The sequence below is a fragment of the Salvelinus namaycush genome, chromosome 30 (genome assembly GCF_016432855.1).
Source record: "Salvelinus namaycush isolate Seneca chromosome 30, SaNama_1.0, whole genome shotgun sequence".
Lineage (NCBI taxonomy): Eukaryota > Metazoa > Chordata > Actinopteri > Salmoniformes > Salmonidae > Salvelinus > Salvelinus namaycush.
The window spans coordinates 35211299-35499656 of record NC_052336.1 but is presented as its reverse complement, the minus strand read 5'-3'; the positions used below and the strand labels follow the sequence as shown (position 1 = coordinate 35499656).

The 288358-nt window shown below is 40.7% G+C and overlaps 1 protein-coding gene and 1 non-coding gene across 2 annotated transcripts; both read right to left on the bottom strand.

Annotated features, from left to right (window-relative positions):
- Window positions 1-79354: 79354 nt before the first annotated feature.
- On the bottom strand, window positions 79355-230421 carry LOC120025103 (ALK tyrosine kinase receptor-like). Its single transcript, XM_038969536.1, has 21 exons — window positions 230122-230421; window positions 229599-229863; window positions 217120-217254; window positions 198049-198214; window positions 193919-194066; window positions 191927-192040; window positions 188913-189051; window positions 171490-171660; window positions 171119-171217; window positions 170763-170921; window positions 166065-166178; window positions 161788-161974; window positions 147073-147163; window positions 146671-146735; window positions 145455-145584; window positions 136109-136206; window positions 134146-134238; window positions 82128-82229; window positions 81735-81869; window positions 80678-80768; window positions 79355-80425 (listed from the first exon to the last, which is right to left on the bottom strand). Exons 1-21 carry the CDS (start codon window positions 230419-230421, stop codon window positions 79355-79357), a joined length of 3873 nt encoding a protein of 1290 aa, XP_038825464.1.
- On the bottom strand, window positions 119784-119838 carry LOC120025397. Its single transcript, XR_005473000.1, has one exon. It is a non-coding gene; the product is annotated as a U7 small nuclear RNA (small nuclear RNA).
- Window positions 230422-288358: the final 57937 nt, after the last annotated feature.

Below are 288358 nucleotides of genomic sequence, written 5' to 3'. Positions count from 1 at the left end.
ATGCGCTAAGAGTTCTTGGACATGTGCGCTCCACATGGCTAGCCAAAGTTGCTAATTCGTCAGAAGAAATGGACATTCTAAAACAAAACAACGATTTATTCTGGAACTAGGATTCCTTGCACTACATTCTGATGGAAGATCATCAAAGGTAAGAGAATATTTATGATGTTATTTCGTATTTTTGTGGTTTATGTTGGCTCCAACAAGGCGGAGAATTGGTGGGCGCTGTCTCACAATATTGCATGCAGTACGTTGTACTAAAGTTTTTTTTTTTTTTTTAAATCTAACACAGCGGTTGCATTAAGAACCAGTGTATCTTTCATTTGCTGTACAACATGTATTTTTTAGTAAAGTTTATGATGAGTTTTTTGGTTAGATTATGTGACTGGCCTTGCTGCTATTCCAGTTTCAACTGTTCTGCCTGCGGTTATGGAACCCCTACCTGTCCCAGACCTGCTGTTTTCAACTCTTAATGATCGGCTATGAAAAGCCAACTGACATTTATTCCTGATTATTATTTGACCATGCTTGTCACTTATGAACATCTTGGCCATGTTCTGTTATAATCTCCACCTGGCACAGCCAGAAGAGGACTGGCCACCCCTCATAGCCTGGTTCCTCTCTAGGTTTCTTCCTAGGTTTTGGCCTTTCTAGGGAGTTTTTCCTAGCCACCGTGCTTCTACACCTGCATTCCTTGCTGTTTGGGGTTTTAGGCTGGGTTTCTGTACAGCACTTCGAGATATTAGCTGATGTACGAAGGGCTATATAAAATAAACTTGATTTGATTTGATTTGACTGTCCAAAATTTCTCCGCACAATTTGGTGCATTATGACTACCTATTCACAATATAAAACCACGATTTGTACCTCTAAATATGCACATTTTCGAACAAAACATAAATGTATTGTATACCATGATGTTATAAGACTGTCATCTGATGAAGTTGTTCAAAGGTTAGTGATTAATTTTATCTCTATTTGTTTGTTTTGTGAAAGCTATGTTGGCGGTGAATAAATGGCGTTGTGTGTTTGGCTATTGTGGTGAGCTAATATAAATATATATTGTGTTTTCGCTGTAAAACATTTTAAAAATCGGAATTGATGGCTGGATTCACAAGATATTTATCTTTCATTTGCTGTATTGGACTTGTTAATGTGTGGAAGTTAAATATTTCAAAAAAATATTTTTGAATTTCGCGCGCGGAATGTTGTGGGTGTTCCGCTAGCGGAACCCCGGGGCGAGAAAGGTTAAAGAAAAAATTTAAGCAAACATGTTTGGTGTTTGCCAAAAGGCATGTGGGAGACTCCCCAAACATATGGAAGAAGGTACTCTGGTTAGATGATACTAAAATTGATATTTTTGGCCATCAAGGAAAATTCTATGTCTGGCACAAACCCAACAGCTCTCATCACCCCGAGAACATCATCCCCACAGTGAAGCATGGTGGTGGCAGCATCATGCTGTGGGGATGTTTTTAATTGGCAAGGTTTTGGAAACTGGTCAGAATTGAAGGAATGATGGATGGCGCTAAATACAGGGAAATTCTTGAGGGAAACCTGTTTCAGTCATCCAGATATTTGAGACTGGGATGGAGGTTCACCTTCCAGCAGGACAGTGACCCTAAGCATACTGCTAAAGCAAGATTCGAGTGGTTTAAGGGGAAACATGTATATGTCTTGGAATGGCCTAGTCAAAGCCCAGGCCTCAATCCAATTGAGAATCTGTGTTATGACTTAAAGATTGCTGTACACCAGCGGAGCCCATCCAACTTGAAGGAGCTGGAGCAGTTTTGCCTTGAATAATGGGCAAAAATCCCAGTGGCTAGATGTGCCAAGCTTATAGAGACATACCCCAAGAGACTTGCAGCTGTAATTTCTGCAAAAGGTGGGGGGTGAATAGTTATGCACGCTCAAGTTTTCTTTTGTTTTGTCATATTTCTTGTTTGTTTCACATTAAAAAATGTTTTGCATCTTACAAGTGGAATGCATGTTGTGTAAATCAAATGATACAAACCCCCCAAAAATATATTTTAATTCCAGGTTGTAATGCAACAAAATAAGAAAAATGCCAAGGGGGTGAATACTTTCGCAAGCCACTGTACTTTTCCCTCTGTGTAGTCTATTGCCTGTTTAATAATGAAAGTACCTACCAAAAGGAACACATGGATGTGGTTTATTTCTTTGCATGTTAAAAAAGTAAAATAAGTAGCATATCTGGACGTGATCTACAGTAGATATATCTGTCAACACAGTCATACACATGATGTTTAATCCTCCAATACAATTCTGGCCCGCGATGGCAAAAATATATTCTAATGTGGCCCTCCATGGAAAATAATTGCCCAGGCCTGCGTTAGATGGAAATGTTTCCCAAAAACTGTTTCAATTAAATGTTAACTACAAATTAGCCTATGCTTACCCAGTGGAATGATATCATGATTATTTGCATCAATCCAGTGAGTATTCATTTAGAGAACTCTACCATCACATTGCCTTCAAAAACCCTGCTGAACCACAGCATTTTGCTAGGTGCTCACTGAAATTAAAGGGTAACTACACCCCAAAATTAAAGTTTCTCAAATTTTTCCTAGACCTCAAAAGTGATGATGTGGTTTAAGCATTGTTGTGGGCTTACAACTTCCAATTTAGTTGTTCTTCTATTAAAAAGTGTCATTTTGAGAGCGAAAATGTGAAAAAACAGGGGGAAACGGAAACCTGGAAAAACAAAAAAGAGAAAAAATCATTTTGGAAAAAAATAAACAGAATCAGGCAAATACTAACTGATTTTATAGGGCCTGTCATGCCAAATAATGTTCCCCGGTCAAATAGTGTCCCCCTCTTCATCACAATGGGATTCAATAAACTTTTAACGTCCTTTGCTATATCAACGGTGTGATTACCTAATGATCCGAATTTTGGAGATCATTACAGCCTAACACCGGACCCAAACCCGTGCCGAGCGTGTGCCATCGTGCATAAATTAATTTTGTCCCCCCACACCAAACGCGATCATGACACGCAGGCTAAAATATCAAAACAAACTCTGAACCAATGATATTAATTTGGGGACAGGTCGAAAAGCATTAAACATTTATGGTAATTTAGCTAGTTAGCGTGCACTTGCTAGCTAATTTGTCCTATTTAGCTAACTTGCTGTTGCTAGCTAATTTGTCCTGGGATATAAGCATTGAGCTGTTATTTTACCTGAAATGCACAAGGTCCTCTACTCTGCCAATTAATCCACACATAAAACGGTCAACTGAATCATTTCTAGTCATCTCTCTTCCTTCCGGGCTTTTTCTTCTCTTGACTTAATATTACGATTGCCAACTTTCATAAATTAGGTGCATTACCGCCCCTGACTTCGTTCGTCTTTCAGTCACCCACGTGGGTAAATCCAATGAGGAGATGGGCACCTGCTTCTCTAAACCAATGAGATGGGAGAGGCAGGACTTACAGGGCGATCTGCATCAGAAATAGAACTGTTCTATTTTAGCCCTTGGCAACGCAGATGCTCATTGGCACGTGCGGGCAGTGTGGGTGCAATAATTGAATAACATACATTTCTAAATTTATTCAGCCTGTAAGTGACATTCTTTTCATCATTGCTATGTAACAAGGCTGATTCCCGCGACAATTTTGCTGTTTAATTAAACAAATTTTGTTTCGCTAAGAAAATTAAAACGTTAATTTGAACTACCTTGTTAACATTACAACATGTCTTAATCCATGTCTTAAACATTACTACGTTTTGGAAATGGCTAAGAAAACGTTGTAATCTGCTTACCTTACAGATCACAAAGTCAGATAATTTCCACTCCATTCATATGCAAATCCATTGGATTCATATACTGGCTTGTCTGGCTGTCATGTCTTTATTTTAACCTGCCCTTCCCTTATCTACACTGAAATAATAAAATTTTATTAGTACTCCATTCTGATTTTTTTTCTATCTCGCATAGCTTATTACTACACCCTTATGGTTGAATGTATATGTATCTACTGTAGGTCCCAGGATACAACAATGAATAATGCCGAACAAATAAATAGCATCAAAGGATACTTTAAAACTTACAATAATGAACACCTTGTGAAACAGCTGTGAAAACCAACCTGGCAATATTTAATATTTTAATAGATAAACTTTGATAGTTTTGGTATGTCATTGATTTATTTTCACAGATTTTTTTGTGCACTCACATGACAATCAGACTAAAATACTGAATTCTGGTGTGTGGAATATAGAGGAGGTGGTTGCTATGTGGGTGGGAGGTTCTGGCTGTCACTTATAATAGAATGTGATTGATAAACAACATTTTATTTCACTTGCCCAGCTGTCCACCACCTTGACAATTCTCCGTCAGAAGAAGCTTAGGTTGATTTTGGCAATCATGCGTGTCACTCCGAAATGGCCAGCATGCATCTCGGTCAGCACGGCCTCCTGAAGTTAACTGCTTAACGTTACCCTGAATTGTGAATTCCTCTGAATGTTGCGCCTCTTGTCGCGATCAGTGGTGCCAACATAGTACTTCGCCTTGTTGGAATCTCCTCGAGGGATGCATTGAAGTGTTATTGTTATTGTTGTTCTGTACCATCACTCATTCATATATCTTTATGTACATATTCTTCATCCCTTTACACTTGTGTGTATAAGGTAGCTGTTGTGGAATTGTTAGGTTAGATTACTTGTTGGTTATTACTGCATTGTCAGAACTAAAAGCATAAGCATTTCGCTATACTCACATTAACATCTGCTAACCATGTGTATGTGACAAATAAACATTAATTTGATTTGAAGTGCAAGCTACATACAATCAGAAAGCTGCAAAAACAGTTACAGTAGCTTGCTTGCTAGCTAACATTAGCTAAATAAAACTACTGTAGCTACTGTAGCTGGCTAGCTGACTTGGCAGGCTGCGGTATATAACTAAGTACAGTAGCTAGCAACGTAAATTTAACAGCTTAAAATATGTATTCCTTTTTAACAATATGTGCTCATATAAAGACAAATACATTTTAAAGAAAGTGTTTTCTTTCCAGTCTTTTCGGTCCTCTGAAGCAGCAGGTGGTCAGCAGGTTGTCACCGTCGAAAACACCGTCCTTGGAGAGCAATTTTGAGGTAATAATTTTGCGCGGACTGAGCGAGCGTTTATGCGGTAAAATAGAACTAGAACTGCCCGCATCCTCCTTCCTTCGTGACAGCTACGATGTAAAATAGAGCCAAGCAACCAGCATAGCAACAGATGCTTTGGTTCATTGCTTTATCCGGTCAGAATGTTGCACGTTATAGCAACAGCCCTAGCAACAGAAGCTGGAACTCATCAAATCCCACTTTGACATAGAGGGGGACACTATTTGGCATGACAGGCCCTAGAGTCCAATAGAACTCATGTAGACTCTTGAATTGAGTGAGCTGAGTTAGACAAAATCTTTAATCAGGTATCATGCTCAATTTCACATTTAAGATCAGTTTTCCATTGTCCTAAGAGTATAAAATGGCTGCTTTATATTAAATTCCAAATACTCCACTATTGGATTCTTTCCAGGATTTAATTGACAGCTGGGTAACAGACATTCCCTCAATTGTAAATATTTCCAGAAATGTCCCTTGTCTCCCATATCATATTTTTGCATCAAATCAGAGTGTGACAAAATAATACCTTCATTGTATAGATCACCTATAGTGTGTTTTCCTTTCATTATCCATTGTTTCCAGTACACTCATTTATTTCCTATCCGTACACCAGGATTATGCCACAATGATGAGTTCTTTTGTTTTAGATGCGAATTTGCACATATCTTATGTGCTGTTCTCCATATCTATTTTGAGTGTAACAACATTGGATTGGGAGTTTCAACAAACCTTTCCACAGAAATATGATGTGACAGAAAATTTGAAAGGTGGAAAGGATACTTTAGCTCTCCTTATATTATGATCCAGTCCAGACCAACATCCTCTTTACAACAGTGCTTTGCCAATTTAGCCATTTCAACTGATAGATTATACAATTTAACATCTGGTAAAGCCAAGCCTCCTCTATTCCTTTGCATACACATCTTCTTCATATTAATTCTGTTTTTTTCTTGTACCACAAAATCGTAATTAAATTATCTTGTCATATTGCTCAAAATACAAGTCTGGGATATTCATAGGTAACATTGCAGAGATACAATTGAATTATGGAACCACAACCATTTTAATCATTTTCTTTTACCCTTTTCCTAAATTGGTCTTAATCTTAAATAGTAATGGTTAAAGATTATGTCCCACCGCTTCCTCCAGATTTGAACTCAATACCCAAAAATGTCATCCCAGTGGGGAACCATTTGAAATTAAATGGAGTGACTGTCCTGGAGTGACATATGGCATTAGTTGGCATTGCCTCTGACATCCAATTAATTGTATAACCTGACAGACTAGAATATGATTCAATACATGATTCAATTGCGGCAGAGACTGAAGTGGATCGGTGATCAGCAGCAGAATATCTTCTGCAAACATAATCAGCTTGTGCTCTGTACTTCCTCCATGAATGCCCTTAATTTCTGGGTCTGCTCTTATTACTGTTGCAAGAGGTTCTAAAGCTATAGTAAAGAAGAGAGGAGAGAGTGAACAGCTCTGCCTCGTACATCTAGAAAGGCTGAAAAAAGGAGACATAATTCCATTCGTAAATACTGTTGCTTAGTTAGGTCCAAAACCGATGGGGGGATGGGGGCATTATTAGGCCTAGTTACTTACAAATGATTAGGGCTATGTTACTCTTGTTCATAAAAATACTCAGATATACAGTTGAAAACGGAAGTTTACATACACCTTAGCCAAATACATTTAAACTCAGTTTTGCACAAATCCTGACATTTAATCCTAGTAAAAATTACCTGTCTTATGTCAGTTAGGATCACCACTTTATTTTAAGAATGTGAAATGTCAGAATAATAGTAGAGAGAATGATGTATTTCAGCTTTATTTCTTTCATCACATTCCCAGTGGATCAGAAGTTTACATACACTCAATTAGTATTTGGTAGCATTGTCTTTAAATTGTTTGACCTGGGTCAAAAGTTTTGGGTAGCCTTCCACAAGCTTCCCACAATAAGTTGGGTGAATTTTGGCCCATTCCTCCTGACAGAGCTGGTGTAACTGAGTCAGGTTTGTAGGCCTCCTTGCTTGCACACGCTTTTTCAGTTCTGCCCACAAATGTTCTATAGGTTGAGGTCAGGGCTTTGTGATGGCCACTCCAATACCTTGACTTTGTTGTCCTTAAGCCATTTTGCCACAACTTTGGAAGTATGCTTGGGGTCATTGTCCATTTGGAAGACCCATTTGCGACCAAGCTTTAACTTCCTGACTGATGTCTTGAGATGTTGCTTCAATATATCCACATCATTTTCTTTCCTTATGATGCCATCTATTTTGTGAAGTGCACCAGTCCCTCCTGCAGCAAAGCACACCCACAACATGATGCTGCCACCCCCGTGCTTTACGGTTGGGATGGTGTTCTTCGGCTTGCAATCCTCCCCCTTTTTCCTCCAAACATAACGATGGTCATTATGGCCAAACAGTTCTATTTTTGTTCATCAGACCAGAGGACATTTCTCCAAAAAGTACAATCGTTGTCCCCATGTGCAGTTGCAAACCATAGTCTGTCTTTTTAATGGTGGTTTTGGAGCAGTGGCATCTTCTTTGCTGAGCAACCTTTCAGGTTATGTCGATATAGGACTCGTTTTACTGTGGATATAGATACTTTTGTACCTGTTTCCTACAGCATCTTCACAAGGTCCTTTGCTGTTGTTCAGAGATTGATTTGCACTTTTCGCACCAAAGTACGTTTATCTCTAGGAGACAGAAGGCATCTCCTTCCTGAGCAGTATGACGGCTGCGTGGTCCCATGGTGTTTATACTTGCGTACTATTGTTTGTACAGATAAACGTGGTACATTCAAGCGTTTGTAAATTGCTCCCAAGGATGAACCAGACTTGTGGAGGTCTACAATTCTTTTTCTGAGGTCTTGGCTGTTTTCTTTCGATTTTCCCATGATGTCAAGCAAAGAGTTTGAAGGTAGGCCTAGAAATATATCCACAGGTACACCTCCAATTGACTCAAATGATGTAATTTAGCCTATCAGAAGCTTCTACAGCCATGACATAATTTTTGGGAATTTTCCAAGCTGTTTATAGGCACAGTGAACTTAATGTATGTAAACTTCTGACCCACTGGAAATGTGATACAGTGAATTCTGAGTGAAATAATCTGTCTGTAAACAATTGTTGGAAAATTACTTGTGTCATGCACAAAGTAGATGTCCTAACCAACTTGCCAAAATTATAGTTTGTTAACTTCTCTAGGGTAGGGGGCAGCATTTTCACGTTTGGATGAAAAGCATACCCAAATTCAACTGCCAGCTACCTATCCACAGGAGATAAGATATGCATATTATTAGTAGATTTGGATAGAAAACACTCTGAAGTTTCTAAAACTGTTTGAATCATGTCTGTGAGTATAACAGAACTTATTTAGCAGGCGAAACCCCAAGGACAAACCATTCAGATTTTCTTTTTTTGAGGTCACTCTCTTTTCAATGATTTTTCATTGGGAAACCAGATTTCTAAGCGAATTGCTTGCAGTTCCTACGGCTTCCACTGGATGTCAACAGTCCTGAGAATTTGGTTGAGGTCATTCCTTTGTGTAATGAAGAAGTACGGCCATCTTGAAGTCGAGTCACTCTAGGTGTGCTGTTTGATTGAAGCGCATGTCCAGAAGGCATGCTACATTTGGTTTTACATTTACATTTTTTAATCCTGTATTGAACACAGATCATCCCGTCTTCAATTTTATCGATTATTTAGGTTAAAAAATACCTAAAGTTGTATTACAAAAGTAGTTTGAATTTTTTTGGCAAAGTTTTTACAGGTAACGTTTGAGATATTTTGTCGTCACGTTTGAGCAAGTTGGAACCTGTGTTTTTCTGGATCAAACGCGCCAAATAAATGGACATTTTGGATATATATCGACGGAATTAATCCAACTAAAGGACCATTTGTGATGTTTATGGGACATATTGGAGTGCCAACAACAGAAGCTCGTCAAAGGTAAGGCATGAATTATATTTTTATTTCTCCGTTTTGTGTCGCGCCTGCAGGGTTGAACTATGCTTCTGTTTACTATTTTGTTTACTATTGTGCTATACTCAGAGAATAGCATCGTATGCTTTCTCCGAAAAGCCTATTTGAATTCTGACATGTTGGCTGGATTCACAACCAGTGTAGCTTAAATTTGGTATCTTTCATGTGTGATTTAACCTGTTTGGGGTGCAGCCCGACACCGGTACACTTATGACAACATCCAGCTCAAGTGCAGGGCGCGAAATTCAAAAGATATTTTTTTTAAATATTTAACTTTCACACATTAACAAGTCCAATACAGCATATGAAAGGTACACATCTTGTGAATCAAGCCAACATGTCCGATTTTTAAAATGTTTTACAGGGAAGACAAAATATGTAAATCTATTAGCTAACCACGTTAGCAAAAGACACCACTTTTCTAACTCCATCAGTTTCTTACTCCATCACTAGCTATCACAAATTCGACCAAATAAAGAAATAAATAGCCACTAACCAAGAAACAAATTCATCAGATGACAGTCTGATAACATATTTATTGTATAGCATATGTTTTGTTCGAAAAATGTGCATATTTCAGGTATAAATCATAGTTTACATTTCAGCTACAATCAGAAATTGCACCGAAAGCAGCCATAATATTTACAGACACCAACGTCAAATACCTAATTACTCATCATAAAACATTTCTGAAAAATACATAGTGTGCAGCAATTGAAAGACAGGCATCTTGTGATTCCAGACAATATTTCCGATTTATTAAATGTTTTACAGCGAAAACAAAATGTAGCGCTATATTAGCGTAGCCACAATAGCCAGAAACACTTGGGCGCCCACGACCAGTTCACATGCACGACAGATATTAGAAATAGCATCATAAAATGTTTCTTACTTTTGGTGATCTTCTGTCAGAACGTTGGACAAGGTGTCCTTTGTCCAGAACAGTCCTTGTTTAGATCTGGAACGGCAAATTTCCCTCTTCATTTAGCATGGCCACTAGCCGAGTGGCACGGATCTCTCCAACGACAACAAAGTCAGAGAACGGAACACGGCAAAACTCCCGAAAAAATTTCAATAATCTGATTAAACTATATTGAAAAAACATACATTACGATGATATGGTCACATGTATCAAATAAAATCAGAGCCGGAGATAGTTGTCGTCCATAACGGCAGCAAAACAGAAGGCAATCCCACTTCCAAGTCGCGCGCTTCAGAGTACCGGAAGTGGACGGTCACGTCAAAGAAATAGCTTTTATTCCACCTCAGACAAAGATAAACACAAAATTTCTTCTCTCACATCATCTTGACACCCAGAGGAAGGCGTATGAAGTGTACGTAGACTCTTACGTGTCATGACCATGTATAGGCAGGAAGTTGAACAGAGCATATATTTCTGACATTCCACTTCCTGGTCAGGGAAAGTGCTGCCAAATGAGTTCTGTTTCACTCAGAGAAATAATTCAAACGGTTTTAGAAACTAGAGTGTTTTCTATCCAATAGTAATAATAATATGCATATTGTACGAGAAAGAATTGAGTACGAGGCCGTTTGAAATGGGCATCTTTTATCTGGCTACTCAATACTTTCCCTTGCAGCCATAACAGGTTAACGAAAGTTTGATTTTATAGTAATTTTCATAGTAATTAATTTGAATATGGCGGTCTGCATTTTCTCAGGCTTTTTGCTAAGTGAGACAGTAGCGTCTTGCCTAAACTCCGATTTTTGGATATAAATATGAACTTTACCGAACAAAAAATACATGTATTGTGTAACATGAAGTCCTATGAGTGTCATCTGATGAAGATCATCAAAGGTTAGTGTTTAATTTTATATCTATTTCTTCTTTTTGTTACTGCTCTCTTTAGATGGAAAAATGGCTGTCTTTTTCTGTGAATTGGCTCATACCTAACATAATCGTTTGGTGTGCTTTTGTCGCAAAACCTTTTTGAAATCGGACACTTTGGCTGGATTTACAACAAGTGTAGCTTTAAAATGGAGTAAAATACTTGCATGTTTGAGGAATTTAAATTATGGGATTTCTGTTGTTCTGAATTTGGCGCCCTGCAGTTTCACTGGCTGTTGACGAGGTGGACGCTACCGTCCCACATACCCTAGAGAAGTTAACCTCTTGAGAATATAGGGGGTGCTGTTTCGACTTAGCGGAAATTGGTCTCCAAATTAAACTGCCTAGTACTCAATTCTTGCTCGTACAATATGCATATTATTATTATTATTGGATAGAAAACACTCTATAGTTTCTATAACCGTTGGAATTATGTCTCTGAGTGGAACAGAACTCATTCTACAGCACTTTTCCTGACAGGGAGTGAGATTTCAGAAATCTTGGCCTCTGGTCCCAGGTCAGTTTTAAGGTCCCTGTGAATGCTATGGGGATACAAACACTGCCTACGCCTTCCTCTAGATGTCAGTAAGTGGTGACAATTTGAATGGAGTCGATTGCGCAATCTGGGACTTTATAAAAGGCCAAAGACCGGAAGTACCTTTCTTTTGTTCCCTGCGCTTGACGCACGATGGACGTCGGACTGGCCTCCTTCCAAGCTTTGGTTTAGCCACTTCTATATCCCCGATCATATTTTTATTCGTTATAGGTGTTAAAGACATCATAAGGTAGTTCATTTAAACCGTTTTATAGCAATTTATATCCGTTTAGTGCGATTTTCTGGCATTTCTTTGTGACGCACTTCCAAGAGCTGGGCACTTTTCCAGTACATGCCGAACGTTAGTGGCCATTTCAACAGGACAAGAGGACATCTTTCAACCAAAAGATGATTAGACCGGAGAAAGGATACATTCCCCAAGATTCTGATGGAAGATCAGCTCATAGTAAGAACTATTTATGATGATAAATCGTTGTTGTGTTGAAAAATGTTAAACGCATATATCGCCATTTTTTTTGTGTAGCTTCGCTTTGGCGCACCCTGTATTGCACAGTAAGGATAATTTTAGAAATGTAATTCAGCGATTGCATTAAGAACTAATTTGTCTTTCAATTGATGTCCAACTTGTATTTTTTTAGTCAAGTTTATGAATAGCTTTCGATAAAAATAGGTGTCTTTCCAAGATGGCGCCGGGCAGATTGCTTGAGTAGTTGGACAGTATTTCCATTGTGTAAGCACGATTTGTGCCGCTAAATATGCACATTTTCGATCAAACTCTATATGGATTGTGTAATATGATGTTACAGGAGTGTCATCGGAAGAATTCTGAGAAGGTTAGTGAAAAAATTAATATATTTTGGTGATGATAACGCTATCGCTCTTTTTGCCTTGAATCAATGCTCGGGTAACGTTTGCACATGTGGTATGCTAATATAACGATTTATTGTGTTTTCGCTGTAAAACACTTAGAAAATCTGAAATATTGTCTGGATTCGCAAGATCTGTGTTTTTCCATTGCTGTGCGCTGTGTATTTTTAAGAAATGTTTTATGATGAGTAAATTGGTAATACACGTTGCTCTCTGTATTTATTCTAGTCGAGTTGTGATGGTGGGTGCAATTGTAAACTATGATTTCTACCTGAAATATGCACATTTTTCTAACAAAACCTATCCTATACAATAAATATGTTATCAGACTGTCATCTGATGAGGTTTTTTCTTGGTTAGTGGCTATCAATATCTTTATTTGGCCGAATTGGTGATAGCTACTGGTGGAGAGAAAAAATGGTGGACAAAGAAAAATGGTGTCTTTTGCTAACGTGGTTAGCTAATAGATTTACATATTGTGTCTTCCCTGTAAAACATTTTACAAATCAGAAATGATTGCTGGATTCACAAGAAGTGGATCTTTCATCTGGTGTCTTGGACTTGTGATTGAATGATATTTAGATGCTAGTATTTACTTGTGACGCTATGCTAGCTATGCTATTCAGCTTTTTTACTGGTGGGGGGGGGTGGGGGGTGCTCCCGGATCCGGGTTTCTGAGGCGGTAGAAGTTAATACACACAATCTAGTAAAGGAATGGGATAGAATATACAGTATAAGTATAAAATATATGGATGAGCAGTGACAGCGCGGCTGTAACGGCTTTCGTTGGTGGAAGGAGAGGAGGACCAAAATGCAGCGTGGTACGTATCCATAATAACTTTTAATGAGAATAAATACATAAATACAAAAAGAAAAAGAGAATCAAAATGAAAACCGAAACAGTCCCGAATGGTGAAAACACTAAAACGGAAAACAACTACCCACAACCCATAGTGGGAAAACAGGCTACCTAAGTATGATTCTCAATCAGAGACAACGATCGACACCTGCTTCTGATTGAGAACCATACTAGGCCAAACACATAGAAATATAACGTATAGAACAAAACATAGAAAAACAACATAGAATGCCCACCCCAACTCACGCCCTGACCAAACTAAAATAAAGACATAAAAAAGGATCAATCAAACAGACTCCAACCTCTCCACAATGGCCAAGACCAGAGAGCTGTGTAAGGACATCAGGGATAAAATTGTAGACCTGCACAAGGCTGGTGTCATGACATTGGCCTGGGGGTAGGTTTATGACAGTCATAAATACCTCTTTCCACCTTTTTCTCTATCCCTACTATAACTGATGTGACATAAGAAAACCCATTGGTTAACATAGAGATTCTGGGAACATCAGAAGTTGGGGGGGAAATGAACTATATTCTGGTAATCCGACCAACTGAACATATGCGGTGGTACTTAAGGTATATTATGTCAGTTCGGTTGCCCTCTGACACATTCTCATCAATGATAGAATGACATAAACTCTACTGTGGAAAGTCTGAACGTCAGAGGTATCGGATTCACATGGAATTGTTGTTTAATTCAAATGTTTGAATATTAAATTATTTGTGAAGAGATGAAATGTAATTTTAGCTTCCAAATGAGAGATTTGGGTTTTCATAAGCTTGGCTTCTGCTCAACCAGGGGCCCGCCCCTGTGAAGAGACATGGATATAAACTTTTCAGACACACCCCTCTCCCTCCACTATAAAAGCCATTGACAAAAATATAACTTCCTGTTCCGGGTACATTTAGGATGACGATCCGATGTCAGAATGTTTCAGATAATAACTACAGAACTAAGCCAACATCAGCATGGACTTTGGTTTCAAATGGTATGAACTTTGAACTCGTATTCACTACAGAAGTGATACCACCTAGCCGTTGAGTTAGCAACAGCTGCTACAAACGCAGGTTAGGAAGGACAGTCAGAGTATCCCGTCTACTACACATCGACGTTACTCCAACGTATCCAGTGACCACCAGAGACATTCTTCAAAGGACAGAGGACTCGGTTTGGCAAGACGGTCTTCCATCTACCATCAATGCATCAATGATCATGAGGAAGGTGAGGGATCAGCCCAGAACTACACGGCAGGACCTGGCCAATGACCTGAAGAGGCTTGCGACCACAGTCTCAAAGAAAACCATTAGTAACACACTACGCCGTCATGGATTAAAATCCTGCAGCGCACGCAAGGTCCCCCTGCTCAAGCCAGCGCATGTCCAGGCCCCTCTGAAATTTGCCAATGACCATCTGGATGATCCAGAGGAGGAATGGGAGAAGGTCATGTGGTCTGATGAGACAAACATAGAGCTTTTTGGTCTAAACTCCACTCGCCGTGTTTGGAGGAAGAAGAAGGATGAGTACAACCCCAAGAACACCCTCCAAACCGTGAAGCATAGAAGTGGAAACATCCTTCTTTGGGGATGCTTTTCTGCAAAGGGGACAGGACGACTGCACCGTATTGAGGGGAGGATGGATGGGGCATGTATCGCGAGATCTTGGCCAACAACCTCCTTCCCTCAGTAAGAGCATTGAAGATGGGTCGTGGCTGGGTCTTCCAGCATGACAATGACCCGAAACACACAGCCAGGGCAACTAAGGAGTGGCGCCGTAAGAAGCATCTCAAGGTCCTGGAGTGGCCTAGCCAGTCTCCAGACCTGAACCCAATAGAAAATCTTTGGAGGGAGCTGAAAGTCCGTATTGCCCAGCGACAGCCCCGAAACCTGAAGGATCCGGAGAAGGTCTGTATGGAGGAGTGGGCCAAAGGTCTGTATGGAGGAGTGGGCCCTGCTGCAGTGTGTGCAAACCTGGTCAAGAACTACAGGAAACGTATGATCTCTGTAATTGCAAACAAAGGTTTCTGTACCAAATATTAAGTTCTGCTTTTCTGATGTATCAAATACTTATGTCATGCAATAAAATGCAAATGATATACTTAAAAATCATACAATGTGATTATCTGGATTTTTGGATTCCGTCTCTCACAGTTGAAGTGTACCTATGATAAAAATTACAGACCTCCACATGCTTTGTAAGTAGGAAAACCTGCAAAATCGGCAGTGTGTCAAATACTTGTTCTCCCCACTGTACGTCTCGTGTTTTAGCCGTTGAGTTGCGATTCCACTTTGTCTCTAAATTGGCGTTTGCTTGTTTGATTGCCTTACGGAGGGAATAACTACACTGTTTGTGTTCGGGCCATGTGTCCAGTTGCCTTGCCATGATTAAATGCGGTGGTACATGCTTTCAGTTTTGCGCGAATGCTGCCATCAATCCACGGTTTCTGGGAAAGGTTTTTATAGTCACAGTGGGTAGAACATCTTCTATACACTTTCTTATAAACTCGGTCACCGAGTCAGTGTATACGTCAATGTTATTGTCTGAAGCTACCCGGAACATATCCCAGTCCACGTGATCAAAGCACTCTTGAAGCGTGGAATCTGATTGGTCGTTCCAGCGTTGGATAGACCTAAGCACAGGCGCTTCCTATTTTAGTTTCTGCCTATAGGAGGGGAGCAACAAGATGGAGTCATGGTCAGATTTGCCAAAAGGAGGGCATGGGGGGGCCTTGTATGCATCGCAGAAGTTAGAGTAGCTGTGGTCAAGTGTGTTACTCACTCGTGTACTGCAATCGATGCGCTGATAGAATATAGGTAGCCTTGTTCTCAGATTACTTTGCTAAAATCTCCAGCTACAATAAATGCAGCCTCAGGATATGGTTTCCAGTTTGCATAAAGTCCAGTGAAGTTCCTTGGCCGTCTTGGTGTCCGCTTGCGGGGGGATGTACACGGCTGTGACGATAACCGAGGAGAGTTCTCTTGGGAGATAATACGGTCGGCAATTGATTGTGAGGAATTCTAGGTCAGATTACAAAAGGACTTGAGTTATTGTATGTTGTTACAAATACACCATGAGTCAATAATCATGAAACATACACCCCCACCCTTCTTCTTACCAGAGAGATGTCTGTTCCTCTCGGCACAATGCACTGAATTTTTTTTGTCGACTTTGTTAACTAGGGACTGGACTTTAGCGAGTAATATACTCTGAAGCGGTAGGTGGTGTGAGCGCATCCGAAGCCTCACTAGAAGATCGCTCTGGCACCCTCTCCTCCTTCGATGACGCTGTTTTGGTCCGGCTGGGCCGGCTTTGGGTTGGTCAAAAGCCCTGGGAGGTGCAGACAAAGGATCCGCTTTGGGAAAGTCGTATTTCCTGGTCGTTGTGCTAGTTGTGCTGGTAAGTTGACGTCTCTCTGATATCCAATAGCTCTTCCCGGCTGTATGTAATAACACTTAAGGTGTTCTGGGCTAACAATGTAAGAAATAATGCATAAAAAAACTAAATACTGCACAGTTTCCTAATGATTTTGAAGGGAAGCTGCCATCTCTATCGGCGCCATAATGACGAAGCAAAAATAGATTTTTAGATCTTTTAGCAATATTATTATTATTTTGTAAATATTTAATATCACGTTTACATAAGTATTCAGACCTTTTACTCAGTACTATGTTGAAGCACCTTTGGCAGCGATTACAGCCTTGCGTCCTCTTGGTTATGACACTACAACATTGGCACACCTGTATTTGGGGAGTTTCTCCCATTATTCTCAAGTTGGATGGGGAGCGTTACTGCACAGCTATTTTAATGTCTCTCCAGAGATGTACAATCGGCTTCAAGTCCGGGCTCTGGCTGAGCCACTCAAGGACATTCAGAGACTCATCCCGAAGCCACTCCTGTGTTGCCTTGGTTGTGTGCTTAGGGTCGTTGTCCTGTTGGAAGGTGAACCTTCTTTCCAGTCTGAGGTCCTGAGCGCTCTGGAGCAGGTTTTCATCAATGATCTCTGTACTTTGCTCTGTCCATCTTTGCCTTGATCGGGACCGGTCTCCCAGTCCCTGTTGCTGATGCTGCCACTACCATGCTTCACCGCCAGGTTTCCTCCAGACGTGACGCTTGGCATTCAGGCCAAACAGTTCAATCTTGTTTCTCATTGTCTGAGAGTCTTCTGGTGCATTTTGGCATACTCCAAGCGGGCTGTCATGTGCTTTTTACTGAGGAGTGGCTTCCGTCTGGCCAATCTACCATAAAGGGATGATTGGTGGAGTGCTGCAGAGATGGTTGCCCTTCTGGAAGGTTCTCCCATCTCCACAGAGGAACTCTAGAGATCTGTCAGAGTGACCATCGGGTTCTTGGTCACTTCCAGATCAATGCCCTTCCCCCCTGATTTCTCAGTTTGGCCAGGCGGCCAGCTCTAGGAAGAGTCTTGGTGTTTCCAAACTTCTTCAATTTAAGAATGATGGAGGCCACTGTGTTCTTGGGGACCTTCAATGCGGCAGAATTCTTTTGGGACCCTTCCCCAGATCTGTGGCTCACACCTGTCACCATCGTTATGCGCACTTGCGCATCATCAGACTCACCTGGACTCCATCACTGCCCTGGTCACCTTCCCTATATATGTCACTCCCTTTGGTTCCTACCCCAGGCGTTATTGTTTCTGTTCCTGTGTCATGTCTGTGAGTTGTTCATGTTTTCTTGTTTTGTATTATGTTACGTTTAGTTATTAAAACACTCACTCCCTCAACTTGCTTCCCGACTTTCAGCGCACTCGTTACAGTATAACGAGTGGGAAAGCATCAGGGAGTGTTTAAAAAAAAAAAAATCCCTGTGGGAATGACGTTGGGTCCGGGAGCCGTAACAGACTCTCATGCCTCAGCCGGATTGTCAAGCTCCCCTTCCTCAGCCGGCTCGTCGGGCTTTCGTACCTTCTCCGGATCGCCAGGCTCCCTTGCTTCCTCCGGCTCGTCAGGCTCTCATGCCTGAGCCTGATCGCCAGGCTCCCCTGCCTCAGCCAGTCAGTCAGGTTCCTGCCATCTGCAGGGGTGACCGGTCCGCTCCTGATCCCCGGGATCGTACCTTTGGTTGGCATCCTGCGGTTGGAGCCGAATGCACCGGGGAGGAGGTACCGCCACGTACGCTCCTTCTCCGGCGCTCTAGGTCGCGATGCTCCAGTGTCTCAGCCGGACTGACAGGTTCCCCACGCCTCAGCAGAGGTGACCGGTCGCTCCTGATCCCCGGGATTGTCATTTTGGTTGACGTCCTGCGGCCGGAGCAGAGAGTCAGGGAAGGGGTACTGTCACGTGTGCTCCCTCTAGGTCACCAGGCTTCTCGTTATGGCTCACACCTTTCACCATCATTACGCGCACCTGCATTTCATCAGACTCACCTAGACTCCATCACTTCCCTGATTACCTTCCCTATCTTTCCCCAGGCATTATTGTTTCTGTACTTGTGTCATGTCTGTGCGTTGTTTGTGTTTTCTTGTTTTGTATTATGTTACATTTATGTATTAAAACACTCACTCCCTGAACTTGCTTCCCGAATCTCAGCGCACTCGTTACAGCGATTGTGTGTGAATTGCTGAGGATTTTGATTTATTTAACCCATTTTAGAATAAGGCTGTAACATGTTTCAAAATATAAATAATTATGTAACGTAACAAAATGTGGAAAAAAGTCAATGGGTCTGACAGGCACTGTAGGTCATTTCAGTGTTCAATCTAAAGTTGAAACATTACTTGACTGTTTACCTATGAGTGATTTCCATTCGGTTATATATTTGAAACCCAACCAATGCTTAATCCACTAAAATATGTTGCATTCAACGTAAAAGGTCTTAACAGCCTAGTTAAGAGGATTGTTTAATTACATTTTTTTTTCACCTTTATTTAAGCACCAGCTGTCAGAGCAGCTCACAGATCACTGCACCTGTACATAGCCCATCTGTAAATAGCCCATCCAACTACCTCATCACCATACTGTTATCTTCTTGTCAATATGGGGGCGTTGTTTCCACTTTGTAAAAAATCGTGCCCAAATTAAACTGCCTCGTACTCTATTCTAGATCGTACAATATGCATGTTATTATTACTATTGGATAGAAAACACTCTCAAATTTCTAAAACCGTTTGAATTATATCTGTGAGTAAAACAGAACTCATTTTGCAGAAAACTTCCTGAAAGGAAGTGAAAAATCTGAAATCGAGGCTCTGTTCCAGGGCCTGCATATTCAATTGCTTGAAATCTATGGATATACATGCACTTCATACGCCTTCCACTAGATGTCAACAGGCAGTGGGAGGTGGAATGGGGTGTCTAGCTTGATCTGAGGTCGAACAAGAGCTCTTGGAATGACGTGACCACAATTTCCTTTGTCTACCAAGGACATCAGCATTGGCTTCTGAAAAGCGTTCGGTATAGACGGTGGATGTCTCCCGCTCTGATTTTATTTGATAGATGTGATAAAAACATCATAAAGTAGTTTTTTTCAACCGAGTTGTATCAGTTTATTCAACGTTTATTGCGAGTTTTGGAATTGTCCTTTCTTTGCGTCAGGAGAATTTGGGCATGTTCGCACCACATGGCTAGCTAATGTTGCTAATTCGACAGGAGAAGAGGACATTCTAAAACCAAACAACGATTTATTCTGGACAAAGGACTCCTTGTACAAGATTCTGATGGAAGGTCAGCAAAAGTAAGAACCATTTACGATGTTATTTCGTATTTCTGTGGAAAATGTTTAGTCCTATTTTCCTTCCTTTTTGCGAGCGCTGTCTCGCTATAACGTAAGCTGTTTGTTATGGTTCTTAATGCAATCGCTAACACGGAGATTGCATTAAGAACTAGTGTATCTTTCATTTGCTGTCCAACATGCATTTTTTAGTAAAGTTTATGATGAGTTCTTTGATTAGATTAGGTGACTGTCCAAAATATCTCCGGAGATTCTGGTGAATCGATGCTACATATTCACAATGTGTAACCACGGTTTGCAGCTCAAAATATGCACATTTTCGAACAAAACATAAGTGTATTGTATAACCTGATGTTATAGGACTGTCATCTGATGAAGTTGGTCAAGGTTAGTGATTCATTTTATATCTTTTGCTCGTTTTTTGCGATCGCTACCTTTTGCTGCTGATAAATGCATTTGTGTGTTTGGCTATTGTGGTAAGCTAATATAATGCTATATTGTGTTTTCGCTGTAAAACACTTAAAAAATCTGAAATATTGGCTGGATTCACAAGATGTTTATCTTTCATTTTCTGTACACCATGTATTTTTCATAAATGTTTTATGATGAGTATTTAGGTATTTCACGTTGCTCTCTGTAATTATTCTGGCTGCTTTGGGGATATTTTTGATGGTAGCTGCAATGTAAAACTATGATTTATACCTCAAATATGCACATTTTCGAACAAAACATGTATTGTATAACATGTTATAAGACTGTCATCTGATGAAGTTGTTTCTTGGTTAGTGACTAATTATATCTCTATTTGGTCGGTTTTGTGATAGCTACCTATGCGGTAGAAAAATGCTGAAAATATGCGGTCTTTTGCTATTGTGGTTAGCTAATAGAAATACATACTGTGTTTTCGCTGTAAAACATTTTAAAAATCGGAAATGATGGCTGGATTCACAAGATGTTTATCTTTCATTTGCTGTATTGGACTTGTGATTTCATGAAAACTATATGATATGATATCCCTGTCGCATTAGGCTAGGCTATGCTAGTCAGCTTTTTTGATGAGGATGCTCCCGGATCCGGGATGGGTAGCAATGAAAGGTTATTTAATAAAATAAAAAAAATCTCCTTTGCACCCCAGTATCTCTACTTGAACATTCATCTTTTGCACATCTATCACTCCAGTGTTTAATCGCTAAATTGTAATTATTTCGCCACTATGGTCTATTTAACCTTTTATGGCGGCAGCCCGACACCGGTACACTTATGACAACAGCCAGCTCAAAGTGCAGGGCGCGAAATTCAAAAGATATTTTTTTTAAATATTTAACTTTCACACATTAACAAGTCCAAGACACCAGATGAAAGATACACTTCTTGTGAATCAAGCCAACATGTCCGATTTTTAAAATGTTTTACAGGGAAGACAAAATATGTAAATCTATTAGCTATCTATTAACGTTAGCAAAAGACACCACTTTTCTAACTCCATCAGTTTCTTACTCCATCAGGTGCTATCACAAATTCGACCAAATAAAGATATAAATAGCCACTAACCAAGAAACAAATTCATCAGATGACAGTCTGATAACATATTTATTGTATAGCATATGTTTTGTTCGAAAAATTTGCATAATTCATGTATAAACCATAGTTTACATTTCAGCTACAATCAGAAATTGCACCGAAAGCAGCCATAATATTTACAGACACCAACGTCAAATAGCTAATTACTCATCATAAAACATTTCTGAAAAATACATAGTCTGCAGCAATTGAAAGACAGGCATCTTGTGATTCCAAACAATATTTCCGATTTATTAAATGTTTTACAGCGAAAACAAAATGTATCGCTATATTAGCGTAGCCACAATAGACAGAAACAATTGGGCGCCCACGGCCAGTTCACATGCACGACAGATATATGAAATAACATCATAAAATGGGTCTTACTTTTGCTGATCTTTCATCAGAATGTTGAACAAGGTGTCCTCTGTCCAGATGAGTCGTTGTTTGGATTCAGAATGGCAAATGTCCCTCTTCAATTAGCATTGGCACTAGCCGAGTGGCACAATTCTCTCCAACGTAATCAAAGTCAGAGGACGGAACACGGCAAAACTCCCGAAAAAATTTCAATAATCTGATTAAACTATATTGAAAAAACATACATTACGATGATATGGTCACATGTATCAAAAAAAATCCGAGCCGGAGATGTTAGTCATCCATTACGGCAGCAAAACAGAAGGCAATCGCACTTCCAAGTCGCGCGCTTCAGATTACCGGAAGTGGACGGTCACGTCATACAAAGAGCTTGTATTCCACCCCAGATCAAGATATACACAACATTTCTTCTCTCACATCATCTTGACACCCAGAGGAAGGCGTATGGAGTGTAAGTAGACTCCTAAGTGTCAAGACCATGTATAGGCATCAAGTTGAAAAGAGCATCGATTTCTGGCATTTCACTTCCTGGTCAGGAAAAGTGCTGCAGAAGGACTTCTGTTTCACTCAGAGAAATAATTCCAACTGTTTTAGAAACTAGAGAGTGTTTTCTATCCAAAAAGAATAATAATATCCATATTGTACGAGCAAGATTTGAGTAGGAGGCCGTTTGAAATGGGCACGATTTCACTGGCTACTCAACACTTTGCCTTGCAGCCATAAGAAGTTAATGCCTTACATCCCTTATCTTACCTCATTTGCACATACTGTATATAGACTTTTTTTCCTATTGTGTTATTGACTGTATGTTTGTTTATTCCATGTGTAACTCTGTGTTGTTGTTTGTGTCGCACTGCTTTGCTTTATCTTGGCAGGTTGCAGTTGTAAATGAGAACTTGCTCTCCACTAGCCTACCTGATTAAACCATTCAAAAGATAGAGCCACATTTGTGGGAAGAAAACAGAAACAACTATTTATTACAACAGCATGGCCTCTGCTAACGGTTAGATGGTGAGGGCGAAGAGGTGGGGGCTAATAGCGTAACCCTGTATGTTCCCCCTATAGAGAGGGAAAGAGGAGGAAGTAATCCCTTTGTATTGTAGCAATCTTTTGCTTTTGGAGATTTGTAGAGTGATTTTTATGAAGTTTACAAACACGGTGCCTCAACTAAACTTTTCCAAAACGGGAAAAAGATAATGCCATTCGACCCTATCAAAGGCCTTTTCGGCAGGTCGAGGGAGTCTGGAACACTAGGTATTTTGTTTTGTTACCAAGGTGAATTATGTCAAAGAACGTTCTGAGATTATTGGAGGACAATCTGTTTATTATGAAGCAAGTCTTGTCTGGGTTGACCAAAAGGGGGGGGGGGGGGGGGGCATGACTCCAGTCTCTTAGATAGCATCTTGGTGACCAGTTTACAATCTGTATTAAGGAGAGAGATTGGTCTATAGGAGGTGCACTTTAGCAGGTTTTTCCCTTTCTTGTTAATTACTGTAATCACAGTTTGAGAGAAAGGCTCTGGAAAGCAGTTGTCCTCCCTGGCTTTTTTAATTACCTCCATAAGGTAGGGTACCAACAGCTCCTTAAATTCTTTATATAACTCTAGAGGGAAACCATTCTCCTCAGAAGATTTATTAGAAGGTAAAGATTTAATGGCCTCCAACAATTCAGGGACTGAGAACTGTTCACTTAGGCACTCTCTGTCTTCCTCTGAGGCATGGGAGGTGAGAGGGGAGAGAAAAGAGTCGATCTCTGATAGATCATCACTTGATTGGGAAGTATAGAGGTCCTCATAGTATTTCTTAAATGTAGGGTCGAGTAGGGTCGAAAGATCTCATTAGTAAGAGTTTCTATAGCATTAATTGTCCTCTTACTTTCAGTTGCCATGCCAATACTTTGTGTGCTTTCTCTCCAAGTTCATAGTAACACTTGATACGTGTTCAGAGAATTATATTTCAGTTTTTTTTAACCAAAATCCTGTATAGGTCTTTAGTCATGCCTCTTTGGTAGGTTTTCTCTAGCTCAAAGATTTCAGATTCAAGGACATCCAGTTTGGCACTGTTATCCATTCAACCCTTTAGTATGGGCAATGATCTATCCCCTCATATACGCTTTCAATGCGTCCCAAAGAATGAAACTGTCAGGAGCAGAGGGTTTGGTTGTCAAAGTAAAAATATTGATCTGCTCTTTGATAAATGCACAAAATTCAGGTTGCTTCAGGAGTGTAGAATTTAGTCTCCATTTATATGCTCCATAAATTCCATTACAGTTCGTAGAAACATGTCAAACGATGTAAAGAATCAATCTTTAGGATGTTTTTAACATAAATCTTCAATAATGTTTCAACCGGAGAATTCCTTTGTCTGTAGAAATGCGATGGAACGCAGCTAACTCTCACGGGGGTGCGCCTGAGTGAGCTCGTGGCACTCTGCCAGACCCATGACTCAATCAGCTCTCATTCCCCCATCCTTCACAGTAGAAGCCCGAAACAAGGTTCTAAAGACTGTTGACATCTAGTGGAAGCCTTAGGAAGTGACATATGATTCCATAGACACTGTATATTGGATAGGCAAACCTACAAACCTCAGATTTCCCACTTCCTGGTTGGATTTTTTCTCAGGTTTTTGCCTGCCATATGAGTTCTGTAATACCACAGACATCATTCAAACAGTTTTAGAAACTTCAGAGTGTTTTCTACCCAAATATACGAATAATATGCATATCTTAGCTTCTGGGACTAAGTAGCAGGCAGTTTACTCTGGGCACCTTATTCATCCAAGCTACTCAATACTGCCCCCAGCCATAAGAAGTTAAGCCACAAAATATTATGACCCAATCCCTGAAAGACAAGACTCACAGGAACGCGTATGTGTCTTTTGTTTTCCTAAATTTAAATAGAATTGACTGCAACCGTGTTAGTATGGCAGTTGGTAGTGTGATGTGTAGTGAGTTTGTGGTATGGACAGTGATCTGACCTGGGGCAAAGTTATTCTTGCTGTAAATTTAACATTTAACCATTTAACCACGGAAAAATGACCGGGAATATGGCCAAATGCGAACAGTGTAGTTATTCCCTCCGCAAGGCAATCAAACAAGCAAAACGTCAGTATAGGGATAAGGTGGAGTCGCAATTCAACGGCTAAGACATGAGACGTATGTGGCAGGGTCTACAGGCAATCACGGACTTCAAAAAGAAAACCAGCCACGTCACGGACACCGACATCTTGCTTCCAGACAAACTAAACACCTTCTTTACCCACTTTGAGGATAATACTGTGCCACCAACGCGTCCCGCTACCAAGGACTGCGCCCCCCGCTTCCCCGTAACCAACGTGAGTAAGACACTTAAACATCTCTCTCCCAGATCCGGGATCCTCCTCATCAAAAAAGCTGACTAGCATAGCCTAGCCTAACGGGACAGGGATATCATATAATATAATTTTCATGAAATCACAAGTCCAATACAGCAAATGAAAGATAAACATCTTGTGAATCCAGCCATAATTTCCGATTTTTAAAATGTTTTACAGCGAAAACACTATGTATTTCTATTAGCTAACCACAATAGCAAAAGACCGCATATTTTCAGCATTTTTCTACCGCATAGGTAGCTATCACAAAACCGACCAAATAGAGATATAATTAGTCACTAACCAAGAAACAACTTCATCAGATGACAGTCTTATAACATGTTATACAATACATTTATGTTTTGTTCAAAAAAATTGCATATTTGAGGTATAAATCATAGTTTTACATTGCAGCTACCATCACAAATAGCACCGAAGCAGCCAGAATAATTACAGAGAGCAACGTGAAATACATAAATACTCATCATAAAATATTTATGAAAAATACATGGTGTACAGCAAATGAAAGATAAACATCTTGTGAATCCAGCCAATATTTCCGATTTTTTAAGTGTTTTACAGCGAAAACACAATATAGAATTATATTAGCTTACCACAATAGCCAAACACACAAATGCATTTATTCACCGCAAAAGGTAGCTATTGAAAAAACCAGCAAAAGATATAAAATGAATCACTAACCTTGAACAACTTCATCAGATGACAGTCTTATAACATCAGGTTATACAATACACTTATGTTTTGTTCGAAAATGTCCATATTTAGAGCTACAAATCCTGATTATACATTGTGAACACGTAGCATCGATTCACCAGAATCTCCAGAGATATTTTGGACACTCACCTAATCTGACCAAAGAACTCATCATAAACTTTACATAAAAATACTTGTTGTATGGCAAATGAAAGATAAACTGGTTCTTAATGCAACCGCCGTGTTAGAATTTTAAAAAGAACTTTACCATAACAAACAGCTTGCGTTATTGCGAGACAGCGCTCGCCAAAACGGCGGAGAATAGGAATCAACATTTTCCACAGAAATACGAAATAACATCATAAATTGTTCTTACTTTTGCTGAGCTTCCATCAGAATCTTGTACAAGGAGTCCTTGGTCCAGAATAAATCGTCGTTTGGTTTTAGAATGTCCTTTTCTTCTGTCGAATTCGCGCCACAATGCTAGCCAATGTTGATAACGTTCCCATTTTCTCTCGACGCAAAGAACGGAAAACTCCAAAAGTCCCAATAAACGTTTAATAATCTGATAAAACTCGGTTGAAAAAACCTACTTTACGATGTTATTATCACATGTATCAAATAAAATCAGAGCCGGAGATTTTCGCCGTGTAAACCGAACGCTTATCAGAAGACAATATCGATGTGCTTCGTGCACCTTGGTAGACAAAGGATATTCCTGACCTGCCACTCCAAAAGCTCTTGTTCGACCTCAGATCAAGCTAGACACCCCATTCCACCTTCCACTGCCTGTTGACATCTAGTGGAAGGCGTATGAAGTGCATGCATATCGATAAATATAAGGCAATTGAATAGGCAGGCCCTGAAACAGAGCCTCGTTTTCAGATTTTTCACTTCCTGCATGGAAGTTTGCTGCAAAATGAGTTCTGTTTTACTCACAGACATAATTCAAACAGTTTTAGAAACGTCTGAGTGTTTTCTATCCAATAGTAATAATAATATGCATATTGTATGATCTAGAAAAGAGTACGAGGCCGTTTAATTTGGGAACAATTTTTTCCAAAGTGAAAACAGCGCCCCCCTATTGACAAGATTAACCACTAAACCAAAGAGTTTGACAAAAATATATTGGATTAAAACTTCCTCTACTTCTCTGCTTGTCAAATGCGGAGAAGGTTTATTCAGTTTGGAACTTACGATTCAGCAGTATCTGTCCATAGGAACACTTTAAGCCGTACACTCCACAGAGCTGGGCTTAAAATAAAAAAAGTTGTTATTTTACCGTTATTTTACCAGGTAAGTTGACTGAGAACACATTCTCATTTACAGCAACGACCTGGGGAATAGTTACAGGGGAGAGGAGGGGGATGAATGAGCCAATTGTAAGATGGGGATGATTAGGTGACCGTGATGGTATGAGGGACAGCTTGGGAATTTGACCTCTACACCGGGGTTAACACCCCTACTCTTATGATAAGTGCCATGGGATCTTTAATGACCTCAGAGAGTCAGGACACCTGTTTAACGTCCCATCCCTAAGACGGCACCCTACACAGGGCAGTGCCAATCATTGCCCTGGGGAATTGGGATATTTTTTTTAGACCAGGGGAAAGAGTGCCTCCTACTGGCCCTCCAACACAACTTCCAGCAGCATCTGGTCTCCCATCCAGGGATTGACCAGGACCAACTCTGCTTAGCTTCAGAAGCAAGCCAGCAGTGGGATGCAGGGTGGTATGCTTTACGGAAGACTGGCCAGAAAAAAGCCATTGCTTAAAGAAAAAAATAAGCAAACACGTTTGGTGTTCGCCAAAAGGCATGTGGGTGACTCCCCAAACATATGGAAGAAGGTATTCTGGTCAGATGAGATTAAAATTGAGCTTGTTGGCCATTAAGGAAAACCCTGTGTCTGGCGCAAACCCAACACCTCGCATCACCCTGAGAACACCATCTACACAGTCATGCATGGTGGTGGCAGCATCATGCTGTGGGGATGTTTTTCATCCATAGGGACTGGGAAACTAGTTAGAATTGAAGGAATGATGGATGGTGCTAAATACAAGGAAATTATTAAGAGAAACCTCTATCAGTTTTCCAGATATTTGAGACTGGGACCGAGGTTCACCTTCCGGTAAGAAAATGACCCTAAGCATACTGCTAAAGCAACACTCAAGTGGTTTAAGGGGAAACATTTAAATGCCTTGGAATGTCCTAGTCAAAGCCCAGACCTCAATCCAATTGAGAATCTGTCATATGACTTAAAGATTGCTGTACACCAACGGAACCCATCCAACTTGAAGATTGGGCAAAAATCCCAGTGGCTAGATGTGCCAAGCTTATAGAGACATACCCCAAGAGACTTGCAGCTGTAATTGCTGCAAAAAGTGTCTCTACAAAGTATTGACTTGGGGGGGGTAACTAGTTGTGCACGCTCAAGTGTTCTGTTTTTTGTCTTATCTCTTGTTTGTTTCACAATAAAAAATTATTTTGCATCTTCAAAGTGGTAGGCATGTTGTGTAAATCAAATGATACAAACACCCGAAAAATCTATTTTCATTTCAGGTTGTAAGAAAACAAAATAGGAAAAATGCCAAGGGAGATGAATACTTTCGCATGCCACTGTATGGGTGAGCTGGAATGTATTCAAAATCAGGACATGTGTGTTAATGCTGAGCTAATTTATGATGTGTTATAACAGGCCTCTTGTTGACCAGGAAGGCATTTTATGGCAGTGGCAATGGGGTGTGTGGGTGGGTGGCAGGTATTCTTTTTCTTCCAATATTTCATTCAATTCCATACTTTCATTCCTACAAAAACCTTGACCCTGCTAGTGCAGTCCTAGTGCTAACAGCTGACCTGTACCAGTTTCAGTCTAAAGCTGGCTAGCTAATGCTAATCTGCACTAAATAGCTCATCAGAGGGATGGACACGTACACAGGGCTGTTTTCCATCATTAGATAGGCGGTAATGCACTACTACCATTAGCAGACACATTTTCAATTGGCACTCATGTACAGGAAAACCTGGCGCTTGCCTGTGATTATAGGGAGACGCAGGCCTTTCAGAGTTGGCTTCTCTACTTCGATATAAACTTTGACTGTGAAACGTTCTGACCTTCTGACTTTTCTCATTCATGAGAGAGAAGCACTTGGAAACAATTTGCAGATTCTGAAGTGCTTAGTATTTACAGTATATGAGGGGTGAAACATTACTATATTTTGCTACACAAGGACATAACTGAAGATGATAACTAGAGAAAAGAACACAAACGGAGAGCCTGTTGATTTACTGTATCTGAGAGAGATGTCGAGATTTATTTGTGGCACGGACAATGTGGCCCAAGAAAGCTTCCAAATGATGGATGGCCAAGGCCCGTGCTGATACCACAAAATGCTGACTGAGGATGCTGATATGGAGCCTTTAGATGCCCTTTGACATTGAGTCTCCATCCAATACCTTACACTGTCCTGTACTGTAAATACATTTAGACAACTGCACTTTGTCAAAATGAGCATTCTGAAATTATTCTTGGAACATCAACTGTATTAGGTCTTATTTTGTGCAATCCCTCTTGCAATGATGAAGTGCTACCGAGGTCAACAAACAGACACAACACACGTAAACACACACTGAGCTGACTGATAAGTCATCAGTTTCGATTGCCAGAAAATCTGTCTCCAGTTTCTGACTGGCTAACTAGCTGGTGGGTCTGTGCCAGTGGATATCTGATGCGGTGCAGATTTTAGAGCAAGCTCTGACCGAGCAATAACCTACCTCTTGCAAAATATCCAACCCAGACATTAGACTTGTGGTATGAGCCAACAGTCAACACACCAAAAAACAGAGAAGAGCATATAGAGACAGAGGTTTAATTAAGTGGTAGCATTGCTGACTCCAGACTACACATTACCTCCAGAGGCAGGGTTTCAATACACAGCCTGTCATATGTATTTACCTGTTCTGTCTCCCCATCTCTTTCCTTGCCATCTGAATAAAGTACATTGCATTCTCAACCAACATGGGTCAAGGTGCAGCCCAAAAAATATATAAATAGTTTTCATGGTGAGCGAGGGTTGCACCTTTTCAAGGAAGACTCCTTAAGACTTGTTTGGGATAGGGGGCAGCATTTTCACGTTTGGATGAAAAGCGTGCCCAGAGTAAACTGCCTGCTACTCAATCCCAGTTGCTAATATATGCATATTATTAGTAGAATTGGATGGAAAAAACTCTGACATTTCTAAAACTGTTTGAATGATGTCTGTGAGTATAACATAACTCATATGGCAGGTGAAAACCTGAGAAAAATCCAACCAGGAAGTGGGAAATCTGAGGTTTGTAGTTTTTCAACTCTTTGCCTATCGAAGACAGTGACTATGGGGTCATTTTGCACTTCCTAAGGCTTCCGCTAGATGTCAACAGTCTTTAGAACCTTGTTTAATGCTTCTATTCCTCACCCCTGTGCTGGGAGGCATGCAGGACCACCCGGATGAGCTGGGGCACGTCGAAGTAGGTGGCCTGTGCAGGGCACTCATGTTGGTCCAGCATGACCACAAGCCCGGCTCCGCCCCCAGGGACAGGAGCTGCCGGGTGAAGCTAGCCCCCGTGTCGGTGTCACCTGAGGGGATAGGTCGACGGTCAGTGGCCGCCAGAACACTACTGTAAACAAAGTCTGTGCAGACTTTAAAAGAAAGTCAGTAAGTCAAAGACGAGGTAAAGTGAGAAAGTCTGGACCAAAAATGGCAAAAAAAAACTTTGAAGTATTTTCTAAAAGATCAAGCAACATGGCTCTTTTACACCGCATGTCCTCTGAAGCTATAAAGACAGAGCTCGATCTTTTCACGGCCCCCTTAACCCAATTGTCAATAGATAGGTCCTGTTATGTGGAGATAGCCCCACTCTCTGCCATTACAGACAACGGTCTATAGAATTTTTCATACCAGGCCACAGTGACAACTATCTGGACCTCAACAACATCTCATTGCATTTACGTTTCAAAGTGACCAAAAGAGATGGACTAATATTGCAAACGATGCCAAAGCGAGTCTCATGAATTACCCCTTGGCGACCATCTTCTCCCAAGTGGATGTGACTTTGGGTGAACGCATAATCAGTCAAAGCAGTGCCACCTACCCTTATAGGGGCCATCCTGGAATGTTTACTAAACTACTCCGAAGACACTCTCAAGACACAATTCAGTGTCGGGTTTTTTAGCAAGGATACTGCAGGAGTCTCTATGGAATCGATAGACCCTTCCACCGGTGCAAACAAAGGACTGGATGCACGTGCTCGCTACTGTGCCGAATCTCGAGAGTTTCATTTGCTAGGGCCTATAGACTCTGACATTTTCTTTTAAGAACGTTTACTCTTAAATTTGTTTGATTTAAGACTAAAATTAACCAGGGCCAAGGAGGAGTTTTGTCTGATGTCTGCCCAAGACGGTGACTTTAGTTTAAAAGTGTTGGGGCAACGCTTTAAAAGAAAAAGTGTCTGTATCTCCGGCCGTTCGTCCGGGTCATTCACAGGCTTTGATTAACTTCTTATGGCTGAAGGGGCAGTATTGAGTAGCTTGGATGAAATTATATATTATTATTATTAGTATGGGATAGAAAACACTCTAAAGTTTCTAAAACTGTTTGAATTATGTCTGTGAGATTAACAGAACTCATATTGGCAGGCAAAATCCTGAGTTGAAATCAAAACAGGAAGTCAGAAATCTGAGCTTGTATGTATTCACCACAGTCCCTAAAGAAATCCCCTTGAGTTATGAATGATTGTGCACTGCCTAGGGGTTCCAGTAGATGTCAACCATCAATAGAAATGATAATGAGACTTCTATGATGTTGTGGGAGAGAATGAGAGCAGAATCAGTCAGGTGTCCATCAAGCAGCCATTTTCTGATCATGCTTTTTCCTCGTGGAAGTCACTTGCGTTCCATGGCTCACGAAGACAAGAAGAAATATTCCGGTTGGAACTTTATTGAAGCTATATGTTAAAAACATCCTAATGATTGATTGTGTACTTAGTTTGACATGTTTCTTCGACCGGTAATATCACTTTTTGAAGTTTTTGTACGATATAACGCTGACCAGAATTAGCGTTTGGATATGTAAACCAGACGCGCTAACAAAAGAAGGTATTTGGACATAAATAACGGATTTTTTCGAACAAAACAAACATTTGTTGTGGACCTGGGATTCCTGGTGTGCTTTCTGATGTAGATCATCAAAGGTAAGGGAATATTTATAATGTATTTTCGTGTTTATGTTGACGCCATCTTTGCAGCTGTGGTATTTTGAGCGCCGTCTCAGATTATAAAGTTTTTTTAAATCTGACACAGCGGTTGCATTAAGGAGAGGTATATCTATAATTCCATGTGTATAACTTGTATTATCATCTATATTTATGATGAGTATTTCGTTGAAACGATGTGGCTATGCAAAGTCATTTGATGTTTTTGCAACTAGTGAATCTAGTCGCCTCAATGTAAACTCTGATTTTTTTATATAAATATGAATTTTATCAAACAAAACATGCATGTATTGTGTAACATGAAGTCCTATGAGTGTCATCTGATGAAAATAATCGAAGGTTAGTGATTCCTTTTATCTCTATTCTGTTTTTTGTGAAGCTACCTTTAGCTGGAAAAAATGGCTGTGATTATTGTGGTTTTGTGGTGACCTAACATAATCGTTTGTAGTGCTTTCGCTGAAAAGCCTTTTTGAAATAGGACACTTTGGTGGGATTAACAACAAGATTACCTTTAAAATTATATAAGACACATGAATGTCTGAGAAATTTTAATTATGAGATTTCAGTTTTTTGAATTTGGCGCCCTGCACTTCGACTGGCTGTTGGCCTGTGATGATCCGTAGGGCCGTGATCATTGACCATTCACATTACACAATAGATTTCAAACGTGTGCTCTAAGCCGCACTCTAAGCCCACTCTCCCAATCGCAACAGATAGTTCAGCTTAATGTAACAGATTCGGTGGATTTACGTGGATTCATGGACGCACAGAACTTTTGGATTAGACAGAGTTAAGGAAGAGAAAGTAGCGAGATCAGTCGTTGGCGAATTCCTCCGTTTATGGGGATGAGATCTGGACATCAAGGACTCTTGATGTCAAGGACTCTTCCACCAACTCCATGGGCCTTTTCTACAATAATATTAAACTATATTTATACAAAATATATACATTTTATCATAAAAAATACATACACTTGACATAAAGATATATCGGAAAAATCGGTGTCTTCCAGTTTTAGAATATCTTGACGGAATATTGTTTCTATCTCAGAATTGGCTGTATCAAGATGGCTGGCCACTTCGTACAACAGCAAATCGTCGAGCTCAGAATTGTCATTTAAAACGTTGAAATCATCCGGTTTCAGTGTTTTACTGTGGATGTCCTGGGTGACGAAATCCTCCATGTGCTCTCGATGTGTGGGGTCTTCTGTGCTGGTATACGCCGGGGAGGAGTCTGAAAGAAACTGGCTTTGCAGATTCTGCCGGGCGTGTATCGTTGGAGTAAAAAAAAAACATTATTTGACATTGTTTTAACATATTCTATCAAAAAATATATAACTAATAAAAAACGTATAACTAATAACAAATGTATAATGGGGTCATACCGTATCCATAGAGTGCCAGTTCTTGAATCCGTACATTTTCAGCCCTGTAGCCCTTCTCGGGCTGGGGTGATTCTGCGCAATGCGCTTGGGCCACAGTTGTGCGGAGTTGTGAAGGACTATGAAGCCTCGTAAATGCCAGATTATGGAGCGATTGGCTTGAGGTTCCCGGGGGTGTGGATCTGCTGGTTATAGCCTCAGTTCTTGGAGTGTTTGGAAAACCTTTCATACAAAAAGGCAGAATACTGTCTGTTTCATCGAGCCCATAATGCATCACATATCCTTGCTGGGGGGCTGTCCGCTGTAAACTCAAAATTAGCTTTTAAAATAGGGTACCCTTTTTTGTTTTAATGTATAAATATATTGTATAAAAAATATTATTATGGATTACATTTTTGGACTTACGTCGAAAATAGCATGATGGTGATGGGCTATGTAAAGGACCGGGCGCTGTTTGCTTCTGAGAACCCCCATCTCATGATGGCTGATCCAAATCAATTATTCCCGGTAGCAACTGGGTAAATGACGGATAACCTATAGACGTTAGATAATATTAACATTTTTGTATACAAAATATATACATTTTAACTTATAAAAATACGTGCAATTGACGTAAATATATACATGAAAAATCGTTGTCCACCCGTTTTAGAATACCTGTAAAAACATATATAACACCGGTTTAATATTATAGAGAGAAAGAGATAGTTCCCAACAATGCATTAATTACGTAATATCCAAACAATTCCCAGAAAATACCTAACGCACCCTAAAATCGATTATATTAATATCCTCACCTTCAAAAGTTTCCATCTGTGTAGGCGTGCAGAAACGCAGGAAAAGGGTTTTCAGCAGGACCTCTGTAGTGACCGAGACATAGCGTGGTATGAATTTACAGAGCGTGGGGGGAAGTTTAGTGTTTTTCGTGCGACATCCTCTATTCAAAAATGAACCGATAGTAAAGGGGTTGTTTAGAGAATAAACATTGTTTTTCAACCTTAGGGGGGCTGTCTAGACCTTTTATATGCAGGGGTGGCGTGATTGCCTTTTGCTTCCTACATCCTCAGGGGATATAACGCCTGCTGTTTTTGGGGACACCCAGTATGCATAATGAAACATTAGTACCGGTGTTGATTAGAAATAACATTGTTTTTAAACCTTGGGTGGTGTCTAGAGCGTTTAAATTGGGACTGTGGGTTTTGACTTTTGAGCCCCCACATCTTCTTGGGGGGGAATAATTTCGGGTTTGAAAGGCTTGTGTGTTAATGACACGAAAGGGCCTACCTGGTTCCAAACACCCCATGCTGACACACAACCTCGAAAACCCATTGTTTTTGAAACACACACACATACACGCCCGCACGCGTACGCACATGCACACACGCACACGCACACACACCTGTCTTTCTCAGACACCCAGGGAGAGAGGGAGCGTGATATTCCATGCGTTAAAGGTGAGATACAATTTTAAAAACCTTTATTTATTCAAAATATTTAGTACAGACCTTTTAAAACATTCTATACTTAGTAAAAAAAATGTACTATTACTTTCTTACAGATAAAGGGGCCGGCTATAGAGTTAGCCCTAACATCAATCCGTTTCCAATTCACCATCGTCAACACAGGCTCTCTTGCGCGCTAGATATCCCACACATTCCACATTCTGTAAGTTTTCATTCCTTGGATAGATCAAACGTCTTGCATGTAGACCCTGGGTATGTCTTAAGGATAGAAGCGCCCAGCTGCATAATTGTTCACGATTTTGGAAAAGATTGTCCAGCTTTTTCATCATGGTTAGGAATATATGGTAATCACACCACTTAAAGCTAAAGACAGTCATAAAATAGTTCACATCCTTGCAGACTTTGGAAAATACATATGAACTAACTGATTTGGAGCATTTGTACTATCATATTGGGCACATGCTAAAATTGTCACTTTGGAGTCGGGGCTATACGCCATTGAAGAGATTCTTATGGCTTTCAAATCATCGCGCCCGCACACCATCTCTTCCAACGCATAGCCGGACAGGGATGTACCACTCAGGGCGTGTTCAATTTGACATAGTGCTAGCCGTATCTTAAGCCGTTCTCTCATACGCAGCGCAGGAAAAAAACTCCCGGGTTTTGTTTGATAAAGGAGGCTGGGGCAGCTGTCTGTGAAAATCTTCACAGTTGAATTCTCCGGTTGGAATAAGTAAGCCATATGCCCATCACTCATATCCAAAACTCCTTTAAAACTTCTTAGAGCTGCAATCCCGTTAACTTCTCTGGGATATGTGGGACGCTAACGTCCCACTTGGCGAAAAGCCAGTAAAAATACAGAGCGCCAAATTCAAATAAATTACTATAAAAATTAAACTTTCATGAAATCACACATGAAAGACACCAAATTAAAGCTACACTTGTTGTGAATCCAGCCAACATGTCTGATTTCAAAAACGATTTACGGCGAAAGCACACCAAACGATTATGTTAGGTCAGTACATAGCCACAGAAAAACACAGCCATTTTTCCAGCCAAAGAGAGGAGTAACAAAAAGCAGAAATAGAGATAAAATGAATCTCTAACCTTTGATGATCTTCATCAGATGACACTCATAGGACATCATGTTACACAATACATGTATGTTTCGTTTGGTAAAGTTCATATTTATATCCAAAAATCAGAGTTTAGGTGGGACGCTACTGTCTCACTTGGCCAAAAGCCAGAGAAAATGCAGAGCGCCAAATTCAAATAAATTACTCTAAAAATCAAACTTTCATTAACCTGTTTGGGCTGCAGGGGCAGTATTGAGTAGCCGGATAAAAGGTGCCCATTTCAAACGGCCTCGTACTCAATTCTTGCTCCTACAATATGCATATTATTATTACTATTGGATAGAAAACACTCTCTAGTTTCTAAAACCGTTTGAATTATAGCTGTGAGTAAAACAGAACTCATTTTGCAACAAACTTCCTGACAGGAAGTGGAAAATCTGAAATCGATGCTCTGTTCTAGGGCCTGCCTATAAATGTCCTTGATATATATCAGTATACATGCACTTCATACGTCTTCCACTAGATGTCGACAGGCAGTGAGAGAAGAAATGAAGTGTATAACTTGATCTGGGGTCGAATAAAAGCTCTTTGTATGACGTGTCACCAGTTTCCTGTTTTCTGGAGAGCGCGTGAAGGGACCTGGATTTGCCTTCTGATAAGCTGTCGTTATAGACGACTAATATCTCCGGCTTTGATTTTATTTGATACATGTGACAATATCATCGTAAAGTATGTTTTTTCAATATAGTTTTATTCGATTATTGAAATTTTTTCGGGACGTTAGGCGTGTTGCTTTGTCTGCGTTTGTTCACGAAGGAGAGCTTCGCGCCACTTTGCTAGCTTTCCGTGCTAATTGACTGGAGAAGAGGACATTCTAAATCCAAACAACGATTGTTCTGGACAAAGGACCCCTTGTACAACATTCTGATGGAAGATCAGCAAAAGTAGGACCCATTTTATGATGTTATTTCATATATCTGTCGTACATGTGAACTAGGCGTCGGCGCCCAGCTTTTGGGTACTCTAGATATACCGAAGCTGCATATCGTAATGAAGTTATTTTTTAGAATTCTAACACTGCGATTGCATTAAGAACTAGTGGATCTATCATTTCCTATACAACATGTATTTTTTAGTTATGTTTATGAATAGCTATTTGGTCAGAATATGTGTGTCAGAAAAAGTGTCAGAAAAAAATCCGGACGTAGTGGGAAAAAGTAGCTAAGTTAGCACAATGTATAACCATTGATTTCAGCTCTAAATATGCACATTTTCGAACAAAACATAAGTGTATGTATAACCTGATGTTATAGGACTGTCATCTGATGAAGAAAATCAAGGTTAGTCAAAAATTATATATCTTTTGCTTGTTTGTTACGATCGCTAACTTTTGCTACTGGGAAATTGCTTGTGTTTTTGGCTATTGTGGTAAGCTAATATAACGCTATATTGTGTTTTCGCTGTAAAACACTTAATAAATCGGAAATATTGTCTGGAATCACAAGATGCCTGTCTTTCATTTGCTGTACACTATGTATTTTTCAGAAATGTTTTATGATGAGTAATTAGGTATTTGACGTTGGTGTCTGTAATTATTCTGGCTGCTTTCGGTGCAATTTCTGATTGTAGCTGCAATGTAAACTATGATTTATACCTGAAATATGCAAATTTTTCGAACAAAACATAGATTTATTGTATAACATGTTATAAGACTGTCATCTGATGAAGTTGTTTGTTGGTTAGTTTGGTTGGTTCTTGGTTAGTTAGGTTGGCTTTGTGCATGCTACCTGTGCTGTGAAAAATGTCTGTCCTTTTTTGTATTTGGTGGTGAGCTAACATAAATATACGTGCTGTTTTCGCTGTAAAACGTTTTAAAAGTCGGACATGTTGGCTGGATTCACAAGATGTGTACCTTTCATATGTTGTATTGGACTTGTTAATGTGTGAAAGTTAAATATTTAAAAAAATAAATATTTTGAATTTCGCGCCCTGCACTTAAGCTGGCTGTTGTCATAAGTGTACCGACGTCAGGCTTGCAGCCAGAAGAAGTTAAGGTCAATAAAACAGGGGTTGGGGGCCATACTCTTTGAAATGTTCAAACACATCCCCCCAGTTCAACGAGGTCCCTACACATCAATCATCATGACAACTTCAAAGTAATAGATGCAATATATGCATAAATTAACACACACACTCTAACGCGTGAGAACAGGAACAGGATGCCCATATATGGGCACTCCCTAGAGCACCACTAACTTCCCGCCAGGATGTCCTGACAGGATGCCCATATATGGGCATTCACACGTGACCCATGACATAGGATCATAAATCACACGTTTGACGTGTGCCGTCTACTGTATTCTCTCTTAGGGCTAATAAAGCTAATTTGAGAAATAGAGCGTTTGGCCAAACGCAGGGCTATTTCTGCCTCACGCGTTTCAGACGCGGATAGGCTCGGTCATAAGCCAGCCGATTGAAATTGAGTAGATATTAGCTTGACCAGCGATAATTATCTCTCTCGCGCGCGCGTTTCCACGCGAGTAGACCACGGTGCATTTCGTTGTTTGCCGCGAGTTCCGGTTAAAACATCGTCAAATAACACAAAAAAGGGTTTGAACATAATACCTTATCAGTAAAACCTTTCCTTTACTATGTTATGCCTGAAAATGCACAAAGTAGGATTAGCTTGCATGAGATGCTAAGCTAACAAAGGGAAAATAACCATTTTGTTTTCTTGTGCCACATTGAAATTCCTCTGCCTTGTGGAACGGAAGTCCCGCCCCGGGTCCTTCCGCTTGATTTCAGCGTGTGCCAGCAGTGACCTCTGAAGAATCACCAGTACTTTCCTTCAAAGAAGAATTATTCAGGTGACACGCAAGTCTTTACCAGACGGATATCGATGTCTCATTCAATTTAACTAATAAGTAAAATTGCCAGACTTACATTCTCAAGTGGATATTTTTAAGAATATCCAAATTGATTAGTTTTTCTAAATGAGACATAGTAAACTTTTTCCACAATGACCTAGCTGTAGCAACTTCTCAGCTTAATTAAAGTTTAATTCTCAAATAGCCTATACAGGTTTGATTTATCAATAAATTGATCAATCAGTAAATTGATGATCCCATGTGGTTTCGGCCTTAGGGAGAAGTGTACCATAGTGGTGAATGTACCCTAACATTTGAACTACTGTTTACACTTAGGATATCCAATCAATGGAGATTGTATGGATTATCGTCTCATTCAATTTAATACGTTTTTTGAACATACCCTAATGTTCTTCCAATCAAATGAGACACTCTTAAACTTCGCATATTAACCTGGATGAACCAACTACTCAGGTTAATTAACCTCTAATTCCTCCCAATCCCAGATCCGGGAGCACCCCCATCAGTAAAAAAGCTGACTAGCATAGCCTAGCATAGCGTCACAAGTAAATACTAGCATCTAAATATCATTAAATCACAAGTCCAAGACACCAGATGAAAGATACACATCTTGTGAATTCAGCCATCATTTCTGATTTTTAAAATGTTTTACAGGGAAGACACAATATGTAAATCTATTAGCTAACCACGTTAGCAAAAGACACCACTTTTTTTACTCCACCATTTTTTTACTGCATCAGTAGCTATCACAAATTCGACCAAATAAAGATATAAATAGCCACTAACCAAGAAACAACTTCATCAGATGACAGTCTGATAACATATTTATTGTATAGCATATGTTTTGTTAGAAAAATTTGCATATTTCAGGTATAAATCATAGTTTACCATTGCAGCCACCATCACAACTCTCACCAAAGCGACTAGAATAACTACAGAGAGCAACGTGAATTACCTAAATACTCATCATAAAACATTTCTGAAAAATACACAGCGTACAGCAAATGAAAGACAAACATCTTGTGAATCCAGCCAATATTTCAGATTTTTTAAGTGTTTTACAGCGAAAACACAATATAGCATTATATTAGCTTACCACAATAGCCAGAAACACAACACCATTTACCAGCAGCAAAGGTTAGCGATCGTAACAAGCAAGCAAAATATATATAATTTTTGACTAACCTTCATAAACTTCTTCAGATGAGAGTCCTGTAACATCATATTACACAATGCATATAGGGTTTGTTCGAAAATGTGCATATGTAGCGGCACAAATCGTGGTTATACAATGCGAGTAGTGGCCAAACTTCAAGCAATCTGTCCGGCGCCACCTTGGAGAGGCACCTAATCTAATCGATAACTATTCATAAACTTGACAAAAAAATACAGGTTTGACAGCAAATGAAAGATACATTAGTTCTTAATGCAACCGCTGTGTTAGATTTTTAAAATTAACGTTACTGCGCATACAGCGTGCGCTAAAGCGAGACCGCACCGAAATTCATGGCGGAATTATTGTTTAAAGTTTAATTCCCAGATAGCCTATCCAGATATGATTAACTTCTAGTTCCTCCCAAACCCGGATCCGGGAGCACCCCCACCAGTAAAAAAGCTGACTAGCATAGCCTAGCATAGCGTCACAAGTAAATACTAGCATCTAAATATCATTAAATCACAAGTCCAAGACACCAGATGAAAGATACACTTCTTGTGAATCTAGCCACCATTTCTGATTTTTAAAATGTTTTACAGGGAAGACACAATATGTAAATCTATTAGCTAACCACGTTAGCAAAAGACACAATTTTTCTTACTCCACCATTTTTTCACTCCATCAGTAGCTATCACAAATTCGACCAAATAAAGATATAAATAGCCACTAACCAAGAAAAAACTTCATCAGATGACAGTCTGATAACATATTTATTGTATAGCATATGTTTTGTTAGAAAAATTTGCATATCAGGTATAAATCATAGTTTACCATTGCAGCCACCATCACAAATCTCCCCAAAGCGACTAGAATAACTACAGAGAGCAACGTGTATTACCTAATTACTCATCATAAAACATTTCTTAAAAATACACAGCGTACAGCAATTGAAAGACACAGATCTTGTGAATCCAGACAATATTTCAGATTTTCTAAGTGTTTTACAGCGAAAACACAATATATCGTTATATTAGCTTACCACAATAGCAAACCAGACAACAGCATTGATTCCAGCCAAACATAGCGATAACGTATTCACCACCAAAATAAATTTATTTTTCACTAACCTTCTCAGAATTCTTCAGATGACAGTCCTGTAACATCATATTACACAATGCATATAGGTTTTGTTCGAAAATGTGCATATTTAGCAGCACAAATCGTGGTTATACAATGTGATCAGTGGCAACAGGTCATGCATTCTGGCCGGCGCCATCTTGGAAAGGCACCTAATCTAATCAATAAATAATCGTAAACTTGACTAAAAAATACAGGTTGGACATCAAATGAAAGATGCATTAGTTATTAATGCAACCGCTGAGTTAGATTTTTTAAATTAACGTTACTCGACATACAGTGTGCGTTACAGCCAGACTAGTGCCGCAATAATGGCGGACAAATCCGTTTACATTTTTCCACATAAATACGGAATAACATCATAAATAGCTCTTACTTTTGGACGAGCTTCCATCAGAATCTTGGGCAAGTGGTCCTTTGTCCAAAAGAATCGTTGCTTGGTTGTAAAACGTCGTCTTCAACTTCTGAATTAGCAGCTAACAATAGCTATGTGGCCACAGCATGCCCAAGTCCTCAAAACGCAATACTAAGGAAATTCCGAAAATAGCAATATACTCGCATAAACTGATATAACTCGGTTTAAAATAACTTCGTTATGATGTTTCTAACACCTATATCGAATTAAATTACAGACGGATATATCTAAGGTCGATAACTGAGCGTTTCAAAATGCCATCCTGAGGTCTTGCTTTGCGCAATGACGAACGTCGAAAAGAGAGCTCCCCTCGTTCCTTGGCCTTTTATAAGCTCTGAGAATTACGTAGAAACTCCATTCCACTTCTCATTGGTTACTGACATCCAGGGGAAGGCGGGTGCAGTTCATGTCGACCCATAGGATACATACAGAGCTTTAAACTGATCTGAGAACAGAGCCTCGTTTTCAGACCTTCGCAGTTCCTGTCATGGATTTCGCTGCAGAAAGAGTTCTGGTTCACCCACAGACATAATTCAAACGGTTTTAGAAACTAGAGATTGTTTTCTATCCAATAGTAATAATAATATGCATATTGTACGAGCAAGAATTGAGTATGAGGCAGTTTAATTTGGAGACGATATTTTCCAAAGTTGAAACAGCACCCCCTATATTGAGAAAAGGTTAACCTCTAACGAGTCACAAACCCGGATCCGGGATCCCCCCCATCAAAAAAGCTGACTGGCATAGCCTAGCCTAAAGCCACAGGGATATCATATAATAAAATGTTCATGAAATCACAAGTCCAAGACACCAGATGAAAGATACACATCTTGTGAATCCAGCCATCATTTCTGATTTTTAAAATGTTTTACAGGGAAGACACAATATGTATTTCTATTAGCTAACCACCATAGCAAAAGACACAACTTTTTTTTCCCACCATTTTTTTCCTGCATAGGTAGCTATCACAAATTCGACCAAATAAAGATATAAATAGTCACTAACCAAGAAGCAACTTCATCAGATGACAGTCTGATAACATATTTATTGTATAGCATATGTTTTGTTCGAAAAATTTGCATATTTCAGGTATAAATCATAGTTTTACATTGCAGCCACCATCACAACTCTCACCAAAGCAACTAGAATAACTACAGAGAGCAACGTGAATTACCTAAATACTCATCATAAAACATTTATGAAAAATACACAGCGTACAGCAAATGAAAGACAAAGATCTTGTGAATCCAGCCAATATTTCAGATTCTTTAAGTGTTTTACAGCGAAAACACAATTTAGCATTATATAAGCTTACTACAATAGCCAACCACACAGCAGCATTGATTCATGCACGTTAGCGATAGCGAATAAACCAGCAAAAGATATAAACATTTTCACTAACCTTCTCAAAACTTCATCAGATGACAGTCCTATAACATCATATTACACAATACATATATTGTTTGTTCGAAAATGTGCATATTTAGCGGCACAAATCGTGGTTATACAATGAGAATAGTAGCCAAGCTGCCAACAAAATGTCGGGAGAAATCTTGGGAGAGGCACCTAATCTAATCAATAACTAATCATAAACTTGACAAAAAAATACAGGTTGGACAGCAAATGAAAGATACATTAGTTCTTAATGCAACCGCTGTGTTAAATTTTTTAAATTAACGTTACTACGACATACAGCGTGCGTTAAAGCGAGACCGCACCGAAATTAACCCGTGTACATGGATGAACGATTCACTGGAGATTGGAACCATTTTAACTAAGTAAGACGTTCTGTGTTGTTTTGTTTGTATCTGCAGCTTTTTTGGCCTCGGTTCACCTCGGTTCACCCAGACCATGTACAGAAAGTAGTCCATCACAACTTTTTCCCACTGATCTTTGTCGATGGCGCCTGCTAAATTAAGGGTAGCAATGTTGTTGAGAGCAGTAGCAACACCTTTGCAGTTCTCCATGACGAACATTATATCGTTCAAAAAAGCTGCGGTAGCAAGGATGAGCTGCTCAGTATGTGTAGATAATGTTATAGACAGAAGCATGCTACATGGCAGACCAATCCGAACTCATCTCTTGGCATGTCCAGCCCGTCTATTATCTCAGCCAGTCATGGCTAGCAGGAAGGTTCCTGCCTTTTTCCGTGGCTAAACCAACTAGGCTCGTAATTTATAAATGTTATTCAAATTTACAGATGGCATACAAGTTTGTTATTAAGGCACATGAGAGTTAACATGTTCCAGAAGGCATTTCTAACCCAAAAATGCATTTTGATTAAAAAAAAATTAAAAAGACGTTCAAATGCCTCTACTGCGAAGTAGTGAAGTGTGACGTATGCATAGCTTCCTGAAACGGGTCACAAATAAAAAATATCGTTTTTGGGTGGAGTTTTCCTTTAAGTTGACCCTGAGGCCTTCAAACAGAAGGGGAAAAAATTACATGGTTGGTGGAAATATAATTGGCTATTATAAGCAGGAAGAGTATGTGAACATTGTTTCCAGAAGTGTGGAAGTGTGACCTGATTCAATGAAACTCATGTTCTATGACTGAGTGGAATATATTTGAATTGCACTGAATTAAATGAATTGCACTGAATTAAATTATTCTTCCTGTGGGGTGTGGCCAATTCAATTTAAATTTCAACTCATGACTTGAATTGGAGTTAAAGTCTAGCTACATTTTCAGATATTATACATTTTTTATTTTGTCAGAAAGTCATTATCATTGCAAGTTAAAGTGTACCGTTAGCTAGCTAGCGAATGTTTACTTGCTGGCTCACTAGCTAACATTATGTGTATGATCTGTGTAGTAATATAATTAGTATCTCAGAAAGCCATTTCCATTGCTACCTAGCTAACATTGAACCTAGCTGGTTATCTTTAGCTACGTGCAGATTCATACAACAGCATTTGTATGAATGCATGGTGACTAGCTATGACAATCCATTTGTACTGTATGGGTTGGGTTATGGTTCATCGTCTAAACAAAAGACTCCACTTCGCCAGATGATTACATGACCCATGTTAGCCAGGTGTGGCTGAGGGTGATTACAGTCATCTATTGTATTTCATGAATGTTTACATGTCTAGACAATAGTGACAAATCCACTTATAGTATTTCTTTCACATGACCCATCAATTTAGATAAGTGTGTCTGGGTAAGCATAATATAATAATAATAATAATAATAATAATAATAATAATAAATATTTATACAATATTTTTGTCTGGACACTTTCTATTTTTGATATTACTACAATGCAAATATGCAAGTAACCATTTCACTGTACTGTTTACACCTTCTGTATCATGTACATGTGACAAATAAACTTATACTGTATTTCATATATTGTGTTTACTAAAGATGGTAATGTAAAGAAAAACATGACCTGCACCAAAGTCAGATTAGGATATAGGCCAAGGACTAGATAAAGTGTATTTTTACCTGGAGTTGTCACCACTCTTTCACCACTTTTAGTCTTGAAATCTTTGGTTGTTTACTAGCTTACTCACTCTGTTTAGCACATAGCCTCACATGTGAATTCTAAAAGAGATGGGAGGGTGTAAACTATGCTGAATAGGTGTAGACAAAAGTAAGCTCTCCAGTAGGTGTACAAAAAAAATTCAGGACCCATTTTCTCAAAAGTGGGGTTACAAGTTTATGAACTTTCAAAGCAGAAGTACTTTCTCATTGCAGTGTCTGCTGTACCATTTTGTAGCTCAGAGTCTACTATTATCCACGGTAAAAAAACACAATTTCAAATTTTGCTACATAAGACCGAATGGACGGTAGGTCACATTTAGAAACACACACACACACATACACACACACACACACACACACACACACACACACACACACACACACACACACACACACACACACACACACACACACACACACACACACACACACACACACACACACACACACACACAGAGTAAAAGAGAGCAATGCGTGGGAGGATGCTGCGGTGGACTGCAGTGGAAATCTAATTTTCCAACAGTTCTCACAAATGGCATTGTCAAGGCCTGGCTCGTTAGTGCCATCAAAAATTGATGAGCGTAATGAAACGTTACTACCTCCAGTGACATTTACCAGATGCGCCTTTGGTTTGAGCCATGTTTATTTTTCACTAAACCCATTTCTACATTTGAGAAATCATTATGATGTGTTTATGTTGTAATTTACAAATCAGTACAATTATGTACCCATCTCTGCACACCGAATGGAGCGAAGACACCGTGTTTGGGAGAGCAGCTGAAGTAGTTCACCACACCAACCAAGCCGTAGTTCTTTCCGCTGGGCTTGTCCAGCGCGATCCCCAGCCAGAACCCTGAGGGACGGATGAATAGATGGAAAAAGAGGCGGAAAGACGGTCAGGCCCAGGTAGGTAATGAAGGTGGGATACATGTTCGACAGAAACATTTGTTTGAACGAAACCTATGATAGTATGCTTGTGGGTGTTCGTTCCGAGCTTGTTTGACAATGTTAGCCAGTGAGCTATCGTGTTTGTGAGTCGCAGAACCACTGAATTCTAATTTCAAAGCTGTGGCAAGTTTATCGTAGTCATTTAGCATGTGTTGCTGTTGTACACGAATGAACTTCGTCACGTGTCTATTCGCCTTTTGCTTCAACAGGTAAACCCTGTCAGAACCCGAAGCGTTCGGGTAGCCATCCAATGCGTCCTCTATGTCAGCTAGGAACGTCTCAGTATTGTTTGGCTGACCTGGAACGGGGTCAAAGGTGGGGAAATTCTTGACGAGTTTGTCAAGGTTTGTCAAGGTATTCCGGAGAGGGTTGGCTTCATCCTGTGGGGAAGTTGAGGCCGAAAGGCAAAGAGGAGAAGCCAAGTTTTGGCTTTGTTGGCCAAGAGGCGCCATATTACTCAGTGCCGAATGGCCAAGAGGAGAAGCCAAGCTTTGGCTTTGTTGGCCAAGAGGCGCCATATTACTCAGTGCCGAATGGCATTCAGTGATGAGATTTCTTCCACTTGCTTAGAAATCAATATTTCCATCATCATCACATGAGATCTCATCATTCATTTGGTCAACGATGAATTCAATGAGTTCTGCTGATTTGTCATTCAACTTAGTCATTGTGTTCATTAACTGATCGTCTTTGGTCTGCAGAATTTGGAGTAGAACATTGTTACCTTGAGTAATGTTAAACAAAACTGCTTGCATGTTATCAAATTGCGCGCTCCTGCTTGTAGATAACTCGACAGATTTATCTAGTTTGGAGTGGACTACATCGTATTTAGTCTTGGCTAAATCGAGTTGTTCCTGGAGACAACAATTTTGTTGGCGAGTTTGTGCTCGTTCATCGCCATAAGTGTTTGCAATTACTTGTAATTGTTCAGATTTCAAACTCAGTTCCACGACTAGCAGAATGTTTTAATTCCTGCTTTTGTCAATAGTTGCTCAGTTCTCTCCACCTGTCCCCTCATGTTAGCCATGTCTTGCACGTGCTTCAGCTGTGCACTGTGGTATTGGACCGATGCCAATCTTTGATGGCGATACTGTAACACCCGGGGGTGTAGTGGGTGAGAAGTCAGGCGCAGGAAGCAAAGCGTTCAGGGTAGTGCTAACTTTTAGTGCACCACAACGGTGAACATACGCCAACCAAAACAAATGCCCCAAACACGGGAGACTAAAACAGTCCAGCAAAAAACCCAAACACATGGGAAAACTGTGACACACAGACGTGTACAGATGTACATCGAACAATCCCGCACAACCAGCAGGCGGGCCTGCAGGTAAATAAAGCCCAACCAATCAGCCTAAAACAAACACAGGTGAAACCAATAAACAGAAAAGGGGAAAAGGGATCAGTGGTAGCTAGTAGGCCGGTGACGACGACCGCCGAGCGCCACCCGAACAGGAAGGGGAGCCACCTTCGGTAGGAGTCGTGACAGATACATAACTGCTAAAGTGGAGAGAACCTTCACAAAGCCTGTGTCTGATGGTTGAGTTTGGAGAGCGTTCGCAATTTTGTCGTTTTTTTCCGCTAATGGCATAATTAGGGTTGGTATTGCTGCTGAGGTCAGAGATCAATCATTTTATGGGTGGAGGTTCACTAATTAACTTCTCTGCGCACGGACCCCTTTTACGGGATAATTTTCCTAAACAACCGCTGAATTGCAGGGCGCAAAATATTACTAAAAATATTTATAATCATGCAATCACAAGTGAAATATACCAAAACACAGTTTAGCTTGTTGTTAATCCACCTATCGTGTCAGATTTTGAAATTATGCTTTACAGAGAAAGAAATCCAAGCTTTTGTGAGTGTATCAATCAATGCTAGAACAGCTAGCCCCAAATTAGCATGGTCGCGAAAGTCAGAAAAGCAATAAAATTAATCGCTTACCTTTGATAATCTTCGGATGTTTGCACTCACGAGACTCCCAGTTACATAACAAATGTTATTTTTGTTCGATAAATATTACTTTTATAACAAAAAAACGCCATTTGGGTTGCGCGTTATGTTCAGAAAACCAAAGCCTCGTTCCGTTTGACGAACATTCCAAAAAGTATCCGTAATGGTCGTAGAAACATGCCAAATGTTTTTTATAATCAATCCTCAGGTTGTTTTTAACAAACATAATCGATAATATTTCAACCGGACCGTAACCTATTCAATAAGAGAGAAAAAGAAAACGGAGAGCTCCCCTCTCGCGCGCAGGAACTATTCAGAGGACACCTGACTCTCGCTCATTTTTCAAAATAAAAGCCTGAAACTATGTCTAAAGCCTGGTCACAGCCTGAGGAAGCCATTGGAAAAGGAATCTGGTTGATACCCCTTTAAATGGAAGAAAGACAGGCCAGGAAACACAGATTAAAATAAAAAAATATCACTTCCGGGTTAATTTTACTCAGGTTTTCGCCTGCAGAATCAGTTTTGTTATACTCACAGACGATAGTTTGATAGTTTTGGAAACGTTGAGTGTTTTCTATCCTAATCTGTAAATTATATGCATATTCTACGATCTGGACCTGAGAAATAGTCAATAGGGGGGCGCTATTTTCACTTTGGAAAAAATCGTGCCCAAATTAAACTGCCTCGTACTCTATTCTAGATCATACAATATGCATATTATTATTACTATTGTATAGAAAACACTCAAGTTTCTAAAACTGTTTGAATTATATTTGTGAGTAAAACAGAACTCAATTTGCAGCAAACCTCCATACAGGAAGTGAAAAATCTGAAAACGAGCCTGCCTATTCAACTGGCTTATATTTATCGATATGCATGCACTTCATACGCCTTCCACTAGATGTCAACAGGCAGTGGAAGGTGGAATGGGGTGTCTAGCTTGATCTGAGGTCGAACAAGAGCTTTTGGAGTGGCAGGTCAGGAATTTCCTTTCTCTACCTAGGCGCGCGAAGCACCTCCATAATTGTCTTCTGATAAGCGTTCGGTATACACGGCTAATATCTCCGGCTCTGATTTTATTTGATACATGTGATAATAACATCGTAAAGTATGTTTTTTCAACCGAGATTTATCAGATTATTCAACGTTTATTGGGACTTTTGGAGTTTTCCGTTCTTTGCATCAAGAGAAACTGGGAACGTCATCAACATTGGCTAGCATTGTGGCACGAATTCGACAGGAGAAAAGGACATTCTAAAACCAAACGATTTATTCTGGAAATAGGACTCCTTGTACAAGATTCTGATGGAAGCTCAGCAAAAGTAAGAACAATTTATGATGTTATTTCGTATTTCTGTGGAAAATGTTATTTCTATTCTCCGCCGTTTTGGCGGGCGCTGTCTCGCAATAACGCAAGCTGTTTGTTATGGTAAAGTTATTTTTTAAAATCTAACACGGCGGTTGCACTAAGAACCAGTGTATCTTTCATTTGCTGTACAACATGTATTTTTTAGTAAAGTTTATGATGAGTTCTTTGGTCAGATTAGGTGAGTGTCCAAAATAGCTCCTGACATTCTGGGGAAATGTTGCTACATTTTCACAATGTATAACCACGGTTTGCAGCTCTAAATATGCACATTTTCGAACAAAACATAAGTGTATTGTATAACCTGATGTTATAAGACTGTCATCTGATGAAGTTGTTCAAGGTTAGTGATTAATTTTATATCTTTTGCTGGTTTTTGCGAATGCTATCTATGCGGTGAATAAATGTGGTTGTGTGTTTGGCTATTGTGGTAAGCTAATATAATTCTATATTGTGTTTTCGCTGTAAAACACTTAAAAAATCAGAAATATTGGCTGGATTCACAAGATGTTTATCTTTCATTTGCTGTACACCATGTATTTTTCATAAATGTTTTATGATGAGTATTTAGGTATTTCACGTTGCTCTCTGTAATTATTCTGGCTGCATTGGTGATATTTTTGATGGTAGCTGCAATGTAAAACTATGATTTATACCTCAAATTTTCGAACAAAACATACATTTATTGTATAACATGTTATAAGACTGTCATCTGATGAAGTTGTTTCTTGGTTAGTGACTAATTATATCTCTATTTGGTCAGTTTTGTGATAGCTACCTATGCGGTAGAAACATGGTGAAAATATGCGGTTGAATCTTTGGCTATTGTGGTTAGCTAATAGAAATACATAGTGTTTTCGCTGTAAAACATTTTAAAAATCGGAAATGATGGCTGGATTCACAAGATGTTTATCTTTTATTTGCTGTATTGGACTTGTGATTTCATGAAAATTATATGATATGATATCCCTGTCCCGTTAGGCTAGGCTATGCTAGTCAGCTTTTTTGATGAGGATGCTCCCGGATCCGGGATGGGTATTAAGTAAAGGTTTTAACGGAGGAGTGGTGACCACCTCCTCTGATAGCTTGCACATTATCACATTTTCGGTTTGGAATTCGTTGGAAGCTGCAAAGACAAGTTGAATCTCATGATAGATGTTGTCGAACCATCAGTACTGTACCAGTAATGTGGAAGTTGGACGTGAATGAATTTGCAAAAGCAAATTGAATTAATTAATCGATGATAATGACCTCTTGGCAATAGGGGGTGCTATTTGCACTTTGTAATAATTTCGTTCCCAAATTAAACTGCCTCGTTCTCAATTCTTGCTCGTACAATATGCATATTATTATTACTATTGGATAGAAAACACTCAAGTTTCTAAAACCGTTTGAATTATATCTGTGAGTGAAACAGAACTCGAGTTAGAGCATGTTTCCTATGAGGATGTGAGAATGCAGAAATCTGCTTGCTGTTCTGAGATCTGTTTATAAATCTGCCTGTCTTCTATTGGTTGAGATGCAATGCATACGTCTTCCCCTGGGTGTCAGCGAATAGTGAGAGTTGAAATGGGGTTGCTAGGCAGAACTGGGAGGTTATAAAAGACCTCGGAACAAAGTGTCCGGACAATTTTCACTTCGCTCTGACGCAGGGAGGACATTTGGCTGTTTCTCTAGAACGCTCCGGTTATAGGCCTTAGATATTTCCGGTCATGTTTTTATTCGTTATAGGTGTTAAAGACATCATAAGGTAGTTCATTTAAACCGACTTATAGCAGTTTATATCAGTTTATTGCGATTTTCTGGTATTACTGTGTCACGCGCTACCACGAGTTGGACACCTCTCCGGTACATAGCTAGCGTTAGCTGCTAAATCTACAGGAGAAGAGGACATCTTTCAACCAAAAGACGATTGTTCTGGAGAAAGGACACCTTGCCCAAGATTCTGATGGAAGCTCGTCAAATAGTAAGAAGTCTTTATGCTGTTAATTCGTATTTATGTTGAGAAATGTTAAACAATAATTCCGCCATGAATTTCGGTGCGGTCTCGCTTTAGCGCACGCTGTATGTAGCAGTAACGTTAATTTTAAAAATCTAACACAGCGATTGCATTAACCTGTTTGGGCTGCAAGGGGCAGTATTGAGTAGCCAGATAAAAGGTGCCCATTTCAAACGGCCTCGTACTCAATTCTTGCTCGTACAATATGCATATTATTATTACTATTGGATAGAAAACACTCTCTAGTTTCTAAAACTAGTTTTGCCGTGTTCCGTTCTCTTCCGTTTGTTGACATGGAGAGATTCGCGCCACTTGGCTAGTGTGCATGCTAATTGAAGAGGGAAAGTTGCCGTTCTAAATCCAAACAACGACTGTTCTGGACAAAGGACACCTTGTCCAACATTCTGATGGAAGATCAGCAAAAGTAAGAAACATTTTATGATGCTATTTCATATATCTGTCGTACATGTGAACTAGTCGTCGGCGCCCAAGTGTTTCTGGCTATTGTGGCTACGCTAATATAACGCTACATTTTGTTTTCGCTGTAAAACACTTAATAAATCGGAAATATTGTCTGGAATCACAAGATGCCTGTCTTTCATTTGCTGTACACTATGTATTTTTCAGAAATGTTTTATGATGAGTAATTAGGTATTTGACGTTGGTGTCTGTAAATATTATGGCTGCTTTCGGTGCAATTTCTGATTGTAGCTGCAATGTAAACTATGATTTATACCTGAAATATGCACATTTTTCGAACAAAACATATGCTATACAATAAATATGTTATCAGACTGTCATCTGATGAAGTTGTTTCTTGGTTAGTGGCTATTTATATCTTTATTTGGTCGAATTTGTGATAGCTACTGATGGAGTAAAAAACTGGTGGAGTAAAAAAGTGGTGTCTTTTGCTAACGTGGTTAGCTAATAGATTTACATATTGTGTCTTCCCTGTAAAACGTTTTAAAAATCGGACATGTTTGCTGGATTCACAAGATGTGTACCTTTCATATGCTGTATTGGACTTGTTAATGTGTGAAAGTTAAAGATTTAAAAAAAATATCTTTTGAATTTCGCGCCCTGCACTTGAGCTGGCTGTTGTCATAAGTGTACTGACGCCGGGCTGCAGCCATAAGAAGTTAAGAGCTAATTTATCTTTCATTTGCTGTCCAATCTGTATTTTTTAGTCAAGTTTATGATTACTTATCGATTAGAATAGGTGCCTTTCCCAAGATTTCTCCTGACATTTTCTTTGCAGCTTGGCTACTTTTCTCATTGTATAACCACGATTTGTGCCGCTAAATATGCACATTTTCGAACAAACTCTATATGCATTGTGTAATATGATGTTATAGGACTGTCATCTGAAGAATTCTGAGCAGGTCAGTGAAAAAATTTATATCTTTTGCTGGGTTATACGTTATCGCTATTTTTGGCTTGAATCAATGCTGTTGTGTGGTTTGCTATTGTGGTAAGCTAATATAATGCTATATTGTGTTTTCGCTGTAAAACATTTTAAAAATCAGAAATGATGGCTGGATTCACAAGATGTGTATCTTTCATCTGGTGTCTTGGACTTGTGATTTAATGATATTTAGATGCTAGTATTTACTTGTGACGCTATGCTAGGCTATGCTAGTCAGCTTTTTTACTGATGGGGGTTAATCATTAGTGGGGAAAATGCTTAACTGACCCAAGATCAGCATCTATGGGCAACTTCACCATACACTAATATATACAGTTCTTTCTGAGGTAATGTATGACCAGGAAAACAGTTTTTCCCCCCCCCCCATGTACAATTGCATTCAAATGATTTTATTTTAAGAGATTAAGGAGACATTTACTTATATTTTCCATCTAAGCTTCACAATACCCAACTGTCATTCATTTGAATGGCCTATCTAGAACCCACCCCCCTCCAGGGATAACTTATAATAACAACACATGTTATTTGCATAATGGAAATAGTCATTTTACTGCAACAATCTCAAAACAAGTGGGAGAAGTGCATTAAAAGGCAATGCGGTAAAAGCAAATAGGCAAATACCTTGTACACGCAATTCTGTCAAATGTCTTTCTCTACTATGCCTTTACACTGGAAAAGGTCAAGCAAACACAGCCTTTTAAATAAATAGTGAAATATTGTAAAGAACTCCTACTACGGCACCTACGCAGAAAGCTCCTTTGAACTATTATTAAAGAAGTAAATGAAAAGGACATTCTAACTGAGACGTTTAAATCAGTATTTGACTCAGTATGTTTTTTTCAAACAAAAGTGAGTCAACAGCTGAGCAAATCAGCAAAGCTGGCTATTTTTGGAAGCTCTTAATCCTTGAGATATGGAAGAGCAGTTGGCGCCATACATACATATTCACTAGCTAGCCACTTAGGAAGAGGAGTCAAGGAAAGGGAAATAAAGTCTATTGGGATATTACGACTCAGCATTTGAGGGAGCTTAAGCAAGTTGATTAATTTGGTTGAAGTTTCTATTAATGGCAGATGGCGGCAAACATTCACTGAGTGTACAAAACATTAGAAACACCTTCCAACTATTGAGTTGCACTCCCTTTTGCCCTCAGAACAGCCTCAAATTGTTGGGGCATGGACTCTACAAGGTGTCGAAAGCATTCCACAGGGATGCTGGCCCATGTTGACTCCAATGCTTTCCACAGTTGTGTCAAGTTGGCTGGATGTCCTTTGGGTGGTGGACCATTCTTGCTTCACACGGAAAACTGTTGAGTGTGAAAAACCCAGAAGCGTTGCAATTCAATATTTTGACATGCCCATTCACCCACTGAATGGCACACATAACCAATCAATCTCAATTGTCTCAATGCTTGAAAAAAAATATGGATATATTCTCCCCATCATCTACAGTGATTTGAAGTAGATTTAACAAATGACATCAATAAGGGATCATAGCTTCCACCTGGATTCACCTGGTCAGTCTATCTCATTAAAAGAGCAGGTGTTCCTAATTTGTGTACACAAAGTGTACATTTTAATAGCCACATAGCAAAGAAGGGGAGTCGAGGAAAGCTGAAAGATTTGTTGAAGATGTTGAGATAGTATGAATGAGGGGGCTGGTTTAGGTAACTTAAGTAACATTTAAAGTTAATTAATTTGGTTAAAATTTCCTTCTATTTTTGTTTCTCTCATTCCTTAACGTCTATCCCCTTACGTTTTTTTCTCTCCCACCGACCAACACCTTACATCTTATTTTCTTACTCGACTTTTACTGTGTGATAAGAGAAGTGTTTTCTAGAGAAATTGCACTCCTTTTTTCACCCTCCCTCTTTCCGCCCCAATTAACCCACGGAGCAAGCAGAACGATCCGCTAATACACAGCTCGGGCTAATGGAGATCTCCATCTCACATTCTCTCCATCTCCTCTCACGTTCTCTCCATCACCGAGAGCCAGAACGCCAGAGCAGTCACTCTTCCATTCTCTCCTTCTCTTCCTGTCAGCAGCTATCAGGACCCATTAAGAAAACAAACAGTGAGTCGTAATTTTTATCTTATTATTTCTCCTTTCTCTCACTCCTTCTCACACCTCCTCTTCTGCTCGCAAACAAGATAAGGCTGTTGTTTGCTCATTTCTCCACTTTGCCAGCCTCTGTGGTAATGGTTTTCAAAGCTACATCTATTATCACTGGTGCACAACGGCTTAGGCAAGTGTATCTTGCCTAAGCCGTTGTGGACAGGGACATCATGCTGGGATGTCAATTTTTATTTTATTTTGTGTCGATTGGAGAATTGAGATATGGAAGGCCCCTTGTACTTCCAGAATAGCGGTTGGGGGTCAATTCCATCTCGACTCATTCCATACCGGAAATTAATGCATAATCAATGGTTTGATTGGAGAAATAGCCCATTATTTGAAATGAGGACTCATTTCCTGCCCTATCGATTTGCTGAATTTCAATGAATTCCCACTGTAGTGAAAATACAAAAGTTTAAATGGAATTGAACCCAACCTTGGAATGTAAGAGAAAGCGCTGTTATTGAAGCAGGATGGCCTAAAATGTTTCCAGAACTCAGTAAAGGCTTTAATGACTCAATCATGGACACCCTTACTGACAGTTGTGGCTGCTTCGCGTGATTTATCTTTGTCTCTACATTCTTGCCCTTTGTGCTGTTGTCTGTGCCCAATTATGTTTGTACCATGTTGTGCTGCTGCCATGTTGTGTTGCTACCATGCTGTGTTGTCATGTGTTGCTGCCAAACTATGTTGTTGTCATAGGTCTCTCTTTATGTAGTGTAGTGGTGTCTCTTGTCATGATGTGTGTTTTGTCCTTATTTTTTATTTTTAATCCCGGCCCCCATCCCCGCAGGAGGCCTTTTGCCTTTTGGTAGGCCTTCATTGTAAATAATAATTTGTTCTTAACTGACTTGCCTAGTTAAATAAAGGTTAAATAAATAAATGCAAATAAATACATAGCGTAAATGTATTGATATATATATATATGTATATATATATATATAATTCCACAGGATCCATGGCTCCATGGATTGTCTTTCAGAGCTTTCCTCCTTGCGTCTCAACTGTGGTTTCACCGGTGAGTTTTGGCCTAGGTTGTTCTTATATATTTGCTTCATACAATGATCAATAAACTCAATCAATGGTTATATAATTTTGAGGAAAATGCGTAGATAGCATTTTAATGACAGAAAATGCAGTTTTCTTTGTGTCACAATTATTTTTATACCCTTAATGTGTGCGTGCATGTCTTTTTGTAAATGTTTGTGTACTTGTTTGTGTGTACTACATGTGTGAATATGTGCCTATGTGTATTCACACACGTGTGCCTGTCTCTGTCATTCATTCAGGAATCCGACGCAGCTTCAGCACGTCGACGGCCATCGCCGCCCAGAAGGAGCAGAGCCGGAAGATTCCCGTCAACAGGTGGCCATTTTCTTATTACCACTCTTCTCCACATTCCCCATCTCCGCATTTCTCCTCCTATTCCCTAACGCTTTTCAGCTTTCTCCCTAATCCTGTCGAAGGTCAAATCCATAGTGATAAGAAACAACAGTATTTTTCAGCCCAATATTTTTTTTTACGTTTTGTGTAACTTATTTCTTTACTTATTGTGTACATAATGTTCCTGCTACCGTCTCTTATGACCGAAAATAACTTCAGGACATCAGAAAAGCGATAACTCACCGCTATCCTGCTTTCAATGTAACAGGCTCAGATCCACGCCTTGTGCGTGAAGAAAAGATGCTGCAAAAGGGGACGCAGATCGGGGATCCTTCTGAGAATCCGGAGGCGAGCAAGTAAACTCTCAATGCCTTCCATTCTCCTTGCCAACGTGCAATCGTTAGAAAATACAATTGATGACCTACTATTAAGATTATTCTAGAGCACCAGCTGTTCTGGATAACTGTGTGATAACGCTCTTGGTAGCCGATGTGAACAAAACCTTAAACAGGTCAACATTCACAAAGCCGCTGGGCCAGACGGTTTACCAGGACATGTACTCAAAGCATGCCCGGACCAACTGTCAAGTGTCGTCACTGACACTTTCAACCTCTCCCTGACCGAGTCTGTAATACCTACATGTTTCAAGCAGACCACCATAGTCCCTGTGCCCAAGGAAGCGAAGGTAACCTGCCTAAATGATTAACCAACTGAAATCAAATGTATTTATATAGCCCTTCTGTTAGGAATTTTGTTAATAAATAATTAAAACAATTTCTAGCTTTAGATAAAACTATAACTAATTGAACTCTGCACGCCTGGTGAAAAGAGATTTGTGTTGTGGGTTATAAAATAAGCAGAAAGGGTCGTTAAACTATGGTTGAACTGACCCAACTTAGCCCTGAGATGTTTAGATAAGGCTGTGGGTAACTTTTTAGGTCTTCCATTATCTTGAGTTGTCTGCTAAAGTGGAAATAAATTATAGTGAGCCTTCAGGAGAATAGATTATATTGTGTGTCATGTGTGTGCGCTGGGAAGTTGGAATGAACTTTTGAACCTGTTTTCTATTAGTCAGGACAAGGAGACTTATTCTGTAACCTATGACGTCATATCTTGTATATAAACCTGTTGTTTATGATCAAATGGTAGCGTGCTCCGAGAATAAATACTATTATCTAATTTTAATAAGACTGTATCCTGTCTATTTTATGTTAATAAGTATCTTACAAATTCTTATAAATAGACAGATTGATTTTAATTAATGAGTACATTAGAGGAATTATTTAATTAATTCCACTAATTCCACTAACACCTTCTTACATCAGCTGATATCTCAAAGTGCTGTACAGAAACCCAGCCTAAAACCCCAAACAGCAAAAAATGCAGGTGTAGAAGCACGCCCCGTGGCACTCACATCGGTAGCCAAGAAGTGCTTGAAAGGCTGGTCAGGGCTCCCTTCAACAGCATGCTCCAGGACACCCTAGACCCACTCCAATTCGCATACCGCCCCAACAGATCCACAGATGATGCAATCTCAATCGCACTCCACACCGCCCTTTCTCACCTGTACAAAAGGAACACCTATGTGAAAATACTGTTCATCGACTACAGTTTCGTGTTCAACACCATAGTGCCCATGAAACTCATCACTAAGCTAAGGAATCTGGGACTAAACACCTCCCTCTGCAACTGGATCCTGGACTTCCTGACGGGCCATCTCCAGGTGGTAAGAGTAGGCAACAGCACGTCCACCACACTGATCCTTATCACTGGAGCCCCTCAGAGGTGTGTACTTAGTCCCCTCCTGTATTCCCTGTTCACCCACGACTGCATGGCCAAATACGATTCCAACACCATCATTAAGTTTGCTGACGACACAACAGTAGGCCTGATCACCGACAACGATGAGACGGCCTATAGGGAAGAGGTCAGAGAACTGGCAGTGTGGTACTAAGACAACAACCTCTTCCTCAATGTGAGCAAGACAAAGGAGCTAATCGTGGACTACAGGAAAAGGCGGGACGAACAGGCCCCCATTAACATTGACGGGGCTGTAGTGGAGTGGGTCGAGAGTTTCATGTTCCTTGGTGGCCACATCACCAACAAACTATCATGGTCAAAACATACCAGATAGTCATGAAGAGAGCACGACAAAACCTTTCGCCCTCAGGAGACTGAAAAGATTTGGCATGGGCCCCCAGATCCTCAAAAGGTTCTACAGCTGCACCATCAAGAGCATCCTGACCGGTTGCATCACCGCCTTGTATGGCAACTGCTCGGCATCTAACCGTAAGGCGCTACAGAGGGTAGTGCCGTTGTCAGAGGAAAGTTGATAAAATTGTCAGAGACTCCAGTCACCCAAGTTATAGACGGTTTTCTCTACTATTGCACGGCAAGCGGTACCAGAGTGCCAAGTCTAGAACCAAAAGGCTCCTCAACAGCTTCTACCCCGAAACCATTAGACTGCTGAACAATTCATAAAAATCGCCACCGGACAATTTACATTGACCCCCCTCTTGTACACTTCTTCTACTCGCTGTTTGTTTGTTACAGTACAGAGGTACTAAGGTACTAAAATTACAGAGGTACTAAAAGATCCCCGGATTTGGGCACTTTGAGGTGAATTAGTAAGGTCATTTGTAATGATAATGCAGGGTTACCTGGCTTCACGTCTGACTATCCTAACTGAAAGAGAATGTGCACTGTTTGGTCAACACTGAATCAGTGATGGTTCATATATACCTACAACTGCAGTCACTGGTAACTGAATTGCTGAATTGCCACTCCGCCCCAACACTCCGCCCTGGCACTGCTGTTGATCTGAGAGGATTGGTCAGGTGGAAGCAATATGTTAATAACTTCACCTTGCCTTCTGTTTGGCGGCGTAGAAATATCGCCATATTCCTTACACCTATCTATTTGTGTGGAGTGCCTAAGAGATGATGATTTGGAATTCAGCCAAAATGAATGCAATTGCAGCACTTGAGGGCTGCTAAAAAGCCATCAACTGATGCCAGTTTATGCTAACAGTTTATGCTATTGTTGTATGCTAGCAACTTTTGGTTAGATTGTACACCCACTGACTGTGTGACATGATACGATTTGTATAAAGATAATTGCTATCAGCATGACTGCTAACAACATCTATTATATCATCCTTATGACAATATACATAACGCTTTGTGGAAGCAGGTTTAAAGTTTACAGCCTTTTAGCAACATGAAATCTTATTAAAATCTGTTCATATATACCCCATGGTCATTTTCACAAATTCTTAAAATGTTTGGGAATTACGTATACTAAGGCATTTGTGACAATTCTACAGTGGTGTACAGTACTTAAGTTTTTTATTTTTTGGGGGGGTATCTGTAAATTACTATTTATATTTTGGACAACTTTTACTTTTACTTCACTACATTCCTAAAAGAAATAATGTACTGTGTACATTTTTAATATTAAAATAGTCAAATTCCCTACTGCCTCTGGCCTGGCCTGGCTGACTCACGAAACACAAATGCATCGTTTGTAAATAATCTCTGAGTGTTGGAGTGTGAACTTGGCATTCCATACATTTTAAAAACAAGAAAATGGTGCCCGTCCGCTTTGCTTAAAATTTGGACTTATGTGATTTTACTTTTAAAATTGTACTTCTAATAGTTAAGTATATTTTAGCAATTACATTTACTTTTGATACTTAATTAAGTATATTTAACCTCTTTGGGCTCAAGGGGCAGTATTGAGTAGCCACATAAAAGGTGCCCATTTCAAAAAGGCCTCGTACTCAATTCTTGCTCGTACAATATGCATATTATTATTGGATAGAAAACACTCTCTAGTTTCTAAAACCGTTTGAATTATATCTGTGGGTGAAACAGAACTGGACTTAGAGCAATTTTCCTATGTGTATGTCAGAATGCAGAATTTTGCTGGCTGTTCTGAGACCTGTGTATTAATTTGCCTGTCCTCTATTGGTTGAGATGCACTGCATACGCCTTCCCCTGGGTGTCAGCGAATAGGGAGACTTGAAATTGAGTTTCTACGTAGTTCCCAAAGGTTATAAATTGCTTGGAACCGAGGTGTCCCATCTTTCCACTCTTCGCTCTGACGCAGGGAGGGTCTTGGCATGTCATGTTAGAAGCTCGTTTTAGCTCCTAGATATATCCGGCTCTGTTTTTATTCGATATAGGTGTTAAAGACATCGTAATGTTGTTATTTTAAACCGAATTATATCAGTTTATGTCAGTATATTGCGATTTTCGGGTATTTATTTTCGTGACGTTGTAGGTAGTTTGGTATCTCTGGCCCACATGGCTATTGTTTACTGCTAATTGCAACGTTGAAGACGACGTTCTCCAACCTAGCAACGATTCTTTTGGACAAAGGACACCTTTCCCAAGATTCTGATGGCAGTTCATCAAAAAGTAAGAACTATTTATGCTGATAATTCATTGTTCTGTTGGAAAAAGTAAAATGCATAAGACGCCATTACTTGCAGTGTAGCCTTGCGTTATCGCACCCTGTATTGCGCAGCAACGTTAATTTTAAAAATGTAATTCAGCGATTGCATTAAGAACTAATTTGTCTTTCAATTGCTGTCCAACCTGTATTTTTTTTGTCAAGTTTATGAATAGTTTTCGATAAGAATAGGTGTCTTTCCAAGATGGCGCCGGACAGATTGCTTGAGTATTTGGACACTATTGTCATTGTATAAGCACGATTTGTGCCGCTAAATATGCACATTTTCGAACAAACTCTATATGCATGTGTGTAATATGTGTAATATGATGTTACAGGACTGTCATCTGAAGAATTCTGAGAAGGTTAGTGAAAAAAGTAATATATTTTGGTGGTGAATACGTTATCGCTATGTTTGGCTGGAATCAATGCTATTGTGTGGTTTGCTATTGTGCTAAGCTAATATAACGCTATATTGTGTTTTCGCTGTAAAACACTTAGAAAATCTGAAATATTGTCTGGATTCACAAGATCTGTGTCTTTCAATTGCTGTACGCTGTGTATTTTTAAGAAATGTTTTATGATGAGTAATTAGGTAATACACGTTGCTCTCTGTAGTTATTCTAGTCGCTTTGGGGAGAGTTGTGATGGTGGCTGCAATGGTAAACTATGATTTATACCTGAAATATGCACATTTTTCGAACAAAACATATGCTATACAATAAATATGTTATCAGACTGTCATCTGATGAAGTTGTTTCTTGGTTAGTGGCTATTTATATCTTTATTTGGTCGAATTTGTGATAGCTACTGATGGAGTAAAAAACTGTTGGAGTAAAAAAAGTGGTGTCTTTTGCTAACGTGGTTAGCTAATAGATTTACATATTTTGTCTTCCCTGTAAAACATTTTAAAAATCGGACATGTTGGCTTGATTCACAAGATGTGTACTTTTCATATGCTGTATTGGACTTGTTAATGTGTGAAAGTTAAATATTAAAAAAAAATATCTTTTGAATTTCGCGCCCTGCACTTTGAGCTGGCTGTTGTCATAAGTGTACCGGTGTCGGGCTTGCACGCCAAACAGGTATCGTTTTCTGCAATGCGTTAGGTACACACAAAGAAATGCTCCGTCTGGGACGTTATTGGATACTTCTGAGAAACACATCCTAAAGATGGATTTTCAACTGAGTTTGACCAGTTTATTCAAATTTTATTATGACTTTTGGAATTTTTCGTTCCATGCGTCAAACTTTCATGGGCACGTGAGCTACACCATGCTAGCCAAAGTTGCTAATTCGACAGAAGAAATGGACATTCTAAAACAAAACAACGATTTATCGTGGAACTAGGACTCCTGGCACTGCATTCTGATGAAAGTTCATCAAAGGTAAGAGAATATTTATGATGTTATTTCGTATTTTTGTTGAATATGTTGACTCCAACATGGCGGAGAATGGCTGAGCGCTGTCTCAGATTATTGTATGCTGTGCTTTTTACTAAAGTTATTTTTTTTAAATCTAACACAGCGGTTGCATTAAGAACCAGTGTATCTTTAATTATATGTAAAACATGTATTTTTCATAAATGTTTATGATGAGTTGTTCTGTTAGATTACGTGACTCTCCAAAATTTATCCGGACAATTTGGAGCATTTTTGCACCATGTTCACAATGTAAAACCAGGATTTGTAGCTATAAATATGCACATTTTCGAACAAAACATAAATGTATTGTATAACATGATGTTATAAGACTGTCATCTGATGAAGTTGTTCAAAGGTTAGTGATTAATTTTATCTCTATTTGTGGGTTTTGTGACTCCTATCTTCTGGAAAAATGGCTGTGTTTTTTTGACTTGGCTCTGACCTAACATAATCATATGTTGTGCTTTCGCTGTAAAGTATTTTTGAAATCGGACACGATTTGTAGATTAACAAGAAGTTTATCTTTCATTTGGTGTATTGCACTTGTTATTGTGTGAAGTTATATATTTCAAAAAAATAAAATTGAATTTCCCGCGCTGCCTTTTCAGTGGAATGTTGTCGAGGGGTTCCGCTAGCGGAACGCCTGCGCTAGAAAGGTTACATTTTAAAAAAATAATAAAAACAGAAAAGTGGTGCGTGCATATGTAATCACCCCCTTTGCAATGAAGCCCCTAAATAAGATCTGGTGCAAACAATTACCTTTAGAAGTCACATAATTTGGTTAATAAAGTCCACCATTGTGCAATCTAAGTGTCATATGATCTGTCACATGATTTCAGTATATATACACCTGTTCTGAAAGGTCCCAGAGTCTGCAATGCCACTAAGCAAGGGGCACCACCAAGCAAGACGCACCATGAAGACCAAGGAGCGCTCCAAACAGGTCAGGGACAAAGTTGTGGAGAAGTACAGATCAGGGTTGGGTTATAAAGAATATCAGAAACTTTGAACATCCCACGGAGCACTATTAAAAAATGGAAAGAATATGGCACCACACCAAATCTTCCAAGACAGGGGCCGCCCATCAAAACTCACGGACCAGGCAAGGAGGGTATTAATCAGAAAGGCAACAAAGAGACCAAAGATAACCCTGAAGGTGCTGCAAAGCTCCACAGCGGAGATTGGAGAATCTGTCCATAGGACCACTTTAAGCTATACACTCCAGAGTTGGGCTTTACAGAAGAGTGGCTAGAAAAAGCCATTACTTAAAGAAAAAAATAAGCAAACATGTTTGGTGTTCAACAACGGTCATGTGGGAGACTCCCCAAACATATGGAAGAAGGTACTCTGGTCAGATGAGACTAAAACGGAGCTTTTTGGCAATAAAGGAAAACACTGTGTCTGGCGCAAACCCATACCTCTCATCACCACGAGAATCCCATCCCCACAGTGGAGCATGGTGGTGGCAGCATCATGCTGTGGGGATGTTTTTATTGGCAGGGACTGGGAAACTAGTCAGAATTGAAGGAATGATGGATGGCACTAAATACAAGGTAATTATTGAGGGAAACCTGTTTCAGTCCTCCAGAGATTTAAGACTAGGAAAGAGGTTCACCTTCCAGCAGGACAATGACCCTAAGCATACTGCTATAGCAACATTCGAGTGGTTTAAGGGGAAACATTTAAATGTCTTGGAATGGCCTAGTCAAAGCCCAGACCTCAATCCAATTGAGAATCTGTGTTATGACTTAAAGATTGCTGTACACCAACGGAACCCATCCAACTTGAAGGAGCTGAAGCAGTTTTGCCTTGAAGATTGGGCAAAACTCCCAGTGGCTAGATGTGCCAAGCTTATAGAGACATACCCCAAGAGACTTGCAGCTGTAATTGCTGCAAAAGGTGGCTCGACAAAGTATTGAATTTGGGGGGGTTAATAGTTATGCACACTCAAGTTTTCTGTTTTTTTGTCTTATTTCTTGTTTGTTTCACGCCCAAAAATATTTTGCATCTTCAAAGTGGTAGAAATGTTGTGTCAATCAAATGATACAAATCCCCCAAAAATCAATTTTAATTCCAGGTTGTAAGGTAGCAAAATAGGAAAAATGCCAAAGTGGTGAATACTTTCACAAGCCACTGTAGACGCTGCAGTAAATAAATCTGAATAAAAACGTCTGTCTTCTCCAGGACCGGAGTCTACGCAGACCGGTGCACCATAGCCAATCAGAGGTACAGTAGACCTATATACAAACAAGCCATTTGCCACAAGAGCCTGGCATCATTCACTTTGAATGAACTGTGTTTTTACAGGCAGTTGCAACAGAGCGACTTTAGATTACTGGAACACTGCAGCCCACATAGGCAAGCCAATCTTACAACTCAGGGAGCTTGCAAGCACAGCTTTTGAGGCATCAAAAGTCAGAGGGTGCATTATCAGGTATTGGAGCGTTAAGAGATGACGCACAACAACAGTTTCTACCACGAAACCATGATTCCAATAACCTCCGCGGTCGAAATAACTGTAAAGTACGTCGCCATCAAAACGACTACCGCTACAATCGACCTGTTCACTACGTTCCTGCACCCAACCCACACAAAGTGTCAGAGCACAAGGGTAACAAAGGGTTGAAGGATGATCAAAACGTAGACCAATGTTCTCCAGAAGTTCCACTACGTGAAGAACTAAAGCGAGAAACATTTGAGAAAAGGGTAAAAGAGAAGTCACAAGGACTAGACGGGGAATTTTCCTGCGGACCAGGTAGCACCCATAGCAAGGACGTTAAAATTCAAATCTCTCCCGCTCTCACTCGAGACCCTATCCAGGGCCCGCTTGATCAAGAAACAAGCCCACGGGCTTTGTCTATAGACGCTGATACAAAGGTTGCGAAGAAAAAGGTCAAACGCTTCGTTAAAGCCAAGCCCACTCAAAATCTGAAGAGTCGATCTGCTTCCACCTTGAACAGAATTGACACATCACGTCGTTGCGAACGACCACTCCACTTTGTGGGGAATATGTCCACTAAACACGAATCGAAACGACCATACCTGGAAACAGTCCTGGAGGACTGCTTAACTTGTCATGCGCTAATTGATTCGGGTGCGACAATATCACTCATCTCTCAAACATTGTTTGATGATCTAAAAAGGGCTTTGAAGCCAACTAAACGTTGGTTAAAAGTGGAACGATGCGACACTACACTTCGAGGGGTCACTCAGACTACCTCGCCTCTCACATTGAGAGTCATGCTGAAACTACACTTCAAGGACGTATCGCTCGTCCACCCTGTGTATGTTACCAGCCTTGAAACTGTACCCCTGCTACTTGGAGCAGACTTGATGGATCGGTTACTCCCATTGATGGATTGGAAAACCAACCAGGTATGGTCACAGGCTACAGTGCCTTCTCCACCTACCACACGGTCTTTCCCTAACGCTAGCTGCAACGCAGTCATTCACGAGGGGTATCTGTCGACAGCACCCCTTGGGAAAAAGACGTTTAAAAAACACTTGGTGCAGAATCCGATCCAGGGAGATATTACGATATCTCAACACATTCCATCAGCCAATCTGATTGACAATTCTTTTCATGATTTCGAGCCAGCTGTCTCTGTGAATGAGCTACTTCCCTCCTCCTTGCAGTCATGCAATACGGTAGTTGAGATGAACTTCTCTTGCCCTTCGGACACTTCCGCAAGCACTGCGGCCGTCTCAGCAAGAAAAACATCGATGCGCAGAGTATACTCTGCTTCCGATGACACACCTTCCGCTTTGTGGGGGACTGTCAACCCTTACAATGACACTAATGGCGTCAGTCCAGCAACTGACCCGATGACTCCCACTGGTGAAACACTTTGCGATATCACAGACCAATATCCTCGTCTCAGTTCGCAGGTACTGAAGAGGTTGCCACACGCGGACGCGGTAGTGACTGACAGACCTCAACAGCAACTGAGGGTGTTGAAGCACAAACACCAGGAGGTTTGGTTGAAAGAATACAGCCATTCTCATAATAACGCGGCCACTGACAACTCGTACATAGGGTCCGAACCTTTCGTTTGCGCCTCGGATACCAACATCACATGCTGGTGGGGGGGTCCCGAGACACAAAGGGGGGGAATAGTAGCCCAGACCCATGATGAGCCTTATCGAGGCCGGTGGGGGAATCAAGACTACGGACAACACCGTACGAGGCCGCCAGAGCATAAATCAAATCTAGTTGTAAACTCCCCTTTGAGAACAGTGAGGAGCAGACAGGCCCCTAGATGGGGATTATCTTAGAACACATCTAAGATAGTACTGAGGTGTACCACACTGGTCGTAAAGGAAGTCCAGTGGACTTGTCCACCTCCAAAACAAATGGCAACAATAATCATTCCTTGCCATGTGTAGTAGTCACTACAAGACATCTAGTAAAATGCTCTAATCATGTATTCCTGTAGGATAACATTTCAGAATAAATCGGTAGGACGACTGGACCCTTGAGTACTAGTACCAATACCACAGTCAGCCCAGCAACACTCAGTAAGAGGATTAGTAACCTCACAAGTTAAATTGCTATTGATAATAGCAACATAGGAGTCACTCAGAGTGCAACGCGGGGAAGGGAATCTCCATTGCACTCATCCAATGGTTACACACACCACTAATAAATAGAACCCTCCGTTCAGGAGAAAAGTTATTAGAAGGCAGGAACCACGATCACACCACGTACGACTGGTCTAATACTTAGAGTACTTCCGTCATGAGGTTAGCTCCTCCGTGGATAACATAGCTATGAAGTATACTTCTTCATACCTACTGCCACTACAATAGTGGAAGACAGTGACTGGTAGTAAAACCACTACAGACTCGACACCAATTCTGACTGACCTCCAGGCATTGACCTAAAAATTACTTGACTACGTCAGACTCATTCTGAACAAGTTCTGATCTGCCAGGATACTTGGTTTCCTTCCCTTGACATGTGTGCTTGCGTACGCATAAACGCACATGTACAACGGAACATCCAATTAGGATTTATGCTAGGATCACTTAAGGGTCCGAGCAAAATACCAGCCTTAGTAAAGTTGAACATTTATTTTGAGGCCTTTAACTCTACAGCTACAGCACTCACCAGTTTTCTTCTCAGAAGTCCATAGGTCATCCCTGTAGACTGCCCAAAACGAGTGCCTTACAGCTGTAGACGTATCATATAGTTATCAACTTAGGATAGTACCCTAACCAACACCCCGCAAATTAGAAGAGCCCTAGATATGACATTAGACAATGCCATGATAGGGTCATTTTGCCAAGACCATGGACGTAGATAGAATACAGTACAATTAGATGGTTAAGGTGGCATAACTATGTTTTGTTTTGTTTATGCTTTCATTCATTTTGTTCCATTTTCTTCGGCATGTAGAAAGTGATAGAGCGATAAACAACTTCACCATACAACCATCAGTTAGTGCCACAACGCCGCTCATTTGGGAGGAAATGTAATGATATATTTCATGAGTGTGTGTGTGCGTGCGTTGTTAACATCTGCCTAAGTTACTGCCCAGATCTACCAGTCTGGATGACCAGACTACGGGTCCGGAATGGCGATCCCAATCCGGACCTCCGCTGCCCGGCCATGGAGCAGACTTCTTCATTCGCAGAAACCCTACCCGGGTCGACCACCAGATGGGGACCACAACGATGGTCCACAACCAGGACAACCCACGGTCATTTTTATGTTGGTTTGCAACATGCAGGTTAATCGCAAGATTGAACCCAACATGGGGGGACTGTCATGACGTTGGCCTGGGGGTAGGTTTATGACAGTCATAAATACCTCTTTCCCCCGTTCCTCTTCCCTACTGATGTGACATTAGAAAGCCCCTTGGGTTAACATAGAGATTCTGGAAACATCAGAAGTTGGGGGGAAATGAACTATATTCTGGTAATCCGACCAACTGAACATATGCGGTGGTACTTAAGGTATATTATGTCAGTTCGGTTGCCCTCTGACACATTCTCATCAATGATAGAATGACAAACTCTACTGTGGAAAGTCTAAACATCAGAGGTATCGGATTCACATGGAATTGTTGTTTAATTCAAATGTTTGAATATGAAATTATTTGTGAAGAGATGAAATGTAATTTTAGCTTCCAAATGAGAGATTTGGGTTTGGGCCTCTGCTCAACCAGGGGCCCGCCCCTTTGAAGAGACATGGGTTACAAACTTTTCAGACACACCCCTCTCCCTCCACTATATAAAGCCATTGACAAAAATATAACTTTCTGTTCCGAGGATATGAGGATGACGATCCCATGTCAGAATGGTTCAGATAATAACTACAGAACTAAGCAAACATCAGCATGAACTTTGGTTGTGAATGGTATGAACTTTGAACTCGTATTCACTACAGAAGTGATACCTCCTAGCCGTTGAGTTAGCAACAGCTGCTACAAACGCAGGTTAGGAAGGACAGTCAGAGTATCCCGTCTACTACACAACGACGTTACTACAACGTATCCAGTGACCACCAGAGACATTCTTCAAAGGACAGAGGACTCGGTTTGGCAACACGGTCTTCCATCTACCACCAACCTACTGAAGCGCAGCTCAGAGTAAATATTTATTGCATTTTCCTTTTCCAAATGGGCGGTAATTTAGAATGCATAAGATACTGTATTTACGATAGCACAGCTTCGCCTCTGTTCCAGTCTCCCGCTCTTTCACCAAAACCCAGCCCGCTTTCCTTTGTGTAGCAAGCTGTCATATCTATTCCGCCCGCCAGGGACGTTTTCCTTTATGACGGCAATTTGTAATCAAGTTGATTTAATTGTGTATGTGTGATTCTGTGTGATTAGTTAGGTATTTAGTAAATAAATAATTAAACCCAATTTTGTATTGCTGATTCAACTTGTTAGCCAGGATTCTTGCAGATAACCAAGGATTTACAACTTTCAGATGAGACTGAATAAGATGACGATTAATGTTGACTGCTATGGATGTAAAATATTACTAAATCTTTAAGAGTTTATTCGGAAGATAACAGCTCTATAAATATTATTTTGTGGTGTCCCTCTCTAGTTAATTCCATTTACATGATTAGTTCAATCAGGTAATATTAATTACGGAGAAATTATTTTATAGAATAGTATGTCATAGCAATTAATCTGGCATAGCCAAAGACACGACATATTGGTTTCCCCCTGTGAGGAAGTCCAGAAGGGTCACGCTCTACAGCGTGACTATCCATCCAAGCAACCGGAGCCCGGTACTCAAAGGAGTGAAGACGATAGGTTTCAGACATTGCCTCCGTCAGGTGTCCCCCAGTCTTCTCCGTTTGGCCATTCGGCACTGAGTAATATGGCGCCACTTGGCCAACAAAGCCAAAGCTTGGCTTCTCCTCTTGGCCTTTTGGCCCCACTTTCCCCACAGGAAAAAGCCAACCCTCTCCGCCCGCTTGACGCGGAATACCTTGACAAACTCGTCAAGAATTTCCCCACCTTTGACCCCGTTCCAGGTCAGCCAAACGATACTGAGACGTTCCTAGCTGACATAGAGGACGCGTTGGATGGCTACCCGAACGCTACGGGTTCTGACAGGGTTTACCTGTTGAAGCGAACGTCGAATAGACACGTGACAAGGTTCATTCGCCTACAACAGCAACACGTGCTAAATGACTACGCTAAACTTGCCACAGCTTTGAAATTAGAATTCAGTGGTTCTGCAACTAGCAAACACGATAGCTCACTGGCTAACACGGTCAAACAAGCTCGGAATGAACACCCACAAGCTTACTATCATAGGCTTCGTTCAGCTTACTTTGGCCTACTCACTGAAACAGGCATGGAAGACCTGTTACTATTTAAACAAATGTTCCTGTCGAACATGTATCCCACCTTCATTACCTACTTGGGCGCATTTGGCCAAAAGCCACAAAATACACTTGAATGGATTTCTGCAAATATGTAGCTAAATACCACGGGAGTCATCTTACATCTGGAACTTTACAGTCCGATTGATCAAACATATCAAACATATGGGTCATAAAATGTATTTAATGTATGGCTCATCAGGCTCAGGTAGCATCAGGCTTGAATTTTCAATCAAAGCTCTAATCATATCCAGACATAGGCCGATTTATATGCTTTATAATTAATTTGAATGACACTTACGGTTTTGGTGGGAAATACCGGGTTACCCAGGAGAAAAGTGATTTATTCTCAGGATGGAACATTTGTAAAATACCAGGAAAATATTCAACCCTAGTGCCAACCAAGCACCCAAGCTAACTGGCTAAAGTTGGCTAGCTTGCTACTTCCAAACACAAATGAGGGAACACCTAATTGACCATTTTACTCGCCCTAGCAGAGATGGTTAGGCTGTTTACATGTTATATAAAGCATTCTTGAGTAACTATTACTTTTTTTGCCTAAGTTTACTGACACCGTCATATTCATAAGTTATTCTGTGCTCTGTCACACTCAGACAAGAGTGCTCTGAAATCGGAGTTGATAACTAGCCAGAGTGAATTTGCAAATGCAAGAGATATGATAACTAACTGAATAACAGTCGTTCAGCATAGCTAGCTAGCTAGCAAAGCGATTCACATGTCTTGCTAGCTACCAAATTACACCTGCATCTCTAGCTGTGTATAGCCACTGAAAAACTATGAGGGGAAAAATTCAGTCACTCACCCACTCCTGCAATGGCATGACGTCCTCATAGCAGCTAGCTAGCTAACTTTAGGCTCTGTGGTTTTAGCTTGCTACATAAAAGAATACGCTATCATATTAACCACTTTATGACTGACTTGTGATCATTGCCCTTGCTAGTTTAATCAAACTATTGAAAGACATGCCCAGCCTTAGTTACATTTGTCAGTTTTTGTCCAAAATATTGAGTCATTGAAAGTGAAACAGTGCATCCCGAATGGAGACAACAAACAATGTACCAGGCCAGCTGTGATTTACAACCTGATATCAAAAATTTTTCGACTACCAATAAATGTATTGGTGAATTATATTAATCATGTATCCATCTATTCCGCCAACAATGCCTTAGTGTATGTCATGGAACGTTGAGTCAAATACAACCTATTTAAAGACCTCCTATAAAGTTTGTTATGTAGCAAGAACTGGGAATTTAATATTTTTGACTGATATTATGATTATCTGTTTGTTTCATATCTGCAAAGTAGTTAAAATGAAGTCAGTTCCACTTTAAGTAAAGAACATTCAAAAGTTCTATGCAACAAAGTTTAGTCTTGACAAGTCAGAAGGCAACAAAGATATTGATTGTATACATGGGAAAAAAAAGAGAGACCTTATATAACAAACACCTTCATGTTCCACCCAATTAAAAAGGTAGATCGCAACAGTAGCCCAGATACTGGTGCTGAATGGCCAATGTGATGTACAGTTGATATGCCTGGTTGCTCCCCCTGCAATTGAAACGCTTTTACATGCAGAACCACGATTGCCTGAGATATTCAGCTGAGGTTTGGAGATAAAGCTAGGTGGTATGAAAGCTAATTCAACTTTTCCCATCCGCAGTCAGTTCTGTTATGGTCATTGATGTGACTTTTCTGTTGCAGTAATTGCCATATGTCATTTCTGCAACAGTCATCGCCGTAACAGTTACTTCTGTAACAGTGTTGTTAGATACTGTTGGGTTCTATGTTTTCATAGATTATACATTATCGGAAAGCACGAGTTAAAATGCACTTGGAAGCTGGGTCGTATAAAAGTCATTGTGTGTGTATGCGCACCAAACAGTTTTTTTTCTGGTCATGTCCAATGTGTATATTTTGGTAATTGTGTGTGTGTGTGTGTGTGTGTGTGTGTGTGTGTGTGTGTTGTCGTGTCTTTGGCTATGCCAGATTAATTGCTATGACATACTATTCTATAAAATAATTTCTCCGTAATTAATATTACCTGATTGAACTAATCATGTAAATGGAATTAACTAGAGAGGGACACCACAAAATAATATTTATAGAGCTGTTATCTTCCGAATAAACTCTTAAAGATTTAGTAATATTTTACATCCATAGCAGTCAACATTAATCGTCATCTTATTCAGTCTCATCTGAAAGTTGTAAATCCTTGGTTATCTGCAAGAATCCTGGCTAACAAGTTGAATCAGCAATACAAAATTGGGTTTAATTATTTATTTACTAAATACCTAACTAATCACACAGAATCACACATACACAATTAAATCATAACTTGATTACAAATTGCCGTCATAAAGGAAAACGTCCCTAGCGGGCAGAATAGATATGACAGCTTGTTACACAAAGGAAAGGGGGCTGGGTTTTGGTGAAAGAGCGGGAGACTGGAACAGAGGCGAAGCTGTGCTATCGTAAATACAGTATCTTATGCATTCTAAATTACCCCCCATTTGGAAAAGGAAATGCAATAAATATTTACTCTGAGCTGCGCTTCAGTAGGTTGGTGGTAGATGGAAGACCGTGTTGCCAAACCGAGTCCTCTGTCCTTTGAAGAATGTCTCTGGTGGTCACTGGATACGTTGTAGTAACGTCGTTGTGTAGTAGACGGGATACTCTGACTGTCCTTCCTAACCTGCGTTTGTAGCAGCTGTTGCTAACTCAACGGCTAGGAGGTATCACTTCTGTAGTGAATACGAGTTCAAAGTTCATACCATTCACAACCAAAGTTCATGCTGATGTTTGCTTAGTTCTGTAGTTATTATCTGAACCATTCTGACATGGGATCGTCATCCTCATATCCTCGGAACAGAAAGTTATATTTTTGTCAATGGCTTTATATAGTGGAGGGAGAGGGGTGTGTCTGAAAAGTTTGTAACCCATGTCTCTTCACAGGAGCGGGCCCCTGGTTGAGCAGAAGCCAAGCTTATGAAAACCCAAATCTCTCATTTGGAAGCTAAAATTACATTTCATCTCTTCACAAATAATTTCATATTCAAACATTTGAATTAAACAACAATTCCATGTGAATCCGATACCTCTGATGTTTAGACTTTCCACAGTAGAGTTTGTCATTCTATCATTGATGAGAATCTGTCAGCGGGCAACCAAACTGACATAATATACCTTAAGTACCACCGCATATGTTCAGTTGGTCGGATTACCAGAATATGGTTAATTTCACCCCCAACATCTGATGCTCCCAGAATCTCTATGTTAACCCAAGGGGCTTTCTAATGTCACATCAGTAGGGAAGAGGAACGGGGGAGGGGGGAAAGAGGTATTTATGACTGTCATAAACCTACCCCCAGGCCAACGTCATGACAGTGTGCATAAAGTGAATGGAATAGTGGCAAAAAGGGTCTTTCTAAAATCCCCAAATCTATGAAGATTACATTCTAATTTCACCGCTCGTTTCTTGGCTGCACCAAACCTCCCATGTGGGCGGACTGTCTGTTGATATTTTTTTTGATGACCAAATGGGGCTCAACAGTTCTCGTATCGGGGGCCAAATTCCATCAGTTTTGTATTAAGTGTATTTTTTTCACTTTCTTTGTTGATTCAACTAATGCACACTGCTTTATAGTGAAAACTAGAAGTATTTGACCACCTCTGTCACGCTTAATCCCACTCTCCTTCTTTGGTGCTCGACGTCGCCGGGCTACTAACCACCGGTCCTGGCACCATCATTAGTCAAACCTGCTCCCTGTCATTATGCACACCTGGACCTCATGACCAATATTTATCTGACTATAACCTTGATTACTCTCCCTTTATTTAGCCCTCGGTAGCCTCAGTCATCAGGCAGTTGGTTTTGTCTCGTTAAGTACGCTTCGTGTTTTGTTTATCTACCTATTATTATTAATACATTTGTCTTCTGCACCTGCTTCCTGACTCCCAGCAATTACATTACACTCTAACTCTATTGGGGTCCATGAAAAATTGGTGAATTTGCGAGATGCGTGACTTCCCCAAGAAATATGTAATTAAGAAAATGATCTAATTAAGTCTGAACAATTAAAGGCCTCTAACAATATTGTATAGGAAGTCCTAATTCACCTGTGGAGGGAGTCTAGTTGCTGTGTTTTGCATTCGCCATAGGGACTAAACAAATATTTATCTGACTGTTAATGTGTAAAATACTGCAAATCAAGTTTGAATTGAGCTGTATGTCTGAGTGAGTTTAGTCAAGTATGGTAGCAGCCAAGCAATAGTCATTATATAGTAATTTATTCAGTTTTGGCAGATGTCATCTGAAGGGCAACTTACAGGGTTTACCAGAGTCATAGTACAATACTTTATAATAACAACATTTTACAGCTGCAGTTCAATTGTTTTTTACAAGGAGCAATGGAGATATGTGCTGCTGCAAAGAAACCGCATATAATGTGAACACACAGCTGATTGGGAAAAGTGTGCAACATGTTACGTGAACCCTCTGTCATAAGCCAGAGAGCACCTTAAAGGAAAAATTAAATCATTTTGAATGTTATCGTTTTTGGGAATCTTTGAGCAATGTTCTATCGATTCTCGGTGTCATTTCATGTTCTTATTTTGCCATCTTGGGCAGAAATACAGCCGGTATAAGTCAGTTTATGTCAAATTATCAAATATCTTCACTACTTGTCTATAACAGCTTGTAAGGCTTTATGAAAGAGCGTACAAGCAAAGGGTTTACACAACATATTCAAGCCAACAGGCAAACAACTGACACATTGGCACTTCCTAGAGACACTCAAATCACCTTCCTCTTAGCTTAGCATAGGCTAGCACTCATCTTCATGTACCCATTTGAGACTTATGTACATGAAAGTTGTTTCGATTGCACATTATATTGAAGTAATGATCACATAAAACATATGTCTTTGAATGTATAAAAGCAGATTGCATTGACAGTGTTGACACTATGCACATTGAATGTAAATGTGTACATGATTGATGACCAATGGGATAAGAAGTTAGATCCTCACAAAATATTTCCTATAGATTCATTCACAAGTGGACCACAAGCAATTTGGGTTCAAACTTTTCACTCAGAATACCTTATATTCTACAACACTCTTATTCAAATAGAAAAATGATGTAGATTTATGAACATATATTTCTTCAAAATAGCATTTTGTGGGTAAAGACCTATTCAATATTGTCCAGTATACACTACATGACCAAAAGTATGTGGGCACCTGGTTCTCTAACATCTCATTCCAAAATGATTGGCATTAATATGAATTTTGCTGCGATAACAGCCTCCACTCTTTTGGGAAGGCTTTCCAATAGATGTTGGAATGTTGCTGCAGGGACTTGCTTCCATTCAGCCACAAGAACATTAGTGAGGTCGGTAACTGATGTTGGGAGATTAGGCCTGGCTTGCAGTCGGCGTTCCAATTCATCCCAAAGGTTTGCGATGGGGTTGAGGTAAGGGCTCTGTGCAGGCCAGTCAAGTTCCTCCACACTGATCTCGCAAAACATTTCTGTATGGACCTCGCTTTGTGCATGGGGGGCATTGTCATGCAGAAACAGAATAGAGCCTTCCCCAAACTATTGCCACAAAGTTGGAAGAATAGAATCGTGATTCCAACTGAAATAGCTGAATCCACTAATTTTAAGAGGTGTCCACATACTTTTGTATATACAGTACCAGTCAAAAGTTTTAGAATACCTACTTATTCAAGGGAGAATGCCAAGAGTGTGCAAAGCTGTCATCAAGGCAAAGGTTGGCTACTTTGAAGAATCTCAAATATAAAATATATTTAGATTTGTTTAACAATTTTTTGGTTACTACATGATTCCATGTGTTATTTCATATTTTTGATGCCTTCACTATTATTATACAATGGACAGTGGCTTGCGCAAGTATTCACCCCCATGTTGGCAGTCCAGTTCAAAGTGAATGATGGCAGGCCCTTGTGGCAAATGGCTTGTTTTTATATAGGCCTACTGTACCTCTGATTGGCTATGGCGCACCGGTCTGCGTAGACTCCGGTCCTGGACAAGACAGACGTTTTTATTCAGATTTATTTACTGCAGCGTCTACAGTGGCTTGTGAAAGTATTCACCACTTTGGCATTTTTCCTATTTTGCTACCTTACAACCTGGAATTAAAATAGATTTTTGGGGGGTTTGTATCATTTGATTGACACAACATGTTTGAAGATGCAAAATATTTTTTGGGGTGAAACAAACAAGAAATAAGACAAAAAAACAGAAAACTTAGGTGTGCATAACTATTAACCCCCCCAAATTCAATACTTTGTGTGGCCACCTTTTGCAGCAATTACAGCTGCAAGTCTCTTGGGGTATGTCTCTATAAGGTTGGCACATCTAGCCACTGGGATTTTTGCCCATTCTTCAAGGCAAAACTGCTTCAGCTCCTTCAAGTTGGATGGGCTCCGTTGGTGTACAGCAATCTTTAAGTCATAACACAGATTCTCAATTGGATTGAGGTCTGGGCTTTGACTAGGCCATTCCAAGACATTTAAATGTTTCCCCTTAAACCACTCGAATGTTGCTATAGCAGTATGCTTAGGGTCATTGTCCTGCTGGAAGGTGAACCTCTTTCCTAGTCTTAAATCTCTGGAGGACTGAAACGGGTTTCCCTCAATAATTACTTTGTATTTAGTGCCATCCATCATTCCTTCAATTCTGACTAGTTTCCCAGTCCCTGCCAATAAAAACATCCCCACAGCATGATGCTGCCACCACCATGCTCCACTGTGGGGATGGTATTCTCAGGGTGATGAGAGTTGTTGGGTTTGCGCCAGATATAGCGTTTTCCTTTATTGCCAAAAAGCTCAGTTTTAGTGTTTGCTTAAAAAAGCAATGGCTTTTTTTTCTGGCCACTCTTCCGTAAAGCCCAGCATTGTGGAGTGTACGGCTTAAAGAGGTCTTATGGACAGATTCTCCAATCTCCGCTGTGGAGCTTTGCTGCTCCTTTAGGGTTATCTTTGGTCTCCTTGTTGCTTCTCTGTTTAATGCCCTCCTTGCCTGGTCCATGAGTTTTGGTGGGCGGCTCCCTTTGTTGTGGTGCCATATTCTTTCCATTTTCAAATAATGGATTTAATGGTGCTCCGTGGGGTATTAAAAGTTTTGGATATGTTTTATAACCCAACCCTGATCTGTACTTCTCCACTACTTTGTCCCTGACCTGTTTGGAGAGCTCCTTGGTCTTCATAGTGCCGCTCGCTTGGTGGTTCCCCTTGCTTAGTGGTGTTGCAGACTCTAGGGCCTTTCAGAACAGGTGTATATATACTGGGATCCTGTGACACTTAGATTGCACACAGGTGGACTTTATTTAACTAATTATATGACTTCTGAAGGTAATTGGTTGCACCAGATCTTATTTAGGGGCTTCATAGCAAAGGGGGTGAATAAATATGCACGCAGGTCTTTTCTGTTTTTTTTTTATTTATTTTTTTAACCTTTCTAACGCAGGCGTTCCGCTAGCGGAACCCCACGACAACATTCTGCTGAAAAGGCAGTGCGGGAAATTCAAATATATTTTTTTGAAATATGTAACTTTCACACAATAACAAGTGCAATACACCAAATGAAAGATACACTTCTTGTTAATCTACCCATCGTGTCCGATTTCAAAAAGGCTTTGCAACAGTGCAACAAAATAGGAAAAACGCCAAGGAGGGTGAATACTTTTGCAAGGCACTGTAGAAAATAGTAAAAATAAAGAAAAACCCTTGAATGAGTAGGTGTGTTCAAACTTTTGACTGGTACTATATGGTGTAATTGCTGCTGGCTAAGGCAACAATGTAGTTTAATACATTTTTGCAGGTCATGAATCAAGAAAACGTTATTGATAAAAAAAAAGCCAAAATGTCTTCATTTAAAAGCACACTTTCAATTAAATTAATTGCCACATATAAGAGTCCATGGAACAGTAATTTCTGTATTTCCATAGAGGACCATATTATATACATATAAAACATATTTAACGAGGAATGGAAGGTGAACTTGCCTGAATAAACATTTAAGATCAGTATACAGTAAGCTCCATAGTATTGCCCTTCTAAGAAAAAAAATTCTGTCCGTCTTTCTTTCCCTCTCCCTCTCGCTCAAACACACCTAATCACACACCTTAAATTGCAAAGACAGCCACTCACATACTCATGGCACCGTTACACCCCCCCAACAATTCCCTTTCACTCCCACCCTCATACCATAGCAACCTTCACCACCATGAGTACTGATTCCAACTATCTGAAATAACATTCAGTGCATTTGTCATTGTTCACAAGGGTTTATATTAATTCAATTAAGTCGACGTTGGACAAAGATTAGTGCAAAAAAAAAGTCAAATAGCTAACCCATGTACAGTATGTCATTTTAATTTGGATAAGGTTGGTGTATTAATAATTTATAGAGCTCCCAAATAATAAATAGACAAATTAATAAATAAACAAGCAGGCAAGCAAGCATCAACAAACACATTTTTTCTTCATTGTAAAAAAAACCCACAAAAAAACTCAGGAATCCAGCGTCCGACACTCACGATATTTTGGGAAAATTGTTTCTGATTGTTGAATCAACTGCCAAGGCCTGAATTTCCAATGAAATAGATAACCCGCAATGAATGACAGCTAGAGAAGAAGTTAGCTAATGCTACAGTCAGTTAGACATCTAGCAGATGTGTATGGTTCTTAGTTATGTGTTTGTATGTTCTGTTTGTGTGTTTCCAGCATGACTCCATGTGAAAGGCTGCTTTGACATCGACAGAGCCGCGAAGATGAGCGGTCGGCTCGTGAACACATTGCAAAGAAGTTAGCTAGTTCAACCGAATGGAAACATCTAACCGTCCTGCCACAATTGTCTACTGAACATTAGCCAGTGCTGCAAAATGTACAATTGTTCCTATTTTCCTAGCCATCAACCTACAACCTTTTCTTCTTAGTGGTCCTTTGCAGCGCTCCAATGTGCTTTAACACCGCATTGTAATTTCCACAGCCATTTTATCTCATTGGGATGAAACATTTTGGACTCAATGCAATGGCTTGATCCAATCGGTGGATGAAACCAAGGTGTCGAGACGGGAAGGCTGTTCGAAAGGTGTCCTGACACAGTGTTGCACGGTGGATCATCAAGTCTGTCTGTATGCCTATCTGTCTGTACACACAGTCTCCGAGGTGGGAGCCAAAAAGCAAGGTGGAGGTTGGGGGTTGGAGGGGCTACAGCACTGTGGCATTGTGGCCCTCCATCCGGGGCAGACTCGGGTCCTGCACCGTCCCCATGGTGACCAGCAGAGGGAGGCTGTCCTCGGATTTGGCCATCGTCGAGTGGCTCAGCGACAGCTGGGTCCCCGCCACTCCTCTCTGGGGGGCCACGGGTGGCGGGGGAGGGGGCGGTGGAGGAGGGGGGTAGACAGAGACAGGATTCTGGTGGTGATGGGCTGCCTCTAGGGGTAACCCTTGCTCCTGGTAGCCATAGCCGATGTTCCCGCAGGGGAATCTGCGAAGTCTAAATAGGGGGACCGGGGGTAGGGCGGCCGAATCTAACAGGAGCGGGGAAGGGGTAGGGTCAGTGGTACCCAAGGAGGTAGCCTGGGGTGGTGGCGGAGGTGGCAAAAGCGGCCTGCAGAACCCCTGCTGTTGCTGCTGCTGGTGATGTAAGAGCTGCATCTGCTGTTGCTGCTGTGGATGGAAGGGGTATGGTGGCTGGAACTGCTGCTGGTGCTGGAGACTCAGGGCCCCCACCGCCTCGCCCACAGTCCGTCCCTTGTGCTCCTGCCCCTCGCCCGGCACCCTCCCACCTCCTACTCCCCCACCTCCACTGCCCGCTCTTTCCTGCTTTTGCTGCAGCTGTTGTTGTTGTTGCTGCGGTTGTTGCTGATGCTGCTGCTTCTTCTGCTGCTGCAGCTGGAGGAACCAGGAGCCGTAAGTGGGGTTCCACAGGTTGGTAGGTTTCCCATTGCGACCCTCCTTATCCCCAGGGTGGCCCTGGGTGAAGGCCAGATTGACGTGGCCACCGTCTGGGTTAGGTTGCTGGGTGGAGATGGGGGGAGGCACCTTGGAGGTGGCTGTGGTCATGGTGAATGTCTGGGGGTGGGGCTGGGGTTGTTGAGCCTCAGTGGCCTCGGTGGGCTTGGGAGCTGACGGTGCGGGGCCCGCATCGTCAGGCGTCAGAGTGGACACCAGCAGGGGGGAGGCCGTGGGGTCCTCAGGGCGCATGGGTACCCGCTCCTCCTCTTCAGGGAGGGGGCCATATTCCACAGGCAAGGGAACAGTCACCACATCGGGGTCCTGGAGAGGATAGAGGAGCAATGGTACTAGCATTAGACACTAACAATGGTGGACAATAAACTATGATATTAACATTACCAATGTCTGAATTTGTAGAAATTCCCAAAAGGAATACAGATTTTACACGGACAGACAGGTTATGAGCTATATCACTTCTTAAAATAGTCAAACATATTAAAATAATCTCTTGGCAGTTAGTCATAATAAAACTTGAGCACATTTCAAGTGCAGAGGTGTGCAGAGGCTCTCTACCTGTAAGCAGTAGTCAATCCTTTCCAAAATGGTGGAGAAGTTGGGCCTGTCTTCCGGTTGATGCTGCCAACTCTGTGTCATTATCCGGTACCTGAGAGAGAGAGAGAGAGAGAGAGAGAGAGAATGTATCAATGCTCCAGCTAAAGCGTCTGTACAAAACGTCTGTTGCGGCATCAGTTGGGAAAAAGAGGACGAGTCAGAAAGGGGAAGTGTCACCGGTAACGTCACTGTCATATCCACTTGCAACCTTAGCTAAACATGAGCACAATTCCTGCCTGCATTTTAAGCCTCGCCTGCCGAAACTTGTGATTTGTCTGGTGAGTTGGCTGTCTGAAGAGTCCTTTTGAAATTTACAAGAGAAGCTGACATCCTCCCCAGACCTTGTGCCTTTGCTGCCTAGCTCACGATATTTCAAGGTCTGGGATATCCGAGACCACACATTGACAAACACAATTAAAAAACCTGTTTCCCCATACACTAATACCCTTGACAAAATCACACACAATGAGGTCAATGAAGTGTAACATCCCGCTAGTTTGAGTGATTACTGTTGGAAAGTCAGTGGGGGTTAAACTGAACCCTGGGGTACCTCACCGAGACATCAACTCAAGCAAAAAAAAATATTAGCAGGGCTGATTTGACACTTGTGTAAAATGCTGTGGTAATGTGAGCTAGTCACGATGACATTCACTACATGGTGACTGTGTCTGTTTTTATGTGAAAAAATATCAAAGAAGAAAAGGGTGGCGAGCACGTGATAGTCTGAGAAGTTATGGGTGTGTTTTGTGTGCGAGTGTGTGTGTTTGTACGCTTGTAAGCTTGTATCCCTGTGTAAGTCTGCATACTGTGTGTGCATGAGTGAAAACGGCATGCTGTGTGTGAGGGTGTGTTATGTGTGTAACAGCATAAATTCCATCTCTGTCTGAGTGTCAGTTCAGAAAGGGGCGGAAGTTGACTGAGCAACAGTTCCCTTTTCAATCTTCACTAGCCTGCTAGCTCACATCTGCTACATGTGTTTGGGTGAAATGTGATTGTTTTGGTGGTATATTGGACTTACACAGGCCCTGGGCAGTTTTTGGGAGGGTCCATCCTTCCCCCGCTGGTGACAAACTCCAACACTTCCTGGTTACTGCGACTGGGATAGGGCATATAGCCCAAAGAGAAGATCTCCCATAGCAGCACCCCAAAGGACCTGAGAGAGAGGTGGAGAGAGGTAGGAGGAAGAAGGAGACGGGGGGAGGGAAATAATCATAAAGGTGACAGGGGTGAAGGAGAGAGGGAGGAAGGAGTGAGGCTTTCAGAAGGTGAAAAAGTATATTCTCCATTAGGACAGAGAGAGGGTGGTGAGGACAGAGAGAGGGAGGTGAGGTAGACTGGAGGGGTGAAATGAAAGGGGGTGACATTCAAGATAACTAAAATGTTATTGGGAGTGCGTTACAATGAAACTTACCACGTGTCCGTTTTGGATGTGAAGATCCCCTCCATGAAGGCTTCCGGAGGCATCCACTTCACAGGCAGCATGGCGCGCCCACCCTTTCTGTAGTAGCTGGCCCTGTGGGGAGACACAGACACACACACAGTTGATTTTTTTATTGCAGGACTCCATTTACTGCACAACAGGTAGAGAAAGGGATAAAAAGAGAGAGGGCAGGGCCAAAGTTCAGTCACACCAGTGTTTCCATAGAAACAGCACACGATCAGATCTAATAATTGGATCCTCCTTTTACACAGCGATATTGCGCCGTGCTGATCCAATTAGTGGAATTGTACAATAACTGTAACAGAATGAGTGGACGCCCACGAAAGTCCTCAGTCCTCCTTATCTTCAAGAGAAAGGGGGGATTATTTTCATTTTTTTTACAGACCGAGTTGTTTTAAACTGTCTCACGCACCTGCTGTGAGCTTGTTATCTGATACGCAGTGGAGTTATCAGATTGCCCGCTGATAACAGCCTCAGCCTGTTTCATCTTCACCGGTCCCAAACACACACTGAGAAGATAAAAGTTAACTTGGAACTGCACCCGCTGATTTTGCATTGATTTTTGGCTTGCTTCTCTTGAAAATCTGGTGGCCATGACAGATGGTAAATGTGAGTTGCCGTGGGGGTGTGGTTTGATGTGAGTATTTCTTAGGTGTGTCCTTGTAGAATGTTTTGAGGGATTGACGGCCCATGACAAACCTTTTCATTCTCCTGAGGGGGAAGAGGCTCTGTCACACCTTCTTCATAACTGTGCACATGTGAGTGAGTGGGTCATTTTAAGGCCTTTAAGGTGAGTTGGTCACCAAGGAACTTAAAGCTCTCAACCCGCTCCACTGCAGCCCTGTAGTCCACGATCAGCTCCTTGGTCATCTTGATGTTGAGGGAGAGGTTGTTGTCCCAGCACCACACTGCCAGGTCACTGACCTCCTCCCTGTAGGCTGTCTCATCATAGCCGGTGATCAGGCCCACCACTGCCGTCAACAAACTTCATGATTGTGTTGAATCAAATCAAGCTTTATTTATACAGCACATTTCAGATATGGAATGCAACACAATGTGCCTCACAAGAAAAAACTAATAAAAACAATGAAAATAACTGAAAGAAAAACTGAATGAAGCTAAAATGGTGTGTTTTAAGATCTCTTTTAAAAATGTCCACAATTTCGGCCGACAGGCTATTCCAGAGGCTGGGGGCACAGTCAATAATGGCTGCCTCGCCATGCCTCTTGGTCCTAGGCTTTGGGATAGTTAAAAGGCCAGTGCCAGAGGACCTGAGGAACCTACTGGGCACATAACTTAAAAGCATGTCTGACATGTATTAGAGTGCACAATCGTGGATGGATTTAAAAACCAATAGAAGAATCTTAAAATATAATCTTAAACTCACAAGCAGCCAGTGCAGAGACCTTAAAACCAGTGTAATGTGTGCTGTCCATCTGGTCTTGGTCAGTACCCTTGCTGCAGCATTCTGTGTCTTTTGCAGTTGACCAATGGCTTTCTTAGTTAGACCAGACAAGAGAGCATTACAGTAGTCAAGCCTGCATGTAATAAAAGCATGGACGAGTCTCTCTGTATCAGCCTGAGCGAGAAACAACTGCACCGTGGCAATGTTTCTCAGGTGGTAAAAACCTACTTTTGGTCACATTCCTAATCTGTGATTCGAAATTGAGTTCAGAATCAAAAATAACACCTAGGTTTTTAACTTGGTGTTTTATCTTTATAGCCCGTGAATTAAAATGTTCATGGCAGATTCTCTCTGTACTTTGGCTCAATAAGTGCCTTGGCCTTGTCTTGATTTAGCTGGAGGAAGTTGTGAGCCATACAAAATCACTAATACAGTCTAATAATTTATCCGTGGGCTACAATGGTAGCTCTGGTGACACAAAAATGTAAAGTTGTGTTTCGTCAGCGTAGCATTGAAAATCAGTGCTGTGCTTTCTGATAATGCTGCCAATGGGTAACATATAAAACTGAACAGTTTCTGACCGAAAATCGAATCTTGTGGAATGCCACATGAGATATGTATTTTCTCTGAGTTATGTTCACCAGGGGTGACAAAAAACTATTGACTGGTTAAATAGGTGCTAAACCAATTTAGAACAGGACCCGAGAGGCCAACCCACCACTCCAGTCTATCCAGAACAACTAAGGCTGTCTCTGTGCTGTGGTGGGCCCAAAAAATATAGTTGGCATTTAAAAAATCTGTTTGAAAAACAATTTCTCCAGAATTTTGATTAAGAATGGAAGGCTGGGGATTGGCCAAACATTGAAGGGATTTTTCAGAAGGGATTTCACCACTGCAGTTTTTAGTGTAGTGGGGAAAGTGCCTGTGAACAGGGAGTGATTAACCAGAGCTTACACTTCTTCAGAGATGCAAATAAAAACTGCTTGGAAGAAGGTGGTGGGGATAGGAACGAGAATGCAGGTATAAGTTGTGATATCACTTTCCTGAGCATGCCTGTGTCAACCAGGGAAAACAACTCCATAGTGCCTTTAAGTGGTAGGCTAGGGCACATATCATCAAACTTCTCAACAGGTATTGCTTGACTGATACCCAGCCTAATGCTTGAAACTCATCACATTTAGATGTGGAGGAAAGTTCACACGTTTGTGGGGGTAAGATTTTAAAAAATGATAATAATAATAAAAAATTCACCTTTATTTAACCAGGTAGGCCAGTTGAGAACAAGTTCTCATTTACAACTGCGACCTGGCCAAGATAAAGCATAGCAGTGCAACAAAAACACAGAGTTACACATAAACAAATGTACAATCAATGACACAAAATAAAATAAAAATAGACAGATCTATGTACAGTGTGTGCAAATGTAGAAGAGTAGGGAGATAGGCAATACATAGGCCATAGAGGCAAAAATAATTACAATTTAGCATTAATACTGGAGTGATATATGTGCAGATGATGATGTGCAAGTAGAGATACCGGGGTGCAAAAGAGCAAGAGGGGAAGTAATATTTACAGATTGGCTGTGTACAGGTACAGTGATCGGTAAGCTGCTCTGACAGCTGATGCTTAAAGTTAGAGAGGGAGAAATAAGACTCCAGCTTCAGAGATTTTTGCAATTCGTTCCAGTCATTGGCAGCAGAGAACCTGGAAGGAAAGGCGGCCAAAGGAAGTGTTGGCTTTGGGGATGACCAGTGCAATATACCTGCTGAAGCGCGTGCTACAGGTGGGTGTTGCTATGGTGACCAGTGAGCTGAGATAAGGCAGGGCTTTACCTAGCAAAGACTTATAGATGACCTGGAGCCAGTGGGTTTCGCAACGGATATGTAGTGAGGGCCAGCCAACGAGAGCATAGATGTCGCAGTGGAGGGTAGTATATGGGGCTTTGGTGATAAAACAGATGGCACTGTGATAGTCTACGTCCAATTTGCTGAGTAGAGTGTTGGAGGCTATTTTGTAAATGACATCGCCGAAGTCAAGGATCGGTAAAATAGTCAGTTTAACGAGGGCATGTTTGGCGGCATGAGTGAAGGAGGCTTTGTTGCGAAATAGGAAGCCGATTCTAGATTTAACTTTGGATTGGAGATGCTTAACCTCTACTTCCTCAGAATCCCGGGTCCGGGAGCACCCCCACCAGTAAAAAAGCTGACTAGCATAGGCTAGCATAGCGTCACAAGTAAATAGTAGCATCTAAATATCATTAAATCACAAGTCCAAGACACCAGATGAAAGATAAACATCTTGGTAATCAAGCCATCATTTCTGATTTTTAAAATGTTTTACAGGGAAGACACAATATGTAAATCTATTAGCTAACCACGTTAGCAAAAGACTCCACTTTTATTACTCCATCAGTTTTTGACTCCATCAGTAGCTATCACAAATTCGGCCAAATAAAGATATAAATAGCCACTAACCAAGAAACAACCTCATCAGATGACAGTCTGATAACATATTTATTGTATAGCATATGTTTTGTTAGAAAAATTTGCATATTTCAGGTAGAAATCATAGTTTACCATTGCAGCCACCATCACAAATCGACTAGAATAACTACAGAGAGCAACGTGTATTACCTAATTACTCATCATAAAACATTTCTTAAAAATACACAGCGTACAGCAATGGAAAGACACAGATCTTGTGAATCCAGACAATATTTCAGATTTTCTAAGTGTTTTACAGCGAAAACACAATATAGCGTTATATTAGCTTAGCACAGTAGCAAACCACACAACAGCATTGATTCCAGCCAAACATAGCGATAACGTATTCACCACCAAAAATATTAATTTTCACTAACCTTCTCAGAATTCTTCAGATGACAGTCCTGTAACATATTACACAATGCATATAGAGTTTGTTCGAAAATGTGCATATTTAGCGGCACAAATCGTGCTTATACAATGAGAAAAGTTGCCAAGCTGCCCTAGAAAATGTCGGGCGCCATCTTGGAGAGTCACCTAGTCTAATCAATAAATAATCATAAACTTGACTAAAAAATACAGGGTGGACAGCAATTGAAAGACAAATTAGTTCTTAATGCAATCGTTGAATTACATTTTTAAAATTAACCTTACTGCGCAATACTGGGTGCAATACAGGGTGCGATAGCGCAACGCTACACGGAAAATAATGGCGTCTTATACATTTTACTTTTTCAACAGAACAACGAATTATCAGCATAAATAGTACTTACTATTAGCTGAACTCCCATCAGAATCTTTGGAAAGGTGTCCGTTGGCCAAAATAATCGTTGCTGGGTTGGAGAATGTTTCCTTCGACGTTGCAATTAGCAGTACACAATGGCATTCGAGAGATACCCAACTCAATACAACGTCAGAAAATGAAATGCCCGAAAATCGCAATATACTGACATAAACTGATATAAATCGGTTTAAAATAACAAGATTATGATGTCTTTAAAGCCTATATCGAATAAAAACAGAGCCGGATATATCTAGTTTCTAAAACCAGAGCTTCTAAAAAGACATTCCAAGACCCTCTCTGCGTCAGCGCGAAGGTCCAAAAGGGTGGACACCTCGGTTCCAATCAATTTATCAACTTTCTGAACTACGTAGAGACTCCATTTCAACTCTCCCTATTCGCTAACAACCAGGGGAAGGCGTATGCAGTGCATCTCAACCAATAGAAGACAGTCAGGGTTATCTACAGGTCTGGGAACAGCAAGCAGATTTCACCATTTTCAAATCCTCATAGGAGAATTGCTCTAAGTCGAGTTCTGTTTCACTTACAGACATAATTCAAACAGTTTTAGAAACTAGAGAGTGTTTTCTATCCAATAGTAATAATAATATGCATATTGTACGAGCAAGAATTGAGTACGAGGCAGTTTAATTTGGATACGAATTTGTGCTATGTCGAAATGGCACCCCCCTAGTGGCAAGAAGTTAATGTGAGTCTGGAAGGAGAGGTTACAGTCTAACCAGACACCTAGATATTTGTAGTTGTCCACATATTCTAGGTCAGAACCGTCCAGGCTTTCCAATCTTTGGGGATCTCAGCCAATATGAAGGAGAGGTTGAATAGGCTAGTAATAGGGGTTGCAACAATTTCAGCTGATAATTTTAGAACGAGAGGGTCCAGGATATCTAGGCAAGCTGAATTGTACGGGTCCAGGTTTTGCTGCTCTTTCAGAACATCATCTCTTTGGATTTGGGTGGAGAAGCGGGCGGGTTTGGGCAAGTTGCTGCTGGGGGTGCTGAGGTGTTGGCTGGGGTAGGGGTAGCCAGGTGGAAAGCATGGCCAGCCGTGGAAAAATGCTTATTGAAATTATCGATTATCGTAGATTTTATCGGTGGTGACAGTGTTTCCTATCCTCAGTGCAGTGGGCAGCTGGGAGGAGGGCTCTTATTCTCCATGGACTTTACAATGTCCCAAAACGTTTTGTAATTAGTGCTACAGGATGCACATTTCTGTTTGAAAAAGCTAGCCTTAGCTTTCCTAACTGACTGAGTATATTGGTCCCTGACTTCCCTGAAGAGTTGCATATCACGGGGGCTGTTCGATGCTAATGCAGAACGCCACAGGATGTTTTTGTGCTGGTCAAGGGCAGTCAAGTCTGGGGTGAACCATGGGCTATATCTGTTCTGAGTGCTACATTTTTTGATTGGGGCATGCTTATTTAAGATGGAGAGGAAAGCGCTTTTGAAGAGCAACCAGGCATCCTCTACTGACGAGATGTGGTCAATATCCTTCCAGGATACCCAGGCCAGGTCGGTTAGTAAGGCCTGCTCACTAAAGTGTTTTAGGGAGCATTTGACAGTGATGAGGGGTGGTCGTTTGACCGTGGACCCATTATGCACGCAGGCAATGAGGCAGTGACCGCTGAGATCCTGGTTGAAGACAGCAGACGTGTATTTAGTGGGCAAGTTGGTCAGGATGATATCAATGAGGGTGCCCATGGTTAGGGATTTAGGGTTGTACCTGGTAGGTTCCATGATAATTTGTGTGAGATTAAGGGCATCTAGGTTAGATTGTAGGACGGTTGGGGTGTTTTAACCTGTTTGGGCTGCAAGCCCGACACCGCCCACAATATGACAACATCCAGCTCAAAGTGCAGGGCGCGAAATTCAAAAGCTAGTTTTTAAAAATATTTAACTTTCACACATTAACAAGTCCAAGACACCAGATGAAAGATAAACTTCTTGTGAATCAAACCAACATGTCCGATTTTTAAAATGTTTTACAGGGAAGACAAAATATGTAAATCTATTAGCTAACCACGTTAGCAAATGACACCACTTTTCTAACTCCATCAGTTTCTTACTCCATCAGGTGCTATCACAAATTCGACCAAATAAAGATATAAATAGCCACTAACCAAGAAACAAATTCATCAGATGACAGTCTGATAACATATTTATTGTATAGCATATTTTTTTTCGAAAAATGTGCATATTTCAGGTATAAATCATATTTTACATTTCAGCTACAAATCAGAAAGTGCACCGAAAGCAGCCATAATATTTACAGACACCAACAGACACCAACGTCAAATAGCTTATTACTCATCATAAAACATTTCCGAAAAATATATAGTTTGCAGCAATTGAAAGATAGGCAACTTGTGATTCCAAACAATATTTCCGATTTATTAAATGTTTTACAGCGAAAACAAAATGTATCGCTATATTAGCGTAGCCACAATAGAGAGACACATTTGGGCGCCCACGACCCGTTCACATGCACGACAGATATATGAAATAACATCATAAAATGAGTCTTACTTTGGCTGATCTTTCATCAGAATGTTGAAACAGGCGTCCTCTGTCCAGATGAGTCGTTGTTTCGTTTCAGAATGAGAAATATCCCTGTTCATTTACCATTTCCAGTAGCCGTGGCCCAACGTAAACACAGTCATACGACGGAACACGGCAAAACTCCCGAATAAAGTTTCAATAATCTGATTAAACTATATTGAAAAAACATACATTACGATGATATGGTCACATATATCCAAAAAAATTCGAGCCGGAGACGTTAGCCGTTCGTTAGGAAGGCAAAACAGAAGTCCATCCCACTTCCTTCAGAATACCGGAAGTGGGCGCTCAGGTCAAAGAAATAGGTTTTTTTCCACCACAGACCAAGAGGAGCAAAAAAATTTCTTCTCTGACATCCTCTTTACACCAATAGGAAGGCGTATAGACTGTCAGCAGACTCCTAGGTGTTAAGACCATGTATAGGCATCAGATTGAAAAGAGCATAGATTTCTGACATTTCACTTCCTGGTCAGGAAAAGTGCTGCAGAAGGACTTGTGTTTCACTCAGAGAAATAATTCCAACTGTTTTAGAAACTAGAAAGTGTTTTCTATCCAAAAAGAATAATAATAATCATATTGTACGAGCAAGATTTGAGTAGGAGGCCGTTTGAAATGGGCACGATTTCACTGGCTACTCAACACTTTGCCTTGCAGCCATAAGAAGTTAACCTGTCTAGGACCCCCCCCCCCCACTGAAAAGCCAGGGCGCGAAATTCAAAAAAAATATTTTTTTAAAATATTTAACTTTCACACATTAACAAGTCCAATACAGCTAATGAAAGATACAGATCGTGTGAATCCAGCCAACATGTCCGATTTTTAAAATGTTTTACAGGGAAGACACAATATGTAAATCTATTAGGTAAACACCTTAGCAAAAGAGACCATTTTTTCTTTGTCCACCAACACCACTAGCTATCACCAATTCGGCTAAACTAAGATATTGATAGCCACTAACCAAGAAAAAACCTCCTCAGATGACAGTCTGATAACATATTTATGGTATAGGATAGGTTTTGTTAGAAAAATGTGAATATTTCAGGTAGATATCATAGTTTACAATTGCACCCACCGTCACAAATCGACTAGAATAAATAGATAGAGCAACGTGTCTTACCTAATTACTAATCATAAAACATTTCGTAAAAATACACAGCATACACTAATCGAAAGACACAGATCCTGTGAATACAGACAATATTTCAGATTTTCTAAGTGTCTTACAGCGAAAACACAATAAATCGTTATATTAGCATACCACATATGCAAACGTTACCCCAGCATTGATTCTAGCCAAAGAGCGCGATAACGTCAACATCGCCAAAAGATATTAATTTTTTCACTAACCTTCTCAGAATTCTTCAGATGACACTCCTGTAACATCATATTACAACATACATATACAGTTTGTTCGAAAATGTGGATATTTAGCCACCAAAATCGTGGTTATACAATGAGAAAAGTAGCCGAGCTGGTCAGAAAATGCCGTGCGCCATATTAGACAGTGATCTAGTCGTATACATAAATACTCATAAACGTGACTAAAAAATATAGGGTGGACAGCGATTGATAGACAATTTAATTCTTAATACAATCGCGGAATTACATTTTTTAAATTATCCTTACTTTTCAATACAGTTTGCGCCAAGCGAAGCTACGTCAAAAAAGATGGCGTCCTAAGCCACTAACATTTTTCGACAGAAACACGATTTATCATAATAAATTGTTCCTACTTTGAGCTGTTCTTCCATCAGAATCTTGGGCAAAGAATCCTTTCTTGGGTCTAATCGTCTTTTGGTCGAAAGCTGTCCTCTTGCCATGCAGAAATGCACATTGCGTTCGGCATGAACTGGAACGGTGCCCAGAGATTCACAGTGGCTCAGAAATAAATGTCCCAAAATCGCACTAAACGGATATAAATTGCTATAAAACGCTTTAAATTAACTACCTTATGATGTTTTTAACTCCTATAACGAGTAAAAATATGACCGGAGAAATATAACAGGCTACACTAATGCTTGGAAAAACAGTAGGTCGGTATCCTCCGCGCGCATGACGCACCTAGAAAAGAGGTCCTACCTACAGGATTTTTTCATTTATAGTGGCTGTGATTGGGCAATCGATACCATTCAAAGCGTCATCACGTAAAGGCATCCAGGGGAAGACGTAAGCAGTGTCCGTATACTCATAGGAATAACAGTGGCCTTAAAACTGACTCCAGAACAGGGGCCAAAATGTGTGAAATCTGACTCCATGTCAGGGAAATTGCTGTAGAATGAGTTCTGTTCCACTTAGAGACAAAATTTCAACGGCTATAGAAACTATAGACTGTTTTCTATCCAATAATAATAATAATATGCATATTGTACGATCAAGAAGTTTGTAGGAAGCCGTTTCAAAAATTACACGATTTCCATAAATAGTGACAACAGCACCCCCTAGCCTTAACAGGTTTTAAGCATGTCCCAGTTTAGGTCACCTAACAGTACAAAATTCACATATGGTGTCCAGGGCACAGCTGGGGGCTGAAGGGGGTCTATAACAAGTGGCAACGGTGAGAGACTTGTTTCTGGAAAGGTGGATTTTTAAAAGTAAAAGCTTAAATTGTTTGGGCACAGACCTGGATAGTATGACAGCACTCTGCAGGCTATCTCTGCAGTAGATCGCAACCCCGCCCCCTTTCAGTTCTATCTTGTCAGAAATTGCTATAGTTAGGGATGGAAATTTCAGGATTTTTGGTGGCCTTCCTAAGTCAGGATTCAGACATGGCTAGGACATCCGGGTTGGCGGAGCGTGCTAAAGCAGTGAATAAAACAAACTTAGAGAGGAGGCTTCTAATGTTAACTTTTACCGCCTCAGAAACCCGGATCCGGGATCACCCCCCACCCCCCCCACACTGATTAGCATAGCGTCACAATTAAATAATAGCATCTAAATATCATTAAATCACAAGTCCAAGACACCAAATGAAAGATACAGATCTTGTGAATAAAGCCACCATTTCAGATTTTTAAAATGTTTTACAGGGAAGACAAAATATGTAAATCTATTAGCTAACCCCGTTAGCAAAATACACCACTTTTCTAACTCCATCAGTTTCTTACTCCATCAGGTGCTATCACCAATTCGGCCAAATAAAGATATTGATAGCCACTAACCAAGAAAAAACCTCATCAGATGACAGTCTGATAACATATTTATTGTATAGCATAGGTTTTGTTAGAAAAATGTGCATATTTCAGGTATAAATCATAGTTTGCAATTGCAGCCACCATCACAAATCTCCCCAAAGCGACTAGAATTACTACATAGAGCAACGTGTATTACCAATTTACTCATCATAAAACATTTCTTAAAAATACACAGCTCACAGCAATGGATAGACACAGATCTTGTGAATTCAGACAATATTTCAGATTTTCAAAGTGTCTTACAGCGAAAACACAATAAATCGTTATATTAGCATACCACATATGCAAACGTTACCCGACCATTGATTCAAGCCAAAGAGAGCGATATCGTTATCATCGCCAAAATATATTAATTTTTTCACTAACCTTCTCAGAATTCTTCCGATGACACTCCTGTAACATCATATTACACAATCCATATAGAGTTTGATCGAAAATGTGCATATTTAGCCGCACAATTCGTGGTTACACAACGTGATTAGTGGGCAAAAAATCAAGCAATTTGCCCGGCGCCATTTTGGAAAGGCACCTAATCTTATCGAAAACTATTCATAAACTTGACTAAAAAAATACAGGTTGGACATGAAATGAAAGATGCATTAGTTATTAATGCAACCGCTGAGTTAGATTTTTAAAATTAACGTTACTAGACATACAGTGTGCGTTACAGCCAGACTAGTGTCGCAATAATGGCGTCACTAGTCGCCATTATTGAGTTTACATTTTTCCACATAAAAACGGAATAACATCATAAATAGCTCTTACTTTTCGACGAGCTTCCATCAGAATCTTGGCCAAGTGGTCCTTTGTCCAAAAGAATCGTTGCTTGGTTGTAAAACGTTGCATTCAACTTCTGATATAGCAGCTAACAATAGCTAACAATAGCTATTTTGCCCCAACGTGTCCAAATCCTCAAGACGCAATACTGAGGAAATTCCGAAAAATAGCAATATACTCGCATAATCTGATATAACTCGGTTTAAAATAGCTTCGTTATGATGTTTCTAAAACCTATATCGAATTAAATTACAGACGGATACATCTAACGTTGATAATTGAGCGTTTGAAAATGGCATCCTGAGGTCCCTCTCTGCGCAATGGTCAGCGTCGAAAAGAAGGCGCACCTCACTCCTTGGACTTTTATAACCTCTGAGAGCTACGTATAAAGCCCATTCCACTTCTCATTGGTTACTGACATCCAGGGGAAGGCGGGTGCAGTTCATGTCGTTCCATAGGATACACACAGACCTTTAAAACTGATCTGAGACCAGAGCTTCGCTCTCAGACCATCGCAGTACCTGTCATGGATTTCGCTGTAGAAAGAGTTCTGGGTCACCCACAGACATAATTCCAACGGTTTATGAAACTAGAGAGTGTTTTCTATCCAATAGAATTAATAATATGCATATTGTACGAGCAAGAATTGAGTACGAGGCAGTTTAATTTGGCGACACCCAGAAACAAAAAATGCTAACTGCTCCCCCTATTGACAAAAGGTTAACATGTCTGAAACAAATGCTTTTACGGTTACAGAAGTCAACAAATGAGAGCCCCTGGGGAATGGGAGTGATGCTGGGGGCTGCAGGTCCTGGGTTAACCTCTACATCACCAGAGGAACAGAGGAGGAGTAGGATAAGAGTACGGCTAAAGGCTAAAATAACTGGTTGTCTAGTGCGTTCGGAACAGAGAGTAAAGCGGGCAGGTTTCTGGGCACGGAAGGATAGATTCAAGGCATAATGTACAGACCAGGGTATGGTAGGATGTGAGTACTGTGGAGGTAAGCCTAGGCATTGAGTGACGATGAGAGAGTTTTTGTCTCTCGAAGTACCATTTAAGCCAGGTGCGGTCACCGCATGTGTGGGGGGTGGAACAACAATGCTAGCTAAGGCATATTGAGCAGGGCTGGAGGCTCTACAGTGAAATAAGACAATAATTACTAACCAAAACAGCAATAGACAAGGCATATAGACGTCAGGGAGAGGCATGTGTAGCCGAGTAATCATAGGGTCCAGTGAGTAGCTAGGCGAGCTGGAGGCATGGAGATTCAGACAGCTAGCAGGCCGGGGCTAGCAGATGGGCCTCAGGGGAGCGTCACAACGGGGAGCCTGTTGAAACCACCTCGGACAGTTACGTCGGCACAGCAGTTGTGATGGATCGGCGGGGCTCTGTGTCGGCAGCAAAGGGTCCAGGCCACTTGGCAAAAGAGGTATTGAAGCCCAGGGATTATCTGATGGATTTCTTCGGCTAGCCGGGGGATGGGCTGATGGATTTATCAGGCCACCAATGGTTGTGAAGAGCTCTCTAATTATTGTGATTATTAGTGATCAAGTTATAAAAATTTGACTGTCTGGCATTTCTAATTGCCTTGTTATATTTGCCAAGTTGCTCTCTCAGAATATCATAATGGACCTGCAACTTTGACTTTCTCCACTTCAGCTCTGCCTTTCTCCAATTTCTCTTTAATTGATTTGTTTCCTCACTCATCTAAGGGGCTCTCCGTATGGATGCTGCCTTTTTCAACTTTACTGGAACTATGGCATCAATGGTTGCCCTTAATTTGCTATTAAAGTTATCAACGAATTCATCACAAGAGGAAGGCAGAATAGGTGATGGTGTATTGTTCATACACTTAATATCTGTATCAACTTCAGATGTAAGACAGTGTTTCTTAATACTGTGTTCAGTGTTACCCTGTGCTATGGGTAACAAGGTAGAAATAAATCCACAGTGGTGATCAGATAAAGCAACATCAACAATAGAGGATATGTCAATAGAAAGCCCCTCTGTAATAACCAGGTCCAGAGTATGGCCACGGCTATGGGTGGGCCCAGTAATATGTTAGATCATGTCTATAGAGCTCAAAAGCTTCAGAAATTCAATGGCCTTGGAGTCACTCTCTGTCACCCAACACAATGATTTTATCACAGTTCTCAAGGGCAATAGACAATAGTTCAGAAAGATCAGTATAGAAAGTGGGGCAGTGCTTTGGTGGCCTATACAGGGTTGTGACCAGCACTGGTGGCCGACATGTAAACAGTATAGCATGATGCTCAAAAGACCCAAAGTCACCAAATGAAATGGCCTTACAGCCGAGAGCATTAGTTAAAGTAGAGGCTGTCCTCCCACCCTTTTTCAATAGAATATGAAAAGTTGTAGTCCAGGTGGAGGCTTCAATAAGAGTGGCACTACATCCTGAAGACAGCCATGTTTCAGTGAGAAATATGCGAACAACTTTGAGCTCGGTAATGAGGTCATTCCTGAGAAAGGTTTAACTTGTGATTGCTCTAACATGTAAAAGTCCCATATTAAATCAGTTTGGGCCACTCTGCCTGTGGGGCGTCTGCCTAGAGGTAACCAATAAAATAAGAACCAAATTATTAACGTTACAACCACGTTTTCTGACATTCTCCAATCTACCAGAATGGTAGGAGTTGACAGTTCCTATAAACTCAGGCGGAGTTCAAGGAACATAAATTAGGTTACTCGCAATAACCGTAGTGCCATTTCTATAGGAGTTGATATGGTATCCAAGTCCTCTGTTGGTTATTCTGACAGGGAGAACTGGAGAACTACCAGACCCTGTCTGTCAGTCTCTAAAACAGTTTGATGTTGCTGGGACTGGAGCACTACCAGACCCTGTCTGTCAGTCTCTAAAACGGTTTGAGATGTTTCTGGAAATAATACTGTAACCCATGTGGTTAGGGTGAATCACATCTCTTTTAAAAAGTGCTGGTTGCTCCCACAAAAAGAAACATTCCTGTCGTTGCAAAGCTTTTTCAGGTACTTGTATAGGGCAAAGATTCATCTGAAATGTTCCGAACCTCTTCGGTAGCATGGGAGGGGGCCAGAGATAATTATTCTCTTCCCTGTGCTAGCGAATGTCTTTAACTTCTCTAGCGTAGGGGGCAGCATTCGGAATTTTGGATGAAATGCATGCCCAAATTAAACTGCCTGCATCTCGGGCCCAGAATATATTATATGCATATAACCGGTAGATTTGGAAAGAAAACACTCTAAAGTTTCCAAAACTGTTAAAAAGTGTCTGTGAGTATAACAGAACTGATTTGGCAGGCAAAACCCCGAAAAAAATCCATTTAGGAAGTCGTTATTTTTTGGTTTTGTAGTTTTCTATTCAATGCCAATACAGTTTCCATTGACTAAGGACTCAAATTGCAGTTTCTATGCCTTCCACTAGATGTCAACAGTCTTCAGAAAATGTTTCAGGCTTGTATCCTGAAAAATGAGGAAGTAAGAGCAGTCTGAATGAGTGGACCCTGCCGTGTCACAGAGCTTTTTCCTGCGCAAGACCGAGAGAGTGCGTTTCTTGTTTACATTTTATATTGACGACGTTATTGTCCGGTTGAAATATTATTGATTATTTAGGCTAAAAACAACCTGAGGTTTGAATATAAACATCATTTGACATGTTTCTATGAACTTTACGGATACAATTTGGATTTTTTTGTCTTCCTGTTTTTACTGCGTTTTAACCTGTGGATTACTGAAGAAAACGAGCAAACAAAATGGAGGTTTTTGGGTATAAAGATACTTTATCGAACAAAAATAACATTTATTGAGTAAATTAATGTCTGCTGATGGCAACCATATGTAGATCATCAAAGGTAAGGGATTAATTTTATCTCTATTTCTAAATTGTGTAACTGTTCTAGCTGGCTGGCTACTGTTTGTAATGATTTGTTTAGTGGGCTATGTTCTCATAATCGTAATGTATGCTTTTGCCGTAAAGCATTTAAAAAATCTGACACCGTGGTTGGATTCACAAGCAGTTCATCTTTAAACCTAATTTTTATAATGAGTATTTCTGTATGAATTTGGCGCCCACCAGTTTCACTGGCTGTTGAAGAGGTGGGACTTACCGTCTCACGTGCCCAAGAGAGGTTGAAAACATTTTGCAGTCTTCCCTAAGTTCCTCAGATCGCCTAAAACTAAGGTTGTTATAACCTACGTGAGTGACGATGGTGTCAATATTGGAATTGTTGGCCAGAACCGTGGGCAGGGGAGAGTTGATGTCATGGACACTGGCTCCTGGGTGACAGTGGACCTTAGTCGGTCCACAGACCGTTGGAAGGCCAAAATCTCTCACCATTGAGCTGCCCACAATGATTGTGGTACTGATGGAATGCGATGGGGAAACAACCTCCTGAACTGTGATGGCCGTGGAGGAGGATGCCACTGGGCGGCCGCTGGCTGTTGGTATACACCCAGGATCTGTGCTGACTCCAGGCGCTGGTAGGTCCATCTCAAGTGGGGCAAAGCTGTTTGATAGCTGGATCGGATCTTCTCAGATAGATGGGTGGCCAGACCTCTCCAATCTCCTACGCCTTACGAATATCCAGTCTTCCATGGGCTACATAATTGAGCTTAACATCTGTCCGTTGGATTTGAGATCAACGCCGGCCAACTCATCGGCAGCTTTGCTATAGGAGGCATTTAAAAATTAGGTTCTGTTTTCCTGGGTTACAGCAAGATCAGTGTACTTAGAAAGCAGGTTTTCATTTTCTCACAGCGGAGCTAACAGCAGAAGGATCTGTTCTGTAAAATGCTTGATGGTAGTGCATTTAGAGCAGACAAATTCCTGTCCATTTTCCAGTTCCCCCTTATCTTCATTTTGTGATTGTCTGGAAATCATCTAACACCTGAAGCATTTGTGCCCAGCCATGGATAAAAACATTGGTGGGCTTGAACTGCTAGCGTTAGCCTGCTCCATTTTCATGATGGCTAGCAGCTAACTGTTACTTAACAGGAATCCGAAACACAAACTTGTGGTCTCAGCCGTAAAGGCTGGCCGCATTGCGGAATTAGTAGCAATACAAACTTCAGCTATGAATAAAAATGATTTAATGAAACCGATTACATAAAAACAACAAACCGAGTGTAGACAGTACACTGTTCTGTTGCACTCTCTGATGACGTCTGTTGTGTGATGAAGTGGCTCTTCAAAGTGGAGTCCAATAGACACTGAATTAGATTCTCTCCAGAAACACGTGGCCACGCAGTCATGGGTAAATAGGTAGCACAGGAGCACACGCCACTGTGGCAAACACCCCTGTGGGGCCCCTGTATGGCTCCCGTGTTGACGGTCAGCATAGCGGAGGTGATGTTGCCTACCCTCACCACCTGGGGTCAGCCCGTCAGGAAATCCAGGATCCAGTTGCAGAGGGGGGTGTTCAGTCCCAGGGTCTTAAGCTTGGTGACGAGATTGGAGGGGACAATGGTGTTGAAGGGAAATGTATAGTGAGATGAACGGATGATGGAGGAAGCTTTGAACAGGTCAGTAACCTACATATTAAGATGGTTAACTGATACCATTCAATATAAATAATATAAAAGACAATACAAGTAAAAGTTGTCTAACAGAAAAACAGGGTCAACGATTGTTTGAGAAATAACGATGTGATCTTGTTTGGAAGCTAATTCTACGCTTTACAGATATATAGTGATTTGATTAGATTCAGGCCAGTGACGCAGTTACACTATGTATGTTTTGTTATGGCCCTGGGTTGGTTTAAGTTTGTTACTGATAGTTAATACAATGTTGTAGTCAGACATGAGTTAGCTAGTACCACATTTGCTGCATCAAATATTTATTTGTGTACTAGACATGGGTGGCACCTTGGAAGCTAATGTGACTGTTTAGTCTAAAGTACACACATTTAGAGTGGAATGGAAATACGATAACATTGCTAAAGTAGTAAAAATAATTAGTAGGAAACAACTTTTACTTTAGAGAGATGCCAATATTGCCATTACTCTTACGAGCAAAGTTCATCAGATAGCTAGCAATGCTAACGTTAACTAGCTCAATTACGGCGGTCCCCTCAATCTTAGTTAGCGTGCTAAAGTTATAATGTAAACTCACTCACTTTTGTACATCGCCGTACAATTGACCTTATTTTAGCGCCCCAAAAACGAAATACTTCCAGATCAACTGTAATGTCAATACCATTGTAAAGCACAATTTCTCCCCTTTCAAACAAAATCAATAACATGATCTCCACGCTGCCGGTTTCTGCATAATTCAACAAGGCAATGAGCTCCGTTGTGTCTTTTTACAAATGGCAGGTGGGGAAGTGAAACTAATGCGTGATAGTAAGAAGGACAGTTGTCGTGTGGGAAAACTGCTTTTTTTCACTCGATCTGTCCAACTTATCACCTTATCGCCTCTAAAATGTAAATAAAACACTATAAAGAGTTTATATAATGTGTCATTACATACCTATTTGAAGGTTTGTGTCGAATTTGAAAAGGGTTGTTAGGGCGGTGCTAAAGTGATCTTCAGAAGTAAACAGCGGCTTTGAGAGTCATGATCGCATGCAGTGATGACGCAAAAAATTACTAGGTATCCCCCTTACCCCCTTGCACTGTCCATTTCTTGTTTTTAAACAATGAGAGAAGTGCTACACCTGGTGGTGAGAGATTGTAAGACAGAAATAGTAGCTTTATGCGTGCTGTACGTTACGGCATGACACGTCATGATGTAACGGAGGGTCCGTTTTTTTCAACTTTTCTCCAATACTATATAGCCATTACCATGTCGATCAACGCTTGAATAGAAACGTAGTTCACACCCCAGATTTTGAAGTCAACACAGTCGCTACAGTCCCAATAGTTTTCTTAGCAGCCTCGTTTGAATGTCGCGGTTGCGCATATTTGTACGGAATGGGGTGAGTTTACGTTACTGCATTTAATGTAAATCTGTCAACATCACAATCATGACAAAAGGTTTTCCTACTAATTATTTGCCTTCTTTTGAAATGTATCGTGTTCCCAAGCCAAATCCATTTTGTATTCAGGTAGGCTAAAGTTAGCCAGCTAGTTTTTTTTTTTTTTTTTTTTTTAATCTTTATTTTAACAGGGAAAACAGACTGAGACCTGGATCTCTTTTACGGCTGTGCCCTGTGTAAACATGTTGACATGTACAGTTTTAGACATACAGACAAGAACATTTCAAAACATACACAATTCAACAGAAACAATCACAGACAACATCATATTGATCCTCCATAAACATTTTAAAATGGGCAAGGGACACCAGAGTGTCTAACTTAAGTTGGATCTGCAGTTTGTTCCATAAATAAGGTGCAAAGGAACTGAAGGCAGTCCTACCCAACTCTGTGGAGACCGCAGGAGTCTCTAATGTAATCCACATCTGTGATCTGGTTTTAAAATTAGTACATCTTGTGGAAATTAATGATGATATATATGGAGGTAGTTTTAAAAGAAGTGCTTTATAAATAAACAAGAGAGCATGTTGCTCTCGCCTCACAGATAGAGAGACCCAACCCACATGTTGATATAGGATACAGTGATGAGTTCTGTAACTATCACCCGTGATAAACCTGAGTGCACAATGGTAAATAGCATCCAGTGGTTTTAATGTGTTTGCCGATGCATGCATATAGATAATATCACCATAATCTAAAACGGACATAAAAGTAGCCTGCACAATTTTTTTCCTATTTACAGAGGACAGACAAGCCCTGTTTCTGTAAAGGAATCCTATCTTGAATTTGAGCTTTTTTCCCAATTCAGTAACATGTTTTTTAAAAGAAAGCCTATCATCTAACCATACCCCTAAGTATTTATATGCAGAGACCTTATTGATTTGAGTACCATCCAAGCTAGTGATTACAAACGTGTTTCTAACTGAGAGTTTAGACCTAGAAAAAAACATGACATTTGTTTTCTTAGCGTTTAAAACAAGTTTAAGCTGTAAAAGAGACCCCTGTAGTATCCTAAAATCAGACTCCAACTGCATTAAAGCTTGGTCCGCTGTTGGAGCAATAGAGTACATCACTGTGTCATCTGCATATAAATGGAATTTACAATATCTGACATCATCACCAATGTTGTTTATATAAAGTGAGAACAATAGTGGGCCAATTATTGAACCCTGAGGGACCCCTTTAAGTAACTGTAAGGGGTCAGACTTGACCCCATCGACCATGACGGCTTGAGTTCTATCTTTAAGATAGTCATAAAACCATCGGCAGGCATCAGTGCCCAGTCCTATTGATGACAGCTTACTCAAAAGGATAGCATGGTCTACAGTGTCAAAAGCTTTTGACAAATCTACAAACAACGCAGCACAGTGCTTTCTATCGTCTAAGGCATTTGCAATATCATTTACAACAAGCATAGTGGCCGATGTGGTACTGTGTTTAGATCTAAAACCAGATTGATTGGTACTAAGAATACTGTTAGCAGAAAGAAAAGATTGTAACTGTTTGTTGACTATAGATTCTAGAATCTTTACCAGACAAGGGAGCCTAGAGATGGGTCGATAGTTATCCAAATCACTACCGTCACCTCCCTTATGTAATGGCAGAACAAAAGCTGCTTTCCACACCTTAGGGATATTTCCTGTGCTTAATGTTAGATTAAAAATGTGTGTTACTGAACCAGCAAAAATAGGTGCAGCACACTTAAGTAAGTACGGGTCTAAATTGTCAGCGCCTAAGGATTTCTTAGTATCAATGGCACACAGGGCAATTAGAACCTCTGCTTCAGTTATTTTCTGGAAACTAAAAACAGGATTACCATTTTTCAGAGTAACGGTTGAAAAGCAAGACGAAAAATCAACTAACTGGCCAGTACCACAAAGTCCACTTTTCCTTTCAAATAAAAAACCAGCAGAGATGAAATGCTTATTAAAAGCATCACAAATATCATTTTTTTCAGTTAGAATACAGAAGTCTGAGGTAATTTGCTTAGGAAGAGAAACAGCAGAATTCCCCCGTTTCAGTGAATTAATGGTTTTCCAGAATTTTGCAGGATCTCCTGCAGAATCTGTCATAGCATTAAGGAAGTAATTTGATTTTGCCTTTTTGACAGCTGCAGTACATTTATTTCTCAATTGCCTAAAAAACAGCCAATCAGCTGGAGTACCTGTTTTCCTCGCCAAGGCCCAGGCCCGATTCTTTTGCAGGAAAAGACCTGACAATTCAGGAGAGAACCAAGAACTGGTTCGGTTTCTTACTCTGTGATTCTTAAGCGGGGCATGTTTATCAGACATAGAGGTAACAATAGAAGAGAAAAAAGCAAGGGCTAAAACCGGGTCCAGAAAGCAGCAAGTGGATAAAAGCTCAGAGTGATATAAGTCAAGGATAAAAGCTTGCTGTGAGAAATGTTTATAATTTCTCTTAGAGATTATACAGGGATCAGAGTGTTTCAGCCTGGTATCTCTAATACAAGCAATAGGGCAGTGGTCACTGATATCATTTGCAAAAACCCCACTGGCTGTGTATTTATGGGGGGTATTTGTTAGAATAATGTCTAGTAGAGTGGATTTTACTGGGTTCTTAAAGTTGGGACGGGTTGGTTTAGTTATCAGCTGAGTTAGATTTAGCTCAGTACAAATGCCTTTTAATTTATCGGATACTGGTGAGAGCCAATCCAGGTTAAAATCTCCCAAAATCAGTAATTCAGAGTTTGCATAATTAGACAGTATATCAGATAATTTGCATAGAGTACAAGGAGGAGCTGAGGGGGGGCGATATACCCCTGCTAGAGTTAAATGAGCATTATTACCAAGTACCACGTTTAAAACTAGACATTCATATTGCTTTGAGACAGAGGTTGATATGGACACAGAAACATTTAAGCAGCATTTAACATAAATCGCAATACCACCACCTCTACCAACTCTATCAGTTCTATAAATATTGTATCCAATCAACTGAACATCTGAATCTGGCACAGAATCACACAGCCACGATTCAGATACAATCAGAACGTCAACATTTGATTGTGAGACCAAAATTTCAATAAAGTCCAACTTTTGGATCAGGCTTCTAGCATTCAAATGAATTATTCCAATACCATTGCTACGGGAATTCATATCAGATGGAGTATCCAAGGTAGCACCTGAAGCTGCACTGGATGAGCAATAAACCATTTTCGAGCTATTGACAGAGCTCAATTTTATGGGGACAAGATTACTACTAACAATACCTCTCTGCATGTGAGTAGTATTCGCAATACGGTGATTGGACAATAATCTAGGAATTGCAGAAAGGTTGTTAACTGTAGTTTGTTCCATATTTGCAATTGAGGAACTAATTAATGAAACTGGGAGAGGAGCATTGAACATAGTCTGATAGGGGAGCGTACAATCCCAAAAGTCAACCCCCGAGAATACACAACGTCAGGTATCAAAGGCTCTACATGAGGCAAGAGTAAGAGACATGTTGGTGGAGAGGATGCTGGAGCCATACCTGTTAAGATGTAAATTGTCCCGAAGAAATAGACCTGGTCGGTCTGTAAAAGCTGCAAAGTTATCCACAAAAGGAATTCCCATCGTGCAGCAGTATCCCTTAAGCCAGGTGTGTAATTGGCGTATACGACTAAAAACCATATCCGTATAGCGTGGGGATGGAAATGGACCGGAAACAACACACTGCTTCCCAGATTCCAGCAGCGTATTTATCAATGTTTTAAAATCGTCTCTCAATTTCTCTGACTGCTGGAGTTTAATGTCATTTGACCCAACATGGACAATGACAGTTGAAGCGGCGGAGTGCTTGCTAATAAGTAGCGGTAGCATGGAATCTAGGTCAGAGATCCTAGCGCCAGGGTAGCAGAAGGTCTCAGCTTTCCGGATTGAAACGTTTCGGACCATGGATGAACCCACCACGAGAACGGAAGGACTACAGATGGGTTTATTGGGTAAATGACGGGGCCTCTCCCGGGTGATCTGCCTCCTAGCAGGTTGAGGGGGGCTAGCAGCTGAGACTGACGACCTAGTGGCAGGCAAGGAGCGCAGATGAGTGTGCTTGGGCACTTCCACCTGAGAGTGAGATGGCAGCAGTAGAGATGAAGCGGAGGGACCCTGTACAGTATGATTGGAATGCACTTCCAGGTCTTCCAGGACCTTGAATCTCCTCCCCAATTGTAGCACCTCCGAAACATTTGATGGATTCCGTTTCCTGGAGTGCTTTCCTCCCCGGACAGCAATCCAGGCATCCTGAGGTGGAGTAGAAGGGGTGGAACAGACCAGGCCCTTCGGTTTAGCTCCTAGTCTGGGCCATGGCTCGTTTAAGGGAACCGAATGGAGTTTCTTAGTTACAGGCTCCCCAGAAGTGGAGGTGCCGAGCCAGGGGCAGGTGACGTCGTCGATTTTGGAGGTGGTTTGTATAACCATGGAGTCCAGGAGTTCTTCGTCCTCCTTGATCTGGCGCAAGACAGATACTCTCCCCTCCAGCTCAGCGACTCTCTGGCTCAGGTACTGGCAGGTGGTACATCCAGGGGTGAGCAAAGCCATGAGAGACAGGTGGGTTTGGGCCCGGAGGCTAGCAGATAGCAGTTTGTTTTTAGCCTAAAGCCAGCTTTTTGCCGAACTTTTCCAGAGAGAAAGGGTAGCTAGCTAGCTAACGTCTCCTATATAGCGATGATAGTGATAATGATTATTAAAATATACATAAACAGATGCATAACCAGCATTCATGGTCTAGTTGCCGGTATACTCACCACCTTTAGGGACCAACGAACTCCAACCACCTATTCTGCATTATATGGTCCTTCAGCAGGGCATGCAAACCAGTTGGCTGTGCATCCTGCTGGAAGCATGCATTGCATCGTCAATCCGTACAGGGCTTTTCAGTTAAAAACGTCTGTGATCCTTTGAAAGCGAAACAATAATTTACTTGTTATGATGCACTGAGGTACCAAACTCTGTTTTAGACAAGACTAACCTTGTGACCAAAATTATTCTATTTATACTTTGTAGTCAATTTTGACACTAAAATAAATGTTTCATATGAATCATATGAATGCCACATTGGCCGTTTTCAAAGGGATAAGTTGGTTTTTAGGTTCAGCCACAGACTCCCATCACTCTTCACTCTTCACTCTCCCCTGCTATTCGCCTCGTAACAACTCTACCTGATGGACTGTGCGACGGGAGTTGTTAAAAAAAACTGGCAAGCGTGGGAGGCCTGTTGAAAGAAAGAAGCATGTTTTGATGTTTATATAGTTTTTATATACTGTAGTATATCTGTGGTGCTTTGGTGGTCGTGTTATGTAAGTCAACTTGGATTTATGGTATTTTGTGATACGGTGAGTCAGTGGCGATTTCAGCTGTCCCATGATCCTTGTACAGACAGAGTTGACATTTGTTGTCATAATCCTGACAAAGGGGTAATTCAACAAAGGGTAAAACCCATACCAGCCAGACATGCAGTCAATTTTGGGACACAAGTATTGCCCCATTTATGCTTAATATAAAAAAGACATGTAATTCATAAAGCTATCCATCTCTTTGAGGTTTTTTAATAAGGCCTGAGTCACATCGGTGTGCATGTGTCTGTCTGTATGTGTTGGTGCGTGTGTGTGAGTAAATGAGAATAAAAGTGGGAGGAAATTATGGAGGAAGAGAAAAAAAGAGTATACCGTAGGCTATACAGAGAAACTAATGGAGGAAAAAGGAAGGGGTATAAGTCCTACTCCAGTTTTCTTTTCACCTCATTTAACACCTGATTTACTTAACAAAAGGTGCATCCACGAATGACATGACATGACTCAAGTGGGGGGGTGGACCTTTACTCTATTGTTCTCTATTGCTCCTCTATTGTGCCTCAAGCAAAATCACGAAATCACATCAGACCGCAGACCAACTCTTTGAATGCCCTACTCCTTGAAGTTTGAGTTTATGTTTAAAAACACGATTTTTAAATCACGAGGATGCAGAGGCATTTGGGCAGGGCAATGTGGCCTAAAAACTGTATCTCCGTTTTTTTAAACTTATGGGCAATTCACGATATATATCTCTTTAAAAAAATAATAATCTCAAAATAAGTTTTGTTGCACAATTAAAGGTCAACACACTGCATTTCAAACAGTCAGGAATAATTTAATGAATTCAAAATTATAATTCAAAATTATACCTAGGCTAAATATAAACCTTTCACAACCGTAAATCCCACTAATAATTAAATGATTTAATCAAAATAGTATAACCTGCTTTTTTACAATATGTCTATAAAAATGCAATTGTGACCCGATTCAGGAAACTAGACGTATGTCGCGAGTGACGACCTCACAGGAGAGCCGTTTGAACTTAAAAAATATGTTTTTATCAAAACACATTTTTTGGCAGGAATACCTTCTCGAACATGTGAACTTTCATGTTCCTTAAAAACAAACTTGTATGCCATCTGTAAATACAAATAAAATTGTTAAATTACGAGCCTAGTTGATTTAGCCACAGAAAAAGTCAGCAATCTTCCCACTAGCCATGATTGCCTGAGATAATAAGTTGGCTGGACATGCCGAGAGATGAGTTTCAGATTGGTCTGCGGTGTTGCATCTTGTGTCTATAAAAGGAGCTGCTCGTTATGCGTAGATAATCCTTTCTACTGCAGTCTTTTCTAAAGATATAGTGTTAGCCATGGAGAACAGCAAATATGTTGCTACTGCTCTCAATAACATTGCTGCCCTGAATTTATCAGGCGCTATCGACAAAGGTCAGTGGAAAAAAGGACGATCGTGCGATGCTGACTCTCTATGACTCTGAACATTTCATAAAAGGGGTTGCAGTCTGCCGTGAAGCTTTCATCCATGTATACGGGTAAGAATCTAGCTACAGTTTCAGATGTTATACGTTTCTAATTTGTCAGAAAGTTGTTTTCATTGTAAGTTAAAGATTGCTGTTAGCTAGCCAGCTGGAGTTCGATGGCTGCTTGCTAGCTGCATTGAACCTATTTAGTTAACTTTAGCTAGCTATGACAATCGGTTTGTATTGCTAATCGGTTTGTATTGCTAATAATATTTACTCTATGGATTAGGATTTTCGTTTATATTTTTTAGCTAGCTTGCTAGCTAGCTAACATTACTGTTACATGTCTAAACAAAGAACCCAAGTTAAAGCATGCTGTTAGCTAGCTAAAGTTAGTGGATGTTAGATGGTTGGCTTGCTAGATAACATTAACTTACATGTATGAAGTGTGTGTAATGTTAGTGAAGTTATCTCAGAATGTCATTTCTCATTGCTAGTTATAGCCTGTTAGTTAGCTAACTAGCTAACATTGAACCTATTCGGTTAACTTTAGCCAGCTATGACAATCGGTTTGTATTTCTAGTTAAAGATTGCTAGCCAGCTGATGTTAGATGGCTGGCTAGCTAGCTAACATTGAACCTATTTGGTTAACTTTAGCTAGCTATTACAACCGCTTTATATTAGCCGGCAGCATACCACCCTGCATCACACGGCTGGTTTGCTTCTGAAGCTAAGCAGGGTTGGTTCTGGTCAGTCCCTAGATGGGAGACCAGATGCTGCTGGAAGTGGTTTGGAGGGCCAGTAGGAGGCACTCTTTCCTCAGGTCTAAAATAAAATATCCCAATGCCTCAAGGCATAGATTGGGGACACTGCTCTGTGTCGAGTGCTATCTTTTGGATGGGACATTAAACGAGTGTCCTGACTCTCTGTGGTCACTAAAGATTCCATGGCACTTATCGTAAGAGTAGGGGTGTTAACCCCGGTCTCCTGGCAAAATTGCCAAGCTGTCCCTCAAACCGTCACCTAATCATCCCCAGCTTGCAATTGGCTCATTCATCCCCCCTATTACTATTTCACAGGTTGTTGCTGTAAATGAGAATGTGTTCTCAGTCAATTTACCTGGTAGAATAAAATAAAAAATTGCTAGTTAAAGCTTGCTGTTAGCAAGCCAGCTGAAGTTTGATGGCTAGCAAGCTAACATTACGTGTATGAACTGTGTGTATTGTAGTCTCAGAATGCCATTATTGTATAATAATGCTAAAATATTTGTATCTGGAATTTGTCTTTCAGCATCAGTAGAACACGTCTGACTCTCCTCTACCAGTCATACAAGGAGAATGGTCTAATGGCCTCCCATCAAAAAGAGAGCTGGCCCAAGTAAGCACAGGTTACACCTGAAGCATGAGGACTTGCAGCGAGTGTTGAACTTCATCAACAACTACGCAGAGGATAATGCAATACTATTACCAGGACGCCACCCAGAACACAAACACTTTGGTGGAAAGCTGCTGCCATAACTTAGGAAGAGTTCAAAAACCAATATTTGGTGGAATAACCCTGATATTCAATCACAGCTTTCATGCGTCATATTTCACAGTGGGTGCGAGACACTGTGGCTTGTAGGCGTCTCCGGGTCTCGCACCCACTGTGAAATTTGGTGGAGGATCTGTGATGATCTGGGGGTGCTTCAGCAAGGCTGGAATCGGGCAGATTTGTCTTTGTGAAAACTTGCTTCCTTCTAGTCTGACAATGTTCTGGAAAAATATTGTGAATCCTTAAAGAGATGGGTGGGGCTGGCTTAAGAGGGTGTAAACAATGCTGAATGGGTGTAGACAAAAGAGAGCTCTCCAGTAGGTACCAAAACATTCAAAGGCCCTTTTCTCAAAAGTGAGTTTACAAGCTTATCAACTTTCAAAGCAGAATTACTTTCCCATTGTTCCTTAAAAATGCATTATATGATAAACTCTATCAGAGTGACCATCGGGTTCTTGGTCACCTCCCTGATCAAGGCCCTTTTCTCCCAAATGCTCAGTTTGGCCGGGCTCTAGGTATAATCTTGGTTGTTGCAAACTTGTTCCATTTAAGAATGATGGAGGCCACTGTGTTCTTGGGGACCTTCAATACTGCAGAAATGTTTTGGTACCCCTTCCCCAGGTCTGTGCCTCGACACAATCCTGTCTCGGAGCTCTCGGACAATTCCTTCGACCTCATGGCTTGGTTTTTGCTTTGATACGCACTGTCAACTGTGGGACCTTATATAGACAGGTGTGTGCCTTTCCAAATCATGTCCAATCAATTGAGTTAACCACAGCTAGACTCCATGCAAGTTTTTTTTTTAAACGGAGCATAGGAGATCAATTTCGAGTCTCACAGCAAAGGGTCTGAATACAAAGGGTCTGAATACTCCCTCTGTTTAGTTTTTGCTAAAGTATTTGCTAAAATATCTAAAAAACAGTTTTTGCTTTGGCATTATGGGATATTGTGTGTAGATTGATGAGGAATTTTTATTTATTTAATCCATTTTTGAATAAGGCTGTAATGTAACAAAATGTGGAAAAAGTCAAGGGGTCTGAATACTTTCAGAACGCACTGTTTTTTAATCAAAGTAGATTTTTTTATTGGTAAACTTGGATCTATTTGCTTAGAACTGGTCTATCCAACATGGCATAGCAGTCAGACGTGTGTTTGTCTTGTCCCGTGTTAATAGTCTGTAAATAGTCTGCTTTGAATTTTTTTAGAATATATTTTAATCTCACTTTCCATCTACGAATTAAATATAGTTTCCTGCAACCCGCCTCACCCAATGTGGTATGGATCTGCTATTTTTTATACCTTATAACTGGAACCTCCATCAGAAACTAGCCAGCAAACCAGCTCTTGTCAATGTTTGCCACTGCTAGCGCTCCTCACCTTTAGCTCGGACACCAGCCAGCTTTAGCTCAGACAATTACCTGCCAGTCTGCACAGCGCGATATCAACCCAGAGCATATCGGACTGCTTTTCTGTAACACATCACCGGATTCCTGCCACAAGCTCTGGACCAATAAGGGGGAGACACTCTAGACCCAAACTGTTACAGATCTATATCCATCCTGCCCTGCTTTTCTAAACTCTTCGAAAGCCAAGTTAATAAACAGATCACCAACCATTTTGAATCCCACCATACCTTCTCTGCTATGCAATCTGGTTTCCGAGCTGGTCATTGGTGCACCTCAGCTACGCTCAAGGTCCAAAACAGTATCATAACCACAAACGATAAAAGACAGTACTGTACAGCCATCTTCATCGACCTGGCCAAGGCTTTTGACTCTGTCAATCACCGCATTCTATTCGGCAGATTCAAAAGCCTTGGTTTATCAAATGACTGTCTAGCCTGGGTCACCAATTACTTCTCAGATAGAGTTCAGTGTGTCAAATCGGAGTACCTGTTGTCCGGACCTCTGGCAGTCTCTATGGGGGTGCCCCAGGGTTAAATTCTTGGGCCGACTCTTTTCTCTGTATACATCAATGTTGTCACTCTTGCTGCTGGTGATTCTGTGATCCACCTCTACGCAGACGACACCATTCTGTATACATCTGACCCTTCTTTGGACACTGTGTTAACTTCTCTAGGATAGGGGGCAGCATTTGGATGAAAAGCGTGGGCAGAGTAAACTGCCTCCTACTCAGTCCAAGATGCTAATATATGCATATTATTATTAGTATTGGATAGAAAACACACTGACGTTTCTAAAACTGTTTGAATCATGTCTGTGACTATAACAGAACTTATTTGGCAGGCAAAACCCTGAGGACAAAATTCAGATTTTTTTTTTGTTGAGGTCACTTTCTTTTCAATGAGATTTCATTGGGAAACCAGATTTCTAAGGGACCTTCCTGCAGTTCCTGCAGTTCCTCAACAGTCTTTAGAAATTGGTTGAGGTTTTTCCTTTGAGAAAGGAAAAAGTAGCCATGTTCAGAATGAGGCTCCAGTGAAGTGTACTGTTTGTTAGAGGCGCGTGACCAGAAAGCATGCTACACATTGTTTTCCTCCGGTATTGAACACAGATCATCCCGTCTTTAATTTTATCGATTATTTACGTAAAAAAATACCTAAAGTTGTATTACAAAAGTAGATTGAAATTTTTGGACAAAGCTTACAGGTAACTTTTGAGATATTTTGTAGTCACATTGTGCAAGTTGGAACCGGTGTTTTTCTGGATCAAACCCGCCAAATAAATGGACATTTTGGATATATATCGACGGAATTAATCGAACAAAAGACCATTTGTGATGTTTATGGGACATATTGGAATGCCAAAAGAAGAAGCTTGTCAAAGGTAAGGCATGAATTATATCTTTATTTCTGCGTTTTGTGTCGCGCCGGGAGGCGCTACACTCTCTTTGTTTACTGTTGTGCTATCATCAGATAATAGCATCTTATGCTTTCCCCGTAAATCCTTTTGGAAAAACTACAGCCTCCTTCCGGTCCTGAAAGGCAGAAGAAAATTCCCAAATGTATCAGATTCAAAAATATTACTAAAAATATTTATAATCATGCAATCACATGTGAAATATACCAAAACACAGTTTAGCTTGTTGTTAATCCACCTATCATGTCAGATTTTGAAAATATGCTTTGCAGCGAAAGCAATCCAAGCTTTTGTGAGTGTATCAATCAATGCTAGAACAGCTAGCCCCAAATTAGCATGGTCACGAAAGTCAGAAAAGCAATAAAATGAATTGCTTACCTTTGATAATCTTTGGATGTTTGCACTCACGAGACTCCCAGTTACACAATAAATGTTATTTTTGTTCGATAAATATTACTTTTATAACAAAAAAACGCCATTTGGGTCACGCGTTATGTTCAGAAAACCAAAGAAAATTCCAAAAAGTATCCGTAATGTTCGTAGAAACATGTCAAATGTTTTTTATAATCAATCCTCAGGTTGTTTTTAACAAACATAATCGATAATATTTCAACCGGACCGTTGAAATAATAAAAGAGAGAAAGATAATGGAGAGCTACCCCTCTCGCGCGCAGGAACTAATCAAAGGACACCTGACTACTTTTGAAAAATCTCGCTCATTTTTCAAAATCAAAGCCTGAAACTATGTCTAAAGCCTGGTCACAACCTGAGGAAGCCATTGGAAAAGGAATCTGGTTGATACCCCTTTAAATGGAAGAAAGACGGGCAAGGAAACACAGATTTAAAAAAAAAAAAAATCACTTCCGGGTTAGATTTCCTCAGGTTTTCGCCTGCAGAATCAGTTTTGTTATACTCACAGACAATATTTTGACAGTTTTGGAAACTTTGGAGTGTTTTCTATCCTAATCTGTAAATTATATGCATATTCTACGATCTGGACCTGAGAAATAGTCCGTTTACCTTGGGAACGTTATTTTAAAAAATAATAATAATCTGACCCCTAGCTTCAAGAGGTTATTAACCTTTCTAGCGCAGGCGTTCCGCTAGCGACCCACCTCGACAACATCCGGTGAAATTGCAGAGCGCGAAATTCAATCTACAGAAATATAAATATTTAACATTCATGAAAATACATGTGTAATACATCAAAATAAAGCTTAACTTCTTGTTAATCCAGCCGCTGTGTCAGATTTCAAAAAGGCTTTACGGCGAAAGCACACCATGCGATTTTCTGAGGACAGCGCCCCGCATACAAAACCATGAAAAACATTTTTCAACCAGGCCGGTGCCCCACGAAAGTCAGAAATAGCGATATAATAAATGTCTTACCTTTGAAGATCTTCTTCTGTTGGCACTCCGAAAGGTCCCAGTTACATCACAAATGGTCCTTTTGTCCGATAAAGTCCTTCTTTATATCCATAAAAACTCAGTTTAGCTGGCGAATTTCAGTCAATAATCCACCGGTTTCCCTCCTTCAAAATGCATACAAAATGAATCCCAAACGTTACCAATACATTTATCGAAACAAGTCAAACAACGTTTATAATCAAACCTTAGGTACCCTAATACGTAAATAAACGATACAATTTAAGACGGAGAATAGTATGTTCATTATCGAAGATAAATAACAAAGAACGCGCTTTCCTCCACCTGCATGGAAACACTACAGCCAAAATGGGAGCCACATAGAAAAACAAATTTTTCCAAAAACCAGCCTGAAACTCTTTCTAAAGACTGTTGACATCTAGTGGAAGCCCTAGGAACTGCAATCTGGGAGGTTTTCTCCTTATAATAAAAGTGACAGTCATTGAAAACAGTGGTAGGCTAAAATGTATTTTTGGGGAGAATGTTTGTCCTCGGGGTTTCGCCTGCCATATCAGTTCTGTTATACTCACAGACATTATTTGAACAGTTTTAGAAATTTCAGAGTGTTTTGTATCCATATCTACCAATTTTATGCATATCCTAGTTTCTGGGCCTGAGTAACATGCAGTTTATTTTGGGCACGCATTTCATCCGGACGTCAAAATACTGCCCCCTAGCCCAAACAGGGTTAAGCAAGCCAGACGACAATATTTTAATTTTTTTTAATTTTTAATATACTGATAGAAAGGGGCACACTTGTGTTTAGTGAGTCTGTCAGATCAGAGGCAGTAGGAATGACTAGGGATGTTCTCTTGATAAGTGTGGGAATTAGACACTTTTCCTGTCTTGCTAAGCATTCAAAATGTAACTAGTACTTTTGGGTGTCAGGGAAAAAGTAAGGAGTACAAAGTAAATATTTTCTTTAGGAATGTAATGGAGTAAAATGAAACGCTGTCAAGAATATAAATAGTAAAGTACAGATACCCCAAACAACTACCTAAGTAGTGCTTTAAATTATTTTTACTTAACATTTCACACAGATTGCCAGGGTCCTGTAAGCAACTAACGCATTATAACTTGAGGAACGGCAAGGAGTCGTATACCAGTTAATACTATAGCAAATTGGTTAGGTTACTGACGTTAGCGCATCTGATGTTGTAACGTTAGCTAGCTAGCTGACTTTATTAGCCAGCTAATTTTCACACATAAACTCAATTATTTGATCAGCTAAGTTGGCTAATGTTGCTTAAACTTTCTCTGGCTAGCTAACGGAGAATACGATCCAGCTAGCAAAATACATAACAATGCTAACAATACTTGTTCCACCACACTTTCTCCCTCACCTCAAACTTTCCAAATGCCAGTTGTTTTCCGTTTACAGCTCATGAAGTACGCTTCATCACCTTCTTGTCTCCGCGGTCAGGCTTCTCACCAACCTCTTCGTTATTGTTTAGGGGACGAGTTTGCATCCCTACAGCACTTGGCAAAATAATTAATCCTGCCACTTATATTGCACCATTTGATAAATGCAAAACATCTGTTTCTATCGGGGGGGGTGTGCACCATTACAGTTTGAACAGAGTTGGCTTTGAACTCCAAAACCTCTGCCTCTCTCCTCAGTTCTTTTGTACCCCTTTCAGATTGCTCATTTAGCATGCACACACTGACACCTGATTCCAGTGTGTAGCAGTTTCTTGCCATAGTGTCACTTTGTATCCAACACACAATATGGTCTCTAATCAGTTCATCAGTTAGCGGACAAAAGTCACATTTCTTTGCCAGTATTTTCAGTGTGTAGGTATAGGACTGAATAGATTCATCATGTTTTTGGTTTGTATAATTTAACGTGTATGTCCAGTATTATGTTTTTTTCATAGGGAGACATATCTGTTCAAACGGTGTCAACAATACCTGCTAGTGCTGGTCGATGTATCGAATGAATTTGATTAATTCATGTTTGTATGTTTTAGCGCGATGTTCCAAATGCCTGTAAAGCAAGAATCAAGTTTTCCATTTTTTTCAGGTTTTTATGAGCATTCTGTCTTTTTGGTCTCGTCTCCAGTGGTGTAAAGTACTTAACTAGCTAACAAACTAACTACTATCTGTGAACTGATGTTTGCCCTCTAAAGTATGTGGTTAATTTTCAGAATGAGCGAACTAGGTGAAAATGAGACGTTGCTTGTTAAACAAGTAGATTCAGTGATGAAGTGTAGCTGGAGCTGGACATGGCTTAAGCTGGACGCCACCAAAGAGGTGAAAGGAACACCACACACTTTCCCTCTTTCTCACCTTTTCAATAAAAAGGGGTATGCTAGGTGTACTCCCTGCTTGAAAGAGATCAATTATGCCAACAAAGGGTATCATGCTCTCCTGGCACATTGTAGAACAGATGTCCACGGGCAGAAAGTGTACAATGTAAAATATGTAGCTCAAAGATATTGCTTTTGTTGTGTTGAACTTGACAGTAGCACTTGTGTGTGAGTGAGGGGGGATTATTTATTTGTTTACTCAGTGAACGTTAATTTTGCACACATTAGCACCTTTTTTCTAAGGGTGTATTTTAACTGTTAATACTGCTGAAAAAGCTATCCTGGTGGCCTATGGGGGGCAGGTGATCTTTACGGAGGGCACGGACACCCTCCATTGCACTCAAGAGGACTTTGGCTTTCATGTTGTTGACCGGGATGTGAGACCACTGTTTAACATTGAAGAGATTGGCAAACTACCAGTGGTGTATCACATGAAACTGGATGCTATGCGGAACATATCCCAGTCCACGTGATCGAAGCAATCTTGAAGATTGGAATCCGATTGGTCGGACCAGCGTTGAACAGACCTGAGCACGGGCGCTTCCTGTTTTAGTTTCTGTCTATAGGCTGAGAGCAACAAAATGGAGTCGTGGTCAGATTTTCCGAAAGGAGGGCGGGGGAGGGCTTTATATGCGTTGCGGAAGTTAGAATAACAATGATCCAGGGTTTTTCCAGCCCGGGTCGCGCATTCGATATGCTGATAAAATTTAGGGAGCCTTGTTTTCAGATTAGCCTTGTTAAAATCTCCAACTACAATGAATGCACCCTCAGGATATGTGGTTTCCAGTTTACATAGAGTCAAATTAAGTTCTTTCAGGGCCGGTTGATCTGTCTGCTTGGGTGGGGGGGGGGGGGATATACACGACTGTGATTATGATCAAAGAGAATTCTCTTGGTAGATAATGCGGTCGGCAATCATAAGGCATACACCCCGCCCTTCTTCTTACCAGAGAGATGTTTGTTTCTGTCGGCGCGATGCTTGAAGAAACCAGGTGGCTGTACCGACTCTGACGTATCCTGAGTGAGCCATGTTTCCGTGAAACAAAGAACGTTACAATCTCTGATGTCTCTCTGGAAGGCAACCCTTGCTCGGATTTCGTCTACCTTGTTATCAAGAGACTGGACATTGGCGAGTAGTATGCTCGGGAGCGGTACGCGATGTGCCCGTCTACGGAGCCTGACCACAAGACCGCTCCATTTTGACCCTTCTGTGGCGCCGTTGTTTTGGGTCGCCGGCTGGGATCCGATCCATTGTCCTGGGTGGTGGACCATACAGAGGATCCGCTTTGGGAAAGTCGTATTCATGGTCGTAATGTTGGTGAGTTGACGTTGCTCTTATATCCAATAGTTCCTCCTGACTGTATGTAATATAACCTAATATTTCCTGGGGTAACAATGTAAGAAATAACACATAAAAAAACAAAATACTGCATAGTTTCCTAGGAGCGCGAAGCGAGGCGGCCATCTCTGTCGGCGCCGGAAGTGAATAGGTTTCTAGAGACAGCAGGAGCAGTAGAGATACTCTGAATGATCGGCTATGAAAAGTGAACTGACATTTACTCCTGAGGTGCTGACCTGTTGCACCCTCGACAACCACTGATTTTTATTATTTGACACTGCTGGTCATCTATGAACATTTGAACATCTTGGCCATGTTCTGTTTTAATCTCCACCCGGCACAGCCAGAAGAGGACTGGTCACCCCTCATTGCCTGGTTCCTCTCTAGGTTTCTTCCTAGTTTCTGGCCTTTCTAGGGAGTTTTTCCTAGCCACCGTGCTTCTACACCTGCATTGCTTGTTGTTGGGGTTTTAGGCTGGGTTTCTGTACAACACATTGTGACATCAGCTGATGTAAGAAGGGCTTAATAAATACATTTGATTGATTGATTGATTGATTGATTGATTGATTGATACTGAATTGTGATGGCAGGAGCAACATGATGCTGCCTTCACCAAACTGAAAGAGCTGCTATCAAGCCAACCAGTTCTCCAGTACTATGATGTGGGCAAACCAGTGGTGATATCTGTGTCCCAGCATGGTCTCAGAGTAGTATGTCTACAACAAATATAGGCCAGTGGCGTTTGCATCAAGAACACTGATGCCCACGGAGACACGTTAGGCTCAGATAGAGAAGGAGATGTTAGCCCTTGTTTTCACCTGTAAAAAGTTTCATGATTTCATATAGGGGCAAGCACTAGTGGTGGAGACGGACCACCAACCTCTGATCACGATCCTCACATCTGCAGGGAATTATGAAGCTTCAACGCTACAATTTAGATTTGTAGAGGCAAGGGACTATATGTAGCCTGACGCGCTGTCACGGGCTCACCTCCCTATGGTGGAGATGGAGGAGTCCTGTGATGTCATTGCTGTGCAGGTTCTGTACTCTCGTCGTTGCAACCGCAGTTAAGGGCTGCGCTTGCAACACGGTCACATGCCAGCGCCTCAGAGAAGTCATTCTAAATTGCTGGCCAAAATTGTTAGAATGTCCCCAGAACGTGCGCCCCTACTATGCCATGAAAGAAGAGTTTACAGTACAGAATGGGGTCATATTGCGGTTTCAAAGGCTGTTGATCCCCTTGTCTTTACAATAATTCTACACAGGCCAACTGCACCCAGGGGCCGAGGCAACAAAATGTAGATCAAGGGAGACTATGTACTGGCCCTCAATGAATGCTGACATAGAGAGGGAGAGGTGCTCTTAAACCCCACTTGGTCCTGGACTTTTCAGGCTGGTTTGAACTGGAATACCTGTCAGATATGAGGAGCATCACTGTGATTTGAAAACTGAAGAGGCACTTCGCTGTCCATGGGGTTCCCCAGCGTCTGATGACAGACAATGTGACCCCGTTTGTGTGTATGACCTTCAAGGATTTTGCATCAACATGGAATTTTAAAGACAGGACGAGCAGCCCCCACTACTCTCATTCTAACGGGTTGGTGGAGCGCGCTGTGCCTTCAGCAAAACATTTATTGGCAAAGTGTCACAGACAATCGGATATCCATGCTGCTGTGTGTGCGCAACCTTTTCTGGGAAGGCTTGCAGTCGCCTGCGCAGAGCCTGTTCTCCAGAGTAGGACAATGCTTCCCATGACCACAGATTTGCTTCACCCAGTGTTGGCGACACAGGTGAAGGAGGCTCTGACACAACAGAGAATGATGGGAAATGTGTACTATGACCGCAGTGCATGGCAGCTCAGTTCACTGGAGCCTGGACAAACTGTCAGGATGCAGACGACCCGTGGCCATGACAGGTTAGCTGTCATGAGTGGCGGTGCCTCACAAATAAACAGTTACGTTTTCACCTCAGAAGGCACAAACTATGTGAGGAACCGTCGGTACCTGTTGCTGGGGCAAGAGGGGAGAGTGCAGGGGAAAGGGAAAACAGTGAACTTGTCCCCATTACGCCTGATACTTGAGCTGTGTCTGAAACAGTTTCACCTGAGCCAGCTCTCTTAGCTGGAGATCCAGCCCTAAGAGTGACACGGTTTTGGAGGGTAAGCAAGCCCAATCCCAAGTATGGTCCTTTGTTAATTCTTGGGGCTTAAACAATAAGACAACGGGTGGGGGTCACAATGGTCTGTGACAAACATTGAACATCATTGTTGTTTCAAATTTAAAGAAGGGGGATATAGATGGGTAATGTTACACCGGAACTAGTACACTATAAGTGGGGTGTATGGGGATATCATTACATGTGACACAAGTTTGTACCATGTATGAAATGCTAACGTGGATGTAAACATTGGACATTTATACCGACAGTAACGTTATCAGACTCCTTTATTTGACCATGCAGTACAGATGTCTTTAAGGCAGAACAAGAAATAGAGATAGGCAGTGTGTGTGTGTCCCTGCTCCCAGAGAAAACATTGACATTAAGCCTTGTCACTTCCCCTCTCCATCACACAACTCCCCTATGACCGGCTCAATCTTAACCCCAACCTCCGATACCAGAAGATACGTCCCAAGTGGCACTTTTCCTTACATAGTGCACTACTTCTGACTAGCGCTCTGTGCACCCTAGTTAAAAATAGTGCACTTTATAGGGAATAGGGTACCATTTGCGATGCACATTGCTCTTAGCAGGGGACTCACATCAGGAAGGACAGAGAGAGAAGAAGAAAATACGTGAGCGTCAGATAACAGGGTACCCCACCACAAATTTTCCAGCACCATGGTTCCAGGCTGAGTGAAGTCTTAGTGCCACACACTGAAAATCGACATCAGTGATTAGAGCCAGCTAGTCTAATGTAGTCCTCTAGGATTGTTATCTAACACCCAGTGACACACACAGAGACACACACACACATACAAAGGTGTGTGCACACACACAAATGCATGCGCGCAAAAACGCAGACACACTCACACAGACATAGGCACACAGACATAGTTTTCACTGTAGTGTTTTGCTGACTATACTGTAGTATTCATTGTAATATACTGTAGTATTTACATTTAACTATTGTATAAATACTGTAGTAAAATAAAATGATTATATACTATAGCAATTCATGTGTTTTTGTGGATTGTAGTATTGTGTACTATTTACTGTAGTGTTTTTGTTTTATTATCCTTGACATAGAAGTGAAGGCTTTCTCCTTCAGGAAACCTACTAAAGAAATACTGAAAGAGCAAATTTTCCATAACTTAGGACTGGGGTCTGAATGGATAGTTTAGGACGGCGGCTCTTTTCTATAACCTGTAGGGAACACACTATATGGTTTCTCACTTATGGGTGGCACAAATTTTGATATAGGGGAGGGGAATGTGCAAACTAAATACTGTAGTATTTACTACAGTTATAGTGTAGTGTTTTTGCTGACATTACTGTAGTATTTATTACAGAGTCTTTTTGCACATAACACTATTTAGTATAGTATTCCACAGTATTTATTTTTATATAACCTTTATTTAACTAGGCAAGTCAGTTAAGAACAAATTCTTAGTTACAATGACGGCCTACACCAGCCAAACCCGGATGACGCTGGGCCAAATGTGCGCTGCCCTATGGGACTCCCAATCATGGGCGATTGTGATACAGCCTGGATTCAAACTAGGGTGTCTGTAGTGACACCTCAAGCACCGAGATGCAGTGCCTTAGACTGCTGCGCCACTCGGAAGCTATACTATAACATTCCGTAGTAAGTACTACTCCTGATGAGCAAGGGATACTACAGTGTGTAGTATAGTATTCTACAGTATACTACAGTTTACTATAGAACTATATATTCAATTGTGGTATTTTTTCATGTGGGTTATAACACTCATCCTCCAATTCCTTGTGACGGCAGGCTGAGATGTGGGGGTGATTTCCGTCATTGGGTTGTGCATTTGTGAACGGTGCAGTGTGGATTGGAATTGCAACTGGGAAAACACCTCAAGTCAGTATGCAATCACAAGGATTTTGAGGATAAATAAAACTGTAAAATTAAAATCGCTTTATTTCGTCAATTGTACACAAGCTGGTTTCTTCACGCATCGCGCTGACAGAAACAAACATCTTTCTGGTAAGAAGAGGGGCGGGGGTGTATGCCTTATGATTAACGAGACGTGGTGTGATCATAACAACATACAGGAACTCAAGTCATTCTGTTCATCGGATTTAGAATTCCTCACAATCAAATGTCGACCGCATTATCTACCAAGGGAATTCTCTTCGATTATAATCACAGCCGTATATATTCCCCCCCAAGCAGACACATCGATGGCCCTGAACGAACTTTATCTGACTCTTTTTAAACTGGAAACCACACACCCTGAGGCTGCATTCATCGTAGCTGGGGATTTTAACAAGGCTAATCTGAAAACAAAACTCCCTAAATTCTATCAGCATATCGATTGTGCTACCAGGGCTGGTAAAACCTTGGATCATTGTTATACTAACTTCCGCGACGCATATAAGGCCCTCCCCCGCCCTCCTTTCGGAAAAGCTGACCACGACTCCATTTTGTTGCTTCCAGCCTACAAACAGAAACTACAACAGCAAGCTCCCGCGCTCAGGTCTGTTCAACGCTGGTCCGACCAATCTGATTCCACGCTTCAAGACTGCTTCGATCACGTGGATTGGGATATGTTCCGCATTGCGTCCAACAACAACATTGACGAATACGCTGATTCGGTGAGCGAGTTCATTAGAAAGTGCATTGACGATGTCGTACCCACAGCAACGATTAAAACATTCCCAAACCAGAAACCGTGGATTGATGGCAGCATTCGCGTGAAACTGAAAGCACGAACCACTGCTTTTAACCAGGACAAGGTGACCGGAAACATGACCGAATACAAACAGTGTAGCTATTCCCTCCGCAAGGCAATCAAACAAGCTAAGTCCCAGTATAGAGACAAAGTAGAGTCGCAATTCAACAGCTCAGACACAAGAGGTATGTGGCAGGGTCTACAGTCAATCACGGATTACAAAAAGAAAACCAGCCCCGTCGCGGACCAGGATGTCTTGCTCCCAGACAGACTAAATAACTTTTTTGCTCGCTTTGAGGACAATACAGTGCCACTGACACGGCCCGCTACCAAAACCTGCGGGCTCTCCTTCACTGCAGCCGAGGTGAGTAAAACATTTAAACGTGTTAACCCTCGCAAGGCTGCAGAACCAGACGGCATTCCCAGCCGCGTCCTCAGAGCATGCGCAGACCAGTTGGCTGGTGTGTTTAAGGACATATTCAATCAATCCTTATCCCAGTCTGCTGTTCCCACATGCTTCAAGAGGGCCACCATTGTTCCTGTTCCCAAGAAAGCTAAGGTAACTGAGCTAAACGACTACCGCCCCGTAGCACTCACTTCCGTCATCACGAAGTGCTTTGAGAGACTAGTCAAGGACCATATCACCTCCACCCTACCTGACACCCTAGACCCACTCCAATTTGCTTACCGACCCAATAGGTCCACAGACGACGCAATCACAACCACACTGCACACTGCCCTAACCCATCTGGACAAGAGGAATACCTATGTGAGAATGCTGTTCATCAACTACAGCTCAGCATTTAACACCATAGTACCCTCCAAACTCGTCATCAAGCTCGAGACCCCGCCTCTTCAACCTCAGGAGGCCGAAGAAATTCGGCTTGTCACCAAAAGCACTCACAAACTTCTACAGATGCACAATCGAGAGCATCCTGTTAGGCTGTATCACCGCCTGGTACGGCAACTGCTCCGCCCACAACCGTAAGACTCTCCAGAGGGTAGTGAGGTCTGCACAACGTATCACCGGGGGCAAACTACCTGCCCTTCAAAACACCTACACCACCCGATGTCACAGGAATACCATAAAGATCATCAAGGACAACAACCACCCGAGCCACTGCCTGTTCACCCCGCTATCATCCAGAAGGCGAGGTCAGTACAGGTGCATCAAAGCAGGGACCGAGAGACTGAAAAACAGCTTCTATCTCAAGGCCATCAGACTGTTAACAGCCACCACTAACATTTAGTGGCCGCTGCCAACATACTGACTCAACTCCAGCCACTTTAACCTTTTCTCAATAGGGGGGCGCTGTTTTCACTTTGTAAAAAATCGTGCCCAAATTAAACTGCCTCGTACTCTATTCTTGCTCGTACAATATGCATATTATTATTACTATTGGATAGAAAACACTCTCTAGTTTCTAAAACCGTTTGAATTATATCTGTGAGTAAAACAGAACTAATTTTGCAGCAAACTTCCTGACAGGAAATGAAAAATCTGAAATCGAGGCTCTGTTCCAGGGTCTTCCTATTAATTTGCCTGAAATCTATGGATATACATGCACTGCATACGCCTTCCACTAGATGTCAACAGGCAGTGAGAGGTGGAATGGGGTGTCTAGCTTGATCTGAGGCCGAACAAGAGCTTTTGGAATGACGTGTCTGGAAATTTCATTGTCTTGGAAGGCGCGAGAAGGAACCCCAGATTGCGTTCTGAAAAGCTTTCGGTATACACGTTAGATATCTCCGGCTCTGATTTTATTTGATATATGTGTTAACATCTTATAGGGGGCCACTGTTTTCACTTTGTAAAAAATCGTTCCCAAATTAAACTGCCTCGTACTCAATTCTTGCTCGTACAATATGCATATTATTATTACTATTGGATAGAAAACACTCTCAAGTTTCTAAAACCGTTTGAATTATATCTGTGAGTAAAACAGAACTCATTTTGCAGCAAACTTCCTATCAGGAAGTGAAAAATCTGAAATCGAGGCTCTGTTCCAGGGCCTCCCTATTCATTTGCTTGAAATCTATGGATATACATGCACTTCATACGCCTTCCACTAGATGTCAACCGGCAGTTAGAGGTGAAATGGGGTGTATAGCTTGATCTGAGGTCAAAAGAGAGCTCTTGGAATGACATGACCCCAATTTCCTTTGTTCAGCAAGGCGCGGGAAGGAACTCTGGATTGCCTTCTGAAAAGCTTTCGTTATAGACGGCTAATATCTCCGGCTTTGATTTTATTTGATAAATGTGATAATATCATCGTAAAGTATGTTTTTTCAATATAGCTTTATCAGATTATTGAAAGTTTATCGGGAGTTTTGGCGTGTTCCGTTCTCTGCGTTTGGTGGAGATGGACAGGTTCGCGCCACTTGGCTAGCTTTGGTTGCTAATTCGACAGGAAAAAAGGACATTCTAAAACCAAACAACGATTGTTCTGGACAAAGGACCCCTTGTACAAGATTCTGATGGAAGCTCAGCAAAAGTAGGAACCATTTATGATGTTATTTCGTATTTCTGTCGAAAATGTTTAGTATTATTTTCCGCCCTGATTTTGGGCGCTGTCTCGCTATAACGTAAGCTGTATGTCGTACTAAAGTTATTTTTAGAATTCTAACACAGCGATTGCATTAAGAACTAGTGTATCTTTCATTTGCTGTACAACATGTATTTTTTAGTAACATTTATGATGAGTTATTTGGTCAGAATAGGTGAGTGTCAGAAATATATCCGGAGATTCTGGGAAAAAGTTGCTACATTTTCACAATGTATAACCACGTATTTAGGCTCTAAATATGCACATTTTCAAACAAAACATAAGTGTATTGTATAACCTGATGTTATAGGACTGTCATCTGATGAAGCTTGTCAAGGTTAGTGAAAAATTATATATCTTTTGCTGTTTTTTTGCGATCGCTAACTTTTGCTGCTGATAAATGAGTTGTGTTTTTGGCTATTGTGGTAAGATAATATAATGCTATATTGTGTTTTCGCTGTAAAACACTTAAAAAATCTGAAATATTGGCTGGATTCAACAAGATGTTTATCTTTCATTTGCTGTACACCATGTATTTTTCATAAATGTTTTATGATGAGTATTTAGGTATTTCACGTTGGTCTCTGTAATTGTTCTAGCTGCTTCGGTGCTATTTGTGATTGTAGCTGCAATGTAAAACTATGATTTATACCTGAAATATGCACATTTTTCGAACAAAACATAGATTTATTGTATAACATGTTACAAGACTGTCATCTGATGAAGTTGTTTCTTGGTTAGTGACTAATTCTATCTCTATTTGGGGGTTTTGTGCAAGCTACCTGTGCTGTGAAAGAAATGTCTGTGCTTTTTTGTATTTGGTAGTGAGCTAACATAAATATACGTGGTGTTTTCGCTGTAAAACATTTAAAAAATCGGACATGTTAGCTGGATTCACAAGATGTTTATCTTTCATTTGCTGTATTGGACTTGTTAATGTGTGAAAGTTAAATATTTCTAAAAAATATATTTTGAATTTTGCGCGCTGCCTTTTCAGTGGAATATGGGCGGGGTTCCGCTAGCGGTAGTCCTGTCTAGGACTACCAAAAGGCAGTCCTAGACAGGATAAAGTAGTTTTTTTAAACCGAGTTATATCAGTTTATTGAACGTTTATTGCGAGTTTTGGAATTGTCATTTTTTTGCGTCATGTGAAGTTGGCCACGTTTGCGCGACATGGCTAGCTATGGTTGCTAATTCGACAGGAGAAGAGGACATTCTAAAACCAAACAACGATTATTCTGGACAAAGGACTCCTTGTACAAGATTCTGATGGAAGCTCACCAAAAGTAGGAACCATTTATGATGTTATTTCGTATTTCTGTGGAAAATGTTTAGTCATATTTTCCGCCCTTATTTTGGGCGCTGTCTCACTATAACGTAAGCTGTATGTCGTACTAAAGTTATTTTTAAAAATCTAACACGGCGGTTGCATTAAGAACTAGTGTATCTTTCATTTGCTGTACAACATGTATTTTTTAGTAAAGTTTATGATTAGTTATTTGATTAGATTAGGTGACTGTCCAAGATATCTCTGGACAATTTTGTGCATTTTTGACTACGTATTCACATTGTAAAACCACGATTTATACCGCTAAATATGCACATTTTCGAACAAAACATATATGTATTGTGTAACATGATGTTATAGGACTGTCATCTGATGAAGTTTGTCAAGGTTAGTGAATAATTTTATATCTTTTGCTGTTTTTTGCGATCGCTACCTTTGCGGTGAATGAATGCGGTTGTGTGGTTGGCTATTGTGGTAAGATAATATAATGCTATATTGTGTGTTCGCTGTAAAACACTTAAAAAATCTGAAATATTGGCTGGATTCACAAGATGTTTATCTTTCATTTGCTGTACACCATGTATTTTTCATAAATGTTTTATGATGAGTATTTAGGTATTTCACGTTCCTCTCTGTAATTATTCCGGCTGCTTTGGTGATATTTTTTTATGGTAGCTGCAATGTAAAACTATGATTTATACCTCAAATATGCACATTTTCGAACAAAACATACATTTATTGTATAACATGTTATAAGACTGTCATCTGATGCAGTTGTTTCTTGGATAGTGACTAATTATATCTCTATTTGGTCGGTTTTGTGATAGCTACCTATGCGGTAAAAAAATTGTGAAAATATGCGGTTGAGTCTTTTGCTATTGTGGTTAGCTAATAGAAATACATATTGTGTTTTCGCTGTAAAACATTTTAAAAATCGGAAATGATGGCTGGATTCACAAGATGTGTATCTTTCATTTGGTGTCTTGGACTTGTGATTTCATGATATTTATATGCTAGTATTTACTTGTGGCGCTATGCTAGGCTATGCTAGTCAGCTTTTTTACTGATGAGGATGCTCCCGGATCCGGGATGGTGACCAAGTAGAAGTTAATAATGGGAATTGATGGAAATTATGTAAAAATGTATCACTAGCCACTTTAAACAATGCCACTTAATATAATGTTTACATACCCTACATTACTCATCTCATATGTATATGTATATACTGTACTCTATATCATCTACTGCATCTTGCCATCTTTATGTAATACATGTATCACTAGCCACTTTAAACTATGCCACTTTATGTTTACATACCCTACATTACTCATCTCATATGTATAGACTGTACACTATACCATCTACTGCATCTTGCCTATGCCGTTCTGTACCATCACTCATTCATATATCTTGTCGGAACTAGAAGCACAAGCATTTCGTTGCACTCGCATTAACATCTGTAAGGGAACTCCCCCCCCAATTGTACAAAATAACATGGCAAGTTATTGGCACCGGGCGCAGCATATACACGATGGACAAATACACTATTTCTGGCGGTGTTTCATCCAAAGTTGATGGCAAATGCCATCTTGCAAATGAGCTGTGTAACACTCCAAAAATCCTATAGTGGGCGACTGCGTTCTATCCTAAATTTTCAAAGGCTTATTGTAACGCAAGTCAAGACCCAAGAGTAAAATTTTGAAATTTTGAAAGTTTTGGCAAAAACTTATCACCCCCTTAAAAAAGTGCTTTCTGGACCGTTTTTCGAAATTCTTTCGAGTTTTATGTCAATTACACATGTGTAAGAACTGTATGAAAATACTTTTGTCAAATTTTATTAACATAATTTTTTTTTAAATTTTATTTGAACTTAAGGAATATGTTTTGTGCATTTGGAATGTGATTTCATAGGAAGTCAAAAGTCAAAAGTCAAAAATGTCAAAAATTTGGAAAAAACGTATCACCCCCTTTAAAAAAGTGCTTTCTGGACCGTTTTTCGAAATTATTTCGATTTTTAGGTCAATTACACATGTATAAGAACTGTATGAAAATACTTGTCAAATTTTATTAACATAATTTTTTATAAATGTTTATTTGTACTTAAGGAATATGTTTTGTGCATTTGGAATGTGATTTCATAGGAAGTCAAAAGTCAAAAGTAAAAAATGTCAAAAATTTGGAAAAAACGTATAACCCCCTTTAAAAAAGTGCTTTCTGGACCGTTTTTTGAAATTCTTTCGATTTTTAGGTCAATTACACATGTATAAGAACTGTATGAAAATACTTTAGTCACATTTTATTATCATACATTTTTTGAAATGTTTACTTGTACTTAAGGAATATGTTTTGTGCATTTGTATAGTGCTCCCATAGCGGGCATGGACGTCTGGATGACACCTAAAAGCATTTAAAACCGTTTTGAAAAATGACGCCTGGTAACCCAAAACATGAAACAGAATATTTTTTGACTTTTTTTGGAAACCTCCATAAATCACTCAGGCCGGACCCCCATTGACTCGAGAAGAAAAAAGAAAGCAAAAATTCCAGAAGAAAAAACAGAATATTTTCGGACTTTTTTTTGAAAACCTCCATAAATCACTCAGGCCAGCACACATTGATTTTTGGCCGTAGAATAGTGCTCCCAGAGCGGGTATGGAAGTCTGGATGCCTCCTAAAAGCAATTTCAACCATGGCACCTGGTAACCCCCAAAAAATACCAGGTGCACGAAAAGTTTGGACTTAGAATATTTTTAGAGTTTTTTGGAAAAACTCCATAAATCACTCAGGCCATTGACTCGAGAAGAAAAAACATCAAATATTTTCTAGAAAAAAAACCAGAATATTTTTTGACTTTTTTTGAAAACCTCCAAAAATCACTCAGGCCAGCACCCATTGATTTTTGCCCGTAGTATAGTGCTCCCAGAGCGGGTATGGAAGTCTGGATCCCCCCTAAAAGCATTTAAGGCTCTGTGTGTCTTTAAGCACCATACTTTTTCACTCCATCCTTGCTGTGTGTGTCTGTGTGTGTGTGTGAGCTTTTCTTTGACATCTGTTTAGAGAAATGACTGATTTACAGTTCATGAAGGTTGCCTAATCACACACTTAAAGTTTTGGAAAGATCTGACTTTTTTAACCCTTTGAAACAGCAACTATGACCCCATTTTAAGGCACTTCCGGTTGGCACAGGAAGCTATAAGTAAATACCTATCCTGATCGGGGTATGCTTTTACAGAATCCTGAGTTTTAAGTCTATACGTTAAGAACTGACTGATTTACACAGGGTTGAATGCACTATATATCACAAACTGCTGGTTGGGTATGGCAAAACACTTTTAGGGTGATTTTATCACTTCCGGTTGGTCCAGGAAGCTTAGAATCAACACAGGTAGACCTCATAGTGGCTTGATGAATTGTCATTGAAGACAGGTTCATAAGACATTCATAACCCACATAGGGTTTATTTAAAGAATGCACGTTACATTTGCATATGATTCAACAGTGAAAAACATCACATCATATTGCAAACATAACACACTGTTGAATCATATTGCAAACATAACACACACTGTTACGTTTGCAATATGATGTGTTGAATCATATTGCAAATGTAACGTGCATTCTTTAAATACTTTAGAAATACAAAATTGAACGTCCTGATGACCTCAGGATGGCCGGGCAGTGATAGTGGTTCCTCTCCATCGCTCGTTGCGTGAAATTTCATCATGTCGATTTTGGTGATGGTACCCCCCCGTTGAAACATATTGCAAATGCACAAAAGTCAAATAGCAAGTCAGTGTCCATCAGTCAATTGGATATTGTCAGACACCAAACTGATACCATCTGACACCAAACTCACTTTTTCCAACTCCTTTAGAAGCCAACTATAACATATTTCAGAGCAGGCCCAAAATTCACAGCGCCTTCCATTTAAACCATAATAAAACAAATAATACGTAGTTATGTTCTAGCTGCGGGTCCAGTTCTCACATTATGTTTAGCCCTATGTGAGGCGACCTCGAATCCCAAGTTTCGGCTCGATAGGTCATTCGGTGCCCGAGCAATACCTTAATTGGTGCTGAAAATCCACTTTTTTCATTGCCTTGCTACGGGGTCCTTGAATGAGCAATCAAACAGGCTTGTTGGGGTCTGTTTCTAAGGGCCGAGCCGGTTTCAATGCACCTAGTCTTGAGACTCTGGGACTTTTCTAAATGTCGGCAGTTTCGTTGAGCTCAAAATGAATTGAAAACATAGCAAATACACGAGGCTGTTTATCGGTCTGAGAACCTTCTAGAGCCACATAACTCACCGTGCACAATCAACCTGAGGTCTAGAACAGGTTTCCAAAGTTTCAGAACTCTAGGTCTGACGGTTCTTTAAAAGTTGGAACAAAAGTAACTACCACAGGCACTGTCTGCCTCTTAGCCCCTCAGTGTGTCCCTCCATCATTTCTGTTTGGGTGTGTACATTTTTCTTTGAAATCTGATGGGACTAATGACTGATTTACAGTTCAGGAGGGTTGCCTAATCACAAATATGAAGTTTTGGAAATATTTGACATTTTTAACCCTTCAAAACAGCCCATTTGACACCAATTATGGCACTTCCGGTTGGCACAGGAAGCTGAAAGTAAACGCATATCATCACTGGAGTATGCTGTTAGAGAATCCTGAGTTTTAAGTCTATATGTTAAAAATTGACTGATTTACATAGGGCTGAATGCACTATTTCTCTCAAACTGCAGGTTGGATATTGCAAACACTTTTAGGGTGATTTTAACCACTTCCGGTTGCTCCAGGAAGCTTAGAATCGACACAGGTAGACCTCATGGTGGCCTGATGGACTGACATCAAAGACAGGTTCATAAGACATTCATAACCCACATAGGCTTCAGGTTGAATTTAGAGGTGCAGTCAATGCATTCCAATGGGGATAAATGTCATTGTAAACTGTTTGATGTAAACACCTTATTTTAACTGTTAAGGGTTAATGCCACAAGGTCAAGGTTAGGCTTGCACAGATCGGGAGGACCTTAAGAAGGTTAGGCCTGCACAGATCGGGAGGACCTTAGGATTGTTCCTGAGGTGAAATTGTGCTTCTAACCTTAACGGTTCTCTCTCTGTCTCCCAAAAGCAAAGAAAATTGATATTGAGGTCAAAGGGTCATTCGTGTCCGTCTTCTTGTAACGGTCGCTGAGCTCAGACCGAGCGAGCTACGGTCAAGCGGGGCATCTCGTTGAACTCGGCACGGCCTGGAGATAATAGTAATGCCATTGCAGGCTTTGTATGTCTTTAACCTGTTATGGCTGCAAGGGGTAGTATTGAGTAGCCTGATAAAATGTGTCCATTTCAAACGGCGTCGTACTCAATTCTTGCTCGTACAATATGCATATTATTATTACCATTGGATAGAAAACACTCTCTAGTTAAAACCGTTTGAATTATTTCTCTGAGTGAAACAGAACTCCTTCTGCAGCACTTTTCCTGACCCGGAAGTTCAAAGTCTGAAATCGAGGCTCTCTTCATGCCTATACATGGGCAATGAACGTAAGAGTCTACGTACACTTCATACACCTTCCTCTGGGTGTCAAGAAGGCTGTGAGAGAAGAAAGGAGGTGATTATCTCGATCTGGGATGGAATAAACCCTCTTGGAATGACGTGTACCCAACTTCCGGTAATCTGAAGAACGCAATTTGGACAGTGGGGTTGCCTTTTGTTTTGCTGACGTTATAGGCGAATATTATTTCCGGCTTTGATTTTATTTGATACATGTCACCATATCATCGTAACGTATGTTTTTTCAATATAGTTTCATCAGATTATTGAAATTTTTTCGGGAGTTTTGCCGTGTTCCGTTCTCTTCCGTTTGTTTACATGGAGAGATCCGTGCAACCCGGCTAGCACGCTTGCTAAATGGAGAGAGAAAGTTGCCATTCTGAATCCAAACAACGACTCATCTGGACAAAGGACACCTTTTTCAACATTCTGATGAAAGATCAGCAAAAGTAAGACCCAATTTATGATGTTATTTCATATATCTGTCGTAGTCGCCGGCGCCCAAGTGTTTCTATTGTGCTAAGCTAAGCTAATATAACGCAACATTTTGTTTTCGCTGTAAAACACTTAATAAATCGGAAATATTGTCTGGCATCACAAGATGCCTGTCTTTCATTTACTGTACACTATGTATTTTTCAGAAATGTTTTATGATGAGTAATTAGGTATTTGACGTTGGTGTCTGTAAATATTATGGCTGCTTTCGGTGCAATTTCTGAATGTAGCTGCAATGTAAACTATGATTTATACCTGAAATATGCACATTTTTCGAAAAAAACATATGCTATACAATAAATATGTTATCAGACTGTCATCTGATGAGGTTGTTTCTTAGTTAGTGGCTATTTTTATCTTTATTTGGCTGAATTTGTGATAGCTACTGATGGAGTCAAAAACTGATGGAGTAAGAATAGTGGTGTCTTTTGCTAACGTGGTTAGCTAATAGATTTACATATTGTGTCTTCCCTGTAAAACATTTAAAAAATCGGACATGTTGGCTTGATTCACAAGATGTGCACCTTTCATTTGGTGTCTTGGACTTGTTAATGTGTGAAAGTTAAATATTTAAAAAAAATATATTTTGAATTTCGCGCCCTGCACTTGAGCTGGATGTTGTCATAAGTGTACCGGTGTCGGGCTGCAGCCCAAACAGGTTAAGCACCGTACTTTTTCACTCCATCCCTGCTGTGTGTGTGTGTGAGAGCTTTTCTTTGACATCTTTTGGGAGAAATGACTGATTTACAGTTCATGAGGGTTGTCTAATCACATATATGAAGTTTTGAAAAGTTCTGACCTTTTAACCCTTCAATACTGCATCTATGACACCATCTTAAGGCACTTCCGGTTGTCACAGGAAGCTATAAGTAAACACATATCTTGAATGGAGTATGCTGTTACAGAATCCTGAGTTTTAAGTCTGTATGTTAAAAATTGACTGATCTACACATTTTTGAATGCAGTGATTTTCACAATTGCAGGCTATGTAAATCATAACACTTTTAGGGTGAATTTAATCACTTCCGGTTGCTCCAGGAAGCTTAGAATCGACACAGGTAGACCTCATGGTGGCCTGATGGACTGACATCAAAGACAGGTTCATAAGACATTCATAACCCACATAGGCTTCAGGTTGAATTTAGAGGAGCAGTCAATGTATTCCTATGGGGATAAATGTCATTGTAAACTGTTTGATGTAAACACCTTATTTTAACTGTTAAGGGTTAATGCCACAAGGTCAAGGTTAGGCTTGCACAGATCGGGAGGACCTTAAGAACATTCCTGAGGTCAAATTGTGTTTCTAACCTTAACGGTTTCTCTCTCTGTCTCCCAAAAGCAAATAAAATTGACATTGAGGTCAAAGGGTCATTTGGGTCCGTTCTCTTGTAAAGGTCGCTGCGCTCAGACCGAGCGAGCTACGGTCAAGCGGGGCATCTCGTTGAACTCGGCACGGCCTGGAGATAATAGTAATGCCATTGCAGGCTTTGTGTGTCTTTAAGCACCGTACTTTTTCACTCCATCCTTTCTTTTTGTGTGTGTGTGTTTGTGTGAGAGAGCTTTTCTTTGACATCTGTTGGGAAAAATGACTGATTACAGTTCATGAGGGTTGTCTAATCACACAAGTGAAGTTTTGAAAAGATCTGACCTTATTACCCTTCAAACCTGACCCTATGGCACTCGTTCGGGGCCAACTGCCCATTACTCCAAACCTACGCTCGCCGAGTTTCGTCTTCGAAATATTTTCAGTTTAGGAGAAAAGGCTGCGCTCATTTGCCACGTGCTCGTGCACTTGCAATATGATTTATTTTCCCCCTTGTGGGAATTTTCGAGAATGCGGAAAAAAGTCAAAAATTTGTCATTTTCATAAAACGGAAACGGAACGTCCGAGACGTTTTCTTCGGTGACTTCCTGAAAGAGCTCTCCGCCGCCCGCGGCCTGACGCCATCCGCGATTTTCTGAAACGTCGCCGGACGTCAGGTAAGGGACCGTACATTTGCAATGGGACTTTCTTCACCGACAATACGGCTCCCGTCTCAGAAGTCCCTTAAGGTATGCTAACCATGTGTATGTGACAATTTTTATTTTATTTTATTTGAGGTCCAACCAAAATGTGGCTTCTACTTTTAACCTCCTAGCCTTCCTGTGCTTGTGAGACATTATCATTTGCACCAAAGGCCATCAATTTGAAATGAAATGCCCCCAGCAATCTTCAAATTGACATTATAGATAGAATTGGCATTCTACGACTAGACATAAAGTAGTTGGCTTAGAAACGGTTGGTGCCATCATGGCAGGCATTACTAACTAAACTGTATATCCATGGATCCCACTCAGATTGTAAAAAAATCATTTGTCATCGACTTTGTTTCCCAGAAGAAGAAATGGACTGTGTCACCAGCAACAGACACAGGCAGTAATAAACAGAATTATAAACTAGATAGTTTGGGTGACATGGGGAACCAACTGAGGAACAGACAGATATAGATGGGGCAATCAACAAGGTGAAGGAGTCCAGGTGAGTCCATTGAGCGCTGATGAGCGTAATGATGGGGACAGGTGTGCGTAATGAAGGGCAGCCTGGTGCCCTCGAGCGCCAGAGAGGGAGAACGGGAGCAGGCGTGACAATTATTACATTTTTTAAAGGAGTGGGGCAGTCCCACTCCTTTGGTATTTTGTCATGTTTGAAAAAAGATGGAGTTGAAACTTAGGAGAGATGGTGCTGAAGTAGCAACAGGCCAGACTCCAACTCATGCTTGCAGTGGTATATCGTTCATGTGCTCCAGAGGCAACGGCCCAGACCGCCAGACCACCCCAGTCCACATATGCCTTTATAGTAGCTGGGTTTAATGACTTTTTATGATGGCAGTACCTATAAATGTCCCTGGCCATGCCAAAGTCTCCGATCTTGGCCACTCTCCCCGGTCCTTTGGTGGTCAGCAGGCAGTTCCGGGCCGCAATGTCCCTGCAAAGTGACAAGACAAGAAGAACCTTACAGGAGTGTGTTCGTGTTAGTGTGTGTGTGTCTGTCTGTCTGTGCATGTGTGTGCTCATCTGCATGTGCGTTAGTGTGTGCGCGCTTGTCTGTCCGTCCGTGTTAGTGTGTGCGCGCTTGTCTGTCTGTCCGGGTTAGTGTGTGCGCGCTTGTCAGTCCGTCCGTGTTAGTGTGTGCGCGCTTGTCAGTCCGTCCGTGTTAGTGTGTGCGCGCTTGTCAGTCCTTCCGTGTTAGTGTGTGCGCGCTTGTCAGTCCGTCCGTGTTAGTGTGTCCTTCGGTGTTAGTGTGTGCGCGCTTGTCAGTCCGTAGGTGTTAGTGTGTGCGCGCTTGTCAGTCCGTCGGTGTTAGTGTGTGCGCGCTTGTCAGTCCGTCCGTGTTAGTGCGCTCGCTTGTCAGTCCGTCCGTGTCTGTCTGTCTGTCTGTCTGTCTGTCTGTCTGTCTGTCTGTCTGTCTGTCTGTCTGTCTGTCTGTCTGTCTGTCTGTCTGTCTGTCTGTCTGTCTGTCTGTCTGTCTTAGTGTGTGCATGCTTGTTTGTCTGTCTGTGTTAGTGTGTGTGCGCTTGTCTGTCCGTCGGTCGGTGTGCGTGTGTGCGAGCGTGCTTGAGCGTCTGTATGTGTGTGGCGGCAGGTAACCTAGTGCTTAGAGAGTTGGGCCAGTAACCGAAAGGTTGCCTGATCAAGTCCCTGAGCTGACATGGTACAAGGCAGTTAACCCACCGTTCCCCAGTAGGCCATCATTGTAAATAAGAATTTGTTCTTAACTGACTTGCCTAGTTAAATAAAGATTACATTTAAAAAGTGTGTATCTTATCCCCATGGTAGAATAAGGGCAAACAGAGAACTCAAAACACATATTTGTGAGAATCGTGTAGTGTAGCCCACTGTGTTGTGTCAATGTTGGTTTCCACTCCCACCCTTAAAACAATTGAGTGTGCGATTATTGGAATAACAGATTCATGTATTAAAGCATTAACTGAACATTAAATTGGTTAATCTGAACTGTTTGAATTCGGATTAAGCAAAACAATGTTATTCACAGCCAGATTTAGCATATGCATACATTTATGTTGTATGGGATTGTAATACGATTTAAGAGGCTGCAGTATTTGAGTGGTATGACAAAGCAGCAAACACACTCTTCAAGATATTGCAGTTGATACTTAATGCGCTCCAAGAGAGCATGTCGTCAATGCAGGTTTTCATCAAGAAAATGTAGTCTAGTGACACGTACTCACACGTAGTGGCCTCAAGGATGATGATGGTGGCTGTGAATTGTAATAAGGAGTCGAGCTGGTGTGTGTGTGTGTGTAGTGTGTGTAGCCTAGTGCTTCTGTGTGTTGTGTTCGTGTGTGTGCATGCTAGCGTCTGCGTGTGTATGTGTGTGTGTGTGTGTCTGTAGCTACACTCCGGTGACACCATTAGGCGGTATAATAGTTGACAGCACATTTTGGGGTAAATAAGCTTTAATTGGTCTCGTTTGTCATTGGATGACTTGCAGGAAGTTGCGGGTTAAAGGGAAATTCTGTCACAGGTACGGACGCCGTGGAAACCGAGCAAGGCGATTGCTGGTGTTGCCGGGGAAGCAGGCAAACCTTTCTGTTCCCATCTGTTTTTGTTTGGGAGGGTGTGAATGTGGGGGACTGTGTCTTTGTGGTGTGTGTGTGTGCACTGCTGTTTGTGTGTGCGTATGTATACAGTAAGTGGGTGAAATTAGTGTGTGTGTGTGTGAGAGTGTATTTGTCTGTCATTGCATATTGTGTGGGTTTGACTATACATTATGTGCACACTGTGCACACACATAAATCCATGTACAGTATGTTTCTCTACCACATTAGGCCTACCGGTGTATAAACTGGTTCTCCTCCAGGTATTGGCATCCCTGTGCTATGTCTCTGGCCACGTTGAGCAGGTCCTCCATGGATAGACTAGAAGGGTGCTCCTATAGAGAGATACCAGATAGAGAGGAAGAGATCAGGCTCATATATACATTGGGCTTGATTCAGTCCGTAGAGCTGAAGACCCGCTCTACAGCGCGATTTAAATTTAAAGACAATGTTCCCGTTTTTAGAGACTGTACTCATGGTAAACGCTGCATATGTCTGCTCAATCGGAAATTACCTTTACATTTCAATCACCCTATAACGCGGATCTAAATAAGAATTTGTTTTTAACCTGTTTGGGATAGGGGGCAGCATTTTCATGTTCGGATGAAAAGCGTGCCCAGAGTAAACTGCCTGCTACTCAGTTCCAGAAGCTAATACATGCATAGTATTAGTATATTTGGATAGAAAACACTCTGAAGTTTCTACAACTGTTTGAATGATGTCTATGAGTATAACAGAACACATATGGCAGGCAAAAACCTGCCAGGAAGTGGGAAATCTGAGGTTTGTAGTTTTTCAACTCATTGCCTTTCCAATATACAGTGTAAATGGGGTCATATTGCACCTCCTAATGCTTCCACTAAATGTCAACAGTCTTTAGAACCTTGTTTCAGGATTCTACTGTGAAGGGGGAGCGAATAAGAGCTGTTTGACTTAGGGGTCTGGCAGAAGGCCATGAGCCAAATCATGCGCGCGGCTGTGAGAGCGAGCTCTGTTCCTTTTCCTTTCTAAAGACAAAGGAATTGTCCGGTTGAAACATTACTGAAGATTTATGATAAAAACATCCTAAATATTGATTCAATACATCGTTTGACATGTTTCTACGAACTGTAATATAACTTTTTGGACTTTTCGTCTGAACTTTCGCCTGGACTTGCCCGCGCCTTGTGAATTTCGATTGGTGAACTTAACACGCTAACAAAAAGGAGGTATTTGGACATAAATTATCTACTTTATCGAACAAAACAAATATTTATTGTGGAACTGGGATTCCTGGGAGTGCATTCTGATGAAGATCATCAAAGGTAAGTGAATATTTATAACTTTATTTCTGACTTTTACTGACTCCACAACATGGCGGGTATCTGTATGGCTTGTTTTTGTGTCTGAGCGCTGTACTCAGATTATTGCATGGTGTGCTTTTTCGGTAAAGCTTTTTTGAAATCTGACACAGCGGTTGCATTAAGGAGAAGTATATGTTTAATTCTGTGCATAACACTTGTATCTTTTATCAAAGTTTATGATGAGTATTTACACTAAATTGATGTGGCTCTCTGCAAATTTGCCGGATGTTTTCGAGGCACAACATTACTGAACATAAAGCGACAATGTAAACTGAGATTTTTGGATATAAATATGAACTTTATCGAACAAAACATACATGTATTGTGTAACATGAAGTCCTATGGGTGCCATCTGATGAAGATCATCAAAGGTTAGTGATTCATTTTATCTCTATTTCTGCTTTTTGTGACTCCTGTCTTTGGCTGGAAAATGGCTGTATGTTTTTTGTGACTAGCTTCTGACCTAACATAATGATATGGTGTGCTTTCGCTGTAAAGCCTTTTTGAAATCGGACACAATGGGTAGATTAACAAGATGTTAAACTTTAATTTGGTGTATTGCACTTGTGAATGTATGAAAGTTAAATATTTCAAAAAAATATTTTTGAATTTCGCGCTTTGCCTTTTCAGCGGATGTTGTCGAGGGGTTCTGCTAGTAAAAATAAATGAATGCTCTTCAACCGATCGCTGCCCACCCCCCGACTAGCATCACTACTCTGGACGGTTCTGACTTAGAATATGTGGACATCTATAGGTGTCTGGCTAGACTGTAAACTCTCCTTCCAGACTCACATTAAGCATCTCCAATCCAAAGTTAAATCTAGAATCGGCTTCCTATTTCGCAACAAAGCCTCCTTCACTCATGCTGCCAAACATCCTACCGATCCTTGACTTCGGCGATGTCATTTACAAAATAGCCTCCAACACTCTACTCAGCAGATTGGATGCAGTCTATCACAGTGCCATCCGTTTTGTCATCAAAGCCCCATATACTACCCACCACTGCGACCTCTATGCTCTCGTTGGCTGGTTCTCGTTACATATTCGTCGCCAAACCCACTGGCTCCAGGTCATCTATAAGTCTTTGCTAGGTAAAGCTCCACCTTATCTCAGCTCACTGGTCACCATAGCAACACCCACCCGTGGCACGCGCTCCAGCAGGTATATTTCACTGGTCATCCCCAAAGCCAACACCTGCTTTGGCCTCCTTTCCTTCCAGTTCTCTGCTGCCAATGACTGGAACGAATTGCAAAAATCACTGAAGTTGGAGACTTATTGTCACGTTCTGACCTTAGTTCCTTTTTTATGTCTTTATTTTAGTTTGGTCAGGGCGTGAGTTGGGGTGGGCATTCTATGTTGTTTTTCTATGTTTTGTTCTGTTGTTATATTTCTATGTGTTTGGCCTAGTATGGTTCTCAATCAGAGGCAGGTGTCAGTTGTTGTCTCTGATTGGGAGCCATATTTAGGTAGCCTGTTTTCTATTGTGTTTTGTGGGTGGTTGTTTCCTGTGTCTGTGTTTGCACCATACGGGACTGTTTCGGTTGTTTGTTTGTACTTTTGTTAAGTGTTCTGTTGATTTATTAAATATCTCATTATGGACACTTACCACGCTGCACATTGGTCCGATCCTTGCTACTCCTCTTCAGACGAAGAGGAAATCCGTTACACTTATATCTCCCTCACTAACTTTAAGCGTCAGCTGTCAGAGCAGCTTACCGATTGCCGCAGCTGTACACAGCCCATCTGTAAATAGCCCATCCAATCAACTACCTACCTCATCCCCATATTTGTTTTTCTGCCCTTTTGCACAGCAGTATTTCTACTTGCACATCCTCATCTGCACATATATCACTCCAGTGTAAATTGCGAAATTGTAATTACTTCGCCACTATTGTCCTATTTATTGCCTTACCTCCTTACTACATTTGTATACAGATTTTTCTATTGTGTTATTGACTGTACGTTTGTTTATCCGATGTGTAACTCTGTGTTGTTGTTTATGTCGCACTGCTTTACTTTATCTTGGCCAGTTCGTAGTTGTAAACAAGAACTTGTTCTCAACTGGCCTACCTGGTTAAATAAAGGTGAAATAAAATAAATAAAAATAAATCTTCAGCGCTATGGATTGAATAGAGCTATGGATTGAATAGAGCCCATCGAGAGAGAGAGAGAGAGAGAGAGAGAGAGAGAGAGAGAGAGAGAGAGAGAGAGAGAGAGAGAGAGAGAGAGAGAGAGAGAGACAGACAGACAGACAGACAGACAGACAGACAGACAGACAGACAGACAGACAGACAGACAGACAGACAGACAGACAGACAGACAGTAAATCAAATCAAATCAAACAGACAGACAGTAAATCAAATCAAATCAAATCAAACAGACAGACAGTAAATCAAATCAAATCAAATCAGACAGACAGACAGTAAATCAAATCAGTCAGACAGACAGACAGACAGTAAATCAAATCAGTCAGACAGACAGACAGACAGTAAATCAAATCAGTCAGACAGACAGACAGACAGTAAATCAAATCAGTCAGACAGACAGACAGTAAATCAAATCAGTCAGACAGACAGTAAATCAAATCAGTCAGACAGACAGACAGTAAATCAAATCAGTCAGACAGACAGACAGACAGTAAATCAAATCAGTCAGACAGACAGACAGACAGTAAATCAAATCAGTCAGACAGACAGACAGACAGTAAATCAAATCAGTCAGACAGACAGTAAATCAAATCAGTCAGACAGACAGACAGACAGTAAATCAAATCAGTCAGACAGACAGACAGACAGACAGACAGACAGACAGACAGTAAATCAAATCAGTCAGACAGACAGACAGACAGACAGACAGTAAATCAAATCAGTCAGACAGACAGACAGACAGACAGACAGACAGACAGACAGACAGACAGACAGACAGACAGTAAATCAAATCAGACAGACAGACAGTAAATCAAATCAGTCAGACAGACAGACAGACAGACAGACAGTAAATCAAATCAGACAGACAGACAGACAGACAGACAGACAGACAGACAGACAGACAGTAAATCAAATCAGTCAGACAGACAGACAGACAGACAGACAGACAGACAGACAGACAGTAAATCAGACAGACAGACAGACAGACAGACAGACAGACAGACAGACAGACAGACAGACAGACAGACAGTAAATCAAATCAGACAGACAGACAGACAGACAGACAGACAGACAGACAGACAGACAGACAGACAGACAGTAAATCAAATCAGTCAGACAGACAGACAGACAGACAGACAGACAGACAGTAAATCAAAACAGACAGACAGACAGACAGACAGTAAATCAAATCAGTCAGACAGACAGACAGACAGACAGTAAATCAAATCAGTCAGACAGACAGACAGTAAATCAAATCAGTCAGACAGACAGACAGACAGTAAATCAAATCAGTCAGACAGACAGACAGACAGTAAATCAAATCAGTCAGACAGACAGACAGACAGACAGACAGACAGACAGACAGACAGACAGACAGACAGTAAATCAAATCAGTCAGACAGACAGACAGACAGACAGAGACAGACAGACAGACAGACAGACAGACAGACAGACAGACAGTAAATCAAATCAGTCAGACAGACAGACAGACAGACAGACAGACAGACAGACAGACAGACAGACAGACAGTAAATCAAATCAGACAGACAGACAGTAAATCAAATCAGTCAGACAGACAGACAGACAGACAGTAAATCAAATCAGTCAGACAGACAGACAGACAGACAGAGACAGACAGACAGACAGACAGTAAATCAAATCAGTCAGACAGACAGACAGACAGACAGACAGTAAATCAAATCAGACAGACAGACAGACAGACAGACAGACAGACAGACAGACAGACAGACAGACAGACAGACAGTAAATCAAATCAGTCAGACAGACAGACAGACAGACAGACAGACAGACAGACAGACAGACAGACAGTAAATCAAATCAGTCAGACAGACAGACAGACAGACAGACAGACAGACAGACAGACAGACAGACAGTAAATCAAATCAGACAGACAGACAGACAGACAGACAGACAGACAGACAGACAGACAGACAGTAAATCAAATCAGACAGACAGACAGACAGACAGACAGACAGACAGACAGACAGACAGACAGACAGACAGACAGACAGACAGACAGTAAATCAAATCAGTCAGACAGACAGACAGACAGACAGACAGACAGACAGACAGACAGACAGACAGACAGACAGTAAATCAAATCAGTCAGACAGACAGACAGACAGACAGACAGTAAATCAAATCAGTCAGACAGACAGACAGACAGACAGACAGACAGACAGACAGACAGACAGACAGACAGACAGACAGTAAATCAAATCAGTCAGTCAGTCAGTCAGACAGACAGACAGACAGACAGACAGACAGACAGACAGACAGACAGACAGACAGACAGACAGACAGTAAATCAAATCAGTCAGACAGACAGACAAACAGTAAATCAAATCAGTCAGACAGACAGACAGACAGTAAATCAAATCAGTCAGACAGACTGACAGACAGTAAATCAAATCAGACAGACTGACAGACAGTAAATCAAATCAGTCAGACAGACTGACAGACAGTAAATCAAATCAGTCAGACAGACTGACAGACAGTAAATCAAATCAGTCAGACAGACTGACAGACATTCAAGCTTCTACACACAAAAAAAGGTAGACATACAAAAAGACAAAGAATTAGACTGATAAAAGATTAAAGAAGACATAGACATGACAGACATGCAGATAGGTTGACCAACTGGCAGACAGATTCCCAAACAAAACGGAGACAGATTTACTGCAGAGCACAGCAGCCAAACAGCTGTTGCATCCTTTGTTGTTCCTCTGTTAGCTTTCAGATTGAAAGAGTTAGTTTACTCTGTGAAGTACCTCTATCTTAATTAAGGATCGGACCCTTTTAAAAAAATGTTTTTGCCTAAAATGACATACCCAAATCTAATCAATGTAAGCAAAGCTCCACAACCAAGACTAACAAAGAACCAGCAACATGCATTCCCCGCCCATCTGAGGATCTGCCGTTTTCAGAATATATTTCCTGTGTTTGAGGGGTGAACAATCCACTTGTCACTAAAATTTAGCTGGATTGATAGCTTTCATTTTACTCCTGTGACTCTTTCATAATCTTGCTTGTGCCTGTTTTTTTTTTCTCATTAACGTTATGTTAATGTTTGTAATGACCTTTCTATCAAACACACCCGGTAATGGCTCAATGGAATATTGTCTTTCTGTTGAATCTATAAGAACACTAAAGCTTCGTCTGGGAGTTAGCGCATCGTCTCGACACGTACAGTACATCACAAGCAAGAGAATAAACATATATTTATTTTGATGGGTGTTCATTTTTTTGTGGAATTGAAAAAAGTAATAATTGAATAGAAGTTGAAATGTTTACTATTGAGATGCAATGAAAGTGACTTCCGAAAATGAACACTTGGATTATAGTGACATTATGTATAGATCGGTATAATCTGACATTTTTTTATTTTTTATTTCAGCCCCAGCTGTTGCTGACAGGTGCATAAAATCAAGCACACAGTCATGCAATCTCCATAGACAAACATTAGCAGTAGAATAGTCTTACTGAAGAGCTCAATGACTTTCAATGTAGCACCGTCATATGATGCCACAATTCCAACAAGTCAGTTCATCAAATCTCTGCTCTGCTAGAGCTGCCGTGGTCAACTGTAAGTGGAGACGTCCAGGCGCAACCACTGCTCAGCCGCGAAGTGGTAAACCACAGAACGGGGACACCGAGTGCTGAAGCGTGTAGCGACACTCACTACCGAGTTCCAAACTGCCTCTAGAAGCAACGTCAGCACAAGAACTGTTAGTCGGGAGCTTCATGAAATGGGTTTCCATGGCCGAGCAGCCGCACACAAGCCTAAGATCCCCATACGCAATGCCAAGCGTGAGCTGGAGAGGTGTAAAACTCGCCGCAATTGGACTCTGGAGCAGTGGAAACGTGTTCTCTGGAGTGATGAATTACGCTTCACAATCTGGCAGTACGAACCTGAGTTTGGCGGATGCCAGGTGATCATTACCTGCCCCAATGCATTGTGTAAACTGTAACGTTTGGTGGAGGAGGCATAATGGTCTGGGGCTATTTTTCATGGTTCGGCCTAGGCCTCTTAGTTCCAGTAACGCTACAGCATACTATGAAATTCGAGACAATTCTGTGCTTCCAACTTTGTGATAACAGTTTGGGGAAGGCCCTTTCCTGTTTCAGCTTGGCAGGTCCATACAGAAATGGTCCCCACAACAATGTTCCAACATCTAGTACAGTGGGCCTTGCAAAAGTATTCATCCTCCTTGGCGTTTTTCCTATTTTGTTGCATTAAAACCTGTAATTTAAAATGGATATTTATTTGGATTTCATGTAATGGACATACACAAAATAGTCTGAATTGGTGAAGTAAAATGAAAAAAATTACTTGTTTTAAAAAGTTAAAAAAAAAAAAAAACTGAAAAGTGGTCCATGCATATGTATTCACCCCCTTTGCTATGAAGCCCCTAAATAAGATCTGGTGGAACCAATTACCTTCCGAAGTCACATAATTAGTTAAATAAAGTCAACCTGTGTGCAACCTGTGTCACATGATCTGTCACATGATCTCAGTGTATATATACACCTGTTCTGAAAGGCCCCAAAGTTTGCAACACCACTAAGCAAGTGGCACCATGAAGAAAAAGGAGCTCTCCAAACAGGTCAGGGACAAAGTTGTGGAAAAGTACAGATCAGATACTTTGATAATCCCACGGAGCACCATTAAATCCATTATTTAAAAAATGGAAAGAATTTGGCACCACAACTAACCTGCCTAGAGAGTTCTGCCCACCAAAACTCCAAGGAAAGGAAAATTCTATGTCTGGGGCAAACCCAACAACTCTCATCACCCCGAGAACACCATCCCCACAGTGAAGCATGGTGGTGGCAGCATCATGCTGTGGGGATGTTTTTCATTGGCAGGGACTGGGAAACTGGTCAGAATTGAAGGAATGATGGATGGCGCTAAATACAGGGAAATTAATTAGGGAAACCTGTTTCAGTCTTCCAGAGATTTGAGACTGTGACGGAGGTTCACCTTCCAGCAGGACAATGACCTTAAGCATACTGCTAAAGCAACACTCGAGTGGTTTAAGGGGAAACATTTAAATGTCTTGGAATGGCCTAGTCAAAGCCCAGACCTCAATCCAATTGAGAATCTGTGGTTTAACTTAAAGATTGCTGTACACCAGCGGCACCCATCCAACTTGAAGGAGCTGGAGCAGTTTTGCCTTGAAGAATGGGCAAAAGTCCCAGTGGCTAGATGTGCCAAGGTTATAGAGACATACCCCAAGAGAATTGCAGCTGTAATTGCTGCAAAAGGTGGCTCTACAAAGTATTGACTTGGGGGGGTGAATAATGATGAATGCTCAAGTTCTTTTTTTGGGGGGGTCTTATTTCTTGTTTGTTTCACAATAGAAATTTGCATCTTCAACGTGGTAGGCATGTTGTGTAAATTAAATGATACAAACCCACCAGAAATACATTTGAATTCCAGGTTGTAAGAACAAAATAGTAAAAATGCCAAAGGGGTGAATACTTTCGCAAGCCACTTTAGAAAGCCTTCCCAGAAGAGCAGACGTCCACATACTTTGGTCATGTAGTGTTTATGCTAATATACCTAGTGTATTTATGCAAATTAGGCACATACAATTTTATTCAAACAAAATATTAAAAGAATACCTGATACCATTAGAGAATATACTGTATATATGAATGCATTCTAAGAAACAACATTTTTAATTTTACAATAAATTGAATACCTGAATTCCACCAAAATCCCTGAACTTCATTCTTTATCTGTCCGTTGCCAGTAAAATATTTTAAGTGCTATTATCCAGTCAATATGTGATTGAAAAAAAAAAAAAAAAGTTATCCACTGTCCAACTGTTGCATTTCTTACAATTGTTTTTCAAACCTTTTAACAATTTGGAAATTTAGTCCAACTTACTTGTCAAGATTTCAGAAATCTCTGCTCCAAGGTACCATCTCTGGCTGTTGTGACTTAGAGCAAGACAACATATTCCTATAACAAAAACACTTGCGCTGTGCACTAAAGCACTACCGCTCTGAACTAACGCACTGTACATTTTGAAAATACGGGGACAAACTGGCAACTGAACTGACCAGTCTGGGCCGCGTCTCTCTCAGGAAACTCTTGAGGTCTCCTCCAGCCATCAATTCCAATAGGATGAAGCGTGGTAGGTCCTGTAGACTCACCCCTATACACCGCACTATGTTCAGGTGGCTGAATTTACTGCAGGGGGAGAGGGAGAAAAGAGAGGGGAAGGAATGGAGGGAGGAGAGGGAAAGACAGAGAGGGGGAAGAAGGAAAGAAGGGAGAGAGTGGGGGATGAGGGGAAAGGAAGCGAGATTACAGTACATGGTTGCTGAAGAATAGTCTCCCATGGAGCATGTTTGCAATATGTCTTCAACCAAAAGCTGTGTGTAGGTGTGTGTGTGTGTGTGAGAGAGAGAGAGATATAGAGAGTGTTTGAGTGCGTGCGTGTGCTTAGGTTTGTGACTGTAACTAGGTTTCCATCCAATTGCCGACAGATTTTCATGTTAATATTCAAAAATCTGCATAAAAACAATATGAAAATGTTTCCATCAGTGATTTGTTGTATAAAAGGCTGTGCGTGATGAGGTAGTTCACATAAAAATAACTTTTGTGGTTAAAGTCCCATGTACCAAATAAAAAAACATAAGTTAGATGCGTTTCCATCACATTTTCAACTCCACTGACAGTTTGTCACTAAAACTGTTGCGTTTTATAGCATATCGTATGCACCCCATCTGGTTTTGGAGCATGCTCTCTAGACAACAGTTAGCTGACAAAATGGGGGTAGGTTATATAATGAAATGGAATGAGACCAACGTCATTTTTATTTGATAATTGGCAGTCAAGTGTTTATCATCGTGTCACGAGCATTGAAATAAAACCCTAGATATTTATTGGAAATGTGCATGAAGCTCATCACCGTCCATCACTTAACCACCAGGAAAGTTAATCAAAACTACTTCATCTTCCTATAAACTCTAATGCTTTTCCACGTTGTAGTGGTACCACAATGGAGCATATCATTGGGTGGCTTTAAGTTTACTTCGATACGATGGTTTATTATATAAATAACTACGCATAAAATAGTTTCCACCGCAATTGTCCCATAATTAATTTTACCGACACAAAAAGATCCCACCATGTCGAACGAACAAATTGTCTGTCAACATTTGTGAAATTGTACCAACACTTTATGTTTCCATCACACCTGTTGTGATTTATTTGCATACGGTATGACTTTGCTTGCATGAAAACTGTGGATGGAAACGTGGTTTGTGTTACCTGATAATGAGAGCCTCCATGACAAAGTCAAGCTCATCCTGCTCAGAGCACACCTCAGGGAGTGTCTATAGGGGACGCACACAGAACACACAATGAGGACATTCAGAGAGAACATAGACAATGCTGTGTAGACAGATGTGCAGAACTAAGGATAAATCTGCACAGTGGGGCTCATTGCAGAGCTCCATCGAAAAAGTGACCTGAATCTCAAATAGGACTCCCCTGCCTAAATAAAGGTTCAATAAAAAATCAACATAAGCTCAAACACTGAAATGTTTGTGAATAAAATATGTACCCAATACACACACATTCTTGCTGATATTACAGATGAATGAGGCCCAGTATATTCTGTGTGTAAGTTTGTTTGTTTATTTCTTGTTTTTTGTTTGTGTCAGGGCTCACCTTGACTGCTACTTGCATGGGACTGGGCTCTCCAGGTATCCCCGCTGCCATCCCTTCATACACCTCACCGAAGGCACCATGTCCTAGACCCCTATACACATACAAGGAAGAACATGCACACATGCAAGCACGCACACACACAGACAAACAAAAGGGCTCACAAACTTTGAGATGCATATTTGTAAGATCATGTCTTATAGACCAAAAGTAAAGCGAAAGCATCCCTCCATAATGCCTTCATAATGCACCCACAGTACACACTACAACATACGATGGCTTGCGAAAGTATTCACTCCCCTTGGCATTTTTCCTATTTTGTTGCCTTACAACCTGGAATTAAAATAGATTTTTGGGGGGTTTGTATCATTTGATTTACACAACATGCCAACCACGTTGAAGTGAAACAAAAAATAAATAAAACAAAAAAACTGAAAACTTGAGCGTGCACAACTATTCACCCCCCCAAAGTCAATACTTTGTAGAGCCACCAATTGCAACAATTACAGCTGCAAGTCTCTTGGGGTATGTCTCTATAAGCTTGGCATATCTAGCCACTGGGATTTTTGCCCATTCTTCAAGGCAAAACTGCTCCAGCTCCTTCAAGTTGGATGGGTTCCACTGGTGTACAGCAATCTTTAAGTTATACCACAGATTCTCAATTGGATTGAGGTCTGGGCTTTGACTAGGCCATTCCAAGACATTTAAATGTTTCACTTAAATCACTCGAATGTTGCTTTAGCAGTATGCTTAGGGTCATTGGGATGGCAGGTAGCATGGTGGTCAGAGCGTTGAACTAGTAACCGAATGGTTGCAAGATCAAATCCCTGAGCTGACAAGGTGAAAATCTGTCGTTCTGCCTCTGAACAAGGCAATTAACCCACTGTTCCTAGGCCATCATTGAAAATAAGAATTGGTTCTTAACTGACTTGCCTAGTTAAAGGTGGTACAATTATGAGGGAATTGAGTTACTGTCAAAATACGGCATATCTGTAGACACACCTCTGCCATACCTTCATGTTTTTGATATCCACCCCAAACGAATAGTTGGTGAATAGCATAATATTCGCATGCTTAAGTTCAACGTCCGGATACGGATAGAGAGAATTTTGCATAAAAAGGGAATTGTTCCATTTACGCGCACAATAACTCGACGGAATTCCCCCCTAGGCACATAGTGCCTATTGAAAGTGTACACACCCCTCGCAGTTTTGTCACAGTTTGCTGCCTGAAACTTCTATCTAAAAAATGATTAAACTAGATGTCTTTCCTACAGATCCACACAATCTACTGCATTTTCAAAGTGAAAGACAAAGTATAGAAGGTTTTTTTAAATGAATAACTTAATAACAAACTTAAAACGAAGATGTCTTGATTGCGAATGTCTTCACAACCCAGAATTGATACTTGGTGGAAGCCCCTTAGGCAGCAATTTCAGCTGTAAATAATTTTGAATAAGATTCTACCAACTCTACACAACTCTTAGGGCAACATACAGTGCATTCGACAAGTATTCAGACCCCTTGACGTTTTCCCCCCAAATGTTTAAATACAGCCTTAATCTTAAATGGATTAAATACATGTTTATCCTCATCAAACCTACACACAATACCCCATAATGACAAAGTGAAAACAGGTTTTAAGAAATGTTTGCACATTTATTAAAAATAAAAAAAACAGAAATACCTTATTTACATAAGTATTCAGACCCTTTGCTATGAGACTCAAAATTGAGCTCAGGTGCATCTTGTTTCCATTGATCGTCCTTGAGATGTTTCCCCAACTTGATTGGAGTCCACCTTTGTTATATTCAATTGATTGGACATGATTTGGAAAGGTACACACCTGTCTATATAAGGTCCCACAGTTGACAGTGCACGTCAGAGTAAAAACCAAGCCATGAGGTCGAAGGAATTGTCCATAGAACTCCAAGACAGGATTGTGTTGAGACACAGATCTGAGGAAGGGTTCCAAAACATTTTTTGTTGGTGATGTCTAATGTCCTTTGCTCGTGTTTCTTGGCCCAAGCAAGTCTCTTCTTATTATTGGTGTCATTTAGTAGTGGTTTCTTTGCAGCAATTAAACCAAGAAGGCCTGATTCACAGTCTCCTCTGAACAGTTGATATTGAGATTTGGCTGTTACTTGAACTCTGTGAAGCATTTATTTGGCCTGCAATTTCTGAACTTATCCTCTGCAAAAGAGTTAATTCTGGGTCTTCCATTTCTGTGGCGGACCTCATGAGAGCCTGTTTCACCATAGTGCTTGATGGTATTTGCAACTGCACTTGAAGAAACTATCAAAGTTCTTGAAATGTTCCGTATTAACTGACCTTCATGTCTTAAAGTAATGACGGACTGTCGTTTATCTTTGCTTATTTGAGCTGTTCTTGCCATAATATGTACTTGGTCGTTTACCACATAAGGCTATCTTCTGTATACCACCACTACCTTGTCACAACACAACTGATTGGCTCAAACGCATTAAGAAGGAAAGAAATTCCACATATTAACTTTTAACAAGGCACACCTGTTAATGAATTGAAATGCATTCCAGGTGACTTCCTCGTGAAGCTGGTTGAGAGAATGCCAAGAGTATGCAAAGCTGTCAAGGCAAAGGGTGGCTATTTGAAGAATCTCAAATATAAAATATATTTTGATTTGATTAACACTTTTTTGGTTACTACATGATTACATATGTGTTATTTCATAGTTTTGATGTCTTCACTATTATTCTACAATGTAGAAAATAGTACAAATAAAGAAAAACCCTTGAATGAGTAGGTGTTCTAAAACTTTTGAACGGTAGTGTATGTAAATGTGATATTTCAGTTTATTTTTCATTTAATTTTTTTAAACCAGTTTTTTCTTTGTCATTATGGGGTGTTGTGTGTAGATTGATGAAGGGAAACAACTATTTAATCCATTTTAGAATAAAGCTGCAACGTAACAAATTGTGGAAAATTTGAAGTGGTCTGAATATTTTCTCAATGCATTCATTGTTTTGTAAAAATTGTAAAAAGTTCAGTAATTTTGGTTGGGAATCATTGATGGACAGCAGTCTTTGAATTTTAAGCAGATTTAAAGTTAGGACTGAGACTGGATCGCTGGGGAACAGTCAACACCTCTTGGAAAAACATTCTGGTATGTCTTTGGCATTCAATTTGTATAATTGTCCCTCTGAAAAATAAAGAGACAGGATTTCCTCTAACTTTTTACCTGGGCTTTGATCCTTTCGTATATATTTTGATCCTGATAAACTCCCAGTCCCTACCTGTGACTTGCATACCCACAACATAATGCTGCCATCACAATACTTGAAAATACAGAGAGTTTCACGTCTTGAAGCTGCAGGAATTGAACCGACAACCTTGCGTATCTAACGCCATACTTTTACCGACTGAGTCACACAGGACCAGAAATCATATTTTCAGTCATCTTTAAGTGGAATGTTAATTGTTCCTCCTGCTTTGCAAAGTAGAGCAATTCAGTTAAATGGACTTCCATGCTAAAATCTAAAGTGCCTTCCTCACATTTGAAAACGGTTTAAAAACGGTTCAACCATAGATGAGACAGATGTTAAATCACTGATGAAGGTTACATCACTAATGTATGAATCAGAAGCATCCGGTTCGCATTTCCGCTCAGAGAGGAAGCCCAGTGGCTGGAAATGGGAGAAGATCGAGCGAGATGGATTTTGTCTGACATTGTGCTAATTTTCTCATCAATTAAACAGTTTTCTGATCCTAAAAGTAGGATATGTTATGATCAGAGTGGGTTACGTTTTGTAGAGTTTACCCTTTGCCAAAGTTTTTTTTAAATTGCGTTGTTCAGAAGGAGTGTAAGGACTAATTGAGTTATTGCACACGCGCACTTCACAGAGTAGGCGTTCCCGAACGGAAATATGCAAATACATGCTAGAACAAACCAATAGGATCTCGCTAGCTCTTGCTTGGCTCTGCCCACCTCCTTGCTTGTTCTACCCACTATGATTAATTTGCTTCCATTGGAAACAACAGGCTGTGGTCTATCTTGGGTTAGTTATAAATGTCTTTGTTTCAACCTTATTATTATATGATACATACTGTAGTTTTATACGGTAACGTTTCCTGTACTAACATGCTGCGATGTCCTCACAAAGCACCAGCATTTCAGCTGACCCAGTGACCCCTGAAAGCCATGGCATTTATTGGTCGGGGAGTCAGTACTTAAGATGCCAAAGAAGGTTAGATCACTGTGAAAGGCTAAGCTTTTTGGTACACATACTGTCCATAGGCCCACTTTCCTTCCACCCAATACTCAATGACATCAACTGTGAATGCTTACTGCTGTAGTACAGTGCCTTGCAAAAGTATTCACCCCCTTGGCGTTTTTCCTATTTTGTTGCATAACAACCTGTAATTTAAATGGATTTTTATTTGGATTTCATGTAATGGACATACACAAAATAGTCTGAATTGGTGAAGTAAAATGAAAAAAATGACTTGTTTAAAAAAATTCTAGAAAATTAAAAACTGAAAAGCAGTCTATGCATATGTATTCACCCCCTTTGCTATGAATCCCCTAAATAAGATCTGGTGCAGCCAATTAACTTCAGAAGTCACATAGTTAGTTAAATAAAGTCTGCCTGTGTGCAAAGTGTCACATGTTCTGTCACATGATCTACGTATATATACGCCTGTTCTGAATGGCCACAGAGTCTGCAACACCACGAAGCAAGGGGCACAACCAAGCACGCGGCACTATGAAGACCAAGGAACTCTCCAAACAGGTCAGGGACAAAGTAGTGGAGAAGTACAGATCATTATTAAAAGATGGAAAGAATATATGGCACCACAACAAACCTATCAAGAGAGGGCTGCCCACCAAAATGCACGGACCAGGCAAGGAGGGCATTAATCAGAGAGGCAACAAAGAAACCAAAGATAACCCCGAAGGAGCTGCAAAGCTCCACAGCGGAGATTGGAGTATCTGTCCATAGGACCACTTTAAGCCGTACACTCCACAGAGCTGTGCTTTATGGAAGAGTGGCCAGAAAAAAGCAATTTCTTAACTTCTCTAGGGTAGGGGGCAGCATTCGGAATTTTGGATGAAAAGCATGCCCAAATTAATCTGCCAGCTACTCATCCCCAAAAGATAAGATATGCATATTATTAGTAGATTTAGATAGAAAACACTCTTAAGTTTCTAAAACTGTTTGAATCATGTCTGTGACTAAAACAGAACTTATTTAGCAGGCGAAACCCCGAGGACAACCATTCAGATTTTTTTTTTTTGAGGTCACTCTCTTTTCAATGGATTTTCATTGGGAAACCAAATTTCTAAGGGACCTGCTTGCAGTTCCTACCGCTTCCACTGGATGTCAACAGTCTTTAGAAATTGGTTGAGGTTATTCCTTTGTGTAATGAAGAAGTATGACCATCTTGAAGGAGAGTCACTCTAGGTGTCCTGTTTGCTAGAGGCGCATGACCAGAAAGTTAGCTGTAGTCGGTTTTAATTCCTGTATTGAACACAGATCATCCCGTCTTCAATTTTATCGATTATTAACCTGTTAGGCGGGCTGTCCCGACATCGGTACACTTATGACAACATCCAGCTCTATTGCAGGGCGCGAAATTCAAAATCTATTTTTTAAAAATATTTAACTTTCACACATTAACAAGTCCAATACAGCATTTGAAAGATAAACATCTTGTTAATCCAGCCAACGTGTCCGATTTTTAAAATGTTTTACAGCAAAAACACCACGTATATTTATGTTAGTTCACCACCAAATACAAAAGAGGACAGACATTTTTCACAGCACAGGTAGCATGCACAAAGCCAACCTAACTAACCAAGATCCAACCAAACAAACCTAGAAACAACTTCCTCAGATGACAGTCCTATAACATGTTACACAATAAATCTATATTTTGTTCGAAAAATTTGCATATTTGAGCTCTAAATCAGTTTTACATTGATGCTACCATCATAGCTACAGTCAGAAATAGCACGGGAGTAGCCAGAGTAAATACAGACACCAACGTCAACTACCTAATTACTCATCATAAAACATTTCAGAAAAATATATGGTGTATAGCAAAATGAAAGACAAAGATCTTGTGAATACAGACAATATTTCCGATTTTCTAAGTGTTTTACAGCGAAAACACAATATATCGTTATATTAGCTTACTGCAATGGCTAACACACAAACAGCATTGATTCCAAGTAATCGGTAGCGATAGCACAGCTCGACAGATATATTAAATAGCATCCCAAATTGGGTCCTTATCTTTGTTGATCTTCCATCAGAATGTTGTAAAGGGGTCCATTGTCCAGTACCGTCTTTGTTTGAATCCAGAACGAACTATTTCCCTCTTGGTTTAGCAAGCACACTGGCCGTGCGGCGCTAACCTCTCCTTCTTGAAAAAATACTTCCAACGCATCACGTCTAATGTCCCGAATAAATTTCAATAATATAATTAAACTATATTGAAAAAACATACTTTAGGGTGATATTGTGGCATGTATCAAGTAAAATCGAAGCCGGAGAATATATTCACCTATAACGACAGTTTTCCAGGAGGCAATACAAGGTCCAACTTCGCGCCTTGGAGAAAAAAAATTGTGGCGGTCCTCTCACTCCAAGAGGCTGTATTCAATCCCTGAACGAGATATTCAAGTCCTTTCTGCTCTCACTTCCGCATGACACCCAGGGGAAGGCGTATGACGTGTTTCTATGGTCCCAAGTGACATGCCCTTTTATAGACAAGCTCTTGAAAAGAGACCTCGCATTTGGAAATCTCACTTCAGGATAGGAAATGGGCTGCAGAAAGAGTTCTGGTTCACTTAGAGAAATAATTCAAACGGTTTAAGAAACTAGAGAGTGTTTTCTATCCAATAGAAATGATAATATGCATATTGTACGAGCAAGAATTGAGTAGGAGGCCGTTTGAAATGGCCACCTATTTTCAGGTTACTCAGTGCTGCCCCTTGCAGCCATAAGAAGTTAACGTTAAAAAATACCTAAAGTTGTATTGCAAAAGTAGTTTGAAATGTTTTGGCAAAGTTTACAGGTAACCTTTGAGATATTTTGTAGTCACGTTTGAGCAAGTTGGAAACGGTGTTTTTCTGGATCAAACGTGCCAAATAAATGGACATTTTGGATATATATCGACGGAATTAATCGAACAAAAGGACCATTTGTGATGTTTATGGGACCTATTGGAGTGCCAACAACAGAAGCTCGTCAAAGGTAAGGCATGAATTATATTTTTATTTCTGCGTTTTGTGTCGCGCCTGGAGGGTTGAAATATGCTTCTCTCTGTTTTTGTTTACTATTGTGCTATCCTCAGATAATAGCATCCTTTGCTTTCACAGAAAACCCTATTTGAATTCTGACATGTTGGCTGGATTCACAACCAGTGTAGCTTTAATTTGGTATCTTTCATGAGTGATTTAATGAAAGTTAGATTTTTATAGTAATTAATTTGAATTTGGCGCTCTGCATTTTCTCTGGCTTTTTGCCAGGTGAGACAGTAGTGTCCCGCCTAAACTCAGATTTTTGGATATAAATACGAACTTTACCAAACAAAACATACATGTATTGTGTAACATGAAGTCCTATGAGTGTCATCTGATGAAGATCATCAAAGGTTAGTGATTAATTTTATCTCTATTTCTGCTTTTTGTTACTCCTCTCTTTGGCGGGAAAATGGCTGTCTTTTCCTGTCTTTTCCTGGCTCATACCTAACATAATTGTTTGGTGTGTTTTTGTCGTAAAACCTTTTTGAAATTGGACACTTTGGCTGGATTTACAACAACTGTATCTTTAAAATGGTGTAAAATACTTGTATGTTTGAGGAATTTAAATTCTGGGATTTCTTTTGTTTTGAATTTGGCGCCCTGCAGATTCACTGGCTGTTGACGAGGTGGATGCAGGGCAATTCTTGAGGGAAACCTGTTTCAGTCTTCCAGAGATTTGAGACTGTGACAGAGGTTCACATTCCAGCAGGACAATTTAAGTTTTATTTTACCTTTATGTACCTCTCTCGGATATGTGGGACGCTAGCGTCCCGCATGGCCAACATCCAGTGAAAAGGCAGAGCGCCAAATTCAAATAAATTAGTATAAACATTTTACTTTCATGAAATCACACATGCATTACACCTAATTAAAGCTACACTTGTTGTGAATACAGCCAACGTATCAGATTTCAAAAAGGCTTTACGACGAAAGCACACCAAACGATTATGTTAGGTCAGTACATAGCCCAAAAAAACACAGCCATTTTTCCAGCCAAAGAGAGGAGTCCCAAAAAGCATAAATAGAGATAAAATGAATCACTAACCTTTGATGATCTTCATCAGATGACACTCATAGGACTTCTGATAACATATTTATTGTATAGCATATGTTTTGTTAGAAAAATGTGCATATTTCAGGTATAAATCATAGTTTACCATTGCAGCCACCATCACAACTCTCACCAAAGCAACTAGAATAACTACAGAGACCAACGTGAATTACCTAAATACTCATCATAAAACATTTCTGAAAAATACACAGCGTACAGCAAATGAAAGACAAAGATCTTGTGAATCTAGCCAATATTTCAGATTTTTTAAGTGTTTTACAGCGAAAACACAATATAGCATTATATTAGCTTACTACAATAGCCAACCACACAACAGCATTGATTCAAGCCAACAATAGCGATAACGAATAAACCAGCAAAAGATATTAATTTTTTCACTAACCTTCTCAAACTTCTTCAGATGACAGTCCTATAACATCATATTACACAATACATATAGAGTTTGTTCGAAAATGTGCATATTTAGCGGCACAAATCGTGGTTATACAATATGAATAGTAGCCAAAATGCAAACAAAATGTCGGGAGAAATCTTGGGAGAGGCACCTAATCTAATCAGTAACTAATCATAAACTTGACCAAAAAAAATACAGGTTGGACAGCAAATGAAAGATACATTAGTTCTTAATGCAACCGCTGTGTTAGATTTTTAAAATTAACGTTACTACGACATACAGCGTGCGTTAAAGCGAGACCGCACCGAAATTAATGGCGGAATAGTAGATTTACATTTTTCAACAGAACAACGAATTAACTTCATAAATACTTCTTACTTTTTGATGAGCTCCCATCAGAATCTTGGGCAAGTTGTCCTTTGTCCAGAGGAATCGTTGCTCGGTTGTAGATTGTCGCCTTCAACTTTGGAATTAGCAGTAAACATTAGCCATGTGGCGTAGACGTGTCCAACTCACTATAACGCAGCACTAAGAAATATCCGAAAATCGCAATATACTGATATAAACTGATATAACTCGGTTTAAAATAACAACATTATGATGTCTTTAACACCTATATCGAATAAAATCAGAGCCGGATATATCTAAGGCCTATAACGGGAGCTTTCCAGAACGCAATCCTGAGGTCTGTCTTGCGTCATGGCGAATGTTGAAAAGAGTGCACCCCCGGTTCCAAGCTCATTTATATGGCCTCAGATCTGCCTAGCAACTCCATTCCAATTCTCATTGCTTGCTGACATCCAGGGGAAGGCGTATGCAGTGCATGTCGACCAATAGAATACATGCAAATTAATAAACCGACCCTGGAACAGATTGCCTGATTTCAGATTTCTCACTTGCTGACAGGAAGATTGCTCCAACTTGAGTTCTGTTTTACTCTCAGATATAATTCAAACGGTTTTAGAAACTAGAGAGTGTTTTCTATCCAATAGTAATAATAATATGCATATTGTACGAGCAAGAATTGAGTACGAGGCAGTTTAATTTGGGAACGAATTTTTTACAAAGTGAAAACAGCACCCCCTATTGAGAAAAAGTTAAAAACAACCTGAGGATTGATTATAAAAAACGTTTGACATGTTTCTACAAACACTACGGATACTTTTTGGAATTTTCGTCTGCCCTTCAGGACCGGAACGAGCCTGTGGTTTTCTGAACATAACGCGCAAACCAAATGGCGGTTTTTGGTTATAAAACTAATCTTTATCGAACAAAAATAACATTTATTGTGTAACATCCGAAGATCATCAAAGGTAAGCGATTCATTTTATTGCTTTTCTGACTTTCGTGACCAAGCTAATTTGCGGCTAGCTGTTCTTACTGTCTAGTGATTGATAAACTCACAAACGCTTGGATTGCTTTCGCTGTAAAGCATATTTTCAAAATCTGACATGATAGGTGGATTAACAACAAGCTAAGCTGTGTTTTGGTATATTTCGCTTGTGATTTCATGATTATAAATATTTTTAGTATTTTTATTTTATTTGGCGCTCTGCAATTCAGCGGTTGTTTACGAAAATGATTCCGCTAAAGGGATCCGTGCGTCAAGAAGTTAATGCAACCGCTGTGTCAGATTTCAAAAAAGCACACCATGCAATAATCTGAGTACAGCGCTCAGAGCCCAAACAAGCCAAAGAGATATCCGCCATGTTGTGGAGTCAACAAAGTCAGAAATATCATTAGAAATATTCACTTACCTTTGATGATCTTCATCAGAATGCACTCCCAGGAATCCCAGTTCCACAATAAATGTTTGATTTGTTCAATCAAGTCCATCATTTATGTCCAAACACCTCCTTTTGTTCGCGCGTTTAGTACACAATCCAAACTGACGATGCGCTGGCAGGTCCAGGCGAAAGTTCAGACGAAAAGTAATATTACAGTTCGTAGAAACATGTCAAACTAAGTATAGAATCAATCTTTAGGATGTTTTTATCATACATCTTCAATGATGTTCCAACCGGAGAATTCCTTTGTCTTCAGCAATGCAATGGAACGCAAGCTACCTCTCATGTGAATGCACATGACCAGCTCGTGGCACTCTGGCAGACCTCTGACTTAATCCCCTCTCATTCCCCCCTCCTTTATAGTAGAAGCATCAAACAAGGTTTTATAGACTGTTGACATCTAGTGGAAGCCTTAGGAAGTGCAAAATGACCCAATTTCCACTGTATCTTGGATAGGCAAAGAGTTGAAACACTACAAACCTCAGATTTCCAACTTCCTGGTTGGATTTCTTCTCAGGTTTTTGCCTGCCATATGAGTTATGTTATACTCACAGACATCATTCAAACAGTTTTAGAAACTTCAGAGTAGCTTTTAGGACAGAGTAGCAGGCAGTTTACTCTGGGCACCTTTTTATCCAAGCTACTCAATACTGACCCCCTGTCCCAAAGAAGTTAAGCATGAGAAAACCATGAATAAGGTTGAGCGAACCTGCCGGTTCCAAGTGGAAAAAGCAGCTAATTGTAACAATAAATAAAACGGCTCTCTAAAACGGCTCCCTAAATAAAACGGCTCTCTAAAACGGCTCTCATGGCGTGACAGTACCCCTCCACAAAGGTGCGGACTCCCGGCCGCAATCCTGAACCTATAGGGGAGGGTCTGGGTGGGCATCTAATCTCGGTGGCGGCTCCCTACGCTGATTCCTCCGCTTCTGTGGAACCGGACCGTGGATCGTCGCCGTAGACTCCGGACCTTGAATCGTTGCCGGAGGAATCGGACCGTTGATCATCGCCGGAGGCTCTGAACTGGGATCCACCGCATGAGGCTCCGGACTGCAGATCGTCGCTGTAGACTCTGGACTGGGAACCCCCGCTGGAGGCTCTGGACTGGGAACCCCCGCTGGAGGCTCTGGACTGCAGCTCATCACTGAAGACTCCGGACTGCAGATCGTCGCTGGAGGCTCCAGGCTGCGGACCGTCGCTGAAGACTCCGGACTGCGGACCGTCGCTGGAGGCTCCGGACCGTCGCTGGAGGCTCCGGACCGGGGACCGTCGCTGGAGGCTCCGTACGTGGAGCCAGAACAGGTCTCACCGGACTGAGGAGACATACTGGCAGCCTAGTGAGTGGAGCTGCCACAACACATCCTGGCTTTATACTCACTTTAGCTCGGTGAGTGTGGAGAGCTGGCACGGGATGCACTAGGCTATGACGGCGCACTGGAGGCATAGTGCGTAGAGCCGGCGCAGGATATGCTGGGCCGTGGAGGCGCACTGGAGGTCTGGAGCGCAGAGCTGGCACAACGCGTCCTGGCTGAATCCCCCCTGTAGCACGGCAAGTGAAGGGATCTGGAACAGGCCGCACTGGGCTGTGCTGGCGAACTGGGGACACGGGCGCATCACCGCATAACACGGTGCCTGACCAGTCACACGCTCCCCACGGTAAGCTTGGGGAGTTGGCTCAGGTCTGAACCCTGACTCCACCAATCCACCCGTGTGCCCCCCCCCAAAAAATGTTTTTTGCTTGCTACGTTGAGCTAACTCCTCGTAATGTCGCCGTTCCGCTTTCGCTGCCTCTACCTCCTCCTTCGGACGGCGATACTCCCCAGCCCTTGTCCAGGGTCCTGCTCCATCCAGGATTTCCTCCCAGGTCCAGTCCTCCTGACCACGCTGCTTTGTCCATTGGTGGTGGGATCTTCTGTAACGTCGGTCGTTCGAATGAGACCAAGGTGCAGCGTGGTAGGTGTACATAATTTCATTTAAATGTTCCACCAAGTAAAAAACAATAAACAATACAACGAACGAAAAGCTTCGTCGTGCAAACTACATGCACTCAAACAACGACAAGATCCCACACTGGAGGAGGGAAAAATGGCTGCCTAAGTATGATCCCCAATCAGAGACAATGAAAGACAGCAGCCTCTGATTGGGAACCACACTCGGCAAAACACAAAGAAATAGAGAACATAGATTGCCCACCCCAAATCACACCCTGACCTAACCAAATAGAGAAAGAAAACGGCTCTCTAAGGTCAGGGCGTGACACTAATGTATTTTTTCTGATGGAAATAAAAACATTCTCCATGCACTGTAATTTAAAATGTTTAAAGTAATCCATTTGGAGAAGGGGATTGTAAATACACAAAGAAATTGTTTTAGATGATTTTTCCTTATGATCCCTAGACACGAATGAGAAACCATATAGAAACAAACTGAAAATCATATCAACATGACATGTATTGCGGCCCCTTTTCAACAGTGAACTAGACTAAAAATAGCTGTGTCGTTATTCAGAGTTTTTATTGTATGCCCTCATAATTTGCAGGGATGAAATTTGGAGACCCAAGCTATAGGTCTATGCAGCACCAAACCTGCATAGTTGTTTGAATGCGCTTTAGAATGTTTTAATTATATGCAAGGGCTTTTCTCAGTTTTAGGCTATTTTACAATTTGTATCATGTTAAATCTTAGCCACTATCGGCAGCCACCGTCAGTAATACCCACATACATTTATAATTGACACCTTAGTGTTCGTTTCCTTCGTAGGAAACTAGTCTAAATTTGTAATCTTTCTTTTCTCTGTCCCGTGTAGTTGTTCCTGAAAGTCGCTAGCAATAGTGGATCATATAAGGCTCACATTGTGTACTAATTTGTGTCACGTTGGTAACAATGATTCGGGAGACAGGCGCAGGAATGCATAATATTTTTTTATTATTATACCCTAAATTACTGCGTACCGTGTAAAGGCACTGGGACGAAGACCAAACAAACACGTAAAAAAAACATAGGTTAGAAACCCAAAACAAAAGAGCGAGGAGTACCTTGAATAAATAGCACATGTGCACAATGATTAACACACGGGACGAGACCCGTAATCATCTGCGCAATCCACAAAGGCTCAAAAGCCAAAACACACAGGACAGGTACTCACACGTACCAACGGACATTGTAACATTAATCGACAGCACCGTGGTGAACAAAGGGAACATATATACAAATACAATCAGTAGGAATAGGGGCCAGGTATGCGTAATGAAAGTTCCAGAGCCATGAGAATTTGGGACATGTAGCCCATTTGAATCATTATGGAATTCAGACCACATGTAGCAGTTTAAACATGGAGCCTGGTGCACGGTTCACAATGACTGGACTGTTGTCATAGAGTTCCATGATTAGTGAGGATTAGGGTAGGTTTATAGGACTATTGTTCAACCCCTATTGTACACTTCCAATATTTCATGGATTGAACTTGAATATGGAAACTTTCAGGATGAATCAAACCACTGTATTTTGGATTCATCAATATATTTACTGCGTAAAGGATCTCCAAACATGCTTTTTATTTTTTTTTATTGATACATACTTTCCTAACCCAAGAATTTGTCTAAATAATCAACAAGATCAGTGTATTTTCAAGTGGACCAGTTGAAGCTGAAATGGAAACAAAATAGGCATATATCTAAATGGATTTCTTTCATTAATCTCTATATTCTGAACCTGTTCTCTAGATGGATTCTAGTGAGTCTGACGACAAAATTGTAATTAAACTTACACCGTATTTAACGGGATGGCTTAAGATAAATGCTCTGAAAACCCTATTGAATGAAAACGCCACGAGAAAATGTGTTGACCAGCAAGTGGGAGGATTTTCAGTGGTTGGATTACATTTTTTCAGTGCCTGCAAGGTAGCCACACCTGTAGAGCGCATTACGCACCTGCATAGGTAAGTCTGAATATCAACTACTGAGAAATGCGTAGGAAAGGTGTGTGTAAGAAATGTGTACATTTCCAAAGTCTGAATCGGCCCGCTAATGAACACCACCCTGATGTGTGGTGAGATTTCTTACACAAAGAATCACCTGCTGTGGAATCACCCAGGTGGTAGTGGGTGAGGCAAGTTTTAAGCTGAAGTAAACTTTTTCTAATTGTTGTTGTTGTTTATGACTTTTTGAAGGCTAGTGTACCTGGTGAGGGAGATGTTGCGTCGGGGCACCTCCTTCAGGTCGTTGACAGAGGCGGACTTCCCAGCGAAGCAGTAGTTGGGGTTGTAGTCGGTCATGATGGTTGAAGCCCTCAGCTTGCTCAGTTTACAGTCCGGGCTCTGGAGCTCCAGCTGAATGGACTGTAGCTCTGTATGCTTACGCCTGTACACTGCATAGACAAGAATATACACTGCTCAAAAAAATAAAGGGAACACTTAAACAACACAATGTAACTCCAAGTCAATCACACTTCTGTGAAATCAAACTGTCCACTTAGGAAGCAACACTGATTGACAATAAATTTCACATGCTGTTGTGCAAATGGAATAGACAAAAGGTGGAAATTATAGGCAATTAGCAAGACACCCCCAATAAAGGAGTGATTCTGCAGGTGGTGACCACAGACCACTTCTCAGTTCCTATGCTTCCTGGCTGATGTTTTGGTCACTTTTGAATGCTGGCGGTGCTTTCACTCTAGTGGTAGCATGAGACGGAGTCTACAACCCACACAAGTGGCTCAGGTAGTGCAGCTCATCCAGGATGGCACATCAATGCGAGCTGTGGCAAGAAGGTTTGCTGTGTCTGTCAGCGTAGTGTCCAGAGCATGGAGGCGCTACCAGGAGACAGGCCAGTACATCAGGAGACGTGGAGGAGGCCGTAGGAGGGCAACAACCCAGCAGCAGGACCGCTACCTCCGCCTTTGTGCAAGGAGGAGCACTGCCAGAGCCCTGCAAAATGACCTCCAGCAGGCCACAAATGTGCATGTGTTGTTTAAGTGTTCCCTTTATTTTTTTTGAGCAGTGTACATATACTATGAGGAAATATGGACAGATATGTGAAGGAATGTAAAAAGGACCCATGTCGGTACATCGTCAACAGACGCTTCATATGCAAACGTAAAACATATGACGGGTGATAATAACAGGTGCTTTCTTCTGGTGCTTTGCCAAATGTGTCATGACCCTTATGCCACCCTTTAATGTATATAGTATTAAATGTGCTTATGAAATAATACTGAAGTATCTGCGTAGGCCTTATAAAGGGTTCACTACACCTTTAGAAGGCATACTCTGTTTAAAGTGTGACCAAATATTATCATAGTATGTCAAGAACATATGTATTTGCAGAATACAAATAAACTATGTAATATGTACACATGAAAACAAATACACCACATGACATATACAAAAGTCAACCAGTAGGACAGCCACATACATTATGTGACACACACTCCCCTCCCCCTCTTATACACATGTACACATACACACATTAACACCCTAGAGCGCTGCAGCAGACAGACAAACGGCTCCGACCAGGGCTGCAAACACATAGGTCGCTGAATTTACAGTACGTGAACTTATTTATTTATAAAGTGGTAATGCACGAGCTCTGTCAACTGCCAGTTAACTGGTTGTCCATCATTAGTGTCTTTCATTCATCAGTGTGTGTGGGTGGGTGGGTGGGTGGGTGGGTGTGTGCGCGCGCGCGCGCTCGCATGTGTGTGTGTCATTCATCGTTGCAATGCCGCCACACGTCTACTTCCCCCACCTGTACATCATGTTGCAGCTGATGTGATGTGGGGCTTGACAGCACAATGATGCCCCCCCTCCAAGGGTATTTATTCCAGTAAGTAAGTGCTTTCGGATTCTGTGTAGAAGTCTCCAGGGAATCTACAGCCTTTGTAAGTGACAGTGTGGACGAGTGGGTGTTTGTAAAGAATGTAAATGCAATGATGTGTTTGTGTGTGTGCATTAATATTCCTGTGTGTGTGTGTGTATGCACATACAGTACCAGTCAAAATATAGGACACATTTACTCATTCAAGGGTGTAGGATAATAGGGAAGACATCAACAATGAAATAACAGATATGGAATCATGTAGTAACCAAAAAAGATTTAAACAAATCAAAATAGATTTTATTTTTGAGATTCTTCAAAAAAGTAGCCACCCTTTGCCTTGATGACAGCTTTGCACACTCTTGGCATTCTTTCAGCTTCACGAGGTAGTCACCTGGAATGCCTTTCTATTAATGGAATGCCTTTCTTTGCCTTGTTAAACGTTAATTAGTGGAATTTCTTTCCTTCTTAAAATGCATTTGAGCCAATCAGTTGTATTGCGATAAGGTAGGGGTGGAATACAGAAGATAGCCCTATTTGGTAAAAGACCAAGTCCCGTATTATTGCAAGAACAGCTCAAAAAAGCAAAGAGAAACGACAGTACATCGTTACTTTAAAACATGAATGTCAGTCAATACGGAACATTTAAAGAACTTTGAAAGTTTCTTCAAGTATAGTCGCAAAAAACATTACGCGCTATGATGAAACTGGCTCTCAAGAGGTTCCTCTACAGGAAAGAAAGACCCAGAGTTACCTCTGCTGCAGAGGATGAGTTCATTACAGCTACCAGCCTCCGAAATTGCAGCCCAAATAAATGCTTCACAGAGCTCAAATAACAGACACATCTCAACATCAACTGTTCAGAGGAGATTGCGTGAATCAGACCTTTATTGATGATTTGCTAAAAAGAAACCACTAGTAAAGGACACCAATAATAAGAAGAGACTTGCTTGGGCCAAGAAACACGAGCAATGGACATTAGACATCACCAACAAACTAATTTGGTCCAAGCACACCAACACAGTCGTGAAGAGGCCATGACAAACCTATTCGCCCTCAGGAGACTGAAAAGATTTGGCATGGGTCCTCAGATCCTCTACAGCTGCACCATCGAGATCATCCTAACTGGTTGCATCACCACCTGGTATGGCAACTGCTCGGCCTCCGACCGCAAGGCACTACAGAGGCTAGTGTGTACGGCCCAGTACAACACTGGGGCCAATCTTCCTGCCATCCAGGACCTCTATAACAGGCAGTGTCAGAGGATGGCCCTAAAAATGTTCAAAGACTCCAGCCACACGAGTCAAAAATTGTTCTCTCTGCAACTGCATGGCAAGCGGTACCGGAGTGCCAAGTCTAGGTCCAAGAGGCTTCTAAACAGCTTCTACCCCCAAGCCATAAGACTCATGAACATCTAATCGAATGGCTACCCAGACTACCTCCACCCCCCCCCCCCCCCTCCCCCTCTTTTACGCTGCTGCTACTCTCTGTTATCTATGCATAGTCACTTTAATAACTGTACCTACATATTACTTCAAATACCTCAACTAACCAGTGCTCCCTCACATTAACGCTGTACCGGTACCCCCTGTATATAGCCTTGCTATTGTTATTTTACTGCTGTTCTTTAAATATTTGTTACTTTTATGTCTTATTCTTATTTTTTAGGTATTTTTTTAAATCTGCATTGTTGGTTAGGGCTTGTAAGTAAGTATTTAAGGTCTAAGGTGTCTACAGGTCTACACCTGTTGTATTCAACGCATGTGACAAATAACATTTGATTTGAATTCATTTAGACTGGTGGAAATCTGTCCTTCGGTATGACGAGTCTGTGTCTTTGTGAGATGCAGAGTAGGTGAACGGATGATCTCCGCATGTGTGGTTCCCACCGGAAGCACGGAGGAGGAGGTGTGATGGTGTGGGGGTGCTTTGCTGGTGACACTGTCAGTGATTTATTTAGACTTCAAGGCACACTTAACTAGCATGACTACCACAGCATTCTGAAGTGATACGCCATCCCATTTGCTTTGCACTGGTAGGACTATCATTTGTTTTTCAAGAGGACAATGACAACACACCTCCAGGCTGTGTAAGGGCTATTTGACAAAGAAGGAGAGTGATGGAGTTCTGCATCAGAGGACCTTGCCTCCACAATCACCTGATCTCAACCCAATTGAGATGGTTTGGGATGAGTTGGACCGCAGAGTGAAGGAAAAGCAGTCAACAAGTGCTCAGCATATGTGGGAACTACTTCAAGACTGTTGGAAACTTATTCCAGGTGTAACTGGTTTAGAGAATGCCAAGAGTGTGCAAAGTTGTTTTGGTTACTACATCATTCCATATGTGTTATTTCATATTTGTGATGTCTGCACTAATTTTCTACAATGTAGAAAATAGTACAAATAAAGAAAAACCCTGGAATGAGTAGGTGTGCCGAAACTTTTGACTTGAACTGTACATGTGCTTGTGTGCACATAACATGTGTTCAGATGCAATGGTGTGTGTTGTGTGCGCACAGTACAGTATGTATGTATGGATAACCTCAAATACCTACGTTTGCAATATTCCTCATGCTAAAAGTGTGCGTGCATTTGTGTCCCCGCATAAGTCTGCATTTGTATCCTATGCATTTCACTGCTTACTGATCATGACTCCAGACACAGCCAACAGCAGGGCAGCAATGAGGGCTGAAGTCCCCACAGACAGAACCAGGGCCAACTGGGACAGGGAGGGCTGGGGAGGCAGGGTAGACACCTCTGTCAGGGGAGAGAAGAGATCAGATATGGGTCAAATACATCTTATTTGAAGAGCACCACGACATTAACTGAATCTGAGTGATGGGCACTAAATGCTGTTGCTTTTGATCAATACTATATTGCTATATATTGGTTTAATAAAAAACATTGCAAATGTGTGAATGTTCACTTTTCTGTTCAAGTCAAGACAATTGCTTGCTGATTGCCCATCGAGCCAGGTGTGAATGTTCGGAGAGCCTAAACTTACCCATATCAAACACTATGTGTGTGTGCGTGCTGTCAGGCCTTGACCTTTTGGGTGAGGATCATATGCGCCAGACCCCCCCCCCCTCCCACCACAGTTTTATGATGGTCGAAAATACCTGCAGGAAAACGCTCTCCCCCACTCTTTTTTAATACTTCCGGCGCCGACAGAGATGGCCGCCTCGCTTCGCGTTCCTAGGAAACTATGCAGTATTTTTTTTTTTTACGTGTTATTTACAGATGCACAATCGAGAGCATCCCAGCAGCAGCCCCAAAACATCATTGCTCTAGAGGAGATCTGCATGGAGGAATGGGCCAAAATACCAGCAACAGTGTGTGAAAACCTTGTGAAGACTTACAGAAAACATTTGACCTCTGTCATTGACAACAAAGGGTATATAACAAAGTATTGAGATAAACTTTTGTTATTGACCAAATACTTATTTTCCACCATAATATGCAAATAAATTCATTAAAAATCCTACAATGTGATTTTCTGGATTTTTTTTTCTCATTTTGTCTGTCATAGTTGAAGTGTACCTATGATGAAAATTACAGGCCTCTCTCATCTTTTTAAGTGGGAGAACTTGCACAATTGGTCGCTGACTAAATACTTTTTTGCCCCACTGTACATATTCTTTATCCCTTTACACTTGTGTGTATAAGGTAGGAGTTGTGGAATTGTTAGGTTAGATTACTCGTTGGTTATTACTGCATTGTCGGAACTAGAAGCACAAGCATTTCGCTACACTCGCATTAACATCTGCTAACCATGTGTATGTGACAAATAAAATTTGATTTGATTTGATTTGATTTTCAGAAATGGAAGTAAAATTCCATTGTTACCACAGAGAGAGACGTTGCAGTACGGTAACATCAAAAGGTTGAATAATGAAAGAATATTTCTGTAATGCAAACAGTTTGAAAGGTCCGTGGGTACTTAAAGAACAATTATGTCAGAGCAGTTGTTTTGGGATCTCATTAAGGACGGTATAACAACTGTATCTCTGAATATGTATATTTCCCAGTTATCACATAGTCCATCTGTAAATTGCCCACCCAATCTACCTACCTCATCCCCATACTGTTTTTATTTGATTTACTTTTCTGCTCTTTTGCACACCAGTATCTCTACTTGCACATCATCATATGCTCCTGCTAAATTGTAATTATTCGCTCCTATGGCCTATTTATTGCATACCTCCTCACGCCTTTTGCACACACTGTATATAGACTTAATTTTTTTCTACTGTGTTATTGGCTTGTTTATTGTTTACTCCATGTGTAACTCTGTTGTTGTCTGTGTCACACTGCTTTGCTTTATCTTGGCCAGGTCGCAGTCTTGTTAACAAACTATAGTTTTGGCAAGTCGGTTAGGACATCTACTTTGTGCATGACAAAATACATTTTTCCAACAATTGTTTTACAGACAGATTATTTCACTTATAATTCACTGTATCAAAATTCCAGAGGGTCAGAAGTTACATGCACTAAGTTGAATGTGCCTTTAAACAGCTTGGGAAATTCCAGAAAATTATGTTGTGGTTTTAGAAGCTTCTGATAGGCAAATTGACATAATTTGAGTCAATTGGAGGTGTACCTGGGGATGTATTTTAAGGCCTACCTTCAAACTCAGTGCCTCTTTGCTTGACATCATGGGAAAATCAAAAGAAAGCTGCCAAGACCTCAGAAAAAAAACTGTTGACCTCCACAATTCTGGTTCATCCTTGGGAGCAATTTCCAAAAGCCTGAAGGTACCACGTTCATCTGTACAAACAATAGTACGCGAGTATAAACACCATGGGACCACGCAGCCATCATACCTCTCAGGAAAGAGACCCGTTCTGTCTCCTAGAGATGAATGTACTCTGCTGCGAAAAGTGCAAATCAATCCCAGAACTAAAGCAAAGGACCTTGTGAAGATGCTGGAGGAAACAGGTACAAAAGTATCTATATAAACAGTAAAATGAGTCCTAAATCGACATAACCTGAAAGGCCGCTCAGCAAGGAAGAAGCCACTGCTCCAAAACCGCCATAAAAAAGCCAGAATACGGTTTGCAACTGCACATTGGGACAAAGATCGTACTTTTTGGAGAAATGTCTACTGGTCTGATGAAAGAAAAATAGAACTGTTTGGCCATAATGACCATTGCTATGTTTGGAGGAAAAAGGGGGAGGCTTGCAGCCGAAGAACACCATCCCAAACGTGAAGCACGGGGGTGGCAGCATCATATTGTGGGGGTGCTTTTCTGCAGTAGGAACTGGTGCACTTCACAAAATAGATGGCATCATGAGGTAGGAAAATTATGTGGATATATTGAAGCAACATCTCAACACATCAGTCGGGAAGTTAAAGCTTGGTCGCAAATGGGTCTTCCAAATGAACATTGACCCCAAGCATACTTCCAAAGTTGTGGAAAAATGGCTAAAGGACAACAAAGTCAAGGTATTGGAGTGGCCATCATAAAGCCCTGACCTCAATCCTATAGAAAATTTGTGGGCAGAACTGAAAAAGCGTGTGCGAGCAAGGAGACCTAGAAACCTGATTCAGTTACACCAGCTCTGTCAAGAGAAATGGGCCAAAATTCACCCAACTTATTGTGGGAAGCTTGTGGAAGGCTACCCGAAACGTTTGACCCAAGTTAAACAATTTAAAGGCAATGCTACCAAATACTAATTGAGTTATGTCAACTTCTGACCCACTGGGAATGTGATGAAAGAAAACAAAAGTTGAAAGAAATAATTCTCTCTACTATTATTCTGACATTTCACATTCTTAAAATAAAGTGGTGATCCTAACTGACCTAAGACAGGGAATTTTTACTAGGATTAAATGACAGGAAATGTGAAAAACTGAGTTTAAATGTGTTTGGCTAAGGTGTATGTAAACTTCCGACTTCAACTGTATATAATTAAGTGTGAAACTATTTGTGAGAAGATGAAATGTTATGTTAGCCTTTTAAATGAGAATTGTTTTTCATATAAAAGTTTTACCAAGTCAGTAACCCTGGCCATGTGAGCACAGACATTGTGGCAACATGATGGAACCGCCCTCCAAAGGTGAGTGCTCATAAACGACCGCTAGCGAAATGTACATTAGAATAGAGAACGTGAGGATGCAGTCCACACGCAGAAATGAGTAAGAAATGTAAATCTCTAGAGACCAGTACATTGTCGGGTTGCTACGGGCGTGTAAAATGGTTCTAGCTCTACATTAGACAAGCGTGACCGACAGCATGAGCTGAAAGGTACGGAATGGCTAGACACTGAAACTTTCTTGAGTGAAGAAGATGAAGACTACACAGGAACATTCAGTCTGCAGCTCTTTAACTACTTTAGTCTAGTAAACTCGACCGAGAACCACCAGGTGGTACTCTGAAAGATCCATTCTAACAAACACTTCCTCGGCAACATCACAGACACCTGAAACCAAGAAGCTAGGCCTACAAAAGACATGGTGATCTCTGGTGGACAACCAGAGAGTTACAACTTGAGACTTCCTGTCAAATTACTCCCTGTAGATGGATCGAGTGTTTTCAAAAGACAGACTGCAAAGACATACACACGTAAATATTTACATTGCAATTCTTTCAAATGAGCGGCCGTTCATGTGCAAAGTATTTGCATTTCCTTGAGCATAGTTATTGCTGTATGTATGTTAGTGGAATTCCTTTGTCTCTCCCTTTCCTTCTTTTTTGAATCCGCCATTTTGTGAAACAAGCTGTCATATCAGTTTAGTCCACTAGGGCTTTTTCATTGCATTGTGTAGTAATCAATGTGTAAGCTCTCCTGTTTGTATGTTTATGTAATTCTGTGTGATTATTCAGTTAGTTAGTAAATAAATAATTAAGCCAATTTGTAAATTGCTGATTCATCATTTATGTTAGGGTTCTTGTAGATATCCAAGAGTTTTGCGACATTCAGAATGAGACTGAAGGTAAATAAGAATGAATGAATTGACTGTGACTGATGTAACAGATATGTATATCTTTAGAGTTTAGTCGGGAGATAGTAACTCGTTAAATAACTTTTACCATGGTGCCCCAGATTACTACTTAATTAACTGTTGTATGATTCATTTAATGGTGTAATAATTGAACGTGGTATGTAATCATTTTATAAAATAACAGTCAAACACTAGTAATGATTGTCAAGACATGACAGTGCTCATTTGTGTGTGTGTCAACTAATTCATTGTATGACTTTTCAAATATCTGTTTCATTTGTACTTACTGTCCAACCGGATCCAAACAATGTGTTCAATTGCAGTTTGTGTGTGTGTGTGTGTGTGTGTGTGTGTGTGTGTGTGTGAGAGTGAGAGAGAGTGTGTGTGTCTCTGACCTGTTGATGAGTTGATACAAGACACTCCGTCGCGGGCCAGTACAAAGTCCACGTCACAGTAACACATGGTCCCCTCCTCGTTCTTGTGACAGTCACCCGTCTCACAGTGGCTACAGTTTAGCACGGGGCCGATGATCACCTCTCCATCACTTTCCATACCTACAGGCACAGACACCGGACATGGTCAACAGGATACATGCTCCGTCATGGTTCAGTTCCCACTTTTATCGCCCTGCCCGGGGCTAGAACCAGCAACCTCCGGCTACTGGTCCACCTCACTAACCTTTACCTTGCCGGTTGCCGCCTTATAGTTCATAGAAAGTGTTTGTGTGATTGTCTCTCATTTAATCTGTTACCTTTCAGAGGGTCCAGGAAGGTCTTTCCCTCTTTGCTGATGAAAGAGGAGCCGTCACCTCCATCCTGCTTTGGGTCATTAGCTTCAGAGGTGTTGCCACCTAGAGAAATGGAGGGGGATGGTGGTGGTAATAAAATTACACAATTAGTCAGTAAACTTATTACAGAGTACCTTAATGGTAATCTAAAGTGCTACCTGATGAAATATGTAATGACAGATAATGATAATTTGTTGGACCAACAAATGGCAAAGGGACAACCTACCTTAACATGTTAAGACAAGACTGGAGATGTAATGTCATATTGATTTTGTTATATATTCATGTTACAATGCTATATACTGTATATTTACTGTAAATTAGTTTTCACCTACCTCTATAGCCCCCTCCTCCACCACCGGTTGTACAGGCACCTCCCCCTCCCCCGAAACCTCCTCGGGTCTCCCAGCTGAACTTAATGCAGGGCTGCCCCCCCTGGCCTCCGAGTATGAGGGGTCTCCCACCCTGAGACCCAGGGTTACTGTCATTCCAACCTCCGCCTCCACCTGACATACACAAAGACACAAAGGAAAAACCCCAAGAAATAAATAATGTACACACATTTACAAACACTTATTGGATATCCAATCAATCAATTTATCATTGATTGAGTGGTTGATTGATTGATTGATTCCTGGATAGTCATAGTATTTGAAAGTTGCAAATAAATATTTACACGGGGCACCATATAATGTAGATGTATGATGTTTTCATGGGATGGGCGATGATAATATTATGATTATTTGATTCAAACTCCTTAACTCCTTAACCCATTCACACTCAGTCAGGTCGATTGTCTGAAATAACATCACAAGGAATGCCTCTGGCACCGAGCCAAAAAGACAGTAAATACCCCTGTATCTGATAGAGACTTGGCAGTAATTTGTAGTTGGGGCCTCACCCTCTCCTGTCACAAGCAGGCTCGAGCTGTAGTCAGCACTAAAAACCCTCAAACCTACAGACACTCTCCCGGCTTGCGTCTTGCCCTAATTTCTCCTCCTCTTTCTCCTCTTGGTTACAGAGAGAATGAAACAAACAAAAGTAAATCCAAAACATGTAAAAAAGAACACCCTATGAATGACAGCAACAAACAGCACAGGCAGAGTGAATATTTCTTTCCGCGCTCACCAGGCTCCACTCGCAGTAAGCCTAAGGCCTACTGAACACTCGAATCAATATATTATGTTCTGCGAGGTACAGTCGACTCAAAACAAGTGAATAATGGATACCGAGATGTGTAAAAAATAACGGTAATGGAGAGGCGTTGTGTTTGCACCCAGGGTAGAACAGGAAAGAGAAAAAATGTGAAGGAATAGACATGCAAGGTTGTCATCTTGTCCTGTCTTGTTTTACTAGTAAGAAAGATAAATATGACTATGCACAGAGGTAGCGGGGCTATGAAACCCATGCATCAGGGATGGAATAGAAGTACAAGAAGTGCACTGAGAATACATGTTTTTTTAAATAGATGTTTCCATGTTAATGTATGTTTCTATCTGGGAGCAAACACATTTTCTTAGGACTGTCAAACTATTTACTTAACAGATGTCTACCTGGAGTACACCCAGGCAGACATACCCTCATATAGACACTAAAACATAACTACCAATCCAATTAAATGAATGAATTGAGTACAAACTCAAACTGTTACTGTTGGACAATTCACTCAATAATATTTTCTATTGCCATAAACAGAACTACACAAGCAAAACTGGAATACACCCAAAATTGGTGTATCTTATCCAATGCGACATTCTACAGTAAATCCCTTGCATTTTGCAACTCAAACTTCAACCCTAAACATCAAACTTCCAACTGTCCTTGCTGCGACCAAAATCAGGAAACAAATAATAACTGTATACAAGCCGATTTAGCAATACTGTAAACTAACATTGTCTATCCACTCCAAAGGATACTCCAGAGCACAAGCCACTGAAAACATGCTATTATTTTATTTATTAGGATCCCCATTACCTGGCGACAAAAATGACAGCTAGTCTTACTGGGGTCCGTCATATAACGAAAAAGATATTACAGACAAAATACTTCACAATTTAAATCAATTTAAAAACATTAGCATGTAGTGTGTGTGCATCTATCAATTACACAAACATGTCAGTACATACACAACAAGTAGGTCACATGGTGGAGAGACGTTGTGTCGTGAGGTTTTGCTTTATATGTTTTTTTAAACCAGGTTTGCTCTTCACTTGCGCTACATAAGATGAAAGGGAGTTCCATGCACTCATGGCTCTGTATTATACTGCCTTGAATTTGTTCTGGACCTGGTGACTGTGAAAAGACCCCTGGTGGCATGTCTGGTGGAGTAAGTGTGTGTGTCAGTGCTGTGTGTAAGTTGACTTTGCAAACAATGTGGAATTTCTAACACATTAATGTGTTTTATAAAAACAAGAGGTGACGCAGTCAGTCTTTTCTCAGCTCTTAGCCAAGAGAGACTGGCATGCATAGTATTCATATTATCACTTAACTAGGTATTTCTTTGCAGCACAATACATATGACCATATGACTGGACAATAATTAAGGTAAGATAAAACTAGAGCCTACAGGACTTGCTTTGTGGAATGTGGTGTCAAAAAAGCAGAGCATCTCTTTATTACGGACAGACCTCTCCCCATCAGTTTACAATCTAAGGTAACACCAAGTAATTTTGTCTCCTCAACTTGTTCAACAGCCACACCATTCATTACCAGGTCTAGAACTTAGGGACTATTACTGGCCATACATTCCAAAACAGACTGCAACTCTTTGTTATTAGCTGTGGTTGCTGATGCGTATATGGTTGAGTCATCAGCATACATGGACACACATGCTTTGTTTAATGTCAGTGGCAGTTCTTTGGTAAACATAGAACAGAGTAGAGGGCCTAGAGAGTTGCCCTGCCGTACACCACAGTTTACGTTTGACATTAGAGATGCGTATATTAAAGACAACCCTTTGAGCTTTGTTAGATAGAAAGCTCTGAATCTGCACTGAAATCTAACAATACAGTTCCCACAATGTTCTGATTATCAATTTGTTTCAATCTATCATCAGTAATTTGTGTCAGTGCAGTACATGTTGAGTGCCCTTCTCTATAAGCATGCTGAAAGACTGTGGTTAATGTATTTACAGAAAAGTGGCATTGTATTTGGTCAAACAATATTTTTTACAACAGTTTGCTAATAGCTGGCAGCAAGCTGATAGGTCTGCTGTTAGAACCAGTGAAGGCTGCTTTACCACTCTTGGGAATCGGAATGAATGTTGCTTCCCTCCAGGCCTGGGGTTAAAGACTATCCAGTAGGCTCAGATTGTAGATATGACAGATAGGAGTGGCTATAGAGTCAGCTACCATCCTCAGTAGCTTTTCATCTAAGTTGACAATGCCATGTTTGTCATTGCTGATCAACAATAATCGTTTTCCCACCTCACCCAGAGTAACTTTACAAAATTCAAACTTGCAATGCTTTTCTTTCATTATTAGTTGTTTTATACATGTGTACAATGGCTCACTGTTCATTGTTGGTATTTGCCCACTTTTCCAATGAAGTAATCATAAAAATAATTGGCAACATCAAATGGTTTTGTGATGAAAAAGCGATTTAATTTACAGTACTCCAAAGTTTTTTCCCATCATTCTTTACATCATTGATCTTGGCTTCATAATACAATTTATTCTTCTTTTTGTTGAGTTTAGTCACCACTTATACATTTGCAGCAAGCCAATTGGGGCCACTCCTCAATTGTCAGGTGTGCCTTGTTGACCTTAATTACTTCGACTAACTTGTCCCCCCACACATTGACTTGGTACTGGTACCCCCTGTATATAGCCTTGTTATTGTTATTTATCGTGTAACTTTTTTTACTATAGTATGTTTAGCAATTATTTTCTTACTCGGCATTGTTGGTTAAGGGCTTGTAAGTAAGCATTCACGGTAATGTCTGCAACTGTTGTATTTGGCTCATGTGACAAATAAAATTAGATTTGAGATGAGTGGTAAATAATTATATTGATTTGTTAATAGAACTCAGTAGGGGAGCCCACCTTTAAAAGGCTGTAGTTTTAGTGAACTAAAACTGAACAGAGGGAGCAGGATACAGGAGGCCAGAATGGATTCTGGGCACACACCGAGGCATGCATGCATACGCACGCACGCACACACACACACACACAAACAGATACACCAAATTGGTGTCATCCGTACAAGCCGAAGAACAACATCCCAACCGTCAAGCACGGGAGTGGCAGCATCAGGTTGTGAGGGTGCTTTTCTGCAGGATGGACATGTGCACTTCACAAAATAGATGGCATCATGAGGTAGGAAAATGATGTGGATATATAGAAGCAACATCTCAAGACATCAGTCAGGAAGTTAAAGCTTGGTCGCAAATGCGTCTTCCAAATGGACAATGACCCCAAGCATACTTCCAAAGTTGTGGAAAAATGGCTAAAGGACAACAAAGTCAAGGTATTTGTCACGATCGTCTTGCTGAGAGAGAGTGGACCAAGGCGCAGCGTGTGCAAAATACATTCTCTTTTATTTTAGAGAAAGGAAAAAACACGCAACGAACACTTTAACAAACTGAAACAAAACAACAAACGATCGTGAAGCTATAGACGTAAGTGCACACACAAGCTACAAACGTACAACATAGACAATTACCCACATTAACCTAGTGCCTATGGCTGTCTTAAATATGGCTCCCAATCAGAGACAATTAATGACATCTGTCTCTGATTGAGAACCATTCAGGCAACCATAGACACAGCTAGACACCTACACTAAACACAAACCCATCTACTCTACTTAACCCCCTAAACCATACAACCACCCTAGACAATACAAAAACACATACCTTCCCCATGTCACACCCTGACCTAACTAAAATAATAAAGGAAACAAAGAATACTAAGGCCAGGGCGTGACAGTATTGGAGTGGCCATCACAAAGCCCTGACTTCAATCCCATAGAACATTTTTGGGCAGAACTGAAAAAGCGTATGCGAGCAAGGAGGCCTGCAAACCTGACTCAGTTACACCAGCTCTGTCAGGAGGAATGGGCCAAAATTCACCCAACTTGTTGTGGGAAGCTTGTGAAAGGCTACCCAAAATGTTTGACCCAAGTTAAACAATTGAAAAGCAATGCTACCAAATACTAATTGAGTGTATGTAAACTTCTGACCCACTAGGAATGTGATGAAATATATAAAAACTGAAATAAATCATTCTCTCTACTATTATTCTGACATTTCACATTCTTAAAATAAAGTGGTGATCCTAACTGACCTAAAACAGGGATTTTTTACGAGGATTAAATGTCTGGAATTGTGAGAAACTCAGTTTAAATGAATTTGGCTAAGGTGTATGTAAACTTCCGACTTCAACTGTATGTGTATGTGCCTATGCTTGCATGAGTTACTTAATGTGTAATAGAGTATGTATTCATGGCTTTATGTAGTACTGTGCACCTCCCATAGTTTGTTCTGGACTTGGGGACTGTGAAGAGACCTCTGTTGGCATGTCTTGTGGCGTTTTGCTGGGTGTCCAAGCTGTGTGCTAGTAGTTCAAACAGAATGCTCGGTATAAACAACACGTCAATATGTTTCACAAATACAGGTAGTGATGAAGTCAATCTCTCCTCCACTTTGAGCCAGGAGATATTGACATGCATATTATTAAAGGCAGCTCTCTGTGTACATCCAATTGAGCCAATTACAATTTTCCTAAGTCCCTCTTTGTGGCACCTGACCACACCACTGAACAGTAGTCCAGGTGTGACAAAACTAGGGCCTGTAGGACCTGCCTTGTTTTTTTGTTTTTTTTAAGGGGTGGATCAGCTTAATATTGCGGAAAGAATGTTGCTTCCAATGTAATTGTCTGCATCATTTCCAATCCCCCATATTTTGTGGGTAAATATATACAGTGGGGAGAACAAGTATTTGATACACTGCCGATTTTGCAGGTTTTCCTACTTACAAAGCATGTAGAGGTCTGTAATTGTTTATCATAGGTACACTTCAACTGTGAGAGACGGAATCTAAAACAAAAATCCAGAAAATCACATTGTATGATTTTTAAGTAATTAATTTGCATTTTATTGCATGACATAAGTATTTGATCACCTACCAACCAGTAAGAATTCCAGCTCTCACAGACCTGTTTGTTTTTCTTTAAGAAGCCCTCCTGTTCTCCACTCATTACCTGTATTAACTGCACCTGTTTGAACTCGTTACCTGTATAAAAGACACCTGTCCACACACTCAATCAAACAGACTCCAACCTCTCCACAATGGCCAAGACCAGAGAGCTGTGTAAGGACATCAGGGATAAAATTGTAGACCTGCACAAGGCTGGGATGGGCTACAGGACAATAGGCAAGCAGCTTGGTGAGAAGGCAACAACTGTTGGTGCAATTATTAGAAAATGGAGGAAGTTCAAGATGACTGTTAACTTCTTGTCAATAGGGGGGCGCTATTTTCACTTTGGAAAAAATCGTGCCCAATTTAAACGGCCTCGTACTCTATTCTAGATCATACAATATGCATATTATTATTACTATTGGATAGAAAACACTCTCTAGTTTCTAAAACTGTTTGAATTATATCTGTGAGTAAAACAGAACTCATTTGGCAGCAAACTTCCAGACAGGAAGTGAAAATTCTGAAAATGGGGCTCTGTTTCAGGGCCTGCCTATTCAACTGGCTTATATTTATCGATATACATGCACTTCATACGCCTTCCATTAGATGTCAACAGGCAGTGGAAGGTGGAATGGGGTGTCTAGCTTGATCTTAGGTCGAACAAGAGCTTTTGGAGTGGCAGGTCAGGAATCTCCTTTCTCTACCAAGGCGCGCGAAGCACCTCGATATTGTCTTCTGATAAGCATTCGGTTTACACGGCGAATATCTCCCGCTCTGATTTTATTTGATACATGTGATAATAACATCGTAAAGTATGTTTTTTCAACCGAGTTTTATCAGATTATTCAACGTTTACTGGGACTTTTGGAGTTTTCCGTTCTTTGCGTCGAGAGAAAATGGGTACGTCATCAACATTGGCTAGCATTGTGGCGCGAATTCGACAGAAGAAAAGGACATTCTAAAACCAAACAACGATTTATTCTGGACCAAGGACTTCTTGTACAAGATTCTGATGGAAGCTCAGCAAAAGTAAGAACAATTTATGATGTTATTTCGTATTTCTGTGGAAAATGTTGATTCCTATTCTCTGCCGTTTTGGCGAGCGCTGTCTCGCAATAACGCAAGGTGTTTGTTATGGTAAAGTTATTTTTAAAAATCTAACACGGCGGTTGCATTAAGAACCAGTGTATCTTTCATTTGCCATACAACAACTATTTTTATGTAAAGTTTATGATGAGTTCTTTGGTCAGATTAGGTGAGTGTCCAAAATATCTCTGGAGATTCTGGTGAATCGATGCTACGTATTCACAATGTATAATCAGGATTTGTAGCTCTAAATATGCACATTTTCGAACAAAACATAAGTGTATTGTATAACCTGATGTTATAAGACTGTCATCTGATGAATTTGTTCAAGGTTAGTGATTAATTTTATCTCTATTTTGTTGGTTTTGTGCAAGCTATTTTTGCGGGGAGTAAATTGCTTTGTGTGTTTGGCTACTGTAGTGAGCTAATAGAAATAGATTTTGTTTTCGCTGTAAAACACTGAAAAAATCGGAAATATTGGTTGGATTCACAAGATGTTTATCTTTCATTTGCTGTACACCATGTATTTTTCATAAATGTTTTATGATGAGTATTTAGGTATTTCACGTTGCTCTCTGTAATTATTCTGGCTGCTTCGGTGCTATTTGTGATGGTAGCTGCAATGTAAAACTATGATTTATACCTCAAATATGCAAATTTTTCGAACAAAACATAAATGTATTGTATAACATGTTATAAGACTGTCATCTGATGAAGTTGTTTCTTGGTTAGTGACTAATTATATCTCTATTTTGTCGGTTTTGTGAAAGCTACCTATGCGGTGGAAACATGGTGAAAATATGCGGTTGTGTGTTTGGCTATTGTGGTTAGCTAATAGAAATACATATTGTGTTTTCGCTGTAAAACATTTTAAAAATCGGAAATGATGGCTGGATTCACAAGATGTTTATCTTTCATTTGCTGTATTGGACTTGTGATTTCATGAAAATTATATTATATGATATCCCTGTCCCGTTAGGCTAGGCTATGCTAGTCAGCTTTTTTGATGAGGAGGATCCCGGATCCGGGATGGATAGAACTACACGGCAGGACCTGGTCAATGACCTGAAGAGAGCTGGGACCACAGTCTCAAAGAAAACCATTAGTAACACACTACGCCATCACGGATTAAAATCCTGCAGCGCATGCAAGGTCCCCCTGCTCAAGCCAGAGCATGTCCAGGCCCGTCTGAAGTTTGCCAATGACCATTTGGATGATCCAGAGGAGGAATGGGAGAAGGTCATGTGGTCTGATGAGACAAAAATAGAGCTTTTTGGTCTAAACTCCACTCGCCGTGTTTGGAGGAAGAAGAAGGATTAGTGCAACCCCAAGAACACCATCCCAACCGTGAAGCATGGAGGTGGAAACATCATTCTTTGGGGATGCTTTTCTGCAAAGGGGACAGGACGACTGCACCGTATTGAGGGGAGGATGGATGGGGCATGTATCGCGAGATCTTGGCCAACAACCTCCTTCCCTCAGTAAGAGCATTGAAGATGGGTCGTGGCTGGGTCTTCGGACATGACAACGACCCGAAACACACAGCCAGGGCAACTAAGGAGTGGCTCCGTAAGAAGCATCTCACGGTCCTGGAGTGGCCTAGCCAGTCTCCAGACCTGAACCCAATAGAAAATCTTTGGAGGGAGCTGAAAGTCCGTATTGCCCAGCGACAGCCCCGAAACCTGGAGGATCTGGAGAAGGTCTGTATGGAGGAGTGGGCCAAAATCCCACGTTATTAAAAAAAAAAAAAATCTGACCCCTAGCGCTAAGAAGTTAATACAGGTAATGAGTGGAGAACAGGAGGGCTTCTTAAAGAAAAACTAACAGGTCTGTGAGAGCCGGAATTCTTACTGGTTGGTAGGTTGGTAGGTGATCAAATACTTATGTCATGCAATAAAATGCTAATTAATTACTTAAAAATCATACAATGTGATTTTCTGGATTTTTGTTTTAGATTCCGTCTTTCACAGTTGAAGTGTACCTATGATCAAAATTACAGACCTCTACATGCTTTGTAAGTAGGAAAACCTGCAAAATCGGCAGTGTATCAAATACTTGTTCTCCCCGCTGTATATCCATACACGTATGTATACATATACACATATATACATACACATAGGTATGTGTATGTATATATGTGTATATGTATACATACGTGTATGGATATACAGCGGGGAGAACAAGTATTTGATACACTGCCGATTTTGCAGGTTTTACAGCTTTTACATTTTACAGCTCCCGTATGCTTTACATTGTTTAGCTTGTTATTAGTCCCACCCTTCAGCTCCATTCAACCCCTCCCATCTATCTCTCAACATCATCCATTTCGGATTTCTATTTGCCATATATTTTGCAGGCCGATTTTGTAGACATACATACTTTTTTAAAGAATATACCATTATTATTATTCCCCGCAAACCCTACCACCGATCCCCCAATTGGAGTAAACTAATAAACACTTCTGCTTTTACCTTCAATTTATACATCTTATACACATTTTACAGACACAGTCTACTTTACAATAGTTCTCTCTTGTTTGTTCTTAGTCCTTCCTCTATTTCTGATGTCCATCCAGTTTGATTTCTATTTGTAACTGTGCTATTTCACAAAAGTTCCGAACCTATATACATTTTACAGCTCCCGTATGCTTTACATTGTTTAGCTTGTTATTAGTCCCACCCTTCAGCTCCATTCAACCCCTCCCATCTATCTCTCAACATCATCCATTTCGGATTTCTATTTGCCATATATTTTTCAACTGTGCTGTGATGCTTCACAAAATAATTGAACCTTCCTATTCTCATAGCTTCTACAGGTTGTAAATTAAAAATAAACATTTTTGCTAAAATAATTATTATATTATTGATTGATTGACTATGGCTTTTCAAATCACCCAGTATTGGTATCTGTAGCGTTAGTTCTAGGCAAATGTTGCAATTCTTCAGCCATTCCTGGACCTGTGACCAAAAACGAGCTACATATGGACAATACCGAAATAAATGATCTAATGACTCTGCCCCCTCACAGCAGAATCTGCAGAGCTGGGAAGATTGTATCCCCCATATATATAACATTCTATTAGTTGCAAGAATTTTGTATAGTAATTTAAATTGAAAAATTCGAAGTTTTGAATCCGGTGTTGTTTTGCGTATCAATTCATAAACCATGTGCCATGGAATGGGTACATCGAAAATCTCTTCCCAACTATTTTGTAAATTATATGGCACAGCTGTCAGTTTTTTGGTCCTTAAATGAAAATTGTATATGTTTTTATTTATCACACTTTTCTTTAACCATTTATGTTCTTTAATACAGGGCCGACATACAAGTTCCTTACTTTTTTCCCCTTCTACTTGTCTCTTCCATATTTGTGGTAATGCTGCAATTAATTGGTTGTAATTTTGGTTGGAGCAGACATTTCCATATGTCTGTGTTAGCTGCATGTGTGACATAACTCCACCAGTCTTATTTATGATATCATTCACTAAAATTATAATTTTTTTTAACATTTCCTTGATAAATACAGTTTTTTTAATCAATTAGTATATTTGAATTTAACCATAATATTTGTTGTACTATTTGTTCTGTCCTTTCAGGTGGATTAAACTGAAATTGCAACCAACTTTCTAAGGCTTGTTTAAAAAATTAAGATATTTTGGAGATTAATTCCTTTTCAAACAACCGAAAGTGAGCAGGTGTAATCTGAATAAAGGGAAAAAGGCCCTTCTTGAACATAGGATGAGACATTCTTACCAATTTACTAGAGAACCAGTTTGGATTTAAGTATACCTTTTGTATGACTGATGTATGAGAGGTCTAATGCTTTAATATTTAATAATATCTGCCCTCCGAATTCATATTCATTATATAAATAGGCCCTTTTAATTTTATCTGGCTTGCCATTCCAAATAAAATTGAATATTTTTTGTTCATATAATTTAAAAAGCAGGTCACCTAGTGTAGGCAAAACCATAAGCAAATAGGTAAACTGTGATATGACTAAAGAGTTAATCAGGGTGATTTTTCCACAAATAGACAGGTATTTTCCTTTCCATGGTAGCAAGATCTTATCTATTTTTACAAACTTTCTATAAATTTTTTGGGGAGTGAGATCATTTCTTTCTTTTGGGATTTGTATACCGAGTATGTCCACATCTCCGTCAGACCATTTAATTGGTAAACTACATGGTAATGTAAAATGTGCATTTTTTAGTGATCCAATACCTAATTTGGTACATTTATCATCATTTGGTTTTAATCCAGAGAGGATAGCAAAAGTATCTAGATCCTTTAAGAGGCCATGGAGAGACTCTAATTGTGGTTTTAAAAGAAAACATGAATCATCAGCGTACAATGACACCTTAGTTTTTAAGCCACGGATTTCTAATCCCTTAATATTATTGTTTGATCTAATCTTAACAGCTAACATTTCGATGGCAATGATAAATAGATATGCCGATAGTGGACAACCTAGTTTTACTCCTCTAGATACTTTAAAACTTTCTGAGATGTAGCCATTATTTACTATTTTACACCTAGGGTTACTATACATAACTTTAACCCATTTTATAAGAGATTCCCCAAAATTGATATATTCTAGGCATTTATATATAAACTCCAGTTGTACTTTATCAAAAGCCTTTTCAAAATCAGCTATGAAAACCAGGCCTGGTGTCCCCGATATTTCATAGTGTTCTATTGTTTCCAGAACTTGTCTTATATTATCTCCAATGTATCGTCCATGTAAAAAACCTGTCTGATTACGATGAAAAATATCTGACAATACTTTTTTAATTCTATGCGCCAAGCATTTTGCTAGGATTTTTGCATCACAACACTGAAGTGTAAGAGGTCTCCAATTTTTTAAATGGACTGGATCTTTGTATATACCACTTGGGTCCTGTTTCAGTAATAATGATATCAGACCTTCTTGTTGCGTGTCTGATAATCTACCATTTATATAGGAGTGGTTAAAACAAGCTAATAATGGTCCTTTGAGTATATCAAAACAAGATTTTAAAAAGTAGGACCTGCCTTGTTGATAGTGCTGTTAGGAAGGTAGAGCAGCTCTTTATTATGGACAGACCTCTCCCCATCTTAGCTACTGATGTATCAAAATGTTTTGACAATGACAGTTTAAAATCCAGGGTTACTCAAAGCAGTTTAGTCATCTCAACTTGCTCAATTTCCACATTATTTATTACAATATTTAGTTGAGGTTTAGGGTTTAGTGAATGATTTGTCCCAAATACAATGCTTTTAGTTTTTGAAATATATAGGACTAACTTATTCCTTTCCACCCATTCTGAAACTACCTGCAGCTCTTTGTTAAGTGTTTCAGTCATTTCAGTTGCTGTAGTAGCTGACATGTATAGTGTCGAGTCATCGCAAAGCCAGTGGCATGTCGTTAGTAAAGATAGAAAAAAGAAAGGGGCCTAGAAAGCTGCCCTGGGGAATTCCTGATTTTACCTGGATTATGTTGTAGAGGCATCAATTAAAGAACACTATCTGTGTTATGTTAGACAGGTAACTTTTTATCCACAATATAGCATGGGGTGTAAAGCCACAACACATACATTTTTCCAGCAGCAGACTATGATCAATAATGTCAAAAGCCGCACTGAAGTCTAACAAACAAGCCCCCACAATATTTTGATCATCAATTTCTCTCAGCCAATCATCAGTCATTTGTGTAAGTGCTGTGTTTGTTGAATGTCGAAGATGGCGCCGAAGGGGATGGCTCCTGGAGGGGATGGCTGCTTTTTTATGGACGCTTAACCAACTGTGCTATTTGTTAGTTTTTTTTACATTTTTTGTAACTTATTTTGTACATAATGTTGCTGCTAACGTCTCTTATGACTGAAAATGGGAGTCAGAACAGTGATTACACACCTTGAGCTGGACAAATAATTTCTCTATAATGAGTTAGACGAGAGGGATTTACTCCAGACACCCGGACAGGCCTTCATCCCCATCATTTGCAGGAGAAAAAGATGGAAGAGGTATCGAGGAAAGAGATCGGGGAACATTGTGAGGATCCGCCGACAAGTGGATAACCTGCCTTTGCCATCCGTACTAATCGCTGGATAATAAATTAGACAAACTAAAAGCACGTATATCCTACTAACAGGACATTAAAAACTATAACATCTTATGTTTCACAGAGTCGTGGCTAAACAACGACATGAATAACATACAGCTGGCGAATTATACACTATAACGACAGGATAGAACAGCAGCCTCTGGTAAGATAAGGGGTGGCTGTCTATGTATATTTGTAAACAACAGCTGGTGTATGATAACTAAGGAAGTCTGAAGGTTTTGATCGCCTGAGGTAGAGTATCTCATGATAAGCTGTAGACAACACTATCTACCGAGAGAGTTTTCATCTGTATTTTTCGTAGCTGTCTGCATACCACCACAGACCGATGCTGCACTAAGACCGCCCTCAATGAGCTGTATACCGCCATAAGTAAACAGGAAAATGCTCATCCAGTAGCGACGCTCCTAGTGGCCTGGGACTTTAATGCAGGGAAACTTAAATCTGTTTTATCTCATTTCTACCAGCATGTTAAATGTACAAACAGAGGTAAAAAAACTCTAGACCATCTTTACTCCACACACAGAGATGCGTACAAAGCTCTCCCTCGCCCTCCCCAACAAAGGGAAGCACAGCCGAGAGCTGCCCAGTGACACGTGTCTACCAGACAAACTAAATTACTTCTATGCCCACTTTGAGGCAAGTAACACTGAAAACTGCATGAGAGAATCAGCTGTTCCGAACGACTGTGTGATCACACCATCCGCAGCCGATATGAGTAAGACCTTTAAACAGGTCAACTTTCACAAGCCTGCAGGGCCAGACGGATTACCAGGAAGTGTACTCCGAGCATGCGCTGACCAACTGGCAAGTGTCTTCACTGACATTTTCAACCTCTCCCTGTAATACCTGTAATACCAACATGTTTCAAGCAGACCACCATAGTCCCTGTGCCCAAGAACACTAAGCTATCCTGCCTAAATGACTACCGGACCGTAGCACTCACATCTGTAGCCATGAAGTGCTTTGAAAGAGTGGTCATCAATACCATTATCCCAGAAACACTAGACCCACTCCAATTTGCATACTGCCCCAACAGATCCACAAAAGATTAAATCTCTATTGCACTCCACACTGCCCATTCACACCTGGACAAAAGGAACACCTATGTGAGAATGCTATTCATTGACTACAGCTCAGCATTCAATACCATACTGCCCTCAAAGCTCATCACTAAGCGAAGGACCCTGGGACTAAACACCTCCCTCTGCAACTGGATCCTGGACTTCCTGACGGGCCGCCCCCAGGTGGTAAGGGTAGGTAACGACACATTCGCCACACTGATCCTCAACATGGGGGCCCCTCAGGGGTGCATGCTCAGTCCGATCCTGTACTCCCTGTTCACTCATGACTGCACGGCCAGGCACGATTCCAACAGCATCATTAGGTTTGCCGATGACACAAAAGTGGTAGGCCTGATCACAGACAAAGACGAGACAGCCTATACCCAGGAGGTCAGAGACCTGGCCGTGTGGTGCCAGGACAACAACCTCTCCCTCAACGTCATCAAGACTAAGGAGATGATTGTGGACTACAGGAAAAGGAGGACAGAGCACGCCCCCATTCTCATCTACGGTGCTGTAGTGGAGCAGGTTGAGAGCTTCAAGTTCCTTGATGTCCACATCACTAACAAACTAACTTGGTCCAAGCACACCAAGACAGTTGTGAAGAGGGCACGACAAAACCTATTCCCCCTCAGGAGACTGAAACGATTTGGCATGGGTCCTCAGATCCTCAAAAGGTTCTACAGTTGCACCATCAAGAGCATCCTGACTGGTTGCATCACTGCCTGGTATGGCAACTGGTCAACCTCCGACCGCAAGACACTACAGAGGGTAGTGCGTACGGCCCAGTACATCACTGGGGACACGCTTTCTGCCATCCAGGACCTCTATACAAGGTGGCGTCAGAGGAAGGCCCTAAAAATTGTTAAAGACTCTAGCCACATCTCTGCTACCGCGCGGGAAGCGGTACCGGAGCACCAAGTCTAGGGTCCAAGAGGCTTCTAAACAGCTTCGTCCCCCAAGCCATAAGACTAATGAACATCTAATCAAATGGCTACCCAGACTATTTGCATTTCCCCCCCCTTTTACACTGCTGCTACTCTCTGTTATTATCTATGCATAAGTCACTTTAATAACTCTACCCACATGTATAAATTACCTCAATAACCTTGCCTAACCGGTGCCCCCGCACATTGACTCTGTACTGGTACCCCCTGTATATAGCCTCGCCATTGATATTTTACTGCTGCTCTTTAATTATTTGTTACTTTTATTTCTTATTTTTTTAGGTATTTTTTGGTTAAGGGCTTGTAAGGTATTTTAGGTATTTTAAGGGCTTGTAAGGAAGCATTTCACTGTAAGCTCTACTACACCTGTTGTATTCGGCGCATGTGACAAATACAATTTGATGTTCTTCCCTATAAGCGTGCTGAAAGTCAGTTGTCAATTTGTTTACTGTTTACTGTAAAATAGCATTGTATCTGGTCAAACGTTTACCAAGAGTTGGTAACAGGCAAATTGGTCAGATATTTGAGCCAGTAAAGGGGGCTTTACTATTATTTTGCTTTCCTCCAGGCCTGAGGGCACACACTTTCTAGTAGGCTTGAATTGAAGATATGGCAAATAGGAGTGGCAATATGGTGAAGGGGAGGAGACAGATTAAATAATTATTTTTAAGACTTGAGACAGTTGAGACATGGATTGTGTATTTGTGCTATTCCGAGGGTGAATGGGCAAGACACAAGATGTAAGTTCCTTTGAAAAGGGTATGGTAGTAGGTGCCAGGCGTACCGGTTTGTGTCAAGAACTGCAACGCTGCTGAGTTTTTCACGATCAACAGTTTACTGTGTGTATCAAGAATGGTCCACCACCCAAAGGACATCCGGCAACTTTACACAACTGCGGGAAGCATTGGAGTCAATATGGGCCAGCATGCCTGTGGAACGCTATCGACACCTTGACAAATTGAGGCTGTTCTGAGAGCAAAAAGTGGGTGCAAATCAATATTAGGAAGATGTTCCTAATGTTTGGTATACTCAGTGTATTTTCATAAGTGAGACATAATACAGTAACACTTAATAATAATAACTTGATTATTACAATAACAACATTGTTGTTACATAGAACTCTGGAAGTTGCTTTCTGATAGCATAATCTATTACATAAATTGTTTGGATTATAAGACTTTTAAACTGTTGCATACATTTCAGTAACGAGTGCAAAAAAACTAACTGATTGGATTAGTTTAGAAAAATGTATGTTATTTATCTTTGTGTAGCATAAGAGTAATCAATCAAACATAGATCTTGAAACAAAAAATAATACATTTAAAAAATTGACTTGGAATAGAGCATACTTCGTAAATATGATAATGATGGGCGTGGCTTTGTTTCAAAGTGATGTGTATGAGTTTCAGGCCCCAGGCTAAAAACAGGCCCTCAAAATAAGGCCTTAAGAAATACGTATGGTATTGTGTTAAATTATATATTTTTGTACGATAACATAATCACTTATGATCTCACTTGGTGAAGTCCATAGGACTTAAAATGGATGAATGCAACAACCATTTGTATTTGTCACTAACAAATACAGTCATGGGTGGTAACTCTACAATTTACTTGAATGGCAAGGCACTCTGGGAAACACTGTACGTGATGAGGCTTCAAAGTAAGCAGTGTATTAAGTTAACACTGTTTCGGTGTCTATATGAGTCCACAGCATCCACACTTTCAGTGTTGATTTATTAACACATTGTGTTATTATTTGTTTTAACACTGGACAAGTTGCTATGTAATCATCCAACTTGCTGTTTGCAATGGGCTTTGAATTACTCTGCAGTATTTTCAGGTATCATAAAATAAATTGCAGCTTTTTACCTTTTCAGTGGCATGTTGAATCATACAGTAGTTGAGTGACAAAACTTATTTATCTGTACAACATATCATTGGTTAGTTGGTTTGACTTGATTATGTACACCTGGGCCAATGGACATTCAGGAGGATGGACATTTACAGAATGTTCAGATACAAATGTATTGTGTAGATCAAATACTGTTTGACTGTCAGATAGATTGGATAGTATAGGTCATTGTGAGCTCTACTCATTCTATTTATATCTTCAACAAGCAGTTCCAGATACAGATACTGCATTAGTAGATGGCAGCCAATCCAATACTTTCAGAAAAGTTGTCACTTCTTGAGATCTGTATTTAAATAGTTTGAAAAAATAGTTGCTTTCTCAGATCTGTATTCAAATAGTTTTAAGTTGTAATTTTTTGTTGTTGTCATCTCCAAAGTAACTTCGATCCCCCAGAAATGTTGTTACTTTCCACAAACCATAGTTACAACTGTAGACATCCCAGGTCTGGCGCATGCACACGGAAGCACACATATAGTCAAGCAGTTCTTCACAATACACACAGTGATTTACCTGCCGCTCCAGACTTCCCGTTGCGCCCTGGTACATTGGGGTTGTCCATCAGCTCATCCTGGCTGTCCGATTGGCTGCTGTACCCACGTCCCCCACCCCCACCTGCAATGATCAGGGGGATGTGGACACCCCTCTGCACCTGTTGCCATGGCAAATTAGTCAGTGTGATGTTATCAACCTCTAGCAGAGCCAAACTCAACAGACGGACCGACAAAAATAATTAAATAATTGGAACCCATTTGATCCCTGGTACCATAAGATCACACATAAGGTATGGCAAAATGTGTAGAATTGCAGAAAATTAGCTTTGAAACTGGCAAAACGTGTAGAATTGCAGGAAATTAGCTTGAAACCTGGAAATTGTTCAATCTGCCAATAAGAGGGGTGTGAACAGGAGATCTGGTACCAGGTTAGGCATTTTACTGCATCTAGTGTGTTATTCTACTTAATCTTTATACATACACACATACATATATATTCAAATATTTATATATAGTACCAGTCAAAAGTTTGGACACACCTATTCATTCAAGGGTTTTTCTTTATTTTTACTATTTTACATTGTTGAATAATAGTGAAGACATCAAAACTATGAAATATTGGAATCATGTAGTAACCAAAAAAGTGTTAAACAAATATATTTGAGATTTTTCAAAGTAGCCACCCTTTACCTTGATGAGAGCTTTGCACACTCTTGGCATTCACTAAGCCAGCTTCATGAGTTATTCACCGGGAATGCATTTCAATTAACAGGAGTTCCTTGTTAAAAGTTAATTTCTGGAATTTCTTTCCTACTTAATACATTTGAGCCAATCAGTTGTGTTGTGACAAGATAGGGGTGATTTACAGAAGACCAAGCCCATATTATGACAAGAACAGCTCAAATAAGCAAAGAGAAGCGACAGTCTGTCATTACTTTAAGACATAAAGGTCAGTCAATTGGGAAAATTTCAAGAACTTTGAACGTTTCTTCAAGTGCAGTCGCAAAAACCATCAAGCGCTATGATGAAACTGTCTCTCATGAGGACCGTCACAGGAAAGTAAGATCCAGAGTTACCTCTGCTGCAGAGGATAAGTTCATTAGAGTTACCAGTCTCAGAAATTGCAGCCCAAATAAATGCTTTACAGAGTTCAATTAACACTGCTAAATGACCCTAACCCTAACTGCTAAATGACTTAAATGTAACAGACACATCTCAACATCAACTGTTCAGAGGAGACTGCGTGAATCAGGCCTTCATGGTCGAATTGCTGCAAAGAAACCACTACTAAATGACACCAATAATAAGAAGAGATTTGCTTGGGCCAAGAAACACGAGTAAAGGATATTTGACCGCCGGAAATCTGTCCTTTGGTCTGATGAGTCATAATTTGAGATCTTTGGTTCCAACCGCCGTGTCTTTGTGAGACGCAGAGTAGGTGAATGGATTAACTTTGAAAGTGAAGCTTGGAGGAGGAGGTGTGATGTGTGGGAGTGATTTGCTGGTGACACTATCAGTGATTTATTTAGAATTCAAGGCACACTTAACCAGCATGGCTACCACAGCATTCTGCAGCGTTACGCCATCCCATCTGGTTTGCACTTGGTGGGACTATCATTTGTTTTTCAACAGGAAAATGACCCAACACACCTCCAGGCTGTGTAAGGGCTATTTGAACAAGAAGGATAGTGATGGAGTGCTGCATCAGATGACCTGGCCTCCACGATCACCCGACCTCAACCCTATTGAGAATGTTTGGGATGAGTTGGACCGCAGAGTGAAGGAAAAGCAGCCAACAAGTGCTCAGCATATCAAGACTGTTGGAAAATAATTCCAGATGGAGCTGGTTGAGAGAATGCCATGAGTGAGCAAAGCTGTCATCAAGGCAAAGGGTGGTTACTTTGAATAATCTGAAATATAAAATATATTTGTATATATTTAACACCTTTTTGGTTACTACATGATTCCATATATGTTATTCCCTCTGTAGAAAATAGTAAAAATTAAGAAAAAACCTTGAATCATTGTTTGGTGTGTCCAAACTTTCGACTGTTTCTGTATATATTTTGTTTACACTATATATTCCCCCCAATTGGCAGTTACAATATTGTCTGATCGCTGCAACTCCCCAACAGACTCGGGAGAGACGAAGGTTGAGACTTATGCATCCTCCGAAACACGAACTGCCAAGGCACACTACTCTCTTAACCCGGAAGCAAGCCGAACCAATGTGTTGGACGAAACACCATCCAAAGTCAACTTGCAGGCTTTGGCCTGCCACAAGGAGTCGCTAGAGCATGAGATAAGGAAATCCCCCCAGCCAAACCGTCCCCTAACCCGGACGACGCTGGGCCAGTTGTGCGCCACCCTATGGGGCGCACGGTCAGGCTGTGACACAGCCTAGGATCGAACCGAGGTTGTAGCGATGCCTCAGCACTGTGATGCAGTGCCTTAGACCGCTACGCCACCCGGGAGGCCCTGGGTGTGAACAGTTTTGATTCGCTTGGGTTGCGAGGTGGGGGTTTGTTACTACGCCGATAAATGACAATATTCATCTGGAACTTTGCCAACCAGGAAATTTGTGTGACGGTAACAAGTAATATTTCAATACCCCTGCTCGAACATATATTATACATTTAATGTATGTGTGTTTAGACCCGCTTCAGCCCAGCTTCAATTAAAAAGGAACAGCTGAGGGACAAGTAAAAAAACATATTCATAAATCTAAATCATCTAATATGTCCCCTTTCCTTTAATTTATTTTCCAGCTTCTGTTCCTCATCAGATTCCTTCTCCTTCCTTCCTTCCTTCCTTCCTTCCTTCCTTCCTTCCTTCCTTCCTTCCTTCCTTCCTTCCTTCCTTCCTTCCTTCCTTCCTTCCTTCCTTCCTTCCTTCCTTCCTTCCTTCCTTCCTTCCCATATCTGACAGTTGAAAGCAATATGAAATACATCTTTAGTCATATCAGTGATCAAGGAGGGCAAGAAAGTCTAATAAAGCTTTCTCAGTTATCGGTACGCGGCCTTCTCTCCTTACCTTGAACACATAGGTGGCTCCGCCTCCGCCTCCTCCGCCCCCGCCCCCTTTGACCTGCGTCTTGTTTTCCAATGGCATCTGCTCCACACAGATCTTGTTTAGGATCTCGTTGGTCTACCAATGAGAATAGAAAAAGTGTGAATCCCTCACTTTCTTTAATCAGGGCAAAATAACTAATTTGAGACACTGTATGTCTGTGCAATTCAGACTTCCTCATAAATCATGGTTTGATGTCAATGGAAGATATCCGCTGAAGTCAAGTTCCATGCTCAGATCTTTAGTTAGACTTGGGCCTTTACTAGCCTAGTAGCCTTGTCCCAGGTCGGTTTGTGGTGTCTTGCCAACTTCAACAGTCATTGTCCAGCCAAACCAGATGTGACCAAGACCATATGAGTTGGCAAGACAGCACAAAGTGATCTGGGACCAGGCTTTTTACTGCATCTAGTGTGTTATTCTTCCCATTCTGCCCATCGGCAACTTGGGCTATTGTAACAAATGAGAGACGTATCAAGAGCCAAACGACTAGCGGTGTTGAGGACAGATAATAATAACCAAACAGCCAAGTCAGCCAGTACGGGAGCAGCGAGAGCTCAATTTCACACAGAATTACCCCTAACCCCCACCTGTTGCTCTTGCCATCCTGCTAGGGTTGAGGCACATAGTTTGTATGTGTGTGTGTAAGGGGACACAACTGAAATGTGTCTTCCACATTTAACCCAACACCTTAAGGCAGGGTGCTGCATTAAATGACATCCACATCATCGGCGCCCGGGGAGTAGTTGTTGGGGGTTAACTGCCTTGCTCAAGGGCAGAACGGCAGATTGCTGACTCTGGGATTCGAACCAGCAAACTTTTGGATACTGGCCCAATGCTCTTAACTATAGGCAACCTGCAGCCCTGTGTGTGTTTGTGTGTGTGTGTGTGTGCATGTGTGCGTGGTGTGTAAAAGCCTAAAAGGATATTAATACTCCTACAGAGGGGAGGCTGTTTGAGAAACACTGAACACACCAACACCCTGAACAAATCATTTTTAAAAGCACCAACAACCTTTGGGAGTATCTTCTCCCTTCGGGACTATAGACCTGATAGAAGTGAACTGAGAGTCTGAGACCTCAAATGACTCCAGTTCCCCATTGTCTGGGTGTCTGGGCCACCTCTCTGCATTTCCTTGTCTGACATTTTTCTCCAATATATTTGATCCATTTTCCAAATGATTCCTGACTGAGAACTCCAAAGTATAAGACAAGTCCGGGATGAAGCCAAAAACAACATGATGGATTGAGAGGAAATTCATTCCAACAACGTTTATAGGTGAAATGGCAATGCAATCCATGGGATATCAATTCAAACGTGCTCCCTTATGGTGTGAGAGGAGTTTTGAGGATGTTCTTCTTTTTCCATATCCCTGAGACTTCAACATTCCAGTTGGGATCAAGTTAGGCCATGCTGTAGTCTATCATAGGCTACTTATGGACTTCTGAAGATCTGACAGAATTGTGTATAGGTGTATAAGTGATAAAGCAACGATTCCACCTGGCTTATAAGAAGGCAAATACACCGGAATAAGAACCCTGGTTTTACCTTGGTCTGTCTTCATTGTATTTGTTTTTTTCCCCCAAGTTATCAGGCCCTTCTTATAGATATAGTCCTCTTAGGTCTACACAGTCCTGGAAAAAGGTATACCCAAATGCACTTCATCCCCACCAAAAATATGAATTAACCAGGAACCATTTAACTGGTGATGGTTTGTACTGTCAATAAATATTTCTGATCGATGCAGAAACAGAGTGCCCCCCCTTCTTAATTTTCCTGGACAGTCAACAGTTGAAGTGTCCTGGGGTGAGAAATGTTTTTGGGATCTACTCAGTCTTTTTATATCTAAGTGCCTTGCTAGGAGGTCGGAGATAGTGGCTGATTTGGGATGGGGCATAAGTGTGAAAGTGTTGAGCCTTGACATTGATTCAGAATAGTTTTGGGGAAGATGGTACTCACATTGGGGCAGGCATCCTCTCCTTTTTGGCCCACCAGGATGTGAAGCAACTCGCCCTCCTGAAGCAGGAAGTCTGCTGTGAGTTGGACACCATGTGACTTGGCCATGGTCAATACACTGCGACCTCCAGCCGCCCCACAAGCTGTGATCCTGTTTTGGACATACACACAAACGGAAAGGCATGAACCGCCAGTGCATAAGGCGTTATAAATAATTTAACTTAAAGGTCTATCATGTAGCGTTGTGTGCTACCCCACCAAATTCACATAGAAATGTGAGTTATAGATCTGTCATCCCCATAGAAACCAAGTCTGATAAGCTGTAGATCCGTTCTATGTGCACTATTTCTATGCTTCCCGTCCATAAGGTTAGCTTTTGAGTCTTCTTAATTTTGGTTATGTACTCCAGCTTCAAACAACTGAAAATACGATCTTTATATATACAGTACCAATCAAAAGTTTGGACACACCTATTCATTCAAGGGTTTTTCTTTATTTGTACTATTTTCTACATTGTAAAATACAAGTGAGGACATCAAAACTATGAAATAACAAATATGGAATCATGTAGTATCCAAAGTGTTAAACAAATCAAAATACAGTTTAGATTTTAGATTCTTCAAAGTAGCCACCCTTTGCCTTGATGACATCTTTGCACAGTCTTGGCATTCTCTCAACCAGCTTCACCTGGAATGCTTTTCCAACAGTCTTGAAGGAGTTGCCACATATGCTGAGCACTTATTGGCTGCTTTTCCTTCACTCTGTGGTCCAACTCATCCCAAACCATCTCAATTGGGTTGAGGTTGGGTTATTATGGAGGCCAGGTCATCTGATGCAGCACTCCATCCCGCTACTTCTTTGTCAAATAGCCTTTACACAGCCTGAATGATAGCCCCACTAGAGCAAACCAGATGGGATTGATATTACTGCAGAATGCTGTGGTAGCCATGCTGGTTAAATGTGTCTTACATTCTAAATAAATCACAGACAGTGTCACCAGCAAAGCACCCCCACACCATCACACCTCCTCCTCCGTGCTTCATGGTGGGAACCACACATCCATTCACTTACTCTGCATCTCACAAAGACACAGTGGTTGGAACCAAAAATGTAACATTTGGACTCATCAGACCAAAAGGACAGATTTCCACTGGTCTAATGTCCATTGATAGTGTTTCTTGGCCCAAGCAAGTCTCTTCTTCTTATTGTTGTCCTAAGGATCGGCGTTCCGTGAACGGGGCAGTTGTAAATGATTCAGCGCGTTATATCAAGATCGCAGATTTTAGAGTAAAAACAAGTCTTATTTCAGCTGAAAGCTTAAATTCTGGTTAATATAGCTGCACTGTCCAATTTACAGTAGCTATTACAAAGAAAAAATGCCATGGTATTGTTTGAGGAGAGCTCCTGACAACAAAACACTTTTTTCAACGGGATAGGTTTGATAAATTCACCTCTGAAGGTGAAATGTGTACTTACATTCTGAAATCTTGCTCTGACTTATCATCCAAACGGACCCAGAGATAACATGAAGTGTCGTTTTGTTAGATAAAATACTTTTTCATATCCTAAAAAGGTCTATATAGCACGCACGATGGATTTTGTATTTCCACTCATTCAATTTGCAAAGAAAGGAATCTGTGAAAATCTCACCCTAAACGTTGTTTGAATGAGTCAAATCACGTTCGAATCTATTCCACGGAGATCCTAGAAGCTAACTTCTAGGACTTCACTATTTCACTAACACTTCACTATTTCATTGGGGGTGTAGTATATCCTATAGGATACCATATTTGGTGTCCTATAGGCCTTCCTGGCACGCCGATGACGCGGGTGGCCATCACTTGAACAACTGTATCTTTGTCAATTAAGCCCCAATCGCGGTCAAACAAAGCTAGCTAGATAGCCAATGAGTTGGGCTTTACGGGAGTATCCGGAAACCATATTTTCGCCAAAAATGACATACCCAAATCTAACTGAGAAGAGAAAGGCCATAATGTATTATTCCAGCCCAGGTCCAATTTAGATTTTGGCCACTAGATGGCATCAATGTATGTGCAATGTTTTAGACTGATCCAATGAACCATTACATTTCTGTTCAAAATGTTCTATCAGACTGCCCAAATGTGCCTAATTTGTTTATTAATAACTTGTCATGTTCAAATTTGTGCACTCTCCTCAAACAATAGCATGGTATTCTTTCATTGTAATGGCTACTGTAAATTGGACAGTGCAATTAAATAAACAATATTATAAGCTTTCTGCCAAAATCAGATATGTCTATGTCCTGGGAAATGTTCTTGTTACTTACAACCTCACGCTAATCACATTAGCCTACGTTAGCTCAACGTCCCGAGGAAGGGGCGCCGATCCCAAAGAAGTTTTAAGAACGAAAGAAGTTCCACAAATTAACAAGGCACGCCTGTTAATTGAAATGCATTCCAGGTGACTACCTCATGAAGCTGGTTGAGAGAATGCCAAGAGTTTGGAAGCTGTCATCAAGGCAAAGGGTGGCTACTTTGAAGAATCTCAAATATAAAATATATTTTGAATTGTTTAACAGATTTTGATTCCATTTTGTGTTATTTCATAGTTTTGATGTCTTCACTATTATTCTACAATGTAGAAAATTGTAAATTAAAAGAAAAACCCTTCAATGAGTAGACATGTCCAAACTTTTGACTGGTACTGTATATATATTTCACAGTGATTCTCTCTACTTGTTTTGTCACATAAACAACATTTTTGCAACCAGGTAATGGCAGATCGATTTCTACATATTGCACCTTTAAAGCTAAAGTACTTAATTGGTTAAACTGCCAAGGCCGTTTAGAATATATCAACAACAAATAAGTTACTGCAAGCAATGAATAATGTTTTTTTCTTCTGACATCATTGCACAGCAGAATACGCACTGCTGGATACTTCTCTCTGTTTCATGAACAAATCAAAATCAATAACAAAGGTGCTGTGAGCGAACAGTGGCGCTGATCTTTAATGCTGTTATTATTAAGAGCATTCCAATAATGCGTTACACACAGGTGGTATAGTGCATTATAAAGCTTCTGTAAACAGAGCATGTGTGAGGATCCACGCTGGAGACGAGAAGCAGGTACGGGGAGAACATTTAATAAACAATGGACATGAAACAGAACAGGAACAGCGTCTGGACAGGGGAAACAATAACAACATCAATGTTGACACAGGGAACAGCTTGAGGAGCAGACAGATATAGAGGGGGTAATCTTCAAAATAATGGAGTCCAGGTGAGTCCAATATTGAGCGCCGGAGGGGAGAGTGGGAACAGGCGTGACAGTACCCTCCACCTCGAGGGGCGCCACCCGGTGTCCCACCTGGGCAAGCCTGACGGGGCGGCCGAGGCATGGGAGCCTGATGGGCCGGCTGAAGCATGATGTGGGGTGGGTGCCTGCCGCGCCAACCGAGGCAAGAAGACCTCTCGAGCCATCTAAGGTGTGGAATCCCGATGACCTAGCTGAGGCACCCCCGGTTCCTTCAGTGATGGCACCCAGACCCAACATCACCAACTAAAACAAAAACTCCCTGATGCTTCCTTTAGTGGTGTCGTGCATTCTGTGAGGATCGACGCTGGAGACGAGAAGCAGGTACAGGGAGAACATTTCATAAACAATGGCCATGAAAATGAAATAGAATAGGAACGGAAGTGGAAAGGATAGACGATTGCTGTCCGTGGACAAGAGAGCTAGGCTATGGATTTTTTGAAGGCTGCTTGAGGGTTGAGAGAGAGAGAGAGAGAGAGAGAGAGAGAGAGAGAGAGAGAGAGAGAGAGAGAGAGAGAGAGAGAGAGAGAGAGAGAGAGTCTGTGCATGAGTGTCTAAAGCAAATCTGTATTGGACATTCTCCTAAGGATGTCAAATTAGACTATTGAGACGCAGCCCCTTTGTTACGCCTACCATGAAAGGAGGCCAATTTAGATTATTGAGATTGAGACGGTGTGCTACACCTACCGTTAAAGCCAAGTTAGACTATTAAGATTCAGCATATGTGCTACATCTACCAAGCCAATTCAGACTATTTGCGATTCAGGCTATATGTTACACCTACCATGAAAGGTAGCCACTTAAGACTATTGAGATGCAGCCGGTGTTTTGATTTACCTGTAACTGCCAGTCTCCGGCACCCTCCAGATTTGGATGCCTTTGAATGGGCTTCTGGTTGCCACGGTAACGTTGATGTTGCTGTTCCGATATGAGCTGCTACACTGGGTTGGGGTGGGCCCCTCTGAACCCACTGCCCCACAAGTGTGAAAGGCCCATTTGGTGTCTGTAAAAAACATTAATTACACATACATGAACATTTGCACACACACGTACACACACATTTGCACAAGCACGCACACGCGCAAACACACACACACATGCACGCACACACACAGGCAAATGAAGACACTCATCATTCAGAACACTGTTCAAACTCATCACATTTCCCATCACACAAATTGTGCCTCATCTTTCATTTCACTTCAACAAACCCCACAACACTCTATAGTCTCACATAAATAAACCCCAACATAGTGAAATGGCAGAAACATTTTTTCCATCCTACTCGTCTAACTCCTGATTGCGAGCGAGATATAACGGAATAAATAAAATAAGCATCTTCATCATGTTTCACTGTAGTAAAAAATGTCTATCATCATTGTCTGAAGAAAATCTCCAAACTCCATTTTGTCCATTTACATTTTTCAAATGATTTGAAGGCAATGAATCCCCTATATGTACTCTGAACATTTCACGACTCTAGGATCAAGAACATGTATTCCAAATAGTTTCTGAAGTTGCGTGTTTGTATGTTTGTAATCGTTACATGGATAGACTACGTAAACATAAATGGTATCTGTAGATCTCTCATGATACAATGGGATGAGTCAGATAAAGAGCAGAATTAGGAGCAGCATTAGTTAGTGCTTTGGACAAAGCACGATATCCCAGGGAAGGGGACATTTGGCCCACAGACTTTCCGGTAACTTACAAAGAGAGAGGGTGGAGCTCTTCATCTTGGTTCTGATCCTCATTCTATCTCTTCTCCGATCACGTATGGACCCAGAACTTAATTGAGCGTCTGACCTATTACCGAATACTTTAGTTCTGGGTTAACCGAGATTAGTATGTTCATGAATGGTAAAATATGGCATTTCTTTTGCAGTTCCTGAAAATGTTCAGTTCAAGAATTTTTGGGGGTTAAGTTTTTCTTCTGACAGCCACGCTGGACCATGGGAACGGCACCATTTCCATCGTTCCCACAAATCAGGATTTAGTGACTCGATCAGTGTTGTGGTCCAGCCACATTTATCTGTCAAGACTAATCTCAAGCAAATCTAGAAAAACAATAACTCCCCATTCGCTACAGCCTGGGAATACACTGCAAATGAGGAGAAAAGTTTGAGTTAGCTGGGCATTCAAACTGATTTTGCCATGTTTCACTGTAGTGAATTGAAACAATGGTAAGTGCAGTGGTCAGTATGGTTTAACCCGTTTAGAAATGACTAGGCAGTAAATAATGATACAGTGGCTTGCGAAATAATTCACACCCTTGGCATTTATCCTATTTTGTTGCCTTACAACCTGGAATTAAAATGGATGTTTGGGGGGTTTGTATCATTTGATTGACACAACATGCCTACCACTTTGAAGATGCAATTTTTTTTTATTGTGAAACAAACAGGGAAATAAGACAAAAAAACTGAAAACTTGAGCGTGCGTAACTATTCACCCTCCCAAAGTCAATACTTTGTAGAGCCACCTTTTGCAGAAATTACAGCTGCGTGTCTCTTGGGGTATGTCTCTATAAGCTTGGCACATCTAGCCACTAGGATTTTTGCCCATTCTTTAACTTCTCTAGGATAGGGGGCAGAATTTTCACATTTGGATGAAAAGAATTCCCAAATTCAACTGCCAGCTACTCATCCCCAGAAGATAAGATATGCATATTGTAGTAGATAGATTTGGATAGAAAACACTCTGAAGTTTCTAAAACTGTTTGAATCATGTCTGTGTGTATAACAGAACTTATTTAGCAGGCGAAACCCCGAGGACAAACCATTCAGACATTTTTTTGTTGTTGATGTCACTCTCTTTTCAATGGATTTTCATTGGGAATACAGACTTCTAATTGACCTTCTTGCAGTTCCTACCGCTTCCACTGGATGTCAAGTCTTTAGAAATTGGTTGAAAGTTTTTCCTTTGTGTAATGAAGAAGTACGGCCACTTTGAATCAGGGTCACTTGTTGTGTCCTGTTTGTTAGAGGCGCATGACCAGAAGGCTGGCTACAGTTTGTTTTAATCCTGTATTGAACACAGATCATCCCATCTTCAATTTTATTGATTATTTACGTTAAAAAAATACCTAAAGTTGTATAACAAAAGTAGTTTGAAATGTTTTGGCAAAGTTTACAGGTAACTTTTGAGATATTTTGTCGTCAAGTTTCACAAGTTGGAACCGGTGTTTTTCTGGATCAAACGCACCAAATAAATTGACATTTTGGATATATATTGACGGAATTAATCGAACAAAAGGACCATTTGTGATGTTTATGGGACATATTGGAGTGCCAACAACAGAAGCTCCTCAAAGGTAAGGCATGAATTATATTTCTATTTCTGCGTTTTGTGTCGCGCCTGCAGGGTTGAAATACGCTTCTCTCTCTCTTTGTTTACTATGGTGCTAACTCAGATAATAGCATCGTTTGCTTTCGCTGAAAAGCCTATTTGAATTCTTACATGTTGGCTGGATCCACAACCAGTGTAGCTTTAATTTGATATCTTTCATGAGTGATTTAATGAAAGTTAGATTTTTATAGTAATTCATTTGAATTTGGCGCTCTGCATTTTCTCTGGCTTTTTGCCAAGTGAGACAGTAGCGTCCCGCCTAAACTCAGATTTTTGGATATAAATATGAACTTTACTGAACAAAACATACATGTATTGTGTAACATGAAGTCCTATGAGTGTCATCTGATGAAGATCATCAAAGGTTAGTGATTAATTTTATCTCTATTTCTGCTTTTTGTTACTCCTCTCTCTGGCTGGAAAAATGGATGTGTTTTTCTGTGGCTATGTACTGACTTAACATAATCGTTTGGTGCACTTTCGCTGTAAATCCTTTTTGAAATCAGACACGTTGGCTGGATTCACAACAAGTGTAGCTTTAATTTGGTGTCTTTCATGTGTGATTTCATGAAAGTTTGATTTTTATAGTAATTTATTTGAATTTGGCGCTCTGCATTTTTACTGGCTTTTGGCCAAGTGGGACGTTAGCGTCCCACATATCCCAGAGAAGTTAAGGTAAAACTGCTCCTTCAACTTGGATAGGTTCCGCTGGTGTACAGCAATCTTTAAGTCATTGATAGAAGAATTTGTATGTTTAACCTCTCTTGGGCACGTGAGACAGTAGCGTCCCACCTCTTCAACAGCCAGTGAAACTGCCGGGCGCCAAATTCAAATACAGAAATACTCATTGTAAAAACTCAGAAAACAAAACATATTTTACATAGGTTTAAAGATGAACTTCTTGTGAATCCAACCATGGTGTCAGATTTTAAAAATGCTTTACGGCGAAAGCATACCTTACGATTATGAGAAGATAGCCCACTAGACAAATCATTACAAACAGTAGCCAGCCAGATAGAACAGTTACATAATTTAGAAATGGAGATAAAATTAATCCCTTACCTTTGATGATCTTCATATGGTTGCACTCAGCAGACAATCATTTACTCAATAAATGTTCCTTTTGTTCGATAAAGTCTCTTTATACCCAAAAAACTCTGTTTTGGTCACGCGTTTTCTTCAGTAATCCACAGGCTCAAACGCAGTCAAAACAGGAAGACAAAAAAATCCAAATTGTATCCGTAAAGTTCATAGAAACATGTCAAATGATGTTTATATTCAAACCTCAGGTTGTTTTTAGCCTAAATAATCGATAATATTTCAACCGGACAATAACGTCGTCAATATAAAATGTAAACAAGAAACGCACTGTCACGGTTGTGCGCAAGAAAAAGCTCTGTGAAACTTTAGGGTCCACTCATTCAGACTGCCCTTACTTCCTCATTTTTCAGGATACAAGACTGAAACACTTTCTAAAGACTGTTGACATCTAGTGGAAGGCATAGATACTGCAATTTGAGTCCTAAGTCAATGGATACTGTAATGGCATTGAATAGAAAACTACAACAACAAAAAAAACTATTTCCTGACTGGATTTTTCTCAGGTTTTCACCTGCCAAATCAGTTCTGTTATACTCACAGACACTATTTTAACAGTTTCAGAAACTGTAGAGTGTTTTCTATCCAAATCTACCGGTTATATGCATATCATATATTCTGGGCCCGAGATGCAGGCAGTTTAATTTGGGCATGCATTTCATCCAAAATTCCAAATGCTGCCCCCTACCCTAGAGAAGTTAAGATAATAACTAATTTATTCCACCCTGAAACCATATAATTGTATGAAATGTATTAGATTCATAAAACTATAATCTGATGATGTATGTAGTTTTAGTCAGAATTAGAACCAGGACATTTTGTTCCTGTTTAGCTATGTAAGCAGGGTGCAAGTGTGAAACAAAGGATAAGAGGAGCTATCGACAGACAAGTTGTGCTACTGTGAAACCAATAACAGGACATTCTGTCCCCACCCGTGGAGGGGAGAAATTGTTAGGCTTGCAGAAAATTATGAAACATATTGCAGAATATGATAAACAATATATGTCTGTTGTGGAAAAGTAACTGTCTGAGCAAGGCGTAACTTAAGATTTGAACTTGTTTGTGTGTGTGTATAAAAAGATTCACTCTGCACTTGAAGGTGTGGTGGTTCATTTCTGTATTATCAAATGAGGAAAGACAAACTTAACACACGAGTCAGAGTTATACTTAAACTACATCTTTAATAATTATAGCTTTGCAATAGCAATGACTTTCAACGATTCGCCATTTCTAATGAACTGTTGAGAGTGTTAACCTGTTTGGGGTGCAGCCCGACACCGGTACACTTATGACAACATCCAGCTCAAGTGCAGGGCGCGAAATTCAAAAGATATTTTTTTTAAATATTTAACTTTCACACATTAACAAGTCCAATACAGCATATGAAAGGTACACATCTTGTGAATCAAGCCAACATGTCCGATTTTTAAAATGTTTTACAGGGAAGACAAAATATGTAAATCTATTAGCTAACCACGTTAGCAAAAGACACCACTTTTCTTACTCCATCAGTTTTTTACTCCATCAGTAGCTATCACAAATTCGACCAAATAAAGATATAAATAGCCACTAACCAAGAAACAACTTCATCAGATGACAGTCTGATAACATATTTATTGTATAGCATATGTTTTGTTCGAAAAATTTGCATATTTCAGGTATAAATCATAGTTTACATTTCAGCTACAATCAGAAATTGCACCGAAAGCAGCCATAATATTTACAGACACCAACGTCAAATAACTAATTACTCATCATAAAACATTTCTGAAAAATACATAGTGTACAGCAATTGAAAGACAGGCATCTTGTCACGTTCCTGACCTGTTTTCTGTTGTTTTGTATGTGTTTAGTTGGTCAGGGCGTGAGTTGGGGTGGGTATTCTATGTTGTGTGTCTAGTTCGTCTGTTTCTATGTTCAGCCTGATATGGTTCTCAATCAGAGACAGCTGTCAATCGTTGTCCCTGATTGAGAATCATATATAGGTGGCTTGTTTTGTGTTGGGGATTGTGGGTGGTTGTTTCCTGTCTCTGTGTTTGTGTTCTGCACCAGATAGGACTGTCTCGGCTTTCACGTTTATTATTTTGTTATTTGTTAATGTTCATCGTTTATTGTTTAATTAAACATGTTAAACACTAACTGCGCTGCATTTTGGTCCTCTCCTTCATCCCAGGAAGAAAGCCGTTACACATCTTGTGATTCCAGACAATATTTCCGATTTATTAAATGTTTTACAGCGAAAACAAAATGTAGCGTTATATTAGCGTAGCCACAATAGCCAGAAACACTTGGGCGCCCACGACCAGTTCACATGCACGACAGATATTAGAAATAGCATCATAACATGTTTCTTACTTTTGGTGATCTTCCGTCAGAATGTTGGACAAGGTGTCCTTTGTCCAGAACAGTCGTTGTTTGGATCTGGAACGGCAAATTTCCCTCTTCATTTAGCATGGGCACTTGCCAAGTGCTACGGATCTCTCCAATGTCAACAAAGTCAGAGAACGGAACACGGCAAAACTCCCGAAAAAATTTAAATAATCTGATTAAACTATATTGAAAAAACATACTTTACGATGATATGGTCACATGTATCAAATAAAATCTAAGACGGAGATGTTAGTCGTCCATAACGAGAGCAAAACAGAAGGCAAATCCATGTCCTCTTTCGCGCGCTCCAGAAACAGGAAGTGGACGGTCACGTCAAACAAAGAGCTTTAATTCCACCTCAGACCAAGATAAACACGAATTTTTTTCTCTCACCGCCTCTTGACAACCAGGGGAAGGTGTATGAAGTGTATGTAGACTCTTACGTATCATGCCCATGTATAGGCAGGGAGTAGAAGAGAGCCTCGGTTTCAGACATTCCACTTCCTGGTCAGGAAGTGTGCTGCAGAATGACTTCTGTTTCACTCAGAGAAATAATTCAAACGGTTTTAGAAACTAGAGAGTGTTTTCTATCCAATAGTAATAATAATATGCATATTGTACGAGCAAGAATTGAGTACGAGGCCGTTTGAAATGGGCACGATTTAACTGGCTACTCAATACTGCCCCTTGCAGCCATAACAGGTTAAAACAAAAGTACAGAATTCTTTTATAGACAAGATACACCACTCTCAACCTACATGACTAACAAAAGATACATAGAATGGTTACAAGGTTAAGATTTGTGTGAAAGACATCTATAATACAAAGCACACAGCAACTGCTGTGTCAACAGTTTTCATTGTATAGACCAGTGTCTGGTCCTCCTACTCCAAACTGGAACCATCTCACCCTGGTACGGTATAGCACAAAAACATTACCTCATGTTCTCTGGAATGCTCTTTAGGTTTTATCACCCAAAGATATCGTAAATCTCCTCTGTCAGTGTTATCTCATAGAGGCCCATCCTCAGTAGAACACACACAAAATAGTTAACAGAATACTCTATTCTGTCAAATAAAACAACCATTATAATGCAATACAAGCATTATAACATAATCTTGCAATTTCTATGACAAAGGGCAGAGCGCTCTCTGAATAGAGAATTTATCTATTGCATGTTGAGACTGTCTATTTCTTTGAACTGGAGATATACAACCTTCAGGAATTAGACATTAGAGATATAAAATAGTTCAGTTAGAACATTGGGATAGAAATTCTCGTGACAGTCATACCACAGATTCTCAATTGGATTGAAGTCTGGGCTTTGACTAGGCCATTCCAAGACATTTCAATGTTTCCCCTTAACTTTTTATGGCTGTAGGGGCAGTATTGAGTAGCTCTGATTAAAGGTGCCCATTTCAAACGGCCTCGTACTCAATTCTTGCTCGTACAATATGCATATTATTATTACTATTGGATAGAAAACACTCTCTAGTTTCTAAAACCGTTTGAATTATATCTGTGAGTCAAACAGAACTCATTTGGCACAAACTTCCTGACCAGGAAGTGGAAAGTCTGAAATCGAGGCTCTGTTCTTCTTCCTGCCTATACATGGGCATGATACGTAAGAGTCTACGTGCACTTCATAGACCTTCCCCTGGATGTCAAGAGGCTGTGAGAGAAGAAATTATTGTTTATCTTGGTCTGAATTTGAATACAAGCTCTTTGTATGACGTGTCCCTCATTTCCGGTACTCTTGGGAGCGCGAGGTGGACAGTGGGATTGCCTTCTGTTTAGCTGCCGTTATGGACGACTACTATCTCCGGCTCTGATTTTATTTGATACATGTGACCATATCATCGTAAAGTATGTTTTTTCAATATAGTTTAATCAGATTATTGAAATTTTTTCGGGAGTTTTGCCGTGTTCCGTTCTCTGACTTTGTTGACGATGGAGAGATCCGTGCCACTTGGCTAGTGCGCGTGCTAAATGAAGAGGGAAAGTTGCCGTTCTAAATCCAAACAACGACTGTTCTGGACAAAGGACACCTTGTCCAACATTCTGATGGAAGATCAGCAAAAGTAAGAAACATTTTATGATGCTATTTCATATATCTGTCGTAGATGTGAACTAGTCGTCGGCGCCCAAGTGTTTCTGGCTATTGTGCTAAGCTAATATAACGCTACATTTTGTTTTAGCTGTAAAACACTTAATAAATCGGAAATATTGGCTGGAATCACAAGATGCCTGTCTTTCATTTGCTGTACACTAAGTATTTTTCAGAAATGTTTTATGATGAGTAATTAGGTATTTGACGTTGGTGTCTGTAAGTTTTATGGCTGCTTTCGGTGCAATTTCTGATTGTAGCTGCAATGTAAACTATGATTTATACCTGAAATATGCACATTTTTCTAACAAAACATATGCTATACAATAAATATGTTATCAGACTGTCATCTGATGAAGTTGTTTCTTGGTTAGTGGCTATTTATATCTTTATTTGGTCGAATTTGTGATAGCTACTGATGGAGTAAAAAACTGGTGGAGTAAAAAAAGTGGTGTCTTTTGCTAACGTGGTTAGCTAATAGATTTACATATTGTGTCTTCCCTGTAAAACATTTTAAAAATCGGACATGTTGGCTGGATTCACAAGATGTGTACCTTTCATATGCTGTATTGGACTTGTTAATGTGTGAAAGTTAATTATTTAAAAAAAATATATTTTGAATTTCGCGCCCTGCACTTGAGCTGGCTGTTGTCATAAGTGTACCGACGTCGGGCTTGCAGCCATAAGAAGTTAAACCACGTGATTGTTGCTTTAGCAGTATGCTTAGGGTCATTGTCCTGCTGGAAGGTGAACCTCTGTCCTAGTCTCAAATCTCTGGAAGACTGAAATAGGTTTCCCTCAAGAATTTCCCTAAATGTAGCGCCATCCATCATTCCATCAATTCTGACCAGTTCTAAGGCTATAGGTGCAAAGGCTTAAAAATATACAGTAGAAGTAAATTGATTCTTAAGCCAGTCTTCTCTCCGCCAAATACTTATAAAGAAGCTGTGAAGCCCCCAGGCCGAATCTGTCATTTTCAACCCAGGAACAGAAACCGCAACCGCCTACAGACTTGTTGGTCATTGCCCAACGTAAATCCAGCCCTACTTATTCTATTATTCCAGGGCTGGGGCCGATTGATAACCTATGGAGATCTTGCTCATACACACACAGACGTGCATGCACACACAGGTACACACAAACACACACACAGGTCTCGCTCTGCTGAACAAGAAGAAAGGGAAGAAGAGGAACAAGGTGTGTGGTCAATGTTAGAAGTGGTTTCTGATTATGTAACTGGGGTATGATCAGATACAGTAGTAAATCGTTGACCACGACCGCCACCTTGTGGTTGTGTTCATGGTCAACATACATGTTTGAACAATGAGAAAGGAAATTAACAGGGTGTGTGTTCAATGCTAGATATGACCTCTTATTATGTAATTGGCACAAATCATTGACCATGACCAGTGGTGGAAAAAGTACCCAATTGTCATACTTGAGTAAAAGTAAAGATACCTTAGTAGAAGATGACTCAAGTTAAGTGAAATTCACCCAGTAAAATACTACTTGAGTGAAAGTCTAAAAGTATTTGGTTTGAAATATATCAAAAGTAAATGTAATTGCTAAAATACTCTTAAGTATCAAAAGTATAAATAATTTCAAAATCTTTATATTAAGCAAACCAGAAGGCACCAATTTATTTAAGTTAAGGATAGCCATTGGCATGCTCCAACACTCAGACATCATTTACAAACTAAGCATTTGTGATTAGTGAGTTTGCCAGATCAGAGGAAGTAGGGATAACCAGGAATGTTCTCTTGATAAGTGTGTGAATTAGACAATTTCCTGTCCTGCTAAGCATTCTAAATGTAACTAGTTATTTAAGGTGTCAGGGAAAATGTATAGAGTAAAAAGTACATCATTTTCTTTAGGAATGTAATGAGGTAAAAGTTGTCAAATATAAATAGTAAAGTAAAGTACAGAAACCCCAAAAAACGACTTAAGTAGTACTTTCGAGTATTTCTACTTAAGTACTTTACACCACTGTCCATGACCACTAAATTCTGGTTGTGTTCATGGTCAACGTCTATGGTTGAAGACTACAAGGTTACGTGTAGTCTCTCTCTCTCTCTCTCTCTCTCTCTCTCTCTCTCTCTCTCTCTCTCTCTCTCTCTCTCTCTCTCTCTCTCTCTCTCTCTCTCTCTCTCTCTCTCAATTCAATTCAATTTAAATTCAATTCAATTCAATTCAAGGGTTTTATTGGCATGGGAAACATATGTTAACTTCGAAAATGCAAGTGAAGTAGATAATAAACAAAAGTGAAATAAACAATAAAAATGTACATTAAACATTACACTGATGGGTTCTGACTTCTAAACTTGAAATATTGTTAATCATCAGGCATCCTATGGACCAGAAAAGAATGGTTATCTGTAGGAGGAATGTATATGTTGGGGTCAATTAAGGTTGGATATGAGCCAGGGGCTTGGAATGTACTAAGTAAAGGAAAGGCAATCATATGTTTGAGTTCACTGATAAGGGTGAGCTGGGGATTAGTGAGGAATTGGGGCCGAGGTCAGGTCAGGTCACATTAAGGAGAAGGAACAGTTTATTATCCACATCACTTAACTTTCTTCCTTGCAATAAAGATGTAATGTTTAGAGGGAATGAATAGATTTCACCCAAATTGGGGTATATATACTTGTGCTGGTAGGAACATGTCTTTGTCTGTTCAGCTATCTGACCCTTTGGGTGAATAAACTTGGTTTGAGCTTTACTAATCGTCTGTGAGTTTTTACTCTTTAGAGTAAGAACCTAACAACACTCACAAAGTTCCAAAAGAATAAAGACATTTCCAATGTCATATTATGTGCAAATAGTTAAAGTACAAAATGGAAAATAAATACAAATACATTTCGGGTTGTATTTACAATGGTGTTTGTTCTTCACTGGTTGCCATTTTCTTGTGGCAACAGCTCACAAATCTTGCTGCTGTGATGGCACTCTGTGGTATTTCACCCAGTAGATATGGGAGTTGATCAAAATTGGGTTTGTTTTCAAATCCTTTGTGGATCTGTGTAATCTGAGGGAAATATGTGTCTCTAATACGGTCATAAATTTGACAGGGGGTTAGGAAGTGCAGCTCAGTTTCCACCTCATTTTGTGGGCAGTGTGCACATAGTCTGTCTTCTCTTGAGAGCCAGGTCTGCCTACGGCGGCCTTTCTCAATAGCAAGGCTATGCTCACTGAGTCTGTACATAGTCAAAGCTTTCCTTAAGTTTGAGTCAGTCAAGTGGTCAGGTATACTGCCACTGTGTACTCTCTGTTTAGGGCCAAATAGCATTCTAGTTTGCTCAGTTTTTTTGTTAATTACTTGTCACATTGGAAATAATTATTTTTTTGTTTTCACATGATTTGGTTGGGTCTAATTGGGTTGCTGTCCTGGTGCTCTGTGGGGTCTGTTTGTGTTTGTGAACAGAGCCCCACGACCAGCTTGCAGAGCCCCAAGACCAGCTTGCAGACCAGCTTGTAGGTGATGGCTTTGTTATGGAAGGTTTGGGAATCGCTTCCATTTAGGTGGTTGTAGAATTTAACAGATCTTTTTTGGATTTTGATAATTAATTAGAGGGTATCGGCCTATTTCTGCTCTGCATGCATTATCTGGTGTTTTACGTTGTACACTGAGGATATTTTTGCAGATCAATATGGTGTTTTGTGTATTCTTGGTTGGTGAACAGACCCCCCCTCTCTCTCTCTCTCTCTTTCAAGATGTGCTCCCACAGGGTCACACACAGGAATGGGAGCGCAAAAGGCCATGGTGTGAGTAACAATGGGGAAATGTTTGTTTGAAAACTTTGAAAGTAAAATTGCTCTGTAAATGTGCTGTATAAACCTGTTCCTTTGGATAATTTGTGTCACGGGTTGATGGTCACTAGACTCAATGCTGTTTTTTATGTATTAATCTCGTATCCGTTGATAGTGATTGACATCAGACTGGAGGTACACTGATAATGTATCTGTGATTCTGTAGCCAATGATGTTGTGACTTCCTCCCAGCCTCTTGGGCTGGTGTTAACAGAACATATGGTACTGTCTGATTAATATATAAGTGCCTGTTAGACATGTTCTCTGCTTCTGTGTGGGAGGTGTCCCCGTGTTGCAACTTGTATTAAACCAGATTAATTTTGATTGACTTTATCTGCGACTGCTCTTCTCTTTTATTCACCTGAAAATCCCCTTTTGTTACGTCCGTCGTTAAATGAAGACCAAGGTGCAGCGTGGTAGACGTACATTTTCTTTAATATAAATGTTCCACCAAAAACAATAAACAGCTCAACGAACTTAAAGCTAGGAGTGCAACACCTGCAACACAAAAAGACAAGATCCCACAACTGAAGGTGGGAAAAAGGGCTGCCTAAGTATGATCACCAATCAGAGACAACGATAGACAGCTGCCTCTGATTGGGAACCATACTCGGCCAACAAAGAAATATAAACATATATTTCCCACCCTAGTCACACCCTGAACTACCAAATAGAGAATTAAAAGGATCTCTAACATAAGGATTTTCTTTTGACACCAATGAGTAGTTAGCATATCAGATTAAGTTATGCATTGCTGATTGTCTCTCCAACAATTCCTATTGGATTATAATTTATTTTTTGTGGATTTACTTTTTTTTGGAAAGAACTAAATGATCTGCATTTAACTGAATTGAACTAATTTAACAACTGAATACATTTTTTATTTTGTGACCTTTGAACTGGAATATTCATTGAATTGACTATTGACTATTGATTTGCTTTGATTGCTGGGTATAACCAATACAGAAAGCCTTACTGCATACAATTTTGAGTTGGTTTATGATTTATGCTGCTGCTCTATTGCTGCCATTTCATGACTAATCAAAGCTTTAATCTGATGTTTTAATGGTGTTTTACTTTTAGTTGTGTTTGTGCATATTCATACTGTTTCTATACTACAGAAAGTTGAAGGGGTCAAACTTTATGGTACACGTTTCCCAATCCTTGTTTTATACAGCACGTATATTCAGGAAAGGACAGGTGACTGTTATTAACTTTAATGAGCATGAAATAGTTTGATCTGTCTTTCACTAGAGACAGATGGCTATTTAATGCCTCTGACTCAATATGCACACTGCTAGTATGGTCATTGCATTTGAATATAACCCTAAAAGGTTGTTCCACTTTGATTGGCCCATATTGATGCATGAAGGAAGATGAGTATGAGTTGAAATGGAGTCTCTAAGAAGTCCCCAGTCTATTTAATTACAATATTGTATTTCAACAAACGCACACACACAGTATCTTGTATTGTGGTGCTCATTATCAGTCACATGTCTGTCCAGTTGATTAATACTTCTTCCAAACACACGGGTTGTGTCCCAAATGGCACAGTATTCCCTATATGGAGCCCTATGGGTCCTGGTCTTTAAGTAGTGCACTGTATGGAATAGAGTTCCATTTGGGCCACAGCCATGGAATAACAACAGCTCACAAACAAACGACTCAACACCACCATTTGATTTAACGACTAGTAAACAAGTATGTATTCTGCGTGCGGAATGTGGCTAATTAGCGACTAATAACAACAGTAAGAGACAAAAAAGAAAAAAATCTTCCTCCCGAGGATTTGCATAGTCAATATGGACCTATTTTGTTTAGTGCAGCTGTCAATCACTTGCTGTTCTGCTGACAGGAGCCAATCAGATCGCTTCAGTCGGTCTCCTCTTCCTCCGTCCTTGGTGTTGTAATATAATAGGCATACACACTTTCTCTCAAACACGACCACATACCCAACTACTGCACCCACTCACATACACACTCATTTTGAAGTTAGTGACGCGTCCCTTTCCCATCGGGCGGCGAAGTAATCACGGTGAGAAAGTGAAGTGAGCTCAACAACTGAGAGTCTGTGAGAGAACTATGTTGTTTCCCCCATAGAACCGATGAGTCAGCAGTGAGAGAGTGGTTGCGTCCAAAATGGCAACCTATTCCCTATATAGTGCACAGCTTTTGACCAGAGCCATATGTACATTATAGAGTGAAAAGGGTGCCATTTCAGACACAGACACTGTCTGAGTACACACCTCATTGTAGGGTCGGGTTTCAGAGAAATAAAGGTGCAGAGAGACTACAGGCAACATATCAATACATATAGATGGGCGAGAGAAACAATGAGGAGAGAAAAAGAAGGGGAGAAAGAGAAAGAGAGAGGTGAGAAAAAGCAGGGGAGAAAGAGGGAAGGAGCAGGGGAAACGAGAGAAAGAGTGGGAAAAGGAAAGAACCGAAAGAAAGCAGAGTGAGAGACAAAACAATGGAAATGAGTAAGAAGGGGCTGAAAGCAAGAAAGGTCAGAAAGAGTAAGCCTGAAAAGGAGAGAGAACAAGATGGGACAGTAAAAAATGGTGTGAGAGAGAGCGAGAGATGAGAAGAGAGAGGTGCAAAGAAGGGCCGAGAGAGGTGCGAAGAAGGGCCGAGAGAGGTGCGGAGAAGAGCAGAGAGGTGCGAAGAAGAGCAGAGAGAGGTAAGAAGAAGAACAGAGAGAGAGGTGCGAAGAAGAGCAGAGAGAGAGGTGCGAAGAAGAGCAGAGAGCAATGAGGAGAGATAGAAATGACATTGATGTTTCCCAGGGTTAATCATTGAGCACGTTGAGGAAGAAGGAGAGCTGCTTCAGAGTGACAGGCCCGCTGAACTAAAACCCTCATCAGGCACTCACACACTCATCAGGTTTTCAATCGTTTCCCTCAAAATTCATCAAGCCCATCAGCACTGGAGGGTTCCGGCCAAAGGGAGATGCAGAGCGAATATTAAAGCCCCCCTCAAAGTTGCCTATCAGAAGGCCAAGCCATAAATGCAAGTCCAATTATTATTCTCGTGGGAGAATACCTATGATAATCCAAGGCCAAGGGATGAAAATAAGGCTGACACTGAAATCAGAGAGAGTCCTGCTTTTTTGAACACCCAAGATATTAAATAACCATTGTAATTTAAACACCATATGTGTAGGACTAGTTTACGGTCTTGGCTAAGATCCAGTCAGTTTTGGAAACCTATACCAATATTCCCAGGAGACCACTAAAAATCACCATTATCAACAAATGATCAACACTCATCATTGAATAACACATCGTCAAAAACGCAAATGAGATTTGAGATTCAATGATTGTGTGATGCTATGGCTAGGCAACCTGTGTTTGAAGTCACTCGATGTTGCATTATTTAACGGACACAGCTCTTATAGACACATTCTGGTTCCTCGTATCTTAACCACCAATAAAAAACACCTCACAGTTGGTTACAAAATGTCTGTTGCCAGGTTGATGCATTTCGGATCAGGCACGTCAATTAAGTGATAATGCCTGAGTAGCCTGTGTTTGGAGGATATATTGGCAAACCGTGCAAATATATCCTCCAAACACCGGCTTCGAGGGCATTATCACTTTTATACAACAGGTTACCAACATATTCAAATAAAGATTGACACATTTTGAATAAAAACTTGATTTTGATGAATTTATTTATACTATTTCATCCTTCCACAAGATATAGTCCAGACACAAATCTAGGGTTGCTACCCAAGCCGACCAGTCGTTCAGTCTAAATGTTCCATTGCCATACTGGCTGGAAACGTTCTTATCCCTTGCTTGCTAGCTAGCCAACTACTGCTAATTTACTGTCATGTCAAATAGCCAGAATAACAACGAAGTAGCTGCATTCACATTTGTTTAAGCAGTTTTCGAGTAAAATTGGTTGGGATGCATCCATAACAATGAGCTAATGATGCACTAAGCTAATGGTCCCGTGTGGCTCAGTTGGTAGAGCATGGCGCTTGCAACGCCAGGGTTGTGGGTTCATTTCCCACGGGGGGACCAGGATGAATATGTATGAACTTTCCAATTTGTAAGTCGCTCTGGATAAGAGCGTCTGCTAAATGACATGCACGATTTCACCTGGCATAGAAAATGTGCTCTCTCATCAGGACATGACTACATTTAAGTCATTTAGCAGACGCTCTTATCCAGAGCGACTTACAAATTGGAAAGTTCATACATATTCATCCTGGTCCCCCCGTGGGAAATGAACCCACAACCCTGGCGTTGCAAGCGCCATGCGCTACCAACTGAGCCACACAGGACCACTGCCCCATAGCACTCATGTTGGTAGCCATGAAGTGCTTTGAAAGGCTGGTCATGGCTCATATCAACACCATCATGCCGGAAACCCTAGAACAACAAAAACTTGCATTCCGCAAATATAGATCCACAGATGACGCAATCTCAATTGCACTCCCCACCTGGACAAAAGGAACACCTATGTGAGAATTATGTTTATTGACTACAGCTCAGTGTTCAACAGCATAGCGCCCACAAAGCTCATCACTAAGCTAAGGACCCATCGGACTAAACACCTCCCTCTGCAACTGGATCCTGGACATCCTGACTGGCCACCCCCAGGTGGTAAGGGTAGGCAACAACACATCTGCCACGATGAACCTCAACATGGGGGCCCCTCAGGGGTGTGTGCTTAGTCCACTCCTGTAGTCCCTTTTCACCCACGACTGAGTGGCAAAGCACGATTCCAACACCATCCTTAAGTTTGCTGACGACACAACGGTGGTAGGCCTCATCACCAACAATGATGAGACAGTCTATAGGGAGGAGGACAGAGACCTGGCCATGTGTGATGCCAGGACAACAACCTCTCCCTCAATGTGATCAAGACAAAGGAGCTGATCATGGACTACAGGAAAAGGAGGGCCGAACAAGCCCCTATTAACAATTATTAACGATTCCTGGACCTGATGGACCTGAAGTGAGGCAGGTTGAGAGCTTCAAGTTCCTTGGCGTCCATATCACCAACAAACTATCATGGTCCAAACACGCCAAGATAGTCATGAGGAGGGCATGACAACGCCTATTGCCCCTCAGGAGACTGAAAAGATTTGGCATGGGTCCCAAGATCCTCAAAAAGTTATACTGCTGCACCATTGAGAGCATCCTGACCTGTTGCATCACCGCCTGGTATAGCAACCGCTTGGCATCTGACGGTAAGGTGCTACAGAGGGTAGTGCGTATCGCCCAGTACATCACTGGGGCCAAGCTTCCTGCCATCCAGGACCTCTATACTAGGCGGTGTCAGAGGAAGGCCCTAAAAATAGTCAAAGACACCAGTCACCCAAATCATAGACTGTTCTCTCTGCTGCCGCACAGCAAGCGGTACCGGAGCGCCAAGTCTAGGTCCAAAAGGCTCCTTAACAGTTCTATCCTCAACCCATGAAACTGCTGAACAATTAATCAAATGGCCACCCGGACTATTGGCATTAACCCCCCCCCCCCCCCCCCCCCCTTTGTTTTGACACGTTTGCTACTTACTGTTTATTATCTATGCATAGTCACTTCACCCCTACCTACATGTACAAATTACCACATGTACAAATTAAGTAGAGTAATTTGTACCCCCGCACACTGACTCGGTACCGGTACCCCCTGTATATAGCCTCCTTACTGTTATTTTATTGTGTCACTTCTTTTACTTTAGTTTATTTAGTAAATATTTCCTTAACTCTTTGTTCTTAAAACTACATTGCATGTTAAAGGCTTATAGATAAGCATTTTATGTTGTATTCGGCGCGGGTGAAAAATGCAATTTGATTTGATTTGAGTTCTTTGTATATATCCATAAAAATTATGCCGATTCATGATTTTGACTGGCTGAAAAAACTGTCTACCTGTCTATCTCATCTCGACTCCCAACACATTCATTACTATGGGACAGCTGAAGATTGAATATGAATAGTGAAACAATGTTGCAAATGTCGGAGAGACAGACACCAAGGTTTATACAAATCTCTGCTGTTGAAACCTAAATATTAGTCTAAAAGAAATGTGAGATAATGTCTAGATGCTTTTAATAGTGGAGATCAAGTTTATAAATTGCCTGGGCTGATGAGACCGTGGATTGCGCAGTCTGATGGAACAGAGTAAATAGGCATTTAAGCGTCATAGATTTAGCCGGTGGTAACTTGTAGAATAGACACCGACTAGAATGCGGTTTTAACCAATCAGCATTCAGGATTAGACCCACCCGTTGTATAATGAAGGAAAATGACTGCAAGGGAGTGTGTTAGCATGAGGCTGTGGCTAACAAGTCTTGACTGAACTGTGAATTTCACTCTTTGCAATGATACTGAAGGGAATGTCATGAACATCATCTGTTGCTTGGAGGAGTAAACAAGATGTTGATAAATGCAATTACTCTGAGATTTCCAGAGTATAAGGGCACTGGCATCAGCAGACAGATAGGTATTTATTTTGTCTGCGGTGGCGCTATTGGCTCGAAGACAAAGCGACAAGACAAAATACATGATTACTTCAATGATTATACTCCTGGAAAGTCAGTGTTGCGTGCCGTGTAAAATGTGTCTAAAAGGAGCCAAATCCAGCTCTGCACTATCCACAGTGTTAATTTATGCAGTACCTCGGTGCTTGGAAGAATCTAAGGTGGAAAATGTCAATTCGGTGAAAGGAGCTACATTTACATTCTATGGAAGCAAATTGGAACGTTTTGCAGATAAAAACTGTCCGTCCTGCTCCATTTAATCCAAAGTGAGATGTACAGTTACAGACGTGGGGATGAATCCAGTAGGTGGCACACTTACTTTGTTTGAGGAAAAAGCACTGTGCCTTTTCACAGCACGTGTGGAGTGAGTGTGAGTAGAAGTCATCCTGGGTAAGTGTGTGTGTGTGTGCGTGTGTGTGTGTGTGTGTGTGTGTGTGTGTGTGTGTGTGTGTGTGTGTGTGTGTGTGTGTGTGTGTGTGTGTGTGTGTGTGTCAGTGAGCAAGCAGGAAGAGGATAGGAGAGAGTGTCTGTGTGTGGGATCAGAGGCCATTGTTCTAGCTTGAGATCAGAGACAAAAATGTATCATCTTCTTCCCTCTCAGACTGCCTTTTCTGTATATTACAAATACAGCGCCTATGCCTGAGATACTCACAGCTATACGACAACAGGTGGACACTTACAGGCAGTCAGAGTTGGATGTTCTGACAAGGTTCTTGAGTTTCCATTGGACGGGGTGGTTGTTTTGATGTTCTGATTGGTTGGTTTCATTGGCAGTTTAGTGTTGCCAGTTACTGTTGGAGGAAATTCGCCATTGGCTGAGGAGAGAAACAGACAAATAGCAGTTTAGTGACATTCTTTGCAAGCCATATCTTTCCACAGCTCCCTAAATGCTAAACAGTTGAAGATAAGCAGGGTTGTGCTCTTTAGGGACCAAACGAAATAAAACAAACTGAGACAGATGGGGACTACCTACACTACCTCATTTTCCGTTACAAAACATTTTAAACACTTTAAGTTTTTGCCCTAATGAACATGGCCCAGAGTTAAGCTTGGTGAATATTTGGCTGCATAACCCAATGACTGTATATATGAATGGACAAAGGCATTGGTCATGTGACACCATTCATTCCTATGTGAAGACTCAATAGTGCATTGAAGCCAAATTAAGTCGGTTAAGACGGTGTCTCATGGAGACATAACATGCACAGTTTGAGCTACTCCAGGAAGTGACTTCGCAGGCTAGCTCAGTGCTCTCGTTGAGCAACTCAAGTTGAAGGCCGACCTGGGTACTGCAGACTGCCATTAGCAACTAAATGATCCTTATGTGTACGATTTTAAAATAATCGGTTGGAGACATACATCTGGTATCTGGTATCCTGGTATCCTTCTGGTATCCTTCTGTGTACGATTTTAAAATAATCGGTTGGAGACATACATCTGGTATATTAGATGCAATTATTGGTACCATGATTGTCCTCGTAAAATGTTTTTATACAAAGATTGACCACGAAGATTGTCATTTTTCCATTCACTATAATGGTGGTACTGTTTTCTGCAAACAATGCCTGCAGTATCGCGGTCGGCCGTGAACTTCCGTGGCTTCAATGACACAGGGCAGTTGTTCTCCACTGGGATATCTGAAGTTATACGCTGTCGTTTTGTCCAGTAGAGGGCACTCTTTCCTCAAGACCAATAGAGATTGATATAGTGGTGGTGGGTAGGGGGTGCTTAAATCCAAATCCGCCCCATCTTCCTCCATCCCTAGGTTACTAAGCTAATTGGATCTGGGGCTTTCATTTCCACTAGCTCAACCCAATCAAGCCTGTGGACAGACCAACCACCTCAACCTACCCCTTTTCCCCATCAACTTCAGAAATACATTTCCCAGTTAAAAGGAGAGTTGATTAGGTATTTCTCCTTTGGATATTAGGTACTAGACTTTTCAGAGGCTGTAAATTGGGCCTGTCAGGAGGGCTATGACAATATGGGACTGCATACTGGACTGCATACTGGACACAACTACTATGGTGCAGTGGGGAAGAGGATAATGCTCTTTCCATTAATCAGCTGCCAGGACCTGGGGTAAATCACAGTCTCTGATTGGTCTGAGCAGAAGAAATAGCCAATCACCACCTCTGATTGTAAGGAATTTAACGTTCCTCAAGAAATTATACAACAAACCAACCGTTCATAAAAAGGTAACAAAAAATGCATGATTGTTGAATTAAACTGCTGAAATAATCATTTACAATTTCATGGTATGGTTATTAGCAATGGGAAGCAATGTGGTTAAAAACTTCTTAAGGCTAGAGGCACTATTTTCACGTCCGGATGAAAAATGTGCCCAAAGTAAACTGCCTGCTACTCAGGCCCATGTATGTAATTGGTATATTTGGATAGAAAACACTCTAAAGTTTCTAAAACGGTTAAAATTATGTCTGTGAATATAACAGAACTTATTTTGCAGGCGAAACCACGAGGACAAACCATCCAGGAAAATACTTTGTTGAGGTCACTCTCTTTTCAATGGGTTTCTATGTGGATCTAGATTTCTAAGGCACTTGCTTGCAGTTCCTATCGCTTCCACTAGATTTCAACAGTCTTTAGAAATTGGTTGATGTTTTTCCTTTGAGAAATGAAGAAGTGGCCATTTCCTATCTGGGTGGATAGCCAAGTGGACTGTTGTGGTTGGGGCGCACGACCTGAAAGCTCGCTCCACTTTGTTTTCGTCCGGTATTGAACACAGTTTATTCTGTCTTAAATTTTATTGATTATTTACGTTTAAAAATACCTAAAGTTGGATTAGGAAAGTTCTTTGAAATGTTTGGATCAAGATTACAGGTAACTTATTAGATACTTTGTAGTCATGTTGTGCGAGTTGGAACCGGTGTATTTTCAGAATCAAATGCGCCAAATAAATGGACATTTTGGGGATATAACGACAGAATTTATCTAACAAAGGACCATTTGTGATGTTTGATGAACATATTGGAGTGCCAACAGAAGAAGATCTTCAAAGGTAAGGCATGAATTATATCGTTATTTCTGACTTTTGTGTTGCGCCTGGCGGGTTGAATCATGATTTTCATGTGTTTGTTTGATGGGGTGCTGTCCTCAGATAATAGCATGGTTTGCTTTCGCCGTAAAGCCTTTTTGAAATCTGACACTGTGGCTGGATTAACAAGAAGTTCACCTTTAAACCGATGTATAACACTTGCATGTTTTATGATTTATGAATTATTATTATGAGTATTTCTGTTTTTGAATTTCACTGGGTGTTGTCAAATCAATCCCGTTAACGGGATTGGCGCGCGAAGGCATCACTAAGAAGTTAATAGTTCTCTAAAAACCTTCTAAAGTCGAAATGTTCCATTTAAAAGTTGGAAGAGTAGTTATGATTAACTATCCATTATCAATGTCGGTGTGCAAAAAGCAGCATCACACCAGAGTCCTTGTCATATCCATGTGAGATCCATTCAATTGTTAATAGCCAGGTTATATCATACCTGGCTCTGTCACTCACTTGTGAACATACTCTTTGAGCAACTGTGACATTTTGTCTATGAAAGGGACTGTGATCTGTCTGTTGGATGTCTGTATTCGAATTTCAAATATCTTTCTTCACCTTTAATTTCCACTGAAGACACATTTTTTATAAAAAACTTTGTTTTGACCCTGGTCAGAAACTCTTTAAGTTAGAAGACCATTGTAAATTGTAAAATACTACTGATGCACATATCTGCAGAACAGAAATAACTGGCAATTTACTAAGAAATTGCATAGTAAAATGGCAGCACAAGAATTACTTCATTAAATCAAGCAGCATTAGGCACCAATTGGTTACCAATAGTTTTTTTGAATTCTGTCGAATAGGTACAGATAGGTACCCTAGTAAATATGTAACAGTACTGTAAAAAAAATAAGAAACAAAGTCCTACCAATGGTGTTCAACCAGGTGGCAGGACTCAGAGGTCAACGCTGTGGTCACCACACCACTGGAGAGTAGAGAGTCTATGATATCTTATTGATCTTCTGCTGCAATCACAAACCTCTGTAACCACTCGATGTGTGGTCACCAGGCCCCTGTCCTTCAAGAGACCAGCCTCCACAGTCATCAATTAACCAGTGGGTTACAGTATATTGCTAAAAGGTGCTTTTCAATCCTTTTTGGTTCTATATAGCTCCTTTTCTTGTAGCAGTGGAGGCACTGCACAGCGGGCATTTTGTTCTATATTAAATGTTTTGCAGAGTGAACAACTGAAACAAATTTATGATATGACAAAAATAAATCACCAAAACAAAGCATTTTCTGTTTTGGCACCAGGTCGTCAATCAGTTTTCATTGAGAATGAAGAAGGAAGTAAGGCTAGCCCAGATGGAAGTAGCGACTCGGGAACGGTGTGGTCGCACAAACAAACCTCTTCCCTTTCCTCCAACATAATGCCACTAATTTAGACAAAACAAACTTGGTCCTTTAATATTACTTACTTAACACAGAGCTAAAGGACCGCACCATTTAGCTCCAGATACATAATCTATCCATCTCTGGGAAGAGCACAGAGGACTCTCTTTGCGACTAGCTTGTCTGAATATCAAGTCGAGAGCCGACTGCATGTTTCTTAATTATGATGAAAGGTCACATGAGTTTCCTGCGTCGTGTTGGCTTGCCAGCTCTTACTATCTTGCTGAAAAGACATATCATCCCTTTTCCCCCACAAATCGTTCCACAAGCATTATGGGACATTGTGAAAAATGTCTACCTTTCATCTTTGTCTCTTTAATCATCTCCTAAAAACACATCCCTTTCAGTTCCCTCCACCCAGCTCCTCCACCACCACTACCTCCTTGGGCTGAACTGCTCTCGTTCATCACAATATGGCAGGGGGCTCCCACCACAGCTGTGCACTGTACGTACCGACTCTAGAGCATGCCAACCAGCCAGGTCGTTCAAGATTGAGGTCGAAATTGGACAACTATCCATGTCCTGAGGATGTCGGGTTGAGTGCCTAAACTTAACCCTTAATTTAGAAATTTGACCTTTGGAGAAATGGAATGCTACAGAGCAGCAGGAGCAACAAAAACACTTCGAAATTTGACATTTGGAGCAACTTCGAAATTTGATTTATGGAGAATGTGGAAGAATGCGTAGTTCTGCAGTGAGACTGAGAGCTTGTTGTGGAAAAAAGGGGACAGACGTCCATTTTCTTTGCCAGGTCAACACAAACAGTTGCTACACTATGTTGCCTATATTACTAACAAGATGTTCTTAAACATTGATTTCATACTTCATTTGACAGAAGTTCTTTGTCAGCTTAGAGCAAAAAGTTATTGGGCTTTATTTTCGGCCAGCGCTAAGGAGGCACAAGTGTCAAACGCACATTAATTTGTAATTTTGCCATGTAAAAACTAGTGCACAGGCATTTTCCAGCCCTAACTCCAGGTTTGACAATTTACCTGTCTAACATCAGTTTGTTTGCTCTGAGAGGGAGGGTGGCAATATTTGAGGTGTTTTAGCAACCAGGAAATGATGTAGTGCACATTGCACCTTTTATACCTTCCCATTAGTGCTGCATGAAATTGTCACTTTTAAGCTTGTTTTTATGTGACAAAATGTACAGTTGTTTGAAGCTGGTATACAAAAGTGAAAGTAAAAGAAGCCGAAATGAAACGTATGAACAGGAAGTATAGAAATAGCACACATTGAACATACCTACTACTTCATAGACTTGCGTTCAATGAGAATGACAGATCTACAGTATAACTCTGATTTCTATGTGAAGTTGGTCGGGTAGCCCAAAAAGTTACACATTGCAGTTTTAAGACCAACAAGAAGCAGGTCTTAACAGTAAAACAGTTGATAAATGCATGGATTTTGAGAGCGGAAGCGCAGCCTATCCAGCCATGATGCACAGTGTCCATGGAAGGACAGATGTGCCTTTTGTGGTGGTAAATCTCATACTTCTAAATATATTTTTTTAAACTATTGGTTTCCCCCCATTTAGTTTAATTTGACGAAAAAAACAAGCATAGCCTACCTTCCCCTTAATCAAGGCTGGTTGCATAGGTGCATCTTTTTATCCTGGCCGTTACCCTTTGAATAAAGGGTTTAAATGGTCTACTAAGAGTGCTTTGGAGTATTTTGGAGTTTTTTTCCGTCATGATTTTTCATTATTCACAATTTACATACCTGCATTTTGCTTGTTCAAGTAGGCTATCCATACCCATTTTTAAAGAGCGCCCCTTTTCCGATTACCAAAGACATGCTCCTCACTATTCAGTCCTCCTATAATGCCATATCAACAGAAGATTTCTTTGAGAATGTGGGTTTAAAAAACATGTTGTTTCTCATTTAATTTGATTACAAACCAAACTTATTAAAAAGATTCACCGTCCATGGGTTTAGGGAGAGAATGTACATGGCTCGAATGCAATCCCAACTGGCACAGACATCAATTCAACGTCTATTCCACGTTGGTTCTATGTCATTTAATTGAAATGACACGAAAACAATATTGATTCAACGAGTGTGTGCCCAGTGGGATGCAAATGAATCTGCTATTTCTGGAGAAGTTCAAATATGATCTGTAAGATGGTCCTATGATGTTGATAAAACATTACATATGAGAGCAGTATAACGGTGAGTGACATTCCCCCTTTCTCTTTATAGTGGATCTTTATTTTGATGTGCGTAAAAACCTTGTTGCCTTGTCTGTACGCCCACGGAAAGCAATTATGGTGCCTACAGGCCTAACTGTTTTTAGACATAACCTCTTTAAAACAAGCTTTTGTTTTGTTTTTAGTACAACATGATTAGAATTATACACTGTCTTTTTAGGCCTTATCAAGAGCCGAGTGAATGTAATCTTTCTTATTGACTGTTTGGCATCTCTATGTCCAGACTGCAATTTACATTAGGCCTAGTCCGTATATTTGGGGCGGCAGGTAGCCTAGTGGTTAGAGTGTTGGACCAGTATCCAAAAGGTTGCTGGATCGAATCCCCGAGCTGACAAGGTAAACATCTGTCATTCTGCCCCTGAACAAAGCAGTTAACACACTGTTCCCTGGTAGGCCGGCATTGTAAATCAGAATATGTTCTTAACTTCTTATGGCTGCAAGGCAAAGTGTTGAGTAGCCAGTGAAATCGTGCCCATTTCAAACGGCCTCCTACTCAAATCTTGCTTGTACAATATGAATATTATTATTCTTTTTGGATAGAAAACACTTTCTAGTTTCTAAAACAGTTGGAATTATTTCTCTGAGTGAAACACAAGTCCTTCTGCAGCACTTTTCCTGACCAGGAAGTGAAATGTCAGAAATCTATGCTCTTTTCAATCTGATGCCTATACATGGTCTTAACACCTACGAGTCTGCTGACAGTCTATACGCCTTCCTATTGGTGTAAAGAGGATGTTAGAGAAGAAATTTCTTTGCTCCTCCTGGTCTGTGGTGGAAAAAAACCTATTTCTTTGACCTGAGCGCCAACTTCCGGTATTCTGAAGGAAGTGGGATGGACTGTTTTGCCTTCCTAACGAACGGCTAACGTCTCCGGCTCGAATTTTTTTGGATATATGTGACCATATCATCGTAATGTATGTTTTTTCAATATAGTTTAATCAGATTATTGAAACTTTATTCGGGAGTTTTGCCGTGTTCCGTCGTATGACTGTGTTTACGTTGGGCCACGGCTACTGGAAATGGTAAATTAACAGGGATATTTCTCATTCTGAAACGAAACAACGACTCATCTGGACAGAGGACGCCTGTTTCAACATTCTGATGAAAGATCAGCCAAAGTAAGACTCATTTTATGATGTTATTTCATATATCTGTCGTGCATGTGAACGGGTCGTGGGCGCCCAAATGTGTCTCTCTATTGTGGCTACGCTAATATAGCGATACATTTTGTTTTCGCTGTAAAACATTTAATAAATCGGAAATATTGTTTGGAATCACAAGTTGCCTATCTTTCAATTGCTGCAAACTATATATTTTTCGGAAATGTTTTATGATGAGTAATAAGCTATTTGACGTTGGTGTCTGTTGGTGTCTGTAAATATTATGGCTGCTTTCGGTGCACTTTCTGATTTGTAGCTGAAATGTAAAATATGATTTATACCTGAAATATGCACATTTTTCGAAAAAAAATATGCTATACAATAAATATGTTATCAGACTGTCATCTGATGAATTTGTTTCTTGGTTAGTGGCTATTTATATCTTTATTTGGTCGAATTTGTGATAGCACCTGATGGAGTAAGAAACTGATGCAGTTAGAAAAGTGGTGTCATTTGCTAACGTGGTTAGCTAATAGATTTACATATTTTGTCTTCCCTGTAAAACATTTTAAAAATCGGACATGTTGGTTTGATTCACAAGAAGTTTATCTTTCATCTGGTGTCTTGGACTTGTTAATGTGTGAAAGTTAAATATTTTTAAAAAATAGCTTTTGAATGTCGCGCCCTGCACTTTGAGCTGGATGTTGTCATAGTGTGGGCGGTGTCGGGCTTGCAGCCCTAACAGGTTAACCGACGTGCCTAGTTAAATAAAGGTTAACCTGTTTGGGCTCAAGGGGCAGTATTGAGTAGCCAGATAAAAGGTGCCCATTTCAAAAAGGCCTCGTACTCAATTCTTGCTCGTACAATATGCATATTATTATTACTATTGGATAGAAAACACTCTCTAGTTTCTAAAACCGTTTGAATTATTTCTCTGAATGAAACAGAACTCATTCTGCAGCACTTTTCCTGTCAGGGAGTGAGATTTCAGAAATCCAGGTCCCTGTTCTGAGATCAGTTTATAAGTCCCCATGCAAGCTATGAGGGTACATGCACTGCATACGCCTTCCTCTAGATGTCAGTAAGCGGTGAGACTTTGAATGGAGTCGATTGCGCAATCTGGGACCTTATATTAGACCGTGGAACAGGAAGTACCGTTCTTTTCAACAGTGTGCTTGACGCATGAAGACATCAGAATGGCGTCCTGCAAACGCTTTCGTTTTAGTATTTCTATATCTCCGGTCATGTTTTTATTCGTTATAGGTGTTAAAGACATCATAAGGTAGTTAATTTAAACCGACTTATAGCAGTTTATTGCGATTTTCTGGGATTTCTTTGCCATGCGCTTTCACGAGTTGGACACCACTCCAGTTGGCGGCTAACGTTTAGCGGCTAATTCGACCGGACAAGAGGACATCTTTCAACCCAAAGACGATTGTTTTGAAGAAAGGACACCTTGCCCAAGATTCTGATGGAAGCTCAGCTAATAGTAAGCAGTCTTTATGCTGATAATTCATTGTTCTGTTGAAAAATGTCAAATGCATGAAACGCCATTGCTTGCAGTGTAGCATTGTGTTATCGCAGCCTGTATTGCGCAGTAAGGTTAATTTTAAAAATGTAATTCGGCGATTGCATTAAGAACTAATTTGTCTTTCAATTGCTGTCCAACCTGTATTTTTTTAGTCAAGTTTATGAATAGTTTTCGATAAGAGTAGGTGGCTTTCCAAGATGGCGCCGGACAGATTGCTTGACGTTATGGACACTATTCTCATTGTATAAGCACAATTTGTGCCGCTAAATATGCACATTTTCGAACAAACTCTATATGCATTGTGTAATATGATGTTACAGGACTGTCATCTGAAGAATTCTGAGAAGGTTAGTGAAACAATTCATATATTTTGGTGGTTTATACGTTATAGCTATTTTTGCCTTGAATCAATGCTGTTGTTATGTTTGCTATTGTGCTAAGCTAATATAACGCTATATTGTGTTTTCGCTGTAAAACACTTGATAAATCGGAAATATTGTCTGGAATCACAAGATGCCTGTCTTTCAATTGCTGTACACTATGTATTTTTCAGAAATGTTTTATGATGAGTATTTAGTTATTTGGCGTCTGTAATTTTTCTGTCTGCTTTCGGTGCAATTTCTGACTGTAGCTGCAATGTAAACTATGATTTATACCTGAAATATGCACATTTTTCTAACAAAACATATGCTATACAATAAATATGTTATCAGACTGTCATCTGATGAGGTTGTTTCTTGGTTAGTGGCTATTTATATCTTTATTTGGTCGAATTTGTGATAGCTACTGATGTAGTAAAAAACGGATGGAGTAAAAATAGTGGTGTCTTTTGCTAACGTGGTTAGCTAATAGATTTACATATTGTGTCTTCCCTGTAAAACATTTTAAAAATCGGACATGTTGGCTTGATTCACAAGATGTGTACCTTTCATCTGGTGTCTTGGACTTGTTAATGTGTGAAAGTTAAATATTTAAAAAAAATTATATTTTGAATTTCGCGCCCTGCACTTTGAGCTGGCTGTTGTCATAAGTGTACCGGTGTCGGGCTTGCACGCCAAACAGGTTAAATTAATAATAATATATCAGTGTGAATGCTGTAGCCTACATTTTAACAATGTATTTCCATATTAAAGCAATGCAATTAGAACAATGTGGACTGCCAACATGTTCAACATATCTCGCAAATTCGGGGCAGACTATTTAACGAACTAGGCTGTAATGGACTAACATTCGAATTGGAATTGATGACAACACAATACATAAAAGACCATAAATACACAACTTGAATCAACCACATATTTAGCCATGGAGCAGATTCTGAATGGCCAGTGAGGGGCCAAGCCTCGACACACTCACAACTTGTTTATTCATCAAAACCCAGCCTTTTCCCTCCACCACGAGCTACTGCGCCCATAAATCAAGTTGTGAAAATATAAACAATATTTCTGACACACCCCCGAACCTATAATGCTACCGCCAGCGCTAAGATTTCCCATTGCGTTAGGTTTGTTAAAATAGAGTTCATCTTGTATTTCTTGCATGAACACTTGCACTTGTCTCTTCTTACTATCACAGATTTTTCTGATAGCTGCTTTGTTAAAGGGGCAATCAAAATTCGCTATATCCATTTTTGGACTGATAAAATAATGATATGTACCCATTGATTCTTGAACAATATAACTTACAAATGTTTCATGGTTTTAGTTCAACTGTCGTAGCTCATCAGAACCCAACATATAAGCTTATAGGCAATTTTTTAACTACATTTTGAAAAAAACTAAAAGTACAATAGATGGACGATCATGGAAGGCAGGATAGTTCCTTCCAGTGGCGAACCGTGACTATTGGAGCTAGGCCCTCAGTTGCGGAAAAAGATCTGACGTCATACATATAGATAGAGACCTTGGATGCCTGTGTATACAGAGCATGACTTGAGACCTTTATTTTGCAGATCTATGTAGGAGAAGCAATTCTTTGATGACAGAGTCAAACGGTCCTAAGCCATGCCTCGGCTGTGGCTCACAGAAGCAGCACACGTACACAATGGTTGCAATTATCAATAGCAGGAACCACGTTAGAAGAAAATGCGGTTGCGTCGTTTCAAAGAAACATTTGCCAAAACAAACAGTCCCTCAAATATCGGCGGAATAAATTCAACCACACAACTACTCACATTGTTTCAAGACCACGGACAGTACATGGTGTCAGAGAGAAAAAAGTTGTGCTGTATTTGATGTTCTATCTCCAGCATGCAACAATAAAAAAATGCACCACAACACGAAATGTCATGTACCCAGTACTATCAATTGCAATGTCATTTCTGTCATGCCCTGGCCATAGAGAGGCTTTTATTCTCTATTTTGGTTATGCCAGGGTGTGACTAGGGTGGGCATTCTAGTTTCTTTATTTCTATGTTTTTGTATTTCTATGTTTTGGCCGGGTATGGTTCTCAATCAGAGACAGCTGTCTATCGTTGTCTCTGATTGGGAATCATATTTAGGCAGCCTTTTTCCTTTGGTGTTTGTGGGTAGTAGACTTTGTTTGTGGCACTATAGCCCTAGTAAGCTTCACGGTCGTTTCTTTTTTTCTTGTTTTGTTGGCGACATCTTAAATAAAAAGAAAATATATGCTCACCACGCTGCACCTTGGTCCGGTCATTTCCACCTAGACGACGGCCTTGACAATTACCTTGTTTTTACCACACAACCAGTGATCTAAAGTTGAAATAATATTTTACACATTGTATTCAAAATGATATGAACGAGATAGTAACAAAAAGCAAGCTGTAGATGAAAACAAAAAGTCCACTCACCATTATGATTATCATATTAAAACAAAGTCCATTCTCCTGTCCTTCTTTATGAAATGGGCAATGACAGGTTCATATAGCTTGTCTTTTGATTTTAAAACCAAAATAAGTTATTTTTCTATTGAGATCAAAGCCAGGGCTGACTGTCGGGCCTGTCCAGTGGTGTTCCTGGAATATGATTTGATTCTTTTTAGTGCAGAAAATGTTCTTTCTGCTGATGCAGTGGACACTGGAATGGTCAAAACTAGACAGGTAAGCAGATACAGCTGTTATGCTGTCCAGCTGTCCACCGGACGTGCTACCTGTCCCAGATCTGCTGTTTTCAACTCTTAATGATCGGCTATGAAAAGCCAACTGACATTTATTCCTGATTATTATTTGACCATGCTGGTCATTTATGAACATTTTGAACATCTTGGCCATGTTCTGTTATAATCTCCACCCGGCACAGCCAGAAGAGGACTGGCCACCCCTCATAGCCTGGTTCTTCTCTAGGTTTCTTCCTAGGTTTTGGCCTTTCTAGGGAGTTTTTCCTAGCCGCCGTGCTTCTACACCTGCATTGCTTGCTGTTTGGGGTTTTAGGCTGCGTTTCTGTACAGCACTTCGAGATATTAGCTGATGTACGAAGGGCTATATAAAATAAACTTGATTTGATACAATTGGTGCATTCTATCAATTAGTCTCTTCTGCTGGAGAAAGTGGGGCAGATCAGACAGGCTCTTACCCTTGAAGTCAGAACTTGAGTACATAACGGTGAGTTCTGTTTTAAGCCGCTGCAAATCAAAATGAGGGCCATAGCTTTTTTTGAGACTTGAGAACACAGAGTTTGAAAAGTTTGGTTTTTCCCTATATATTGGGAACTTTTGTGGGTCAAGGAGGACAAGGAACATAAGCCTTTCATGGTCATTGAACCTGTTCCTTAGCTGAGTGACAATAGTGTGATCACCGACAACGTCTTGCTGTTGGTACTGCCTGCGAATGTCTCCTTGCATATGTGTTGTGCGCCCCCTTGGAACTACGGTCTCACTCACAGTGTCCTCGTACATGGAATCGAATTTTCCTTTTCCCTCTCTGTGGTGTTGCAGAAGTCGTCCACCCTGGACAAGCAGAACTGTATGTCAAACTCCCTGTTCTGCAATATCCCAAACAGCACGTCGGAGTATGCAAATATGGAGTAGAACGCGGATAGCAGGAAGCAGAACTCAAAGCTTGTCAGGTGCATCATGTATCCATCTGCGCTGTGAACGGTGTCTTCATCAAAGTCATCGTGATGGTCCACTATGTATTCAAAGAGTTCAATCAGTTGAGCCTTTTTTTCATACACAGTGCAAACTAAGTGTGAGGAGAAGTTCCATCGTATTGGCGCTACTCTGGGTAGTCTTAGCTGGCATATTTCATCCAGTAGTTTGGTTTGTTTGACAGATCTTCAGAAAAAACGCTGCTACGACACTAATATGAGAAAAAAAATATTGCATTCTTTTAGTTTACCAGCACCTTGTGACATCACCAGATTAAGAGTGTGCGCATATCAATGAATGAACAGAGCTTGCGGGATAGTTTCTTTCACCTTGGCTTGTACTCCGTTTATACCAGAGGCCATGACTGGGTCCCAATCATAACACTGTGCCACAACTTTGGCCTTGCATTCACACATCTCTAAAAAGCTGATAATTCGGGCAGCAACCGCTTCTGCCAGTTTATCCTCAGTTATATCCTCAAATTTGAAAAACCTTTCTTTCACACCACCATCGGTAGTGTAACGCAACACATAAGACATTTGGGCTACATTGCTGATGTCTATCGTCTCGTCAACCATGATGGTTACAAAGGGGGATTTCTTCAATTCTTCCTTCATGACATCTGTCATTACATTCACGACCGCGTGTAACAGGTCATTTTGGATTTTGCTGGAAGTGCCTGTGAACACGGTAGCTGTAATCAAATGGCAGTCTAACGTGCTGTCATGCTCAGCCAATGCACTATTATTGCAAATCCACTATTTCCAAGTAGTTTCCCTGATTAGCTGATTCTTTACCCTCATCATGTCCTCTGAATGCTAATTCTTGCTTGCCTAAAAACACAACCGTATGAATAAGGCGCATTAGAATCTCCATTGTGCCTGACTTTATCATTGTGAGCAAGTGGCTCACTGCTCGTTAAGAAGAAGGTCTACTCTTGTTTCCCCAATTGTTTTTAAACTCACTGTAGCTCGCAGGTGTGAAGTTGAGTTTGTGTCGAAGTGCTGACTTTGTCAAACAGGCTAAATCTTTGAAACCAGTTGTCCAATTTGAGCTATTATCGCTGCTGAAGAGTAGCTTTATTGTCAGCTCTCCGCCTGTTATCCACGGATAGCGCTCATAATTATTAACTTGAAAATGCATTTCAAAACTCTTTCATTGCACCACATTTCACCAAATCAGGCAGTGCAGGAGTTGGTCTCCTGGTCTGTACAAGATTGAACTTTTCATAAAAAGTTAATCTTGAAAAGGGCAATGCTAACAATTTAGCCACCACATCATCCTCGATTACTCTCTCTGCATTTGCCATCGCCTCTGAATTAGTGACGTATACTTAGGCACTCTAGGGGGCCTCTAGGGGGCCTTAACCCTTCTTTTTCCAACACAAACTGAAGAAATTCAATAGGAGGATCATTACAATTAAGACAAAAAAAGATTAAACCTATGAAAACAAAATTACACATTATAAGGCGTAGAGGGCCCTGACGGTTCCCCACTGGTTCCTTCATTGCTTGAGCAGTCAGCACAAGGAAGATAGATAAAGTTGAGGCAGTTCAGAGATGAAACAGAGGGGGGACACCTCCAGGGGGTTTCAGACTGGTCCAGAGCTGTTCATTCTGGCCTTTGCCATCTCTGAAGCAGTGCTTCTCAGTAGTATTAGAGGCATCCAACGTTCAGCCTGCTGCACAGTCACTATGGAAGTTCTAGTCTAGAGCGTCTGGTTAAATTGTGGTTAGGAGCATGTTTTAACTCTCTCCATGCTTACAGTAGTAAGAAATATATGTTATTGTTGTAAAAAACTGTGTGAATCATTTGCTATCATCTTAAATCGAAATATGGTCACATCATTATTTTGACATTGGGAATTATTTAATATCACGCTGGTTTCAGACTGGTTGATGTCGTGGCCGGTGGCAGCGTTGTAGGCACAGCTTGTCCCATGAATTAATCATAAAAACTGAGGATGAGCTGATAACTCCGAAACAAACATTCTGGAATATATAGAGAACCTTGAATTATTTATTGATCAGCATTTTGATGTGCTCGAAAAAGAATACGATACATCGAAGCGAACAAGAAGACCTTTCCACGAGCTCTACGAGTGAAACTGAAGGGAAGCCGCCGTCTAAAATTCAAAATTTAACATTGGAGTGGGACATTTTTATAACTATGTCTCCAAAAATGATGGAAGTAATACGAGCAGAAAATAAGATATTGAAAACTACCATGGACTCCCTGAAAGACACTACAGAGAGGGCACGGTATGATATTAAAACAATGAGAAGGTCAAGGTGTTCAAAATGATGGACTAACAGGTGGCAGAGCAGAGGGAAGGCCCCGTCCGATCGTAGCTATGCTATCACATACAAAATGAAAATTGCCTTGTTACAACAGGGTAGGGAAATGAAGAACACACCATTCTCTATTAAGTAACAATTTCCCCATGAAATAGTGGAGAGACGACATGCCCTGTACCCCACTTTCAAAAGGCTCTGAGCAGAGAAGCAGAATATTCGTCTAGTGGTCGATAATTATATGTAAACAACCACATTTTCAAGGACTCTGAGATTACAACGTGGCTGTGAGTGATAGCTACCTCCTGTTGAAGTAGTCCCCGATACACATTTGCATCGCATTACACAGTACAATTATGGATTAATTCGTTTTTACAAAACATTTTTTTTGCGTGATGGACTTGGACTATGTGGGCGTAAAATCAGGTTTTAATTTAGGGGAAGGAGAAGATGGGGAAGGCTGACCTTTTTTATTTTGATTGTTAATTTATTTAATTTGAAGATTGTACATTAGAAATAACAAGGTATTTTTTGTTGTTGTTATATGATATGGCCTAATTGTAGAGGATGGGAATATTATGACTTAAAAGCTGTTATATAGTGCGCCCTAAGATAAAAACATAATAAATATGAATACATCTGTAACGCAGACGCTGGGAGTCTGGAAGCAAGTACAGGGGGTGAATTTAATAATACAAAAAACATGGAACAATACAAAACAAGAGTAGCGTCTGGACATGAGAAATATAACTATTACTGCTTGGGGAAAGAACCAATGGGAGTGACAGATATAATACAGATAAACATAGAAGTGCTGGAGTCCAGGTGAGTCTCATGAGGCGCAGATGCGCATAACGATGGTGGCAGGTGTGCGTAATAATAATAAGTAAACTGGTGACAATGAGCGCCAGAGAGTGGGAGCGGAAGTAGATGTGACAAAATCTAATGTAGAGCTAGGATAAAGGATTATAGAATGAAAAATCTGCCTAGGTTCTCAACTGGAGTAGGCCTACACGATCCTAAAAGAATTGGTGTCATTACACTTTTACATTTAAAAAATAAATCTCAATGTCAAAAAATGTAAAGGATTATTATTGTTCTGATACACACCGGCAAATGGATTAGGTGTTGTCAACAGGGTTGTTGTCTCTATTAGTGAGTGTCTGATTAAAGTTAATGGTAGAACTAACACAATAACTGTCTTATGGAAATGACTTGTTTAAAAAAAAATTATGGAAAAGTGTTGCGTGCATATGTATGCACGCGGAAACTGGTCAGAATTGAAGAATTGCTGGATGGCGCTAAATACACGGAAATTCTTGAGGGAAACCTGTTTCAGTCGTCCAGAGACTCTTTGCTATGAAGCCTTCAGAAGTCACACAATTAGATAAATAAAGTCCACGTGTGCAATCTAAGTGTCACATGATCTGTCACATGATCTCAGTAGATATACACCTGTTCTGAAAGGCCCCAGAGTCTGCAACACCACTAAACAAGGGGCACCACCAAGCAAGCGGCACCATGAAGACCAAGGAGCTCTCCAAACAGGTCAGGGACAAAGTTGTGGAGAAGTACAGATCAGGGTTGGGTTATAAAAATATTCAACACTTTGAACATCCCACAGAGCACCATTGAATCCATTATTAAAAATGGAAAGAATATGGCACCACAACAAACCTGCCAAGAGAGGGCTGTTCACCAAAACTCACAGACAGGCAAGGAGGTCATTAATCAGAGAGGCAACAAAGTGACCAAAGATAACCCTGAAGGAGCTGCAAAGCTCCACAGCGGAGATTACATGATTTGTCCATCGGACCGCTTTAAGCCATACACTCCATAGAGCTGGGATTTACGGAAGAGTGGCTAGAAAAAAGTGATTGGTGTTCACCAAAAGACATGTGGGAAACTCCCCAAACATATGGAAGAAGGTACTCTGGTCAGATGAGACTAAAATGAAGCTTTTTGGCCATCAAGGAAAACGCTGTGTCTGGCGCTAACCCAACACCTCTCATCACCCGAGAACACCATCCCACAGTGAAGCTTGGTGGTGGCAGCATCATGCTGTGTGGATGTTTTTCATCGGCAGGGACTGGGAAACTGGTCAGAATTGAAGAATTGCTGGATGGCGCTAAATACACGGAAATTCTTGGGGGAAACCTGTTTCAGTCGTCCAGAGATTTGAGGCTAGGACAGAGGTTCACCTTCCAGCATGACTATGACCCTAAGCATACTGCTAAAGCAGCATTTGAGTGGTTTAAGGGGAAACATTTAAACAAAAATAACATTTATTGTGTAACTGGGAGTTTCGTGAGTGCAAACATCCGAAGATTATCAAAGGTAAGCGATTCATTTTATTGCTTTTCTGACTTTCGTGACCATGTTAATTTGGGGCTAGCTGTTGTAGCATTGATTGATACACTCACAAAAGCTTGGATTGCTTTCGCTGCAAAGCATATTTTCAAAATCTGACACGATAGGTGGATTAACTTCTTATGGCTGCAAGGCAAAGTGTTGAGTAGCCAGTGAAATCGTGCCCATTTCAAACGGCCTCCTACTCAAATCTTGCTCGTACAATATGAATATTATTATTCTTTTTGGATAGAAAACACTTTCTAGTTTCTAAAACAGTTGGAATTATTTCTCTGAGTGAAACACAAGTCCTTCTGCAGCACTTTTCCTGACCAGGAAGTGAAATGTCAGAAATCTATGCTCTTTTCAATCTGATGCCTATACATGGTCTTAACACCTAGGAGTCTGCTGACAGTCTATACGCCTTCCTATTGGTGTAAAGAGGATGTCAGAGAAGAAATTTTTTTGCTCCTCTTGGTCTGTGGTGGAAAAAAACCTATTTCTTTGACCTGAGCGCCCACTTCCGGTATTCTGAAGGAAGTGGGATGGACTTCTGTTTTGCCTTCCTAACGAACGGCTAACGTCTCCGGCTCGATTTTTTTTGGATATATGTGACCATATCATCGTAATGTATGTTTTTTCAATATAGTTTAATCAGATTATTGAAACTTTATTCGGGAGTTTTGCCGTGTTCCGTCGTATGACTGTGTTTACGTTGGACCACGGCTACTGGAAATGGTAAATGAACAGGGATATTTCTCATTCTGAAACGAAACAACGACTCATCTGGACAGAGGACGCCTGTTTCAACATTCTGATGAAAGATCAGCCAAAGTAAGACTCATTTTATGATGTTATTTCATATATCTGTCGTGCATGTGAACGGGTCGTGGGCGCCCAAATGTGTCTCTCTATTGTGGCTACGCTAATATAGCGATACATTTTGTTTTCGCTGTAAAACATTTAATAAATCGGAAATATTGTTTGGAATCACAAGTTGCCTATCTTTCAATTGCTGCAAACTATATATTTTTCGGAAATGTTTTATGATGAGTAATAAGCTATTTGACGTTGGTGTCTGTTGGTGTCTGTAAATATTATGGCTGCTTTCGGTGCACTTTCTGATTTGTAGCTGAAATGTAAAATATGATTTATACCTGAAATATGCACATTTTTCGAAAAAAAATATGCTATACAATAAATATGTTATCAGACTGTCATCTGATGAATTTGTTTCTTGGTTAGTGGCTATTTATATCTTTATTTGGTCGAATTTGTGATAGCACCTGATGGAGTAAGAAACTGATGGAGTTAGAAAAGTGGTGTCATTTGCTAACGTGGTTAGCTAATAGATGTACATATTTTGTCTTCCCTGTAAAACATTTTAAAAATCGGACATGTTGGTTTGATTCACAAGAAGTTTATCTTTCATCTGGTGTCTTGGACTTGTTAATGTGTGAAAGTTAAATATTTTTAAAAACTAGCTTTTGAATTTCGCGCCCTGCACTTTGAGCTGGATGTTGTCATATTGTGGGCGGTGTCGGGCTTGCAGCCCAAACAGGTTAACAACAAGCTAAGCTGTGTTTTGGTATATTTCACTTGTGATTGCATGATTATAAATATTTTTTGTAATATTTTGCGCCCTGCAATTCAGCGGTTGTTTAGGAAAATGATCCCGCTAAAGGGATCCGTAGTGCAGAGAAGTTAAATGTCTTGGAAAGGCCTAGTAAAATCCCAGACCTCAATGCAATTCAGAATTTGTGATATGACTTAAAGATATCTGTACCCCTATGGAACCCATCCAACTTGAAGGAGCTGGAGCATTTTTGCCTTGAAGAATGGGCAAAAATCTCAGGGGCTAGATGTGCCAAGCTTATAGAGACATACCTCAAGAGACTTTCAGCTGTAATTGCTGCAAAAAATGGCTCTACAAAGTATTGCCTTTTGGGGGGGTGAATAGTTATGCACGCTCAAGTTTTCCGTTTTTTTGTCTTATTTCTTGTTTGTTTCACAATAAAAATGTTTTGCATCTTCAAAGTGGTAGGCATGTTGTGTAAATCAAATGATACAAACCCCCCAAAAATCTATTTTATTTCCAGTTTGTATGGCAACAAAATAGGAAAAATGCTAAGGGGGTGAAAACTTTCGCAAGCCACTGTATACAGATTACAACTTGTCATTTCGACTAATTGAAAATGAAAAATGAATTGAATTTTGTTTAAAGTATCGCCCTTTCCCTAGCGCTAAGAAGTTAAACAAGCCATACAAAGATGGTTACAATTTAAGTTTTATGCCCCAGAAAAGATCTAACAAATGTTATGGTTAAACTCAAATATAGTGATTAATAAATAACATATTTATATTTATTAATAATATTATGAATAGAAAAGGAGGAGTTATGTCACTTATGCAGCTATCGAAAATATATGGGAATATCTGCTCAATACACATTTACAACCAACTGATTGCAGCATTACCACAAAAATGGTGGAGGCAAGTGGAAAAGGGAGAAGGAAGGGAACTTGTTTGCCTGCCATATATTAATCATACAAATTGGCTGAAAGGAATTGGCATAAATACTAACATATACTAGTTTAATTTGAGGACAAAAATGTTGACAGCTGCGCCACACAGGTTGCAAATGTACCGAGATTTTAAATGTACCGATACCATGACACATGAACTGGTACAAAAAACAACACTTGATTCAACACTTAGAGTTTTTAAATAAAAATGTGTATTTCATATTCCTGCCACGAACAGAATTCTATATATATGGGGTATACAACAATCTCAGCTCTGTATATTTTGCTGCAAAGAGACAGAATCAATAGATAATTTCTTCTGGTTTTGCCCCTATGTAGCTTGTTTCTGGGCACAGGTTCAGAAATGGTTAAAAAATCACAACAAGCACTTAAAATTAACCTTAAAAATAGTAGTGTTGGGCGATTTGGAAAGCCATAGTCAGTCAATAAATAATATAATAATACTCGTAAGAAAGGTTTTCATCTTTACCTCGCAATCTGTGTATACTATACGATTAGAAAGGTTAAAAAATTATGTAAAACATCACAGCACAATTGAAGAATATATGGCACATGGAACCCAAATGAGAGTGGTCTCTGCTGATCGGTGGGATGGGCTGAGTGGCTGAGGGTTGGAATTACAGAGCTTATGTTTGGTAATGCATTATTGTTATGTTACTGCTTTATATAAAAGTGCCATGTATGTGAAATGTATGTGTAAAATGTATATATAAAATGTATATATAAAATGTATGTAAATGTAGTAGAAAGCTGTAAAAAAAAAAAAAAACACTTCGGGGGTGGTGGATTGGTTAATAAAATACATTTACCATACTTTAGGGCGATAAATAAATGCGTAGTTTGTTATTGAATAAAAAGAAATATATAAAAAAATATATATATGTAAAAAAAAAGAAAAGAAAAAAAGCTAAATTTGTTATGGTAGACTGAACGTCTTAGTACATTAAACAAACCAACATTTTCACCACACAAGAATTACAGGAAATATACATTTTTACATCAGATTGGTGGTGTTAGTAGAAAAGGTCAATATCTTTGGTTTAGTACCAGTGATTTTGTCATATGCACCTGTCCATAGTGGGTAGCTGTGATTTTCAGACAACAGTGGCAAGAAAAAATGTGGGCGCTCCTCCTATTAATGTCTCTGGCATCACATGAAATAGTGGATTTGAGGGTTGAGCTAGTATTCCAATGAAAGCCAGCCCCTGTTGTTATTTAGAAGCCAATGTGATATGATGATTCGTTGAAATTATCCAGTCAAAAAAGTGTTGTTACCTTCTTCGCATTGGCTGAGTTAATAAATGGCTACTACAGGCTCTCATTTATCAACTGGTATGCAGTATATCCAAGTACATTGAGGTGTGTCTGTCAGAAAAGTGCAAACGCTACATGTCGCTGCAGTTATTATCATTACTCCCACATTTATAAACCATTTACTAGTCATTAGTCAAATGTTTTTGCAGCCCCTAATCTAGTAAGTGCTATTTATGCTTTATAAATACTTTAAATGTTTTGAATGACAGGTGTCATTTCTCAAAAAAGATGGACATGCCATTCATTGGTAGACATTCCAGCAGTACCTGGTAAAATAATAATCACTCAACACAGGATATTTAAGGAAATATGTTGACATTTGTGAATAACTAACTTGCTAACATTTACAAATGTGTGAGTAATGATTCATAAATTGTGAGCAAACTGTTTGTAAATGCTTACAAATGTTTTTTAAATGCCTTATAAATGGAACATACTCCATTGATGTTTTAACCAAGTAATCCCAAGTGCTTGATTGCCTCCCAAGTTATCCCAAGTGCTAAAAGGTAAAAACTATATATTTTGAGGAAAATAGTCTTTTTTAGATACAACTGCAAACTTAAAGGAATAGGGCATTCAAGGAGTTGGTTTGAAGGGACGTTTTGAACTCATTGGTCTCCCCTCTTGCTTGAGGAACAATAGAGGAGCAATTGAGAACAAAAGAGGGAAGAAGCACCCTCCACTTGTGCTGTCATGACTTCCCTTGACCACCTATTGAGATGTGCCTTTTGTTAAGTAATTCAGATGTTAAATTAGGTAAAAAGGAGACTGGAGTGCCACTTAAAATAAAGTGTTAACAGTAAAGGTAAACACTGTATAGTCTTAAAAAAGGTTAAAACTATCATTTTGATATCATGGATATCATGGATGGTCACTCCTTGTATCCAAAGCTCTGTCTTTGAATTTGTAAGTTACATTTCTCCAGCCACATCCCCCCACTTTTTACCAAAACAGTCCTGGGGAGGAAACCTTAATTGTTTCAACAGCTAACGTCGCTTTAAGGAAAGTTTTACATGCAACAAGATATGTGGTTGTGGTCACTCTGGATAAGTACATGTAAATGTAATGTGTTGCTGATATTACTAGCATGATTCTCTTAAAAAGTCCATTTGTTATTACATCATTTGACAGATTAGGTTTCTGTAAATGTAATATCCTGATGCTTTGACATGGGCCAATATGATTATCGCTCTAGCTGGTGGTGGTCTGCATATTCAAAACCCACTGCAAATTTGAATGAGAGGCAGAAATATGCAATCCCAGCTCCAGGGTGGAGAAATCTCACTAATAGCTCATTCCCCTGACCCAGTAATCCTCAAATAAATATGATCTCCAAACATTTGACTACTTCGGAGCCGATATTGCAAATAAATATGAAGTGCTTATTTGTAAATAGTTAGTACATAATGGGCTGTGTATTATGTTTGCTGGGAATGCAAACCAAGATGCTCCAACTATAACTCTTAATTCTAACAAACATAGGCATTGACGGTCCATACGGACGGCATAGTAGTACTTCACAACACCCAAACAACTACAATATCATAGAGATTAGATAAATCTATTTTTCATCAAGTCTAAGAAACTCACTAACAAGACCCGCAGAATCAAAACTCTTAGCATGTGAAGCATGATGTAGAGATGTGGTGTTGTAGACAATAGAGGTTTGGGACATTGGTATTCCACTGCAGGCTGGCCGAGACTCAGTGTTCTTACTCTGGAGCACTGCAGAGCTGCAGGTCAGGACCATGGCCAGTCAGGCTTTTAGAGTTAGTTAGCAGGCCTGTCAACCTGGCCTAAACCCACCAGAGATTGCTGGGGCAAATCTTGTTACCATATTCAGACCCTTTACGTATTACTTTGTTGAAGCACCTTTAGCAGCAATTACAACCTCAAGTCTTCTTGGGTATGACGCTAAAAGCTTGGTATACCTGTATTTGGGCAGTTTCTCCTCTCAAGCTCTGTCAGGTTGGATGGGGAGCGTCGCTGCACAGCTATTTTTCAGGTCTCTCCAGAGATGTTCGATCAGGCTCAAGTCCCGTCCCTGGCCGGGCCACTCAAGGACATTTAAAGACTTATCCCGAAGCAACTCCTGCATTCTCTTTGCTGTGTGCTTAGAGTCGTTGTCCTGTTGGAACCTTCGCTCCAGTCTGAGGTCCTGAGCACTCTGGAGCAGGTTTTCATCAAGGATCTCTCTCTGTCACCACCATGCTTCACCATAGCAATGGTGCCAGGTTTCCTCCAGACGTGAACCTTGGCATTCAGGCCAAAGAGTTCAATCTTGGTCTGTGAGTCCATTAAGCGTCTGGCCACTAGCATAAAGGCCTGATTGTTGGAGTGCTGCAGAGATGGTAGTCCTTCTGGAAGGTTTTCCCATCTCCACAGAGAAACTCTGGAGCTCTTTCAGAGTGACCATCGGGTTCTTGGTCACCTCCCTGACCAAGGCCCTCTCCACCAATTGCTCAATTTGGCCGGGCGGCCAGCTCTAGGGACATTCTTGGTGATTCCAAACTTCTTCCAATTTAAGACTGATGGAGTCCACTGTATTCTTGGGGATCTTCAATGATGCAGAAATTGTTTGGGTACCCTTTCTCAGATCTGTGCCTAGACACAAAACCTTTTCTGGGAGCTCCATGGACAATTCCTTTGACCTTATGGCTTGGGGACCTTTATATAGACAGGTGTGTGCCTTTCCAAATAATATCCAATCAATTTAATATACCACAGGTGGACTCCAATCAAGTTGTAGAACCATCTTAGGGATGATCAATGAAAACAGGATGCACCTGAGCTCAATTTCAAGTCTCATAGCAAAGGGTCTGAATACTTTTGTAAATAAGTTATTTCTGTACTTTAAAAAAAAAATACATGTGCAAACATTTCTAAAAACCTGTTTTCTCTTTTCATTGTGGTTGTATTGTGTGTAGATTGATGAGAAAAAAAGTGATTTTATACATTTTAGAATAAGGCTATAAACTAACAAAATGTGGAAAAGGCCAAGGGGTCTTTCCAAATGCACTGTATGTGCTTATACAGTACACATGGGAGGCAGGGTGGTAGCCACCCACTGGGCAAAAACTGAATCACCGTTGTTTCCACGCCCTTTCAACCCAAAAAATGTATGTGATGATATTGAATTAATGTGGATAACTGATTGGATTTGCAAAAAGTCAAAGTAAGGGCACTTCGTCCCTTTTATCACCAACCTTTTAACCTTCAGTACCAGACAAAAGTCCTACTCATTCAAGGGCTTTTCTTAATATTTACTACATTGTCAAATAATAGTGAAGACATCAAAACTATGAAATAACACCTATGGAATCATGTAGTAAATAAAAAAGTTTTAAACAAATCAAAATATATTTTAGATTTGAGATTCTTCAAAGTAGCAAACCCTTTGCCTTGATGACAGCTTTGCACACTCTTGGCATTCTCTCAACCAGCTTAATGAGGTATGATGAGGTCCTTCTTAATGCATTTGAGCCAATAGTTGTATTTTTACAAGGTAGGGGTGGTAACAGAAGATAGCCCTATTTGGTAAAAGGCCAAGTCCATATTATGGCAAGAACAGCTCAAATAAGCAAAGAGAAATGACAGTCCATCATTACTTTAAGACATGAAGGTCAGTCAATCTGGAAAATCCCAAGAAATGTGAAGGTTTCTTCAAGTGCAGTCGCAAAAACCATCAAGCGGTATGATGAAATTGGCTCTCATGAGGACCGTCACAGGAAAGGAAGATCCAGAGTTACCTCTGTTGCAGAGGATAAGTTAATTAGAGGTACCAGCCTCAGAAATTGCAGCCCAAATAAATGCTTCACAGAATTCAAGTAACAGACACATCTCAACATCAACTGTTCAGAGGAGACTGCATGAATCAGGCCTTCATGGTCAAATTGCTGCAAAGAAACTGTCAGGACCCGGTGCGAGAAACAGTCACTAATAATCGTCAGAACCCAGAAGATGAGGCAGACACAGCAGTACAAGAGATGGTGGTTTAATTAAAGAACAAAATCTTCAGGCAAAGAAACTAAATCCACAATGTCCAAAAATAAAGCCAAGAGGCACAAAGTGGAAATCCTCCAAAATACAAAAGAAACTCCACAAAGTGGTAAAAAACAGCAGGGAAAAAACAAACCTCAAAAGACTACTCAAATAATACACAAGAACTAAACCAGAGAACCTCTGGAAAATCCAACAAGAGAAATATCTATATAAAACAAGGCTTGGGCTGGGGCTGGGTGCTAACTTACAAACACTGAGCAAGGAACTGAGGAACACACAGGGTTTAAATACTAACAAGGGAATGACCTACAGGTGCAAACAATAATTAGAGCAAGAAAAACAAAACGTACAAAAAAGGTGCAATGGGGACATCTAGTGACCAAAACCCGAACAGTCTTGGCCAAAACCTGACAGAATCCCCCTCCTAGGAACGGCTCCTGACGTTCCTACCAGCCTTCTCAGGGTGGAGGGTCCTGAACTGACGAATGAGGTCAGGGTCCAGTATGTCCTTGGCAGGAACCCAGGAGCGCTCCTCGGGACCGTAGCCTTCCCAGTCCACCAGATACTGCCAGGACCGCTGCACCCGGCGGGAATCCAGTATCCGGTGGACGGTATAAGCCGACTGGCCACCGATGACACGGGGCGGAGGGGGAGGTCTGCCTGCCGGGATAAGGGGAGAAAAAACAACAGGTTTTAATAAAGAAATGTGAAATGTTGGATTGATCTTAAGGGATCTGGGTAAGTGCAGGCGAAAAGTAACGGGATTGACTCTCCTGGCAATCTTAAAGGGACCGATGAACCTCTGGGACAGCTTGCGAGACTCCACCCGTAGTGGTAAGTTCTTAGTTGAGAGCCATACTCTCTGGCCGGGGTACAGGGTAGGACCGGGACGGCGACGTCTGTTGGCTTGTCGTTGGTACTGCTGAGAGGAACGCAGAAGATTAAGACGTGCCTTCTTCCACGTAAGCCGACAGTGTCTGATGAACCTTGAGGCTGAAGGCACTCTGACTTCTGCCTCCTGGTCCGGGAACAATAGAGGCGCATAGCCAAACTGACACTCATGCGGGGATATACCAGTGGAGGAGGAGCACAAGGTGTTGTGCGCGTACTCGGCCCAAACAATGAAGGATGACCATGTGGACGGGTTGTTGGAAACCATGCATCTGAGGGTGGTTTCCAGCTCCTGATTCATCCTCTCAGTTTGGCCATTGGACTCCGGATGGTACCCTGAAGATAAACTGGCCGTGGCCCCTATGAGTTGGCAGAAGGCCTTCCAAAACCTTGAGGCGAACTGGGGACCTCTGTCGGAAACCATATCTTGCGGAATCCCAAAGACTCGGAACACATGGTTAATCACCAACTCAGCTGTTTCCTTGGCAGAAGGTAATTTGGTCAAGGGAACAAACCTGGCCGCCTTAGAAAACCTGTCGATGATGACTAGGATCGTAGTATTACCATGGGACGGAGGAAGGCCAGTAATAAAGTCCAACGAGATATGGGACCAGGGTCGGTGGGGAATAGATAGAGGGTGAAGGAGTCCTTGAGGGCGGAGGTGAGAAGATTTGCCCTGGCAGCACACGGAACAGGCCTTGACGAAAGTGGCAACGTCTTCTTTTATGGTGGGCCACCAGAACTTACGCTGGATGAACTCCAAGGTGCGACCTACGCCCGGGTGACAGGTGAGGCGAGAGGAGTGCCCCCACAGAAGGACTTGGGACCTTGCTGCCTTGGGAACAAACAACCGATTAGCAGGACCTCCTCCAGGGCCCGGTTCGATGGCTTGAGCTTGTTTCACGGTATCCTCCACTTGCCACGAGATCGGAGCCACGATCTTAGCGGCCGGAAGGACAGTCATGTCAGTATCTTCTCGAATGGCAGGAGAGTAGATTCGTGACAAGGCGTCCGGTTTGAGATTCTTCGACCCGGGTCTATAGGTGAGGATAAACTGAAATCGGCTGAAGAAAAGAGACCATCGAGCTTGTCTGGAGTTCAACCGCTTCGCCTGCTGGATATACTCCAGATTTTTGTGGTCCGTAAGCACTTGAAACGGTTGAGAAGCCCCCTCGAGCCAGTGTCTCCATTCCTTCAATGCCATCTTAACCGCTAGGAGTTCACGATCCCCCACATCGTAATTCCTCTCGGCCGGGGTAAGCCGGTGAGAGAAGAAGGCGCAAGGATGAAGCTTCTTGTCTTCACCCCTCTGAGACAGGACAGCTCCAACCCCAACCTCTGATGCGTCTACCTCCACCACAAAAGGTTCATCCGCCGTTGGTAGTGTCAGGATGGGAGCAGAGAGGATGCGCTGCTTGAGTCCTTGGAAGGCCGTCTCAGCTTCTCTTCCCCACAGAAACCTTGTGTTGCCACCCTTGGTTACAGCTGAGAGAGGGGCTGCCACCGAGCTGAAGTTCTTGATGAACTTGCGGTAAAAGTTGGTGAAGCCCAGGAAACGCTGAACTTCCTTAACGGACTTGGGGGTGGGCCAATCCGCTACCGCCTCTACCTTCTTGGGGTCCATCTGGACTCGTCCGGGTTCCACTATAAATCCCAGGAATTGTACTCGAGAGGAATGGAATTCACACTTTTCCGGCTTAACGTACAAATGGCTGTCTAGGAGGCGTTTGAGCACTTGTCTGACATGCTTAGTGTGTTCTTGAAGGGAGCTCGAAAAGATGAGGATGTCATCCAAGTAAACAAACACAAAGATGTTAAGCATATCCCTAAGCACATCGTTTATGAGCGCTTGGAACACAGCCGGAGCGTTGGTCAGGCCGAAGGGCATCACCGAGTATTCGTAGTGACCAGTAGGCGTGTTGAAAGCGGTCTTCCACTCGTCCCCGGGTTTGATCCGCACAAGATGGTATGCGTTCCGCAGGTCAAGCTTAGTGAAGACAACTGCTTCCTGGAGCAGCTCAAAGGCTGTGGCCATAAGGGGTAGCGGGTAGCGGTTACGGACGGTTATGGCATTGAGTCCCCGGTAGTCGATGCAAGGTCGTAATCCACCGTCTTTCTTGGCCACAAAGAAAAACCCTGCTCCCGCCGGCGAGGTAGATGGACGCATGAGGCCTGCTGCCAGAGCGTCCTTGATGTAGGTATCCATAGCAGCTCGTTCGGGAGGAGAAAGGGAAAAGATCCGACCCCTGGGAGGGCAGGTCCCCGGCAACAGGTCGATGGTGCAATCGTAAGGTCTATGGGGTGGTAGTTTGGTGGCCCTCTGTTTGCTAAATACCAGTTTGAGGTCATGGTAACACTCGGGAACTCGGGACAGGTCGATGGATTCTAGAGACTCGGAAGGGGAACTCTGGGAACTCGGGAAGATACAAGTGGCTTGGCACGTAGGACCCCACTGCTTGATAGTGCCCACAGACCAGTCGATGTGAGGGTTATGGCTGTGAAGCCAGGGATAACCAAGGACGAGAGGGAACTCGGAACAGGAGATCAGATGAAAGTTCATCACTTCCTGGTGTTGGGAAACTAGAAGTCGCAAGGGGGTAGTGGCACAAGTGACAAGTCCAGATCCCAAAGGGCTTCTATCCAACGTAGTAACCCTTATGGGGTCACTTAGAGGTTCAGAAGGAACGCCATTCTCCTTCGCCCAGACCCCATCCATGAAGTTACCTGCGGCTCCAGAGTCTACCAAGGCTTGAAGAGAAAACTCGTGGTCGTCCCAGGAAAGGGTAACTGGAATGAGCAGGCGGGAGTTGGATGGATGGGAGGAGGTTATGTTTCCCGTTACAGTCCTCCCAGGCCTGCACGGGAGAGTGCGTTTCCCTGGAGCCCGGGACACGTGGAGCGGAAATGGCCCGGTTTGCCGCAATATAGACAGCATCGCTCCCTCATCCGGCGGTCTCTCTCAGCCTGGGAGATGCGTCCAACCTGCATGGGTTCTGGTGGAGCCAGCGAGGATAAAGGTGGAGACTCGGAGCTGGAACCGATAGGAGCTAGGGTGAGCGGTCTATGGTTTTGTTCTCTCTCTCTCAGACGCTGGTCTATGCGTGAAGCCAACTTGATAAGGGACTCGAGGTTGTCCGGTGGTTCCCGAGTGGCCAGTTCATCTTGGATGGTGTCAGAAAGACCCTTCAAAAAACACACTGTGAGCGCCTCGTCGTTCCAGCCACTTGCTGCTGCCACAGTGCGGAACTGGATGGCATAGTCCGTCACGCTGCGCCGACCTTGGCGGAGAGTCAGGAGCTGTTTGGCTGAGTCAGGGCCGTTGGTAGGACCTTGAAACACTTGCTTGAATTCTTCAGCAAAGGTAGAGTAGCTGGCACAGCAGGGACTTTGGGCATCCCACACAGCAGTAGCCCAGGCTAGGGCTTTTTCCGACAGCAGGGTGATGATATATGCTATCTTGGACCGGTCGGTGGGAAACGACGATGGTTGCAGCTCAAAGGAGAGAGAACATTGGGTGAAAAAACCCTTACAAACACTCGGATCCCCTGAGAACCGTTGGGGAGGCAGCAGACGAGGTTCAGCCAGGGGATTAACTGCCAGGGGCACTTGAATCGGATGAACTGGAGCAGAAGCGGTTGCCGGGGAAAGTCGATCCGAAATCTGCTTTATGGAAGTCAGCATCTCTGACAGAAGTTGAGAATGTCTAGCCATTAAGGCCTCTTGCTGAACCAGAGCAGCTTCGTGGCGTTGGACAGTCCCCTCGTGGTGGGACAGCATGGAAAAAAGATCCTGGGTACTGGCTGCCTCTGGGTTCATTATAAAGGCTCAGTGTTTCTGTCAGGACCCGGTGCGAGAAACAGTCACTAATAATCGTCAGAACCCAGAAGATGAGGCAGACACAGCAGTACAAGAGATGGTGGTTTAATTAAAGAACAAAATCTTCAGGCAAAGAAACTAAATCCACAATGTCCAAAAATAAAGCCAAGAGGCACAAAGTGGAAATCCTCCAAAATACAAAAGAAACTCCACAAAGTGGTAAAAAACAGCAGGGAAAAAACAAACCTCAAAAGACTACTCAAATAATACACAAGAACTAAACCAGAGAACCTCTGGAAAATCCAACAAGAGAAATATCTATATAAAACAAGGCTTGGGCTGGGGCTGGGTGCTAACTTACAAACACTGAGCAAGGAACTGAGGAACACACAGGGTTTAAATACTAACAAGGGAATGACCTACAGGTGCAAACAATAATTAGAGCAAGAAAAACAAAACGTACAAAAAAGGTGCAATGGGGACATCTAGTGACCAAAACCCGAACAGTCTTGGCCAAAACCTGACAGAAACCACTACTAAAGGACAACAATAATAAGAAGAGACTTGGGCCGAGAAACACGAGCAATGGATATTAGACCAGTGGAAATCTGTCCTTTGGTCAGATGGTTGGTTCCAACCGCTATGTCTTTGTGAGACGCAGAGTAGGTGAACAGATGATCTCCGCATGTGTGGCTCCCACGGTGAAGCAGGGAGGAGGCGGCGTGATGGTGTGGGAGTGCTTTGACACTGTCTGTGATTTAGTTAGTATTCAAGGCACACTTAAACAGCATGGCTACCAAAGCAGTTTGCAGCGATACGCCATCCCACCTGGTTTGGGCTTAGTGGGACTATCATTTGTTTTTCAACAGGACAATGACCCAATACACCTCCAGGCTGTGTAAGGGTTATTTGACCAAGAAGGAGAGTGATGGAGTGCTGCTTCAGATGACCTGGCCTCCACAATCACCCGACCTCAACCCAAATGGTTTGGGATGAGTTTGACCGCAGAGGGAAGGAAAAGCAGCCAACAAGTGCTCAGCATATGTGGGAACTCCTTCAAGACTATTGGAAAATAATGCCAGGTGAAGCTAGTTGAGAGAATGCCAAGAGTGTGCAAAGCTGTGGCTACTTTTAAGAATCTCAAATATAAAATATATTTTGATTTGTCAAACAGTTTTTGGAGGCCGGGGGTATTCGGTATTGATATTTGGTATTTTATTTGGATCCCCATTAGCTGTTGCAAAAGCAGTAGCTACTCTTCCTGGGGTCCACACAAAACATGAAATATAATATAGAATAACACAATAAAGAACATCATTAGACTAGAACAGCTCACTACATACATAACAAAGGCACATATAGCCTACATATCAATACATACACACAAACTATCTAGATCAAATGGGGGGGTTCCATCCAGGAAATGTTCAAGTTAAATCTACTGCATTTCTATACAATTTAAAAACTCTAAAATGCTATTTGGAGAAAAGCAGAAACAAGAAAAAAGTACCCCAGCCATTATCTCATTGGTTTCTGTATTTACAGAAACCAGAAATCAACAGAAATCAATCGATCTACAAACACATAGCCTATTAGCTATACAATTTGCCGCTACACATTAACTAACAGCACCAGGATTAAAAACTATAATTTAATATGCACAGTGGGGTCTTGAGCAGAAAAAGTATTTTATTAACAAAAGGTAAACAAATATGTTTGCTTTAGATAACTATTTTTGTGTGCAGTTTTACAGCAGATTTCCTGAAAATATACACTATGTGCCATGATTTATGCTATGTTAATATTTGGGGCGGCAGGTAGCTTAGTGGTTAGAACATTGGGCCAGTAACCGAAAGGTTACTAGATTGAATCCCTAAGCTGACAAGGTAAAAACCTGTTGTTCTGCCCCTGAACAAGGCAGTTCAGTGTTCCTAAGCCTTCATTGTAAATAAGAATTTGTTCTTAATGCTTTCCTCAATGCCAAGAGCCATTCAGCTTTACCAATTTTTATAAGCATGCCTTTATAATGCACTATTTTAAAGCTTATAAGTCTATGTAGAAAGTTTTCAATTGAATCAAAATGGCTGATCATACATGGGTTAAATAAATGCATTATAAATCACAGCAACGCCTATGGATAGAGTGTGTGTAAGGGAATACAACATGGGTAGGGGACGTCAAATTATATTTCCTTAGAATTCCTTATACAACCTTGATAGAGCATTATACCCGTCTGTGTTGAGTAATGTTTTAAGTATACAATGATTATATCTCCATTTATGTGGGATTGTCTCAAGTGGATGGTTTGCACCATGACTAATGTGCCTCTTAAAATGACAGATTGGCCATTTGCAGAAATCTGCTTTTTTCTATTGCCTTTGGCCAGGAGCAGACAATTGTTCCCAACCAAATGCAGTCATTGGCACTTTCCAATCCTAGGGAGGGACATTGCGCTGATGATCCAGTCATGTGTGCCAGCCCTAGAAAAACAGTGGAAGCCACATTCCCAGTGATACTAGTTTGGGAGTCGCTACAGTGACCTACAGTGGATACTCTGCATAATGTGCATGCGGTAGCCTATGTTTTCCTACTCCAACATATTATGGGTTGCATCACAATGTGAGATAGGTCCATCAAGCTAATGCTAATCTAATACTGATCGTGCAGACTGATCGAATTTGATCAGATCAAGTCAAATTTTATTAGTCACATGCGCAGAATACAGTGAAATAATTACGTACGAGCCCCTAACCAACAATGCAGTTACAAAATACAGATAAGAATAAGAAATAAAAGTAACTAATTAAAGAACAGCAGTAAAATAACAATAGTGAGACTATATACAGAGGGCTACAAAGTCCGATACAGAGTCAATGTACCGGTGCAGAGTCAATGTACTAAGGCACCGGTTAGTTGAGGTAATATGTACATGTAGGTAGAGTTATTAAAGTGACTATGCATAGATGATAACAACAGAGTAGCAGCGGTGTAAAAGGGGGGGAATGCAAATAGTCTGGGTAGCCATTTAATTAGATGTTCAGGAGTCTTATGGCTTGGGGGTAGAAGCTGTTTAGAAGCCTCTTGGACCTAGACTTGGTGCTCCGGTATCAATTGCCGTATGGTAGCAGAGAGAACAGTCTATGACTAGGGTGGCTGGAGTATTTTTGGGCCTTCCTCTGACACCGCCTGGTATAGAGGTCCTGGATGGCAGGAAGCTTGGACCCAGTGATGTACTGGGCCATTCGCACTACCCTCTGTATGTAGTGCCTTGCTGTCAGAGGCAGAGCAGTTGCCATACTAGGCAGTGATGCAACCAGTCAGGATGCTCTCGATGGTGTAGCTGTAGAACCTTTTGAGGATGTGAGGACCCATGCCACAGTCTCCTGAGGGGGAATAGGCTTAGTTGTGCCCTCTTCACGACTGTCTTGGTGTGCCTGGTCTATGTTCGTTTTTTGGTGATATGAACACCAAGGAACTTGAGGCTCTCAACCTGCTCACTACAGCACCGTTGATGAGAATGGGGGAATGCTCTTTTTCCTGTAGTTCACAATCATGTCCTTTGTCTTGGTCACATTGAGGGAGAGGTTGTTATCCTGGCACCACATGGCCAGGACTCTGACCTCCTCCCTATAGGCTGTCTCATCGTTGTCGGTGATCAGGCCTACCACTGTTGTGTCATCAACAAACTTGTTGATGGTGTTGGAGTCGTGCCTGGCTGTGCAGTCATGAGTGAACAGGGAGTACAGGAAGGAACTGAGCACGCACCCCTGAGGGGCCCCTGTGTTTAGGATCAGCGTGATCAGATGTGTTGTTACCTACCCTTACCACCTGGGGGCGGTCCGTCAGAAAGTCCAGGATCCAGTTGCAGAGGGAGGTGTTTAGTCCCAGGGTCCTTAGCTTATTGATGAGCTTTGAGGGCACTATGGTGTTGAACTCTGAGCTGTAGTTATTGAATAGCATTCTCACATAGGTGTTCCTTTTGTGGTGGTTTGCAACAGATCCAAAGATGATGCCATCTCTATTGCACTCCACACTGCCCTGGTATGCAAATTGGAGTGCATCTAGGGTTTCTGGGATAATGGTGTTGATATGAGCCATGACCAGCCTTTCAAAGCACTTCATGGCTACAGACGTGAGTGCTACAAGTTGGTAGTCATTTAGGCAGGTTACTGGCTCTTGGGCACAGGGACTATGGTGGTCTGCTTAAAACATGTTGGTATTACAGACTCGGACAGAGAGAGGTTGAAAATGTCACTGAATACTTATTTTACAGTGGGGAGAACAAGTATTTGATACACTGCCGATTTTGCAGGTTTTCCTACTTACAAAGCATGTAGAGGTCTGTAATTTTTATCATAGATACACTTCAACTGTGAGAGACGGAATCTAAAACAAAAATCTAGAAAATCACATTGTATGATTTTTAAGTAATTAATTTGCATTTTATTTTCTATTCTCATAGCTTCGACAGATTGTAAATTAAAGATAAACATTTTAGTTAAAATAATTATTATATTATTGATTGATTGACTATGGCTTTTCAAAACACCCAGTATTGCTATCTGCAGCGTTAGTTCTAGGCAATTTATTTTGCAATTTATATGGCACATCTGTCAATTCTTTGGTCCTTAAATGAAATTGGTATATGTTTTTATTCATCACACTTTCCTTTACCATTTACGTTCTTTAATGCAGGGCCGACAGACAAGTTTATTACTTTTTTCCCCTTCAACTTGCGTCCTCCATTTTTGTGGTAATGCTGCAATTAGTTGGTTGTAATTTTGGGTAGAGCAGACATTTCCATATGTCTGTGTTAACTGCATGTGTGACATAACTCCACCAGTCCGATTTATGATATCATTCCCTAAAAGTATACCTTTTTTAAACATTTAATTGAAAAATGAGTTTTTTTAATCAATTAGTATATTTGAGTTTAACCACAATATTTGTTGTATTATTTGTTCTGTCTTTTCAGGTGGATTAAATTTAAGACAACTGCCAGAAGACACTTGCCAGTTGGTCAGCGCATGCTCGCAGTACACGTTCTAGTAATCAGTCTGGCCCTGCAGCCTTGTGAATGTTGACCTGTTCAAAAGGTGTTACCCACAACGGCTGCGGAGAGCGTGATCACACAGTCTTCCGGAACAGCTGGTGCTCTCATGCATGTTTTAGTGTTAACCTTTTCTCAATAGGGGGTGCTGTTTTCACTTTGTAAAAAATTCGTTCCCAAATTAAACTGCCTCGTACTCAATTCTTGCTCGTACAATATGCATATTATTATTACTATTGGATAGAAAACACTCTGTAGTTTCTAAAACCGTTTGAATTATATCTGTGAGTAAAACAGAACTCGAGTTGGAGCAATCTTCCTGTCAGCAAGTGAGAAATCTGAAATCAGCCAGGCTGTTCTGAGGTCAGTTTATTATTTTGCATGTCTTCTATTGGTTAAGATGCACTGCATACGCCTTCCCCTGGATGTCAGCAAATAGTGAGAATTGGAATGGAGTTGCTAGGCAGATCTGAGGCCATATAAATGGACTGGGAACGTGGGGTCCTTCCTTCATTCGCCATGACGCAAGACAGACCTCAGGATGGCGTTCTAGAAAGCTCCCGTTATAGCCCTTAGATATATCCGGCTCTGATTTTATTCGATATAGGTGTTAAAGACATCATAATGTTGTTATTTTAAACCGAGTTATATCAGTTTATATCAGTATATTGCAATTTTCGGTATTTTATTTGTGCTGCGTTATGGTGATTTGGACACGTCTTCGCCACATGGCTAATGTTTACTGCTAATTCCAAAGTTGAAGGCGACAATCTACAACCGAGCAACGATTCCTCTGGACAAAGGACAACTTGCCCAAGATTCTGATGGGAGCTCATCAAAAAGTAAGAAGTATTTATGATGTTAATTCGTTGTTCTGTTGAAAAATGTGAAACTACTGTTCCGCCATTAATTTCAGTGCGGTCTCGCTTTAACGCACGCTGTATGTCGTAGTAACGTTAATTTTAAAAATCTAACACAGCGGTTGCATTAAGAACTAATGTATCTTTCATTTGCTGTCCAACCTGTATTTTTTAGTCAAGTTTATGATTAGTTACTGATTAGATTAGGTGCCTCTCCCAAGATTTCTCCCGACATTTTGTTTGCATTTTGGCTACTATTCTCATTGTATAACCACGATTTGTGCCGCTAAATATGCACATTTTCGAACAAACTCTATATGTATTGTGTAATATGATGTTATAGGACTGTCATCTGAAGAAGTTTGAGAAGGTTAGTGAAAAAATTAATGTATTTTGCTGGTTTATTCATTATCGCTATTGTTGGCTTGAATCAATGCTGTTGTGTGGTTGGCTATTGTAGTAAGCTAATATAATGCTATATTGTGTTTTCGCTGTAAAACACTTAAAAAATCTGAAATATTGGCTGGATTCACAAGATCTTTGTCTTTCATTTGCTGTACGCTGTGTATTTTTCATAAATGTTTTATGATGAGTATTTAGGTAATTCACGTTGGTCTCTGTAGTTATTCTAGTTGCTTTGGTGAGAGTTGTGATGGTGGCTGCAATGGTAAACTATGATTTATACCTGAAATATGCACATTTTTCTAACAAAACATATGCTATACAATAAATATGTTATCAGACTGTCATCTGATGAAGTTGTTTCTTGGTTAGTGACTATTTATATTTGATTTAATGATATTTAGATGCTAGTATTTACTTGTGACGCTATGCTAGGCTATGCTAGTCAGCTTTTTTACTGATGGGGGTGCTCCCGGATCCGGGATTGTGATGAAGTAGAAGTTAATTTCCTCAAAGCGAGCATAGAAGTAGTTTAGCTCATCTGGAAGGCTTGTGTCACTGGGCAGCTCGCGGCTGTGATTCCCTTTGTTCTTCCCTTTGCAGTCTGTAATGATTTAAAAGCCCTGCCACATCCAACGAGCGCCAGAGCCGGTGTAGTACGATGCGATCTTAGTCCTGTATTGACACGCTTAAAAACAATGTTTACGACTAGCCTAGCGTCACTTTATCCCAATATCGTTCCCAGTTGATCGATAGGTGATATAAATTTGACAACAACAAGTGTGGGTATTTACCCAGGCTTTACCCAGGCCAGATTAGATGCCATATGGAGGAGGATCTGCCTTGGGATAGATGATGCTGCAGTGCTGTGTTAATGTGCAAATGACTCCAAAAACAAAACTGGTGCACAAATATTTTCTGGAAAATGTCAACCCATTTACTTCAGAAAGTGTTCATACCCCTTGACTTATTACACATTTTGGTGTGTTACAGCCCAAATACAAAACGGATTAAATGCAATCTACCAATCTACACAATATACCCCAGTCTAAGGTTGTTTGCACTCTGAAGCAGATTCTCATCAAGAATTTTCCTGCCTGTATTTGGCTCCATTCATTGTTCCCTCTATCATTACCAGTCGCCCAGTCCCTGCCACTAAAAAGCATTCCCACACCATGATGCTGCCACCACTATTCTTCTTGGTAGGGATGGTGTTAGACAGGTGATGAGCTGTGCCTGGTTTTCTCCAGACATAGCGCTTTACATTCAGACCAAATAGTAACATTTTTGTCTCATCAGACCACATAATCTTTTGCCTTATGATCTCAGTCTTTCATGTGACTTTTTGCAAAGTACAGGCGTGCTGTCACGTGCCTTTTTCTCAGGAGTACCTTCCGTCTGGCCACTCTCCCTTAACCTGTCTGGGAACGGGGTTCCGCTAGCTCGCCAACAGCCAATGAAATTGCAGGGCGCCAAATTCAATCAACAGAATCTCATAATTCAAATTTCTCAAATATTCAAGTATTAGACACTGTAACGGCAGCCTTCCCTCTCTTCACTAGAAGAGGGGGTGAAACAGGGATCGGCCCAACACGCAGCGTAGCCAGTGCTCAACATGTTTAATCAAACGAAACAGTGAGCACGATACAAAACAAAATAACAAATGTGACAAACCAAAACAGCCCTATCTGGTGCAGAGAAAACACAGAGACAGGAAACAACCACCCACAAAAACCCAACACAAAACAAGCCACCTATATATGATTCTCAATCAGGGACAACGATTGACAGCTGCCTCTGATTGAGAACCATATTAGGCTGAACATAGAAACAGACAAACTAGACACACAACATAGAATTCCCACCCAGCTCACGTCCTGACCAACACTAAACAAGCAAAACACATAAGAACTATGGTCAGGACGTGGCAGACACCATTTTAAAGATAAACCACAGTGTCCGATTTCAAAAAGGCTTTTCGGCGAAAGCAGAACATATCATTATGTTCGGTCAGCAACTAGTCACAGAAAGCATAGAGCCATTTTCCAACCAAAGAGAGGAGTCAAAAAAAGCAGAAATAGAGATAAAATGTGTCACTAACATTTGATATTCCTCATCAGATGACACTCCCGGGATAACATGTTAAACAATACATGTATGTTTTGTTCGATCAAGTTCATATTTATATCCAAAAACCTCAGTTTACATTTGGCTTTGCCTCCAAAACATCCCGTGAATTTGCACAGAGCCACATCAAATCACAGAAATCCTCATAATAAACTTTGATAAAAGATACAAGTATTATGCACAGAATTATAGATATACTTCTCCTTAATGCACCCGCTTTGTCAGATTTCAAAAAATCTTTACGGAAAAAGCAAACCATGCAATAATCTGAGTACGGCGGTCAGAGACCAAAACAAGCCAAACATACACCCGCCATGTTGCGGAGTCAACAGAAGTCAGAAATAGCATTATATATATTCACATACCTTTGATGATCTTCATCAGAATGCACTCCCAGGAATCCCAGTTCCACAATAAATGTTTGATTTGTTCGATAACGTCCATAATTTATGTCCCAATACCTCCTTATTGTTCGCGCGTTTAGCCCAGTAATCCAATTGCTCAATGCGCGATCGCTTAGTTCAGACGAAAAGTCAAAAAAGCCATATTACAGTTCTTAGAAACATGTCAAACGATGTATAGAATCAATCTTTAGGATGTTTTTATCATAAATCTTCAATAATTTTCCAACCGGAGAATTCCTTTGTCTTCAGAAATGCAATGGAACTTAAGCTAACTCTCATGTGAACGCGCATGGTCAGCTCATGGCACTCTGGGAGTGACCTTACTCAATCCCCTCTCATTCGCCCCCACCTCCCAGTAGAAGCATCAAACAAGGTTCTAAAGACTGTTGACATCTAGTGGAAGCCTTAGAAAGTGCAGGTTTTTGCCTGCCATATGAGTTCTGTTATACTCACAGACATCATTCAAACAGTTTTAGAAACTTCAGAGTGTTTTATATCCAATCTACGAATGATATGCATATATTAGCAACTGGGACTGAGTAGCAGGTAGTTTACTCTGGGCACGCTTTTCATCCAAACGAAAATGAAAATGCTGCCCCCTATTCCAAATAAGATAAAGCCCATATTGGTGAAGTGCTGTAGAGACTGTTGTCCTTCCGGCAGGTTCTCCCATCTCAATCAAGGAATTATTTAGTTCTGTCAGTGGTTCTTAGTCACATCCCTGACCAAGGTCCTTCTTGCCCGGTTGCTCAGTTTGTTCAGAGCCAGCTCTAGGCAGAGTCTGGGTAGTGTCATATGTTTTCCTTTTCCCAATGATGGAGACCACTGTGCTCTTGGAAACTTTCAACACTGTAGAAATTGTTTTATACCTTTCCCCAGATATATGCCTCATCACAATTCTTGGAGATCTACGGACAGTTCATTGGACTTCATTGTATAGTTTCTGCTCTGACATGCACTGTCAAATGTGATACCTTATATAGATAGGTGGGTTTCTTTCTAAATCATGTCCAAACAATTGAATTGGCCACAGGTGGACTCCAATCAAGTTGTAGCGACATCTCAAGGTTAATCAAAGGAATTGGATTTACCTAAGCTCAATTTGGAGAGTCATAGCAAAGGGGTGTGAATACATTTCTTCACTTTGTCATTATCTGGTATTGTATGAAACAATAATTTCATCAGTTTTGAATTCGCGCTGCAACACAACACAACGTGGAAAAGTCAAGGGGTATGAATACTTTCTGAAGGCACTGTAGATGCCCTGATCCTAAAATCAAATATAATCAAAGTTTATTTTGGTCATGTACACATTTTAGCAGATGTTATTGTGGGTGCAGCAAAATGCTTGTGTTACTACAGTAGCTCCTAACAATGCAGTAAAATGTCAAACAAATGCACAAATAATAAAACACATTTTAAAACAAGAACAAGAAATGTCGGAACGAATCCAATTAACAACCCAAATAGCATTATCCAACAGTAATCCAAATGCGGTCTATATGTGTATATATACAGGATTCATTTATACAAGATATACTAAGAATGATATGTAGAGCAGTAGATATATTAGAGGGAGCCAGCTATGTCAAGAACACAGAATATAAATATGCAGTGTGTATAAACAGTATAACAACTACAGTATGTAAATACATGGTACAAAACCCCATCGCAAAATGGATAGAAGTGCAGAAAAGTAGCTTCCGGACCAGAGTCCGGAATATAAATATACTGTATATGTATGTGAATGTGAATGGTGTATAGACCGTATGGACAGTATGTGATCAGAAAAGGTGTGTACAGCAGTAGTTATAAAGGATGAGCCATGACTAGAATAAAGTACATAGATATAAAGTGGGACATATGAGGTAGTGTTGATATAGGGTGATTGCAATGGTATAACATAGTAATAACAGTGAACTAAACAATCACCCCATTCCTGTTTCAATTTGAATTCATATTCTCATCAGAGCCAGAGCACGATTCATAATTTACTTCCTGCCTACCTGACTGAGCAGGCAGATGAAGCAGTGAAATCAACTGTACTTTAGGAGAAGATTTCAGATTTCCGGGGTCCCCGCAGAACCTCATTTTAGCTCCTTCAGTAAATTTTATTTTTTTATTTTTTTATTTCACCTTTATTTAACCAGGTAGGCCAGTTGAGAACAAGTTCTCATTTACAACTGCGACCTGGCCAAGATAAAGCAAAGCAGATGGGTTTAGTCACTTAAATCACACCCGTTTTTCCTTAATGACTGACTCACTGTCCGTCTTCGAAGCTGCATCAGTGGCAGAGCTCCCCAGCTTGCTATTCTGGGCACAGTTAGAGCAGTTACTTTAGAGAGTTAGGGAAAGACAGAGGGGTATAGAGCATGTCTTTCTCTCTTTTCTCCAAATGTGAGATGCAAGTGTCATGACACTGTTGTTTCTCCACTGATATAACATCCCAATTATCATTATGGATGAAGCGGGAAAGGCAAGACAAGTTTTGACCTTTAATATGTATGAGAATATGTGGACACTTAAGCTCCCGGAATTCACCCATATCGTGGACAGTGAGAGAATGTCTATACTGATATACTGTAGGAGAGATAAATGTATATCTCACCACGGATACCACGGAGGTGAAGAAATAAGTAAATAATGTCAATGTTTGACTTTAGTCATAATTCAAGATATGTATGTTGTCTAGAGCTGGGCTAGTAGGTAAGATATTTAAAATGATGTGCTTATTATGTATTTTGTTCAAATACTTAACCAGAACATAAAAATCGTTAAAGTATGAACATAGTAGGAGAAAATCCTTCTCCGATATCAAGGCATATACAGACAAATTATTTGTGCATGATTTATTGTATTTTTTGTAAACATCATGAATAATTTATACACTGCGGCAAAAAAAATTTAACGGGCAAAAAATGTAGATATTTTAACATATAGTTGAAGCTTACAGCCATGATTTCTAATTTCTCACTATAATTGTGACAGATTGTCAATGTAAATAATAGTCTGTTCTTAATTGACTTAAATAAATTGTTAAATTGTCTTCTGCTATTGAATGTCTGAAATTGTTGTTTTAAACAAGTAAACTCTGTTTACAGATGACGCATTTATACTGAACAAAATATAAACGCAACATGTAAAGTGTTATTCCCAGGTTTCATGAACTGAAATAAAAGATCCCAGAAATGTTAGACGCACAAAAAGCTTATTTCTCTCAAATGTTGTGCACAAATTTGTTTACATGCCTGTTAGTGAGCATGTCTCCTTTGCCAAGATAATCCATCCACCTGACAGGTGTGGGATGTCAAGAAGCTGATTAATAAACATTATAATCATTACTTGGGGTGGCAGGTAGCCTAGTGGTTAGAACGTTGGACTTGAAACCGAAAGGTGGTTAAAGCGTTGGACTTGTAACCGAAAGGTTGCAAGATCAAATCCCCGAGCTGTTAAAGTAAAAATCTGTTGTTCTGCCCCTGAACAAGGGAGTTAACCCACTGCTCCTAGGCTGTAATTGAAAATAAGAATTTGTTCTTAACTTCTCTAGGGTAGGGGGCAGCATTTTCACGTTTGGATGAAAAGCACACCCAAATTCAACTGCCAGTTACTCATCTCTAGGAGATAAGATATGGATATTATTAGTATATTTGGATAGAAAACACTCTGAAGTTTCTAAAACTGTTTGAATCATGTCTGTGAGTATAACAGAACTTATTTAGCAGGCGAAACCCCGAGGACAAACCATTCAGATTTTTTTTTTTGAGGTCACTGTCTTTTCAATGAGATTTCATTGGGAAACCAGATTTCTAAGCGAATTGCTTGCAGTTCCTACGGTTTCCACTAGATGTCAACAGTCTAGAGAAATAGGTTGAGGTTATTCCTTTGTGTAATGAAGAAATACGGCCATCTTGAAGTCGAGGCACTCCAGGTGTCCTGGACATGCACTTCAATCAAACAGAAGGCATGCTACATATCGTTTTAATCCTGTATTGAACACATATCATCCCGTCTTCAATTTTATCGATTATTAACATTAAAAAATAACTAAAGTTGTATTACATAAGTAGTTTGACATTTTTTGGCAAAGTTTACAGGTAACCTTTGAAATATAAATAAATTGGCATTTTGGATATATATCGACGGAATTAATCGAACAAAAGGACCATTTGTGATGTTTATGGGACATATTGGAGTGCCAACAACAGAAGCTCGTCAAAGGTAAGGCATGAATTATATTTTTATTTCTGCGTTTTGTGTTGCACCTTCAGGGTTGAAATGTTCTCTCTTTTGTTTACTATGGTGCTATGCTCAGATAATAGCATCGTATGCTTTCAATGAAAAGCCTATTTGAATTCTGACATGTTGGCTGGATTCACAACCAGTGTAGCTTTAATTTGGTATCTTTCATGTGTGATTTAATGAAAGTTTGATTTTATAGTAATTTTCATAGGAATTAATTTTAATTTGGCGCTCTGCATTTTCTCAGGCTTTTTGCCAAGTGATACAGTAGCGTCTTGCCTAAACTCAGATTTTTGGATATAAATATGAACTTTACCGAACAAAAAATACATGTGTTGTGTAACATGAAGTCCTATGAGTGTCATCTGATGAAGATTATCAAAGGTTAGTGATTCATTTTATCTCTATTTCTGCATTTTGTTACTGCTCTCTTTAGCTGTAAAACTGGCTGTATTTTTCTGTGACTTGGCTCATACCTAACATAATCGTTTGGTGTGCTTTCGTTGTAAAACCTTTTTGAAATCGGACACTTTGGCTGGATTTACAACAAGTGTAGCTTTAAAATGGTGTAAAATACTTGTAATTTAAATTATGGGATTTCTGTTGTTTTGAATTTGGCGCCCTGCAGTTTCACTGGCTGTTGACGAGGTGGGACGCTACCGTCCCACATACCCAAGAGAGGTTAACTGACTTGCCTAGTAAAAAAATTGTTAATCTTGTGCTGGGGACAATAAAAGGACACTCTATATTGTGCAGTTTTGTCACAGAACACAATGCCACAGATGTCTCAAGTTTAAGTGAGCGTGCAATTGGCATGCTGACTGCAAGAATTTCCCCCAGAGATTTTAATGTTAATTTCTCTACCATAAGCCACCTCCAGTGTTGTTTTAGAGAATTTGGCAGTACGTCCAACCGGCCTCACAACCCGCAGACCACATGTAACCATGCAAGCCCAGGACCTCCACATTCGGCTTCTTCACCTGTGGGATTGTCTGAAATCAGTCACCCGGACAGGAGTATTTCTGTCTAATAAAGCCCGTTAATGGGGAAAAACAAATGTTATTGGCTGGGCCTGGCTGCCAAGTGGGTGGGCCTATGCCCTCCAATGCCCACCCATGGCTGCACCCCTACCTAGTCATGTGCCATCCATAGATTAGGGCCTAATTTAGTTGAAATTGACTGATTTCCTTATATGAATTGTAACTCAGTAAAATTGTTGAAATTATTGCATGTTGCATTTATATTTTTCTCACAGCAGTAAAATAACCCTACAGCAATAGGAAATGTGAATTATAATGTGGATTATAATTAAATGCATTTTTTTGTAGGGGTTGATACATGTCTTGTTAGGGCAAATCAAGTTTGACATTTTATAGTGGAAATTCTAAACTCTAGAAGCCTTTATAAACCTTGAATACACTAGAAGCGTGCATTTACTGCTGTGCAGAATACGGCATCTGTAAGCGGGTATTGTTGGTAAGTTGAGGAGATATGTGGATTGGGTCTAAAGCCCTTGTTTTGTCTGTCATCAAAAAATAAAGGCTTAAGTCAAATAACAAATTCTGTGTGCTGTAGAACATCAATGAAATACTCACAGGCCAGGAAGCAGTCCATACTGAAGGAGATGTTATCCAGACAAATGGCTGATCCTGGACCAGGTCCATTGTCAACGCTGAACTGGAGCCAGAACCTGAGGAGAAACAAAATCTGATCTTTGAACAGTAGATACAATCTGGATTTAGAACACAACATCAATGACCACAAGCTGCATCACTCAAGTCCTTGAGATGAGGGGACGATGAAGTATATCTGCTTCCGGTGGTGAAAAACTTCCTTAATTTAAGTGTATCATTCAAGTCTAGGATAAGAAAAAAGGCTAGATTCAATCCATAACTCTGAAGTTCAGCGTTGTAGCACGACTGACATTTAACGGCAGTTGTTCCGCGGTAATAGCTGCATATGCTGGTTCAAATGGAAATTACATTTAAATTTCAAGCGTGGTATAGCGCTGAACTTCGGCAATACGAATTGAATCAAACCCAAAGATAGATTATGTATAATGAGTGTAGATATACTTCCAAACAGTATCTTGAGATGTATGATATCACTGCCTTATCCTTCTTTAAGACATAACTCAAGTATTCTACTAGCACAAATACATACTTCAAAAATAACATTGTTGACTGCAACCTGAATAATGAGTTTTACGCCAGTACTACAGTAGAACATGTCATAATAGTGTGCTATTAGAAACTGCAAATAGATAGAACACTGATGGATGACCACAAAGACCACAATTTACATTACTGTGACCCTGTACTGAATGTACGCATCTACTACACTGAATTACCGATTTTCCCAAGCATGTGCACCACACAGAGTTGGTAGAATAACCAATAAAAAATAACAAAACATTTTTCTGAGTTACAGTGACTTTCACCTACTGCTCTTTTCTCTTCCATTTGCAGAACACAGAGGAGAGAGAATATAAATGACAGACTACTGTTGGGAGCCAAATCTGAAGACATTCACATACTTCCTTTTATTTTGTTACGGAACAAAATCCTATCAAAATCAAGACTCATTTGGGAATTTGCTTGTGAGAAAATCCACTTGAGTTCTGAAGGTGCAAGGACATGCTTTTTAATTAAGAACGTGAGCAGAACAAGCTCCATAAAACCGGAAATAGAAATTGAATCAATATCTGAAGACCAGGATTAGCTTGGCTCCAACGATAAAGAGAGCCCAGTCAAGCACGCCGGGATGAAACAAGTCATCCAACCTTTTCCCTCTTTTTCTTACATTTTTAATTTCAGCTCCTCACACTGAAGAGGAAAAGGCGGATGAATGGAGGCCTCTGTATCAATTTTTACTACCCAGTTTTAAAAATACAGGGTGATACAGTGAGCGATAAGGAGAATAGGGAACTCACCGCAGGCCCATGGTATAAGGCAAGTCAACCCATTGGGACCTATGATGAAAGGGAGGCTTATCTTAAAATGTAATGTAAATACTGAAAATGTGCATTCGGGAAGGAAGAACTGAGGAAAAAAGCTATGCATTACTGTGTCTTTGGGCCTGAAAAGCGATATGTATTTTCTTTCATCCTAAAAGAACACACAATGCATCGTTGTGGTTTGCTGGTTCTTTTATGCTTTGACGTGATGCATGTTTCAAATGTAGTATGATCTCACAATCTAATGAAGCCGTGCCCCATTTTGACCGTGTTACATATTCATACACTGCACTCTGTTTTTCCAAGGGCCGTGATTGGCCAATTCACTTGTCAGTCTGTCATTGGAGCAAATTAATTCGCCGTACCAGTCAACAAGTCCGTAGAGAGGAAGCATAATGAGTCTCCAGCCTCTCTCGGTCTTGAGCTCACTGGCAGAGTGCCACAGTCTGCGCTGCTCCTCTGGTCCTGTGCTGTTCTCCACCAGCCACAAAGATAGCGCCCACCTCTGGCCACCTCCGGAACACATCCAGAACCGTACCTGTTGGGGAAATTAAGTTATATTATGAGTCAGAATAGGAATTGAATAGGACTTGACTGAGACACACATTGACATCTCAAATCATCAGATTGTGATGTTATACTGTCATAATTACTAGTTTAGAAGTAGTGTACGCACATCCAGTTACTTGTTCCCATAGTGTTATTAAGTGCAATATTTTGACCGTTTTACTCCAGCCAGACCTTCATGGAAGACATTTGGGTTTAAACATTGCACTTGATAAAACTGTAGAGGCAGTCTGAGGGTATCTTTCTTTAAATGGAAGTTATAGTTACAAATACAGATTCATAAATTGTCTCAGCTGTACACCAGGCCGTACAAATGTCCTTATTTATATTGCTCGTATTTGTCTCAATCTAATGGAACAACAATACTCCTGTCTAAATGCTACATTTCTGTCTCTCCAATATGCAGAGCTGACTATGGTTTCCCTCTAATCAAAAAGTAAACTATAATTTCTACAAGGTCTTCTATCACAGTGTACTCCCTCACCTAATTGTCATTGATCTAGATTTCACCTTTGCCAAACTGTGAGAATTTCCCTGACATCAAGATTATAGAAGTCAAATTGTGTTTGCCAGGCATTACTCTGCTACTAATGCCCAAGCGAATCTACTCTTGAGATTGGGTGCTGCGGCAGACAAAGCAGACAGGCAGGCAGGTAGGATACATTGGACAGCTCAGGGTCGTGTAAAGAGATCTCGAGGTGCTAATCTGGTATTATGACTAATCTTTAGTCCCGTGCCAAGGAACTGCTGACTTCGGCTAGCTAGATTGTAGCTTTAGGCACTGTTATAGGACTGAACTTTACTTCAGACATATCTCAGTAGCTGTCGCTCAGAGGCCCACTTTATGTCCCCCTCTTTCACTTTCTTTTTTCCCTTCTTCCATTTTCTGTCTCAAATTGATTAGCTCCTTGTGCATCCTATGTCTGTGACGATACCAGTATCGCCAAATATTTTCCATGGCAAAAATGAAAACATGGTGTGGGCAAAACTCTTTGGTCCTTTTGTACCTGTTGTATTTAAGATACTGATGTTTGCGAAAGTATTCACCCCCTTGGCATTTTTCCTATTATCTTTCCTTACAACCTGGAATTAAAATGTATTTTTGAGGCGTTTGTATCATTTGATTTACACAACATGCTTATCACATTGAAGATGCTAAATATTTTTTATTATGAAACAAACAAGAAATACGACAAAAAAACTGAAAACTTGAGTGTGCATAACTATTCACCCCCCCCAAAGGCAATACTTTGTAGAGCCACCTTTTGCAGCAATTACAGCTGCAAGTCTCTTGGGGTATGTCTCTATAAGCTTGGCACATCTAGCCACTGGGATTTTTGCCCATTCTTCAAGGCAAAACTGCTCCAGCTCCAGCAAATTTGGATAGGTTCCGCTGGTGTACAGTAATCTTTAAGTCATACCACAGATTCTCAATTGGATTGAAGTCTGGGCTTCGGCTAGGCCATTCCAAGACATTTGAATGCTTCCCCTTAAACCACTTGAGTGTTGCTTTAGCAGTATGATTAGGGTCATTGTCCTGCTGGAAGGTGAACCTCCGTGCCAATCTCAAATCTCTGTAAGGCTGAAACAGGTTTCCCTCAAGAATTTCCCTGTATTTAGCGGCATCCATCAATCCTTCAATTCTGACCAGTTTCCCAGTCCCTGCCGATAAAAAACATCCCCACAGCATGATGCTGTCACCACCATGCTTCACTGTGGGGATGTTGTTCTTGGGGAGATGAGAGGTGTTGGGTTCACGCCAGACATAGCGTTTTCCTTGATGGCCAAAAAGCTTCTTCCATATGTTTGAGGAGTCTCCCATATGCCTTTTGGCGAACACCAAACGTGTGAGCTTATTATTTATTTCAGCAATGGATTTTTTCTGGCCACTCTTCCGTAAAGCCCAGCTCTATGGAGTGTATGGCTTAAAGAGGTCCTATGGACAGATTTTCCAATTTCCGCTGTGGAGCTTTGCAGCTCCTTTAGGATTATCTTTGTTCTCTTTGTTGCATCACTGATTAATGCCCTCCTTGCCTGGTCTGTGAGTTTTGGTGGGCGGCCCTCTGTTGGCAGGTTTGTTGTGGTGCCATATTCTTGACATTTTTTTATAATGGATTCAATGGTGCTCCGTAGGATGTTCAAAGTTTTGGATATTTTTTAAATGAATCAGCAATATACAAATTGGCTTAATTATTTATTTACTAACAAAATAAATAATCACAGAAATACAAAACAAACAGTAGATATTGGTTACTAACAATGATATAAAAGTTCCTAGTGGGCTATGCCGATATGACAGCTTGGTAGACAAAATGTCACATGGCATGACGCTGGAGAGACGAAGCAGGTACGACAGGTTTCTGTAAATAACTGACATGGAACGAGACAGGAACAGCGTCAGAAAACGAGTAACGCAGACAAAAACAATCAATGCAGAAGCCGGGGAACAGAGCTGGGGAACTGATAATTATAGGGGAGGAAATAACAGGTGATGAGTGAGTCCAGGTGAGTCCAATGTTGTTGATCCGCGTGACGAGGGAAGGCAGGTGTGTGTAATGGATGATAGGAGTGCGTGATGCAGGGCAGCCAGGCGCCCTCAAGCGCCAGGGGGCGGGGAAGAGTGGGAGCAGACGTGACAGTACTCCACCCCTCTAGGGACGCTAGCCGGCATCCCACCTGGGCGAACCGGCCGAGACATGGGCGCTGGGCAAGCCGGTTGGGGCATGGAAGCCCAACGAACCGGCAGGAGTTTGAGAGCCTGGCGAGCCTGTCTGAGGCATGGAAGCCCGATGATCCGGCTGAGGCAAGACACCTGTTGATCCCGCTGCAGAGAGGGAGCCCGAAGATCCGGTGGAGTGTGACGTGGGATGGGAAGCCGCCGAGCCAACCGAGGCAAGGAAACCTCTCGAGCCAGACAGGGCGTGAAAGCCCGACCGGCTGGCTTAGGCACTCCCGGTTACATCGGCAGCGGAATCCACCCCCACGTCACCAACAAAACAAAATATAAACAAAAAAAACCTCCAGGTCCGGCTGGGCGAACAAGAACTGACGATCCGGCTGAGGCCCGACGTGGGATGGGCACCATCCGAGCCAACCGGGTCAAGGAAACCTCTCGAGCCACCTAGGACGTGGAAGCCCGGCGAGCTGGCTAGGCACCCCCGGTTCCATCGGTGGCGACCCAGAGCCGATGCCACCATACCAACCGGAACACCAGTACTCCCCGATGCTTCGTGTGATGGCTACTGTATTCTGTCACATGGCATGACGAAGTAGGTACGGGGAGTAAAACATTAACATTAACATTAAATAACGGACATGGAACAAGACAGGAACAGCGTCAGCAAATGAGTAACAGACAAAAACAATCATTGCAGAAGCCAGGGAACAGAGCTGGGGAACTGAAAAATATAGGGGAGGTAATAACAGGTGATGAGTGAGTGCGTGAGGCAGGGCAGACGTGACACAAAAGGAAAGGGGTGGGGACTGAGAGAGCAGGAAAGACAAAATGGATTCATTACACACAGTCTATAATTATATTCATTGTAATGCTAATTCTTTGCACATGAATGGCCACTCATTTGAGAATAGTTGCAAATTATATATTTACGCCCGTATGTCATTGTTGTCTTCTCTGTTGGAATCCTCGATCATCCTGTAGGGTTCATCAGAGTCTCTGGTTCATTTTCCCAGAAGTCACAATGTCTTTCGTGGTTGCAGGTAGTTACAATGGATACTTCAGAGTACCATCATTTCCAGCCATGTAGCCAATGCGCCACCTGGTATGGTCTTGTCATTTAGTAGAGTTGTAGTGCCAAATATTTCAACATGTCGCGTCAGCTGCATGTTTTCTAGTCTTAGAAATTCAACCATTCGCAAACTTAGTGTACACCGGGGTTTGCGTGGTCTGGTGTGAATTGCGTCACGAATGGGTTTTATACACTTCAGAGAAAAGGGCAGTTCCATGATGCCGACATAATGTCTAGTTAATCTTTATATGAAAATCCATACTCTCATTTAGAAGGTTAACATCACATTACAACTTTTCACAAATAGTTTCATGTTTAATCACATACGTTTCAGAGTATTTAGATTTAAACCTGACAGCTGGGAAATGTACACTTTAAGAGATACAGTTATGTGTGTTTCCTGTCCTTCATGAGATCACCAAATAAAACACACTTGTCATAACTGTCCCCGGACCATTCCCACCTTCTCAAAAGTAGAAATATTATTTAATTCTCCCATTTTGAGGATTAGGAGTTTGGCCAAAAGAGGTGCTTTGTTCTCTTAGACTCTCTCAATACTGCATGGCAGTTTCTACCAGGTATTTATGACCTGTGGTAAAGTTACACATAGTGAAAGTGCTAAGTGAAGTAAAAACATTGATGCTGTCCTAACAAAGACACCTTACTAACCTCTAAATACAATATTAGCCCACTTGCCAGACAGACACCTATCAAGAGGCAGACTTTTAAAACCATAGCCATGGACCAATAACGCTGACCAATAACGCTTGAATAATGCATTTGAAATTCTCCATGATATTTTTATGTCATCAGATTGACAGGCGCGGTCTCTTATGTTTATTGACTGGGTTGACCTCGTGTCTGGAAATCCCTGGGAAATATCACCGACTTAAATGATGATATCTTGCTAAACCACCACTATCAGGGATGGGATCAAACTTCTGTCAATTCAAGAAATACATTTTAAATGAATAAATGAATAAATGGCATTGCCCCCAGCATCCACTTTCGCTCCCCCTCACCTGTCCACTGCAGCTCTTACCAGGTAGGTGTAAATGTGTGCGTGTGTGTGTGTGCGTCTGTCTGTCTGTGTTTTTAGGCAACTTAACACAACTAAGAGTTATATGAAGACAAAGTGCTCCAAGATATTCAACTAGGAAGTTTCAATCCATTAGATGCATTCATATCCTTAAGTAAGGAGAACTCTTCTTATTATATCTAAAAACGAATGTTCAGTAATTCAGCAATACTGCCATTATCAATAACTTAGTTTTTCAAACCAGTTTCAATAGAAACACTACTGTATTTTTCTTCACAGTGTGCCTGTTTGCTTCCAGACACTCCTCTCTTACATAATTTGTCTGTCCATTCAGTCATGTTTTTGTTTGTTCTCTATGTGCTAATACACACTTTGTCTCTGTCCCAAATAAGGTGCCATTTGGGACACAGTCGGTGTGTAGGTCTGTTTGCTTAGACTTAAAAGACCACATCTTCACACAACAGAAAGGTGTTGTGTGTGTGTCTGTGTGTGTGTGTGTGTGTCTTTCTTTCTTTCTTTCTGTCTGACTGTCTGTGAGTGTCTGCTGTGTATCTATCTCTCTCTCTCTCTCTGTGTGTGTGTGTGTGTGTGTGTGTGTGTGTGTGTGTGTGTGTGTGTGTGTGTGTGTGTGTGTGTGTGTGTGTGTGTGTGTGTGTGTGTGTGTGTGTGTGTGTGTGTGTGTGTGTGTGTGTGTGTGTGTGTGTGTGTGTGTGTGTGTGTAGGAGAAAGAACACTCCTTTGCTCTCACCTCACATGGAGAGTTCCGTAGGGGAGGAGGGAAGAGAGGGCTCCTGAGCAACGCGGACCCCTGCTGACCCTTGGACTGTCCTCCATCCACACTGAACATGGCACCTGGAAGACACACATCACACACCACACAAATAAATAAACAATCACACATAAATCTGTTAAATATCTGTGTTTTGCAAAAAAAAGTAATTTGCACGACAGAAGATTTGACAAGCTTCTATGAAATATGTTGGGCATATTTTTTCATTTTTTACTTTAACCCCTGTTTCTCCCCAATTGGTAGTTACAGTCTTGTCCCATTGCTGCAACTCCCCTAAGGACTTGGGAGAGGTGAACATCGAGAGCCACGCATCTTTCCCGAAACTCGACCCTGCCAAGCCACACTGCTTCTTGACACACTGCTTGCAACCTCTTGACGCTTTTTTAATTTTTTTTAAATAACTTTCCCAAGGTAAACGGACTATTTCTCAGATCCAGATCGTAGAATATGCATATAATTTACAGATTAGGATAGAAAACACTCCAAAGTTTCCAAAACTGTCAAAATATTGTCTGTGAGTATTACAAAACTGATTCTGCAGGCAAAAACCTGAGGAAATCTAACCCGGAAGTGATTTTTTTAAATCTGTGTTTCCTGGCCCGTCTTTCTTCTATTTAAAGGGGTATCAACCAGATTCCTTTTCCAATGGCTTCCTCAGGCTGTGACCAGGCTTTAGACATAGTTTCAGGCTTTTATTTTGAAAAATGAGCAAGATATTTCAAAAGTAGTCAGGTGTCCTCAGATTAGTTCCTGCTCGCGAGAAGGTAGCGCTCCATTTTCTTTTTCTCTTTTATTGAATAGGTTACGGTCCGGTGAAATATTATCGATTATGTTTGTTAAAAACAACCTGAGGATTGATTATAAAAAACATTTGACATGTTTCTACGAACATTACGGATACTTTTTGGAATTTTCGTCGAACGGAACGAGGCTTTGGTTTTCTGAACATAAAGCACAACCCCAATGGCGTTTTTTTGTTATAAAAGTAATATTTATCAAACAAAAAGAACATTTGTTGTGTAACTGGGAATCTCGTGAGTGCAAACATCTGAAGATTATCAAAGGTAAGCGATTCATTTTATTGCTTTTCTGACTTTCGTGACCATGCTAATTTGGGGCTAGCTGTTGTAGCAGCTAGCCCCAAAAGCTTGAATTTCTTTCGCTGCAAAGTATTTTCAAAATCTGACACGATAGGTGGATTAACAACAAGCTAAGCTGTGTTTTGGTATATTTCACTTGTGATTGCATGATTAAAAATATTTTTAGTAATATTTTGCGCCCTGCAATTCAGCGGTTGTTTAGGAAAATGATCCCGCTAAAGGGATCCGTAGCGCAGAGAAGTTAACAAACTATAGTTTTGGCAAGTCGGTAAGGACATCTACTTTGTGCATGACACAAGTAATATTTCCAACAATTGTTTACAGACAGATTATTTCACTGTATTACAATTCCAGTTGGTCAGAAATGTACATACACTAAGTTGACTATGCCTTTAAACAGCTTAGAAAATTCCATAAAATGATGTCATGGATTTAGAAGCTTCTGATATGCTAAATTACATAATTTGAGTCAATTGGAGGTGTACCTGTGGATGTATTTAAAGGTCTACCTTCAAACTCAGTGCCCCTTTGCTTGACATCATGGGAAAATCAAAAGAAATCAGTCAAGACCTCAGAAAAAAAATTGTAGATCTCCGCAATTCTGGTTCATCCTTGGGAGCAATTTCCAAACGCCTGAAGGTACCACGTTCATCTGTACAAACAATAGTACGCAAGTATAAACACCATGTGACCACGCAGCTGTCATAACGCTCAGGAAGGAGACGCGTTCTATTTCCTAGAGATGAATGCACTTTGGTGTGAGAAGTGCAAATCAATCCCAGAATAACAGCAAAGGACCCTGTGAAGATGTGGAGGACACAGGTACAAAATAATCTTTATAGACAGTAAAAAAGTCCTATATTGACATAACCTGAAAGGCCGCTCAGCAAGGAAGAAGCCACTGCTTCAAATCCGCCATAAAAAAGCCAGACAACGGTTTGCAACTGCACATGGGGACAAAGATCGTACTTTTTGGAGAAATGTCCTCTGGTCTGATGAAACAAAAAAATAACTATTTGGCCATAATGACAATCGTTATGTTTGGAAGAAAAAGGGGGAGGCTTGCAAGCCGAAGAACACCATCCCAACCGTGAAGCACGGGGGTGGCAGCATCATGTTGTGGGGGTGCTTTGCTGCAGGACGGACCCGTGCACTTCACAAAATAGATAGCATCATGAGGTAGGAAAATTATGTGGATATATTGAAGCAACATCTCAAGACATCAGTCAGGAAGTTAATGCTTGGTCGCAAATGGGTCTTCCAAATGGACGATGACCCCAAGCATACTTCCAAAGTTGTGGCAAAATGGCTTAAGGACAACACATTCAAGGTATTGGAGTGGCCATCACAAAGCCCTGACCTCAATCCTATAGACATTTTGTGAGCAGAACTGAAAAAGCATGTGCGAGCAAGGAGGCCTACAATCCTGACTTAGTTACACCAGCTCTGTCAGGACGAATTTGCCAAAATTCAGCCAACTAATTGTGGGAAGCTTGTGGAAGGCTACCCAAAACGTTTGACCCAAGTTAAACAATTTAAAGGCAATGCTACCAAATACTAATTGAGTCTATGTAAACTTCTGACCCACTGGGAATGTGATGAAAGAAATAAAAGCTGAAATAAATCATTCTCTCTACTATTATTCTGACATTTCACATTCTTAAAATAAAGTGGTGATCCTAACTGACCTAAGACATGGAATTTTTACTAGGATTAAATGTCAGGAATTGTGAAAAACTGAGTTTAAATGTATTTGGCTAAGCTATATGTAAACTTCCGACTTAAATCTATATATATATATACATATATACAGTTTAAGTGACAACATGTCTTTAAAAAGCACTGATGATTCACCTGAGGATGATGGACAGCTAGGCCGCACCTTCTTTGGAAGGGTGCGAACACGCCTCCAGGAGGATCCCTTGGCTGCAATTGGCTGCCATCCGCACTCACCGTCCTCGAAGGAGCAATAGCTGCCATTGAGAAACTGATCTGAAATTGAGAGATAGCGGTAGAGAGACGAGAAGAGAGTGAGTAGCCTCAACTGAGCTGTAGCTGCAGATAAATTGACCTAGGAGAGAGAGAGCGACAGAGCAAGATAGAGTGGGGAGCCATCCAAGCAACTAGCTTTTACAAGTCTGAAAGACATGAAGATAGCTGGAACTCTGAGTTAGACCTCAGTGCTGGGGTGTCGGAGAGAGGGAGGAGAAAGAAAATCGGAGAAATCTGTACTGTATACAGTATATAACTGCCTAAAAGCCACTTCATATGGGGCAGGTAGTTGTCCAAGGCTTCCAGTAGACCATTAGACATGTTTCACATAGAATTTGCCAAGCTATCTCAGCAAGGATGCATGCTGCTAACCAGTGGCGATTTTAGCATGTAAATCTTGGTGGGGCAAAAACAATAACAAATAAATTGGGATGCATGCCAGCAAAACCACAACACAACACTAAACAATACATGAATTGCACTATAACGGTGACAAATGGTGCCCACAAACTGTTAGGGCCAACATAAAGCTGTCCTAACAGCAAAGACCCAACAGCAGTCCCAACACCTTACCACTGGTACACCTGGCTATCAGCAGAGCCTTATCTGGCAGCGAAACAGTTCATTCAGGCTAATTTACTGCCTTTAAAAAAATATATAGCTGATATGGCTGACTTGCTTAAACAAATGACAATTGAGATGTACAAACTATGGCATAAGGGGACGACAAGCGGATAAGAGGCAATCCATAATTTCGATTAAGACATGAATGATTGAGCTAGGACGGACGTAGTCAATATAACTATTTGTTCAGCACTTTTGAAATGTACAGCGAACATGGGCCATTCTTACAGTGTTCTCCCTGTACACCAAGTCAGAACTGTAGGATAAATAAAGGGGGCATATAAGCAGACAATGAGAGCTCTTATAATATTTCATGATTACACTTCTCTAAAACAGGTCATAGGCTACATGTGCACCACCATGTCAGAACAGTAGGCAAAATTAAGAGGAGAAAATAGACCAAATTATTAGGCCAGTGATTTTACAATGCTTGCTGTTAGCCACTTATTCCATCCAAACCACTCAAACCACATTGTTGAATTTGCGATTTCCAACTTGTTGTGTAATGTTTATGTCCAATGGCTGATGAGCACCGATATATTTCATCAATAGTTTTTCTTCATTATTTCTCTTTGTATGACAAATATTGACCCTGCTGGTCCTCTAAGAACATCTTTAAGAACAATCTGGCCTTATATGGCCATGTACTCTTATAATCTCCACCCAGCATGGCCAGTAGAGGACTGGCCACCCCCCAGAGCCTGGTTCCTCTCTAGGTTTCTTCCTAGGTTCCTACCTTTTTGGGGAGTTTTTCCTAGCGACTGTGCTTCTACATCTGCATTGCTTGATGTGTGGGTTTTAGGCTGGGTTTCTGTATAGCACTTTGTGACATCTGCTGATGTAAAAAGGGCTTTATAAATAAATTGGATTCATTGAATTTGACCAGCATAGACTTTGATCCTCTAACCGGGGCGGATGTGTAAAAGCAAATCCGGGGGGGACATCCACCCCCACCCTAAGCCACCTTCTTCATTCCTCAATGTCAATGTCTGATATTCGTCTTGATTGACTTGAGCTGAGCTAGATTCTACTTTTCCTCTTCTCCCTTTTCCAGTCAATGAGTTTTGGCAACATGCGTTGTCGTACTTAATTAGATTAAAGGAAAAGATAAATCATGGATGGATCATATTGAATAGGTTATGCCGAAGGGTAAGACAGTGTGCTTTGGTACTCAGAGTCGCGAAAGTCCCATGGCTGGTAGAATGACGCAAGTGCAGAGCACAGCTGTAAGTGACTGAAGAAGAGGGAGGGAGGGAGAAAAGAGAGATGAGAGAGTGGATAGAGAGACATGGGAGAGAGAGGGTGGTGGGAAGGAGATAGAAAGGGAGGGAGAAATGGGAAAGAGAGAGGGAGTGAGTGACAGAGAAAGAGAGAGGAAAGAAGAAGAGAAAGAGTGAGACAAAAGATCATGGGCAGGGTGAGGAGAGTTAAATGGAGAGAAATACAAAAAACACATGAATCACTGGTAATAGTGCTTAATGGAAAATAAAAAAGTTAAGTAATTCCCTCTCAGATGTAACAGATTGAGAGCGAGAGAGAGAGAGAGAGCGAGAGAGAGAAAGACAGAGGGGAGAGCTCTAGGTTCCCAACACAGTTCAACCAGCCTTTATGTCCTTACTATCATGTTGCAATCATCAGGAAATGGGCTGGTGATCCATTGATTTGACTAAAGTAGAGTAATATAATTTGGTACTTTCTCATGTTTTGGTTTTACCCACTTCTCATGTCAAATATAGTCAATCCAATAAATGAGATCAATGATGTAACTAGTGGTATCGTAGCCATGGACAAATAACTACTCCACATTTGACAAGGTTGACTGGCAATATTCGCAGGTAAGATACAGCAGAGCATTTGCCACAAAGCGTAACGAGCGTCCTAATCATGTTATGCACACCTCTCAAGTCACTCACTGTAGAAAGACCATGGCATCATCAATTCCAGTGAATATGAGGCTGTGCAACCTCTGGCTGTTACACATACTGATTTCCATGCATTTCATGTTTTAAGTGGTGCTTAATTCAACAAATTCTACTCAGAATCCCTTTCATGGAATAGTTTGTCTCTCTGGGGCATCTCCAACACACAGCACATTCAAATGTACACTACCTCCTGGATTAACAAGCTAGGCTAATTAGCATTGATAGCTTGACAGCTATTCTCCACTGGGCAAAAACTGGTTAAATCAGCTTAGTTTCCACCAGAAAATTCAATGTGATGATGGTTGAATTTGAAAAAAGTAATCAACTTAAGGCAAATTCATATTTTTTTCCTAAATTCAAGGAATGGTGATTATTTTATTTTTGTTTCACGTTGAATTCATGTTAGTTGACAATCCAACCAAATGTAAATCAAAACTAAACATTGAACTGACGTCTGTGCCCAGTGGGTAGTGTCATTGGCAGGGAAAATGCCTCTTATCTCACTAGCCCCCCCAGTTTGTCAACCTATAAGCACCGGGGAGCAGCCATCATGCTAATAAGTGGCACACAGGAGGCTAATCGTGCACTGTGGGGGCATGATATTAATTCTGGTCATCGTCATTTATTATAAATTAACATTCTGTATTCTTTTCCGGAATTCACTTCAAATGTATTTCCAGAGATATGTGTATCGACACACATGCAATTATATACGTATAAATGATAAACTACACACACACACACACACACACACACACACACACACACACACACACACACACACACACACACACACACACACACACACACACACACACACACACACACACACGTCATTTACCTAATTATTTTGAGGGAGCATTGATGGCCAAATTCAATTGCTTTGAAATAATCATGCCTTAAAGAAACACTATCTTCTATATTTTCAATGTACAAATGAAAAGAACTGAGGACTGTGCATTTCAATGGGCATGACGACCCTGCACACAAACATATCCAGCCACACACACACATACAAAAATATCCAGGGCTAGGGGACTTTCTAACCCAACGTTGGCAGATCAACTATTCCTGGGCCTTGAGATAACGAATGTGTTCTAGAATCAAAAATTACTACCACAGAAAATGTCAAGGGTGAGAAGCGCTAGCGAAGCATGGCAGAGGCATGGGATACAAGTAGATAGGCTGTACTCACGGCACATGTTCCCTTCGTCGTCGCCGAGCGGGCAGTCCATCTTGAAGTCACACAGCTGTCCAAGAGGGACCCCTGGGCCCTGGTTACAGTGGTACTGGCCCTGGAGGGTGATGTTGTGGATTGGGTAGGGATCTGGAGAGAAGCAAAGACAGAGATAGAAACATATCTGTCAACAGAGGGCAATGAATCATCATCAGAATGACATGATTGAGGCTTTATGGTGTCTTAAAATGGAGACGTATGCCAAAGTGGTACTATGTAGGGGAGAGTGGGGTAAGTTAAGACATTTTCTTTGAGAGACGCAGAGTAGGTGAACGGATGATCTCCGCATGTGTATTTCCCACCGTGAACCAGGGAGGAGGAGGTGTGATGGTGTGGGGGTGCTTTGCTGGTGACACTGTTGGTGAGGTCCGTGGGGCGACGCACAATTGGCATAGCATCGTCCGGGTTAGGGAGGGTTTGGCCGGTAGGGATATCCTTGTCTCAGTATGTAAAAAATGTATGCACTCTACTGTAAGTCGCTCTGGATAAGAGCGTCTGCTAAATGACTAAAATGTAAATGTAAATTTATTTAGAACTCAAGGCACACTTAACCAGCAAGGCTACCACAGCATTCTGCAGCGATAGACCATCCCACCTGGTTTGCACTTAGTGGGACTATCATTTGTTTTTCAACAGGACAATGACCCAACACACCTCCAGGCTGTGTAAGGGCTATTTGACCAAGAAGGAGAGTGATGGAGTGCTGCATCAGATGACCTGGCCTCCACAATCACTCCGACCTCAACCCAGTTGATATGGTTTGGGATGAGTTTGACCGCAGAGGGAAGGAAAAGCAGCCAACAAGTGCTCAGAATATGTTGTAACTCCTTCAAGACTGTTGGAAAAGCATTCCAGGTGAAGCTGGTTGAGAAATCCCAAGACTGTAGAAAGCTGTCAAGGCAAATGGTGGCTACTTTTAAGAATCTCAAATATAAAATATATTTAGATTTGTTTTAACATTTTTTTGGTTACTAAATGATTCCATATATGTTATTTCATCATTTTGATGTGTTCACTATTTTTTACAATGTAGAAAATAGTAAAAATAAAGAAAAACCCTTGAATGAGTAGGTGTGTCCAAACTTTTGACTGTTACACAACATCCTGAAATATACTGTATCCCTTGAAATTATCAGATTTCATGTAAACATTACAGTTTCAAAATATATAGGATAAGTTGAGCGACAGGACAGGGTAAGTTAAGTCACCTACACATTTCTCTACTGAATGAAATATTACCATGTCTATCTTTATTGCCCAAACACAATTCAACACAATAACAATTTTGCATTATAATTTTGCATCCTTCAACAGAGTCTTAACACCAAACATACACTTTCTACTTTTTTAAACACTTTTAACATAGGCCCTGTTATTACTTCATATCCCAGCGATAAGAACTTGCATTACACCTGGACAGAACATTTAAATTTGCTCATCTTGCCATTAACTCAACCATTGAATGCGGGAGCCAAATTTCGGTTGAATGCATTCACTTATGCAACTGACTAGGTATCCCCTTCCCTTTCCCATTCCCCATTGGCCATTGGTTCAACTTACCCCAAGGCAAACATTTTGACTATATTAGCCCACACAGCTACAAGGATTCACTTTCATGCTAGGTTTACGACCACATATAGAAGCTTTTTGAGACCCCAACTTATGTACAGAACAATCTTTAAAAAATCTACCTTGGTTTAGATATAAGCATCATGAAACCTCTAACGCACATGTATCAAACTCTTCCATGGAAGGCCGAGTGTCTGCATGTTTTCACTCCTCCTTTGTACTTGATTGATAAATGAAGATCACTAATAGTAAATAACTCCCCTCACCTGGTTGTCTAGGTCTTATTTTAAAGGAAAAATAAAACCCACAGACACTAGGCCCTTCATGGAATGAGTTTGACACCCCTGCTCAAACACAATAAATTAATTTGACTTGGTGAAAATCCATTATTTGGAGCTAACTTGCTTACCACTTTTTCTGTGTGTTTTTTTCCTTCACAGACTTCATGAAATGATGACCTCTTCCTAAATATTTGTTCAAATGATTGATTTTGGGTTTCGTAGAAATAAGGGTGGCTCAACTTACCCCACTCTCCCCTACCATTTACAACAAAAAGTATACATTGTAAACATATACACACACATATACTTTATATACATATGATATGCTACCATGTTGTGAAACTGGGAGGGATCTGAACAAAAATACAAAAGCAACACGCAGCAATTTCAACGATGTTACTAAGTTACAGTTTATATAAGGAAATCAGCCAATTGAAATACATACATTTGGCAGTAATTGATGGACTTCACATGACTGGAAATACAGATGCTCACAGATACCTTAAAAAAAAGGTAAATCAGAAAACGAGTCCGTATCTGGTGTGACCACCATTTGCAGCGCCACACATCTCCTTCATATAGAATTGATCAGGCTGTTGATTGTGGTCTGTGGAATGTTGTCGCACTCCATCTTGTGGATGGAATTGCAGAATCTCCACATGAGACCTGGACGGAGTCTTAGGACAAAGTGAGGAAAATGATCTCGGAGGAACTGAAGATGGACCACAGGAAGATTGAGGTGGAGCGCGCCCACATGACTGGAAAACCCACCACCGGCCCAGGTGACAGTCCCAGGCCGATGGTGGTCAAGTTGCTGAGGTTCAAGGACAAGGTAGCTGTTCTGGAAAGAGCCAAGAACTTGAGAGGAACATACATTATTTTAAACGAGGACTATTCTTAAGCTATGCGCCAGAAGAGGAAAGAACTTATTCAAGCTATGAAAGCTACCAGAGCATTTGGGGACATTGTCCACCTTCCCTCCCAAAAGCCTGGAATGGATGAGAGAGCCAAGCCTATGGGTTCATAGGCTTGGCTCTCATACTTTTTCCATATTATGTATATCTCTAATAAACTACCTAGGAAAGGGCTGAAAATGCCCATACTAATATTCACTTCATGATCAAAAGTATGTGGACACCCGCTCATCGAACATCTCATTCCAAAATCATGGGCATTAATATGGAGTTGGTCCCCCATTTGCTGCTATATCAGCTTCCACTCTTCTGGGAAGGCTTTCCACTAGATGTTGGAACATTGCTGAGGAGACTTGCTTCCATTCAGCCACAAGAGCATTAGTGCGGTCAGGCGAATAGGCCTGGCTCGCAGTCGGCGTTCTAAATCATCCCAAATGTGTTCGATAGGGTTGAGGTCAGGGCTCTGTGAAGGCAAATCAAGCTCCTCCACATTGATCTGGACAAACTATTCATGCACTAACTTTGCTTTGTGCACACGGGCATTGTCATGCTGAAACAGGAAAGGGACTTTCCCAAACAATTGCCACAAAGTTGGAAGCATACAATCATCTAGAATGTCATTGTATGTTGTAGCGTTACGATTTCCAATCAGTGGAACTAAGGGGCCTAGCCCGAACCATGAAAAACTGCCACAGACTATTATTCCTCCTCCGCCAAACTTTACAGTTGGCACTATGCATTGGGGCAGGTAGCGTTCTCCTCGTATCCGCCAAATCAAGATTCGTCTGTCGGACTGTCAGATGGTGAAGCGTAACTCATCACTCCAGAGAACGCGTTTCCACTGCTCTAGAGTCCAACGTCAGCAAGCTTTACACCACTCCAGCCAACACAAGGCATTGCACATGGTGATCTTAGGCTTGTGTGTGGATACTCAGCCATGGAAACCCATTTCATGAAGCTTCCGTTGAACAGGTCTTGTGCTGACGTTGCATCCAGAAGCAGTTTGAAACTTGGTAGTGAGTGTTGTAACCGAGGACAGACGATTTTTATGCGCTACGTGCTTCAGCACTCAGCGGGCCTGTTCTGTGAGCTTGTGTGGCCTACCACTTTGCAGCTGAGCCTTTGTTGCTCCTAGACGTTTCCACTTCACATTAACCGTTGATCGGGGCAGATCTAGCACGGCAGAAATTTGACGAACTGACTTCTTGTAAAGGTGGCATCCTATGTCACTGAGTTCTTCAGTGAGGCCATTCTACTGCCAATGTTTGTCTATGGAGATTGGATGGCAGTGTGCTCAATTTTGTAAGCAACGTGTGTGGATGAAATAACAGAATCCACTAATTTGAAGGGGTGTCCACATACTTTTGTATATATAGTGTATCCTGATGCCTAGTCACCTTACCCCTATACATATCTACCCCTACCATTTCAGTATCCCTTCACATTGTAAATATGGTAATGGTACTGACTCTGGAACTGAACCTTTATATAATTTACTTTCTTCTGTTCTTCTTATTTCTATTCCCTGTGTTTTTGTTTTACTCTACTTTATTTTATAGTATCATATTTTTACTACTGGTATTGCTTACTGCATTGTTGGGAAAGAGCTTGCAAAAAAAATGAATTTCACTGTACTTTTGCACGTGACAATACAACTTTACTATAAATACCCTAACAATATTAAGGCTGGTTTGCCCCCTAGGGCCACAGTACAATATGAAAACAGGATATGAATCACTCTTTCTCATACCGTCTCAAGGTCTAGAAGAATTTCACAGGTCACAAACAAGTTTCACCTTATAATGACATTTCCCGTATCACCGCCCAGAATCAGGAAGCCACTGTTTCGGTCCAGCCATTTGATTTCTTATTTCTCACTGGTATATTATACAGAAGCCACAAGGGGAAAATATATGTGCCGATAAGGAATGGTGATAGCTCGGCTCTGTTATGAAATGCTGATTGTCTGGCTCTGTTAAAGTGATGATGCACTGTGAAAATAAACTGCGAGACAAGAAATGATGGAATACTAGTAGCCTAGAGCTTCTTTCTGCCCCTTATGATTTCTGTAGCCGTCATCAAGCTGTCAAGAAGAATGATGATAAGAATTTGTCTTTGATAGGTTTGATGAAGTTAGTGTCAGTGGGGAGCAGTTTTTGCTCTTTGAAAAGTGCCAAAATAACCAAAATCTAAGTAATGAACAACAATATTAAACTCTATTAATATCATATTGTGTCAAGAATGTTAGTCAGGCATGTCGGCTTGGACCTTACTGGTGTCCTATTAAGAAAAATGTAATATATTATTAACATCAAGGTCATTTGAACCAACTCTAAACAACTTGGAATAATACTGATGATGCCACTATAGGTATAAGGTGTACATATTAGGACAGCCTCTAAGTCTGTATGGATGCACCACCAAAATACAGAACAGCCCACCAACCCACATTTGCCAAAATAATTACATGTGACATGCTCAGTATGACAAATTAAAAGAGACAGATTGAGATCAGGACGGTAAAGTACGTCTGCGGGAAATATTTTGATTGCAAGATCACGTAAAAACAAGAAGTTCCGAGACCTCATTTCAATTCAACTTTCACTGTGCTCTGGGTTAAGAATTTAACCGTGATTTGAATAATGACTTAGTAAGTCTATTGAAGCATACGTCATAAACTAAGGTACAACAACAAGTCTATATGTAACGGATTTCGTCCTCGTCTGAAGAGGAGCATGAAATGTCGGACCAATGTAAGTGTCCATTTGAATTATTATAAAACTGAACACTAAACAATACAAAATAACAAAGTGCAAAATACTGAAAAAACACAAAACAGTCCCGTATGGTGATAACACAGACACAGGAAACAACCACCCACAAAACACAAAGGAAAACAGGCTACCTAAATGTGGCTCCCAATCAGAGACAACGACTGACGCCTGCCTCTGATTGGGAACCATACTAGGCCAAACACAGAAATAGACAACCTAGACATAAAACATAGAATGCCCACCCACATCACACCCTGACCAAACAAAACATACAAACATACAAAGCAAACTATGATCAGGGCGTGACACTATAGCAGATGTGAAAGTTCACTTCTGGGGTGATGCATTTCTGTTTTTGTAATTTGGCATGAGAGGGTGAGTCATCTCTAATCACAATTATTGTTTGGCCCGACATCTGGAGAAACTATTGAAAAGTTTTCTGTACACAACTCCATCAAGTCTAGCTTGTACTCTAGGGATGACGTTTGTTCTTTAACAACCCTCTAATAAGGTACCTTAGTTATCTTCCTTACTATCTTCCTTACTATCCCTGCTGATTATACAAACAACATTACGCCAATAATAATGCTTTGGACTTCCCTAATTGTGTTTGTCATTAAAATGACTTTAAAACATTTGCGTGAGTCAATGAGTAGAAGTACTCCAGAGTTGCTTGTATATTATGAACAGAACTGGACCATTTATTTTCTTGTGCGGTTGTAATTCCATATACATTTCCCTATGCAATATATTGTATGCCTTAATATATCTCTAAACTATTTGAATTATTTTCTGATTCTTTCTGATCCCATCCAAGTTATCTATTTCCCTGTTTTAACCCATTATCCCACAACTCTTATTGCCAATTATCCCACAACTCTTATTGCCAATATGGACAATGGTTACGGTTTAATTTACAGTCTCCTATTATCTGGTATTGTACTTAATATTTTCATGGTAACATAGTAATAATCCAATAATTGTTTAATAGTAGGTTTTCTTTGGGATTTATGGAAACAAGCACTTTGTACTATGTAGTGACCAATTCTGTTGAAAGAACGACCAGAAAGTACCCATTCGTACCACAACATTTCCCTGTAAACAGTAGGCAAACACCTGCTGAAACAGGACAGTAAAACTGAGAACTCCAACCAGAGCCACATATACTGTAGTCTATATTATGGCTCTGATTACCAACACACCACACACCACGCCTTGTTTCAATAGTGGACTCTCCATTTGATACCCGGTAGTTACCAATTGTGTTGAATGTACCAGAAAGTACACATTTGTACCACAATGTTTCCCTATAAAGACTAGCAAATACCTACTAAATCAGGACAGTTAAATTAAGCACTACAACTACACGACTGCTTTGTTTTCATACTGGGTTCTCCACTCTCACCCAGGAGACTCTGGGGGCTTCTCAGGGGTCACACAAGGGTGAGCACTTCACTCACACAAATCTCTGGTTGCAGAATGGGGAGATATTCATGGAGATTTACAGTCGGCGGAATCCTAAGATGGATGCCCCTGACGCTCCCTCTGGACAGTGGACAGGACAGGAGGCATTCGCTCAAGAATTCAATTAACTGCCCAGAGCCACGCTCTATTGGTCAGAGTACAGCCCAATCACGATCCATCTCTGTCACAGGAAGCCACTCAGTAGGAGAAGAAGGGGGATCTATGCATTGCGAGTGTGGAAACCAATGTGACAAAATGGAAAATAAATGGAAAGAAGCATCTATGTTTCATTTTGACAAACTTTTGTGTACAGTGTGTTTCAGAAATGATGTTCATGGATTGAAACAATGACTGTTTACTAGTTCTATGGCAATGTAAAATAAACAAGATTACAATGGAATTAATTAGTACAATAATGAACTGCTAGCAATGTCAAGTATCTGAAGTATTTTGCCCACTAAACCACTTCATTCAAGTAAGAGAAAATAATAGTAATAATTATGTAATATGCAATGGTGCATTTTCAATCAACTGAATAAAATATTTATCTTTAAGTTGACATGTTCCTGCACATTTTGATTGTACCCATTTTTTGGTTTACCTTGTTGACTTTTGTCCTCCATCCTCCAATATCCTATTCATTAAATACTTCACATGTCAGATGCATGCATTGGCCAGAAATACATTTGAAAGAGACATACTAAGTGTCTTGCAGACACAGTGCAAAGAGACATCTTTACTGTCTTATTCTTTTCTCACCTTCTTTGAAGCCTTCGAGGTGAGACTCACCGCTAACGTGGACACGCCTAGCCCTCTGTGAGAGTGAGGGTATAGCAAAAAAAAAAATGAAACTACCAAAGTGTATAGAGTGGCAAGGTACATCAAAGCACCACAGAGTGGTGGGAGTGTGACGGGGTGGGCTCTCTGTCTTTTTGTAAAGCCATGTGCTACACTGAAGTCAGCTTTGATACATTTGTGGTCCCCTGTCCTTGGTGTACAGTTTTTTTCTCTGTTGGGTCACAGAGGAGCTAGTGATGCTCCCCGCTCCCTTTCAAATGAAAATCATCACACATGTAGAGTGATTTTAAAGTATGGGGGCATTTGGGGGTGGAGCTATTATCTAGTCTACTGATTTGCAGGGTTTATAGTCATTCACCAAAGCAAAGTTATCAAATTAACACCGCACTTGAATTCTGTATTATGAGCTCATGAAATACTATTATGAACAAGCCACTTATCATGACCTCTTTGTGCATATTTTGAGTGCATGTGACATGTAATTATTAGTTGTTTTCTGTTGCAAAGGTCAAATGTCCCAATATGTAACAATATGTACCGACACTGTAATTACACTAATTAACATCATGTATGTTATCACCATGTTATTATATAGGTTAATATAGGTTTATATAGGTGGGACCACTGATGACCATGACAATATTAAAGGTTATTTTTCACTTTCATAACAGATTTATGAAGGCATTCTAGCACCATGCATAACGTGTGGTTGTCAGTAACTGAATCATGCAGGAAGGAATTAAGCCACCTTCGCCACCTTACGATCAAGCAGAGTCAATGGAAGACAGGATATTCACCCAAAAACACCTCAGAAGTTCAGATCATTTAAGTGTAGGCCTAGTTCTACCACCTAAAGAAAACAGCAAAACAAAACGTTGAGGTCGTTCAATCAACATCAATGATTTCATTCTCCATTCAAAATCTATTTCTACTCTCACAGGAGACTAGGCTGATCCAGACGTCGGCTGTATTTGGCATCCGTCGTTGTATTAACATTTCACCCAACTAGCCCAGGGCAAATGAAGACTTCCTCAATATCATCAAATAAGACCCGCAGCTATGATTGCATCTGAGAGGGTGGGTTTGTAATACGGATATGGTTTGTATTGGTAAAGAGAGGGACATTTCTCACAAGTTTTTTGTGGAAGGGCCTAAGGGTGGAGATCAGAGGGATAGAAGAGGAGATGAGGCTGAGAGCCGCGATATATAGACAGAGGGTGGATATTTTAGCAAGTTGAGGATAAGTGAGATTAAAAGCAAAACATCACTAATTCATGCTATTAAAGTGTTTTGTAAGTTTAAAAAAATATATTTTTCAGTGGGGTAAGATATATTCTAATCCTAAAAAAGCACAAAATGCTTTAACAACATAAATGTATGTATGTTAAATTTGCAGGAGTACACACGCATGCACCCCCCCCCCCCCCCCCCCCCCCCCCACACACACACACACACACAGGAATTGTTTCTGTGTGCTACATTGTGTTCCTCTCTTACTACTTCCATTCACCAATACCCATGTCATGCATTGAGATTTTTTCAGGTCCCTTGATCACTATATTCATTCCACTTGGCTGAGGCCATATCTACAAACCCAATGCATTTATTGATTCATGAGTGTTTCACTAGCTGGTCATTGGGCCTAACATTTACGAGACTGATTGACATGAGAGACAAAAAAATCTCAATTACGCCAACCATTGTCAATCAATCCTTATTAGATTACAATTGGGTCTCTAAATTCCGTTCCTACCACTCATTTATTTTGTCTAATTCTCATCTATGCTTGTTTCCCAAATGGCACCCTATTCCCTATATAGTGCACTACATTAGACCAGAGCGATTTGGCCCCTGGTCAAAAGTAGTGTATTATGTAGGGAATAGTGTACCATTTGGGACGCATCCTATGTATGTACTCAATCTCAGCAAGAGGATAAATACCTATTCTGTGTCCATCATTCTTAGGTGATTCATGTGCCATTCTTTTTGTAAAATGGCACATTTGTTTACAATAGACCGTTGACTTTGATTCCAGATCAATTCAACAAGATGCTAGTATTGTGAAAAAAACTGATAATTGATAGAGGGTGCTTAACACTAGAATCGCCAATGTCATCTTATTGGTGTCATGTGAATAATTTTTTTTATTACTTTATCTCTAAAAAATATATATATTGAAAATAATATACAGTACCAATCAAAAGTTTGGACACACTAATTGAATGGTTTTTATATATGTTTACTATTTTCTACATTTAAATTTAAACCCTGGAATGAGTAGGTGTGTCCAAACTTCTGACTGGTACTGTATATATTTTCAAAAGAATATATGGGGGATTGGAAATAATGAAATGAAATGATGCAGAAAATGTAACTGATAGAAATATGTGTTATGTGCAGTAACAGTCTATTGCAGCTCATTGTTGCTATCCAATTTAGTACTTGGTAGATCTCACAGGCAACAAGCATAACAATTCCACATAACAGTACAAAAGTACATATCATGGTGCACATACCTTATGTGAGAAATAGTTTTGTTCTGAAGTAGTTACTACACTATGCTTCAATGAGTATGAGTCTACAGTTCTCCAACAATGTGTCCAGCCTCTTACCCTTCTACCACAACCTGCCCTTCCATCTATTCATCCATCCATCCCTATCCCCGACACTCTATCCACTGCACCACCCGTCTCCTAACTCATTTCACTCCCCCGGCTCCCCAGAATAGAAGTAATTGATGGGTAAGGTGAAACCCTCCCACCACTGTGTAGCAAATCCCTGAGTATATACTTGCAGTAACACCCCGTTTGAGGCCTGCAGCAGCATGTTGTAATGGTTAGGGAAATGGGCCAGGGTAGAGGAGGTTAGAGGTTCAAGTCCCCTGAAGGGACTTGCTGTTGCCTTATCTGGTGTACTTATCCATCTGTGAAAATGACTGGTGACAATGTGTAAGTAATAGAAATATCGGCAAAGCGAAACAAACTAGAAGTGTAAAAACAGGAGTGTAAACAAGACTTAACATATGGTATGACAAGTGATGATCCAGTGTTCACACGGTCCCGTGTGGCTCAGTTGGTAGAGCATGGCGCTTGCAACGCCAGGGTTGTGGGTTCAATTCCCACGGGGGGACCAGGGTTCAATTCCCACGGGGGGACCAGGATGAATATGTATGAACTTTCCAATTTGTAAGTCGCTCTGGATAAGAGCGTCTGCTAAATGACTTAAATGTAAATGTTCATAAGCAAGGGTTATTGTCATATGCCCCTGTGCTTTACTATGGCACAGACAGACACAAACTGAAACACATTTATTATTGACACGATCTGTTAATGAACTCATCTGCCAGTCCTTTCTTTCGCTAACACTCCTGTTTGCTTTGTGTGAGACAAACTGGGAGAGTGCGGACGGCTGCGATTCTCCTGAATAACAAGCTCATCTGTATGCCAATACAACAGCCGGTGAGAAATACAGACGTGTCACCGGTGATATGCCGGAGACATTTCGACTTGTCTAAGGGAACAATGAGCCTAAGCGATAGATGCGCCAGCACTCACGTTGCTTTTTGGGTAATGCATGGGAATCACTTTTTGACCCCTTGGCAGACGAGTTAATTAGCGTTGCAGGATGAAAAAAGCTTAAAGACACATTGCTTGATTAATTTGGCCTGTGTGGCTGTTAGCTGACGAATATCTCACCAAGCCACGGCTTCAGTAATCGCTGTGCAGGGAAAACGCCACAAAAGGAAGGAGCGTGTCAGATTTAAGAACTATCTGTAGATCTTAGCATTTGGTGGGTTAGCGGGTTCTCTCAAATTGTAACATATTTGATCTGAGGCACGGTCACAAATTCAAAAGACTGCCGTAAACTACATGTTCAATTTACATAAATTCTGTAGATCAAATATTGTACTTATCGTGGCCTACACACCGAGAATGATGCACAAATACAAGTTTTTGTGTGCAATTCTTAACCCCAACGTACTACAAACGCGTACGCTGGGATTTGGGAAGCATGTACAGGGTGTGAATAATTTGGTAAATAAACTAACATGGACTAAACAAGAACCACGAGTAGCGTACAGACATGAAACACAAATAGAGGCGATAACGCCTCGGGAAAGCACCAAAGGGAGTGACATATATAGGGAAGGTAATCAGGCAGGTGATTGAGTCCAGGTGAGTCTGATGAGGCATTGATGCGCGTAACTATGGTGACAGGTGTCCGTAATAATGAGCAGCCTGACAACCTCATGCGCCGGAGAGGGAGTATACTTGACAAAACCACAGGGACAGAATTAAAACAACGACTAAAACAACAAGCTCCTATCAGCCTTAGCCCCCCCGAAGCTTCACAATAGCGATCATTAATAGTCCCAATTAACTCATTACGGAAGCAGAGACTGGAACAAATAAGGCAAACAAGCAAACCCCCACAAGGGATTTGAGTTTGAGAGTGGGCCTTATCAAACACACAGCAGAGGCAGGTAATTCGAGCCAGGC

Coding starts and splice junctions, on each gene's coding strand:
- LOC120025103 (XM_038969536.1), bottom strand. CDS start 230,421: ATGACAGATGTCATGAAGGAAGAATTGAAGAAATCCCCCTTTGTAACC. Junction 136,207..145,454: donor GAGAGACGCGGCCCAGACTG/GTCAGTTCAGTT, acceptor ATCTCTCTATAG/GAGCACCCTTCTAGTCTATC. Junction 82,230..134,145: donor ATGGCCAGGGACATTTATAG/GTACTGCCATCA, acceptor GTCTCCCCACAG/GGCCAGCTACTACAGAAAGG.